This window comes from Oculina patagonica, chromosome 13 (assembly GCF_052425735.1).
Source record: "Oculina patagonica isolate OP01 chromosome 13, crgOcupat, whole genome shotgun sequence".
NCBI classification, from domain to species: domain Eukaryota; kingdom Metazoa; phylum Cnidaria; class Anthozoa; order Scleractinia; family Oculinidae; genus Oculina; species Oculina patagonica.
The window spans coordinates 34,653,296-34,924,310 of NC_135770.1; the positions used below are offsets into that span (position 1 = coordinate 34,653,296).

Below are 271,015 nucleotides of genomic sequence, written 5' to 3' on the forward strand. Positions count from 1 at the left end.
ATAATTCTCAGTGTTTCTTACCAGCCAACTTCGCTCTGCAACTGCATTGTTTGATGAATGATTCGTCAGAATATATATAAGTAACATAGAACATAATCAAGGCTAAAAAAACTCCATTCAATTTATTTTAATAATGTCCTTTTTTGGTTCATATCTGCTGAAGTGAATATAGGATAGACGACTACCGACTCTAAGGCGAGTTTTTACCCAAGAGCACGCTCCATTAGTTCAAATAGCTCCTCTCACTCTTGCCGCTGATTTCTGGGAATTCTGATTACTATGTCGTGAATCTTGTAGCCTGCGAATAGGCTCCGGAACATCGGCGAGCGAAGCGAGCCGAGAAGGGACTTGGGGGATAAACACCTCACCCCTCCCCTCCCCCTTCTTTTCTTCCTGCTTTATTTTCGCCCTATCCTCGACCGGAGAGCCGGTTCACAGGCTATGAAACTTCCGATATCTTTTTCTTTAGATTGTGAAGTTTACGCGCCGTTGTTCACCAGCCATTCCTTGGCTTATTTTATCCCATAGATGTTTCTTGTTATACATACTGCCTTTAGCTCGCTCTCAATCGTTTCTTTACCCATCAAAGCGATGAGAAGTTTGGATTCTTTCGGTACCACCACGTCACGTGTCCGTCAGGTTGTTTGGGTCAGTTATAATCCAATCATTATCAGTAATGTAATAAGCTAGTGTGAACCTTTACCAATTATAACATGACAACGATTCGTTCATAATTGACGTCTTATGTTAACACAGCTTAGTCCCAGTTGGATTAATATCCATCTTGCATGCCCCACCCCACCGGGGGGACTCGCATATGAAAGAGACGAGGATGCTCATAGGAACCCCTAGAACCCCTAAAAGAGATCAATCTGGGTGTGGCTCAAGCTTTTCTTGACCCCTAAAAGATACCAAAAAAATTAAGTGTGGAATTTATATTTGTATATTTCTTCGTGTGCAGCCCAAACGAGTCCATTATGGCTATGGCGTTTTGCCCGGAACACCCTAAGCGAGACCAAAAATTCACTTTCATGCTAGGCCAAGTTCTTCAGAGTTAAAACAGCCGATCAACCACAATAAGATTTTTATCGCCATTCTTTTTAGTTTTTAGGGTTGCGCCTCGCATGGGTAACTATTTTCCCGTTCGCGCAATTCCTTTTTGGTCCTTTTTTTTATTGTAAAATTTTGAGACCAATAAAGTTGATAGACAATCTTTAATACCTCTAGTTGAATCAAATTACAGTCGACGTTGGGTAGAGTCACAGCAGTGAACTTTAAACACAAAAATTTGTAACAATCATTATGGATTCCATCATCTAATTGCATTCCAGTAGCTTGTAGCTTTGGAGGAAACCTTTTTACACAAAACTAGAACGGAAACCGAATGACCCAGAAGCTTAAATATAAATTTTCCCCAGACCTGAAATTGTAACTGGAATTACCGTTAACTTTGGACCAGGGTTGGGAAAAAGTGGTTGTCAAGAAGGCTTGTTAAAGGAAAATTCTGGATGAGAAATGGCAAAACAGATAATGGCAACTTTCTTTAGGTTAAGCAGTTCTGCTACGTTCTTTATTTCTAAAAAAGCTATTACAAAATCTGATTGCCGTGTTTCCTTCAGTTTTAAGCACTTTCGCTTGTGCGCCTGTAATGATACTTCGCGCGATACTTATCTTTTAATTCATTGGTAAAGGGTTAACCACTATTTTTTCTAATCTGACAATTTTAATTTCACAGATGCAACGGATGCGGTATATTTACTAATCTAGTTACAGTTATGGAATAAACAAAGATTACGTGGACAAACGGTTAAAACTGAAGCAATATCGATCATTAAGACAACTTTCTAAAACATTGAAATACGATATTCATCAGTCTGATTTCATATTTACTAAACGGAACAAGTTACGAACTTTTGTTTTAAGCTCTCATGTCTTGGTAGACTCGCTGGAATAATTCTAAACACTTGCTAATCTTCTACAAACTTGGATTAAGTGACGATACTGCAGGAGATTCTTGAAACAAAGACGTGTGTCACGTTAAGATAAGCTATGAACAAAAGAAAAAGAGATGTTAGATGGCTGAGATGGCAAGCAAGACTCAATTCAATTCCGCTACGCAAGAATGGGACTGGACAACTGCACATATTTTCTGAGAGTTTCATGAAGTTAGTATGAGTAGAAGGTTTATCCTGGGCATTGTTGTTCGAACATATCATGGAAGAATTCAAACGTCTGTCAGTTCAAGCATTTTTTTTATTTTCGCGGAGGAAATGCTGTATTTGTCAGTCGCGACGGCTGGGCGCTTTGCGACTCATATACTTTGGCTTGGTTAAAAAATGGTAATCTTTGACGCCTGCCTTTAATCGAAATAGTTGTTTCCTTTCGAGTTAGAAAGATTTCTACTGGGCTTAATGCAGGGTTCCCGATAAAGGTTACGCACGACAGAGTTACCTTTTGTCTCGTTACGCAATCTTAACCCCACATTGAGAAGTAAATTTTCGTTTGGATATTACCAAAAGCCGCTTCTCCTCGCGTTATTCTTTACGTTACGACTACACATGCCATTTCTAACGACTACATTTCCAGTAAAACAGTTGCTGTTTTTTTTTTCTAATGGCGATGCATTAACTCCTGAACAGAAGCAAAAACGTTTAGTGTTTATTTACTGCTTCCACCGGAAGTAATTTCACAACAGGCTACAAAAAATCTTGTAAATATCACTTCACACCTGCATTGAATGTTAAAATTCTAAATTGTGCAACTCAGCAGAAATAATCAATTGTCACGAAATGAGTTCCTTTTGGTTAACTATTAGCAACGTTTTAGTGTGTGAAACACTTGTACCAGTACAAAGATAATTACGCACCGAAGCTGGTGTTAAGGATCTACTCAAAAATTGACAAAACGAACAAATAGTGTCAACCGTAGCCGGTAGAAAATCGAACGAAAAATACGTATAAACAAAACAATAAATAAGTCCGCCACTGCGTGAGATGGTTCTTGTGTGTTCCTAGCCTGCCGCGAAGGCGGCCTTGCGAGTGACCTTTAAATCTCGCCACAGATCTCGAAGATCACGATCTAACAAAGAATAGAAAAATTAATAGTCATAAACGGTAAAGAAATCGTGCGGTACGGAGACCAAACTCAAACTTGAGAACACGGGAAGTTGACGGAAACGTGCCCCAAAACTACTGTCAAGATGCCAGCGAGACAATAAATCTGCGGCGCGATTCTCTTCGCCCGATAAATGAACCGCGCGTAGTTCAAAGTCATGGGAGGCTGCAAAAGAGCGGCTAGCGACTGATCCTGAAGTGAGTGCAGGAACCACCGCAGCGTTATCGCAGAATACTTGAATGCGGCAACCGGCCCACAGATGGCCCCACAAACGCAGAGCAACTAGGATGGCGAGCGCTTCTAAAAGATGAATCTCTAAAAATCGGGCAAGGACCACTGAAGGAAACAGTACGTGAAAATATTGAGACTGCGACAATCCACCACATCCCGATAAGCACGCGTCAGTGGAGAACACGGTGTCAGGAGCAGTCCAGACAAGTGAGGAAATAATAGAAACTCCATTGTGAGTCCGCATGAACCGAAGCCACCACGCAATGTCTCTACGAAACTCAGTAGTAAGACGCGTGTACTATATCTATATCACGTGCTAAACATGCAATGGGATCATATAGCTATTACGCAATGTTGATGAGTGACAAAAGACATTACGATCTGAGAACTGAACGATAAGTGGAATTAATAATGGCGTCCTCCAAAATAAACAAATAATTGTTATATAACGTTTATACATGTGACAAGTCACGTTTTTCACGAGATCGCAAGTGTTGACGCAATACTAATGAGAGACCCTTTCATCACCCACAGCGGAAAGAAATCCCTTGAGAAATTAAAACAGTCCCTTGAGAGTTAACAAGAATGCGATTCCTTCCGGTTCAACATTTAGCCCAACATAACTGCTATTCTCCTTCATTTTGCTTGTAAACAAGCAAAAAACGTCAGTAGTATAGGAGTTGGGGGTACGAGATCATAAAAATTTTTATAATCTCTTACATCCCCAACTCCTATACTACTGCACAGCACTGGAATCAAAAATGAAATCAAAAATAGAATCAAAAATGAAACCAAACCTCGAAGCCAAACTGAAAACCAAAATGGAATCAAGTTTGAAAACCAAAATGAAAAAACCAAGCCTGAAAACCAACCCTAACTCAACCCTAGGTTCAAAATAAAAAAAAAGCTCTTATACTCTTTTTTAAAAATCTTGCATCTTAGTGCGTTTAAAAAAATCTCTTATACTAAAATTAAACAAAATAGAAATCATAATGAAAATTATTGCTTTATATTATAATGCCCGTATGCATAACTTTTAATACCATCATCAAGTAAATATCGTTTATCATCAAAGCAACTCAGTGATATTTTATTAATCTCATAGCTTTCAAGTTCATGGTTATGACTCCTAATGGTTTTCATTGTATGATGCATCTGTTTATTGTTAATGAGTGTGTCTTTATAGTTTTTATGTGTGATGGTTTGCTTTATGACATTCTTCTTTATTCCTTTAGCGGTCTTTCCTACTTGTTTGTCGTCTTTCATATAGCTATACATTTTAGATCGTAAGCCGACAAATTCATATATTGGAATATATGATGCCTCATCTTTGAATTTACCTACAACTTTTTTATTTGTTTTATCATAAAACTGAGAGCTTTCAGGATAGCTACTAGTATCGAATTTTTCTTTGTTATTCCAAAAGTCTTGATATACATCTTCAGCTTCAATTTCATATGTTAAACTATCAGTATCTGTGAATAGTAGCTTAGCTCTGTTATCATATTTCTTTTTAATATAGTTATAATGAAAATCATACATCAATGTTTTACTGATGTCTAAAATGCACATGCCGACATATGAAGGGCGATTGAGTGTGAGTGTTTTTTTGATCTGATGAACTGCTACGAGGTCTTTATTAAATATTTTGTTGCTGATATAGGTTGGTTTAGATGCCATCTTCAATAGTTTATTCTCATTTGTAATAAGTCTGACATCAATCCGTTTTCGGAGGTTTTCCATTGTCTTACCAAAAACGCTATTATTCAAAAGCTTAAAAAAGTCTTTTTCAAAATTATTGGAAGCATCCTGTCGTTTTTTAGTATTGAAATCGATATATTGTTTTAGCCAAGGAGATTGGTCAAACTCTAATACTCTATGGACTTTGATTAATTTCAAGCCGAGATCTAGGTATAATTGAAGGTTTCTATAATGTGTTATATATTTATGCTTATTATTCAAGGTAGGTATCAGTTTATGAACTAATCCTGTGGATATATTGTATTTGGTTGCAATGTTTTTGCAATAATCTGATAGCATATCTTTGGTTACTTTTATCTTTTCCGGTGCAAGAGGATATTCATTATGAAGATCATGCAATTCTTTAGGATATTCAAGATCGACTTCTAATATCAAACCTTTTTTAGTCTCTTCTTTATACTGAGCTAAGTCAATTTTATCAATCTGTTTCTGTGTCATCCATTTGAAATTACCTGTCGGCAAAAACTGACTCATTGCCCAAGAATATAAAGCATTAGCATCTAGATACATTATATACTTCGATGGCGCCTCTTTATTATATGTTTTCATATATTTGTTATTAGCTTTCCCATATCGATGAGCTATATAACTAATACCTCCTCTCATTCCTTTTTCAATGAATTGATACATATCAATGTCTGTCATAAGTTCTAGTTTTATACCAGTCATTTTAAGCATAGCATCCCAAGAAAGACTAGGACTAGTAAAGTAATGGCATGGATCCAGCTTATAATACTTAAGACAGGTCTTACGAAAGCTTTCAAATACATCAGCCAGCAAAAGCACATCAGATTGGAGATACAGATCATGATAATCACCCATTGTTTTGAGCTTGAAGGTTTTACACACATTACGAACATGTTTATAGTCTTTATCCGATATATGCTCATTATTCAAGATGCTGTAAAAGTCTTCTTTAGTCGGTAGCCCCTCATTAAATTTATTAAAGCTGTCCATGTAGTCATAAGGATATACTCCTTTTCTCATCATCAAATTTAATTTCTTTCCCTTGAACATGTTTGAGGTATATTTTAACGATTCTCTAGGTAGATTACTAACTAACTTCTCAAGGCTAGAACTCATAAACTGAAAACTATCAATAAAATTAAGATGATTACCAAGCATAAAAGCCATATACTTTTCCATATTATTTGGTATAGCATTGATATTCATCTCTTTGATCTCTCCTTTTTTATTTGTGTATGTATGTTTCTTAACTATTGCTCCGATCTCTTGCATAATAAAGTGAGAATCATAACCTCTTAGATTGTGAAAAATGACTGGTATTTTAATTTTGTCTGGTTCTATTCTTAATTTAAGATTGCATTCTTGATGTGCGGATCCTCGATATTTACCTGTGATATGACAATGATCTCTTACTCTGATATCTTTTTCGGTATATTCTTTATCACAGATATGACATACTTCAGCTTTTTGAAATGCATCTTCATCATCTTGGGTCATTTTTAATGGTTTTCTGAAGAATTTTCGCATAGTCTTTTTGCAATATTTAACTTCATCAAGCATAGCTTCCATGAATTTATAAACAGCCTTTTTACCTCTGTATATTTGAACAGGCTTTGAATATTTATCATCATAGCAACATACAACCTTGTATCCATATCCACAGTCTTGATGCTTCTGATAGGCTTCAGTATATGATTTATCATCATTAGGCTTACAACTAGATATCTTTTCTGTTATAGCCTCAAAATCAGCATAGATAACGAATGGTACTTTTTGTTGTTTATGAAAGTTGTTGAATTTTAGTATATTATTGTCTTTTGTTGGCATTTTAATTGCTTGTTCTCCATTTACTTGAATGCAGTTATTTTTATGATCGTTTAATACTCTCTCAGAACTGAAGCATTGCAAACAATGCATACAAAAGTGCTTCCGTTCTTTGTGTTTGGTTTGGTTGTACATGAATTTGTTAAAATCTTTAATCAACACATAATGCTTATTTTCATTTTCAGTTATCAATAATAAATTCATCTCTTTGTCATATTTTTCTTTTGATATATAGATTGGATATGGTTGTTTGTTTTCATAACCAAACACGTTGATATTGATTTCATTTTGCTTTTCAATCTTATTATACTGCTTTATATTTACAGGAAATTCAATTCCATCATAGTTCAATTTATCAATGTATGCTTTATCTATTTTTTTAATTCGTTGGGGGTATTTTTCCTGAGGATTCAGATGTCTGATATGGCACCAACGAAAGCATTCATTATCCTCATTTTTCATGTTAATCAATCCTTTTGAACTGTTTCTGAGTTCTTGAGGTAGTCTTATATATGAAGATCCTTTGATTGGTTCATATTTAACTATATTGAGATAATGGTTATCAACAGATTGAATAGTCCATCCTGATCCTTCTGATATCCATTGAGCTACAAAATTCAAGATTTTTTGTTTAGATACTTGAAGTGATTCTGCAATCTCTAGATTATTAATGATTGTTTGAGGTTGGCTGTTAAAATAGGCTGTTTTATATATTAAATCCTCACCAGACATCTTTAAAAATGTTATTTTAAGCGTTTCAACAAACTTAATACCTTTCATAGATACAAGTATTTTTTTGATGTGATTTTCTACAGCTATTCTAGTGTTTTGAAGCTGTAATAACGGGTCTTTGTTGTTTTTTATACCGATTTCGAAAGATTTAGTATAGCCTTTCAGAGCTTTATCAACTTCCTCAATATTAGTCCTTGGAGCTGGCTTTGGTTTAACTTGTTTTATAGTCCTAGGCATAGGTGTAGGCTTTATGACATTTTCTTCGTAATCCTGAACCATTTGTTTAACGTTTATGCGAGGCGTCGGTTTAGGGGGCCTTGGCTTGTATATCGTAGGCTGGTTTGCTTTTAGTGATAAAATGAGTTTTATGAGTTCAGTTTTAGATAATTTTTCAAGATCGTTTTGGTCCATATTAAAATATGGTGAGATATTTTTATTTTCCATTTTTTTTAATTTATAGTATAACCAATTCTTTAAGTGTCTTATAGTAAAATCATTTTTTTTGATTTCAGATTTTTAAATAACTAGATATATTTGTATATTTAGTCATTGTAAAAGTGCATGAAGTGTTAATTATATATATCATTCTTCATCGATTATTTCAAACCGATCATCCTCTCGTAGACCAGCTAATATACTATTTGTGATGTGCTTTTTGGATTTCAGATGCATCCATTTAGAAGCTAGATTGCTATCGTAATCGCAAACGTCGCATCTCCACTGCTTATTAAGCATGTATTTGGTTTTTGAATTTCGAATAGCTTTTATCCGATCATCGTCATTATCGTATTTGCATTTCCCAGCCATTTTCTCTTTATTTTATATTATAAAATATTTCTTTATATCAGTTTATAGTAATTCTTATTTTTAAATAACCAGATATAATTATATATTTGGTTACCGATAGTACAAGTAACAATAACAGCTATTAATATGCTGTGCAATCGCCTCTTAAAGGCCTTCCTCAATATAAGTTACATAATTATTCTTTATATCAATAATAGTTCTAAATTCAGTCTATTTTCATCAAAACAACTGCGATATGATTATTATTCTAAAATATGAAAATCAAGTATGGTATCCCACAGGTAGTGACATGATTAATATTTAAAATGCTTTTTGAAAACCTTTGAGAAGATTCTAACAATTAAAAAAAGAGATGGGGATTTCCTCCAGTTGTTAAGTTGTATGATTTCCCTCAGTTTTTTATAGTGCGTTTAAGTGATAGATATAAACAGATAATTATTTTCTTTATTAATATATATAGAATGAGTGATATAACATTAAATATCAAACACCTACTAGAAGCTGATCAAAGCTCGAATGATATAGCCTGCATCCTTAAAACAAATATTTGTATTATTAAAATGCTATCTTCAGACCTGAATAGCAGATCGGAAATATCAAATGAAGACAAAACTCATGTACGTTTAGAGTGTATACCTGAAGACCAGAAAAGACGACGTGGAAGACCTCGTAAGGATCAACATTAAATACATAATTATTCAGTTTACGGTTTTAGCCATAAGTTATAAATGATTAATGACTAAAAAAGATGGTTCCACAATGTTTACATTTGAAGGCATTCTCGGAAATTATTAGGGGGTTTTTCGATGGCGTGATTTTTCGACTTACGCGTCAGCAGGTTTTTTTGATCGATGGCGTGATTTTTCGACTTACGCGTCAGCAGGTTTTTTTGATCAATGGCGTGATTTTTCGACTTACGCGTCAGCAGGTATTTTTAATCAACCAGTCTTTAAAAAGGGAGTTTTTTGATGAATTACGCGTCAGCAGGTATTTTTAATTTAGACAAACTCGATGATAGTCTTCATAACTTAATCTATTGCCTTGAACCATCTTTATATAAATATATTTATATATGAGATGTTTTGTGATACACAGATACATAGCGATTTAAAAATAATGGGTGAGGGTTCTTGTATTTTTTGCAATGAGTTATTATATGCAGGAGATAATTTTGTTGACCATTGCTGTGATAAACAGGATATTTTAGAAGATGCCTATTCAACAGTATGTCGAAATTGCGGGGCTCAGAATAATAAATATGTTAGCGAGTATTTTGATTTTTACGAGAACAGACACAAGATATGGCGTAAAAGCATCTATCATCGTAAATACCACATTGAAAATGTTTTAAACGATTTATGTATTAAAAATGGAGTTCAATTGTTTCATAATCAGCGCGATAAGATTTACAAAGTTTTTCATGAGATCGATACTATTCTTCCATCTATAAATAAAAGAAGAAAGAGGATGATCTCAACGAAATATATTATAAGACAGCTGTTTAAAATGCTCGGTATCCCATACAATTTCATCTGTGTTACTAAATCAAAAAAAACGCAAGCTTTTAATGATCGGTATTGGGCTGAAATTTTAGCATTAAAATCGGCTGAGATCACACGGATTATTCAGTAAATTTTTCATCATATTTGAGCAGATACCGATCGATTATTGGACCGGTATCGCATATGTAATCGTCAATGCTTTTCATTGTATTTAGGATGCTAGACGGATTATAATCGCCACTTCTCATAGCGCCTTTAATAGAGTTCAAAAGGTGTTGATAGCTTTGGTAAGCATATATGGAGTTATGAATTTTTAACTCAAGATTTTTGTGAATCATCCAACCCTGAATCAATAATGAAATTGTTGATATTGTGATCAAAGCAATGCCACCAGTCGCTATAGAGGAGGCGAATCCGCTTGATGCAAATATGATAGACAATGAATTCCCTAATAATTTCCATTTTTTGAAACGTTTAACAGCCTGCTTGTAAGCCCAACATTTTCGATGGTATGTTTGATAATAAGCTTTCAATTCTATAATTTGGTCTTCAGTAAGTTCGCTTGATATATGGTTCCATGTAAATATGCATTTTCGATGTTTAGTCATATATATTAGTTATATATGATTTTTTTGTTTTATCATTTTGTCATTTTAGCATTGCGCTTGTTCTTTATTGTGTAATACAGCTTCCTTATGTTTTGAATTAATCTCTCAATAGAATCAATAATATTGCTAACCAATTTCACTGTTTTCATATAATTTAATTAGATAAAATCGTTGGAGTTAGATAATTTATTCGAAGAAAACATTTTTTGTCTTATCTAAAAATTGGATTTTATGATACACTTGACCATTTATCGGGTATGTATTTTTACTAAAACCGATTCTTTGTATATAGTAACCTGAAGAAATTTGGAGGCTAGATGCATTCAGCGTATACCCCGAGAAAATTTTATCAAGACTAATACCATTGTTACAAATACCGATCCGAAATTGACTCCCTATTTTAGTATACCAGAGATTAAAATATTTACCTATATAAGCAGATCTAATTTCCTCATAAGATACATCTAAATCATAATCGATTGATAACTGATTAGACTCTATTTTGACCCATGGGTAATGAAAACTACTCCCATTATTGAAGTTTATTTTAATTCTTTTATTATCACCGGCCTTATAGTCATATTTTAATGCCATATATATAGCCCAGTCATCGGATCCAGTTATATTTTCATTTAAATTAATTTCGAAACCACTCATAAAGCCCTTTTTTGGTTCAAAATCTGTTAACAATTTTGTAGTTTGAAAAACGAGATTACTACCTAAGCCAGAAACAACAGCGCCGTTGCTATCTGCCATGATGAAATTTGATGGATCTATTAAATCAAAAAAGTACTCAAACACTTCATTATAATAACTTTTGGGTTGGAGTGATAATATTTTTATTTCAAGATAGGCCTTAAGATTATCATTGAAGCTATTCAGTTGTTTATAATTGACAGCTTGGCTATCAGTATTTCCCTCTTCAATACCATAAATAGCCTTTATTATCCATATTGATCGCTGTGTTGAAATTAATTTGGTCATTATCTATATAATATATTTGATCGTAAATACTTGGTTCGACGTTGGATTGATAACCAGATATTCCATAAATCAGCGATATATGTCTGTAGTTTTGGGTCATAAGCGCTTCCTGATTTTATTTTTCATGACTAAATCGAGATAGAAGTAATTGTTTCCGATGCTTTGACTTTTTGTGAATTGGCATATCAATCTGACATATTTTTGTATTTTAAACGTTTTTCTGCTAACGTTATGAATAGTTTCTATGGATGATGTGCCATATATTTCCAAACTGTCAGGGTCAATATCATCACTAACCCACATAATCTCAAGAACAGCATTGTGTATTGATGATTGGTCAACTAAATATAGATTTAGTCCAATTCTTGAACTGTAATAGCCTTTAGAACTGTCAAGCACTAATTTCATGTCAACAACCTTTTTATTTACCTTATGTGGTGGAATCGTTTGAAAGGTTACAACATTCCCAAGTTCGACATCATCTTCTTCACTCACTTGATTGCATTGGGATCATCCATTATATATTTGAAACGTTTCTTTTCACCATTAGCTGATTGAACATGACTTTCACCAACATAATCAAGCATCGTATTTATTTGTTTATAGCGTCTGTATCATTGGTTGGGTTTTTTAGATGGGTTATATTATAGCCACCCATATGGAGATTTGCCCGCATCATGTTACTACCGTGAATATTGAGCCTTTTTTGGATGCTCTGAGCCAAAACGCCATTACCAACGGACTTAGTTAAAAAAGTATTATCAGCGTACGATTTGTCTGCTTTGTTTTGAAGACTTTGAGCTAAGACACCTCCTGATTTCTTCGTTAAATATGTATTATCAGCGTACGATTTGTCAGCCTTAGTAGCAAGTTTGGTATCAATTTCAGTCCTTACTTTGTTATCCTCAGCACTAACATAGCCTACGTTTGGTACAGATCGATCGTTATATAAACTTGGATAATACACTTCGGTATTTTGCAATGAAAGGCCGGCACAATCAAACACTGTTTCATTTCTGTTCTTTTTAAGGAAGAATTGGTTGACATATCTCTTGTTAATAGCACTACTCAAGTCTTTTGCATATGTATCGAGATCAGCATCAAATGCTACGTCATTTGGTGTCTTTAACCCAAATATTTTCTTTTTGTCCATATTATAATCACCTGAATCTGTTAGTTTGAAACCAACACCGTCTTTACCATCTTTTCCATTTCTTCCAACAACTGTTTCTTTATTTTGCAATAAACCGTTAGAATAACTCATTATAGATATTATTTAGATTATAATGGTTCGTTGAAATTTTTTGTTATGAATTTACGTGGTTTATCAATATATAAAAAGCTAAATGGATCTGTAGTTGCTTTGAGATAGTCGTTTTTATTGATTCCAAGTTCTCTGCAAATCATTCCTTGTTCATTATTAGATGGGAATTCGAAAATACAGTGATGAGTACAATTTAATCTGATAGTTTTATCGGTATTGTAATAACTCTGACTTAAATAGATACAACTGCAATTTTTATTTCTTGAATTTGTAAAATAGTTGCGTATTTCGCTATCATTTTTTGATCCCGTATTGAGATAATCGTCAAAGATGACTAGTTTTTGGCCTTCATCTGATATTTTATCAAGCGGTATTATTTTATCATTACTTGCTTCAATAACAGAATAACCAGCCTCTTGATTAAGGGGTTCAAAGGTATTGAAAAGATGTTGATATTTTTTTTGTTGAAGATTTTTCCCATACAAATATATTTTATCATAAAACAATAGCCGATATATCATATCAAGTAAAAGGTTTGTTTTACCTCCACCTGATGGTGAGGAAATCAACATCCGGAAACATTGATTTGGCATGAAATCGTATAGTTGTCTAAATTTTGAGGCCATATCGTCTTCAGTGTCATAATTCAGTATTCTCATTATATTATATGGGTATATTATTTTCAGTTCAACAAGGTGTTCAACACGGTGTACATCAAGGTGTTAAACGCTATGTTAAATGTTGATTTTTATATTCAATTTTCATTTTTTATGTAACGTAATAATATAAAATAAAATGAGTTTACTTAGATGGAAAGAGCTTGCAAAGAGTAAATCTGATTTGGGCGATAAAATCAATTATGTAAAAAATGCAATCACACAAAATAATATCGGTCAGCAGACAAGCCAAGAGTCATTAGCGAAGGTATTCAAACCAGTTACAAGTAAATTAGATGAGGTAATAGAAAGTAATTTACAGATACCAAAAGTACCAAAAAAGCGTGTCAAAAAGGGGATGAGAGGTGAATTGGAAGCTCCAGATTACTATCCTGAAGTTGATCCTTTTGAAGATATGGATGTAGATAATATCTTTGAACCTCAACAACAAAAACAAATTCCAAAGCAACCACCTAGATATTCAGATGTTTTTGAAAAAGAAGGGCCTGATTATGGGACTTTTTCTGAAGATGAAGGTGAGATTGTAGAAGCAGAAAGTGAAGAAGACGCTGATGAGGATATAGAAGTTGAAGATGAATCAGAAGATGAAATAACCCCCAAAGATTTTGGTCTAACTTCTATAGACGATGTCAAAACAGAATTAGTTGATAAAAAGAATAAGATACCATATTTGAAGAGTATCATTGCAAAAGCAACCCATGAACGAAACAGATTAAAAGGTTTCAAATCAGACAATACGAAGAAATTCAAAGCTGGAAAAATTAGTTCTGCAGAAGCTAAGACAATTAGTTATCAGTTGGATAATTCAAATAAATTTTTAACAGCTTATATTAATGAAAACAAAGAGCTTCTTAAAACTATTCAAAAAAAAGGTTCAGGGATTAGAAGAAAGCATAGAGGGGGTTATGTTATGTTTTTCAATGATCCTAAAAAACTCCTTAAGAAGCTGGAGATCATCATCGGTTCAATAAACGCAGGAAACACATCAGTTGAAATGCGAAATATGGGAGTCGCTATATTAGACACACTTTTAAAAAGGTCTACTATAAATAAACAACATTATAAACAGATATATAATCTGTACTTTAAAGTCTAATTTATGTAACTGTATTATATATATGGATCGTGAGTTAGTATTATCATCATATAGTGTTAAAAATCAAGGGAACAACACTCCTCAAAATTTTACAACTAAATTCAACAGGCCTATAACATTGGATAGCAATTACCAATATATGATAGGTCTCAATCGTATTATTAACATGTCATTTACATGGTTTAATGTAAATCCCTCATATGGTAATCAGCTGATTAAATATAGTACTGATAATGGGAATAAATTTGAAGACATAACTTTCCCTGCAGGTGTTTGGAATTATTCTGAATTTGATGAATATATAAAAGAGATTACTAAGACGGGAGATGATGATAACCCTGCTTATCCAATCACTCTTGAATTCGATCAAACAACGTTTAGGGTCACTATTATATTGGCTACAAATTACCAACTTGATTTGACACATAGCAATTTCAACGACCTTATAGGGTTTGATAAAAAGGTATTAAAGGATGCGGTTAATATTGGTCCAAGAGTCCCAAATCTAAGCCAAGATACCGATATATTAAATGTACACTGTGATCTAGTCAATACTTCTTTAGTCGATGGCGAAGAGTCGGATATCATTTATACTTTTTCAACTAGTGTACTTCAGCCGAGTTATTCGTTTACAATCGAGCCTCGTAGGGTCACATATAACCCAGTTAATAAGCAACAGATAAGTAGCATTCGAATATACATCACAGATGGGAAGAGACGGTTAATTAACCTGAATGGAGCGGATACGTCTTTTTCATTAATTTTGAAAAGGATAGAATAATATAACATAATAGTATATAATGAAACCATATGAATTCAAGAGGTTTTACCATCCAAAATTTGGTAAATTTGTATATAAGCACAAAGGGTCAGGGATTATCGTTGATAATATTTTCAAACCGATGAAGAGTGTTATGTCGTCTGTTGTTAAAAAATTTGTCAAGCCCTTAGGTAAGAAGGCGATAAAATCAGGTATTTCTCATGCAGGTGATAAACTTGGTAAAAGGGTATCAGAAAAAGCCGGAGACCTTATAATGGAAAGGCTTAGGAATATGAGGAAGGGAAATGCAGGGCAAAAGGCACTATCCCCAATCTTACAGAAAGTAAATGCCTCACCTGTCAGACACCAACAGAAAAATGAAAGTACTGATATGATCATCAATAGATTAATATCAGGATCAGGTGTAAAAAGAAGGCGTTGAGTAAAATGAATAAAATGATTAAAAAAATTGGTACATAATTGCAAAATTATATAACATAATAATATAATGTCTTTCAGAACAAGTGAATACTTACAGAGATATGAGTTGGTTCGATTTCAACTCGATGATGTTATTCGAGCCCCAGCTAACGGTCAGCATCAACTGAAAAATGGGTATAAATTCACGATTAACGATAGAAGTTCATTCTACGATTGGTATAATGCGTATTTCGAGGTGCAATTTCAGGTGCAACTGTTAGCTGATGGAGCTACTACGGGAGCTGAGCGAGTCACAGTCATCAATGGAGCCCATTCATTGATTAACCACATTATGATTAAAAGCTCTGGCAAGATTGCTTATGATACTACGAATCTCCATAAAGTTACTTTTGTCAAGAACCTCCTTGAGTATAGTGACGATTTCAGTCGCTCAGTAGCCAAGAATAGTCTTTGGTATCTAGATACCAGCCATTTGATAGCAAATGCTAATCAAAATGCAGGTTTTGAGGCTAGGCGACTTTTGACGACCGGCCTTAATGATGTCAATGTTGTTATACCTCTTAATCGTTACAGTTTCTTCGAAGAGCTGGAAGGTCGAATGTTACTCCCAATGCAACTCCAGTTCAATATACAGTTACAGAATGACGATGAATTACTTCATAAGGCCGCTGCAGTAGATGACTGCCGAGTGGTTATTGATAGATTCCTTCTATGGGTCCCAAAATTAACGCCAAAGGACAGCCTATACGATAAGTTTGTTAATTCCTTCTTGGTAAAGAACACTTGGACGTATATGCAGCGAAATGTATGAGGTGTCAGCACCAACACACAGCAGTGGATTTTTTCAAATATCGTCGTCTATTGATAATGTTAAGGCTATCTTTGTATATTTACAACGAGCTAAATCAAACAATGCAGATGCGAATCCCTATGAATTTGATACCTACAATATCAATGCTGACCGTGGGAATGGTAGTTATTTAACAACCTGTAGATTGGAATATGGTAATGGAGTATTCTACCCAGAGACTGAATACGATTCAGAATCAAAGGTACGAATCTTCAACGATTTGATGTCCTATGGTATGAGAAAGAATGATTACAACAGCGGGACACAGCTCAACTTGGCAAATTACAACTCTCTCTATCCTATTATCTTTTTCGATCTATCATATCAAGCCGAGCGAGTGACAAGGGACCCAAAGCAGTTGATCTTCAGGTATAAACTGAATGCTAATAGTGCTGAAGATAGTGCTTTCAATGTCCATGCCATCGTTCTTTATAATGAGACAATCGTCATTGACAAGGTAGGTAATGAGCTGGTTATTGTTTAAATCAATCAATTGAATATTATGTATAAACCATTTTATTTTGTATACGTTTTATAAACTAGAAATTATATAACATATAATATATATACAAGTAATGACTACATATCATTTACATAAAGTAAATCTTTCAGAAGGACAAGAACATAAGCTTTTGACTGCTTATAAAAATAAAAGTGAGATCACTATTCGCTTAAGCAATTCAGATCTGACAGGCAATGACAGTTTAATGCTAACTAAACGACAAATCAATAAATTGAATAAGGCTAAGAAGTTAGGTGTTGGATCTGATTTAAACATCTCGAAGACACAAATTCGAAAGGTCATGAGGGTCGGTCATGGGGCACCGCGAATTGGTTTTCCAATGATTGGAATTAGTGCTCCGAAAACGAAAACAAGATCAAGAAGGTCAACAACTAACAAATCAACAACTGATAACACAACAAAGAAGGATGGGGGAAAAATTAAACTACCAAGTAAGAAAGACGCATTATCTTATAGAGAGTCCTCCAGTAATAGGATCATGGAATGAGTATAATAGGTTCCTCAAATCGGGAGGTCTGATTGTTCCAAAAAAAAAGATTTTAATACCCAAAAGAAAGTAAACAAGCCAAAATTCCATAAGAATATTCCCATGAGTAATTTTGATCTAATAAAATGGTGTTCATATTTGAATATACCAATAAAAAACGTACTAATGAGAGACGAGACTGTACCACATAACCATAAACAAGCATTATTTATATACAATCTTCAACCCTCATATATGAGGGGAAGCCATTGGGTTGCTACTTATGTAAAAGATAAGGTAATCAATTATTTTGATAGTTTTGGTATGCCTCCATTTCAAGGAATAGTCGATCACGCAAAAAAGAAGAATTTAACATTGCTACATCAAAACAATCAGATACAGAATATAAATACAACCACATGCGGATACTTCTGTTTATACTTTTTGAATGAGATGAACCATGGGAATACGTATTCTAATTTGTTGGAAGTGTTTGACATATATGACACAATGAAGAATGAGAGATTCATTCAACATTATTTCAGAAATATATAACTTATATATATAATGGTAAAATCTTATTGTGTAAAAGACAAGAAACAGACTGAATGCGTACCAGAAAGTGAAAAATATGTTCAAACCAAAAATGGGCGACTTATGATGAGATGCATTTGCTCTGAATGTAAAAGCGTTAAAACCCGTTTTGTAAGCAATAAAAAAAAGACACAAGGTCGGGGATTTGGTGAAAACATCAACAAAAAGATCGGCGATAAGATACCTGGGTTTCAACAGGCTCAAGACTTAGCATCGGCTATCATGGGTGCTACCGGAGGCGATAAAGATTTACTTAAACGTTACTGGTCGGGCAATATCGCTAAAGGGGCTTTTAATAAGAAGAATGGATTTATTCTCAAATTTTGAAATTCTGGACATCACCAAGTGAACACCAAGATCCTTCATGCTCTGCTACTATTTGGGATAAGAAATCCAAAGGAAATGGCGAAACACATACTGTGATTAATATCTAATCAATATATATATATATGTGTAAGTCATACTGTGTTTCATGTAAAAAGAATACTGAGTCAATGAATTCTAAAAAATTGTCAAAGCAAAGAATGGCCGTCTTATGGAAAAATCAAATTGTTATATTTGCGGTAAAAAGAAGAGTAAATTCATAAAAGGTCATAGTGGTGGAGCTCTTGCAAGACGAAAAGGCCCTTCTACTGTTGATAAAATAGCCTATGTAGCATCTAATTTCGTAACTCCATCACCTAGCTTTGCTTCAATGGCAAGACTTTTAGCAGGGCAAGCTTTCAAAGGAGTAAAGGACAATGTTGATTACTATAAAAAAGGACGCGGAATTGACATCCATAAAGCTATATGGTAAAGGTTGCGCCTAAACAAGGATTCGTTATTCCTGGGCATAAATACACAGGCCCAGGCAATCCTCTCAATAAGCAGCTTAAATGGGATCGAAAAACAGGTAAAATATTAGAAATATATGAGCAACCAACTGGTAAAACAGATGCCGTATCTATGCAACATGATGTTGATTACAGTGTTTGTGCTGACAAACAATCAAAAGATCAGGTTAAATGTAAAAACAAAGCTGATAAGAGGATGGTAAAGGCCCTTGATGCTATTCCATGGAAGGACAGACAATGGGGTCATGCTATTGCTCGTAATACCATTGCAACCAAGGCTAAAGTAGGTATGGGTGTAAAAAAAAGGAAGACAAAAAACGGAAAACGGCGTTGAGTAAAAATGATTGGTCTCAACAATTAGCCGATGAGTTACATAAACCAATCAGACGAAAATTTAAAACTAGAAGAGTAATATCAAATGGAATTGACGACATATGGTCTGCTGATTTAGTTTTTATGGATAAACTTTCAAAATGGAATAAAGGTTATAAATATCTATTGACTATAATTGACGTATTCAGTAAATTCGCTTGGGCTATACAATTGAAAGACAAGAAAGGTGCATCAATAACTAGCGCTTTCAACAATATTATCATTAATGACAAGCGTAAACCTAAATATCTCTGGGTTGATAAGGGATCTGAATTTTATAACAAAACATTCAAGGAATGGCTAAAGCAAAATGATATTAACATGTATTCCACTTTTAATGAAGGTAAAGCTGTTGTTATTGAGAGATTTAATAGAACTTTGAAAAATAAAATGTACAAACAGTTTACTATCCAAGGTAATACACAGTATCTTGAAATACTTCCAAAAATAGTAAAAGAATATAATAATACAAAACATAGCTCTATCAAAATGACACCCACAGAAGCTTCAAAGAAAAAGAATGAAGGAACTGTTTACTTTAACCTATACGGTGATATGGAGCCATTATCAGCTAAACCAAAATTTAAGGTTGGTGACAAGGTCCGAATATCTAAGTATAAACGAATTGTTTTCGATAAGGGTTATACACCAAATTGGACTGAAGAAATATTTAAAATAAATAAAATACAATACACTAATCCCATCACTTACAAACTGAAGGATTTAAATAATGAAGAGATAGGCGGAAGTTTCTATGAGCCTGAATTATTAAAAGCTGAACAAGAAGTATTTCGTATTGATAAAGTAATTCGGCGGAACTATAAGAAGAACCTAGCTTTGGTAAGATGGAAGGGTTATAGTGATGAATTCAATAGCTGGATACCAATGGAGGATTTACAACATATATAAACGCACTATTAAAAATCACATAAGAAAATAAAATATTGTGTATTAATATATAAATGTATTTGTATAAATGGTTAGGGATTCCAAAGATATTTTTCTGAAAAAGATAGACAGGATGCTATTAGGAGAAGCAAGACTCGTTATATGCGAAATACACGATGGTTTTGTGAGCAATGTAAAAAAGAGTACAGTCTAGGTAGCAAGTGGACCCATATAAGACAATCCCATTCGAACGCACTATAAAAAAAGTTTGAAAAAGAGTTAGTTTTTATCTAAACTAATTATAAGAGAGAAGTGAGCCAAGCTGATCTCTTAACAGTGTATATATAAATACACTGTTCTCGTTGCTTAGGTAACCAAAAATATAGTTTATTTCTGGTTATAAAGTTTTAAATTAATATAGAGATTTTTTTTTTTGTTTTTTTAAACGCGATACAAGAGGCTTAAAAAATAATATATAATAAAGTATTATAATGACATCATATAATATCAAAAAAAAATTCATCGAAATGATGAAAATCATTGAGAAGCATTGGATCAGCGGCAATGAATGAAAAAGAGAAATTGATTAAGATTTGTAATGAACTTGGTATTTTATCAAATATGATTATATACGATGATATGAGTAAAAATCTTTTAAATATACAAAAATATTATATTGAGAACGAAATTTGGATGGAAAGTCAAAAATCGATACATATCGATAACTAAATACAATAAAACAAGCGCAGGGTATAGGTATGATTTAAACGCATTGTATTCAGAAATTATAAAAAAGACTATAAGAGCATTTGATTTTCAGATTTGAACCTAGAGTTGAGTTAAACGCACTAAGATGCAAGATTTTTAAAAAAGAGTATAAGAAGTTTTTTTTTATTTTGAACCTAGGGTTGAGTTAGGGTTGGTTTTCAGGCTTGGTTTTTTCATTTTGGTTTTCAAACTTGATTCCATTTTGGTTTTCAGTTTGGCTTCGAGGTTTGGTTTCATTTTTGATTCTATTTTTGATTTCATTTTTGATTCCAGTGCTGTGCAGTAGTATAGGAGTTGGGGATGTAAGAGATTATAAAAATTTTTATGATCTCGTACCCCCAACTCCTATACTACTAACGTCGAAAAACGAGGTTGAACTCCGCACAAACTTGTTATGGTGCAAAATGAGAACGAGGCTAGAAGTCAAGAACAATAGCTGAGGAGAAAATCCCTTTTACAATGTCCAAGGGACAAGAAAGGATATACAGGCGACACCTGTAACAGAGAATCCACCGTGCTATAATGACATGTTACCTGCATGATTCCATGTGCTGTGTGTGTTGTTACATTTGGAGAGCAAATACTTCGTAATTTGTCACAGTAACTCCCGTGAAGAATGTGCTCTGCTGGCCTGGAGGACATTCATACGTGCTGCCGAGAATACTGTAACTTTCAGTATTTGTGTTTGCATTATCTGATATATGTAGATCGTGCCCTCCACCAAACGTTGGTCCACAGCCGCTGAAACAGTAGATGGCATACTGTTGCTGTTGACTCTTAAGTTGCATTTTAGTTGGCCCCAGGCCTTGCGGGTTGATCATACTAAACAAGAACGCGTCTCTGCATCTTGTGTATTCTAACTGACCTGTTGATGAGATGAAGCCTCACATTTAGGCAATATTCAGGACACTCCAGGTTGTCATGATATTTACATCGTATTTAATACCAAACCTACAATTATTCTTCAACAAAATTATTACCAAAAATAGGAAACTTACAATAGCACTTTCTTTCTCTTGGCAAAATGGTAGATGGAATTTTGACGAGATGTAATATAGCCAAAAATATCCATGGTGATACCTAACGAAACCGATACATGTATATCGCCCGGCCAAGCGTAACACCGTGCCCAAATCGATTAAAGGAGTGAAGACAATGAACAAGTGCGTTTTTCCTCGAGTCGTGTCAGGCGTTTTTTTGTCGATGTGGATGGTTTCTCGCGCAATATTTTGATTAGCTACAGATTGATAATTAACTGTAGTAGCTTTTGAGGGGGGGGGGGGGTGGGGAGCCCAGAAAAATAGGGGCGGGAGGGTACGGGAACCAGGATTCCCAAGGTAGCTGCAACCGGCAGAAATTGAGAAAATTTCAGCAACATTTCGTAAAATGTTGCAATAGAATCACAGGTAGCCCAAGCTCCTAAAGGCGCCTGCGTGGCAGGCGTCGAAAGGGGAGGGAGGGGGAGTTGGGACATGTGGCATTGCGTAATGACGTTATTATAAGAGTTTGTATGGGAATATAACGATCGCAAAAAAAATTAAAAAATACGGGAAGAAGATCTAATACAATCGACTTTCCTGCCCTCTGCTGTGTATATCTTGTGTTTCTATTCCATTTGGAGACGTTTCGAAGCGATTTCAGTATATATAAGGGGCGCTACGTCCTGGGCCGAGGGACCAATTTCACAATTTTGGATCTATTCAGCTAACTGAAATAGCACGTTTCTTCAGTCAATTTGGCCTTATTCGCTCCTCCAGTCAACAAACAGGCGAAGTGACAGTTTTGGTGCAGTCTGCATTTTATGCCTGGCGTGCATTTGCAGTCTGCAATCCGCAATATGCAATCTGCATTTTATACTGAGCGCTTTGTAAATTCTGATGGCTCTAACCCTTCTCCAGGCTTCTCGGATCAATGACTTTTATCTGAATATCGGTCGATCACTGAGTAAACTTACTTGTCCACGACTTCTCTGTGAACCCTCCAAAAATGTTGTTTCCACTTTTCACAATGGTGACCGTGGCTCCTTTGTTGTCACATTTAGAGTGAAAGGTTTCAGCTGCGAAGCCATCTCGAGAAGCTCGGAACAGAAGACGCCATTTTCTGTCCTGACGTGGAAGCCAACTTTTCAACACGCTTCGATGCTCATCATTCGTCAGAATCTCCGACTCTTCAAATGCCTTGCTTGGTTTACTTGCTTTAATTGTGCTCGGTTTAGAAACCTTCAACTCGTCAATGATACCTTGGATCTGATAAAATTCAGCTTCTTCCTCGAGTTCCTTGAGAAATGTTGCTCCTTCTGGCAAAATTAACTTCCCCGTGCGAAGATAATTGAGTATAAACCGGAAGTGAGTTCCATCTCGATCGATAAAGAACGAGCCATCTTCAGAAGGTTTCATCTCAAATCTTCCTGAAAACATGGCCGCCAGCATCGAGTTTGGATCTTTGGTCAGCGTTTGAACGCTTGTTTTGAAGAGGTGGCCGGCAACATCAAGGTTTATCTTCGAGGAAAAGTGAACACGATCCAGTTTCTTCGACATGGAGTCGATTGCTTCCTGCTCCTGACGAAGTCTTGCTGCTTCTTTCTGTAAAATTTTGCACGCTTCTTTGATATAATTTTCTGCGTTCGTCAGGCCTTCGGCTTCGTTTCGTGCCTGATCTTTTCCTCCAAGACTTTGCTTACTCATGGCTTTCTTTCGAACTAACAACAGATCGAAGAAACACTTCAACTGACTCTAGTCAAGCAAAGTTTGTAGCTAGACACAGCCAACGTGGTCACGTGAGTCATGATGAAGCGAAAGTGCAGCCGAGCGTGTTGTATTGCGTGATTTTGCGAATAAATGCAAATGTGCAATAGCGTGACGGGCTACATTAGAAGCGTGACTGAAAATTTGAAAAGTGGTTAGGTGCAATGATTTGTAAATTGAGAAAAAAAAATATAGATATGAAAATGTTTGTGCCAGTATTTAAGATTTGCGGTTTTTTCAAGATTTTTACGTGCGTGTGGATTACTGTAAGACACTGGTCATCATCAATCAATAACAAGCTTTATTTGCATGCATGACTATAAGTAAATACAGTATTGCAAAAGCGTACAACTAAACTAAAGCGAAACTTATAACAATAATAATCATGTAATATGAATGAAAGAAGAAATTATGTATGTGTTACATTACTTTCATTCGCTAAAGATAAGCATCTCACAATGAACTTCATAAGTTGAGTATTTAAAAAATATTATTAGCGGAGCTCCACAGCGGCCCGAAGGGCCGCAGAGCGGAGCCCCATACCCATAGAAAATTCACAGAAATAGGAAAACCATGAACTTGAGTTTTCATGGTCATCATGGCTAGCGGCATGGCTCGCGGGCGCGTACGGCGTACGGCGTACGTACGGTGTTGCGCACTTCAGAAATAGATAAACACTCATCTATTTGTTAATGGGCATCCAAGTTATGGTCAATTGACAGCTGTCAATACAAGGTATCCGCTGACCAGTATCACGTGATCATATCGCGGGCTCAGGTGTATAACTCATCGAGGTAACGCGTTTTTATAAAGTTGACCGCTGACCGAAAAATGGTTTTTCTATTGGATTGCGGGCTCATTAACTATTTTTTATGCCTACGGTCAGTGAATTCAGATATTTTAATAAAGGGCAAAGTAAATTACCGGGGAGCTCCGCTTTTAGGCTTGGCTAAATCTATTTATATTCTTTGGTGAGTTATGTCACTATTTTGTCTCTCTGGAAGATGATCCTTTGGGAGACTGTAGAAAGCGACTAAAAGTAACAACACAAGAGGGGCAATTATTTCAAATACTGTTCTTGGTGCAACACACGCCCATGTCGTCATAGCTAGAAATATAAAAAAACAACAAGAATGAGTGTTAAAAATTTTTTAATAAAAGCCAAAAACTTTGTTTGGTTTGTTATATTAGCAAACTTATGCAAGCACAATCGTTAAATCTTAGAATCACCATAGTAACAAAAGCATAAGGAAAAAGAAAAAACAGAACTGTTCATTTTTCTGTGCTTTTGCTAATCATTTATGGTGCTCTCAATACTTGACTCTTGAATGGAATGAATGAATGAAAGACTGATACAATTTATGTATTATTTATGCTCTTCTCTTGATGACAATAAAAATCAAAGTATCAGTCCATGTGTGCTGGTTCCCTGTAAAGTATTAATGGTGTCCATACACATCATTGTTTTAAAAAAACAATATTTCTATAAGGAGATCTGTTCATTGTTGTCAATTTCAATAATGAATGAAATGGTGGGGTCGATGGAATTTTATGCGTCTTAAATTGAAAAGAGTGTTTTGTTCATCCAAGAATTCGGCCATTGTTCTCTTGTGTCAAAACAGAGGTGCATAATTATGTGCTCGTATTTTTTGTTATATGTCGACCAAGGAAAAATCATTTTTACCGGCAAGTACGTAATTCGAATCAACAAGTTTTTGGAAGTTGATTGTATAATAAAATTGAACGCTAAAAAATTATTAAATTATTAAGTATAAAGTTGTGACGGGAAATGCGTGTCCTCAACAACAGCAGGTCGCTAGTCAGCGAGAAGTTCCTATTAGAGTCGTTCTGCCGTACAAGGATCAAAAAGCAGCAAACGAAAGATAAACACCGAGATCCGTCCAGTTTATACCAGCCGTAAGATCAAAGACACAATTAAAGTGAAGGAACAGAAACCGCCCATCGTAAACCAACAAAGCGCTGTTTATTATTATAAGTGTGATCTGTGTGATGCAGATTACGTCGGCTATTCTTGTCGACACTTGCACCAGCGCATCGAAGAACACAAAGGATCGTCTATCGGACATCACGTGAAAGAACAACATGGAAAGGAGCCACACAACATCGAGAAGAATTTTAAGATTTTAAGGAAGTGCCAAAGCAAGCTTGACTGTTTGATTTTTGAAATGCTTTTTATTAGACTTCTGAAACCGAAACTTAACAAACAGAGTGACTCGCTCCGCGCGAAATTATTTGTTTAGATATTTTTAGGTATTTTAATGTTCTTATTCTCGTCGTCTTATTCGCTTGCTTTACGTTTTTAATTATATCTTTTACAACTATGCATGCCATTCGCACAAAGTTATTTTTTAGCCATTTTTAGCCTTTTTATTCTTATTGTCTATTGTTTGTATGTACATATTTTAGCGCTTTTACTATATTTACACATGTAATTTTATTCAAACACCTAACTTGAAAATGACCGTCGAACGGTCGAAACGTCGTTCTAATTTTTTAGCGTTCAATTTTATTATACAAGTACGTAATTATTTTTAATCAAACGGAAACACACTTCGATCGCATGCGCAGCACAAAATTATGAGAGGATACGGCGCTTGCACAAACGAACTAATTGCTCAGACATTGGCCGGCGTTGGGATAAACAATGAGAGGATCTTATTGTAATAAACTAAGCCGATCGACCTATCACTTATCAACTGACTGATTTAAGGTATCACGGAAGGAAAATTGGCGTTTTCGTTCCAAGTCAAATTTTGTGCAAACCATCAATGGTAACCCTAATAAAGTATATATTTTCTGAAAGCTTATTGAATAAAGATTGCAATTGTGGATTTTGTTTACATCATATAGTCCATAATAAGCAACGTCAGCATTTTGTTTGCAATTATGATGTTGCGCAACTTTAGGTTTATTTGAGAACACATTTACATGAGAGCCAAAACTTTTATGTGGAATTTGATCTACATATATTGGTCTAAAAAACGGTGTCTCAGATTTTTCTTTTATTGCTCCATTAATTTTTTATGAATTTTTTATCCTAAAGAAGCCCTAAAAACGCCATTTTAAAGTTTAAAAATTCATAAAAAAATAATGGAGCAAGAAAAGAAAAATCTGAGACACCGTTTTTTAGACCAGTATATGTAGATCAAATTCCACATAAAAGTTTTGGCTCTCATGTAAATGTGTTCTCAAATAAACCTAAAGTTGCGCAACATCATAATTGCAAACAAAATGCTGACGTTGCTTATTATGGTCTATATGATGTAAACAAAATCCAAAATTACAATCTTTATTCAAAAAGCTTTCAGAAAATATATACTTTATTGGGGTTACCATTAATGGTTTGCACACAATTTGACTTGGAACGAAAACGCCAATTTTCCTTCCGTGATACCTTAAAGGGACTATCTTTTGACTAATAGCAGTGTTTGTCACTGACACAAGAGTCTCGCTTATGTAAAAACGTTTTTGTCTTGTGCGTCTCCATACTGCTTATCAAAATATTCATGGTACTGGCAAACTCGATGCGTGGTCGGTTTGGATTCACCACAAGAGAACAGAGAACGTTGGTAGCCGCTTTGCGACAGGCAGCAGAGAAAGCCTCATACTTTATCTGGTTGAAACGTGACGACAAAGTGTGGCTAGACTAGATTTTTATTTTTTTAACTCATGATGTCCCAGCCAGCACCAGCTCTTGTGAAGCCTCCTTAGGGAGGGGCCCCGCCATGGCAGAAGGAAGTCGAGGAGTAGGGGCCGAAACTGTCTGCCATGGTTCCTCCTGACGACTTCCAAGCTGGATCCAGCATTGGAGCTGCTGGCTGGGAAGCACCGCAGTGTTTTACTACTTCAAAGTTTATACTCACTCACCTGTATAGGAATACGGCCCTAACAAAGATGACATTCCTATTCCAGCAGAAACAGCAGGAGCAAGCAACACCGACACCAACAAGCCGCCAATGCACATCGCTTGCAATGATAATTATCACGAGTCCACCGATGCTTAATAAGGCCACAGTCGCGGTTCGTAACAGGTAGGAACACTTTTGAACGAACCACGGACAGGCGACTTTGACTAAAATCAGAGGCAGGGATGCCGCTAAAGCCTGGTTTTCACTAGCGACGCAAGCACAAGCGCAAGCATAAGCGCAATCACGCAAAAAGGACAAATTTTGATCCTTGTTCTTGTGCTAGCCGCAAGCATAAGCACAAGCATAAAACTGCAATGCGCTTGTACTTTTGCTTGAGTCGAAGCCGTTTTCACGGTGAAATAAGAGCTGTTATTCTTGCGCTTGTGCCAGGGGGCACCCAACGGAATATTTCGTTAAAATATCCGTTCGGAAGACGATTTGAGATCTAGAATTTTCGGAACATTCATTGTAAATTTTTTTGCTTGCCTGCCTTTCCTAGGATTTTCGAATATCTAAAAAATGGTATAATTGTTCATCTTTAACGGATTTTTACTCTAAAAAGGTCACCTAGAATTTTCGGGAGCCTCTCTCTGGCTGGAATTTTTTCGAAAAGGTAAGTTTTGATCCCTATAACTTTCGGATCACTAGACTTTCAGCTAGGAAATCCGAACAGATAAAAAAATTTTAGGGGATAAAAATATGCCTATATCTACCGTTTAAATACTAAAATACGTTAAACGGTGCTATCTTTAAGTGGTTTTGAACTATATTCTCGATGGGTGCCCCTGTTGTGCTTGCGTCGCTAGTGAAAACCAGGCTTAAGATCACGGTAGATGAGGCAATGTGACTGCCAGTTAAAATATCTTGAGTTGCTGTAAGTATCATTTCTTTGGTTACCATGCTAAGCAAGCCGAAGGTGAAAAAGCACACGGCGGTTTTGACTCTGCTGGGCTGCAAACGTTTTATTTCTGTGGTTTCGGAGTCTTCCATCTTCCGAGCCATATTAATAACTTTATGCTTTCTTTACGTGCTGGTGAGCTTCTGATTACAACTGACTACAGCTAACTAATAGTTCAGTTAATAGACCTTAGTCTTCAGCTTCGTTTGTTTGTTGTCCCATTTCAGACCACGTGATGTTAATTTGATGTTACCATTGTAAATTACCCCTTTCAAATTCAAACAAATTCTCATGAAAGTGAAGGAATAATTCTCTGAGAAACATCACATGATACGAAATGGGTAATTTACATAATTAGCCACAGAGGTCTATTCCCACGTTCCCTTTTAAAAGGGCGACCAGAAGACCCATCAAATAACAATAACTCTCAAACTATCAAAATCCTACATCTATGCAAACTTTATGACCTGCGCAGACTGCATAAGGTACTAATGCGACTCAGTGTGCACTCAGCTACTTGGCATATTTTCCTTCGAGGTGAAACGCAGTGACGAATACTTTTTTTCTGGTAATTTTTACTATCCTTTTCAAGGTGGTTGGCCAGCCGATAAAGCAACGCGAGAAATAAAAAAAAACCTTGTTCCTTTTCACTGATTTAGTCCCAGTGTTAAATAAAAACATGAGGGATCATTGGATCTGAATGACATGCTTGCATGCTACACCAAGCCTTCACAACTGAAATAGCTGATCAACAATCTTTAATACCTCTAGTTGAATCAAATTAGAATCGACGTTGGGAAGAGTAAAACTGCCGACAGGTTAGCTCAGTTTGTAAAGCGCCGGACTGCTGTGCGGGAGGTCTCGGGTTCGACTTCCAGACCGGACCGACACTCAGGGTCTTAAAATAACTGAGGAGAACGTGTTGTCTTTGCAATGACATCTGAAAATGGTTAAATGTTCCAGACTTCTCGGATAAGGACGATAAACTGTAAGCCCCGTCTCCTGTATCTTCAGTGTTATATGGTCAGCAGGGGACGTTAAAGAACCCACACTCTTATCGCGAAAGAGTAGGGCACGGAGTTCCCGACCGGTGTTGTGGTCGGGCCTCGTTTCACGGGTTGGTGCTTTTGCACCCTTTCCCCTGTCCAAGAAAAATTGCTATGGCTATGACTAGAGGCATAGCAGTGAACTTGAAACACAAAAATTTGTTAACAATCATTATCGATACCATCATCTAATTGCATTCCAGTAGCTTCAGGTCCTATAGCTATGGAGGAAACCTTTTTACAAATCTGAAACGGAAACCGAATGGCCCAGTGAACGTAAATATAAATTTTCCCCGGAACGGCAGTTGTAACTGAATTGCCGTTAACGTTGGACCAGGGTTGGGAAAAAGTGGTTGTCAAGAAGGCTTGTTAAAGGAGAATTCTGAGAAATGACAAAATAGGTAATGGCAACTTTCTTTAGGTTTGGCAGCTCTGCTACGGTCTTTATTTCTAAAAAGCTATTACAAAATCTGATTACCGTGTTTCCTTCAGTTTTCAGCACTTCCGATTGTGCGCCTGTAATTATACTTCGCGCGACACTTATCTTTTAATTCACTGGTTAAGGGTTAACTACTATTTTTTTCCAATTTGACAATTTTATTTTCACAGATGCAACACATGCGGTATATTTACTAATCTAGTTACAATTATGGAATAAAAAAAGATTACGTGGACAAATGTTAAAACTGAAGCAATTAAACTGTCTCCTTTACTGATCATTAAGACAACTTTCTAAAACATTCGAATATGATATTCTAATTTTCATATTTACTAAACGGAACAAGTTTCGAATTTTTGTTTTAAGCTCCTGTCTTGGTAGACACGCAAGAATGACTATAAACACTTGCTCGTCTTCTACAAACAGGATTAAGTGACGATACTGCAGGAGATTTTTTGAGACAAAGAAGTGTGTTACGTTAAGTTGAGCTGTGAACAAAAGATAAAGAGATGTTAGATGGTAAGCAAGACACTCAATTCCATTCCGCTAAGCAAGAATGCGATTGGACAATTGCGCATATTTTCTGAGCGGAGACACTAATCTTCTAAACGTAGGTGTATATTCCAGGAATAATAAGAGAAACCCTGTTTTTAATTAATCAAAGGCCCTTCGAGCAACCTCATGGTAATTCGATGGTAATTCGTCCTTCACTTTTTTTTTTCAAATAAGCGTTCAATAATGTAACGGTTTCACTTTATTTACCTTTAAATGCTTATTTTTTATGTGTGAGTGACATCAATGGGTCACTGATGCTTTGTGTTCTCCGGTTCCGTAGCGCAGATTCTATTTTTTCACCACCAAAATAAAGTGTACAGTCTTGGATTCGCTAAAGTGCGTTTTCAATTACTTTTCTGTCAGTACATATATTGTATACGTACCGGGCAGCGACAAGCGTTATTTGTGAGCAGCCGATGAAATTTGAGAGAAAGATGCACCTGAGCACGTCGTGTTTCTGCTCGCCTCAAAAAGATGAAAAACGGAAGACGTGACACGAGATGACGTTATGCGAAACAGAAACGTGCTATGGAACTCGTGTTTTTCCAGTGAGCTGAAACGTTTATTAAATCACGTCACCTGGCAAAGCGAATTTGCATGTATCTCATACCTGCCATCAGTAAGTCACAATCTCACTTCATTTGCCTCTTTAAATGCTTTTATCTTTCTCGTGGGAGTTGCTAGAATGGGTCATTGATGGCTTGTGCTCTCAGGCTTCGTAGAGCGAATTTTTTCACCACTAGAATAAAGTGTAATAACCTTTGATCCCCTTTCGCATTTAGAAAAATTTCTTTTCTAATATTGATCAACCTCGTTTCCGAAGAGAGCGATCTTGGGAATGAGGTTGGCGAATAATTTGTTTTTGATTGACATGTGCTTGATGCGTTTAAAGGACCTTTCTGTCAGCACGTTTACCGTTTAGCGCATAAATTAATTGCGGTTTGATATCAGAATGGAGTGAGTGAGTCAATTAAGCTCAAAAGTCATTTTAATATCCTCATTACCATTCGGTAAAAACGATGAGGTTAGAGCTCATTAATCAGGAAGCGAATTTCAGACTGGCTCTCAATAATCTAACTAGTTTCATAAAAACTGTGTCCAATTTAAAAGGCTAGGTCTCGCCAACCTCCCAGAATCTCTCTTCTTTCCGCCCTTTGAGAGACCCTGGGAACGAGGTTGAACTCTCACTAGCCCCACAAACTTGTTATGTTGCAAAATGAGAACCGCTTCAAGCTCGAAGCCAAGAAAAATAGCCTAGACGCAAATCCTTTTTACAATGCCCAAGGGACAAGGGAGGATATACAGGCGATACGACCCTGACACTCCCACCTTCCACGTTTTACCTGTAACTGAGAATTCACGGTGCTATAATGACGTGTTACCTGCATGATTCCATGTGCTGTGTGTGTTGTCACATTTGGAGAGCAAATACTTCGTAATTTGTCACAGTAAAATTTTGAGATCCCGTGAAGAATGTGCTCTGCTGACCAGGAGGACATTCATACGTGTGGCCGAGAACACTGTAACTTGAAGTATTAGCGTTTGCATTATCTGATATACGTAGGTCGTTTCCTCCACCAAGTAATGGTCCATGGCTGCTAAGACAGTAGATAGCATACCGTTGCTGTCCACTCTTAAGTGGCATTTTAGTTGGTCCCAGGCCATGCGGGTTGACCACACTAAACAAGAATGCGTCTCTGCATGTTGTCCAATCTCCCTGACCTGTTGACGAGACGAAGCTTCACATTTAAGCATATTCAGGACACTCTGGTTGTCATGTTATTTACGTCGTATTTGATACCAAACCTACAATTATTCTTCAACAAAAATCATTACCAGAAATAGGAAATTAAACTTACAATAGGTTGGCTGTCACCGGATTTGGACCCCTAAGGGTTCCTGCATAGAAACATCGCCATTAAAATATACATAAAATAGCATTTTTTTAATTCTCTTGGCGAAATGGTAGTCATGGATTGAAATTGACGAGATGACATACAGCCTAAAAAACCCATGACGAGACCTAACGAGACTGATACATGTATATCGCCCGGCGAAGCGTAACGAAATTACCGTGCCCAAATCAATTTAATTTGGTAAAGAGTGAATAAGGGGTTTTTTCCTAAAGTCATGTGTCAGGCAACTGGTTTTTTGGTCGATGTCGATGGTTCCCCGGGCACTATCTTGATTAGCTACAGATTGAACTATTAACTGTAGTAGCTTTCGAGGGGGAGGGGGGTGAGCCCGGAAGAATAGGGGGCGAGAAGGCTACGGGAGGCGGGAGAAGAGAGGGAGGGAAGTGGGTTTCCCAAGGTGGCGGGAACCAGGAGAAATGGAGAAAATTTTCGCACAATTTTGTAATATGTTGCAATAGAAATGGGACAAAGACGCGGGAGGTTCAGACCCCGCTGTCCCTACTCCTCCTTCCCCTTCAGTGTTGACTCTTTTAAAGAAATGGACCGTGGCCTATTTTGGACATTTTTATAACTATTTTTTTATAAGAAAAAGAGGACCTGGGTTACGTTCTGGACCGTGGTACCAATTTTGGATCTATTAGATAAATAGCACTTTTCTTCAGTCAATTTGGCTTTATTCGCTACTCCAGTCCACTAACAGGCGAAGTGACAGTTTTGATGCAGTCTGCATTTTATGCCACGCCTGCATTTTATTCAGAGTATGCAGTCTGCAATCCGCAGCATCAAGAGATCAAAATCCCTTTGGGCTTAGTGTCTCGTGTCACTCTTTGGTGTTTATTTGAAAATAGATCGCTTTTCGCGTCTTTTTATTGCTTGCTGGGGACTTTGCCACATATGTCCAGCACTGGCCATGAAATCCCGGGTTTCCAAACTTCATTCTAGTTCCACACTTCCTTATGTATAGAAGTAAGAAATTCTCTGACAAACTAGGGATCATTAAACCCTTGACATTCTTTACTTAGTTCTACACTTCTCAAGTATAAAATACGTGTATAGCGTTATCTCTTTTTCCAGAGAGGGTCTTGACATCCATTTTGGGTGGCATAGTATTGTAATTAAATTCTTGTCTTTCTTACAGCGACGAGTTGACCCTTGATTTGTATATTCGTGACTCGTAGAATTTTGACTGTTTCCCAACACGGTCTTGGGTAATACTCGAATTGAAGACACACAAGGAAAATAATGTCCACGGGATCTACCAATTGACTGTTTTGAACTAGTTTAATCAGCGCAAATTCCAACTTGCGTAACTAGCTAGTCAACTGAAAGTAAAGGTATGCATGTGGTTCAACTATTACAACCTCGAAAATCGGATCTAATCAAAAATGGAAACGACAAAAAAGCTCTTTCTGACATATTGTAGATATTCTTACAGTTCTGTAAGGCGCAATCCTGTTTAAGACACGCTATCATGCCCAATTGTTATACCAAAAGAACAAACATACTGTTCCCAATAAAGTCACAAACGGTGTCTATTATCTGATTGGCTACTATGACTAGAATGGCGGGAATCTCGTGCCCAGGGGGGGTACTCCGACTTGTAAATGACGGGGATGATCGAATGAAGGCAAAACTCAGGACCCAAAAAATCCCTAAGTCTTCCGACATTACCCAAAAAAATCCCTGGACCAAAAATAACCCCCCCAAAAAATACCTTGTCAAATTACCCCTAAATTGCCAGGAGGCGCAATAACGCTCGAGTTTGATTATTCATCATAGCATGAATACGCGCCAAGGCTGTGCCGAGGCACTTAAAGTTGTTTTTAATACCCAAAAAAATCCCCAATTTGAATCAAGTCACCCAAAAAAATACTTGCCAAATCTTCTAACCCAAAAAATCCCGGAATCGAAAATTTCAGACCCAAAAAAATCCTTCGATCATCCCCGTCATTTACAAGCCGGAGTACCCCCCCCCCCCCCTGGGATCTCGACAATTAATAATAAATTTGGCTACCTTGTCACTTTAATACCTTATGTGAGGTCTTACACCAAGTACTCCAAGAACTCTCAGCTCCCCCAGCATTATTCTTGTAACGTGACCAAAAATAAGGGGACGGCCCCTTATTTTCTCTTGGCAGCATGTATTCTGCATTTTGTACTAAACCTCTTTGTAAATTCTGATGGCACAGAGTGGTGAAGACATGTGTGAAGTGGTTATGCGTGACGCGTGATTTTGGCCAAAATTAGTGCGTGACACGTGAAAACAGCTCAGGCTACGTTTACACGGACACGGTTATCAATCAACACGGTTTCATGACCTCGAAACCGCATCGAAAACGACACGGTTTCGAAGTGTTTACACGGAACCTATTTAACCATTTTCCGACTGTTTTCGAATGCGATTGTATAAGCAAGCGCTGCTCTCTATGCGTGTTTCACCATGTTTACCCTTCGTGAGCCAGCCAATTCGTGCCAAAATTCGTTGCCGTTTTCAAATCGATGCGGTTTCGTCGTTTTTGACCGTTTACACGTCCAACGAAACCGTATCGTTTTGAAAACGCTCCACTTTTGACAGCGTTTTCAAAACGACCCGGTTTCAGTAGTGGTCTCGATCGGCGCCGTGTAAACGAAAGGCGTAGCCGCATCGAAAGCGATGCGGTTACAAATGAAACCGTGTCCGTGTAAACAGTGCCTCAAGTAGGACGTGATGTTGTGCTTATTTTGATGACCGTGGTTCATGATTCCAGCCGAACACGTTCGTAAAAACCAAAGATAAATAAAGTACTCATAAATTAATATATGATTGTGAAGCACAATTGACAAACGTTACGAATCATGAAGCCAAAGACTGATTTTATGGGGAGGACGCATTCTATCGGCTTGATCTATGTGCTTTTGGACTTGTCTCAAACTGAGAACTCGCCTGAGTGATCAAGTCTTGCTAGTACTACAAGGCAGATGAACTTATAAGAAAAAGCTCATTTTCTTTGATAATGGATGCTAAATACCTGATTCGTGAAATGGTCTAAAAATATCCGTAATTCGTGATTTGAAGGAAAATAGGCACGTGATTCGTGATTTCTGATGGCTCTATACCTTTCTCGGATCGATGATTTAGCTGAATATAGATCGATCAATGAGTTAACTTACTTTTCCACGGCACCTCTGTGAAGCCTCCAAAAATGTTGTTTCCACTTTTCACAATGGTGACAGTGGGTCCTTTGTTATCACATCTGGAGTGAAATGTTGAAACTCCAAAGCCATCTCGAGATGCTCGGAACAGAAGACGCCATTTGCCGTCCTGAGGAGGCAACCAACCTTTCAACACGCTTCGATGCTCTTCATTCGTCAGAATCTCCGACTCTTCAAAATCATTGAGTGTTTTAGGCTTCAGCTCGTCCAGTATCCCTTGAATCTGATAAAACTTAGCTTCTGCTTCAAGTTCCTTGAGAAATGTCGCCCCTTCTGGTAAAATCAACTCTCCATTGCGGAGATAATTGAGTATAAACCGGAAGTGAGTTCCATCTCGGTCGATAAAGAACGAACCATCTTTAGAAGGTTTCATCTCAAACTTCCCTGAAAACATGGCCGCCAGCATCGAGTTTGGATCTTTGGTCAGCGTTTGAACGCTTGTTGCGAAGTGATGGCCGCCAACATTGAGTTCTACGGTCGAGGAAAAGTGAACATGTTCTAGCTTCTTCGACATGGAGTCGATTACTTCCTGCTCCTGGCGAAGTCTCGTTGCCTCTCGTTGCAACATTTCGCACGCTTCTTTGATGTAATGTTCGGCGTCTGTTAGGACTTGATTGCGTGGTTGACCTTCGTTTTCAAGATTTTGATCACTCATGCTTTCTCCTTACCGAAACAACAGAAGACTAAACTCAGGGCAGTCAAGCAAGCTTCGAAAACACAGCAAATCTGGTCACGTGAGTCATGACGATAAATTAGAAAACGAAAGTGCAGCCAAGCGTATATTTGCATGATTTGGGAATAATGCGTTACGTTCTGGCAGCGTTGTAATAATCTGTAATTGGTTAATAGTTAAAAGTACGATGCTATATTTGTACAATTTATTCTACGTAGATAACGTTGCGTAAGATGTAAGGTATATATAAGTAGTCGATTGTTCCAATAAAGTTCGAGTTGAGTACTGTCTGAGCGGCACGTTACAGCGTGACCACTGGGCTTTTTACCACTCTCGTCGTACATGAGCTTCTAATTTATCTTACTCCTACAATTGAGGTCTTAAAATCATTTATATTCCACATGACGTCTGGCTCACGCTCAAAAGTCTCTAACTGAGGGGTAAAATAGTTCAAAATAGTGTACAAGAGAAAACACGGAAGATGAGTACATAATCTTTATTTTTTAGTTTTCCTTAATTTTGAACTCCATAAAATTTACCAACAGGGCTTGCAAAAGCTGTGGCAAGCATATGATTTAGAATAATAAACCAAAAGGCAGAGTAATCCTTGCCTATACGGCAAGAAGAAGAAAAACAAACGAGATTAGAAAACACAAAAGAATATACGGAACATTTTTTCGTTTTTTTTTCCTTTAATTGGTTTTGGTAAGTTTGTTTTGCAAAACTAAATATCGGACAATTGATTATTTGAACCCTGTACGTTGTACTGTTTTTTTTTTTGCTCAAAGAAACTCGTGAAACTAGGCCACATAACTAAGTTGACGTGTGACAAATTCTGTACCATCATTTTTTCCATGTATTCCATCAACTTTTACAAACAGAAGGGAAGCAGTAAGCGCGCGAGAAGAGTGGAGCGGTTGTCCCATTGTAGCGATCCTGTGGCAAAGAGTTACAATTGGACTTTTGTGATTGGACGCCCACGTGATTGCGCTCCAATATTTAGCCTATTGCATCGGGTATTTTATTTTTCTCACGCCCCCCCCCCCCCTTTTTCACTCGCGTTTTTAAATTCAAGCGCTCGCCTAGCAAAACACCTGCACTGCAAGCTAGCTCCAATGATGTAACAAAACCAATAAGAATGAGAATTTTGTAATTGATACGATATACTGCTTGATTTATGGAAAAGCCCTGACAGCCATGCCATGTTATTGTAATTTTGATAAGTTTGCGAATAATGACGCTGGTTGCACTACCAAAATTCCGAACCACTTTGTGCGCGGTTTGAGTTGTGGTTACTCAGTTCATATTGGGGAGAGAGGTGGGGGATTGAATGCCGTCATCCAAGGTATTGGTCAGGTTCTGAAATGGGGTTCGGCTCCTGGTAAGTAAATATGGATTTTGGACTTTCATTATGAAAATGAGAGCGCAGGACATAGGTCATGACATAGCTGATAAAAGGATGCGACACAGAGCACCTGATGTACATGTAAATGGTCGATATCAAGAGAGGATGATCATCCTCTCTTGTCGATATTAATAAACCCTGTTCTAGTTGATCCTTCCAGCGCTAATCAGCTGATTATACTATAATAGATTTAACTTTTTGTTTTAGTATGCGAATAATAATCATTCATTCTTCAAATATAATTAACCTAATTAATCATTCGTGTTAGTTCCTTCTTGAGTCCTTAATGCTTTGCTTACATATTGGAATTATTTTAAACACTAGCTAGATACATAGCAAACTTATTAACTTCAGTAGAAACTGAATATTGACGACAGTTTTGGTTTTGGTTTTCACAGCAAAACAGCCATAACATCAAAATATTTCCAGAAAGTCTTGTGCCTCGTAACTGTGAACATAAGGAAAAAGAAAGAAAAATGCAAAATTACGTTACTACATCTCCCAGAGAAATAAACAAATTGTATACAAAGAAAGTTAAGAGCAAAACTAAATCTATATGAGTAACTTAAAGTACTTAATAACTGCATGACAAAAACTGGTTGATTAAATATGTATATATCTTCAACTTAATAGTCAAAACAACAATAACAACAATCCGCTACAAAAGAAGGAATGTATATAGATAAAAAATGATTACTCAAAAATTAAAAACTTCAAAATACGCATAACACAGTTTATTGGCGTTTATCTGGAGTAATGTATAACAACAGGCGTAATGAAAGTGATAAATGATCATCGCAGTGAATTTCCAATTTAAGCAATTGGAATAAAGAACCCTTAAAAAAATTCAGGGCTTCAACGGGATTCGAACCCGTGACCTCCGCGATACCGGTGCGATGCTCTACCAACTGAGCTATTGAAGCCACACATTGGGAGCGAGGTCAATTGTGAGTTCATATTTTACCCGTGAGAGGAGTGAAATGATGTAATGTATATGAAATGATTCATATATGAACTGCGGATGGATATGAAAGTGATAAATGATTATCGCAGTGAATTTCCAATTTAAGCAATTGGAATAAAGAAGCCTTAAAAAAATTCAGGGCTTCAACGGGATTCGAACCCGTGACCTCCGCGATACCGGTGCGATGCTCTACCAACTGAGCTATTGAAGCCACACATTGGGAGCGAGGTCAATTGTGAGTTCATATTTTACCCGTGAGAGGAGTGAAATGATGTAATGTATATGAAATGATTCATATATGAACTGCTTCAAGCCCTGAATTTTTTTAAGGCTTCTTTATTCCAATTGCTTAAATTGGAAATTCACTGCGATGATCATTTATCACTTTCATATCCATCCGCAGTTTCGACGCAGTTCATATATGAATCATTTCATATACATTACAACAGGCGTAATATTATAACAAACGGAGTCTCCACAAAGTTACACGATGAGGTCAGGGTATGAGTGAATATCTGAAAGCAAATCTGATTGGTTAATTCCTCGGTGACGAATGACGCAGCGTAACTGGTATGATTGAAAGTCCAGACTTTTTCTCTGGCAAACAAACCTTTTATTGGTTGAAAACTAACCTGAATTTGCAACGACCACCGTGACAAAATAGAAGTACCGGATCCTCTCACTGTAGAGGATCTAATCAGCTATAACTAAATAACGAATAACGAAAAAATTGCAAGGCCGATTCAACGGTTTGGGACTGTATTGAAATTCCAATATTTCGGAAGGCACGGCCTTCCTTCTTCGAAGTTTTCGTGTGTTCTCCAAGAAGACTGGCTCGACGAAAGGTTAACGTTAAAAACAATTTCTTTACTCCGTCCGACCCACACAAGAACAGTACGCGTTATATCGTATTTCCCACATTTTATATCTGTAACGTTTAACCTTTAGAGTCATTCTCTGTAACACCCTGAAGAAGGAAGGCCGTGCCATCCGAAATATTGGAATTTCAATACAGTCCCAAACCGTTGAATCGGCCTTGCAATTTTTTCTTTTATTGGTTGTTTGTTGTTGCTTTAATTTCTGTTTGTTGCATATATCGGTGTATGGGTACAAAAGGACAAGAATATCATCAAGGGGGAGAACAAGTTTGCCTTATTCTGCAACATGCAAGACGACCTCTACCTCTTTTGATAACGTTATCACAATCACACTTCTAGCTATAAAGACTATGATGGCATTTTACCTCTATGATCCCCTGTAATGTTGTAGTTGTCACTGGTGGAATCCATACACTTCATAATTTGTCACGATAAAATTCCTGACCCCTGTGAAGAACATCTCCTGCTGTCCACCCGGAGGACTTTCATACGAGTAACCCAACTGACTGTAGCTTGAAGCTGTTTTGTTTGCGTTCTCTCCCGTGTGTAGATCGTGTCCTCCGCCAAACGTTGGTCCAAGGTTGCTGTCACAATACATGGCATAATCTTGATTTTTGACCAGTGGCATTTTAGTTGGTCCCAGGCCTTGCGGGTTGACCATGCTGAATAAGAACGCTTCTTTGCATGTTACGTACTCTCCCTGGCCTGTTGATGACGATAAGATGATATTCAGAGAACTGGTGTTGTATATATTTTACTTATTGACTCCGTAGGGGAAAGGGAAGAAATCACTGGATCGGATTCCTTCTGTATTATGATACTGATATACTTAACAACTGAAGGCTCTAAACTTTGGAACGCAATAGAAATCTTATTTTCTACATTTTATTTTCAACAATTCTACGTATTTTAATGTTTCTATTTTTGTCGTTTCGTGCGCGTTAAATCGCGTTAAATCCATGGATCCAAGGGATACTGAATCAAATGAAGCTTGCATTTGAACAATCAGAGATTTTGACGGACGAAGATCACCGAAGAGTACTGAAAGGTTGGCTGCCTCCTCAGAAAGGAGAATGGCGTCAACGCGCACGAAACGACAAAAAAGAAACAGTTTTCTATGTATCATACTCTGATAGTTTTTCAATTGAGAGTTTTTAAACCAAAACTAAAACAATACCAAAAAATGTAAACGAAAAATGTCAGGTTGGTGTTGATTTTGTGCTCTTTACCTCAAATCACTAAATAAATCTATCAAAAAAGCAGAAAATAATTCATTTGCTTATTCCAACCGTGAAATTACTCACTTTTCGTACAAAAAGCAGACGGTAGACGGCGAAAATAAGACTTTCAGCCGTACCGTCGGGGAAAAAAAACGTAATGCTCGTGATCTCTCGAATAAACCAATGAAACTTCGAAGCAAAAAGACGGAGCCATCACCAAGCGCGAGAAAACGGCTTTGACAAGTCGCATTTTGCATTAGTTTCGCATCTGATTAGTTGAGTAAATGGCGAGAGTTTTTTAAACCAATCAAAGAGTGTAGTTTAGCAAAGTACCCGCTCCCCCCTCACCCCTTCCACCTCACCCCCCCCCCCCGGCTTATAAGCCTTCCTGCTAATTTGCGCATCTTTTTGCTATATTTAACGAAAAGATATTCCGGTTATAAGTTCCCCCAGATATAAGCCCTCATCCATCCAACTTTTCCATATCGTACCTACAGAACATGATGTTTCTGACAAATGAGCTTGCGAAGAAGGCTGAAACAACTATTTTGCCGGCACGGGATACAACACGGCCTGGGCCCCAGGCCGGTGCATTATGGGGGTTAGCCAGGGGTATATAAAGGGAGTTTAACACGTGATAGTCATCTAGGCCTCTTAACCAACCCTGTTCAGTGCTCCGTTAATTTTTTGTTTTTTGTTTTTCATATTTTCTTCCGCCTCTTTGCTTACTAGCCTTGATTTTACTTGATTAGCCTGGGTAGGACGGGCTACCAATCGTTGGACATGAGCCATGGTTCCTACCCAGATTTCCGGCCTCTTTATGGCAGGTTTTTTCTGGCCTCCGTGCTAATCAGTCTTGTCTTGACACTTTAGTATTAGATGTTTACTTTGCGGTTTATGCTCGCTCTGTAGCCTTACCGGCTGTTAGTAGTGAACGTTTGTCCCTCCTGTAGTTTTTTAGCCTACCCGGTACTAATTGTTTTGTACTTTTTGTTTTGTATGAGTAGGTTCTTGTTTTTGGTCCAAAGTTGTGGATTACTCAGCCCATCTGGCAGTTTACGCTAATTAGAGTTTGTTTAACTTGCAACTATATTTGCCTTACTGGCTCTACAAGTTTGTATTTAGGGGATTAAGGTCCAAAGAAGTGGGCCCCTCAGACTAACTGGCAGTTGAACACTAAGCTTGTTTCCCTTGCACTTTATTTTCCTTACTGGCTCAATTATTTGTATTTAGGGGGTCTTAGTCTAATGTAGTGTACTCCCCAGTTCGTTTGCCTTGCAAGTTTGGCATGGCGCTTTTGTATGTGGGGTATTTTGGTCCAAAGTTGTGGAATCCCCAGCCTAACTGGCAGTTTGAGATGTAAAGCTTGTTTAGTTACCGTTTGGTCGTGCACTTACCAGTTTATGTAAACTTGAGAAATAGCTCCGCATTTTCATATTTATTTTTTCGTAAGTGATTCACAGTGTGATGTCATTCTACTTCAGTATACGTATGAGTTGTTACGTATTTGCTTTTGTTTATACTCGCTGTGTAGCCCTTGCAGCTGTTTGTAGAGAATTAGGTTTGTAGCTACTGTAGTTTATTAACTGGTACTATATGTTATTTCTGACGAATGAGCTCGCGCGCGAAGGAGGCTGAAAGCTTTGCTACCTTTGTTTTACCATGTGTGTCTAAGGTGGGGTGGGGTGAGATTACGTGGAGAGTACAAGAGCCAGTTTACTTAGTTTGGTGATAGTTTCAGTCAAGAGAAAAGATTTTTCTCTTGTTTCACATAATTTCAATTGATCATAGCAGAATTAAAATTTTTCTGACAAAATTTTTCGTTAAACAGTGAGACTTACTTGCAGGACTTTTCCACGACAATTCCGTGAAGCCTCCAAAAATGTTACGTCCATTTTGCACGATGCTGACGGTCGGTCCTTTGTTGTCGCATTTGGTGTGAAAGGTTTTAACTGCGAAGCCATCTCGAGAAGCTCGGAACAGAAGACGCCATTCTCCTTTCTGAGGAGGCAGCCAACCTTTCAGTACTCTTCGGTGATCTTCGTCCGTCAAAATCTCTGATTGTTCAAATGCAAGCTTCATTTGATTCAGTATCCCTTGGATCTGGTAAAACTTTGCTTCTGCTTCTAGCTCCTTGAGAAACGCTGCACTGTCTGGTAAAATCAACTCTCCGTGACGAAGATAGTTGAGTATGAACCGGAAGTGAGTACCATCTCGATCGATAAAGAACGAGCCATCTTCAGAGGGCCTCATCTCAAACTTCCCTGAAAACATGGCCGCCAGCATCGAGTTTGGATCTTTGGTCAGCGTTTGAACGCTTGTTGTGAAGTGATGGCCGCCGACATTGAGTTTTACCGTCGAGGAAAACAGAACATTTTCCAGCTTTCGCGACATGGAGTCGATTGCTTCCTGCTCCAGGCGAAGTCTTGTTGATTCTCGCTGAAAGATCTCACACGCTTCTTTGAAGTATTTTTCAGCCTCAGCCAGGTCTGGATGTCGTGTTTGATCTTCTTTTGCAAGACTTTGATTATCCATGCTTTCTTGTATAAACAAAATTAATGTCTTGCAAGTAGTATAGCGTCCGTCTGTATCCTTAGCTTTCCTCCAACAAAACGAATGACACTTTATTTCGATTGCGAAGTATGACCCCACTATTAAAGCTTGGTAGCCAAGACACGATAAACTCTCGAACAAACCATCTCCGTTTTTTATGCTCTCCTGTGGCACAAAGAGCATAAATGCATCAACACAGATCTAAAGTTTTTTATTATTATTTACATTTTGTACCTTTTTTCTGCTTTGTTTTTCAATCAAAAAGAAAGTGTGAGGTTGTTTCAGCAACTCAAACCGAGATAATTAACTTTCTACTCCAAGCGCCTGAGGGCATAAATGCATTAATAACTGATATTTAGTAAATTGGAATTCGTCCTTTTATTCATTCCGAACAATGAGCAATTCCATAAATACGTTAGTGTATTTTTATTCACAAATTTTTATTCACGCTAGGAAATACGTTCAAACACAACATTATAATTAACTTTGTGCTTTTACTTGCGAGATTCTACATTTGGCTTTGCAGAAGCTAAAAAATTTTTCTTAACGCATTAGAAATTTTGCTTCTTTTTTAAAAAACAATTTAAAAAAATTGAACCTTTTTCCTTTTAGTAACTTTTTCTTTATGCATATATTTTTTATTAATTGAAATAAATCTCTTGTTGTACTTATCATTTCTTATGCCTTCTTCAATACGCAGGTTTTGAACAAAATTAATTTTCAGTGTCAGCAAAGGTAGTAATTTTACTTTCTGTCTATATCCTTTGAGCTCGCAGCTTAGATGTTTTGATATATAACACACATCCTCTTTGGTCTGTCAGTTTATTTGTTAATTTTCTCTTTCCGTATACACCTAATTGCAAAAACGTTGTCATAGAAAAAAGAAAAAAGGTAAATACGAATTAGTTAACGTAGTTTCATAACTGGTAGCATTAACAGAAAACGCACGAGTTTTATCTGCACACTTTGAGGCCATTTTTATGCTGTAACAAGATAAATTTATTTATTCGTATTTTGAGGCCATTTATACGAATAAATTTCATGCATGCGCTTAATTCTTATTTGACTTTTTCCTTTTAATTTTCCTTTTTTCTTTGACAGCCTTATTGCAAATACGTGTAAGTCAATCGCACAGCTTCTTTTCCTTTTAGTTGCAATGCAGTAAATGTAAGTTTTGTAATTAGCGTAAACGGTTGTATCCTGTGTTGTAAGCGTATTGCAACGATTTCAAGTATTGTAATAAGCGGAAGTAGTTGATTTATAAGTTTTGTTTGTACAGGAATGAAGCTATGTGTGCTGTAAAAATCATTGTTGTGTGTTTTAAGTAAAACGGAAATACCGTTCGCAAAACTTCCAATCCTTTTAAGTTTTCCTTGACTCTTTCTTTTTTCGTGATTTTATTAAAAATGCTAAACATGTATGATCACAATTTAGCAACACATGCATCTTGCAATTGAGCCAAGTTGTGAAAACAAAGCAGAAAAAGGCAGGTTAAACGTCACTAACGCTCTCGTCAAAAATGTATATGCTTTCTACGTCACTAGAGAGCATAAATTAGATGTGACGCTTTTTGTCCCAGTTCCGGCAGCTTACCTGGGCTCCTCCTCCCATAAAATGGCTCATCACGGCCGGGTTTATCATAAATGAAAGATACCTGCGTGGGAGGCGCGGTGGATCTAATAGCTGGCGCCTTGGATACGGGATCTGGTGGCCTGGGTTGTAGCGCTGTCTGGCTGGGCAAGACACGTTACTCTACATGCTTAGAGTGACGATCGCCACCCAGGAGGGAGTATGGATGAGTATTGGCGAATTATCAAGACAACATGGCAAAATACTGGGGCTAAATAGGATGGCCTAGCATCCCGTACAGAGAGGGCAGCAACACTCCTAGGATGAATGTTTCTTTTTTTAGTTAAAAGCGAACGAGCACGGAGCCCACTGAACGCCCCCTCCGCCTCTCCCCTCCCCCCTCCCCTCTCTCCCCCCCCCACACACCCTCCTACCCTTGCGCTCGTGTGTATTTTTATTTAGTTCGTGCTCATTTATTCTTTATCGCGGTTTTTATTTTCAGTACGCGATGTCGACGAAAACAACTGCTCAAGTACGCAATGCCAGATTTTTCTCCTACATTTTCTTCCATCGTCAGTTAAAGTAGTTTACAAATGTTCGTGTTTGGTTTCAGTACAAGAGTTTTATGACCGGGTCGAAAATTTTCGCACAACCTGGTCTAAGAAGTCATAACAAACGTATTGCTTGCCTTTCTTGGCTTATAAGGTACAGCCCAAAAGGGGTCCGGAAGGCCGGAAGGTCTGGTATGATCACAAAGTTCCAAATTTAGCGAAGACCAGCAAAGATGCTTGGTGACCATGTCTCAAGTTTGTTTCCACGCTTTCTTGGTAAAGTCTGAGCAGGGGAAGCGCTCTCAATCTCAAATCCCAAATCGCAATTTCAAAAAATCAATCAATTTAAAAAAAATCAATTTTTTTCTCGCGATTTTAAAAAAATTCATTCTATAAAATCACTCACCATCCCACCCTTCCTACTCCCAACATTTCCTTTTCTCCCTCCTCCCTACAATTTCTTCCCGATTTCTCCTTCCTCCTTAGTTTTTTGGACCATTTCTCCCTCCTCCCTATTCTGTTCATCCCAAAAGCAATGGCGAAGTTGGTTCTCCGCTTTTCCCGCGCGAGATATTTACTATTGGTATGCATTGCGGACGTATATGAGTCACGCAACTTTTTTCTGCCTGGGGAAAGTTTGTATTAAACGCAAACAGTGCTTCAAGACAAAAAGGGCACTCTTGCATGTAAAAGCTGTTTTTGGTGAAACAAACTTTAGTTCATTTCATGGGTGCAAGAGTTATTTTCGTGATCGGTTATTTTTGATGTGATATTTGTCCCTGAATCTTTTCGGCCTGTCACGGCGTGACAACGTGTGGAAGCGAGGTTGCGCCTGGTACAAATGGCGGCGGACGATGAGGACGAATTGCTGAGAAAAGTACGCTCAGAAAACAGATCAGTTAGCTTTGTTAAAGGGTCAGAGCTAGTAAACATCGACCTTGGAGATGATTCATATCGACGGGATGAAGATAGTGAGCTCAGTCAGACGGTATGTGACAGAATTTTTTACCAGTTCATTAAACACAATTGACCTTCAATTGTCCTTCGGGTCCTTCTAAATTATTTATGAGTTATACATGCTCCATGAGTTCGTTTGTCTCCTAGGAATTGATGCTAGCTGGAATATTGGTAAATGAAGCAAGACTCGGACGAAATGGTTATTTTCAGACTTCTGCGAAGGAATTAAGGTTAAATTAATGTTTTCAAATGCAAATACTGTAATGTGGTAAAAAAATAAAGGTTGTGTACACAGGTTGCAGGAAAATGAAATGCCCACAGCTCAGCTGCCTGCCAACCTTTCCTGTTTTTCTTTTCTTAAAAAAAACCTGTTCACTGCTCGTTGATCTATTCTTTCAACACTTTTCTATTCTATTCTCCTAATTCTCGTTTGTTCTCAACTTGATGTTCTCAGGAGTTTATAAATTAATTGGTTATGCTAATTTATTTAGTCCTTGAATTAATTAACGTGTAAGCTTATTTGTATTGCAAACATTTTTATTCTTTTATGGTTTTGCTGACAGATGTGGTATTATTGGGCCATAAAACAGGCAACAGCAATACAACAGTTTAATCAAGGGAGTAATAGAACATTACATTGTCGACCACAATGTCTGAACACCATGCCGCAAAGGCTACTGGGAAATATTGTTACGTAACAGATTACATCACAACAAAGAAAGCAAACAAAGAAACAAACTAATGAATTCATTGCTTTTTCTTAGACTCTACAAATTTTACAACAAGCCTGTGCTTCGAGCTGCAGTTTATTTTTGTGTGTGGCTAAATCTCTGTTTAGCATTCTTTGAAGCACCAGCAGTGCCTGGAATGGCATTACCATACTGGGTAAGACTTTTGTCATTAAAAAAAAACATGTAACTAAAAAAAAATGAATGTCACAGTTGTTTGCAAGCAAGTACTCTGCCCTTCAATAACATGCAAATTCTGAAGTTCAAAACCTAGCTAATTGCATATGACGATATATTATCACAATTATGACGAAAATAAAAAAAAACTAGATTGAAATCTACCAACCACAAGGCACTGGTGACAGCGAAAAACACAACTATTGATTGAGCCGAGTAGGCAATTCTTACAATGATCTGAGCGGCAAGGGGAATTTTGCAGAACGCAGAATGATGGAATGGCGTAGTATATTAATGCCCTAACCAACAAATGAACGCTAACCACAAGCAAAACTTGAGTGAAGACTAACCGCAGGCAAACAGAAGTGAAGCTAACTGCAAGCAAACCGGAGTGAAAGCTTACCGCAAGCAAACCGCTGGCCATCATTCTGCGTTCTCCATTCTGTGTTCTGCAGAATTCCCCTGCCGGAGCATCAGTCACCTGAGTAACACAAAGGTCATGGGTTCCAATGCTGCTTTTTAGGCTTCTTTGCTGCACTTTTCAACAACAAAGTCCTCTACTGACAGTTGCATTTTACGCTGCTGATTGGTTACGGTAATCATAATTATGATTGACAGCAGAAAACACAATTATTAGTCGAGTTTTGTTCTTTAGAGTTTGTGTGTTAATGAAAGACACAGTAAGTGCAAAATGTACCCTTCCCTCACCCCTGCAAATCAGAGATAAGCCAACCAAAAAGGCCTTTTGAACAAATATAGCACAAGGGCTGATCAGAATTTTACAGCATGTCAGTAAATATTTTACCTCGTGTGTTGTGTCTGTGTGCATTTTAGAACAAAAAACTGTTGTTAGAAGCTTGGTAACAAATTGTCTAAATTTTGCGTATTTTTTTTTAATTTGCAGGCTACAATGTTGCTGGAATATTTCTGCCTGTTTGTGTTCATCCTCCGTCTTTTCCATGTCTGGTGTTTTGCTGCTGGTGTGAAATTTTGGAGAGACAAGAAAAATGTTATTTTGTTGGCCATTATTGTGGTAAGATTACATACCGGGTAATAGCCCAATTTCGATAGTTTAAAATTCAATAGACATCACTACGAGGCTCTGGGGAATAAACCCCACAAACTCTATATTTTATTCCTCAGAGCCTCGTATTGATTTAGGCTGAATTCTAACATATTGAAATTGGGCTATTTAAATCCATTATTCCAAAGGTGGATGATTGAGTACATTGTAAAACAGATGAATGAATAAAACAAATAATGAAAAATGAAACTGAAATGAAATGAAATGGAATAGAAACAGTTAATGAAACAGAAATGAAACAAATAATAAATGAAACAGAAATACCGTATTTATTCGATTAAGCGCCCTGGGCGCTTATTAAATTTTTGGACTTGAGAGTGGGCGCTTATTCGAGGTGGGCGCTTATTCGAGGCTGGGCGCTTATTAAATTTTTACGATTTTCAGCAAATGTTAAGTTTATATAATTTTGTAACAAAACAATAAATAATAACAAAACGTGAAGATGTACCAAAGCAGAAATTTAATTGTTCATTGAAAGTTTCTGTACAATAGTAAGAAAACTCGGTCACGGGGGAAGTCTTCTTAGTAGTACATAGTCAATTTCAATAATCAATACTCCTTTTATGGACTTCAGTTTTTTTCTTGGGTGGGGGTGGGCGCTTATTCGAGGCTGGGCGCTTATTAACTTTTCCTACCTTAAGGGTGGGCGCTTATTCGAGGTGGGCGCTTATTCGAGGTTGGGCGCTTAATCGAATAAATACGGTAAGTCGGAAATGAAAGAGTTTTGAAACAGTTAATTAAGGGGGCATTACACGGACCTGGATTTGAACGTAATTTTAAGAGGTTAAAGAAGGGATTGGAGAAACGGAAAAAAAAATTGAAACACCACCAGAAATTTGACGCCCACGCAAGAGCACTCCAGGTTGTCAGGGGACTTACTGGTGTCCATCTACCAATTTTTAACTAAAAAATTCTTATTTTAAAATCATCCGTTATTTCTTATTTCTTTAAATTTAACATCTCCTTTAAGAAAACTATATTGTCCCAACATCCCCAAAAATCGCCGAAAAATTAACAAGACAGCTGTGTTTAAAAGTGAATGACATATTCCCATTAAACTCATGTTAAGTGGTGAAAAAACAACCTTCAGGTATAATCCCCCCTTAAGGTTACTGTAGAGTGACCGGCGATCCCAAACAAAGTGCTGTAGTGGGGATGAATTTGTTCGGGAAAGCTTTCCCTTGAGTGTTATTGTTCGATTTGTTCTTGAGCTCCAACTGAACATCAGTTTGCTTCTGGCTTTCTTTTAATCTTCCTCTTTCATTTTCGTTTTCTTCAACGCGGTTTTCTTTCGAAGTTTCATCCAAGTTGTGTTCTCTCTTTTCGACGAACTCATATAATTTTTTTTTTGCAGACTTTTGCATAAAAATTCAAATTCAAATCTGCGTAACTCAAGTGGCTGGATGAAGTTTGCCGCGAAAAATGTGCGGGGCGCCCCATGTTTAATAAGGATTATAACACCTCTAGCTATTTATTAACTCTTCTGAAAAGAAGTTTTTCCTCGATATCTCGCAATCATTTAACAATTTTACATTACTTTTTTCACCAAAATATAAATTAGTGTTTTAGGATTAGAATGAGCAAAGAAAAAAATTTTTCGCAAAATTTGGCCTCTGAAGGTCTACAGTAACCTTAAAGCAAACTGTTTTTAAAATTGTAGTAAAATATGTGTTAGTTAAAAACTAAAAATTAACTAAAACATCAAATTAATTTATTATTTTTTAAGTCAAAATATATAATTGGTCATTAGATTTTTCTCCTATTTTGCAATCAGTTAAAAACATTTTTTTCTCTTTATACACAGCTGACATTTATTGACATGATCATGTACGTCATCTTCAAAGAAGCACATTTTCCAGTTCATACCATGCGCTGGACAAGAGTTTTCCGGCCACTTTTACTTATCAATATCAGTGAAGGAAGACATGTAAGATTAACATGCAATAGTGAAATTCTACACACTTTGGGTGCGTTCCTTTGAGATGATCGGGATAAGGATCAGTGATCCAGGATCTGACTCAATCGTGGTGCATTAAAGGAACCAGCCAACCAGGCCTTACCCAGAGCGGATTCACTGCTTCCTTTGATGCACCATATTCTTAGTGATCTCGGATCACTGACTCTGATAAGGATCCTCTCAAAGGAATGCACTATTTGTGTCTAATTATGGAAGGCGTGGTGGCCTAATGGTTAGTTTGCTACACCCCAGATCTGGTGGTCCGGGTTCAAGCCCTGGCCGGGATCATTGTGTTGTATTCTTGGGCAAGAAACTTGACTCTCACAGTGTATAAATGTAAAACCCTCCAATGCACTAGCATCCCATCCATGGGGGAGTAGAAATACTCCTAGTCGCTTTATGCTACTGAAACTGGGATAAGCTTTGCCTGATGGGCCACTACTGCCTCAAACACAGACTTTACTTTTACCCTTGTGTACAACTGTATTTTTTACTGATTTTTTGCAGTTAATGCTGATGTTTGTGTTGTTTGACAATAGTAAATAAGCTGTTGTTGATTTCTACTCATTGTTTTCTTTCAGATCAGAAGAGCTGTAAGAAACATCAGAAAAACACTGCCAGAGATAGCAAATGTCCTTATTCTTCTCTTACTCATGATTGCACTGTTCACACTGCTTGGATCCAAGCTCTTTGGAAAAAGGTACAAAAAGAAGCCCTTTATTGAGGCCATTGTGTCATGTTCTTGGGAAAGATACTTTAGTCTTTGATAAGTGTTCCTCTCCACCCAGGTGTATAAACAGCCCACTGGGTTGCACGTGAAGAAATAAAAAACACAGTCATACTGAGTTGGTCAGTGCAGGGTCTTTAGACCTATCAGACATGAATAATGGTATCTTTTAGGGGTCTATTAAAAACAGGTTTAGCCACCCTCAGAGTCAAGATTGGTCTCCTTTAGGGGTTCAATTGAAATTTCCTGATGGGCAAAGTACAAACATTGTCCTGGGCTTGAATTGAGTGCAAACACCTGCAGTACAATGGAACCTTGATTAAACAAACCTCTATATACCAAAGTCCTCAGTATAACGCACCTGTCCATTATAGCAATAGTAAAATATATGGAAAAGAATGCCTAGATAACCAAACCTAACATATTTTGCCTGTCGCTTGTCCCTTCAAATCTATGCCAACTCTTCCAGATTATCCAGGAGGCTCCTGGATATAGACCGAATCTGCTGGTCTTCCAGTACAGATCACCAAATCTCACAGATACAATGGAAAGTGCTTAATATATGTGTTTCCATGTTTATTTTGGCCGATTTTGGGGGAAGATGTTTAGATATTTGATGCATTTTTGTGGACAAATCTGTGGAGCTCCATATTTTTCTTTCTTTTTTTTTGCAGAAATCTTAAAGACATTCGTGGAAAGCCATACTTCACCAACTATTTTGATGTGTATTTTCAATTGTATGTTTTGACAACCACAGCAAATAACCCAGATGTGATGTGAGTTAGCTTTATGTTGTGTTCATATATTAATTGCCAGCCTGTGTAATAAATAGGCTCTGTCAGAAAACCTGGCTTCGGTAACCCCCCAAAAATCCCATGTCGAATTTCTGAACCTTAAATTTCCAGAAAGGGGGTTTGCAGTTTCGTCTTGCTCCTCGTTCTTCCCACCCTCGGCGCCAAATTCTCCAGTTTGCTCCTCGGAATTGGGTGGACCCGTACAGTAAGGGCTAGGTTCACCCCAAGAGTGTGCTTCGTGGGGCAGCTTGCATCCCGTACACTTGCGGATCAGTGTAGTTCCATCCGCCGGGTTTGTGGAGGGTGCTGGTAGATGTGCACTGTCCTCTTCATTTGTCAAATTTACTTGTTGTTGGGACGTTGCTGACATGTTGTAAGTACTCGGTGAATAAAATTTTGTCGATAGCGAAACGGATGTTTCTTGCCAAAATGCAAATGTAAAGATAAACGCTAAATCAATGTTGCTATTCTGCGAACTGATGTGAAATGTAATAAGCTCATGCGAACTTAGGATACTATGCTAGCCTGATATACTCCGGGCTACCGTAATTTTACAGCACGCTACTTATGTAAAAATACGACCAGTGGATCCTGAATAAGATGTCGCAAGACTAGTAGTGTGAAGGCAACAAGCCTCGTGATTATACAATTACAATTGTGTGCAGGACAAAGTCTGCACCCCACTCGAAAGCTACTGTTCACAATTTAAAACAGCATCAGTCCAATGTTGAACCGATGCCAACCAAAAACATTAGAAACACATTTGTTTGTACTTTATTCACAGAACTACGTAGCCAAGGCACTACCATGACTCTTTAGATTGTTTTTAATACCCCAAAAAACCCTAATTTAATCAAGCCACCCAAAAAAATACTTGCCAAATTTTTCTACCCAAAAAAATCCCGACATCGAAAATTTCAAATCCCAAAATATCCTCCGATTATCCCTGTCACTTGAAATCCCGAGTACCCCCTGGGGCCCCATATAATTTTTCATGAAAATTTATTAAAAGTTACATTCTTAAAGTTGGCATCCTTGCCAATTTCATTACGCTCTTTCCATTTCTGGAATCCATTTGGTACCATTATACTTTTTTGATTTACAAATTCGTGTGACAGGGTTCTTCAAAAAGCCTATTGTATGGGCCTTTTTACCACACTGGACTTTCTCTTGATAACTCTCCTGAATAGGTTTCGAAACATCCTCGGAGACCCAGGGGCAGTTAGTGGGGGCGACTGGCAGCTTATCGGGACGACGGGATTTTCGGGCGAAAGTTTACAAGAGCGTAACAGCCCCTGGGCACTTTGTCTTACCGAACCAGTTCCAGAAGCGTGTGAACTCCTTCCTCCTGATTGGCCACAAAAATATTTTTGTGGCCAATCAGCGAGGAGAACCGGCCAAGAGACTCTGATGTCTTCTTACACGAAGTAGTTTTCTCCTTCGATCGACGAAGTTGCTTGGCCCTTGCAACCGAGAGATAATTCTTGTGAACCGTTTCAGAAAAAAATTCAACGAAGCGTACGAAATCGCCAACTGAAAGCCAGGCGCAAGGAAACAAATACCCATCGCCAAATTTTCACGGCAGCCTTTTTGAAGGTATGGTGAATTTTTCTAGCTAAAACACGATACACGTTGCTTGTCGAGTAAACAATGTTACATATATTTTTTTTCGATCGTTGAAAGACTTCTGAAACTTTCCATGATTTGAGAATCTTCGTTGCACGGGCCACGCAACTATGTCGATCGAACGTGGGAACGATCGGCGAGCTGCACTGCTCGCACTTTGCTTCCTTGCCTTCGCGTCGAACTGAATCACTCTCATTATCGAACGCTACCGGTTTGTAAATGGCTGAGGTGAATGGCGCTTCAAAGCGTACATTCGAACATGAGTTCCAGCAAGCCCTAAACGAAAGCTTGTCTTTGATCTCTGTGGACAAGCTTAAAGCGGAGCAAAGTTAGAAAGGGAGAATCTACTGTGCTTTATGGTACTCCAAAGAAATTTACCAAAACAATACTGTTGCTGTTGTTTGTGATGAGGTGCATACAACTGTTCATTGACAAGTAGATGGATTTGTGTACTAGGAAAAGCCTGTATATTTCTATTTTCATAGTCTGTACTGAATAAGTAGTCATAGTAGATCCCATTATTAAAAATCAATGAAGTTATGTCTAAAGGCTGACAGACACATCATAACAAAATGTTTTTCCTCTTTGTTTAGACCAAACACATGAAGCCTTGAGGCTTCTTCGTGATGAGAACTCTTTGACAAGGCTTTTGCAAATGTTTGGCTTGTTCACTATAATAAGTGCCCAATGAGTGGTAACTAAAAGAGCTGCAAACATTTTCTTTATTAAGACTTGCATATACATGTAGTACCAAAAATTAAAAGTCAGTGGAATGTATGCTGGACAGCTCTTTTAATTAACAATCGCGCTTCACGCTCGAAATTCCCTTCTCCCTCCCCCTCGAACACCGGCCATGCAGGCTACTTTTAATTTGACTAATTAAAATATGATTGTCACATACAACAGGTAATTATTGCTTGTTCATGATTTTATGTTTACTTCTCATATACTGCTTGTGTAACTTAATTATTAGTATACCTACACAAAGTATACAGGAACTTTCTATCAACACTCTTCAAATAAGAGCGGTACTGCAATTCTCAAAAATCAGAAACTCCCTTCATGCAACAAGAGGAGCTAAAGGGCACTGCACAAGTCACAGATCAGGGAGAGGGCTCCTGGGTGCCCCCCCCCCCAGTATATGCCAATGTACATATTACACACAACCTGTATTTTCAAATAATTTGAAAATACAGGTTGTGTGTAATATGTACATTGGCATATATGCATGGGGGGGGCCTGCAAATTTTATCTTCCATTAGCTTAGGTAATATATATAAAGTTAAAGGGACACTACTGTCACAGGGATTTTAATGCTTTTTGGTAAAAAAAAAAGTACTTAAATGGGCAAATAGGTCTTCTCGTACATGAAATGCACCTGGTGCATCAAGATGGAGATACAAAAGTAAATTGTTGTTGAAGGAAGAAGGGACCAAGAATGTTTTTTTGTTTTTTGTTTTTTCAGTCCACAAGGACAAAACTTGAAAAAATCAGCCTACCTTTTTCAAGTTGAGATCTAAAGTATCTGATGGCATCACATTGATATCACTTGTTTATCACTTCAGTACACTTACATGGTGATTCTTAACAAAACTGGACCACTATTCGTACTGTTTCCATAGTCTTGAGTGTCTTGAGTTTTTGAAAGTTATATGTTTCTCTGATAGTCTTATACAGGAAATTATTGATTCTTGTAAATTATATTCTGTAGAGAACATCTTAGAGACACAAACTGTATGGAATGCTGATTGTGCAATCAAGATTTTTAGTTGTCTGAAAAGAGTATTTAAAGTTCTGCAATAACTAAAATCAATGTTAAGTGTAAAATAATGTGTCTATCAGGCCCATAGGATGGCTTTCATGTTATGCCTCTTCATCCCAAGTCAAGGTGCATGAATGACATGAATGGGTCCACTTCCCCTCGCTAGAATATAATTTCATCTGTACCTTAGTGATCCACAGCTAATATGACAGCTCACTCAAAAAGAAAACTGTTACAATACACTGTTAAATTTAAAATCTAATCAGTAAGAATTAACCCAGGCAGGGCTCGAGACTAACGGTAGCCAACTAGCCAAAGGCTACTAAAATTTAGGTTTTGGCTACCAGGTTTAGCATTCCTACTAGCCACTTTGGCTAGTGAAAAACTCGGAAAAGTCAACTGTTCTTGATAGAAATCAATATACCTGACTAGTGAAAAATTACTTTTGGCTAGTAAAATCTGACATGTCACTAGCCAGTAAACCAGTGAATTAAAAAGTTAGTCTCAAGCCCTGCCAGGGTTTTTTCCAACTATATTTCGTTTTCTTCGCTTGTCCATAAGAACAAACCCACACAGTCCGCAACAATCGACCTCACCCAATGATCATCATACAGCGAAAAAAAAATCGGGACAGAAAACAGAAGCTGTATTGTAATCCATCGTCACATATTTAATACTAGGATGCGAAAATTGGCCGGTTTGTGATTCAGTTCGACGCGAAAGCAAGAAGCAAAGTGCGAGCAGTGCAGCTCGCCGATCGTTCCCACGTTCGATCGACATAGTTGCGTGGAACGTGCAACGAAGATTCTCAAATCATGGAAAGTTTCAGAAGTCTTTCAACGATCGAAAAAAAATATATGTAACATTGTTTACTCGACAAGCAACGTGTATCGTGTTTTAGCTAGAAAAATTCACCATACCTTCAAAAAGGCTGCCGTGAAAATTTGGCGATGGGTATTTGTTTCCTTGCGCCTGGCTTTCAGTTGGCGATTTCGTACGCTTCGTTGAATTTTTTTCTGAAACGGTTCACAAGAATTATCTCTCGGTTGCAAGGGCCAAGCAACTTCGTCGATCGAAGGAGAAAACTACTTCGTGTAAGAAGACATCAGAGTCTCTTGGCCGGTTCTCCTCGCTGATTGGCCACAAAAATATTTTTGTGGCCAATCAGGAGGAAGGAGTTCAAACGCTTCTGGAACTGGTTCGGTAAGACAAAGTGCCCAGGGGCTGTTACGCTCTTGTAAACTTTCGCCCGAAAATCCCGTCGTCCCGATAAGCTGCCAGTCGCCCCCACTAACTGCCCCTGGGTCTCCGAGGATGGTTTCGAAACTATTCCATTCCAAAACTCTACAAAGTTGAATAATTTCCATAAAACGAAGTTTTATTCCTTCCGTGATATACTGTAGGTCCTTTCAATTTATAATTATTTAATTTCTTTACCAGGATGCCGGCCTATGACAACAATCCCTGGTCCAGTTTGTTCTTTGTTATTTTCATTGTTGTCTGCATGTACATATTTGTCAGCATCTTTCTTGCTGTTGTTTACAAGAACTACCGCAAGCATATGAAGGTAAATGTTCTAGGGAGCATAAGAAGTGTACCAGAAGTTTTTTTTTTATCTAATGTTTATTTTCATGTACTAAACCTTATATCAAGTTCAAGTTTTTTAGGAACAAAGTCCACGAGGCAATGCGCAAAGCATTGTCTCTATTTTCGAGGTACCGATGAGCGGTGCAGGAATATCAGCGAGAGGCGCGAAGAACTCATGCGCAAATCTCCCTCCTTTCTGGCTCGTTTTTTAGGACGCCGTGTTTCGCCTTAAGCCTTCGGCAAACGGTAACGCAAGTGGACGTTAGTAGTCGCAAGTTGAACTTGCGTTGGGTGGCCAAACGGTGAAAAACTTGCGTCGACTTGCGTGCAAATTTGATCTCAACCAAAGTGAACGCACGTCATCGCAAGTCAATGCAAGACCACACAAGTCCTGTCCAAACGGAAACGCAAGTGGACGCAAGTTGAAAACTTGCGTCTTCGTTTTGCCAGGCCTATATTTAAGGATCTCAGGGTCTCTCATGTGGAATTCGAAATATTGGTGGTCAAATTCAGTTTGAGTAACGCCCATATACCCATTAGGTGTTAAATTCAACAAATATTTTGATCATGGCAACGCATGTGTGTTATTTTTAAAACCAAAAGAGTTCGTTTTACCATGCACTGTAATTCAGTAGTGTAGCAGCTTTCACAAGCTTATACTGGTCCTCTAGTGGTTCCGTCGAAGGATAGCAAGCCATTCATGTGAGACCTCGCGAGAGCTGCTAACCGATCCCTGCATTTACTTCTCTACTGTTCTGGTGCTGAAACGCCACTGATACTAAATAATCACTCTTTGTCACCATCACGCAGAATGAAATCCGCGCCTCAGTTTACCGTAAACGAAGACAGCTTAAGCAAGCATTTGACGTGTTGAAGGTCTGGTGTGATGAGAAGTGGGTGATCACACAAAAGAGATGGATAACTCTTATGAAAGAGGTGTGTCCTCAATGGAGTCCCGCGAGAGTTGCTTTGTTATGGCAAGTGCTTGATGACAACAGTGATGGCAAGATAGGTAAGAGATATGGCTGTTTCACCATTCTATGCCATGAGACTTGTCCGTGAGACACTTAGGGTCTTAAAATAACTAAGGAGATTGTATTGCTGTTGCGATGTCATCAGCAAATGGTTAGATATTCTGGTCTTCTCGGATAAGGACGATAAACCGTAGGCTTCGTCTCCTGCATCTGCACTGTTATGGTCAGTAGGGCACGGAGTTCCCGGTGTTGTGGTCTGGCCTTGTTCTGAAATTACATTAGGGGCATCTGCAAAAATTTCCTCATTCTCTGTAAACTGCTTAATGCAGTCTGGTCTAAGTCCCCCGCAAAGTGTTGTAAAGCGCATTGAGCGTATGGAAATGCGCTATATACATGTAAATACCGTTATTATTATTGTATGTTTGAAAGGAGCAAGATGCATTGAAAAGTCTCTTTTACGGGGTTTTTCAGTCCATCTTTTATTTGCTTGTAAACTGAGTATTAAAACAGAAAGAAACGTTTCTTTACCCTGCTTGCTTTGCGCGTATTTTTTAAATGTCAGATTAGGTTAACTTTTTTTGGCAGTCTTGAATAAGGTCTCCCTAACTCGACTCTCCCTATTCCTCTCGTGTTTTTCATACGCGCATTTATTTCACACCAGAGCCTGGAACGGGCTAGTTCTCCTGCTCTGGGTATCCGCAGATCCGCAGATATAATCTACAGATATAAAATGTTGTAAAATTCCAAGAATGAACCCCTTCCCCTCCCCTCCGAAAATCATCCGCCTTAACGTAAAACGTAGTTTTGAAACGCAAAATTTCCTGCGACGATAAGCCCCTCGAAAAATGAGCCCGCTATAGGTAAGTCAGTTATCGGCAAAATAAGACCAGGGAAGTTAATCGGAATTTTGATTTCTTTTTAATTTTTTTTTCCTCTCCTTTATTTGCAGGTAAAAAAGATTTCTTGATGGTAGCTGATGTGTTGAATGTGAAGGTGATTGAAGTGAGAGACCAAGTTAATCTATTTGAGAGATTTATTCCGAGAATCTACAATTCCCGTATTAGCGCCAAGATTCGACTTTATGTGTGTCACAAGTAAGTTATAGAAATCTGCGTTACACTTTCTCAAATCTGGTCAAGACTGACCGTGTAACATTCCAGAGAAGAAGCTTATTTTATCGACTGAGAAAATTGTGACTTAGGCCGAAAAAACTTAAACTTAAAAGTAGTGTGAAAATTAAAGCTATTCTCCAGCCCTTCGTTACTGTTTCGGCCCAGTGCCATATGTGGGTCGAGTTTGTTGTTGGTTTTCGTCTTTGCTCCGAGGATGGATTTTTCTCCGGTTTCTCCGGTTTTCCTTCCTCTACAAAAACCAACACTTTCAAATTCCAATTCGACCTCGATAGAGGACCCGCATGAAAACCAGCTACGGCTGATGTGACTTCCTCTCTAAACATTGTAGGCGATTTGTTCAGTTCGCTAGTCTCCTACAATCACCCCACTGAAAGAGTTAGGTTTGACAGGTTTCTTTGTCTTTGTCAGTTGAGGTTTCTATCAGGCGACAGACAGTTTTAAATAAAAGGCAGTTCTCTTTTTCTCTCGGCAGGTATTTCGTGTATTTTTTTGACCTGGTAATTTTTGCGAATGCCATTTTCATCGCACTGGAACGTAACGATGCCGAAGTGCTTTTTCTGGCGCTGTTTAACCTGGAAATTGTTCTCAAGCTATATACATACGGCTTCAAGGGATTTTTTTCACGTTACTGGAACATGTAAGTATTGGGGTGGCTATTGCTAATTTAAATCCTTTGCTTTATGTCATTTGGTTACCATCCGAAACACCAAGAAACTGCCAAGTATTATCACTATTCGTTTATTATGTTAGAGCTGTTTCACCTGAGTGTCGCGTTTGCATTGGTTCTGCATTTACTGCGCTTTGTGTTTGGTTTAAAAATCTTGCGCCACTTTCTCACCCAATCAGAAGTAAAACCAAAACCAGTCGTGTCTTACTCACACACGTTTTCCCGCACTTTGTGACGACTTCTTCGGTGTATTTGCTTCGAGTTATGATTAGAGCGGTTTTAACTTGAGTGTCGAACGTAATTCGCCTTTGCTTTGGTTTTGCATATCTACGCTTAGTAATTGGCTCAAAAGACTCGGGCCACTTTCTCAGCCAGTCAGAGGTAAAACCTAAACCAATCGTGATTCGCTGGCGCACGTTTTCCCGCGCTTTGTGCCGGGAACGTGTATTTGCTTTGAGTTTTCATTGGTTTACTGGATTGTCTGTGTCCTTTGTGATTGGGAAGAGAGATTACTCTGGTTTTGGTTTTACGAGACTGGAATTAAATCTGCTTTAACAGGGGCCTACTTTGGTGTTATCGATTCATACTTGTTTTCGGTCTCTATTGGAGAAGTACTGTATTGGTCGTATTGACTCTAAAGTGGCAAATTTAATCAATGACGTAGCTCTTTTGAAATTTTATTGGCCTCACCTTCTTCTCAGTGCACCAACCTGGTAAAGAAAAAAATCTCGCGCCAGTTTCTCAGCCAATCAGAACGTTAACTGCGCTAATATCGCTCCACTGATACCTGACAATGCCTCTTCGGCAAACAGTTTTCTTTTGGAAATATGTACAAACTGGCTTAACATTTTTATGTTTTATTTTTCCAGATTTGATTTTCTAGTGATAGGCGCAGCGACATTTGCTCTTATTATTGAAACATCTTATCAATCCTGTAAGTGAAACTCGTGTTATTGTTTACACCCTCAGGGCGGGGGCGAGGGTTACCCCCATATATGGGCAATATAGGTATGTGCCGTGAGAAAGCGTATGGTTTTTAAGCTTCTTATCCCTTAAAAAGGGTATTCTTTTTGCTCCTTTTGGCATTGTGATCGCGGTGTGATCCTTTGATAGGGTACCTTTAGCTAAAAATTACATTGCATAAACGTCTAGCCGAACGACAAAAAGTATGGTCTGTTAAAGCTGAACTGTCCATCAAACTTTTCATACTACACTTGACATAACTTTAAGTACTGTTATCGTTTTAAACTTTAACAGGGTGTCATATGTTTAGTTTGGGCCTTAAAGGTCTCAATTTTCGATTCCTTTTTCTTGAATATAGACTGAGGGTTGAAGAGCCTTTGCGGTACACACCTATCTTAAATTTACAGGAGTACTTTAGCTTTCCAGAAGACAAGCAAAAACGTTCAGCTGTGTATTTCTCCTTCACCCTTATCAAGTTTTTGAACCAATCATTTTCTCGAACTTATTTATTTAATAGCTGTTTACACTTTTGTTTCGCTTAGTACAATCAAGTCAAAGTGTGTTGGATTTTCTGATGGTTCTTCGAGTTCTCAGATTAGTCAAAATCATGGGACAGATCAATCGGTTTGTACAAATACTCCGTCGCATATTTAAAAACGGTTTAATGTCAGTATGCTTAAAGGAACTTTGTCAATTAAGTATTCAAAATTCACAAAAAGATATTTTATCACAATAAATAATTCTCTTCTCTTATAAAGTAACTGTAAAATTGCATCACCGTGTTTTCATGTCATTGAACAAAGTTCTGCCAGTGTGAAACGAAGGGAAACGATTTTTAGCTGTACAGTTTTTCCAGTACCGTACCTTTCGAGTATTATTTTCAACACCACAAGCTACTCAGAGAAAACTTTGAGTCGAACCTATGACCTCCACACAGCCGGGTTGGACGCTGCGCCAAAGGAGACTCGTGACGAGCTACTCCATTAAAAGTTCAAATGTAGCAAACATTCTGCATGCTGCTAGGATTAGTTTTAGCGTTTTCTAAGGACGTGACGTAACATACTTGTTGTGATTATATTTGTAGATTTCAGGTCATAATCGGAACAGTGATGCAGATTGGTCCAGCAATGAGTACTTACGGTGCTATTATGTTTGTAAGTTTTTATGTTTTTCCTTAAACTTTTCTTGTTTTGCTTAAAACAGAGAACAGACATCCGTGTCTCTGATTGGTTGTTACTTGCGAGCGAAAATTGTAAACCCAGAACCGACCAATCAGAAACATTACACGGATATCTGTACAGCGACGTCATCGTCATGGCCCCGTCCACACTGATCCGGAATGCGGATAAATTTGAAAACTAAGTTTTCGCGCCTCGAACGGATAAAATGTTTTCCGTCCACACTATCGTTTACGTATCGTTTTCAATAATTTTACCGTCCACACTAATCCGGATAAATTTGGAAAAGAAATGCGGCATTGATCCTAGATGAGATAATGTCGATAAAAAAAAAATACAGTTTTTCAGTACTCTTTTTAAGAACTTTGCGTTAATCCAAATCAGTCATTTAGCTTGTCTATAGATTTCAGAGCTATCCTCAGCTGAATATTTCAAAACAGCGATCAAATAAAAAGTTGAAAATTCACAGAACACAGAATTTGATTATTTCACGTTGCTCATTGGAGAGTGAGAGAAATTTATCAAGATTTATAACGCGCATGCATTGACAGAAATTACATGGCTATTTGACGTTTTCGAAAAGCTCCGTTTTCGGCGTCCACAATACACTACCAAGCCGGCGTTTTCAAATTTCTCCACTCTGGAGACCGTTTTTGAAAAGCTCCGTTTTTGGTGACCGAAAACGCCGTTTTAGTGTGAACGGTTGGCCATACCGGAGAAAAAAGATGCGTTTTTTGAATTTAATGAGAGAGGAAATAATTCAGCTCTTAAAGAGTTGTCTCTATTTACTTAGGCTGTTTGATTTTGTGGTATTAGATTAATTTGGATTTCTCATTGTTCACTTGCGGAAGACCTGCTTGAATCTCACGCATTTTTGTTTACTGTTGTTTGTTTGGTTTTGCATCATTATTCAGGTGCTGTACTACATGTACGCTATCATGGGAATGGAACTGTTTGGTAATTTAATCAAGATGGACGGTAGCTACCCCTCCCCGGACAGTAACATGAGTGACCAGGAAAATCTAACGGCGACAGCGTTTTGTGGAAACATTAAGTTGAAAGATTCTGACTTCTATGCAGATCGCTACTGTAACAACAACTTTAACAACATCTTGAGATCGTTCAAGGTGTTATTTGACTTGATGGTTGTAAATCAATGGCATAGTATCCTTTAAATCCAACTTTTTGGTCATTGAGTTATGAATTGGTTCCATTGGTAAAACTGTTTTTAAGTTTTTCCCCCTCATCTCAGCTGCACATAAATCAGTGCTGCATATCCTAAAGCTCGTTTGCTGGGCCCCAACACTACATTCACACCAATGTTGGAATTTAATGGCTATGAACAAAGGCCCATAGCCGCTTTAATAAACTCATTGTTTTGAGATCAAGATCAATTCACAAGAAACAAAATTAAATATTTTTCTGGCCCAGTAAAGGTGAGGGCACTCAAAAACGAAGCTGCAAAATAACAACCAAAAACACTGCTGAGAGGACAACATAGGGAAGGGTTGGGCGGGGAAAAACATTCTTTCCCCAGCAAGTCAAAGAATTGAATGACACGACAGCAATTGACTGTGTAATAGTAACGCATTCCGCAAGAGGGGGTATCCTCTGATTAAGCCCTATGACCTCTCCGCACATGCCCGGATGTTGTCACGCAACCCGTAACACAACATGACAATTTAACATTAGAATGTCGGAGAAAAACATAAAAATCATATTCGCAAGCAAATATTTCATTTTTTTTCCTAAGGGTCGATGGTAAACAAAATCCACCAGTATTGTAGCAGCTCTTGTCAGCTTGTACTTCTACTGGTCCTCTAGTGTAGCAGTTGCTATTGTTTTTCGGGGCTAGGGGCGTTAAGTTGTACCTGTTGTTTGTTCTACTGTGAAGGGTAGCAAGACATTCATGTGAGACCTTGTGAGTGCTGCTACCCGACCCAAATCAACTGTTACCCATGGGACCATGTATTTGTTCATTTACACCAGAAACACACAAACTCTCAGACAAATAATGCTATTACTGTTTTATGGCACTAATGAAGAGCTTACTTCGGCAAGCGCTCTGAGCGGTACATTCATTCAGGACGCACCAAAGCGTATAGTTCGTTGTAAAACTTAATAGAAAATCTTGCCCAACTTTGTCGAGACGGATCATCATACATTCGCACGAAATGATTACGAAGGCGTCCCAAGATTAAAGCTGTTGTCTTCCTAGGGATTTATGCAGTTTTCTTTTCCAAGGTAGTGGTTCTCTCGCCCCTCCCCCTCACCCCCCAGTTTCAACTTTCCGCACAACCAACTAAACCAGGATAGGATTTAGTAACCCTCTTGGCTGAGGAGATAACTTACATGTTTACTTCTTTAACGCGTGCCCAGTTATTACTCAAGGTTTTGTACGAGTGACACACAAGTCTGCCAGGCTTTACTTCCTCTCCTTCCACCTCCTCTGTGTTATTGTGGTTCTGAAGTAAGTGCATTTGTATCTACATGTCCTTTTTCGCAGCTTTTGATCATGATATAGCTAGTGTTGTTTTCACTCGATCAAGTTTTTTTATGGATTTTTTACAGCTTGTCAGCTTTATGATGGTTTACCCATCCTTTGGCCAATCACACGCCCGGTTTGTCTGGGAGGCGGCGACGTAGCCACGTGCTCATATAAACTGCACGTGTGATTATTTACTCTCATTGGCCGAAATATTTGGAAAAACAAGCTGAAGGATGGCAAAACGTTTGCAAGACGCGTTAAGCTCTAGCCAGACGGAGGCGCAAGTAGTCGCCTACTGACTTTCGTTGGGTGGCCAAACGGACTCGAAAGCAAGTGCACGCAAGTTGCCAAAAAATCCATTTTAATGCTACTGCGCGCGCTGCGATTCAGTGAACAAAAACATATGGGATGACTTGCGTCGGGTGGCAAACGGTGAAAAACTTGCGTTGACCTGCGTGCAAATTTGATCTCGACCAATTAAAGTGAACACAAGTGCATGCATGTCCGGGCCAAACGGAGATGCAAGTAGACGCAGGTTTTCAACATGCGTCTACTCTCGTCTTCATTTGGCCAGCCTTAGCTTTACACTGTTTACAAAGAGTACTCAGGTTTAAAAATGTATTGTTTGAGTTGTCGTGTCATTGTTTTTGATTGTTTTTGTTTTTGTTCTGTTGTCCTTTTGAAATTGAGATCACAAAGTTATAAAACCTTTCCGAGAATTGTGAACAATTGGCGTACTTCTTATAAACCTGCAGCTAAAAACTAAGGAAACCTTGTTGATTTGCGTAACTGTATAATAGTGATTTATTTGTGTATGTTTACAAGTTAGTCAATTGTCAAGTCTCTTCTTATCGTTATACTTATGTTGCCTTAAGTTTTTATAAATTAAGCTTTTTCTCTCTCTTTCTGTTTTTTCTTTTCAGTATATTTGTAGCGTTCATTTTAGAAGCCTTTATGCTGGAGTATTCTTTCACGCATGGCAAAGTAGAAAACGTGATCAACAAGAAAATAGAAGAAAAAGGCATCGGTGTAGGAATGTAAGTATAATGCGCATATCTCTGTACTGAGGCTAAAACACACAGTTCCTGGTGATGCCATATTTGAAAAAGAAGCATTGTTTCCTATACGAACCAAAGTATTTTGTGACTGCAGGTGGTTTTTGTTTGTTTGTTTTCAGGTCATTTTTTACGGGTCAGTCGATATGTGTTTAAAACCAGTCAGCAAAAAAAACAGTGTGAATGTGCATTAGCCTGCGAGCACAGACGTATTTCCGGCTGTCGTTTCTCTTTGCCGAAAAATATTATGTGCTTTTTTTCGGCGGAGAGAAATGACAGTCGGAAATACGTCTGCGTTCGCAGGCTAAATGTGCATAAGCCTAAAATACACCTGAAAAAAGTGCTCTAATCCAGTGTAAACCATTTGAAACTGCTTCAATTTCATTTTCAGGAGTCCTGTTAGGGAAAGAGCGGCGTCCCTTCTCTCCACCGATGACACCAGTGAGGCAATCAGCAACGGCGGCTTCACTTCCGTGGAAAACCTTGCAAGGGACACAGGTTTGAGATTCAAGATGCCAAAGCAACAGAAGAAAAACGCTGATGTTCTCCTGCAGGAAATGTTCGAAGATGAACTTGAAGAGGACGACATTGGACCCAAAGATTTAGAAGATTTAGATGAGCTGGAAGAGTCAGAAGAACTTATAAATGAACGATCCAGAAGGAAACTCACTTTCCTCACCGTTGATGCAGATTGACTTCCGTTTCCGATCAACACTGTTGATGTATAGTGACTTCCGTTTCCGGTCGCCATATTACGCATAGAGTTCGCTTAACAATGGCTTAACAATAGCTTCTTTACTTAACCCTGTCATGTGACTGCCAATGTTGAGACCTTGATGTCGAAATGCATTTTGTATGGCGATTTGAAAGTTTTAAAAATTTAGAAAGAGTTCAATGCAAATTTTCAATCTTTCAGATCAGCCTGCAAAATTATAATAAACCATCAAGGGTCTAACAATGGTCAATCTTTCAACCTTTCATCGCGCTTTTTCTACTCCTAGCATCCATTTCGTACCACAACTATTTCCATGATTGAAAAAAATCACGTGACAGGGTTTTTGCAAAGGGCATTTTCGTGGATTTAATTTTTATTTTATCATTGTAGCAAGAAATTGAGTTAATATACTATAAAATCAAGCGAAATTTTGTGTCACGATGAACTGAGTGGGAGAGTTTTAGAAAATTACTTGTTTCAAATAAATCAAATTAAAATTATTACACTAAATTTACTATAATATATTTTTAATTAAAGAATATTTTACATAAAATTATGACCACGAATTAAGATATGTTGTAAATTTTTCTAAGGAGGGAATTCTTTTATTAAAACCAGAATTATGTAATTTTTATAAGAATCAGATTTGAATTAATATCCTAAAGGTTCAATTAAAAAAAATTTAATCTTGCAACAGATAGTGTGTTTTATCAAAGGGGCCAGGAGTGACCAGAGGCCTCTGTATTCGCAGGGGCTTTTTAATTTACCGATACTGCTTACGTGGGCTTGCACTGGTAACAGAACTCTTTACTCTTCTGTGTTCCGGACAATAAAGAGTAAGGGACGGACCATTATTTTTGTGACAAGGGTGGGGGGGAGGAGGGGGTTGAGTAATTTTCAAAAAAAATTATTCTACAAGAAGAGTTGGAGGAAAAAAGGTCGTGCAGAAGTATTAAAGAGCGGGAAAAAATCATACAAGCCCCACCTGCCAGAGATGGATGGTTAAAAAAACTCTTGCAGAGGGTTATGCTGGTAAAGAAATTTTTCTGCAGATATCAATGCTAAAAAAAACAATTCTTACTAAGAAAAATTGCGTAGCCTACCCAACTCCCTCGTAAAATAATTGTCCGTACCCAGTAAAGGACGTTTTTGAAATCAGCAAAAAAAAAAAGAGAAACAATGTTTCACGTTTCCAGCGGGCATTATTTACACTTTGGTAAGTTATTAGTAAGCCGCCATTTTGAGCTTCAATTCAACTTTGCGAGCTCTTGAAGATCACGAAACTGCAGCTGTAAAAGCAACTTCTTTTGCATTTTTGAGCAACTATTTTTTGGAGCGAAAAGGTGGCCGAGGGTAGCCTGGAAAAATGGAAGGAGTGGTCGCTTAGCACCGTCAACAAACTTTAAATATGGCGGCGAGTTCTGTGTCGTTGTCTAAACTTGCAGCATTTACGAGCAAATTTCGACTGTTACCTGCTACGAATCGCTGTGTTAATCTCGCGTTTAAACATTCTCAGTTTGTTAGACGATTCTCTTCAGTAGAGGAAGACAACAAGTCACCAAAATACGTGACTTCTCAAGACTTGCAACTCAGTGACAGCTGTGTGAAGGTTAGATTATACAGGGATTATGTAACAAGTTTCATATCTTACACATATGAATTTTTATCAACTACGATGATTTGTTTTTTCATTTAAAAAGGTTGAGAAGCTTTAATGATGCTGGCCTAGATTTTTGAATGTACTAGTTAGCATTCTCGTCCCCATAGCCCTTTCGTTTCTCTTAGCCGGCAGGGCCTTGGCACGAGGAAACAAAGGGCTCTGGGGACACAGGATTTCCAGTCCTAGATTCTAGGACTTCCGTTCTTCATGTATGCAGTCATGACGTTTCAAAAGAATGTATGAGAGAGTCGTTACGTTTTCGACTTCCGTTTAGGAATTCTTTGTTCCAAACAGCCAATCAAAAAAATTCGAATTAATTCAAAAATCCTATGTCCCCAGAGCCCTCCGTTTTCTCGTGCCAAGCCGGCTAAGAGAAACGAAAGGGCTATGGGGACGAGAATGACTAGTTAGAAGATAAACACAACAAGGTCAACAGTGTGTACTGAATCATCAAATTCAGATATCAGTTAATATCATGGCCATGATATCAGTTATGTTAATATCAGGCCACTTAAATGTACACCCACATTTGGATTTAGAGTCATCTCCCTCTCAAAAAAACCCACCAATTTTGTACCCAAAAATTGCTTTCCACCTACCTAACATTTTTATGATATCCCTCCCCCAGTACTTTTCGCTACGTAATTTAAATCTCAAATTGGTCACCCTGTAAAATTGTTTTTGTCTTTGAGCACTGTTCTTAGTTAAACCCATAACACCTGTTAGGGGTGTCCATGGGAAGTGATACAGCCGTTCAATACAGTGCTGTAACACATTTTAGGAGAGAAAGTTTTGGCCCTGTGCCACCTTGTTATGCCTGTAAACTGAATTGCAATGCTTTATCTTTTCTCATAGCAACTGCACAAGATATTTGCAGATGACAAGGACGGTTTTCTTCGTGTATCGGTGGAAGGAGGAGGCTGTTCAGGATTTAAATACACATTTGATGTTGATGCAGATATCAGCGAGGATGACAGGTTGGTTAATAAGTACAATGCTTTCTTCCACTAGACACCCTGTCAGTATTTAGTTTGGATAAAAGATGCAAAAAAACCCTAAAATTCAAGAAAAATAAAGAACCTGGGGGAGCTGAACAATACATCTTTTATTTGATGGTTTGACAGATAATATGCACAGAAATTTTAAACATGCGAAAATTAATACCATATTTATATCAAAACTCAAACAATTTTATACGTTAGGAACTGCAACTATCTACCCTTAAAAGTATCTTAAGTTTCCGTCTTGTTTTCAACTAGCATCCTTCCTCTGATACCTTATTACATGAAATTTTCGCGACACCTTAATTTTGCGAATTTCGCGATTCCAAAAAAATCGCGAAATTAAAGTGACACGAACAATAAGTGTCGCAAACATAACATGACGCGAAGATTAAGTGACTCGCGTTATGTCAATAATTAAGAAAAATAAGTTTAGTGCCACTGAAGGAAGGAATTATAATCTAAAATGGATTTTGTCGTCAATTGCCTTAAGAGCAATAACTCATGCACGTACAAGCTTAACCTATTTGTAGACATTAACTGCTCTATTGTAGCTATTGCCGAGATTTAGTCCCACCCTTGCTATTTTGTTAATTTTGACGTTATTATTTTTGTCATTAATGAACTCGTTTTTATTTAATTCAAGGGCATGTAAAATAATATTGCCAAGGAAATGTAAATTATGTCATGCTCAAAAACGCGAAATTAAAGTGATTCAAAATACAAAATTTTCGGAAATCGCGAAATTTAAGTGTCGCGAAATATGCGCACCTCAAAATTGCGAAATTAACGTGTCGCGAAAATTTCATGTAATAAGGTAACTGTTTTCTTAAGCTTATAAATCGACCAAAACCCTCTGAAGTGCAGTTACGAGCGTTTCCGTTTGCAGCTAGACCTTTGTATATTTCTAGTAGTTCCTTAGTCTTTGACGACTGATCCATAAAACACTGACAAAATCACGAAATTTAATACACTTTTGTTCTTATTTTTCTTGCAATCGTGAAACTTTATACTTGCGAAATTAGGCTTCCGAATTTTAGCGAAATTAAATATGTGCGAAAATTAGTAAGAATAAGGTATCGGTACATGTATTTCTGAAGGAAAATGTACTCTGTTTTTGTCTGCTAGTGGACATTGTTGCCCAATTTCAGAGTTTCTATGTCCCCAGTAAATATGTAAAAAGTTATTTTTGATTTAATGACTGTATTTTATTTTCAGAGTAATTGAGAGAGATGGTGCAAAGGTTATAATTGATGAAGTTTCACTGGAATATTTGAAAGGTTCCACAGTTGAGTACCATGAAGAACTGATTCGTTCAGCTTTCAGAGTGTCTCTCAACCCTAATGCCGAGAAAGGCTGTTCCTGTGGGTCATCATTCACCTTTAAACTTTGACAACTTCATAATATGTCAGGAACAAGAAATTTCTAGGGTCAAGAGAAGATAACTGACTTGTATGGGTTCACTAATTACTGTTCAGAAACATGCACTGAAAAAACAAAATAATACAAGTGCTAGCCAGCTGGCTAATGTTTTACAAGCTGAGGAATATCCTCGTTTAAGAATCATCTGGAAATTGTTTTTGAGTGTTTCCAAGAATGCCATTAATGTGAAAGATTCAGCAACTTTTTTTTTAAAAAAAAAAGACCGTGGAGTAATTTTTTTAGCAGCTTTCATTTCGGTGGTCTCACATCGAACTCACCTGAAGGCAGAGAGTTTAAAGTTAGAATATTAATTTTGTTACAGAATTGATTGTATGACTTGTCAGTGGCATGTGATGTCTGCTTGTTGTCATAAACTTGATAAAGTGAAAATGGTTTACTTGTAAATAATTAATCAAAGGGTTAAAGCCAATTGCAGAACTGAAAAAAAGTCAAATCACGGTGTTTATTGGTAAAGTCTGATAAAGTCTGCGGAGAGCCTAGTAGCCCATACAGGCTGGAGCTTATCCCAGGTTCTGTAGCATGAAGCGTCTGGTAGTATTTCTACTCCCCCCTGGAAGGGATGCTACTCCATTGCAGGATTACCCCCTCCCCCCTCCCCCAGCATTAATTTCGCCGGTACCCATTTATACACCTGGGTGGAGAGAGACACTATGAGAGTAAAGTGTCTTGCCTAAGAACACAACACAGTGGCCCCAGCCAGGGCTCGTACCAAGACCGCTTGATCTGGAGTGCGTCACACTAACCATTAGGCCACCACACCTCCCATAATCAGTGTTAATCCCTTTTTTTAAAATGACCTAAACTGTGAGCAGTCCCTCTTCTTTTTCCCGTCATTTGTCCTTTTTCTTTTGCTGAAAATATCATGTTCTATGATTGAACATGAAGGCTTGGCAATTTCAGCAACAATAATATAAGTTCATTGTATAATAAAGGAATTTCGGGGCTTTACATGCATGCCATCTGGGCATCCAATAAGCTTGTTGTGAATGCCTTTACCCTGTGAATAATTCATTATATGAATTTGCTGAATTGAGTTATTTTAGCAAAGTTGGAAACCTTCAAATAAATGTGCACTCAAAACTTCTAAAAGTAAAACACTTTACATGATTAAGATACCCCCTAGGACGGTGGTATCCTAAATTAGGAATTTCTGTTTCACAAGTTATTGAAAGAGAGCACAAATTGTTTTCTTTCTCTTAGTCGATGCTTAGCCTACGAGGCCACAGGCCAAAGTCTGTGTTCCAGCTTAACCTGTGGCCCATCATGCCAGAGCTCATCCTGGGTTTCCATAGCATTGAACAACCAAAAGCATTTCTACTCCCCTAGCCTGCATAGCAGCCAATTCGTTTCCAAGCACATAGACCCTTTGCATTAATGGTGCCCAAATTTGCATAACAATACTTAGTACATCCTTAGCCTCATGTGGATGTTTTTGGACAAAGGATTTTTTACGTGAATGTGAGGCTTAGGATGTGTATGTATTGTTATTCAAATGAAGACGCCATTTATGCTAAGGGTCTATGGAGCAAGCAAAGGAAAAACAAGCGTGCCCTCCCCACTTCTTTTTTTTAATTTGTTTGCTTGCACATTTGCACTTAAAAAGGAACCAACTGTTGTGCAGGCTACTTCTCCCCCTGATTGGAATGTTTCTCCATCACAGTGTTACCCTAGCATTTAAAATTCATCAGTACCAGAGCCTGGGTACTAGCTTGACTTATCCTCCAATGACCCTGACCAGGGCTCAGATCCAGACTGATGATCGATCTGGAGCCCAGTGCACTGAGCCATTAGACCACCAACCATCCACAAGGCTTAAATCAGACAAAATTCCACAGTTTGTCAACAAAGGGCATTTTACAGCCAGATAAACACTGGTTACAGTGTTTTGAAGAGGTGTTAATTAACAATTATTCCACGAGCGCACGTTGGATATGAGGTGGTAGATAGCCAACGAGGCGTGTAGGGCCGAGTTGGCTATAACGATCTTATATCCAATAAGCGTGAACTCGTGGAATATTCCATTGCCTGTCAACCAATTAAAACGCAGGAATTGCAATATACCATTGCTAGTTTTTAATAAACTATGTTTATCAAAGAGATGACAGTTAACAATGAAAATGGGTAGAAAATTGAAAACAAACCTGCAGTGAGCTCCACCCTCCTTTGTCCAATTTATTCATATCCATTTGCAAAAGCGAAGTACAAACTAGCTAGTTTGGCCATATAATTAACATCTTATTTAACCAAACTAAGTCAGTCTGTATGGGAGAATCTTGACCTCGGTCATGAGTAGACCTCACTGCGTCCAGTCTGTACTCATGACCGAGGTCAAGATTCTCCCATGCAGAACTCCTGCTCGGTTAATAAGAACTACACTGTAAATATCTTACAGGACAGATCAAAATAAAATAAATCGTCTTTATTTTACGAGGGTAGCACGTAACAGTCTTGCGACTGACAAGCCTGTGGCCCGCGGATTCCCGATCAAATTGGAATTTAGAAGTGTTGATTTTTGTGGAGGGAGGAAAACCCTCGCAGCAAGGACAAGAACCAACAACAAACTCAACCCACATATGGCACCGGGCCAGGATCGAACCCAGGTAACATTGGTGGGAGGCGAGCACTCTCACCACTGCGCCATCCCTGCTCCCCTAAAAAGATCCTTGTGTGCAGGTATCTTTCAAATCTCTTGAAATGAGTGACTACCACTTGGCATTCAAAAGAATTTTCTTCTTTTATTTACACAAGAACACCACCTTAACAGTCAGGTAGAACCTTCTTAAAAATGGTCTAAAAAGATGTACACATGATTTAAAAAACAATAAGTACATTAAACATTTCATAAATTTATAATAATGATAATGATGATGATGATAATAATAACATTCACTTTCTCAATTAATTGCACTTTTGATCCATTATTAATAATGAAAAGTTTTAACAAGGCAAAGAAATGTTGAAAGACCAACATCATTTAAAAAATAATCATAGATATTTCACAAACTAAATTAGTCCATTTCAACATAATTTAATTTCAATATAAACTTTTAAATAATTAAAGTCATTAAACAATGCATACACTTTTGAAAACCTTAGTCTGATAGGATTTAATCGCTTTTTTTAATTTCTTCATGCAGTTGTAAAAAAACAACTTACATTCCAGTAATAAAAGTGTTTTGGGTGCATCTGTAAATTAAGCAAGCTATCAACTCACAGTTTTATAGATACTGACTCTACCTTATACAATGCAAGCAATGCTGTTGACCTTGCTTGCTTACAATCACTGAAACAAAATTATGTCAAATTATGGCTGCCACCCAAGTCACGTTGTATGCACATCAAATGTGGCAAGACAGAACTGCTCTTAAAAGCAGTGCAGAAGATACCTATATCATGCCTATAGTCCCTTCCAAAAATAACCATCTGTCTAGCCTGGGAATACAGCCGCCTCTCATTCACGTCCCGCAACGAAGAGCATCTTCGTTGCGGGACGTGAATGAGAGGGGGCTGTATTCGCAGGCTACCATCTGTCAAACTTATTTATTTTATCACTTATACTGATATACCATGCTGCCACTTACACACTTTTTACCAAATAAACCCAGAATTTTTTTTTCTCGTAGAAAAAGCCTCAAGTAGCATCTATTTTTCAGCAATAATTAACCATTAATGTTCCTTGAAGTTATTCTAAAAATTAATGTTACTCTGTCAATTTTGTGATTCAAGGCAACACAATTTTTTTTAACTTAAATTCTTTTAATTTGGGAGCTTTTTCCAACTTGAAAAAAAATCTAAGAACACTTTTTCACAATCTCTCTCAATGGTGACTGAAGAAAGTGGAGTACTGTCCAAATGATTTTACATCTGAACCAATTAAATTATACACAACACCTATTGGGAACAACTCCACTGAGCCAAGTTCATCTCTTGTGTAACATATGAAGATTTAGTGATCAGTCCTCCTTTTCGTCCTTATTGCCGAGTCTCATTGCCTTGCGCTTCATTCTGGCATAAGGCCCAATTGCTGGATCAGTGATGAAGTCATAAATTACCTTTGTCCAGGAGTGGTGCTGCGGCAAATCGTTGTAATACTCTGAAGCGATCTCTTTTACCAAGGGTAGTCTGGAGCCAGGGACACTTGGAAAATCATGATGCTCGTTATGGTAACCAACGTTGAAGGTCACTAGGTTCAAGGGCCCATAGTACGAAAAGGTTTCAAAACCCTTTGCAAACATGTAGTGCTCAGAAATGAAATGCCCTGCTACTGGGTGAAGACCCATACCCAACAGCGAACTTGCAATCATGTACAGCAATGCCTTGCCACCCCAGTAATATACCACTAATGCATTAATGGTAAACTGGATGACAATGTTAATAATTTCCAAAGCTGCAGGATTCTTTGGGTTAACAAACATTGGGCGTAGCGAGTAGAAAAATGGCTGGAATACCACCCACCAAAATTTGGTGATGGTGTTGAAAAACAGACGGGCCTCAAACTCTGTTGGCAAGTCGACATCTAGCTCTTCGTCCCCCTGGTACCTGTGGTGTTCCAGGTGCCACTTCTTGAACGAGATGGCACATGGTACTCCGATAGGAAAGTTTGCGATCAAGGAGAATATGCGGTTGTGTATAGGGCGGGCATGACCAAAAGCCAAGTTATGGGAGATCTCGTGAATAGCTAAGAGCAATGCATGGTTGATGACGCCACCAATGGTGTACGCAGCCAGGAACAGGATAGGCCACGAGACGCCACGCAGTAGATATGTCAACGTGAACTGGATCACTATCAACAGCAACACTTGGTACTTGAAGTTTGGATCATATCCCATTAACTTCTTGATCTGCGGGTACTTGGCTGTTAGACAAATCAAAATATAATGATTTCTTCTCCAAGAGTGTCTCAATTAAACGACTGTAATATAGTGCGTGTTTCAATTGTTGATTGTGTGTTCCAAACCACTGAACGTTTTGTTCCAGAAAATATCCATACTCCTCCCATGGACGATTTTTTTATCTGAATTCCCCTCCCCACTGAAAATTCCAGTTAAGCACCATACTTTCCTAAAAGTTTGGCTTTTGAGACCCTGGCCTTCCTTGGAATTTCCAATGACCTTCTGTGATGTGGGAATGGATATTTTCTTGAACTGCACAATGTCATTTTCCCTGATGGGGAGCATTCTCAAAACTGTAACATGTCTTTTTCTTTCAAATAAACCTTCAAAATTGCAGCTCAGGTTTACTCTAAAGATGGGTGTTGCTGGCTTCTGGGAATGGGTTGCATTATAAATAGTTTTAAATCTATTTCTTCATGACAAAATTATACAAATATACACCACTTCATAAGTGAAGTAGCTACATGAACATAAAAAAATAACGATAAAATTTGTGATATGATCCGTCTGTATCAAACATTTGTAATTTTATAGATTCAATTTAGTAACTTTGTTGTAGATTGTGCATAACTTTGAATAATTATTCTACATTTTTGTAGCGACATTTTCCAGACAGTAAAAAATGAATCTGCTTATCCTGTAGAAGTAGATTTTAGAATATTCAAAGTTCAGTTAATTCAGATTGGTTTTAAACTTGTAATAATTCTACTGAAAAATAAAATATTGCAAAATCTCAGTTCATAAGCTCATATTGCACAACAATAGGCAGTGCAAATTATGTAAGCTATATACTTTCGACGCGCGAAGTAAATTTAAATCGAGCTAAATGTAAGAAAAGATAGTAAAATTAACACAAAACCTCGGGTTTGACCTTTCTGTGTTCATTTTATCCACATTTTGTTCAGTTCAAGCCGGCCATGTGCTTGCGAGCCGATGTATGCGAGGCGATGGCAACGCCGGCCCTCGGGCGAGAGCATTCGCGAGCAAGGTTACTTTTTCGATCGAAATCTAGGTCTCCTTTTAATATAAATTTGCAAAAGAATCCAACAACACAAAGCAGCAAGGTTAAAAATAAAGGCTCCTATAGAAATAGTCTAAATCCGGAATTTTTTCCGCCTGTGATAATACAAGATTCACAGTCCATCTGAAAAGCACCCAAGCAAAACCAGACATCGAAGCGACACACCGAAAAACGTTGAACGTTTGTGGGGATCAGGCTTTCTTACCTAAAATTTCCTTTCTTCTTGAAGCATGTGGCTCAGCTGTGTAGGACCATTCAAAGTCCGTTCGCGATACTTGTCCTCCCATGATTTTTTTTCGGCCGGTAAAAATCAATAATTTTTGGTTCAGTACGCAAGCAACGCCTCAATGCCTTTGGCTTGTTCGCTTTGAAGGCAAGTGCAAGGTGTCAATCAAATATATTGACCGTGGCTCAAAGATCTGGGAACGAGATTTTGCAATCATTTCGCAAGAATAAAGTTTGGACAAATGTTGATTACATTTTATTTTTTGCACTTGAACGTAGCTAAACTTTAACGATTATATGACAAAAAAAGGATTACTAAACATGCTTCTCAATAATCTATTTTTTCACGTAAATGACAATATTCTTTGGGTTTTATTGTAATTTTGTCGGTATTTTTGACCTTTGTCACATAGGGTGGCATATGATATGAGGTGATCAATCACCTTACAAATCTACCGTGAATGACACTGAACTAATTTGCATTGAAACACTGTATAATTATTCTTTTATATCCAGTCTAGTAGATTGTTTCTAAAAGGAGCTTTGTAAAACTTGAATAAAGCCGGTCGTTGTTTCGTTGAATCGTCACGCAACGCTTGCGTGACGAACCCAGTTCGGTGATTTGTGAGCAGCTGGTTGTGTTGCAGATTTTGTTGAAAGCGTGCAATTGTTGGACAGTTTTTTTGTAACATGTATGCATGTAGGACAAGGGTGGGGGCCCAAGAGACTGATAAGAGGAAGAAAGAACTTATAACCCAGTTGGGTGATTTGTCTGATTTGTGAGCAGCTGGTCGTGTTGCAGATTTTGTTCAATGAAAGCGTGCAATTGTTGGACAGTTTTTTTGTAACATGTACGCATGTAGGACAAGGGTGGGGGCCCAAGAGACTGATAAGAGGGCGAAAGAACTTATAACATAGTTGCTTATAAGAACGACGCTAACGAAAGTTACATACGACCAAATCAGATATAACACACATCGGCATCCTCTTCTCGGAGAGGCGATGGTCAGCACATCAGTGTCGACAGGCTCTTGAGTGACTCAAAAGCCCGATTCTTGAGTGACAGTCTTTGTTGCAACTGGTACAGATGACGTAGTTGGTGGCCTCTCGAACTGATACTTGTCGTTCCTTTCTCCCCCTGTTCGGGGGATTTTCTTCTCGACCAAATCAGATATGGAATCATATTAATTGCACGAAAGGCGATATTTTAAGCTAGGCTAGTCCCGGATTCTTTTTCGCGCGTTCAAAACACTGTGAACAGAACCATTTTATTTCCGAAGGAAGTGTGTTTGTCGATTTTTTCAGCCCCATTTTTTTCTTTTTTTTTCCACGGACTATTAAAATACTGTGCATGAATTTTGCGATTTCAAGCCATAGCTTCGTTTCGCTGCGACCTTTTTTTTCTTCCACTATTGCCGGATTTCAAGTATTCATTTCAGGTATTTACACACTAACCCTACCCCCCACCTCCTCCCACTGAAAGAAAATAATTCCCATGTCATGTCATGATCACGCCACCTGAATTTGCGATAATTATGTATGAAATATTTAAAATAATTTAGGATAAATCCTATTTTAAATATTTCGTATATAATTTTGTAAACGCGCGAAGACTGGTAACAAGTCTGGTAACAAATATGGCCGCCTTGCTTGTGCGAAGAATTGCGAACAAATCTCTTTCCCTTGGGCCTTCCACTTCATGTATTGTAACAAAGCTGCGTTATTTCAGCGATCAGGAAAAGAAATGGACGACTGATAAATTCGATGAAGTCGTGAACAGGGACAAAGTGGTGGTGTTTATGAAAGGAGTCCCCGCACAACCTATGTGTGGCTTCAGCAACGCTGTGGTCCAAATTCTCGGTATGCATGGAGTTGAAGGGTACGGGAGTTACAATGTGCTAGAAGATGAAGAGTTGCGGCAAGGAGTCAAGGAATATTCAAGCTGGCCGACGGTTCCACAAATTTATATTGGAGGAGAGTTCATCGGTGGTTGCGACATTATGATTCAAATGCATCAAAATGGTGAACTGATTGATGAACTGAAGAAAGTTGGAATAAAATCCCTGTTGTTGGAAAAGGCTGAGGAAGATAAAAAGGACACCTAAGACACTTGTGAAAAACGTTTTTTGATGCTTCTGTAGGTTTACAAAGTGAGACAACACTTGCTTGCTGAAAAATTCTGGATTACGTAATACACTGATGAAGTTTCATGAACGAGGGAGGCAGTGTATTTCTGCAGAAGACACTTTTTTACACTGTTGTATGTAAATAAATTGCAGGGATAAAGCTGCACGCGTTAGCCCATGGAAGAGGTATTCAGTTTTAAACTGGGGAAGCACAGGGAGGCCACATGCATGTGTAGAGTGACCATTTACAATATTTGGACGACCTGTGGTGTGTGTTAGGAAATGACTGGTACTAGAGGACTACCTGGGGCCAAAAGATGCTGCATAAGCATTACTAAATAAACAGTGCAAACAAACTAAACAACTGCCACATACTGTCAACAGGCTGTCACTTTTATTAATCCCAATGTGTTGTTTCAGAAATTTCCATCCCCTTCCATTGAACATTTTTTGATTTGAGCCCCCCCCCCCCCCACCCCTTCAGAAATTCCAGTTGAGCATTATACTTTCCTTGAGATATTAGCTTTCAAGATCCCTCGCCCACCCCAACCCTCCTAAGTGTTTCCAGCAATCTTGGGGTGCGTATGGATATTTTTGGTGAGTAGTCACTACTAAATAAATAACAAAGGAGTCATCTCAATTTCTTTCTTATAGCATCTCACAACCTCTGAAAATGGTGGAATCAGTGTAATAGCTTGTGTACAATAACTTGTAAGCTAACCTTTCTTTTTTTATAATTAATTTTGTGTCTATACACCAAGCATTTCATGACAACAGTGGCAGAATAAATGGTTCTCATTAATGGTATTTCAGTTTTGTTTTGTTGTTTTTTTCTTGTTTTAAGCAGGAAAATTCTTGTCAAGTAAGAAATTCTGATCATTATCTTCTCTGCAGGCTAGCTCCTTCATGCCCAGAAAAGGTTCTCTTTATTTTCAGCCAACAAGGAACAGCACTGTTAGTAGCCAAATTTTTCATTCAAATGTGTCCGTCCATCGCCTGTCTGACCTAGAGCAAACAAGTATTGTAAACAATTATAATTAACTAATAACAATAAACAGGGTAATTTTGTTTATCATGGTGACATATTATCTTTATGTTTTCCAAATTCTCACAACTACTGTAACATTAAAAGAGTTATAGCAATCATTAATGAGAGTTAATAAATTGAGCAAGTGACCAAAATATTCTAGTACCTGCAACACCATAGCATAAATTATTATTCTGAGCAGTCATTCCTTCATTTTCCTTCAGATACCCACCCAAGAAAACCTGGAATGCTGATAGCAGTAGGTGTAATTTGGAAATGACAGAAAAGTGCCACCCTCTTTATTAAGTTTGAATCTTAGGTCTTGATATGCGACCAAAACATTTTACCTTCACAAAAAAAACTTAATCAATGGAAAATTAATATACTTGTACCGGTAAGTTCAGTTACATGTTATCCTTATAGACGAGCACTGATTCATTTGTCCCATGATGGAGTCACTTTGAGGTGTTAACTTCAACAATTAGACTGCTATACCTTTAGTCTTTATCAGCTAATAACATGTCACTATATCAAAATGACAAGTACATGTATAATTATTCTTTAGCCTCTTACAGGTGAACAGAACACAAATAAGACAAGAATACAGACCTTGAGGCGGCATCCATGCTGCAAAGGTAGGATCACTCTCAGCCTGCCACTGGGTAGGGACAAAATAAGATCGCTTCTTCTTCTTCTTCTTTGGAATTTCCTCATTCTTGAAACAAACAACAATTATTATTATTATTATTATTATTATTATTATTATTATTATTGTTAAGAGAGGTTTCTGTTCTCACTGTTAAAAATTTAAAACTGAGTGAGAGTAATCTCATCTTGACATTGCACTTTCAATAATTATATCAAAAGGCCTTATGAGGGTTCCTTACAAACCGAGTCCCATCCTTCTTTCTAGAACTTACATTACCGGCAATTTATTTTTTGAGAAAGATCAGACTCAATCACGGTGTTTTGCATGAAGTGACTAGAAGTAAAGAGAAGTGTTTGGGGGAGCAGGGATGGTTCTGTGGTGAGAGCACTCGCCTCCCACCAATGTGGCCTGGGTTCGACTTATAGACCCGGCCTCATATGTGGGTTGAGTTTGTTGTTGGTTCACATCCTTGCTCCGAGGGTTTTTCTCCAGGCTCTCTGATTTTTCCTCCTTTCTGGAAAACCAACATTTCCAAATTCCAATTCAACTTGAATAGAGGACCCGCATGAAAACCAGCAAGCACTGATGTGGCTTCCTCTCTTAATAAAGTAATTTTATTTCAATTATTACTACAGTGGAATCCAGATTTCTTGAACCTTCAAGGGAAACGAAAATCGGTTCAAGAAAATGGACATTAATAAAGAGGGATTACAGATAGGAAACTGTGGAAATAGCAGTGGCATAATGGTTTGTGCGCTGTACTCCGGATTGAGCGGTCCACTGGGTCCCAGTTTGATCCCTGGCCAGGGCAAAAAAGAGACTTTACTCTCATGGTGCCTCTCTTCTCCCAGGTGTATAAATGGGTACTGGCAAAATTACTGCTGGGGGTAGAAATACTGCTGGGGAGTAGAAATACTCCTAGCCGCCCAATGCTACAAAAACCAACAAGATAATCTCCGGCCTGATGAGCCACTTGGCTCGACAACAGGCTTTACCTACCTTAGGAAATTACTGCGAGGATCAAGAAAACCAGGTTTTGAGAAGTCAGGATTCCACTGTATAAAAAAATGTATTAAGACTACTATAGACTCACTTTCTTCTTGATGAAGAAAACTACAGGGCAAAAAGAAAATTATTTTAACTCACATTTTCTTCTGTTTCCTTATTTTGTTCCTGTTGTACATCTGTTTCTCCATCTGATCCAGTTCTTTTTCTCCCTAGTTGACTTTCACTATCTGCTGGTGGCTTGTCAAGAATTTCTGTTTGTTCTATGTTTACAGTCTCATTTTTGTCCCTCTTGATTGGTTTCCTATTTTTTCTTCTGTGTGTTGAGGGTATGATGGGAACAGCAAATTTTTCTTTCTTTTCTGGTGAATTTGTTGGAATGTCATCCTTGTCTTCTTTGGAGACTGGATGCTCCTCAGCAGAGCTTTTCTCTGGTTTAACTTGTTCTAACGAGGCTGGTGATTCATGCCGAGAGTCAGTGTTCTTGTCTAGTGTTGATGTTGAAGTTGAATCACTTGATTTATCTTGTTCAGATTCTGTACTTTTAGAAACATCACCTAATTTTTAATAAAACATTTAATAAGTAGGCTGCTAAAGCCTAGCAGCTTGTCAGTGATGATATTTAGTCAGGAATTGATTTACTTAAATCCTCTAATGAACCCCTTCGCAGGGTTACCGCATTTACTCGAATAAGTGCCGCCCCCGAATAACCGCCGCCCTCGAATAAGCGCCGCAGTTAGGACAAAAAAGTTAATAAGCGCCGCCCCTGAATAAGCGCCGCAGTCTCGATGCGGCGCTTATTTGAAGAATTTTGTTTAACTTAAAATGGCACTACAAAGCAACTCTAAGACAAGCTTGAACATTTCTTTGCATCAAAGCGATGTTTTGCAGTTATGAGTGATTGTTTTTTCGCTCTCCCATTAGTTTTTCTATTCAACACTCTAACAATACGTAGTTCTGTAAATGTTGCGAAGGCCGCCAACTTTTGCCAGGACAGCTAGCGCCACTTCTGTCTCAGCAAGAGACAAATACTGACAATCAAAAGACGCTCTTTTCAATAACTGTATTTTAAGATTCTTTGTGGCGTCCAAATTTTAAATAAGCGCCGCCCTTGAGACGCGAAAAATTTAATAAGCGCCACGGCGCTTATTCGAGTAAATACGGTACTTTATTTCAAAGAGGTTTGAGAAGGGAATAAACAGCCATGGACTAGAATCCCATGAGTGGAGAGGAGCAGGAGGAGGATAAATGGATATCATTTTCTTGAGTCCTCTGTTAATAGTTTATTTCCCCTTCCTCAAATAGCAAGAAAAATGATTGGGCAGACTGTATGACTGTTGCATTTTGGCTGTGCTATTCCAGGTACAAACTCGCATACAGTACTTGGGAGCTTGTGGGGAGGGGGGGGGATATCTGGTACAGGAACTTGAAAAGAATTGTAATAAAAATGATCTCAATCACAAATATTACACTGTGGTTTATCCATGTGTCAGGATAAACTGGTTAACTGATATACCAGTAATGTATTGGCATTTTGCTATTACATTAAATTATCAACCCTTAATTACTTTGCTTGAGGCTTATAATAACAGTACATAATGTAACAATGCTTAATATATACATGTAGCTTCAAGCAAAAATTTACATCTGCCATTACACTGAGAATTTTATAGCATGTACTAAATACTTACTGCTTTTAATAACCAACTCGGCAGTTGAAGGTGCCCTGGACAGAATAAAAGAATAAAACACTGATTCAGAAATGCTGCTGCAATATCTGCACTTACCGTAGTTATTATGGTACATGACTAGAATTTTTCACTCATGTTCGGAGTAGAGATTGTAGCTTTTTGTATGCTGATTTTCTTTTACTAAAATTTATAATTATAATTTGGTCGTACTGTCTACAAATTCACGTAAAACAGACCTTCATTGGCGGCCTTCAATTGATTTCAAATTTTGTTGTTGAACTACTGTCTGAATACCGGTATGTCATTGGTCTATTTAAAAAAAACATAGGTGAAAAGATTTTTAGTAGATTGCAGGTAGCCCAGCTTTCTTAGTCGAGCCCCTACCTGACTTTTCTTCAGTCATCTTCATACAACGCAGGGTGAGATCAGTGCTGAGAAAGGGAGTGCAAGGTGAGAGCCCGCTTCCCCACCTGGCTTCTCTCCCTTTCCCATGTGCTATATGAAGACGACTAGGGACAAGTCACAGCTACTACTATATTAATTAATACTCCAAAAAAAAAATTAAAGAAAAAAGAATACAACACATATACAAATAAATTCAAAACTAAGTAAGTAAGTTCTCCATTAACAATTTGATTGGTCAATTTTCTTACAAGTGGCCAGGTTTAAGTTTAATTACCAAGAATGATTGACGTCACCCTAGAGTATCAACATATCAATTAATATTTTTATCTCTGGCAACAAGGTTTTTAAATTAACAGCTTACTCTGCAACTGGGGGAAGGCTTGCTGGCTTAGCAATATTCATAAGTTTGACAAGTCTTTGCCTTTCCTAGGAGATACAAAAAGAGTTCATAAAATATGGAGAGGGACACCGGTAGATACCGGTAATTAAAAAAATCTTATGAAAGCCAGGGTCCAGTTGTTTAAAGAATGATTTCAGTTTACAGATTTTATTGTATTTTTTTGTCCTTCAGTTTTGATATCGACTAGTGTTTTACTTTCATGCATGAAAAATTTAAATCTTTGATTGACTTCAAATCCTGGATAGGTGTTGGTCAGCTTTCAAACAACCAGGCCTGGAGATAGAAAGATCAAGTCTTATCAGAGGCTTGTGAGTCACTGCATTTCTGGCCTTCAATCTTTCCTATTTCTCCTCATATAACTACAACAAATATAGCTTGATAAATAATTAAGTACAACATGAAGCACCTTTTTCAGTTCAAACACTTTTCTTTTAATCTGAGTTCTTGTTGTCTTGTCCATTGAAGTTCCAAGTGAGCTCATGTAATCATCTAATGAGTCAGCACTATCAGCATTTGAGCCATCCCTATCTAAATAAAGAGGCAACAAGTTGGATATTATCCTAAATTAAAAAAAATGTATTTATAATGATTAAATTGAAAATTGTTAGTAATTGAGTAAAAATTAATTAATTAATTACTAACAATTAATTAATCGTGTAATTAATTAATCAATGTCACCTCCTCTAATATCAATAGCAAAGAAATTGTAAATAAAAAGAACTTACTTGCAGCATCCTTCTGTAATTTGTTTTCAAAACTCTTGATTTCATCATCTAATGTCTGTAGCTTTAATGACTAAAATAGATCAATAACACATGACATTCAATAATTTATTAATAAAACCGATGCTTAGAAATGTTTCAGAAACACCATAGTTTTCAATCAAACAATATACATAACCTACAAAAAATTTTGGACCTTTTATTTCAGGCATTTATGTTTCGGACACTTTATCTCATTTGGAACAAATTTCGGACAAACATTTCAGAATTCTAATGAGAGAACATTTCGATATACAATTAAGTATAAAAATAAGCAAAAATAAGCCACGACGTTTCGAACTCATCTTGAGTCAGGGAAATGCCAGTCAATCCGAACGACATCTTGGTATCTTACGACGTATCGTCTTTGTTCACCAACGTACCACTTAACGAAACTATCGAGATCCTAGCTGAGAAAGCATTCGCCAACAACTGGTTCAACGAAACTCACAACCTTGACATCACGAAATCAGATCTGACCGAACTTTTAAGATTAGCCACCAAAGACCAGCTCTTTCAGTTCGAAGGCAGACTGTACGAGCAAGTTGACGGGGTTGCCATGGGGTCGCCCCTTGGACCTCTTATGGCAAATGCCTTCCTGTGTTCTATTGAGGACAAATTAGAACGTGAGAACAAGTTACCAGGATTTTACAAACGGTACGTTGACGACACGTTAGCAACAATGGCCAATGTACCAGCTGCAACATCCTTCCTCTCTACTTTAAATGAATGCCATCCATGTATACAGTTCACAATGGAGATTGCCGAGAACAACAAGCTGCCGTTCCTCGGTATGATGATTGAGAAAATAGACTGCCAACTAACAACGAGCGTCTATCGGAAACCAACAAATACTGGCTTACTCCTTCATTACCAGAGCCACGTTGATCAGCGTTACAAAAGATCCCTATTGAAAACCATGCTGAACCGGGCATACCGTCTCTCATCGTCAAAGGAGTCTTTTGCAGTTGAATGTGAACAACTCAAACGGATGTTTGTAAAGCTCAAGTACCCACTTAACCTCATCAACTCGACAATTGCAACGTTTGTTAATTCTGTAGCCCAACCCTGTGGTGAAATCTTTGAGGCTGACCGAGAAACAAACAAACCCGTGCGGATTACTCTACCTTTCAAAGATCAGAAATCCGCTGACGCAGTACGCAAACAGCTGAAAGATCTTGGGAAGAAAATTGGAACTGAGCTACAACCGGTTTACACAAGTGCTAAGATCGGCGACAAGCTGAAGTTACAAGAGGAGAAGCCTGCTTTGGTGAACAATCAATGCGTTGTTTATTCATTTAAATGTGATCAGTGTGATGCTGATTATGTGGGTTACACCACACGACATCTACATCAGCGCATAGAGGAACACAAAACCTCAGTAATTGGCAAGCACTTAAAAGAAATCCACGGTGTCGAGAGTCCTGACATAAGAAATATGTTTTCCGTTTTAAAGAAATGCCAAGGGAAACTGGATTGTTTAGTGAACGAAATGCTTTTAATTCGCGAGAGAAAACCAGCACTAAACACGCAGGCGGACTCAATATGTGCGAAAGTATTTTCCTAATTAAATACCGCATGCACTAACACTGTGAACGCTAATGACCGCGAAACACTTCTTTTAAAATATTCTAATATACTCTATCACCTCTATTTGCATTTAAACTTAAACTCGACCGTTATTTTATTCTTATCTACTTGATAATGAACTCAAGATGAGTTCGAAACGTCGTGGCTTATTTTCGCTTATTTTTATACTTAAACATTTCAGACACTGTTTTTACGCCTACAAAACGTGAATTAGACTGAAACAACATTAGTGAAAGTGTTAATTCAACTGCACCCTCAAGATTTTACAGATAAACCAGCGAGAAAATAACACAAATACTATCAAGACATGTCTTAACTAGAGTTCCTTCCATAAATTAAAGGAAACTGAAAGCTTTATTAATAGCTCAAAGTGGCTTAATGATCTACTACAACATCTTCAAAGGCATCATCTGGTTCTAGTTACCAGTTTCTGAGTAACAGATTTCACTATTTCTGTAATCTCAAAACCCTTTCTTGTAACATTGGGTTTGTTTGTGTACTTTTAAGTTTTATACTGTACTGTAAACATTTCAGACGCTTAAAATTACGGACTCTTAAAAATTTTGGGTGGTTTAATTTTCAGACATTTTTTTGTCTGAAATCAAAATCATCTAAAAGTTTTTGCAAGTAATGTACTCTGTACCGTCCTTTATTTTGCTACACATTTGAGGAAATAAGTTTATGTTATATATCTACTTACCAAAGATTCATAGGTTTCTGTGGTTGGTTGATCTTTACCAGCACGTTTCATCCTTTGAATCCTTTTCTTCTCAACTAAGGAGTAAAAATACCAAATCAAGCAAGTGTAAGGATCACAGGGCTGTTGAAAGGGACAAAATAAGTTGGATGGTTTTTACCCTACAAACCATAACCAGGTGTCAGATTAGAAAATACAATAATGACAGAAATGTGATGAAAAAGTCTTGACTGAACTAGGCTATATTCCTCTTCAATCAAGAACTATGAGAGACAAATATCAAGTCTTTAAACCAAACAAATAAATAATTAAAATTAACTGACCTGATCCAGTTCTGTCCAAGAATGAGTCTTCATCGCTATCATAAAAATCATTTTCTTCCCAGTTTTTCTCTTTATGTTTTTTGCTCTCTAGATACAAAACATTAAAAAAATCAATATAAATAGTAAAGTCACACCACTTAAATAGATGAATTCTTATTAACAATTTCACCTGTCTAAGTTTCAGAGCTTTTGCTTCTAGAAAACTTTGATCTGTCCTATGTGAGATCTTGGATTTCAAAATTCCTCAAAACAAGCTTAAAAGTTTTGGTATAACAGCCTTTGAAAACATGGTTACCATAGAAACTCTATAGTCAATGTTCAGAAAAGTCACAAAGAGTTAGGCTCGGACCAAACTTTGACCTTCACATGAGTTGAACCTAATGCAAATGAGCAAAACCTATTGTTTTTGGTCATTTGCATTTGGTCCGACTCATGTGAAGTTCGATGTTTGGCCCTGACCTAAGATATGTTTGATATCACTTCTATGAATAAGCTGTTATTGTTTTAAATATGCATATAATAATTTTAAATGGGTGCTCACAGAATCACACATGTATCTTTGCCTTACATGTATAATCCTACTTGGCAGAAAATGGCAGTTCACAACAAGCATCCAGTCAATTTGCTCTGAAGTGTTGGTTGTCTTCTCACCCTAACCCCCCAGAGGCAGACAGTCAATGCTGAGGATTTATCAATCTTTTCGTCTCCGCCCGCCTCTCAGGGGATTAGGGTGGGAAGATAGCCCCCACTTCACACTACCACTCAGTATTACCATGTGAAGATTGTCTGAGGAGGCCAGCGGCATCCAGCATTCTACATGCTTCCTTGGCACACTCCAGGACTGCTTCCTTCTTCTTTCCTGTGACAGCAGCCTCGGCATAAAGAGGATCACCACTTGGACCATCAATTGGCAGTCTGCAAGGAGTGCAAGATAACTGGCTTTAAAGAGTTTCTCACTTGACGTACACCTGAGTCTACACCTCAAAAAAATTCTGCTTTGACTGTGTAGCTTTACAGAGATCTGAAGTAGTGTCTCTGATTTGTTGTTGCTCCATTCTGAATTTTTTTGCAGTGCACCCAAACAACAACTACCAGTAGTTTGCAACACTACATGGATCTTTGTAGATATCTGATATCAGTACAGAGTTTTTTGGTCAAATCTCAGAAATTTTTCCAGCAGGGAAAGAACTGTCAGCACTAAGAGAGATATCTACTTATTCAAGTTAAATTGAATTGCATTGTACAATATTTAAACTTACTTCACCCTGCAGAGATATACTTTAGCATGTCCGGGGCCTTTTTCCTCAACATCATACTCCAACTCCAGCCCTAAAAAATTGATAAATAAAGAAAGATCTGTGTTACTCTACATTAATTTATGGCTAATGGATGTTTTATCATATTTGTATGTAAGTATCCTTAAACTTTCATTATAAATTCTAACATAATCTATGAATTAACTTCTAACTTGTATTATGCACATGCATGTAATAGAACAAGTCACAATAGGCCACTGTTCAAATTATATTCTTAACTGTAAAATATGTTGGGGACTGTTTGAAACATACATTGCTTTATGCAAGTACTGGTGCAAAAATCTAAATGATAATCATTATGGTGATATCTGAAACACAAAAGTTGCATGTAGATGTATGTACATATAGCTATTACAACCAAGAAAGTTTATCAATAACCTTCTCTTTCAAAGAATCCCCTCAGCGTCTTTTTGGGATCTTTAAAATGATGTTCCTCTGCCTCCTTGTCAACTTCTCCAAAGTCAGATGGATAAGCTGGCTCCTCGACAGCATCCTCTCCTGAAGCAAACCAACCAGTCAGATGATGATTTGACAAAATGTAATTATTTAATTTAGTAGTGGGTGATTAAATCAATAGCAACAAAGGCAGATGAAGGATTTTTCTTAGGAGGAGAAAGCCACAGGTCATCTCACCTGTGGGGTGGATGTACACCCCCTGAACCCTCCCCTTAGATCTGTCACTGAGCAAAACATTTTGTTTTCAAGTTTCGAAACATGATTCCCTTTTTTCCAAGTGAATAACTAAACAGAGGCCCCATATTTCTGAGGCATATAAATATTAATGTGGTCCAATTTCTCACCTCTGTTACATCACGGAACAAGACCTGACCTATATTTACTGTTTCCATTTTGACATAAAAAATAATGTACAAATCAAGAACTGATAAAACAATCAACAAAAACTCTAACGAAACCCTTGAACACCAAAGTATTGTATTTTCTCAATGAAATGCCAGGAATCAAATAAACGTTGAGTCTCCAAGGAGAGGTATTTATTTGAGTTATTATAAGCTGTAGATGTATAAGCAAGATACATGTTTGTCAAAAGGGGAACTACAGGAGTCAAATAAATGCTGCCAAGTCCACCAGGTCAAGTTTGAAATAAATGCTGGGGCATCTAATCAAGATAATATGTTATTTATAAGTGGTGATCCAGTCGCTAGGGAACAGAAAAATTTTCATGCCGTGATCTGCAGAGTAGTGAAACATATGAAGTTAATTGAGCTGCCCAAAGTTGACCTTAACTCATTCCTTACCCATTCCCCAATCTATTCCTGTGTCCCCTTCACTCTGTCTTCCTCCTTCCTTTTCTTTCTGCCATTCTTCATATTCCTCTTCTGTCATCACACGGCCCACTTCGCTACTCTTGGATACTATTTGTTCTGTCGGAGGGGTCGATTCAGATTCTTCACTCTCTTCAGGACCCTGGTGAATTTTTTAAAACAAAACAAAACACATTTCAGGTGATTTCAATTTATTGAGAAAGACTGAAAAAAATAGGTAAGGTATCCTTATGGGTACTACATGTATTGGATCTGGACAACAACAACAACAACAACAACAACAACCATCAACCATAAACTTATTTCAGCAGGGGTATTTTGCAGAACAGAGAACCCAGAATGCAGAACACAGAATGATGATCAGCGGTTTGCTTGCGGTTAACTTCACCCCAGTTAGCTTGCAGTTAGTTTTTAGTTTGTTAGTTAGGGCATTATACTGTCTATTGCCGTTCATGATTCCGCCATTCCATCATTCTGCTTTCTGCATTCTGCTGCCGACTTTATTTTGCATTATTTAATTTTACATGTATTTTCACCTACCACAATTACAATAGCTAATTGAGGTGTGACGTGAAGTTGGATGGATTGGCAGGTATCAGGCTGGGGTCCTTATCTCATTTTCTCTGACAAAACACTCAATCTTCTCACATTTACCTTTCCACTCTATCTAGATTTACCTTGAAGACGTGAAACACTTTAGGCAGCATTAATTCAACTGCAATTTTGCCTAATCCCTCATTTACCCGAATAACCCTTCCACGCTGGCTTTTTTGCTACATCTGACTTTTGTGCAAGTTCCATATTTACTCACTTCCATCCAAAATTGATATCTACTAACCTGAAGAACAAATAACCTAGAACTTCCCCCAAACTTGAAGACATATCCAACACGCAGTCGATAGTAGCGTTTGGCTTCAAGTCGAGACTTGTTCACAGTCGTTCCATGAGTACTTCCAAGGTCGTAGATATAAAATCCCTTCTCGCTGTTTGAAGTGTCGCTTGACTTATACTGAATAACTGCGTGGTATCTGGAGACGGAGGGATGTTCTAAACTAACGTCACAGCTAGGAAGCCTTCCAAACACGTGGAACGGTTTACTAGTAAGGTCGACATTTGATATAATACATCCATTCTTTAACACTTCCAAGGTGAACAGATCTTCCGGAATTCCACTCCACGAAGGTTCTTTGTATGGCAATTCTGGTACTGTTTCCTTCTTTTCTTTAGATGGAGGCTTTTCTTTGGATCCTTCACTTACTACTTTAGCTTTCTCTGGGGGTTTTGATGGTAGAGATGGTGGAGGCATGTCAAAGTTTCCATCTTCAACGTTCTCGTTTTCAGTGGACGTACTGTCAACGTCCGCCATCTTGGAACACTACAAAAGGTACGTTGTGTAAGATGTCATGTACCCTTCTCAAAATGACTAGTTGCCAGTCCTCTATCTTCCCCGGTCTTTGCAGCTGAACGATCGATTGCGCGGTCTTGCGCGGCCAAAAATCATTGCAAGCTTTATGCCGGGGCTCCATAAAGGTTGAGTCACAGGTTCGCGTTTTTCCCTCTCACAACTTACAACTCAAAGGCTAAAAATTACAGGAATCGAAACAAAATAACTAATAAATATATCAAGAAAAGGAGGAAAAAAAAAACAGAAATGTCTCATAAACGCTCACAAAGTTTTTATTTTGTAACTGGTGGATCGGGCCTTTAAAGTACACTGAAACATTTATAACAAGATCTAAAAAGTGAGTTGATAAAGTTAGCTTCACTAAACTACTATTTTCACCTCAGTAAACTTTTAGAACACAATTAAGTGCGCAAAATTAAATAATAAGTTCGTTATCACATTGTTACGACAGTGTGGTTTTAAGCCAGAGAGGTTTACTTTCCCTGAGATTGACTTTGGAGAGATATCTCTGAGAAAATACAAGGGAAGTTCAACTGCCTGATCTGAAATTGGGAAACTTTAACATGGAGGTTAGTGTTTGTAAGTTGGAAAAAATTTAAAGAAGTTGTGACAATATCACTTGAACAAAAAGCAGTAAGATTTTTCAGTCATCGGATTTGCGAGGTCTCTTCATGTGCGCGCTTTACAAAAACGTAGAAAATTATCAGATATGGCTCTTGATATGGCGTTAGAACTCATACAACATGAACTGTTGACCGAAACCAGAAAATTGGCTGTAAACAACTGTTTCTCTGCTTAGCTAGTCCAGTCCCTGAACTCTCTCTTCCGCGCGCCCTTTATAGGGGTTGAACCCAGGCGCGAGAAGAGAGAGTTCAAGACTTTCACTTCGCGCGCCTGGGTTCAACCCCTATAAGGGCGTGCGGACGAGAGAGAGTTCAGGGACTGGACTGCTGCTTAACTGGCGCGCGTGAATCTATTTTTCGAAAGCGTTCGAAATAATCATTTCTGTCTCTAAAACAGATTTTCCATGAGAAGAAAAATTCAGCGCCTAGACGTGCGCACTAAGGATAATAATAATTCTTTATAAAATTGAAGTTGTTTATAAAATAAATTACGTTATCCTGTCGATGAATGGCATGATTTAAGTGGCTACAGGTTGGTGAAAGGAGATGGCGTTAAACTAAATCCGTAAATCCGCAAGTAATTTTATCCAGAACGACCGTGGCCATTAAAAGCAAGAAAATCCCTTTGATGTACATAAATGATCGGGGTTTTTCTTTTTTTATGTCGCGCGCGCGCGAAAAAACGGTATTTAAAAGTAAATATTTTCTTGCCCGTCGTTCTGACCGAGTTTGGACTTAAGTCGCAAAAATTCCCAATAGTACTAGCAACAATGGCAAAAGTAAACAAACTTCAAAAAATATGCTGATTGCACCTAACAAAAATCCCGCGAACTATAAGATCATTTTTTTGCTTTTTTTTGGCGCGCGCTCGGTGTTAAGGTGAGGAAGCGCGTCCAGATATCTTTGCGCATTGAGGTAAACTTTTTCTTTATTCAGAATCTGTTTCCATTGTTTTTTGTACTATTTTATGTAAGTGAAGCCAAAAAAAGCCATCGTACTGTCAACGTTTATTTTACCCCAAGTTTAATCTGTTAAAAAGCTTACTTCAGAATCGTCATCATTGCTAACTGTTACGACAGTGTGACGTAGATAATTGTAAGTCAAATCGTTTTCGCTGCATTGGAGTCGTACAGCTGTACTGACAGCAAGAAGAATCCCAAAATGCTGAGAGCTTGTCTTTTTAAGCGAAACCGAAATCGAATTTCAGTTCAAAACATGAAGGTATGTGGTTTATTTTTCATCTTTTTTCTTTTGTTCCTGAACAAGCGTAGTAAAGTTTAATTGAGTATCGAGTGCGCTTTGGTGATGGACTCGACTGTCGAAAAAAAGGGCGTTATTCGGATTCCCGGATACCTCGATATTCCAATATAACTAATTAAATACTCCAAGGTCCTACAGTCATTCGATATTTTTTATGACACATGGAAAATAAGGTCAGTACCCAAATTGTAAAACAAAATAAAATTTCCAAGTCTTTTCTGAATACAAAATTATAAATTTGTCCGTAATCAAGAACTAGGTGGAGTTTATATTTCCTGTACAGAGTTCCCGATCAGAAAATAACACTTGAATATATATTTTCAGGCTTCGCGTATCAATGGCAATGAAGAGGCCCGGTGCCAGTTCGCTAAAGCGACCAAAGAAAGTGAAGAAAAAAATACTAAGAAAGAAGACTTGATCAGTGACACTGAGTCTACTACAGAATCTACCACTGATGTGAAGGAAAGTGAATTGAATGAAGAGAAGAAAGAGACTGAGGTAAGTCACGCCAAGGTCACGTGATCAGGTCTTTTTTACGGCTGTTGATAATTTTGATGGGTCCTAAAGTCCTCCCACAGAGAACAAATCCTAGATACGGCCCTACATACCATTGATAAGTGTAACCGAAAAGGAGGGAACGGAAAATCATGTTCGCTTGTTGAAGACACCTAGGGAAAGAGAATTGAACATGCTTGCCTCGATTCTATGTAAGGACAAATGAAGAATATCCCGTATAACCGCATTAACCGGAAGTACGATGTATCTAACGGGAAGCTGGGAGATGCATACTACGTCACAAGCTGCATAAAATTATTTATTTCTATGATTGTTTTACAGTTTGAAGAAAATGCTGCCGAGCCAACACCAGCCGGCTCCTCGCCACAGTGTTCGTCATGCACGGACTATTTAGTCTGGGATGAATTCACTCAAGAGCACGTTGACGTAAAACTGGAGGTGAGATACTGAACACATGTCACGCAATATACAATGTTCACAATACTTGCATTGCCAGAACCCTTCTACGCGCAATGAGAACGGAAAGATTGCGTGACAAGCCAATGATGCATCAGTCCAGGAGCAATACGTCATTGTACAAAATAGGCGGAAAACAGTTTTTGTTGTTAGATGTCATGTGACTATTAATAAGCCAATAATTGCGACGTGATGTTGGGGAAAATTTCCCAGCCATATAAAAAATAAGTTTTTAATGTCGTACAGATTGAATCCGTTAATCATTTGTTGCTTCTTCCAGGCTCTCTTCGCTCGGGCATTTTTAACCCGTAGTGATGAAGACACTTCAACTCAGGTGGAGTCAAAAACAAACCAGGAGCCAGTCAGCCTGGAGGTAAGACTAAACACGTGCGTTACACAACATACATTGTACACAGACCATGCACTTCACCTAGCCTTCTGTTCTGCCCACGTTCGTAATTCGTGCTCGTCACGCAACGAGGAAGAAAAGATTGCGTGATGGGTCCATTGATCATGAGCTATTGACACGCGCGTACTGTAAGAAGTAAGTTCTTATTTTACACGAAGTACATCTGGATAATTGTTTCCAGCCAGTAAAGCGCTTGACTGTCTATATATATAAAATGTTCTACAGGACCAGCAGCAAAGCAAACAAGCGACCTCTGATTTCATTGTTCCAGATAAAAATGGAGAAGGTAAGTCATGAATTGACATTACAACTATAGATCAGTTAGTCAATTTATTCATCACTCATTCCAGCAGAAACTGCTACAAAGGAAAGCACATAGTTAGTTTCAGTAGTTTGAAAGTTTTTCCAAATTAATCTGTCGGTTGGTTTGTCGATCTGTATCGGTCGATCAGTTGGTCACTTAGTCGTTATCAGTCAGACAGACAGTCAGTGAGTCAGCCAGTCAGTTAGTCAGTCACTCAGTCACTCAGTCAGTTACTCAGTCAGCCAGCCAGTCATCAGTCAGTCAGTCAATCTGTCTGTCGTAGAGTCGGTTAGTCAGTCATACAGTCGGTTAGACACTCAGTCAGTCAGTTAGTCAGTCAGTCAGTCAGCCAGCCAGTCAGCAGATTTGTTGTACAGTCGGTTAGTCCGGTTAGTCAGTCATACAGTCGGTTAGACACTCAGCCAATCAGTTAGCCAGTCAGTCAGTCATTCAGTCTGTCAGCCAGCCAGCCAGCAATTCAGCCAGTTAGTCAGTCAGTGATCAGTCAGCCAGCCAGCCAGCCAGACAATCAATCAGTCAATCAATCAATCAATCAATCAATCAATTAATCAGTCAATCAATCAGTCAGTCAGCCAGCCAGCCAGCCAGCCAGTTAGTCAGTTAGTCAGTTAGTCAGTCAGTCAGTCGGTTAGTCACCCATCAGTTAGATGTGTAGTCTACGTACTAATGCAAAATTAATGAGACAATCTCATTGGTGAGGTGCCTATGGCCACGTCAACTATCACCAATAGAAAGTTTTGTACCTCGTATTCTAAGATCATTGCTGTTTTTCATTTCTAGTATTTAAAGGAAAAAGGCCATTACGAGGTTATGGCTGTGCCAACATGACTTGGCTTAAACGTAAGTCTTTGAAAAATATAATCTAAGAACTCTCTTCGCTCCGAAGGGAAATTTATATAAATGGGGCTCTGCGGAGAGAGCTAAGAATCATATAGTCAATTATACATCATTCAATCAAACGCTGATGCATGCTTAAGGTTCTTACACGCGGGTGTTTACTGTATTTTTAAGTTGTTTTTCCTGGTCGCAAGGGCAGAACTTGCAATTTGAAAAGTAAGCCTAACTTTCTTAAGTTGAGATCTCAAGTTCCTGATGGCTTCACCACAATATTACTCAATGTTTATAGCTTACATATACCGGCATAGTAATTTTTAACAACACTGGACCCATATTTTATAGGTTTCCGTACGTCTCTTAGGCTCTTGCGTTATAAGGCAACATCTTCATTCATTGTGTACGATTTCTAGATTACAAAGGAGAATCAAGAGAAAGTGCCAAGTCAATGCCAAACACTGTCTATTCTGGCCCTGACATCGAGCCATCCTGCACCAAGTATACAAGTAACATCAGTGAGCCAACTCACAGCGATTTTGATAGCGACAGTGACGAAGACACTGCAGGCAGCAGCGAGACGGTTGCCTCCCAAGGTAAGGCATTTTTTATCAGGGATAACAAGTTGTGTTAGTTTTGATGGATACTATCTGTACTTTGATGAATCTCCTGACTATCTGTACTATTCAGGATGTAATCAAGCTTTCCTGCAAGCCAAAGGTGAACCTATAGAACTCTCGACTCTTTGACTTAGAACAAGAAGTTGATACTGCCAAAACAGGAGAAAAATTCTTGCTAACGGATACCTGAAAAGTACAAATTTGACGCTACCTACTCCCCCAGTGTAGTTAATTTGTCATACCGACAATCTTCCGATTAGTCACGAGCTTTTCCGGTTAGCTTCGACCAAAGTCCCTTAGCGCAACCAAGAACAAAGGGACTATTGTTTAGTGCTTAATCCAAAAAGTTGAGACACAACAATAGACCATTTCTTGATACGAGGATTCCGACCAAATTAACAGACATTTTTATTTTGAAATTGCCTTAAAACTCAAGTCAACGTTACTTCTATATCTGAAGAATACAATGGAAACTTTTACTCATGCACCAGGCCATTTTCGGAGTAAGTTATCGCAAAAAATAAAAATCTGTTTTGTTTTATTGCGTTTATAGGAAAACCAACAGTTTCACTGTCCGAAGCAGTCATTACCCACAACGAACCAGTCTACAATAAAACGGACAATGACACCATCCCAAACAATGAAGACGACAATAGGTTCAAGGATGTAGTTTTCCGTCTAGGTAAGATTTTTATTTTTCAGGAAAAACAAGTTAAAGAAAACTAAACTCTGAGTTGTTTTGATACGTTTAATCTAGTTTTCTTTCAAGTAGGGAGTTGAACGTTCGGCAGCACAAAAGGAAGTTCAAACTCGATGGAAGACGAGCAAGGAACTTTTACGTAGAAATTTTAAGTTCTTTTAAGTTCTTTGCTACTTTACGTATGAAGTTAAAGACTTTGCGACTTCAGTAGCAAACTCCTTATCTTCGTACGTAAAGAAGTTCAAACTCGATCAATGGAAGACGAGTAAAAATTTTTATTTGAGTGAGCATGCTAACCATGCACGCGGGAAGTAAGCCCGACCGGCTTACATAAAGATACAGAGGCAATATTTTAATTTGAAGCTCATAGATCTGCAAAGAAAATGAATTGCCATAATATTTTGCTTTAAAACTATAAATTAATCACTCTGAAATAGCGGCCTTATTTTCTTGTTTTAACATGTGTATTTTTCTCTCTGTAGGCGTCAGAGATGCCAATGGCCACGACATAATTGTTGTAGATGCATCAAGGCTTCCAGTGAATAAGAACTTAAGTGATAAGAAAGAAGCGGATGAAGTCTCAAGATCTTTAACCTCGTACGTATTACGCGGTTTTCAGCTCACTTCCAAAACTGTTCCTGTACTAGCTTTTGGTTTGTGTTCATTCAGTGTCTGATATGAGCTCTGCGATTGGTTTCAAAATCTCAGTTATAACTAAACAAGTAGGCTGCTTACATTTTTGTTAAAAGGCAAAACTTATTATCTTGACCATATCATTGCATTGTTACTCCCGCGTTTGGTGAATTCTGCTATTTGTTGTAGTTTGACCAAAACTGGTTCACCTGGAAATAAAGAAGAGGACATTTCTACTTAAAACTTACTAACTTACAACAAATTGTTTTCTTTAGAACAATGATTTTAATTTGAAAAAGCAATTTGTGAGCGGTCTGTACTACAATAGTAAAAAACTAAAGAAACCAATCAAAATCGATTCTTCTTTTCATCTTGGATCAGTTAATCACATGGTAAAAATGGTTGTTCTGCTCTTTTATTTATTATTCCACTCTCAAGTATGTCACAGATATATCGAAGTGTTTATCCTCTCGTATGTTTTAACATAGGAGTGGATGAATAGTTCGATATATCTGTGTATTTAAACACAACTTTGTCGTTGTTGTAAATCCTGGTAATGACACTAGAACAAGGATGGCAAACTCACGGATAGGAAGGAATATTTAATATTTTGCCAACCCTTGAGCTTGCCATCTAATTCTTATAAGATGCTGATGCTCGTCGGCCATTTTGAACAGAACCCCTAAAAGAGACCAATCTGGGCGTGGCTCAAGCTATTTTAGACCCCTAAAACATACCAGAATTCTGAAAAAAAGAGCTTATATTTCTATATTTCTTCGCATGCATCCCTAAACGAGACCCTGATGGCTAAAATTATTGCCATTTTCCCCAGAACACCCTAAGCGAGACCCAAAGTCCGTAATTTATACCCCTAAGCGAGACGACGAGCATCCCCGTCACTTTCATATGGGAGGTTCCCCCCCCCCCCCGTACTGAAAGGTTCTTTATTCATGTTTATTCAAACGCAACGAGTACAACAGAAGAGAAAAAGGGTTAATGAATTAATATCTTTCGTCGGTTTACCGTTTTGTCACAGATATATCGAAGTTTTTATCCATTCCTTCGTCGACACGCACAACTTCGTAGTTTTGGTTCATCCAGGCAACAACACCAGAACAAGGATGGTGAACGCTAAGATCGGAAAGAGCATTTATAAAATGCTGAAGAATTGGTAAGTTATAAAACTTCTGTGACTGGTAATTAAAAGAAAGTTTTTGTCATTCCAGTGAAAAACTTTCCAGCATTTAACGAGAACAATCAGGACAGGCTTAACTGTGTTACCTTGGTAGCACGCTGTTTTTGTTTTTAATAAACGGGATAGAAGCTTGGATCTTGCAATCATACGACGTACAACGTTGGTGACATAGCCATTATCACGTGACCACAAACACGAGATCACGGTTTTGTTTAGAGTTTGCAGATGAGACTATTCTTGCGATTCAAGTTTCTCTTGCGAATCCCCGAGCTATTATTAGTAATTTTTGCAATGTCAATCACTCGGAAGCGGCTCACTCCCGGAAGTGATCACAACTACATTCGTTAACTACATGGGTTTTTTTACGTTTAGCTCTAGCAAACGAAACCATGGGGATTGATTGCAATCTTTAAACACGGCATAAGACATATTGACTAGTTTCTTTATATACCGGCCCGAAGCTTTCGCACTTATGCCGACGCAATAAACAGCTACCATTCAACTGACAACGACATTTACCAGTTGCAAAGTCAACTGTATTTCTAATTATCTTGATTTTTCCATTTCCGTTTTTCAGCTTCTCAGATCGCCTGGCAAGGTGCGTTATTTATAAACCCGAGTTCAAACTAAGAGCTTATGTGAACCTCGTTCGTCCATTCCTCAAGTAAGTGAAGAAGATTTATTAAACACGATCAGGTTTTAAGCACAATGCAAAGAGTTTGATTAAGTTCGAGTACTCTTTCATTAATTTTACTTGAATGTAAACAACGAATTTGTGAACGTTTGTCCCACACGATCGTTGCACATCTGTTTTTGTAGTGACTAGTTTTCTTATTTTTCTAGGAGAGAAATGAGGAGCAAAATTCTCTTCAGCAAATCCCAACGCAATCTCGAACAGGGATTCGGTAAGTCTTTGAAGAAAATAATAGTCTATCAGCCCTAAAAAATTTCCATGCAATCACAGTTCTTCTAGAATGGCATTTGCGTTTTTCTTGTTGTATATTAAACGACATGTGATTGCAAATTATTGCCACGGAAAAAATGTAAACAATTTAACGAGTCAGCTTGAAACAGGTGCAGTCGGTAGACATGCACCTGTTTCAAGTAAGCACAAAAGAGATATTAATAGCAAGGGTCCCAGCTGACGGATCTAAGGCTTATAAAACATAGTGTAGCCAAGGACACTGCGAAGGAGGTGGGCTAGGGTCTACTCAGGGCAAATAGAGCTCGTGGCAAGATGCATTCTCGTCCCCACAGCCCTTTCGTTTCGTCTTAACCGGCTGGGCCTTGGCGCGAGAAGACGAAGGGCTCTGGCGACACAGGATTTCCAGTCCTAGATTCTAGGACTTCCAGTCTTCATGTATGCAGTCATGACGTTTCAAAAGAATGTATGAGAAAGTCGTTACGTTTTCGACTTCCGTTTAGGAATTCTTTGTTCCAAACAGCCAATCAAAAAATTCCATTTAATTCAAAAATCCTATGTCCCCAGAGCCCTTTGTTTTCTCGTGCCAAGCCGGCTAAGAGAAACGAAAGAGCTATGGGGACGAGAATGGGCAAGATGAAGAGCTTAGGCCATGGACTAGAACACCAATACGTCAGCTGAATCCTTTAAAACAGAAAACAATCTCCGTGATCAGATCTAGTGTACTGGTTACTTCTGTTTTTCATGTCTGCGGTTCTCACGTGACTTATTAATTTTATTTACTTACATTTTCTTTACTTGTTTTCATTTTGCAGGTTTTCCGATCCCTGTTATCCATTGTCTATAAACGGCTCACCGCCGTTGATGTACATATGCAAATAGTCCAATGTAAATAATTTGTATATAATTAATTGTAAATAATGTTTTTCTTGTCGCATACTTAAATTCTTATTTTTTTGTTTTTTGTTTTATTTTATTACTTTAAAAATTAATGGCTAACGCTTCTTTCCAGAAAACATCATACGTTATCACAGCGATATATTTAGATATATCTATATATAGATTCTACTGGCATTTGTAAATTTAATTTCACCAGATGTTTATCAGATAATTTCATCATATTGTCTTTTCGGAGTTGAATAATTATTCATCATATTTTGTTTCGCATAACTCGTTTATTCATTTTTAAACTTCATATATAGTTCTTTCTTTTCCACTTATTTACCACACATTTTTATGTTATTTAATCTATTTCATCGAGAGAGCCATATGTTTTATATTAATGGCGCAAAAACCTTGTGTAGCGTTTTTTAGGGGTCAGTTACCAAGATTACCTTGTTGTTGTTCAACTTGTTGTTTTCCATGATCAAACGTTCCAAAGTCTGTCAGTAGCTCTGTGACCTTAATGTTTGACGCATTTGTTATCAACATACAGTAAATACCGTAAAAGCTGTGCCAAGCAATCCTTCTCTGTTAACCTCCCACCCCCCCCCCCACCCCAAAGGTACCTTATTGTTTTCCAATGAAATTGGGTGCAATGTTTAGAGACGAAGTCAAATCAGCTCTATCTGGTTTTCGTGTGGGTTCTCTATCCAGATCGAATTGGAATTAGGAAATTGTTGATTGATAAACCCATCACCCCGTCGTCTAGAACCCAAAATCCCCCCCCCCCTTTATCCCCAATTATCATGGTACCTTATCACATCCCCTCCTAAATAACCCATGCCTATTAAGAAGCTCAATTTTTGAGTATACCCGCCTATTGTCCGTATTACCCTGAAACCTATTTTCAATTTTCAACAAACCACTCCCCTCCCTGATTAAATTTCTAATACAAAATTTGCATGTTGAATGAGATGATTACATCAGCTTTAGCTGGTTTTCATGTGAGTCATGAAAGAGGGGGAAATCGGACAACTCGAAGTAATACCCCTCGGAGCAAGGACGAGAACAAAGAAAAAACACAACCCATATTTAAAGCCGGGTCCGGGAACAGGACCCATTTTTTATATTACCCATGTCACATTGGTGAGAGGAGCGCTCTCGCCACTGTGCCATCCCTACACCCAAATTAGAAAGGACAACCACCCCCCCCCCCAGAAAAGAAAAAGAGAAAGAAAGGACAACCACCTTTCCCCCCCCCCCCTCCCGAAAGAAAAGAGAAAGAGAAAGAAAGGACAAACCCGTTGGAACTTGACAGAGCTTTTACGGTACTGTAGTTGTTGGTGTTTTTTTAACATTCATCCAAACATACTACAGCAAGAACAAAATTGAATCACAAGCCGAGACAAAGTACGACCTGATAGAACGAGCTAGTATGATCAGCAAGCTATTCATGGAAAGCAAAATAGCGTTTGAACAAGTAACAATGGTACACAGTTACCCCGTGCATTAAGGAAAATAAGGTTTCTTTTTTCATAAAACCGGTCCTCCTTTTTATTAAACTTAAGTCTTAGTGAGGCAACCAGGCCTGAACTGAGTTATTTTTGTCTTTAATTTTAATAAAAGTGAATTTATTTTTGCTGTGTTCGTATTCTTTTGTTGCCATAACTTGTCTGCGAACTGTAATTCGCTATCTTTCCCCGACCATTTGTTTTGTTTGGTTTTTGGTTTGGAGACCCTTGATCCGGGTTGAAATGGGTGCTAAGACCAGGAATGAACAAGTGTAAACAGAGCACTCTCGCTCTCACTTTCTTACCTTCAGCGTGTAGCCTGTTATTCAACATGGTGGATTTTGTACCTCGTGACAGTTTATCCACTCTATAAATGAACAAGACTCATAAAATGATCAGGACTGGCCATTATAAACTAAACAACACCACTTTTTAATCCAAAACTGTTATTTTTTATTGCTTCTTTTTTTTCTCCGAATAAACGGAGTCTGTGACTATGACAATGCGTTGTTATGGTAACGTGAACAAAACAGGTTCAAGGTATCATTGTGAAAAATATTTACTTGCAGAAACTGCTAATCATCTTAGTGCAAACAAACTAAAAGTTTGTACATGTTAGACCGGTTAAAACTAAATTTAAAACTAAATTTAAAGCAAATGCGATGCTTTTTCGTATAGTGGACTGAAAGCACCGCAAAAGTAGATTTACACATCATTATTATCAGTATCCAGTCGCCATAGGTAATAAATAATTATTTTATACTGAGTGGTCTTAAATAACATATTGATAAATACAGAGCTGTCTGACAGCCTCATTTTAATTAAAATCGAATAAAAAGGGGCCCCGAGTTAGAGCAGTGGAAAAGAAAAATTTACATTTGGAAACGTTTCAGATTGAACAAGAATGTGTCACGTGACACGTCTCACAGTATTGATACTTCCCATAGGGTATTTGGACAACAAGCGACTGAACTTTGGCCGGACACGTGATCAGGTCATGCGCCTTAAGTACGCGCACAATTGGCGTATACCTTGCATCCACCAGGCTGATATGGTTAATGACATCGAAAAAACAACTTTTTTCACTTGTGGCGTATGACTGCCTCAACAGGAAATAATGAGTTTCCCCCCTCGAGAAACAAAACTCCCTTGTCCTTTTGGCCCTGTCATGAAGTACTGTTATTCTTCAAAAATGACTGTTTCTTTTAATGCGTCCTTAGAACGGCTCTTTGAAACCTAGTTGTTTCTATTTCGTTTTATAAATAACTTCCGTTGTTTGTGATCTCTCTCTGAAGTTCTGAAGATGATTTGTGCGTTGACTTAGTGAATTCAAAATGCTGATTGATACAGTTACTCGCAACTGCCACAGCCCCTTTATATGATACATGAAAAAAGTTTTGTTTTTTTGCCTCCTGCATCATAGAATTATGAAACACCTGCCATGGATTTCCAGCATTTTCTGATCATGTTCACAAACGTCCTCTCTCAAACTGGGGAACAAGGGGGAGGGTGCGTGGGATGCGCACCCCCTCCCCCCTGTGTCCCTGAGTTTACCTGCGGCTTTCTAATACAACTGGAATTCTGCAATAAAAATGAAGTAACGCCATTCCTTAGTGGTGCACCCCCTCCTAAGAGAAATTCCTGGATCCGCCCCTGTTAAACAGTGTGAAATGAAGAAATTCTCTATGATTGACAATTTAAGCCAGCTTTCGTGACGAAAATTGACTGTAAACTTCACCGAAATAATTGCTCCGGCACAGTACTAAATTGGTACACCAGTGAGGTAAAATTGTACGATCCGTACCGACTCTCACAACACTGCACCAGTGAATATCAACATCTAGATGGTCAGCAAAACTGAGCAGGAACCGAGCAGAATTTCGTTGCCTGAGCAGAATTTTGAGCAGAAAACTCAATTTTCGAAAAGCGTCGCCGGCAGGCAGAAAGAATACCCTAATTTACGAGCAGAATCTACGCAATCCCTCATAAGATAAATTTCGAATGTTTTCCAAAACGTTGCATTTGATATCTGACTAGATCAACTGCAGTGGTTTCTCCATGCAAATGGTAAACTCCCATTATTCCCCATTCAGATATCACATTGATTCCTGTAAGAGGCATGATCGAATTGTGCCGAAAATATGGTAGTGTTTCGTCCTATGTTATGCAATGGCAGTACTTCTGCACAATAACGTTAACTCAGTGCATGTACGGTTGCATGAAAAATTCATGGCAAATTCTAATTTCTATACTAAGAATGAAGCCGACCAGACGGCTAATGAATATGTGTGAAAACTTATGATTTGCCATTTGGCTGAATTTGATTTGACGAGAACATTGTACATTGTCTGTTTATGTTTTGTTTTGTTTTGTTTGGTTTTTGTTCCACTGTCTTCTCGAATATCGTCTATTCTACGAATTTCGCGTATCCTCATTCATGTCTAAGTATACATCTCTGAATTGAAGAGAATTTCATCTTTGTACATACTTTGTAGTTCACTAACGTTCGAGAATACATCAGTCATCTTCAAGCTACGCTATTGTAGCTCTTCACTCCTCCGAAGAGCTGTGCTGATCTCTAGACTGTTTGTCTCGTATACTACTCGTATTTCCATCCATTCTTTACATACACTTGCTGTGAACATGTGACTAAGGAACACACAGTCTTTTATTTTTTCCCCATTTTGAAAAGACCAAGCGTTTGAAGGATTCTGGGATCAGCATCAGCAGCAGAACTTTGACCTGCCTGGTTGTTCAACAAGTTAGCAGCCTGGGCCGAGTTGTCTTCTTGCGCCTGCGTAGAAGTGTTGTCCCAGTCTGGAACGCTATTGGTGCGAGCCACAGGGGACCCAGTCGGAGCGAGCCATTCCGGTAATGGCTCTTCTTTATCTTTCTCCTCCCTGGGGGGAGACTCCACTGGATGAGATGTATCGTTGAGATATGAAGTAGACGACATCCGTCCTTTGTCGAGGCTATCCCTGGGAGACCCGTATCCCCGCGGGCTATGCAAATGTCCCTGACTTTTCAAAATTGTCAAAATTGTTGAGATTTGCTCTTCAAGTTGCGTCATTTTCATGTTCATGACTTCGATTTCTCGGCGCACTTCGCCTTTCATTTCGGACAAACTCGACAGCACATCGACGCCTGATTCTGGCACGTCGGGACGTGCTCGTACAATGTTCGAAGTCATACTTTTCGTCCGCGTTTTCGGGATGACCATCATGTCGATTTCCGCGTCGCTTGTGTCGCCGCCGTCCACGTGACTCTCGTCAAACTCGTAGTTCTGCGCCAACTCTTCCACCAAACTCAACTTTCGATTTTGCCTTCTTGGCCGTAAAGCGACACTTGGTGGTCTGTCGCTTTGGTCCTCGTTGGCAATTTCTAGCCGAGGGGTACGTTTACGAATCTTGATCTGCCAAAAAGTAAAATAAATAAATATGTCAAAAGGTTTCGACTTAATTTTGGTTATATCACATTGATACATTGGCCAAAAGAACTCACAGCCTACAAATGGTTAATTGGTAGAGACGAACATTGCTTCTCAGATTTAACAACTAGACTAACATAGACTACAAGCCTGATGTTCACTACTGGATGAATAGTCAGCATAGCTAAACCTAGTCTCTTTCGCAGCCTTCAGGAGACTAGGCAAAACCGCGTTGTCGTTCGCTTATAATTATCGCTTTAAAAAAAACGAGGCAAGTAATCTAACTGCTTTGTTAGATGCTATAAAGGATAGCAATTTAGGCTAGCAGTCAAAACCTACAAGTTTATTTATTTCAAGGTTAAGCCAAAAATCAAGAATAATTTTCAACGCGCGCGCGATAGTGCTCTATGATAGACAATTATAAGGGAACGTTATTTGCAGTAGACAGCCACACTGAGTGATTAAGTCTGGCAGGCAGAGCTCCTGGTACAGATTTTTAGATCCCCTTAAGTTCAGAAAACTAACTTTTACCTCGTCTCGTAAGTTGTACGACAACACAAGGTTCTTGGTGAACTTATTAGCGAACTCCGGGTAGAACTCTAGCACTTCGATCAGCGCATCTCTTGAAATCCAGTGAAGATCGCAGTATGTTAGTGCTATCACATCTACCGCTGACTGGCCGACTGTGGGCTCGTGACATATGTTGTCTCCAAATACGTCATTCTCACCTGGCGATAAAATAGAAATATCATAAGATTGGTTGGCAAGTCAATGCAATGAATAAAAAAAATACTCATTATCTGATTGCCATACTCATTATAATCAGTGTCCCCTATAAACCTTCATCACTCTCCATTCTTGTCCCCAATGAAACGCAGAGGAAGGCAGGTACAACACACTAACCAGCAGATCACTTCGTCACACATGCGACAAAATCCTCTAGTGGTGATTTTAAGAGATGAACGACTTGCGTAAACGTGTACGCGAGTCGTTGTATAGCAAATGAGTTATAGCAAATTAGCTTTACCTGAGCTACACTTATAAATTCGAGGTAAAATAAAGGTGACGTGATGTGATGTTCATACATTGTCTCTTTATTATTTTTTTTTAATGCACGTAAAAATTTACGCGTCAGTGGAAATTCAGCATTACTTACCTAACAAGCCAACAACAGTTTCCCCTTGTTTGACCTCGAGAGATCCGCGCGCGATAAAGTAAAGCACATCCAAACTTTCTCCATGATGAATGATTCGATCGCCAGGTGCCACATGCGTGATCCAAAAGTTGCGCGCGATCGCCCGTTTGACACCTGTGTTGGCGTCACGAAACGCAGGATTGTTCTCGAGAATAATTCGGTTGAGATGGACACAGATGTCTGCTTGAAGATCTTTTGGACAGTATTTCAACACCTGCAGGGTAGTAAGAAGAAATGCTGTTAGTTTGTCACCCAGCGTCTTAGTTACAAACATGGCTACCAGCAGGTAACGCCAGGAAAGGTAAAGTCAATCCCAAATCCCGGGGGGGTACTCCCTATAATGGCCTATACGGGGAGGCTCCGCCCGAAAGGGGTACCTTTTTCAGGCTTCAGGTATATAAAAGGGTAGGGATTTCACAAGGTTAAGTATACGAAAGGGTATGGAAATCTGTCATTTGGCTATTTAAAAGGGCCTTTAATTAAAATATTTCGAACGGACGCAATTTACGATTGTATTATTTTAATTTATTAAGCGCTACATAAAAATGACAAGAAAACGTCCTATTTCAAGTCCACGCCAGTCTCTTAGGTATATGAAAGGGGTACCTTTTTCAGTTAAATGTATACGAAAGGGGTACAATTTCTGTGAAAAATGGTATATAAAAGGGTAAGGGGTTAGAACTTGGGGCGGAGCCTCCCCGTATAAAACTTTTTTGAGTAGCCCCCCCCCCCCCGGGTCCCAAATCTGGGTTTCACTAGAGCTTGATGGCTTATTGGTGTCGGTGCCTTTTAATTCAGTTTGGTTTGCTTTCTGTTGCTTAAGGTGATTAGGAGTACATGTATTGGTATCGGTTTTGGTATTACTCGCTTAAACTTCCAGTTGAAGTGAGGAACTGTGAGAGTGAAAGCCACTGAAGACCCAAACAGAATGCCTCGAAACAAAAATTGAACATAATGAAGATGAATTGTTCAACAATCACACGAGCATAGGACAAAAAAAATCTGAGTCCCCGACGGGAATCGAACCCATGGCCTCCCAGATACCATCTTTATTTTTTACTACACACTTGATGATTTCGAAATTGCTGATCCTAGCAGTATGCAGGACGCGTATCACATATGAACCAAGTAAATGATCCAGCTTACCATCAGTCTCAAGTAGCTCAGTTGGTTAGAGCGCCCAACCGTCGATTCCCGTTGGGGACTCAGATTTTTCTTTGTCCCATGCTCGTGTCATTGTTGAATAATTCATCTTCATTATTTATCACCGAGCTTAAAATTTACCATCTTTATTATTTACTAAAAATTGAACAATAGAATGTTCTTTTTTCTGTAAAAACATGTAAAAATGCTTTATGGATTGATAGCCGAGAACGTGACAAACGAGAAAAGAAATTTGAGAATTGGTTGTAATGTTGGACTATTTACCTGGCATTAGACGTGGATTACTATGAGGTGTTTACTAAAGGGTTATGAAACATATCAACACGCACCTCATCTGTATCAATTCCTTTGTTCATTGCCCACGTGGACATGAAGAAGTCAATGGTTCTTGTAGCGAGCGCAGTTGGTAGCTTGTACAGTTTACTGAACTGCTTCATGTTGTCGATGATTGAGTGATACTTGGCGGTATTCTTCTGTGCCTGATTAAGTATGGCGGAGACTTGGCCAAAAATCAGCGAGAACAGAATCGCTAAAGAGAAAACGTGTATCAGTGCCAGTTATCGTGAAAACGTGAAGTAATTCTGTACCGGCTGGTTTCTAGACTGCGAGCAATTCCTCATTTCTTGTCCCGTCGAGAGTTAAGCGAAAACAGGGATAAAACAGGGATAAAACAGGGATGGCCACGCTCATTTTTACTCGCGCTCTTTTTCGCTTCGCGTTCGACAGATCAAAAAAAGGAAGGTACCTCTTGTGTCTAGCCGGTTTCATTTTACTCGCAAATAAATGAAACTAAAGCCTGAACAACGACAAAACCATCAATATCACTAGTGCGGCAATAAACGTAAGCCACCCTCCCCTCCTTAAACAATATCCAGTATTAAAAATTATAAAAGATGACCTCATAGAAACAAGACATACCTTCCCCGAACCAGTCCTTTTACCCCTCCCCTGCCCTCCCAAGAATGGCAAAGACTTGTTCAAAAATAAACTTCATAAATTTCATAACTCAAAAACAACAAATTCGTGCGCATCTCCCCAACACTTCATTCTGATTAAATTTTCAAGAGACCCTAGAATTTCTTCACATACAGAGAGAGAGAGAGAGAGAGAGAGCGGGGGGGATAAGTGAACTTACCTCCCAGCAACATAGTGATGCAGCCAAACATCTTCTCAGCTGTTGTATTAGGCGCAATATTTCCAAACCCGATAGTCGTAAGGCTTGTAAGAGTGTAGTAAAGAGCCGACACGTACTTCGAAGCTATGGTAGGGCCAGTTTCCGGATCAACCTCATCAGTTCCGTTTATATACTTGTAAGGTCGTCCGACGGTACGCCCCAGGACCTGCAGCCAGCCGTGATGTTCATAATTGTCATATCCGGTCGCGATTAAGTAGAAAATACAAGCCATCCAATGAGCGACAAGACAGAACGACAGCATGAGAAGAAAGAATGTGGAAGCCCCGTACTCCAGGTATTTATCGATTTTCCTCGCCACTCTTCCCAGTCGTAATAGACGAAACACTTTTAGGAATCCCAGCAGAGTTGTGGCGTTCTAAAATATGAATTAGTAGAAACTCAGCTGTGTTCTATTGGAAATCCGCGAATCTGATTGGTTCTCCCACTGTTTTCTATTCGCCGATAGAAAACAGTCGCGCGCGCGTAGCTCTTTAAGCGGTAAATTTTCTTGATTTTTGTCTTCAAAGTGCACAATATTGTAGGTTTTGGACTGCAATCCTTTAGAGTTTCTACTAAAACAATTAGACTACTCGCCCTCGTTTTCTATAAGCGATAGTCAACTCGGCTGCGCCTCGTTGACTATTTGCTCATAGAAAACTCGGGCTCGTTGTCTAATTGTTAAATAGATAATAAATATAAAGCGTAAAACTATTCACAATGCAAGATAACTATGTCAGCACAGCTACATGTATGAGAGAAAATATGAGAAAATAGGCAATAATCAACGATAAAACGGATAAAGGATTTGATGAAGGCGACAAGGTCCAAAGTAATGTAAGTCACCTTAAAATTAAGGTTAGTTTTGAGATCAGTTTAGTTTAAGATCGACCGGCAGGCCATCCCTTACCCTAACAAGAAACTGTAACCTTAACACTTTAATCTAACTAAAACGGTTTAGCTAAAACTTATAATATAAAAGTATAGACTTTTTCAATATAGGGTAGTTTTAGAGTAGGGTAGGTTTTTAAGGATAAGATTAGTTTTTGGTTAGGGTTACACTGCCTGTTTTAGACAACAGCGCTATTTATACTAAAAGAAATAAGACGCGACTTGAATAAGACACGGCTAAAATAAGACGCGAACCGGGCGTATAAAGTCTATAAGTGGTAGGAAATCCCGCCTTCCGACTAGCGAACGTGGCCTATTTTAATTTGGGCCAGGGTTTTGAGTTGCTCGTGTAAACTGGTCATGGACTTGGCGACTAGATGATGCAGCTCTTATTCTCATCATTGTCAGCTTTACAATGTATAAAATAGGAGAAACTAGTAATTGGTTACTTAAAAGGGTAAAAAACACTTACCGTTTCCGAATCCTTGGTTATAAAAGCGAGCACTCCATAAGGCAGCGAAGAGACAAGATCCAAAAAGAACCAACTCCTGATGTAATTCCAGCGTATCATCTTTAGATCATCAATCACTTCACCGTCTTTACCGACATAGGTGGTATGAAAGTTCAACGCGATGTCAGCAAGGAACATCCAATCAACAAGAAGATCGAGGATTGACACGGCTGTGTGCTCGAACGCGAAGCAAACAAGAAAAGGTACTGAGATGGTCGTGTAGAGAGTAAGGAACAGAATCACCCAGTCCCAAGTGGTCTTGAAGCCGGTGTAATGCAGAATAACTCTGGGTGGGGTGTGAGGCACGTCTAGTTTGTAATCTGGTAATAATTCGTCATTCAAGGACATCAGCTGAAAATCAATGGTCGTAAAAATGGTTTAGTCAATTATCAACAAAAAAATATTTATAGAGCGGTTTTGAATTGAGTGTCGTAAAACCAAAACCAAAGTAATTACTGTAGCCAATCACAAAGGACACCGACAATCCAGTGAACCAATCAAACCTTGAAAGAAATATATGAAGCGCGGGAAAACGTGTGTGAGCGAGTCACGATTGATTTTGGTTTTACTTCTGTTTGAATAGGAAAGTGGCGTAAGAACCAATCACAAAGTGAAAACCACCACTATCACTTTTTGCTCTTAGCTTATTTTAGCGTTTAGATAAATAGAGCATTTGTATTTATACGTTGAGAGGCCCTCTGGGGAGCATATAATTAACTATGAATTTCTGTACTCAGCAAAAGATTTTACAGATCAAATTGGGGGAGGGGGGAGGGAGTGTGTTTTGCGCCATTTAGCAACCTGATTTTCCATGAATTATCTGCAAATTTTCCCGCGGATTCGACAGGCTTTTCCAGAGAAATATTTATATAAAATTGATTCTTCACAGCTACTCTGGCCCTTAAGGTTTTGTTTCTTCTTTCTAAGGGCACTTTCCATCAGTCAGAACTGGCCGGTCAGACCGGAATATCCGAAAACAGAATTCTGTTCAGAATTCAGAATTCTAGTCAGATTATATTTGTCCTGTCAAATCAGTTTATTCATAAATATTATACCCTGTTGTGTTGGATTTGTGGGAAAACCTCATGGAGAAGGCCCACTTCGAATTCAAAACCACCTGACTGGCCGACCAGTTCTGACTAAAGGAAAGCCTGAGCACCCTTAAACTGAAATAATCTTAATTGACATATAATATAATTTTATACTAAAATATTTTTAGCTGAAAATAATTCAAAAACTGATAAATTTAAAGAAACTTGGAGATTGGCGATGGATTTGTTTTGATATATAAAACACTGAATTTCGCGTCAATTTTACCCATTCTCAAAAAAGCGAATTCCTTTTTAAAATACTGTGGAAACTCATGTCAGTCGATTAGTCGCGCAAATCCCTCGGATCCAAACAAGATGATTAATATTTGACTCTTACGGCAACTGTTGCCACTGAGATACATGTTTTATCGACCTACTAACTATTAATGACAGTAAAAATTATAATTTGCAAAATTAGAGAAATTTTTCCCTCACTCAATTTTTATTTTTCGCTGTATCACGCCTCTAGTTGCTCGCTACTAGAACGATTTTGTGAGCGAAGATCAAACTAGCTTTTCTTAACATTAATACATTTTACTCTGTTACGAAAGTTTACAAACCAACAAATATTTTCTTCTGTGTAAGTATTCGTTGGTGTTTTTATTTTTATTTTTTAATTTTTTCTCTCTATTACTGACAACACATAAACAATCGAAGTCCGCCGTTTGATTCGCCGCTTTGCTTTGGAAACATTATCACAACGCGACATGCGTTAATAGAGTGTGTTTACGAGAAGCTAAGAAAACATTTAATAGTCTAAAGAGCAAAAATGATGGTTTTTACAATCATCTGTATACTAATTTACATCTAGGAACCCAGTTCAATAATTGTAACAGCTGCCCTTTGATTCTGCAGCTTGAAATGTCGATGACATCTAATTGCTAGAAGACGTGCTCAACATAAAATCATGAATTTACCTATTGCAATATGCTTCGTTATTGAACTAAAGATTTACTTGCAATTTATAATGGTCAACAATGATTGTGGTAGTCGAGAGACCAACTATAGCTTAAGGTAAAAAAATCGAGGGTTTTTATATAAACTCGGCCGTTTTTTACGAGAAAATATATCGACAGCTTTGCGAATTTTTTGGAAGTTTTAGTCGTCATGAGAAGATGATAATTATCAACTGGAATTTAGCGAGAAATTCTACGTTTTATAGCACATAAAGCGGCTAAAATACGCGACGAAAAATAATGAGACCGTCAAAATTTCGTTTCTACCTCTCCGTGTACAAAACTCAAACTTGTTTGCTGTTGTTTAGTTTCAACATTCATTGAAAGAAAGCTAAAAGCTCATAAATAAAATACTCACCCGTGGATTTTTCTGACTGTGGGAAGTTGTCGCATTTTCTTCGGGTTTTACACGAGACATATTTATATATTGTTATACACTAAAAATGAACGGCGGACTCTCACAACAAAATGATTCTGATTGCTGTTCCCGAGTTGTTTTGCAAGCTGGAAAAATAAACTGAATGCGACATTTGGGCTGACTTTGAAAACAATTAAAAATAATCCTTCGTCCAAACGTGATTGGGGAGCCCTGCTATCTTTTCTAATTACCAAATGGACGTCTCCTGCTTTGAAATTCAAAACTTTTCGCAACCAAACAAAGTGATTACAAAAAATTACTTATGTAAACACGAATACCTTTTAGTTTGGAAAACTGTAAACAATAGCCTGAACACCTATCTGAATTGCTTCAAATTTGGTCTCGTTGCGAAAGTCATTGCCACTGGCTTGGCGTAAAAGCAAAGTGGTTCAGCGAAAAAAAAACAGCTCTCCGGCGCTGAGGTTTTAACTTTTGCCTGACAATTTGCAGAGTTTTCACATAACCTATTAAAATAACCTTTTCTGGAGATAAGATATCTTAATAATTTAGAGTTTGCAAAAGGCAGGTGCAATTGCCGCAGAAAGGGTGTTACTTGACTCGGTTGTAGGAAAGAAGCACTTAAAAAGTTGAATAAAAATTGACAGGAAATCATATGTCCGGTCAAATCTTCCTTTTCCACTCCTGTAGTAAATGTTGTGATAAACTTTTAACGATTACAAACTTCAGTGGACCATTATAGTGGGTCTGTACGTGATAAACACTGATAACTAGCAAACGGCCTAAATTTCGGCCGACAAAATGTCAACCTGAAAGCTTGCAAACGATAAACATTCTAACTAAGAACAGACAGATGGCGTAAATTTTGTGTAAACATTAAGACACATTTACGCTACACTGGGTTTTTCGTACACGGCTCCTATAATTTGAAAATTTTCCGCCTCTGTTGTCTCCTCTAAGAAAATCTTGAGATATATATAGTGCACAAAACGCAAACCTGTTTCAGTGAAAGTGTTGCACTAACAATTTAATTTTCAACCGACATTTGTAGTGCATACTATAATTATTTATGGAAAACAACACTAGTTTTTGTACCATCGTTTCCATGGTGACGAGCAGATAATGGGGGAGTAAAGTGAGTGAGTGGTGGTGGGGGAGTTGGAGGGTGTCGTAAATCCTGCAGGGAACCATTAAAATGTAACAGACTTTCGCGCTCTGGGCGTGGCTCAACTGAGGATGCAACAAGACGCATTTACCGAATATTCACAGAAACCCGGGGCATTATTTGGCCCTCTGGTTAAAATAATTGGTACAGCTTGCTTAAATTATCCTTAAAGGTACCAAAATGGAACAAAAATGTGGATGTTTAAAAATAAACACCCTCAGCGGTATTAAAACACGCAAGTTATCCCCAGATAGGTACGACGAGCACCCCTGTCTTACCATATAGGGAGTTTTTCAAACACCAGTATATAACACTTGTTTAAATGTCTAGAGAACGACCTATTCCCATTTTATACTAGCTGTCCAAAATTGCTTTAAATTCAGTTCTTTGTTTTTCATACTTTTTAAACTATTGTTATAGTCAGTGTGTTCCTTTATCCTTCTTTCTTGGTGAAAGGAAACTTGATAAATTAAAATAACAAATAATTCTACTCACACTTGTGATTTGCTGGGCATTCCGTTGTGTTGTCGTTTTCTGTTTGAATGCGACAAGAACCGATTTGTGGCGTGTGAGAGTTTTATTCAGTCGCGCCCAACCTTTGGGTCCGCCATTGTCTGAAAGGCACATAAACAAACACCAGTGCGTGAGTCTATATCAGGATGCATAATCAACGTTATTTGACTAAATGGAGCTCATTGATTGGTTTATTTCTGTTTGTATATGATTTGATTACCAAAACTCGTGGAGTCACGTCCAAATTCTTCACATGATACCAACGGAGAAATAAATAACGTAGAAGTAAGCGTTCGTCTGCAGGTGTGATTTATCCCTTCGTGATCGATACGATTTCCAGATAGGCGCTAGTGACAGTTTTTAAATTATTTTACTTTTAACATGACTTATTTTTACGATTAGATAAACTCATGTTTTATCAATCAGGAGGCCTACTCTTCAAGCAGTTTACCACCCTACCCTCCAGCGTTATATTTTGTCAGGTAGCCTTAACAGTTCGCCAGTACGCATGTACTGCTCATGGGTGGAGAGAGGCACTATGAGAGCAACGAATCTTACCCCCGGGCATAATTCCACACTGGCAGGGCTCAAAAACTCCGGATCACCAGTTCGACACCCGACCATTAGGCCACCAAGAATTCCACAGTGACAACTCTATATTTTCCACTTAAAGCACTGCACCTCACTGTGCCTCACTGCCCGGTTCTTTGGTGCTGGATTCATAGTAACTGATCAAATTGCACGGCCTTGCGCTGGCGATGTTCATTTTTTTTCACGCACAACATGTTATTTTTAAAGAACACGCACTATGCAAAGACATAAGCCCTCCAGCCTTATCAATATCAAAAACTCACAGTCCTTTTTCAAAGAAGAGTTGCACGTTTCCAATAGTTTCCATGTTTGTTCTAGAAACACCGCATACAATTTTTAATAAGTACGGCTTTTTAAAACGCTATTAGTTAACCAAACAGATATATTTTATCAGATGAATGACCTGTTCTTGCTTATTGCTTATATTATCACGGATCAGCTAAGTAAGTATGAAGTGACAATATCCACGTACGTAGAGCTCGATTAAAGGAGTGTATAAACAAAAGTAAAGAGAAAGTAGCTTGGTATGTCTCTTGTCACCTTGATGTGTGAACAAAATGGAAAGGGAAAAATTTTAAAAATATACAAATTGCAGCTCTCGCTTCGGTGGCACTACGGTGGCTCTGATGCAAGTAAACAAAAATGAAATTTTGAATTCCCGTCTCAAGCTACGTTAATACACGTCACAAAGACGTCTTGTTAAGGTGGTTTAAAATAAATTCCACAGAAATAGGTTAACTTTGTTTTGGAGAATTATCTCATTGAATGGCACTTTTTGAAAATAACTTGCTAAACGTTGTCACGAGGTGTGCGAACTTGAAACTTTGACGCATTTGTTACGCACGGGCAATGCTTCGTTTAATCAGCAAACCGCTGTCCTGTTTGGCGTAAAAAGATAGTTGTGTAATAAGTAATGAGTGCAGTTACCTGTGCCAACAATGGGATCTTTGTATTCCGTGATGTCTTTTAATGTGACGAGAAACAACATCACTTCACCTTTCTCGTTCTTTATTGGTCCAAGATGGAATAGAACCCACATTGGTGTGCCTAAAGCGAAAAAATTAAAAGATTTTATACAACTAAAGATGCTTTATTCTCACTGTAAAACATTAGTGAGAGAGTGGCTCAAAAGATAAGAATATACTCATTACTCTATCGTAAATAGCTACTACAAATTAAAGTTATTAATTATATTTTTGCACGCAAGAGTTTTCCAAATCATTTCTTGAGATTGTTTTATTCCGTGGTTATTGCTTTTTACAATGCATAACATTAGGAAAAATGGAAATTATAGTCACCGTTTGCACTTACTGTCTTATAACACAATTTTCCTCTACGTTGTAAACCATTTTTAGCCACCACGTAAAAATAACTTTTGCACGCATTGCTTACCTCTGTTTAAATTCACAATTTTGCTTGAAAAAGAAAAATCTCGATGATTTGGTAAGTGCAGAATGCAATATGGAACAATTGAAAGTATGATGTTTTATATATGTTCGTGTTTATTTGCTTTATTTTACTTTCGGAAAAACTGTTCACAGCCTACTTGTATTCTTTACCAGGTGTTCCTTACGTTAATCTTTGCAAACGTAACACGACACTTTTGTTCGTTTGTAACAAAATACTTTTGTTTTCCTTGAAAATGCCGTAACATGAAACTCTTGTTTTTTGTTTGTTTTACGGCGACATCGATGACATTTGTTTAATTTAATTAAGTTACGGTTTAAACTGCACGAAAGACGATTCTCAAAAACTAAAGAACAAATCTAATCAAAAAACATCTTTTTCGAAAGGGTTTTTAAAACGCAGTACAGCTAGGATATCTGTTTCCTGGTTATGAGGAGTTTCACGCCGAAAATCCCGGGGCAAGTTTTTGCCTTCCTAATTACGAAAGCGCTATGAAAGTCTAAAAATCTAATTTAATTAATTTGCGGTTTTCACTTGGCGCCACGAAGTCTGCAGGAATCCTACCACAAGCACGCAATACAAGTGATGTTCATGAGAGTTCCAGCAAAAAACGTAGACTAAACTGCGCATGCGTTTGGCGTAAAGAACGTTGCCCTAGAACGTCGAGTAGTACCACAAGGAGAGCAAAGGGTTTTCTGAAACAAATATATACGTTTGAGATCTTCTTATGATAGTAACGTAGATGTGCTCCAGGTTTTACCTAGGGGTACGGTCAGGTGCTCCCCACTCCCACCCCCTCCACAAGGAATAATTAATTAATTGATATTAATTAATTAATTGGTGATTAAAAGTTTACACCATAGCGCCTTAGCGGTTTAGCAGACGACAACCCACCAAACCATCACAAAAGTGCATTCTGCACTAAAAATGGTCTTACCGTCTTTCTTATACGCAATGAACTCTTTCTGAATGGCAGTCTTAGCCTGCAAAGCATTATGGAGTTCTCTAACAGTCTCAGGGTCTGTCTGCTGACCAAACAGGAAACTGCAGTCGCAGTTTTTCTTCATCACTTCCGCTCGAGTGAAACCCGTGAACTTGCAAAACCCATCGCTTGAGTACACGATAGGGTTCTCAAGGATTTGAGCGTTTCCAAGTACGAATAACGAGTCTGCAATGAAAATATTTCGAGTTATGGTTGCCTATTACAACAAGAAGAAATATTAATATTTCGGCTGATCAGCCGGATTGTTGGGGGAATATAGGAGAAAAAGAAAAAAAAAACAGGTCGGACGTTTAAAAGATAATTATGTTGAAGACTCGTTCCCAGTCCCTGCCGTGGCTGCTTCAGCTAAATTTATTTCACTTGACGTTCTCTTGTTTTCGACACCTTACATTTTCTCTAAGGCCTCTTTTCAATTCCAGCAAACAGTTTTTTTTCGTCCAGTTATCAAGTTTATTTCCCTCTAACTGTGGAACTTGTATACTTATGTTTGTCGAATTAACGGTCAATCTTTTTTTTTTCATGTCCATTTACGTTGCCGCCGGACCTGGCCTGAATGGAAGTGAAGCGGAGGGACCTGGAACAGACCTCACTGTTTGGTAAATCATGTTGTGATGCTAACTAGTTGCATTTACATGATAAAGCAGAGAGGTGTATCAATGCAAGGTCACCCTCAGCCTCACTACCATTCAAAGGCCAGGTCCGGGGAACGTAAAATGGACAATTCTATCGGTCAGATACTTCTCGATTAAAAAAGGTTAATGTTATTGTGGTTGATGGTTGCCCTATCATACTGTAAGATTGACTGTCGTAGAAGTAGCAAGTTAGAGAGTTTGCAGAGTGTCGGTATTTCAGAATTGTTTGGCTTCAATAGTGGGCAACTTTTGACCCCATCCATTACGAATGGCACTCGCTGTTTGGAAGTAAGTCACAGTTAATTATACACTAGAACTTTCTTTATTTTATTTTATCTTCTGTATCATGACTTTTAAGAGAAAGAAAAGCAAAGGACCTTCTGGAAGAAAAAATATTTTATCAACCTTTCGTGCGTCTTTGTCACATTACTACTTAAACCACAATGTACCTCTTTTTATTAAGGCAGCTTGACCATTAACTTTTTAAGTTATTCATGTGTTGTATATGAATTATTCACAAAGTAAGTCTTTAATCCTGAACTATCCAATTTTTTGCGAGCAAAAAATGTTGACCATGAAACACTTCATTTTGATATGTTCGAACCAAAATTTTCCCTTTAGCTTTTACTGTTTGCGGTAAACAAATGTAGCCGACCAACGAGAGAGATTTGCAAGGAAAGTACAACAAACTTTCTTTCTAGAATGTTCTTTAATTTCACCAAATATTGTCCCCACGTCGGCTGTTTGTTAATTGGCTGACAAAAATAAACAGAAGTCGCCAGGTTAATCTACTGAAAACAGCCGGTGAATCTGGAGGTTGATTAAAGTTTTTTGTGATTATTGTAAGGACAGCTTAAGTCCTGTGAGAGACAATTGCTTCCCTTGTCGCGTAATAATTTCCTGCTAGCAAGAAAGGAAACTTTATGACAATATACAACAAACGTCAGAGATTCGACCCCACATGTGTTTACAGGAGTCATTTCAATTTCATCCATTGCAGCCAAATCTAATTACTCTTCTCCATGCAAACGAAAAATAGAGTTTGATTAAACTTTGTTTATCATACCTAGTCAATCAATTTTTCACGAATATAATATAGCAATCCTGCACAATAGCGCTAGACAAAGTGTCTCAGTTAAAATAAGAGTTTTTTCATTTTGTTTTGGCCGAAGAAAATAATAATAATCCGTTGTCAAAAACTGGGATAGACCATCGTTAGTAACTGTCCATTAATTTTCTGGAGGGGAGAAATGGCCTTAAAAGACAAAACAAAATACTTGCAAACACGATGTGTATATAAAAAATAGTTCGCATGTTCAAAAAAATGTTTCAGAGGTGCATAATTAAAACAAAAAGTTTGCAAAGGAATTTTTCATATCCCCTTCCAGTAAAATATGGTCCGTCCCCGTTAGACTATATTCTCTAAAAAATCTCTTTTCTAGTTTTAAGTCCTGCGCTAGACTCCTCATTTTTAATAAGCATTCCTCTCTATTATGTCTCCTACCTCCATTTTCAAAGAGAGTAAGCTTAGACAATTCTTTTGAAATGTCAGTTCTATGTTGTTGGAACACTTCTTTTACCACGTTTATTTTTTTTTCACTGTTACTCTCTTTGTGGAGATGTGATATGAAACCGAAATGAACATTTAACAACCTCGAACATTCATTTATATGTTTCTTGCTGTTTTAACATTAACCATTTAAAAATGGTTTGAAATAAGCTTTCCTCTCTAATTAGCTTCTTCTCCATTGAGCACCACCCCCTCAAATACAACTTTTTGAAAAGAATGCCTATAGGGGGCATAACAGAGCTATTTTTTTACGGTTAATATTTTGATCTGAATTCGCACTCACATTAAAATAAAAGTGACTCTGGTTAGTGACTTATCAACCCAAACTCTAAATATCAGTTCCAATTGCTGACTACCATAATTTTCAGGCTGTTAATGTCAGTCCTTAAAATTCTGTGTTACAACTAGAACAATATCTCTTAGTTGATTTATTTCTTTATTCCCATAGCCATGTCTGCTTGAAAGTGTATTGACATAGTAAGGAGAAATTAAAGATTGATTGCTCTTGGGAAACACGTTGTAAAGGCAAACATTTCCCTATTTACCCGCGCGAGAAATATATGTTTCAAATTTTTGAAACGTTTCAGAAATAATTTCCGAGAAGGAAGACTGCTCCCGAAACAAATGTTTCCGGCATGGCTAAATGGAGAAACATATTTTTCCGACACATATTTCCGCAACAATGTTTCCTTGTTACGTAATAACAGGCTAAATATATATGTCGATTCAGCAAATAACTGAGGACTTCGGCGGCAAATCCTCGAAAATGTTCGGAAATGAGTTCGCAAAATTTGATAGACCTTTGGAAATGCTAAAATGATTTCCGAGTAATCTTTGGAAACATTCAATCTTAGTCATCAATTTACTAAACATTTACATATTTGTCGAAAGGCTAATAAGGTTATTCCAGGATTTTGTTATTTTCTATTGGAAAAATTTCACTTTGAATTGACATTTTTCGCATATAACTCGCCTAAAGACTCATTTTACACCAGATTATAATAATTTTTCGTGAAATATTCGCCTGTATTCTAGAAACCACAAACTAAATTGGTTGATCTTTCCATCTTTGTTTGTCCACGGTGTTCTTTGATCTTCTCCTCAGCGTAAATTTTAAGAAAAATCAAATTTAGCCTGGTAAAAGTACGTCACACAGTAACTGTGGTAAATATTAGAGCAACACGTTAAATATTGAATGAGATATTTCCTGCTAAAAAAACGTCAAATTTACCGGCGCCAGTGTCGGACTGGATGGCGATGGTATCCACTCTGCCTGCAACTTTTGTAAACGTTGCAGCTTTTGGGTGTATCATGTGAATCAGATTTTTAAACATATTCTTTCAAACTTGGTTTTTTATTAAAAAAGGAATTTAGCATTCTACTTCTTATTTCATATCTGTTTCTATAAAATGGGGTGCATTTTAATATTTGTGATATAGAGAGTGACGTCAACAGAGTAGTCCTGTAAACACAGAACCTTAAGGCGGGAAAGCACTTTCAAGTCACAGGCATTAAGCTAGAAACAGTTTTACAAGAGCGATATATATTTTTTCCCAATGAACCCACATATTATTTCAACGCACGTTAGAAGTTTTGTTTTTCGACAATTAAACCAGGCTTTTTTCAGTCATTTTAGCGGCATCAGCCATAAAGCCAGCTTTACGTCCAAACATATTGTCCTTTTCGGACGGCGTTTGCCCCACGAAATCAACCCGAAATTGTAAATACATTAGATCGGATTGCCTTAGTCAATAAAGGTAAAATGAATAAGTCGGGATCCAGTCTAATGGCAATGCCCGTTTGTAAGCAGCATCAGTCATAACCCAGAATCGCCTCATCGAATATGAAAATTAAATATACATATTCATTTTCTTCTTTTAGAAATGTTAATATTCCACAATGCAAAAGAATACGTTAGGCTCTCTTAAAAATGAAAATAAAAAAACATTTATATTAATACGTTTGGAGAACGTTGTCAGCAAAAATGATTGCGTGCATGAAAGTATATTTGTAAATTTTTTCGATCTGAAGCGAGTTTTACATATAAGGTTTTTTTCTGAATTTGGTCGGCGATTCGCAGAAAGAAGCTGAAGAATAAATATACACTGTTCACTGAATTTGACTTTGTAGAAATGGAGAGATAATTTGAGAAAAAGCGCTCTGAGGAGAGAGAGAATATCGCTGAACCATTTCCCAAAGTTAGAAAACCACCAGAGGTTTTCCAAGTTATGAAATGATTTTCGTGATATGCAGAAGCAAATTTCTTTTGAAGCCGGACAAGCTGCTCTCTCGGAGTCCTTTATGGCTTTGTAGGTTTGTTTTGTTTTATCTATTTTTGTTCTTTTTAGATAGCATATCAACATGAGACAATCGGGCAATCAGGCAAAAAGTTTTAATTTGCTATCGCACTATAAATGACAGACAAGTGAAATTTTAAAACCTTTTTTCGTTTTAGAATAAAACAAGCTCCCTCGAAAGGTCAATATGCCAAAGATGAAGTTTTTACTAAAAGCGCGGATTAAAGTGACACTGTGTTTTTTAAAGTCAGTCTCTACTAAAATTTATGAAAATAATTTTCTTGTTTACGGTAAACTACTATTTAGCATTTTTCACGACACAACAATACTTACGCAGCCCGTTCGAGCGGCGGACAACATTTTCCAAAAAAGTGTTCTGAGGCACTACAAGGCCTCTTCGTCCAACTGGCATATCGTCCCTGAAAAATACATGAATACAGCAAATGAGCGATGTCTCGGATATTTTTAGTATAAATGAAGGGCTTTTGACAAGTAGCTATTATTATTGTAAACTCACAAATGCATATGAATATTCTAACGCAAATATTGCCATCTAAAGTGTAGATTTTAAACTCCTGTAGGTTTGATGTCTGTATGTTGACATATGATCCACTGGGGGCCTGCACCTGTTTGTCAAAGCAATATACATGTCCGTGTCAAGTTAATATTGAGTTTTGAAGACTGCCGGGGAAAACGGCGGAAAACGCATCGTATGACTCTAAACGAATTGGATTAAAATCAGTGAAGTTCCTTTAGTTAGTGCTGGGGGATAGCTATCGACAGTATCCAAAATTTACAACCTTAAGTTTCACGCGAAAGTTAAGGCGACACCAGGTTTTGCGGGTTTAGCGATTGCACTGACAAGAACATGAACTAAAACTCGGTTTTGTCAAATACAAACTACTCCTGGCGATTTCCCACGGTTACGATGATTCAAGCGACGAAGTAAATATTAAAAATGAAGTAAAGCAACTAGGAATAAATTCTTACATTTTAAGCGGCTTGATTAGGAGGTTTGAAGAACGGCAATTTTAGCACGCGCGGCTTGTTGCGAAGCTTTTGCACCTCTTAATTTTTGACTATTTACTTTAGATTATCTACATCAGGCGAAATTACCATAACAACTGTCTATCCACCACTCAGATCTTCGCGTTTGACGAAAATGACAGTTGGTTATCGTAGCGCCGCCGGGCGAACGTATATCAATAAGGTCTCCACAAAGACGTTAACGTAAACACATGAAAAATTCAACAGTGTATTTCGATGTGAAGACACGATATCATTATCTTACACTATAAGTTTGTACAAATGAAGAAATAGCAGACAAAAGCGAAACGAAATGAAAAATTGGTTTCTTTAGAAAACGCTTTTCAGACAAGTTTACACCTGCCAAACACTTGGACTGACTAGCAATTGTGGAAAGTCTTCAACAATACCAACGGGCCGGAAATTGTTTAAACACTCACAATTGAAGCAATAATCGTTTACCACCGGTGGAAAATGACCTTGTACAACGAAAAACAAGAATATAGGTTATCTGGCTTGTTTTACAGGAAGTTCGAGCTAATAGATATCTTGCCATGCGCACAAATATATTCGCATCATCGGGGGTCTAACAAACTGAGCAGAAAGATTAGATTTCGCACTATGTGGTACACAATGACTGTTATAGTTACGAAAAATAATTACTTCCCTAGTTAGATCATTAAATGAAAAGTGTTGCCATTTCATCACCTTATCGAAGTAATTTTATGGAAAAGTCAAACGTTAGATCTAATTGAAGATTCAGTAAAAGTTTACACTCTAAATTGCTCCCTTTCTTTCTGTGAGTTGTTAAAACATATCTCGGTATATCTGGGAATTGTTTCAAAAGAAAAAAATGACTGCTAGTCATCTACTTATCTTGTGTAAAGGCACTGCTAATCGCCTACGATTTCCCCTTTTCGCTTTAGTTTAATTTTACACAACACAACATAAAAACTATCAATGAAAGTAAATTGTGGATAGCGATTTCCCAGAGTTTTGTAAATTCGCGACCGAAAAAAAAAACAAAGAGAAATGATTCATTGTTTCATTGCTTAATTTATTTTCATCATCCTGAAGTTAATTATTGTATGCCTCCAGTGGTAGGCCGACGTAAAATGATTAGCTCTCACAATTGTGGAATTTTATCACGTAAACAACGTTTAGCTAAAAACAATTTTCGACAGGCTAAATGGCTCTTAAAAATGTTTAAGCCTTTTGCGGTGCATTGGGCTTTCATTTTGAAATAAACTCAGGTTGACTTATTAGCAACGCAGTATTTTTGGATCCTCGCTCGCTAAAGGGCGAGACCTTTAATTGTCTTTAGAATTTTTAGCCCGAGCGACCACATTTGGTTACGAACAAAGGGCCACAAGAAAAGAAACAATGTTGTAATATACTACGGACGTTGACAAGACTTTGACAAAAATACATTCATTCTTGGTGTTGATAACTTCAAGAATCACATGCCTGGTGCATGGTTAGAACGACCAATACCTTTAATAAAAGTTTTCCCCACAAATTCCATTAGTAAACGCGACATGTTTTGATAATGATCTACTTCTTTCGGTCCATAAAATTGGAACGTTGATTTTACAACGACGAGAAAGTAAAATCAGGAAAACAGCACACTTGTTCTAAAATTGAAGGGGAACTGTTCAACAACCGATTAACTAATTTTTTAGGAATTGAAATACATTTTCGTCAAATTGCCGCGTTTTAGTTATTTGCAAATTTTCAAGGTCTGCTTTAAGAATTAAAACATGGTTTTCTGTATATGACCGATGCACGAATTTGACGCCTGAAATGATGTAAACGCAAGAACTTCATTAAAACTACTCTGATTGAACTATCTGTCTGAAACTATATATCATAATCCTTCATTTCTGGATTCTTCAAAATACGAAGCTTTCTTACTAAATGTTTGATATTTACGTAAACTTATCACACTTTGTTAGAGTACACAAGATAAGAAATGAATTATTGAACCCGAAGTTAGGCAGAAGGAAACTTTCGAATACGATATTCATCAACTAAACCAAATTTTTTTCCCTTTTTTTTAAGGGTCATTTTTAATGTTATTATGGTTTTATTTGTTTTGTTTTATAAATATGTGCTTTTGGAGCCTAATACACTGAACGGGCTGCAATATAAGTTAACCTTTTACAATGCAAAACGCGTGGACTCGCGAATTACTCTTGTGTCGCCACGAGTCTTGAAGGACCTAGAAGAACGGTTTGTTGATGGTAAAAGCTAACAAACGGATCACAAAACAGTGCACACATATATCTAGTCACCGTTTTATATAAGGAAGTTGAGTCTGAGATCTAAGAGCCTTAGAGCGTCCCCATAGTTAAAACTGGGTTAACAGAATTTCAATTTCTTCCATACTCAGTATGAATTAACCTTTATTCGCATTATTCTGTTCGATTTTGAATCACTTTACTGACTTTAGGCTTACATCTTCTTAACGCTAAGGCCTCTATCAACCAGCCCTTAAAAAAACCTGCATTGGATATATATTTATATATATTCACTGTTCATCGCGCCGAAGCTAGTTCGACTGAGAAAAATTTGAAATTTGCTTGCTCCTTACTGGATTACTCACAGAGGACCCAATCAGCTACCACTGTTCTGTGTGTTTTATTCAGTTTTTTTTTTACGAGTAAAAGTTAATGGTCCTGGAAGTAGCAAATGAGAAAGGGTGGGGGTGGGGAATGGACGGAGAAAGGTTGGGAGGGAAAAGGAGGATTGGAGGGAAAGAGGGGGTAAGAGGGAGAGGGAGGAGGGAGGGAGGGAGGGAGGGTTGGATGGACTTCGCGCCCAATTTACGATTGCCATATGGGGGGAGAACTTAATTGCTTAATATTCTTAATTAGGTCGAAACATGATAGCAAAGGATAACCTGTCATCGAAGACTTCATCTCTTGTTTTTTTTTTTTTTGCTTTCCTTTTCACAGCCCAGGAGGCAAACAGATACTGCTTACAGTCTGGCCCCAAAAATGATCGACTTGATTCGCAATATCCTATTGAGCACTAAGCCGCATAAATGAACCACTTGCACAGGAAAACAAATTTATATCATGGAAGTATATGAATAAGATGACATTTTACTCTTGCGCCACAAAATTAAAAATTAAATGTAAAGAGACAATAGACCTAGGAAAAATAAAAAAAAGGAAATTGAAAGAGCTGAGACACGTTTATATATTTGTCAGTTGGTGGTACAGTCATTAAGCCCATGGAAGTGATCCTCACGTTCCAACTAAAACATTATGTAGAGCGTACAGCGGCAAATTGGAAACAGAACAAAACAAACCTACCCTGTGTAGAATTAGCGCCCTCCCCCAGAAAGTCAAAGCGCCACAAGTTTTTGCATTTCTAGCGTCCGTTGAACTCGGCTTCAGTTTTCAGAAAAATAATTCTGTGTTCTTGCTTCGCTGGTTTCCGCACGCGACCATTAACACGTATTGAAAGGTATACGAGTTCGGAACAGGTGGCAAGTATCCTATAACTGAAAGGTAGTTCCTATCTTCTGGGGAAACTAATATTAAGCAGAGATCCAATTGGCAACCTCTACCCTGACGTCATAGCTATTGCAACTGTCCGCTTGCTAAATAACGGTCAACCAATAAAAACATAATAATGAATCCTGCAGGTGCCTTAATTTTCTTTGCACGTATCTCAGTCAGTTCGTGTCAATTTAGAACGTTTAATTACCCGCAAGAATAAAACGACAGCTAAATTTGTAAATTTAATTTGTAAAAATGATGTTGCAATGTTCGGCACGGGAAGTTTTCTTTTGTAAGGTCATGCATTTCGGCGACAACGCACATTACACTGTTGTAATAAATTTTTAAACTATAAGAGCGACAAATTTCGTCAAAGAATATCAAATGTGCTTTACGTGGATAAAAAGATAAAAAGTAAAAACGTTAACAATATATACAAAATTTTGAAAACGATGGTAACTATGAGGAATAAATACAAGTTACGGAAAAGCACGTCTAAAACGACATTTCTTAGTAGCACGTTTAAAGATGAGCCTAGATTATTCAAGGCTTCTCGAGGAAGACTGTCTTAAAATGTTTAGACGTGGGGGAGGCGAATGCCCTGCCTTCAAGGGTGGTTTAACGTTTTCCATGTGGGATATTCAGCTTAAGGTTTTAATCTGAACCTTAGTTTTTTTTAATAAGTGAAGCTTTGTAACTTAAAAATTAACAGTTTTTGTCAGGTGGTACAGCATAAAATCTTAAAGGTTCTGAAAAGTCTGAATTTATTTTAAACTGAGAATAAATGAAGAAGAGAAAAAAGGCTGAAAAGATTTCTGCTGAAAAAGGTGAAACATGACGATGTACTTGAGACGAAAATACGTCTTCGAGATAAACGTTGGCCATTCTCTAACACAATCTGCTTTTTCCTTCCTGAAACGTTTAACAACATATGACAGGAAACTCGCGCGCCAGTTTCAACAAAACAAATATAATGAATTAAAATTTCTTAGCGTTAACTTTTGCCAAAACCTAATAAAATTATCTATTTCATAATCAATTATGTCTTTGTGTTCATGCTGATAAATTGAACCAGGGCGATAAGAGCATTTCTGTTCAACCTTCACTAAGGCGTCAGAATCATAAATTCACAAATTTGAACATTTGCCAAAAAAATTCTCGTACAAATATAGCATGGTTAATAACGGTGAAAATTTTACAAAAATTGTACTGAAGTTTTTGCCTTTACTGATATCGGTGGACAATGAACGACCATGAAGGTTACGTAATAATAAAAATTTTTACTGCAGATGAGATAGAAATCATAAGTATTCTGAAATTGACTAAATTGATCTAACCAGTACGAGAAATGTTGCCATTTCACCGTTATATTTTTAGTTAATTACCTTAAACTTGCCCAATTTCACCTTCACAGAATTCCTGTTCAATGCTTTGTGTCAGGACATTCGCTTTTCTTTGAATCAATTTTTTTACAGCCCTGAACGAATGCTGAAAAAATATGATACTTCTGAGTAAAAGCACCACTTCTCAGTTTTTCCACGTGATATGTTAGACTTCTACGTCATAAAATAACAGGTGGATTATTATGTGATGGCGCCTTTTAAAGAATATCTCCTAGAATTTCGTCGAAAATAAAATGCAATTTATGCATCTTTGCAGAATCGTATGGATTGCAAAGTATTTCTGTTTGACAGAGCTGTAAATTAACAATGTTTAGCAGTTATGGCCGTAATTTCTGACCCAATGATTTTCCTTAAAGCATTGAGTTCGCCATGGCCACCAGCAAAGGAATTGACAGAATGACACTGACACTTAGCGACACACATTTTGCAAATAACGCGTTAAAGTGATCACGTTTCGTAACACTCTAAGGCATCGCGTAGCAGATGAACAAACTTAACGCAAGCAGGCTTCAAAATGCCCGACGCGTTGGTGGACAATCTGCATGAACGTTTGAAAACCTCGTGAGAAAAGTCTTTAAGTATAGTAAACTGACCAATCATTTTAAACAAAAAAATGAAATTTTTGTTCTATTTTTAATTTAAGTGGCAAGCCCCCTTAAAGAAATTTCACACCAAGCAAGTGTCACAGTCGGTCGACCGCATATACCTCAAGTTCAATGATATACAGAGGCAATTTAAACGTCTTTATTGAATTCGCCCACGGAAGGCGTCACAAAGTGTCTCATTGACCAATCACTTCCTTACAAGAATGTGGCAGTATAAAAGTATTTACTTAGTTCTTTTAATTACGTCTTGAATGAATTCAGCAAAACCTTTCGTTTAAAAAGGAATTCGAAATTATGATAACAAGGGACTTGTAAATTATCTCCTGAAGGTATCTCGGTTTTCCTTACGTACTGACATCTGAAATGTTAATCAAATTTACTCGGCGTCAAAGAAGCCACTGTAGATTAGCTCGACATATAAAAGAAATATAGGACATTTATTTCAAGAAAGACTGGATATAAATGATTTTATGTAGCTAGCGACATAATCCTCTCCCAACTTCCAGTTGGGGGAACTTCCTGCCACCTGGTATGACACTTCATGAGTTTTTACATGAAGGTGAGGCGAGCCCACAATCAATCCTCTTTTATCATATTCTCACATAGCGGATTCGATTTTCCCCACCCTCCACGCTCCGTTTTCTATTATAGTTTATACTAAGCATCGGGCGGGTACTCCCTCACCTTTGCTGGTATAATACCTTGTATGTTTTTCTAAAGTAATCTTTTGTGAAATAAACGGCCACACCTGTGGCCAAAATAGCCAAAAATGGGAATGTTTTGCTTTTGTCCCAGCAAACAGAGCTCAGCAAAAGTCTTGACACACACATACCTTACCAATATGTTCTATACGAGAAGGAGCAAGAACATAAAGTACAATGAAAAGCGAGTGCTGCTTGTTTAACAGATGATCGCTCAATTGAATTTCAACATATTGAGAGATAAAGCTGTGGCGCAGAAATATTCACCTCTGAGTTTTACCACAAACTAGGGATGGTCCTTTCCCTCTCTCCTCCGCGAGGTTCCCGATGGGGTGGTCGTGAATGGGGAAGGTGAGTGCAGGCGACTGAGATCGAGATCCACTTCGCGGGGACCCCAGAGGTCTTTCCGCACATCCATCGTCTGACAGAGCAGCCCTCGCCGACTTGGAGCGATCAGCGGAAGTGACTGTAGGGACCGCGTCGAAGTGATACGTCCCTGAATGTGGGGTGTTGGAGGTGGGGAGCCAGCGACCCCCGAGGAGAGATGACTTGGTGGTTTCGAGCGATACAGATGTGAGTGAGAGCACCACAGGGAGAGGAGGAGAGGGGCAGATGTTCGTACGGGGATGTGAACCGTCGAATGCTGAGAATTGGTGCGTATACTCCACATTGTTTAGGAAGTATTCGAGGCTCGTCATGAACTGTTGTGTTGTTGTTCGCCACACCAGGGTTGTGCTACCTACTTCCACGCCGTCACCTGAATGAGTGTTGACTCTGTTGTCGTGATCGCGTGAACCGACAACATGAATTAGAGTATACTGACATGGTTACACCACCCCGGTGAGGAACACAGAAGGACCTCCCCCGGATGGCGGCAATTGGGTGTGACATCTGGCAGAGGCTCCCGCGGTCGCCCTCGCCGATTCGCCAGCACTCTTTCGTACAGCGGACTCTCCCCACCGAAAACCCTCTGAGGAGCCTCTGCGGAGGAGAGAGCCTTTCTACGGTAAGGTGCCCGGTTTTATCGTGAAGTGATATTGGGACTTATAAAAATCTAATCCACCAATTTAACAAAGGTATCACCGTATTCGAAAAGCGCCGTGGCGCACCGCGCCTCAAGTGCAGCGCTACGGGGGCGGCGCTTACGAGTAAATACGGTATATGATTGTACACGGAAAAAGTCCTGCGAATTTAGCATGGGAGAATTTTGGAAACCAAAACTGAGTCAACAAAATTTGCCAACCGAAAGACGTTTTGGAAATTGTTCTGTGTGAAATGCAAAACAAAACTAGAATTATAGAACTCTGCCAATTCGTACCACGATTAAATCGAAACAATTTGCTTGCATGTCCACCATGATTGCTCGAATAACTTCCGGTCTCACTGCTCATGCTCAAACAGTTGCTCCCAGGGCTTCCCGTTTCTCGACCGCTGGTCAGGAGGAACACAAGCTCTGGTAATGAGTTTGTTGTGGGAATAAAATGTTTTGCCCAAGAACACAACACAATAAAAGGAGTGTAGTAATTCGTGCTGTCTCATCCAAGACTAAATATCAATCCCATTACTGTTTAATAGGGCTGTCCACAAGTTGCTCGATTTTTAAGAAAGTTACTCCAAAAAGTTTCTTTTTTCATTAAAAAAAGCTGCTCAAAAGTTGCATTTTATTAAGACAATTTCTCCAAATATGAATTTCAAGAAAAACACGACTCTTTAGTTTAACAAGCGTAAGCGTAGTTTCCTCCTTTTATAATTTCGTTTCGTTTTTACCTCGATTGGTGTGGCGTGAGATGTTCGATACGTGCTGGGCATTCATTTGTTATGTAATGTTCTTAATTTGTTATGTAACGTTTAATATGAAATGGTAACACGTTTTGAAAAAAATGTTAGAATGATCTGCTATCAAACTGCAATTGTCCCGGGAGATGTTGACGCATTCGTTTTTTTTTTTTTTTTTTGAGTGGCATGTTCATCTCTCACAGCGAAAAGTATTCCCTTGAGAGTTTACAACACTGACTAGTTGGTGAAAGGAGCGAATTAAGCCTCATCACTGTTCTTCTTTTTTACTTAACAAGCAATTCTCCCAATAGTCGAAAAAAGAAAACGTTCTAGATAATAGTTAAGCATTTTGGTCTTATACTCTCTTGGTGATCGCTTATATTTGTACTCGTTATTTGTATTTTGACTTGCCCTTCGGGCTCGCCAAATACTGCAAGACTCGTAAAAACAAATACAACACAGCAAAATGTCTAATACGATAAATCTAGTTGATGTTTTATTTTTATTTAAAAAAGTCACCTGTCTGCTTAAAAATGAAATAATATTGGAATAAAATGAAATAGTACAGTTTTAACTTTGTGCCAGGACATGTGAGAAAGATTTAAATCCATGGATTGTATTCTAAGAAACTTGTATCACTAAATGCTTTACACAGTCTTTCTCAATATGCTGATAACTTTAAGAATTAAAGGAATAAGATAATGGTTTACATTAATCAGACGCTAACAATGAGATAATTCCACAACTGCGTCACAACAAAGCTTTAAACCTTTTGAGAGTCTCTCCCATTTAACGGGAAGAATAGCCCGGCTGCATAAATCTAAGTCCTAGATAAAAACACTCGTTATTTTAATGAACGCCATAGTTACTAGATACATACAAAACAATATTAAACTCAAAACGAAATAAAGGCTCATCTCTCAAGGTGATAACGAAAGGCGAAGAAAAACGCTCGAGTCTTAATTAATGCTTTCAAAATTTTTTATAGTTCTGCCTAGGTCTTCAGTAAAAACTTCTCAGTCGGATTAATTAGTTTCAATGTTCTCTCGCCTCGTAACATTTAATTTATCTCTTTAAGTTTTACACCTTTTTCAGAGTTAATGATATCAGGCAGCTTTGAAACTCAAAAGCGAGTGTCATAATAACAATGGTTTTGAAATTTAAAAACGCCAATCCTATATCTGGGAATTCTTTAAGAATCAATTATGTTAGTCAACTATCGGCTGTGCAACGAATCATAAACAACAACTGAATATCTTAAAACAGGGCATATTAAAAATTAAACCAATTCTGAAACTGAGGGCAAAGTGAAAAGAAGCTACAAGGCGCAAATGAATGTTACCACTTCCATATCATATTCTTATCATTGAAACCGTTATAATACTGTAATCACTTCTCATTAGCCGTCCCTACCGCATCTTAAAATTTAACATACGCAGTGTCAAACTATACTTAAGCTTTCTTTACCCACTGAAATAGCACTGAAATCTTACTGATAAACAGAAAAGTTATGCAATGTATGTTTTTCTTAATATATCTGGATTGTTCTTCAGTTAGCTGGTTCTAAATTTTGATAGATGCGTACTTTCACGTAGAAATTACTTAATCCCACCACAGTGGTCATAGTCATAGCTTGATTTTATACCGCTACTGGCGAGAATGATTTGCTTTCACTTTTAACGAAATAACTTTACCGTTTACCGTTGCAAACGGCAAATTGGCGGGCACAGCTCTATGTCAAAAAGCTAAGCAAGCGATTGAAAATTTCGTTCACTTCAAGAGGAGTGGAATTGCAGAAAAATTAATTCGACGTACGTGATACCCAGGCAAGGCAGCAGCGCGGCACCCCCCCGGCGACGGGGGGGGGGGGAGGCGGGCGCGCCCGCCGCAGTCCAAGAGGATACTGTATATACTCCAACTGCAATATTGGCTTTTAGCGAGTAAAATGTGGCGGGCGGATATTGTATCCTGCAGTTAGACGCTCAATGATAAGTATCTTTTATAAATTAATGAATTCCCTACCTGAAATCGTTGTCCTGAAGGTGGAATAAGAAAAATGTTAAGCGCCAAATCCACAAGAGTGGATGTTTCAGAAATCCTTATGGCGATTTCCACAATAAGGGAAAACAATGATAGATGAAACGCAAAAAAAAAAAATCCAAATTTACATATCTTTCTTTGCACCTTTGGCTCCAATAAAAACTGACAGGCACGGCGCCAGATATTTACTGGTTGTAGTATTCAGTTTATTGAAGCCAGCAATGGAGATTACAACTCATTAATTTTTACGAGATCTGAAAAGATGTTGTGAGGATACCATGTTTGAAAGTTGCCCCACTACGATGGCACTATAAGATACCTTCACTTCCAAAACATCGAAGCACCCAATTTTTTTGTTCACTTTCAACAAATTGAAAAATATCACTGTGGAGCGTTATATTTACATAATCCAGGCACTAATGGTGTTTTGTAATTAGTACACACAAAGTCAGCTATCCTGGGAATTCAAAACAAAATTAAGATAGAGTTGTTGTTTTAGTATCGATGCAAATATATTTGAGAACTTTAACTTTCTTATTAATACTTATTGCTAAATATTTTTAAACTAAACTTGACGGCGGTTCTAACATGTTTGCAAAAATGGGATGGCTGATAAACGATGTAATTGTATTACACAACAATGACATTATTTTAGTTTTTGCATTAGCTACTTCTATTAAACCAATAATGATAAATTATGGGAACAGGTGGATTCTGGTTAAGGTGACAAAATTTCACCCAAAACTACAGTACAATGCAAGATGGAAATCATTTCAACTCATCGCGAAAACTAAAACAAAATTGTCCCCGTTTTCCCAAAGTTTTATTCTCCTGTTTTTGTGCATTTAAAATGTTTAACATTTGACGGAGGTAAATGTTTAGAATTAAGAAAGAGTGAAAAAGGTAATTACAAGTCACCGCCCACAAACTCAAATGATGACAAATAAGAAATGTTAGGTTAATAGTCGCCTCACACAACAACGGAAATGTTTTCTTTTGTTATTCTTTTTTTTTACTAATTATCAATCGGTTGCTGGATTTTTGTTTGACAAAGTGTGTTGATGAAGCGAAGCTAAACAGGATAGCTAGTTTCAAAATTATAATAATGTTTTTCCTCGATGTGGAAGCAAAATAGAGAGAAAAAACTATTTTATTTTAAAATTTGTTATTTTTTCTTTTAAGGAAACATCGAGTTTAAATTTTTACAGAAAAGACTTTCAAAAAATAAATAGGGTTGTTTATTTTATTTTTATTGATTAATCGAATCGGTTTTGGAGGAAAAAAAAATAGGGTTAAAATCAACTGGCTTGTATCAAACTTAGAAGTGATAAAAAAGGGGGAAATTATAGCAGGCTAGACAATTATCATTAGATAAATGATCGTATAATATCTAATTACGTCTCAGGCATACCGACTTCTAGTAAGACATATTTTATGCCTTGCTAGATCAGAATAAGTAATCGTTAGAAAGGATTATTGTCACTATTCGTTTTATGCAAATGCAGTTTCAAATGCTGTCTTTTGATGGATTTGGAAACTGTGAAGCACTGTTGTAGTACGATTAGTACTTTGACAATGTTTAAATGAGCTAGAAAGGGATATTTCTTGTGATCGCTTTAAAATTTTTTATTTTTTTTTTTTATTAATTTACTTTTTTTTTTTCCAATGTTTAATTTTTCACATCCCCCCCAAATACTTTTTTAAAAAAATTTTTTTTTTTGAGAAGGGTGGGGCTTGTTTGAAATTAATAATTAAGCGAGAAATAAATAAGGCAGGTTTACATAACAAAACAAACAGGTCCGAAGATTGTACGAGATCTAGCTGAAACCAATACAAGGCGTTATAAGGGACTTCTTTGGTGACGCGAGTGTGTTGAGTGACGCGCGGGGCGCGAGGCGTGGCGCAAGATAGTACGTCCTGATCTCGGTATAACAGTCACTTATTACCACGAGAACTTCTGGATCTTCACTGCCTCCAGGAAGGGGGAGGGGGGCCCAGTTCACGTTCCAAAGAAAATAAAAAGGTACACAATGAGTAGAAGTGGCAATGTGTTTACTTTTATATCGAATGCATCTGTGAAAATGCTTTGCTTTGTGTAAGCGAAAAAAGCTTAAAGTTCTTTTTTTGTGCTTCAGCACTTACGACTATGGCGCTGCTAGTGCCACGGCGGGGGACCCCGGGGGGGGGCGAGGGGGGGGAGCGGAGGAGGGAGGAGAAAACTGACTTGTTTTTAACCTAGAACATCTCCGTTACACTTTTTAACAGACAGTATCGCGTGGCATATTGTTTAATTTACAATGTTTTTTTCTACCTTTTGGTTGGCAGTGGTTGTTATAGTATGGGATAAAAAAAATATTATCATAACAATAACATGATGAAAACGTTGCTATAAATTATTGCATTATTAGTTGATGATCGATACTGCCTTATATTTTTTCTGATGACTAAGGCTAGGAAAGATAAGATTCCCGGATATGAAAAGTGAATAATTGCTTGTTGCTCTTATTCGTTTGATAAAAGTCTTTGCTTTCGTTGTATGCAAAAGCTTGTCGCTCGATCTTTAGATATGTCAAATGTTGGCTGCACATCGAAATTATGGGATGTTAACAGCATAAAATACTAAGGTGTTGTCATCGGCAAAATTTTCTATCGTTTTCTTTTACACCTTTTACACGATAAACCGGAAAGAACTAAAAATAACAAAGGCAGAAGAAGAGAGTTTCAGTTGTTGAAATGAAATTTAGAAATGCATGTTTTAAATTGACATTATAAAAAAATGATGATAAGTCTTACTGATCTGTATAAACAGTAGCTCAGCTTTTATTGCTATCCGTAAATTTCAAAGTTGATAACATGACAGTTTATCATACCTATCTCCATTATATATCACACAGGACAATTTTAATTTCCCTCTTTTGCCGATAAAATCTTTCTTCGAAAAAAATAATAAAAAATGAGTTTTATTTGTAAGTGAAAATATTACCAATGCGAGAAATTCAGAGCCGATTTTGAAGATGCAATTTCTCTTTGAGATGATGAAACACTTCTTAAAAATCAAACGAGAAAGAGAATACTGATCCACAACATTAAAGTGTGATGCTCAATTTTTGTTAGCCTGATCCTGGTAAGAAATAAAAATAAAACGCTTTCCAGTGATTGAAATATTTGGCAAAAAAAGTCGCATAACCTTTCCTGACCGGTTAACACAGATACTTGTGTTTGGGTTGAAATTAGTAAAAATTATAAACCAATTTGCAGGTTCATTTTTCGATGACTTTCGTTTTGCACAGGAAACAGAAGTCAAGACAAGTCACCAACATTTTTTAACATCTTACTGCTATTACCGATTCAAAAAATATAAGTAACAGCCTGAACAAACTCAGTCTTTTTTCACCATTTTTTTTAATAATTTGTCAGGCATATGCTAATGTTCATGTCATTTCCAGACCTTGTATCTATAAACAACCTCGAACAAGGCAAATTACACAGATCCGCTCAATTATATGTATCTTGTAAACTCCCTTTCCTTGCTTTGAAGGCAACTTCCTTCCTCTAGGAATTAAGGATAAATAGAAGTCCTTCGGTTTCTAACGGAATTCTGCGGGTAAAACGCCTAAAGCGACTTACCTAAAGAAAAAGTGATTAAGGTCGCGCTGAGCTTATTAAAGTGCTCATTTTTATTCATCTTTCGCCGTATTCCTAAACAAACAAACCAAGTCGATTTTATTTGTCTTGAGGCCAGAGGGAGGTTTACTAGTTAATAGCCAGCTATTAAGGATTCATATTTTCAAAACACAACCTACTATACAGGAAAAACGTTAACTGTCTCGATTCTAGCCAAAAGAGATACTCAGTCGGTTAATTACAATAGCTAAGGGTCCCGTTTAGAGTTTAACTTCTGAAACCGCACATATAAGGCCAAGCTTCTGAAGCTTTTGGAATTATAAATTCACTGTGTATATCAATCTAGCGCTTCATGCAAATACTGAACTAGATAGGATTTCATGAGCTTGAACTTGTAACCTTGTATATGTTATGAAACTTGAAAGTTTAGTTAAGGTTCTTCATTTTACAATGGACCCGAAAAGGTAGTTGTCAAGATGAACTTCCTCATAAAAAGATTAAGTCCGTGTTTAATACAAAGTCGAGTTGCAATGTTTTTAGTATGGCTGTATGTTTGATGGGAGTTGACAAAATGTCCCAATGGCTAAAAAGATGAATTCGGATGAGCAATGTCAAGAACAAAACAAAAAAGCTTAAACATAACTACAATATTTCTGGGTATTTATCTCTTAACTACACCAAAACTACTGCAAACTGTTCATGTATAAAATGAACAAGAACTCAACTCACCGATGCTAGTTTGTAAGAGGCAATGCAGTACTGACGAAGTAACAATGAATCTTGCTCTGAGCCCTTTTCATACTTGCAGCGGTCTCTTCAACTTCATCTTACTGAAACAAGGAAGTTTTATATAAACCCATTAGAAATTCTGTACAGAATTCAAGCTCTTTAGTTTAACCGAACAACGAATCTAAACCGCATTTTACGCGCGGACTGAGTTGGTTTACTTTTGGCGGCATTAGTGACCGGTGGTCGGATTAAAATAAGAGAACTAATAATTAGCCCGGAGGTAATATAGCCGGCGTGCAGAATCCGAAGAAAGGTGGACTCGACAAGAAAATATATTCACTGCCTAAGCCTCCAGATAAAATTACACTTGAGTTTCTAACCGGAATACAACTTAGCAGCAACATCTGTTTCGCAATTTTTCTGTCGCCAAAATCCACCGGCCGCTTAGCGCCGTAACAATCGTTAACAAAGGTCCTACCTATCGAGTCCTGAAACAGAACAACCAAAATATTTTACACGTCTCTTCTTGGAGGGAATATTTCGAACATGGATGCAAGCAAACGTTTCTGGTCAAAGACCAAGTGAAATGTCAATACACAGTGAATATTGTTATCTGGAAACGAACAGCCGGATCCTGCGCAGCGCTAGCTAAACAAAGAATACTAGTTTAAACAATTAAGATAGACAGCCCTGCTATAAAAAGCAAAGAGAGATGTGTCGCTGGAACACACACGAAACTGAATATTTTACTGCAAAAAGTGATCCCCTGTGCGTTTAATATATCTTTTTCTAATAACATGGGCTATTGAGGGACTTTCTGTTTAATCTTATTACATTGAATCTTATTGGTTGGGGATTCTAAAGGATTTGTTCTCCAACAGCGATGAACGAAAAGAGGTCATGAATCCATCGCCACATGCAAATTTCCTTGCCGTCCAATCACATTGTTATTAATGATTTATTTTGTTTAAATTTGTTTATCGCCATATTTTCTGCTAAACAAGAGACCGATACAATCGGAAACCATATCACTTTCATAAAAGATAGCCCTTCGGTCCTCACATCAAAAATCCGTTACAAAGCCGCAAAACTTGACTTCTGTAGGGGAACTACCTTCAAAGCATGACACGAATTGATTGATTTCAGAGGAAGTCGGTTCAGAAGTTGTCGAAACTGAGCGTTTTTCAGCGATTCATTTATTCCTTAAATATAAAACCTTGATTCAACTAACGGGGCATAAGTCGTCTTAATTACGATTTTTCTTTTAATTTCCCTTTTCCGTTTATTTGCTTTTGTGGAAATATCAAATTCAGTACCGCGGCTTCGTCCTTTCAGCAATGACATCTAAGCGTGCATTATCTTTTCTGTAGGCTAAAAGACTTGCCGGATTTTGAGATGTCGGAGTTTCGATTCTTTCTAACCAGTTTTTGTTTTCAAAAAAGGGCCGAATAAAGTTGCAATTAAGTAAAATATAGACTAAACAGTCTTGTTGGTCCCAGCTATGCTATAGAAAGCACTTCATGAACATCCAGGGGGTCATTTTTTTGAGAAATAGAAATGTCAATTTTTTCCTTCTATCGTTCATTGTGCCATACAAAAACTATCTAAAATTGTAATATATTTTTCAGAGCTAATGTCACAAGTTTTAGGAAAAAAGTAACTGACTTGTATAGAAGTTTTACCATGTATAAATACAACATTATAACTGAACTTTACCCAAAGGATACAACTTAAAGATTTGAATGAGATGTCTTTATTTCTAGGCGTCAAATTAATCGATAAACGCTTCAAGATCAGCATGAATAATTGCAAAAATTCACGAAACCTACCTAGTCCGGAGCGCAGCATTATTAGCTGTGACTTGAAGCAAATTCTAGCGCGGACAGCTAGAAAAATCTTATATGAACCCAAGATTTGGAAAAGTCTATTTCTTTGAATTGGCAGTGAAAGAGCTAAAAAATCGACTTGACTTGCGCAAAATTGGGACTTGCAAATTTATAAAATTTGGCTCGACTAAATGGACTCAGCTTTCTAGTCGTAATCACGCTGCCATAAGAGGGATTTGTTGAGTTCTTTAAACGAAATGATTCCAGACAATTAGAACGCCGGATGTCTGTCTCCAAGCCAATATTGGTTATTTTAGTCCTAAGGACAGATCTTAATTTGAATAAAAGTCACAGAAAAATCTTTGAAATATGCAGATGGCTCCCTTAAATTAGAGTTACGTTACATACGTTTCATATAAGTAACATTTTATAATAAAGGAAGGTAACCTTAAACTAATATCTTGCTTATACCACTACAATTCGTTTCCTAGGGAAAAGACTAGAATCTATGCAACATAATTCAAAATGTTTCATTAAAAATGGGCAATGTTACCTTTGTTAAAAAATATAATTTCAAACTGACAAACCTGTTTTTGAGGACTGATACGGCTTATGACCTGATCAAAATAAGCAAAGTCCCGGCGGATGGCAGTACTGGGATATGTGAAATAAAAGCGATACAAAATCAAAATTTCTCGATTTCGATTCAGAATAAAATTCAAGCTGAAACGCAGTTTGTTGGCGTGGAATCCGTTTGGCGCGCGGCTTTTGCGCAGTAATTGCGAAACAGCAAGACTTGATTAAGGGAAATAAGGTGTCAAAATTTATATTTGGCTAGCACTAATTACGCCTTGGTTACCTCATTACGGACGGAATGATCTGTCGGAAATGAATGCAATTACCAATAAGAGGCGAGCTTCTTTCCTTTATTTGTGTTCATTTGAGGCTTATGCCGACTTTTTTATGGCAAGACATTTTTAAATGACGAGCGGAATGGCAGGGAGTTTCAAGAGATAAAGAAATTTAAAAGAAATTCTGATAAGATCGTTGACATTATAGCATCGTTGTTATGGCTACGAAAGGTTTACAGTAAAGTAACGATTTTTTTTTCAACAAGTAAAAATCGTGCATTCAATGAAAGATTTTAATAATAGAACTGCAAGTACGTCCAAATATGTATTAATGACAGTGATTTTTTTTCGTCCTTAGGATGACCGTACACTGTTTTTCAAGGGTCGCCTGTTGAGAGAAGTCAAGTGTTCAAAAAATTTGAATAAAAGTTTCAATTAGAAAATTGCACACAATTGTGACTTGAAGATAGTTAAATATAGGCTGAGAGTCAAGTCAAAATTGCACATGCAATAAATGGAAAATAGATGTGTTGAGTTAGAGAGAAGCTTTTCGTCAAAGGCTTAACGAAACTTAACTAATAGTTATGTTTTCCATTACTGATATAAATTTCAACATGTTGTGATATAACCACAATATTAACATATTATTTTAGCCACTACGTTGCAAAGCAGCGGGTCACACTTTTAAAATTCTTTGTTTTTTCATTATTTTAAGCCAGGTGGCTGTGTTATGATATCATAGCTAAGACCAAATTGACCCTCTGGAGTAAGTTGTATGGTATCGCATTGCAAATAAACTGCGTGAAAGGATTTTAAAAATTTGTATAACTACAGGAGACATTTTCTTTCCGAAAGCTTATTGAAACATTTCCATTATGAGCTGCGACCAATCAGGTTTAAATCATTTTATTCAATGGATAGACTGTTTTGCTGATAGCCAGACCTTTAGCCGCTTAAAGCTCTTTCCAATTATATCGGTCACTCTACAAGATCGTCAAAACAATTTAGAAGTTGAAAAAGGTGAAAAGTGACCTCTTGTTATTAAACAATAAATGCTCAAACCTTCGATACCTACTTCGCTTATCCTCTTTAATGTCGCAACAAAAGTTGTAATTTTTTTTTTTAAGTTAGGGTGGGTACCCAGCTAGATCAGTTAACTTTCATTATTTTACACTCTATATATCATTCAATTCTTGCACGTCTTTTGTGACCGTTTTCAACTAAAGTTATACGTTATTTATACTGCTTCTCACCAGGTTGCAAGCTATTTAACACCGATTTGAGATAGCGAAAGACTATTAACTTCAATTTATACGTCGTTTTCCAAGAAATTTAAAAAACAAGATTTTTATCATCCTAAAATCCCATGTCTTCCGAGAGCTTAGCTTTCTTTTAGCACAAAACTATATTTGCTTTCAGTCCAGATAACTTAAGCCTCGACAAATCCTTGGAATTGCAAAGACCACTCAAAAACTAATTTAAAATGCATTTAATTCAAGTGCTCCTTTGTGTTCGGCATAGTGTTTTTAAAACTATAGAAGAAAACTTTTGATAGCTTCCGTTTGTTTAGTTCTAGAGTTCCAGCCGGAATAAATACCACGTTTATTGCAGTACCACAATTTCCCGTTCTAAATGTTTCGTATACCTGTTATAGATCACCTTTTTTAAAGCCACTTATTTGGCATCAGTTACCGGTCGTTAAATATTCTTTCAGTTACGAAAAGCTAATTTGAAAAAAAGAGCTGATTAATCAGACGAACATCTGCCTGGCCTCCCTGTCCCTCAGTCGAAACGCACCGAGATGTGACCCCTTTTTAAATTTAAAATTTTCTACAAAATCTCTATGTGTAACTTCTATACAACCATCAAAGTATAGAACAGATAATGTGTTAGTGTCTAAATTTCTCTCTTAACTCAAATTACGACACGAAGTAAATTGTAAGACAGTCCTGTGCCAGCATTATTACGTAATACTATTTATATTTCCTATTTTTGGCCGGTGCTATTTCTATACAAGAAATGCAATACTTCTTTAAATGATTGTATATATCTTAAAACTGTGCTGTGTAGCAAATTATGGGGAAAAGGAATTTTCGGACGAGAGAGAGAGAGACGTATTTCACCTGGCTTTCGGGGTAGCTCAAAATATATCTGTGTTTCGAGCTTTTAGCAATAAAATTCAGATGATTTTTAAAACTACTTATTAAACGGCAGAAAATGTCACTTCCTTAACCGTTACCTTTATACTATGAAGAGTGGCGAATTCCGGTGATTTTCTAGTAGATATTGTTTATAACTTTAGTTAAGAAGCTCTTTCACAACTTGTTCGATGGTTCAGCCTTGGAAATCAGTACTGGTTTGGTAAACACTTGTTTAAATACCCGACTGAAGAATCAGACTGATTGTTATCAGCCAATGATTAGCACCTCCGAGTACTTCCGAGCGAGCACGATCATAATCGAGTATTTCAGAAAGTTGGCACGCGTACGCGAATCAGTTGCCTAGCAACCATGTTTAAAGCAAACCTGAGGGTTCAGTTATCCAATTGTAGTAGAGCGGGGTATTGTGATAGTTATCTGTTGTGCTTTCGATAACGAAGAATGCACTATAGTCATGGCAAATAACACAATTTTAAACCGATAAGCGTGTGCCTTTAATGTAACTTTACTTTTGATTAATGACCCCTTTACTGCTTGTACGTGACAACAACATTCGAACGCGATCTATAGAGGCCAGCAAATTGGGCTTATCAATCCCTGTATTAATATAAACATCACGTTTTCTTTTTCTGCTTTATACCGTAAATAAGCAGTCAACAACTGCTAAAGCTTTTTTAAACATTGTTTGTTTGTTTGTTTCTCACTACTCATTCAGAAGTCATTTCAGTGCCAATATCTTACACTTGCCTTTGTGGCGTGAAATAACATTTAGCGATTCAAGCAGAGCTTTTTCCGTGCACTCATTTTTATTTTATTCTATTATGATTATAAGCGAACGACCATCAACAAACTCGTAATCTGATTGGCTAGGCAGATGCCTTTTCGACTGAAAAACGTGCTCTCAGACAAAACTCTCCAAAATGGCAGAACCAAACGTCTTTCACAGTTTTCCAGCATTGATATTCACCCATAGCGACCAAGTTTTAAAGAATCGCAGAATGGGTTACGTAAAAACAGTTTGTTTCAGTCGATCTCGGCTTTTCGATTTCGGTTCTGCACTTGACTTCGATCAACCGATAGAATCTTCAATTGGAGCTTGCGACAATGTAATTCAGTAAAACATATACTTACCAAAAATGTATTTTGTAGTATAGCTTCAGTTATCCAAAATCGGGAGCGCTTTTTCATGCCAAACCAAGAAGATTTCTCGAGTTTCAATACAGTTATCATGTAAGCTTTTCAGCCTGTAACGACCAGATGATACTTCGATCGTTTTAGAATACTTTCATTTCCAATACTTATTGATTTGGCAATGTGCTGAAACACTTGCTCCAGGGATCTGTACTTGCACCTCAAAAGGAATATTCTTTTTATAATTAAAACGACTAAGAGCAAGGCGACGAAGGGACGCATTGGTGGTTATTTATATAGCTGTAAATGGAGTTTAAACGACCACTTAAAATACAAAACTTTCGCTAGGGAATCGACATCTGTCTATAAATTACCTGAATACAAACTTTGCGAGGCTCAAACCACCAGTTCGTTGTCAGATTCGCGTTTTTGAGTTCTTCATAAAACTTCACCTGATTGCGCGCAAGAAAGTTAGCAACTTTTCATTAAGAAGAAAAAATCTTTGATCAGTTTCCGGTGCCAGCGTAAATAAACTTAAAACTGACGTTTTTAATCCCAAGGAAAGACAATTAAGTGACTCCTAATTTTCAACAAGAAACTTGCCAATGTAGCGGTCTTTTAAGAGCCGCTTTTTAAAATCGCTTTCAGAATCAAAACTGTGATTGAAGAATTTACCTGAGTTTTCCTTTGATAGATAACGAAGGCGTCCTATATTTCTAGCTGTTTCGACTACATCTACGATAAATAAATTTATCAGGAAAGCTAACTTTTCCCATTTTAATTATATTTTCAAAAAGGACAACTGTCTTTGGAAGCAAACCGCTTTTGACAGTCAGTTGTCCATTCAGCTTTGTTTATTGGTAGATCCACTCTCCTAATTTATACTTCGTCGTTTAATATTCCGTTTTAGAGGACTTTCATTAGATTTGTTTTTCCTGTGTAAATTCCCTTTATGAAAAACATTTCACAACTTGGACACTTTTCATGAATAGCGCTGACTGTTAGACTGAAAATGAAACAAACGAAATGAAACATTTGTCACGCGTTTGGCGTGCGAAAAAACACCTTGCAATTCATCCACGTAAATTATCTTAAAAAGCTCTCTTTTAATTTCCACCAGGGTCGCTTTTATCATAAATTTGAAGTGGCCCTGGGAGGGAAATTTGTAAATTAGAAAAAAGTAAATTCACAAAAATCCACGTTTTTAACTGAGAATTGAACGTTAAGAAGCAATTTGGCTTAACCGGTGTAATGTGAACATTTTTCCTTTTTTATTTATCGATAAGTGAGCCGAGGAAAAAAGCACTTTCTTGGCAAAGCTGTAGTTTATTTGAGTCTCCTTAATTAGATTTCCGAAATAAACTATAAAGGATTTGCAATAACAGTTCGAATAAACAAAGGGCACTTATTAAAAAGAGCACTTTTCGCGAGAATGAATTATTATGCAAACAATATTTGAGAGATTTATTACTTTTGACAACTTCCCAGCACTTCAAACCCACTGCCTCTCAACTTTCGCTCAGCCTACTTCTCGGTAAGATATTCGGCTTATCTTCGAGAGATTTCCGGGAATCATCGGACTTCGGTGAAAGCCTCGAGTTCTTCTTTAGACATAGAATAGACATTCGTATAGGAAAGCCAGAAGTCCTGGTAAATAAATCATGAAGTTGTTTATAAGAACCAAGAGAAAATTCTTTTTTTCCGGAACTGGTAATGTAAATAAGGAATAACAAATAAAGCCTTTTGCATTTATCATGCTTATTTAGACTTGCATACACTAACTAGTGAATGTTATGGCCAAAAAATCTATAACGACATGAAACTACTGAGAACTGAGGCATTAAAAAAAGTTTTACTATAAAATTAACCCTACAGACGGTATTGTGTCGTAACACAGCGTAGAAATTTCATTTATAAACTGATAACAGTGGAACTGACCTCGAGTGTGATTTGAAGCAAGTAACTAAACAACATCGAATAAGATGGGCGTGAACTAAAATGAATCATTGTTATTCTGAATTTTAATTGTTGTTTGGTTGTTTGTTTGTGGCAGCCAGGGCGACGCACCGCGCCAGCGACGACGCGCGGAAGGTTTGAGAAAGCTACCAGGGACATAACTAGCAAGAGGCAAGACGAGGCACTTGCCTCTTCTAGATTTTAACCCACAATTAAAAACAAAATATGTTCAGTTGGGATAATAATTCCCAGTTGAACAAGATTGATTTTTTTTTCAAGAATTACCTTATGAAGACTATGTTTAAGAACGTTTAGAGTTTCAGAGCCACATTTTCTAGTAGGCATGCCCCAAGAACCTCATAGCAAGATTTTGCCTCGTTTATGCCAAAGGCCTGGTTATGGCCCTGGAAGCCATATACCAGATTATGACGATTATCAAAGTGCTAAAAAACCTCGGTCGTCCGGGAAGTTTAAAGCAAATTATTCTTCGTCACACAAACGTTGGTTTACTAAAGTCATACAAGCAGTTAGCGCTGAATACTTCGCTCGGCTTTGAAGAACCCAGTTGAAAGCAAATACCACTGAAAATGTAAACATCTAAGAAAGCACAAAGAGCATGTATTAATTAATGAAACTGAATCCTCGCGAGAAGAACTATTCTCTCGACATTTCTAAGTACTGCATCGATAAGTGCGGTGTAATACCTCAACAACTAAATCAGTCCACATAATTAAAACTTATCGAATACAATTACTTTGTGTTTGCAATGTGCTCGCTAATCCTGCACACACAAAATGAATGCCAGTTAATATTCAGTTGTTTAAATCGATCCAAAGAGAAACAAAATCAAATATGTTCTTACAGCCTTACCTTGCCGTTTTTGCAACTGCAGAACAAGCGTTCATTTCGAATAGTATATTATACATGCTCTTCGAAGCGTAATATAAACTTATTCGCTGCCAGCAAATACGATTGGACAATTAGTTTGCTTTTGTCCTAGGGATCTACAAGGATTAACTCAAAAACAAAAGAAGCGATATGTACCATGTGATTATCAAGTTTTTGCCTGAAAAAAAAAAACGTAATTGTTATTTACACAACAACAGACCTTTCTTTGACAGGTCAGTTCAGGTAGCCTGAATTTAAACCGTTATCTCAGGATAGTGGTCGCGCACTCCCCGAGAAATACGTCTGAAAAACCAAATGGCTTAAAGCTGCTTAAGTGGGGGGTTCGGAAAAAAAAAGTACAGTACCACACATTTCAGTTTCCATTGTCTGTTGGGGATTGGTTCGAAAATCTCTTCTAGTCTTCTTCTACAACGAATTGCAATCCAGCCTTCTTTGTAGATTTATAGAACAAAAAATTCGAAACCGGTAAAAAGCAAACACAAAACACACAGCAAAACAAAAGTCAGGCTGAAAAGTAAACCTTTACTTTTTAAATCATCTTTTAGTTGTCATAAAGATGGTTAAAAATTGAAAAGTAAAGGTTTTCTTTTATTTCGCTGCTGTACTGTATTTTTGTTTGTTTTTAGCGATTTCTATTTTTTCCGTGTCGCATTGTATGGCTTGTTTCAAAGAGGAAGTGATATTAATTGGGAAGCCTATCACCAAAGAAACGGAATTTTTACACAACCATCTTAATTATCATCAATGTTTGCTTCCTCAGAATATCAGAGTGATTAAAAATGTTGTTCTTCGTTTCTTATCTTGTGGAGAAAATAAAGCACGTCAAATAAGACTGTGCTAAAAGGTTTATTACCCACCATTTACAGAGACAAGGAAAATCGCTCGTAAATCGAGAACAAATAAGATCAATCGGTCTGATTTCATTGGCCATTTCTATACGAAAGGTAGATTTATTTATGCGGTTTATTTAACTTTTGTGTTAACAACTGTCCAGACATATAGTAAACATGTTGCATGTATTAGAATAGATATTAGATAAAGTTCTTCGCTATCGGAGAAAAATTGAATGCATATTGGGTGGGAAACAAATAACTCTGACACAGCTTCTCTCAATGAGGTTATATGCGATTTTCTTAACTGATCCAACGTTATCTAGAACCTCATATCCTTTCTCTCAAAAATCCCCCGCGTAAAATGCCAATATTTTAATCTTGATCGAACGGATATTGACTAATCCTGGCAAGATCGATTTGCCAAATTACCGGGGCTAAACAACAAAGTGTTCTCCGGGACCTGTGTTCAGCCTTGCCTCGCCGGTTCTTCCTTGATTTTGCCACAATGTCTCTCGAAGCCCTTAGGGTGAAATATCGCTAAACACGATCTTCTTGCGTACCGTTAATCGACTTAATTACTTCGTAGTAGATACTATATATGTTCAAAATCGCTGGCCCGGCAGCCTGTCGTCTCTCAAATCGGTTTTTTACTTCGGGTGTTTCAGTTGTCTATTTTTCTGTCTACATGTTACTTATTAAACCGTGAGTCGGATTGCTTTTCCAGTTAGCCAGCTACGTAAACTCGAAGTAATACAGTGAAACGCGGCGTTTGAATATTCAAAAGGGCGAATCATTTCTACCCACAAAAGAGACATTTAACAAACATGTTTCATTTTGCAGTTCTAACTAATAAATAGCATTTTAGAAGAGCTAACAATATGCGAATTGTTTGGTTGATTGGCCAGTTTTTTCCTCATAAAATGATATTAAAGTACAATTAAAATGAATTTAATTTAGCGACGAATTGAATGTTTTCCTCTGTATTCTGTTGTTCTTAAATAGATCTAGTTAACAAATTTTAAGTGAAAAACAGCACTCACCATGAATTTCACGTTTACAAACGAACTGCGACGTAAATTTGCTGTATTATATGGGTCGGCAATGATTTTAAGGCTCTGACTAACCTTTGAGGCTGTGTAGATCGCGGTATATTTGCGTTTCTTAGTCTAGTTACCAAGGCAATGGAAAGAAGAACTAGTTATGGCGGGAGAGAACGTGTGCTTTCCTTTGATGTCGTCAAATGACAGTGTACAGCTTTTTTGCAATCTTTTACAAGAACAGTGATAACTTTTCATTGTTCAGGGGACAGCTGGTTTTCGGCTGTGATAACAAAGAAACAAAGGTAACACACAATTCGAACATCCAACTTACCCTTTGAACAAAAAACTGACAATACCTTTAATGAATCGTATTAACGTGTCCTCGTTATATAATTGGTAAATAAACAACTCCTTCGCACAAAATCATTCATCCCACAACTCCCCAGGGAAATCACATTCATCATCATTTATTAGCCACATTCACATTCATCATCACATTCATCACCACATTCATCACCATTTATTAGCCACTTTTGAAATGAATTATTACAACAATAACTATAGTAGATAGGGCGAGGAGACCTCCAGGAAACCACCAGGCTTAAAGGGGAGGCCACCTTGGTTAGCAATATATTAGTAATTTCGCTGTGAATGTGCAGCTAGGTAAATTTCAGACTCATTTCATTAAAAATTTTATCATTTTTCTTAAAAGAAGAAAAGCTACTCGAACCAGTGATCGATTCTGGGAGAGAATTCCCAATCGAATGATAGGTGAAAGCCTTCGCGTTAAAGCCGAACAAGTATGACCCAAAGTTTGTCGCCTAGACAAGTGGCCTGGAACCCGGGCAATAAGGGGGCGAGCGGTTATTCACTTTTCTATCTTCTTGTCAATTTACGACAGCTCGGAGTCGTGACAACATGTCATACGTTATTCAATTTGAGACAGGTCCGTTACTTGTACAAATTTACTTTTTAAGACAGGTATATGCAAAACACGACGAGTGTTATTATCCTGTCAGTTTGCCATTGTCATGGCCAAGGTGATAACTCAAAAAAAGAAGGAGGGGGGACTGATGAAGCCCAGTGAGGGTAAATTCCGACAAGCGACACGGCGTTTAGAAAAAGAAATAAAATGGCGGGGAACGACAAGACTTTTGTTGAAATAGCGACAGCGATGGAAAGAATTAAATAAGACAACTATGGCGAATCTCTCGGTTTTTTTAAATGTTCGATGGCGAACTGATGTACAGTCACAAATCCCCCTAGATCACCAGCATGAAGGGCTTGTTTTAAGGTCCCGCATATTTCAGGCAGAAAGCTATCAATTCGAAAAGTTGATAAATACAATTAGTCAAAAACTTTCGTTGCTTGTCGTACCCACTAGTCTTTCGCTACGAAGGGTACAAGGTGATAGATCATTATTCGTTGTGGCTGTGGCTGATCAAGACGTCATAACTTCCATAATGAAGGTTTGCATTAAATATATAGTCTATTTATCTTAGCAATTGCGAGAAAATTGGTGCTTTAATCTGGCAACCAACTAACTTACTACATCCTAATCAAACATAGCAAAGTATACAGTCATACATACATTCAAACACATACATTTTATTGATAAGGCCCCTTTACAGGGCTTTTCAGCCACAATATATCACAATTTAATATAAAAACCCACCTTTGAAAAATTGACGAAGAATGCTTGAAACAGCGGACGGTATTCCAAAGATAATGGCCTGTAGAGGTCTAGAAATCTGTAAAGAAATATTTTTAACGATCGAGAATTTTTGATCAGCAGAAAAATAATTTTGCCAGTCGCAAAATTCTTATCAGTCAAGAATTAAAACAGTTTTAACTTCGTTAATGAAATGCCCGAGAAACTCTTGCTAATGTGTACCCAAGCTAGTTACATCGTTTTTAATCTGTCAAAAAAATAAATTAATTTTAACGGCTCTTTCAAAATGCACGAGAAACTTCTGCTCTGTGTACAGGTGTACTTTAAAAGTTCAGAGACGGACGCGTCGTTTTTAATTGGTCGAAAATTTAAACTTCCTTTAAATTAATTAAAGTGCCCGTAAAACTCCTGCTCTGTGTACCAAAGTTAGTCACGTCCGTCCGGCTTTAGACGAAATGACGAAATTCCGACAGCGACATGCAAAATATTCTTTTATTATGCAGTGAAGCTTTGAAATTCAGACAGGAGTGCTGATGCATACCTACCCTAACAGGGTCTCATTGATGAAAGCACTTTTCTTGTGAAGGTTGCTGGGGCGTAAGAGATTCTCCACTCTTCGGTCTTTATATTGGGGGAGGGTCCCACAGCATCTCCCCTACCACTGCTGTTGGAAATTGAACAAACCGGGTCAGTTAGACAAGCAAAGCAACCCAAAAAAGCAGACACGTGGGTCGAATCCCCTTCACTTTCCACAGTCGTGAAATCATAAACAATAGCATGCAGATTCTAGCCTGTTCCAGGCTCTCAGTTTGTGTGGGAGAGCGAAATAAGCGGGCGAGCGAGGAAAAACGCTTTTTTCGCTCTACCACACAAACCGAGAGCCTGGAACAGGCTAGCAGTCGTCACACTCACACTGTCAGAAAATTTTAGCGGGAAAAGTCAAAATCCAGGTCACGCGTGACTCTCCCGCGAGTATTTTCTGTATCGCGTGACATCCCTTCTCACTGCGAACCACTCCTCCAATATGGCGTCCACTAGGACTGAGGAAAGCGCATTCAAATTAGATGTCAACATTACCAAATTAGAAGATTCTTCGCCAGTGTTCTTTAAAGTTGATGGCGAGAGGTTCAAGGAGACCCAGACGCTGAAACTACAAGTTGATACTACATACAGAGTTTCGTTTGAGTTTCGTCCTTCGAAGGAAGTTAGGTAGGTTTCCGGATCAGGTGTCTTTCGTGAGCAGTAGATTTTAAAAAGCTCAGCAAAGGGACACCACATCAATTATGAATTAGGCTTACGTAAGAAAATTTTATTTGAATTTCTCAGAAACGTTCCTCAATTTAGCCGTTCAAAACGTCTTAGTCGTGGTCGTTTAATTTCATTTCAACTCCTAACATCAGTGTAACATAAACCATGCACTTACAAATTTGCTTTTTATTTCGATGTACTAAATCGAAATAAAAGGCAAATTCAGCATTGATTACTGCAAAAGGTACTAAGGATAACATGTTATTTTTGTAGTGATAGCGTCGAACTAACAGGAATTAAGGTTCCTAAATGTTTATTTCGCCATGTTTGATGTCAATTTAGTACAATTAAGCTTATGTTTATTTATTAAACTTATATATATAATTATCTGGTCAGGGAAATTCTGAACTCGCGATCATGGTTAACAAAAACAACAAAAGTTTATTTAACCATGAATCATAGTTATCATTATTTACAGCATAATTTAATTTAAACTAAAAAATTTCAATTCCTGAAGCATGGATTTCTACTATCAGAAAACACAACAGCCCATCGACTACAAAGCTGACCTATAAGAGAACAACATTTGTTAGTTGGAATAATAATGAGGATTGAAATGCACCAATAGCCGCGAACCAACCTGTCATAAATAGCGACGCATAAACAATCGACCTCATCGCCTGATGAAGACAAGCAGTATAATACCGTTTTTTTGTTTGTCTCACTATAGAATCGCTTTGAGATGTTGATCGCCACATTTAGACTGCAAATTGCAGTCTAAATGTGGCGATCAACATCTCAAAGCGATTCTATAGTGAGACAAACAAAAAAACGTTTAGCAATGGACAAGCATCCTTTTGAGGTGGGATTAGCAATACCTCTCGCAAATTAGTGGAGGAGAACAGGGGTGCAAGAGCTCAGGAGAATAGGGGGCGGGAGGCAGGAAAAAGGAGGACAGGAAGGGGGATTCCCAAGGTGGCGGGAACCAGGAGAAATTGAGAAAAATTGTGCAACATTTATTTATAATATTTTGCAATAGAAATAGCACAAAGAGGCAGGAACCAGGAGCAAAAAGGTATGGGAAGCTGAAGATTCAGATCCCCTTGTCCCCACCCAAACGTTAAGCACTGGCCTCTTGATCGAGCCACTATGACATCATAAAGGGCTAACTTTACAACATAAAACCCCAGCTGGCTATTATTAGCAGGAAATAATTTTTCTTCATCTCCTTTCTTCGTTACAGTGAAATTTCTATTGCTGGAGGAAATCTCAAGCATGAGCTCAAGAGGAGTGATGAAAGGTCTTCGCATTACGAGTGCTCATGGTCAACAAATGGAATGAGTGAGTCCAAAAACAAAGATCGGCTTTACATGGTAATATCTGTCAAGTTCCAGGATGGAAAAGAACTAAATGCCAGAGTACAGTGTAAGATGTATACCCTGAAGGACAAGAACCATGTCATGTGGGGAACGTGCTTGAAGAACCTGCACATTGATTGCAAAGTGAAAGATGGGCAAAGCCACATTGATGTTCAACAAGTTTTATTCAAGTAAAAAAAGTTTTATCAAAGAAGATGGAATGGACCCACTTTACGTAAATTTTAGTCATTAACTCCACATGCTAATGTGAAGGAGTTTTTAGATGTTATGTTTAAAGGTGGTCTGTTTTCACACATGACCAAGCTTGTGAATTCAGTCATCTCTTATTGCTCATGATTGTGTAGCAATTGGAATTAACTGCTTGTTAGGCTTATTAGAATTATTATTATTACAATTTAAATACTTAAAATTAAGACATTTTCAAAATAATGTACAAAGTTTGCAGATTTTAAGATGAGAAACTGTTTAATATATATGTTTTGAATATTTTTACTGAAATATAGATAAAACAAAAAAGACTGGTGAATCATTCATGAATTCTGAAATGTTATATATTCTAGACATTAGTGTCCTACTTTTTAACTTAACTTAAACTCATTTAGTGCATGATAGAACTGTAACTTGGAATTAGTTATGCATGCATTTTTTTATATGCACTAAAAGTGCTTTACGCATTGTAGTTATTTCATACAAGTTTTAACAAAAATCAATGATAAATTTGTTTATCCTTACCATCCTTGGTTTTTACTTACTCACTGCAGCGTTCAGAGTATGTGCATGTAAAGGGGTCAACTTTTGAAATTAACCCTGCTGTGATGTGTTTCTGAAACATATGAAGCGAACAGGAATCCCCCCTGAATGGGATTCTTGTCTATTGCAGGGTTACTTCCCCCCCCCCTGCATTTTGGCTGGTTTCCCTAACAATTCGCTGATACTCATTCAGTGGTCCACCCGGGAGGATCAGTGGGAGGAGAGATGCACTGGTGTGCCATGCATAGGGAAGCCTCGAGCCAAGTGGCCCATACTTGTCGGAGCTTATCTCGGTTTCTGTAGCATTAAGCGGCTAGGAATATTTCTACTCCCCCCTGCATGGGATGCTAGTCCATCCCAAGAACCCCCCCCCCCCAGCATTTTGTCGCTGATACCCATTCGTACACCTGGGTGGAGAGAGGCACTATGAGAGTAAAGTGTCTTGCCCAAGAACACAACACAATGACCCAGGCCAGGCCTCGAATCCGGATCCTGTCATGCACAGGGGGGGAGCATAAGGGTAGGTTACCTTGCTATAAACTTGCTTCTTCTTCGCCATTTTGTTTCATATTTCTGACCAGCTACAGACCAGACGTCTTGTTGAAATATGACAGCTAATCAGAACACATCAAGATAAATAAGTTTATGGCTCTTGTGGTCCACGAAAAACTATACCCAAATACCAGCTCAAAATGGCAAACTCTTGATGACCCAATTTCAGCCCAAAACCATACCCTTTGGGGTGGCACATACCTCCATAGCTTATATAGGGAACTGACTTTTTATCAACTTTAAAACTAGTCCCACATGTTTGTCAGGGTTAGCTGAGAGGCCAGGTGAAATCTCACCTCATGCATAACCTGCATGGCGGACGTCCGAAGGGGAGGGAGAAGGGCGTGGCCGGCATCCAAACTTCCCTTCTCCCTCCCCTTCGAACACTGGCCATGCAGGCTACCTCATGCAAGGAGATGTGACACAGAGGGGACTACTCACAAGTCTGCTTCAAAAATAAATTTAGAATTAACCTGATCATATACTAAATTCCCTGACTTGGAGACTTCCTTTTACTTACTTTTTCTGACCGCAACAACATCACAGAATCAGAATGAGTAAAGAGTTCACTGGACATGCACATCCAAAACAAATTCAACTCTGATCAATTATTTATTCTCTATATACTATTTTCAATAATATGTGTACACTGCACATTCTCACTTCCTGCAAGCACCGAGTTTAAAAAATTGAAATCACTGACAAAATTACAAGATATAATTCTACAAACAAGCACCCTGTGAGCTCTCAGTTTTGATTTCAATATGGAACTTGCAAGTCAATACTCTAAGAATGAATTAACATACAAAACAAACCTGAGTGGTTATAATATCATTATTGGACAATTCATGAAATAATGTTCACAATTCCTCACATGTGGCTTTCTATTAAAACTATTTTTTAACTACATAAATAATGTCTATCAATAAAATTAACTCTAACAAACACAATATTAGTCATTGCTGCTGATGTTGAGTTTAAACTTCCACTGGTATCAATGATCAGCTATAATTAACTGAATCAAGGCTTAATTTACAACAGTTATAAATACCAATAAAATCATACATAACAGTACATTGACTATTTATTCTGTAGCTGCATGCAACAACGTCTGCACTTTTTTAAATACTATCAATAATATACATGTATAATTCAGTAAACTGTTTGTACTTATGTTAGCTTTATTTTTGTATGTACATGCACAGTCTATTACAAAAACACTCTACCTCTGAATATCTCTACTTCTGCAAAACATTTTTAGAGAACCAATAATCTATAAAATAAAATTGAGGAACAAGGGAGAAATGTGAATTTTCAAGGGAACATGCCTCCTCCCTTAGAGGGCGTCCATCACTTAGAGTATTTCTTCACAACTATTCTTCCCTGATGGGATGGGAGGCCATCACAGATTGCCACCAGCTTTTTTAGAGTGCCTGGGGGGGAGGGGAGGATTAATCAGAATTATTACTCTCAGGTGGAAAGAGGCACTGTGTTCAAGTCCCATGCAGTATGGGTTTTTCCCGAGCTAAGTGGTTATTTGACACGTTAATAAAGTTTCTATCTATCTATCTAATTTGTACAACATCCAACCAAATGTTGAGGCCCTGTTAGGATAAAATTTCGACAAGTGACACTGTGTTGAAACAGCGACATCAGGAAGCCAGTGAGATGACAAAGAATGACAAGACTTGTGTTGAAATTCTGACAGCAAAGTGCAGACCTTTCAAAAATGTGACATGACAACGTTTAAAATTTAAATGGGAGACACCCATACCCCCTCTAACAGGGCCTCAATGTTGTCAAGAACATGGCAGGGGCATAGCCAGCTTTCTGAAGAGTTGTAGGCCTGGCCAACCAGGCCATAAATGCTGCTTCTATAGGGTTCGGGGGGTATGCTCCTTATAATGACCCTCAACAGTGCATCTCTCCAGCACCAAAATGTTTTGGACCAATTTTCACTTATTACTAAATATATAAACGCACTTTTCTTTAACAACAAATGTCTATCACTTGGCTACACTAGAAGTTTCAAAGGGTAGTTATGATTTTCATAATGAATATTGCTTTCTATATCATTTTGAAAGTGGTTCGGCCTGAATTGCTCTATAATTGTACATTTTAAAAATACAAGTGGGCTAAAATATTTGTAGGTCCGTGCCTACAGGCCTATAGGCTGGCTATGCCCCTGCATGGGATCAGCATCAATCCTGTTAATTCATGAATACAATGCTGGTTGCCAGCTACTGGCACAACAAAGTATCATGTTTTCAGCTGATCAAGACTATATAGCAGGTTAGTCTATTATGCTCTCACAGACTATAATGTTCATCTTGCGGTGTGTGATTACAGGTTCCTACTGGGCTGCTCATTCAAGGGTGAGTTTACTTCTGGCTGTGGCACCTGCATCATCTCAACTTTCACAGGCTTGTATTTCACTACTGGACGAAGATGACGTTTAAATCTAAAAATCCTGCATTCCTTACTGTAGCAGGTTGATATTGCTACCACCAAACCCACCACTAACACAACCAGTGCAATCAGAACTCTGAAGCCGAAAGAGATACTTATTGTGTCTCCTGGCACCTCTGTTCCTTCCAGTGTTGGAGCAACTGTCATTTTTATTTTCACTTGACCATACATCCACAAATCATTTAAAAAGCCGTCACGTTGTTTAACATCATGCCCATTCCCTCCAAACAGCCACAGCTGATTGTCATAGAAAAAGGATACACTACTTTCTCTCGGCCCAGGAATATTACGTGGATCTGGTTTTCCTTTCTCGCCGTAGAACGGAACACCTTCACCCCTGCTTGAACCTCCAACCCACACCCACTGCTGGCTTGAAGCATTGTACATCCAAAAGTCAGACAGGAGACCCGGCATTGGCAAAGAAGCAGTGGAAAAGTTATCCATTCCCGAGCCTCCAAACATCCACAGATTTCCATGCTTGTCTACCCAGGAGGCAGCACCTTCCCTACAACCTGGATAGTTCTTCTTGGAAGCAATTCCCATCTTTCCATACCTTCCAGCACACTTTTTAGAATCTGCCGTCCCACTAAGCTTTGTCCACCGTAAAGTTTCTGGTGAATAACTCCAGAAGAGGGAAGTGGGCAGTCCAGGGAATGCTCCACCAAACATGTACAGAAGGCCAGATGGGTGCATCCATGTTGTTGTTTTGGAGCATTTAGCAGGAATCACACTCTTGTTATTCTTTGGTTTGATTTCCTTCCACTGTAGTTCTTTGAAAGAAAATTTCCAGAAGTCATCAAGTTTCTTGTTGGATGTGTCACCGCCAAACATCCACATCGCCCCTTTCTTTGTGTCACACCAGTGAGCGGCATGACTCCTCGGCTGTGGGGATGCTGTGTTGTTGGGCAAGGCAGTCCAGCTCTTGCTCTCCATATCAAAAATGAATGTACTCATTGGTCCAAATAACACAGCTTTGTTTTTGTAGCTGCACGACACACAACCAAAGCATGGTGGTGGTTTCTGATTATTGCTGGTTTTGTTGTCAAAAGGATGAAAAGTCCAATGCCTTCTTTTTATATCAAATGACCAGAACTCATCCAATGTGGGGTATCCTGCCAAAGTTAATCTTCCTAATCCATATCCTTTCCCACCAAACATCCATACAGTTGAATTTGAGTCAAGCCAGCTAGCTGCTCCATCTCTGGACCCTGGGTAGGCCTGGGAGCCATCTAGTGTGGCGTGTTGGTTTTTATGGTTACTTCCTCCAATCCAGGTCCAAAATGCTAAAAACATTAAAAATAAAGAAATTTTAAAAAAAAACATTTTTTGTGGAACAAATTTAATTATGTATTGATTACATCTTCTTGCTGCCAACATGGGTGCATTTTGTATCATGGAACACACCCTGAGGTATGAATCATATTATTGACGGCTGAACATTTCACACAAGTTAAGATGGTCTGGATGGGTTTTTACCAGAAACCCATAAGGGTTGAAACGTGTAACTCCCTATGATTCGCATTGTACAAAGCGTTTGCACATTCGTTTACACTACGTACCATATTTGGAAAATTATGAGAACCATTTAACCAATCAAAATTACTTTATTTGGATTGAATTCACAGCGCGCACTAGCTCGCGCTCCATGGCGTAATCTTGTTTTTGAACAAGCTTGGTTGAACAATAAAGTTAAATTTGGTTAAATTCTCCTGTTTCATCTTCTTGAAGTAGTCTGGAGAACTTCGCTTCGATACACTTAATGTATTTCTTTAGTTTCTGTAAGAAATTTACGGCGTTTAGGTCGAAATTCAAACAACTTGCCGCAAAACCAAAAATTATGTTGCGTGTGTCATTTCGTAAATAAAGCATTCGCGTACAAATTCTTCGTGTTTCCAAATATGGTACTTAGCAAAATGAATATTCAAACGCTGTGCGCGCGCGTTACACGTTTCAACCCTTATGGGTTTCTGTTTTTACTGATAGCTTAGGTTGTCAGATGAGAAATTCCCTATTTTTTCACTGATAGGGGTGGTGAATGGTCCTTTAAAAAAGGCGAGTCTCGCAGAATTTTAGCCAAATTTCAGGGGTCTCGTCGTCTCTAATTTTTCTTAGATACCTTCTCGGAATCTCGATTTCTCTGCAAAGCTAAAAAGGTCTCGGGCTCGCAGAAAAGATATCAGTCTCGCCGTCTCACATTTACCACTCCTACTGATGGCTGGGATCTAAGATCTGCAAAATTTACTGATAGCTGTGAAATGTGTTGATATTTTAACTGATAGTTGAGAAATCACTGAAAATTTAACTTATAACTGAGATTTCAGCACATCCGTCTAGATCTGATCAGCCATCCTTTCTCTAACAACTTGGTTGACAAAATGTAGCAAAAAAAATATGTTGACCAAGGTTTAATCCCACATAATTGTCAGTTTTAAAATTACATGAAATTTGATTTTAGCCACATGAACCAATTTGCAGGTAACAGAAAAGTTAACGCTTATAATGTTGTATGTGCCAAAATAATAGCACAAACTGTTCCATCCAAATCTGAGACTACAATTTGTTACGGCTGCCAACATTGTGTTGTTAGCTCATTACACAAAAGCTAAAACTGTATTCAAGCAGAACATTACAAGTTTCTGTTATTGTTTTGAGCAAGACGATTCGTCAATCATATTTCGTACTTGGTTGGTGTGTATGCTCTTGTTATTGTTCTTTATTATTATTGATAATTTTTATTACATAATTTCCTGGTGATGTACCAGATGGCAAAAATAGGCATTCAATAAAATTTTACAACATTATGTGTAGCGTGACGTAAGTTTATTAGTATACGTAATTGGACTACATGCTGTCCAATTTGGAAATAATTTGATGAAAAAAATTCCGAGGGCAGCCAAAATTGGACGAGGCCGTAGGCCGAGTCCAATTTGGCTGTCAGAGGAATTTTTTGAATCTAATTATTTCCAAATTGGACAAGCATGTAGTCCGGTTACATATTAATTATATAGCTTGTAGTCAGTCAATCCAGCGTAAACAAGAAACTTATGTCCAGAACGGGAAAAGCATTCAACAATAGTAGGCATAACACAGCACATGCAACTCACTCAAAGCATTGTCTTCACAAATAAAACTTAAACAAAACAGTGCAATTTTATTCACCTAAGTTTGCGAAGCTTGCTACAAAGTGAGTGAAAACACTGCATCAATCAATGAAAGTCGTAAGCAAAGTGTCCGAAGAGCTTTACAACTTCTTGAATCTGACATACTCCTTTCCACTATCTCTTTCGTACTTCATCGCCGTCTTTTCTTTTCGAATTTCAGCAAAAAACTAGCTCATGGCGATGAATATCTGACAGATTTCTTGCTTCGCTTTGCTGCACTTACGTTCACCCAAGTTTTGTACTATTGGAGGTGTTTTGCTCTTGGTTTTTGCTTCTTAGTGTAGCTAGCTCCTCTTCTGACAACATAGAAAATTTCTCTTTGTTGTTACTATTGCTGAAAAGCCCAAAAGGAATGGAAAAACGTAGCAAACTTGCCTTATAAAATTCCGCCATTGTCGACTAACAATGCGACAAGTTTACAGGGCTGACGCTATGCTTTGTGCTAATTGGCTAATATCCGTCACATGTTGTTTTTCCTTCGATTTGATTGGCTGAGACAAAACTGTCCAATTTTTCTTAAATTGGACAGTTTGTGCATTTTACCTGAAAGTCCTAATTGAAACTATCCAAATTTAATCTCAAATTGGACAGTTCTCAAAAATTAAGGAAAAATAGCTGCGCTGACAATATAGGATTTACTGACAGCTATATAATTAAAACAGAAATCGTATGATCTAGCGCACTAAAATATCCCTAACAAAAGATCAGACAAAAAAAACAAAAGATCTGAAATTGCACGCATGACAGACACGCGTGTTTCGCGCGCGTTCTTACTATTAAATGCAAGCTGTACGCGTGCGTGTACTGTACTGTACAGACTCTAATATAAGTTCTCTTTTTCGTATAGAATACAGTTTCTCGTTACGTTTTACCTTTACCAATTAATGGTTGCAAAGTCAAAAGGCAGAACAGCGATAACATTTGCACAGGTAAGGCGTCAAGTGCAATTAAATTATGCACACTATTCCTCGAATAAACAAGATCAACAGCGAAGGAGTCGCTACTGTACAAACAAGTAAAAAAGCGCTCTCCAGCGTCTTGATCTAATATTAAAGGTAGGCAAACAGTGTAAATCTCACCTTGAGTTGTGTCTCCTTGCTTTCCTGCCGTCAAACTGTCAGTAGCATGGAAAATCAAGCAGGCGTAAAATGCGACATGAAACAACATGCAGACGGCTCGCATCTTCGTCACTGTCGCTCGATCGTCTTTTCGCTTCACACAGTCCCGATAAACAACATTGACTTGTTTGTAGTCTGGTTAAATGTTACTGAAGTGTAGTTTCAAAGTTAAAGAATATCAGACTGTAAATTTTGAGAGCTCAATTCCTCATTTTACATCCGCGTTCTACTCAACCTCGTCACTCAACACAACTGCAGATCAACAACAGAGAAATGCGAAATTGATTTGGTCTCAGTCCCCTATCGAATACTCGCGCTCTTCCAAGTTTTGCCCCCCTCCCCCCCAGCCTCTCTGCCTCCGATCACCCGCCGATTTTTTTTTCAGCCAATAAGGCACAGGTAACCAAAGCGTATGAATGTACTATAAAGGTGGATTTCCACTGTCGCGTTTTTATCCACGCACGTCAACGTACGTAAAAATTATTAATGTACGTAAAAATGAAATTTTACGCGCGCGATTACGTGCGTCGACTTTACGTTGTCCAATTTCCAATGCCACGTTTTTATCTAGGTATTTACGTACGTTACACGCACGTATACGCACGTGGCGATCGTGAGGGTTTTCGAAAAAGGGTAAACTGAGTTCAACTTTTTTCGCGGCTACGCACCGATTTAACCAATCGTGCTTTTGGATTTTGTCACATGACACCTCTTACCATGTGGACGCCATTTTGTTTTAAATCGCCATCGATGTAGATCAATATCAGAGGTAGAAGCACTTCTCATCGAGAAAGTTCGAAAATTTCCAGCAATATGGAACTGACTACAGACCCAAATTACAAGCGCAGTAGTGAAAGGGCGTCAGGTCACGGAGGCTGTGAATCGTGAAGCCGGGAAGGTCTACTTAAATCTTTATTCTCTTTTATATGGTGTCTTTCGGAAGAATTTTTTTTCTCTTGCGCCTTTGCCGTAGGTAAAAACGGAGAAGGAAACGCTTGTCTCCAGCGGGTCCATTTAATTACTTGGCAGCAGGCAAATCAAATTTCATATAGCCGATGCTATATGAAACCAACCGTGCGAACGCGACTCTTAAACGAGCCCATACACAAACAAATCCAAAATCCAGGCTCAACAAATTCTCTTTGTCAACATTCGGTTCACAAACGGTTAAGACTCACGTACGATTCCACGACATACGAAAACTGCAAATGACAAACTAAAAACTGACCTAAATTAGCATATCTCATATACAACCGAAAATAATAAAAATGCCAGGTGCAAACGAAAAATGAACAGCAACGAAAAAACAATACTGAATTAAGCAACTCTAACACAAATAACCCTGTTTGTTGGAGCCAAAATTCAGGATGGTGGGCATTTACTTACGTTCAACGCACGTAAAAAAGAAACGCTGTTTATTACTTTTTACGTGTCAGTGGAAATTTGTCAATGTAAGTTTTTTAAGGTGGCCGAATACAGTTCTTACGTGGCTCAAAGGCGCGCGCTACGATTTTCTGCTTGCGCTAGCAACTCTAAACAGAAACGAAAAGAATTTCCAGCAATTTTACCGCGCTTGACCAAATTTGTATACAAGAGAAACTTCAAAATACTTTCAGATAAGTCTTTAAACCTGAGACGGAAAACAATACGTCAAAAAGGTAGATAAACAACCGACAGAGGAGTTCTAATTTCGTCTTTTATTATCGCTCGCGTCGCATGGCGTCAAAAGGCTGGTTCTCATATGATCGCCCCGATCGTTTCTATCGTCTCTGTCGCTTCAAAAAATTGCTTGCGATCGGGGCGATTATATGAAAACATTACAGAGACAATCGCTTACGTCTGCTACGATCGGGGCGATCACGATCGCTTCGATCGCCCGTGTTCTATCTGGGCGATCGGTCGCAGACCACGGCGATCGCGAACGATTATATGAGAACCACTTTCACAGAGGGAGACGATCGAAGCGATCCAAACTATCCCATGGTGCATCAGTATTGTCCAGAACTACGTTTCCGTTTGGCCTCCCTTTTCCTCCTTCGCCGTAAAACGGCGGTATCCGGTCGTTTAGCCCCCAAGCATATTAGCCCTCAGCAGATTAGCCCCCAACTCAAGTCGATTAGCCCTCAACCCGAAGTCGATTAGCCCTCAATCCGAAGTCGATTAGCCCTCAGTAAGATTGAATAAAACAAACTTAATAAACTATCGAATACTATAAGATACTCGTTCGTTAGCCCTCAGTAAGTTTGTAAAAAAGTAAAATAAGCTTAAGTAAAATCGAATACTAGCCAATACTACAATCAAGGTACTCATTCGTACATACCCGCTTGTATCGTTGTAACCAAACTTAGTTGGCCAGCAACTTCGTTCAGTTAAACAAAGTCTAAACTTACTCTTCTGAGCAGATAAATAATTCTCATGTCTAATACTAGTTTCGTTTTGTTATCATTCTCCCCTCGACCGTACGTAAAGACAGCGTGTAGACTTGGTTCCAATGGATTAACACACGCGTTAATCCACGCGCGGTTCCACACGCGAACTCGCGCTATGAACATGAGATAATAAAGATTTAAACGGCAATAACGAGAAGATTGGAGGCCACGAGGTTTGCTCTTGCATCGAAGACTGCCATAAGCGATATCGGAGTTTTGAAAAAAACACACGTTTGTCGATCAGATTAAAATGGAATATTCATATGCGGGAACAAGGAAAAGATCATGAATTATCTTGTTTGATTAACCCTACAATTTAAACTTTCATGAATATTGAATTTTATTCCGACGCACACACGAGGTTTTTGTAACTCGTTTCTTGAGTTTGGCGCCAAAATAATTGTTTCGGACCTAGGCTTTGACCGGGCACTTTGCATATACCAGACGATCGGGGCGATCATATGAGAACCCTGATCGCTTCCAATCGCTTCGATCGCCTACGATCGTCTCAGTATTTGCAAACGAACGATGCGATAGAAACGATCGGGGCGATCATGAGAACCAGCCTTATATTAGCGCGTGCTCGCATGTGCAATTCAATTCTCTTCGGAGATCGCCAGATTTTGATCCGGATTTTCTCGAAAACCTACCGTACAAACTATTATGAAACTTTCACAATTAATTTAAAGGGGTGAACCACGTCCACAGCAATTTTTTTTTTAAAAAATCGTTATGGTGCCAACCGATTTTCAATTGCGTAGGAAAATGAAATTGAATTGTATTTTCATTTTTCGTTTTTCTTCCGCGCTGTAAAAATGGAATTGAAGTCCCATTTTCAAACTCCATTTTTTTCTCCATGAAAAACGACATCCGAATTTTTCTTTTCGTTTTTCGACTTTCTTTTCCTGGAGGAAAACAGAATTTGAATTCACTTCATGCTTTTCGTTTTTCTATAGCGCTAAAAATCAGATTTGAGTTTTCGTTGTCGTTTCTTGTTTTCTTACGGAATTTGGAAAACAACTTTTAAAATTCGTTTTTCATTTTTCCTTTTCGACTAAACGCATTGAAACAATCTTTGTTTTGGTGGTGGTGTTTCAAACAGTCATGAATACTTATGTGGGTATGTAACTACAATTTACTTCTTCATACGACAGTTTACTTTTTTGAGTTGCAAACATTTTTCCGTGCGCCGTGAACAGCTTCGTCGCTTTGTTTTCGCTTTATTATACCCACATAAGTATTCGTGACTGTTATTCTAAATTTGGAACACATCCTTACCTCCGATACGGCGGCTCGTACTGCGATATCAAGCACTCCATCCGAAGTCGGCATTCTTTTCCTGATTCCTTGGCGATTAGTTTTTAAAACTTGTTGGAAGTAACGTCTGCTTTTTGTATGTTGGGGAATCTTCCTAGCATTTCACTGCTTAACATACCCCGTTAGTGTGTTTGTCAAGAAAGCTTCCTGGAACGAGTCTGACCATTCACGTCAGCGTGATATAAACCATCTACGCGCTGAAAGAAAGGAAATAAAATAAAGTAAAATACACACTTGTTCTTTAAATGAGCAGAAGAAGACGGGCGTGGTAAACGACATCACATGCAACGGTTGCGGAGAGCACTACATTGGCGAGACAGCCAGAACCCTTGGTAAGAGACTGGGTGAACATCAGAAACAAACAACATCTGCTATCTGGGAACACCAGTTACAGGCCAATCATGAGATCGACTGGGAGGGAGTCAAGATTTTTGATTGCCAACGAGGCAGCCGAGCCAAGAGGCGAGGCTGACTCGGCGGCAGAATCATAGAACCGTGCGTGTATAGCCGAAAAAAATCTCAACTTGTGCGTAACTCAAGTGAATTAAGGAATGGGTCAGGCTAAATTTTGGAGGGGGGTGGTCTAATCTAAAAGTTATTCAAGCTTTCGCTTAGAAACTTGCATAAGGTAAAGTGTTTGTACGAAATGTTTCAGTTTTTGGTTTAAAGGTCATTCCTGCTTGGTCACGTGACATACCACACCCAAATTATTGACATAAGTTTCAAACCAAATTTACGAGAACTTGCAGGTATAATGATTGACTAATTTTGATTTCTGTGAATGGCTGTAACTACCAAGTATAAAGAACTAATCGGGGATTTACAAATTTATTTCTTTTGTTTCAATTACAACGTCTTTCCCTTGGAGAGGGACTGGGACTAGGCAAAAATAGGAAATAATGAAGAAATAATAAACATTTTTCAAAATCCCCGTTTAGCAGGACGTTTGGCTAGATAAGGTAAAGGTTTCGAGAGAAAAAACGAGAGTTTTCTTGTACATTTACATCCCGTAACTTAATTGCACATAATTTTACATTTCAGGGCGTGGTCAGTCACGTGACCACTTGGGGATGAGCCAGTCATCGGAAAGTTTCATTTCCAATATAAACAAACAAAAAGAAGCAAAGTTTTTGAGAAAAGGAACAAATCACAAAGAAATGACCAAAACGTCGCATGAGAACAAGAACCATTCCTTAATTCACATGAGAAGGAACTATTTTTAACCATATTTAGGTGTAAGTTAACCCCATATTTGGGTTGTATTGTTCTTCCCAACTGGTTCCCAGTCTCTCACTCCTTGCTAAAGAGCAAATGACCAAAATGGCGTCCACGCGGCTCGCTGTTAAAATTATCCTGGATATAAGTGGTGTCATGAGTATTTCGCTCGTTGGCACTTAGCGATAGGTACAACTAGTAAATAGTCCGTAGAAGTCAAAAGAAAAATCAAGGAAACCAACCACATCAGACGCCAACGGCCAACGTTGAACATAGACGGGGGCTATATTATATGATCTTCCCGCCATTTTCAATCACCTGTTGTCACGTGATTAAACAACTTGCATTCACGTGACAACGTGGAGCTCATTTTCATTTTAATCGCTGATGAAGTCTGTGCGATGCAGTCGAAAGCTTTGCTAAGAAATTTACAGACCTTGTGACAAGAATTATTATCCGATGACAAAATAGCTGTAATGCTTGATAGTCTGGCACTTGTATTAAGACATCACCGTTATCAAATCCATTCTAATCCTTTTAATAATCGTTTTTGCAATTCTGCGGGGGAAAAAAACAGATATGTCCAGGATTGAACGCTAATGAGATGCAAGGCCTACATGAAAGGCATCACAAAGTGTCATCATTGATAAAAGTTCACCAAAACACATACAATTAATTGAAGTAATATGGAAATGTCCAATAACCCAGTCTAACATGAAATACTTGCATTCCATCCTGGATATAAGTGGTGTCATCAGTTTACTTTTTGCAATTTTGTTGATAAGTTGCGGTCTTACACAGAGCAAAAATGTTTGCTCTGCTCTTGGCATAAGAACCGTGCAAACATTTTTGGCATAAGGTAACATGTTGTTAAACATTTGTAAATGATTTAAAGTAGGGCTTTCCACAAGTTGCTCGAGATTTCCCAAAAAGTTGCCCGTAATTTCTTAAAAAGTTGCTCAAAATTTGCTCCAAAAATCCAAAGAAGTTGCTTTTGATTAATAAAAGGTGCTCTAAAGTTGCCAAAAAAATCCTAAACGCTGCTTCGTATCAAGAAAATTTTCTAAACGTATGCGTATTTCCCTTTGATGGTAAGATTTCTAAGCAGTTTTATGCAATTTCACTGCAAAAGAAGTATCTAAATAATATTTTAATTTTAAGGTTTACACGAAAAATCATGAAGATATCGATGACATCATATTTGATTTGTTGACGAGTTTTGTAATGTTTTAATGCAGAATGTACAGGGCAACAGACTGCTCAGAAGAGAAAACATTAAACAATGCGAACATTAATACATTGTCACGCAGACAACAGACAAGAATAAATAAAGCCATCAAGTAAAGATGTTTTGATGTAAATCCTTAGAACTAATATTAAAAGAAATTTATAGTTATCATTAAGAAGATTTGAACTCGAACTAAAAGGGATAAACCCTGAATGAGGACGATCCATTTAAGTCAATTGATCCTAAGTGCTAGGAGATAAGAGATAGCAAAATAGAGACACTAAAGATGCGAAAGAAAAATAAAACCTTAACTTACCGTCCTATAATGCTGTTCATCTCCCGAATCCTTTGGGAAAATAAATAAAAGTTCATAAACAGTGGGTTCCTGTTTTACGTCTTGTTACCTCTAACGTTTTTGCATTTTTACTTCAAAAAAAAAGACGAGGAAAAATATATACCGGTATGTATAAAAAGCTTACCTCAAATGACTCTCCGCATGAATCCTGCAAAAAAGGAGAGAGTTTTCACATTAAGAATTCAAATAAGTGAAATCTTTTGGATTGGACAGTTTGACCAATTCTCTCAAGCAAAACTTTGTTTTCTTAGCAGTAAACTTGCTTTGATTGTGTCACTTAACGTAACTGACACAGTTTCAAACGAGCTGCCATTTTCAGCCACAGTTTTGATGCTAAATTTGATGGGGGAATGGAGTTCAAGATCTGCGACTAAAGCCTGATTAGAAAATGAAAACAGGGCGGTTATAACGAGAGATAAAGAAATTCTTTTGTGCCCCCTCCCCCCCCAAAAAAAAATAAAATAAATGACCTGTGAAAACAGTAGTATCGGGTCATTACTATCGACTTTGTCGCCAGGTAGGCTAAACGTTTTCTTGATTTTCATTCCCCCCTGTAGGAGGGGCAGCGTCACTGTGTTGTGTTTTTGGCAAGACACGTAACTCTCGCAGTGCCTCTCTCCTCCCAGGTGTAGAAATGGGTACTGGCAATTTAATGCTGGGGGTAACCCTGCGATGGACTAGCATTCCATCTACGGAGGAGTAGAAATACTCCTAGTCAGTAAATGCTGCGGAAACAAGGAGCAGCTCCGGCCTGATGGGCCACTACGCCCAAACGCAGACTTAATCTGCCTTACCTAGCAACTCCCAAAAGAAATGACTTCTTACAAGCGACAATCCTTTCCGTGTGTTCTAACTCCCCTACTAAATAACGTAGTTTAAAATTATATTTTGCAGTGTGTCGTTTCATACCTCATCCTCGGAGACCCAGGGGCATTTAGTCGGGGCGAAACAAAGTAAACCCGGAAAAACTCGAAGCGGCGAAAGTTTTCAAGAAGGGCGAAAAGGGCCCCTGGGAAACGAGTTTTTCCAGACCATTTCCAAATGGCTCAGCGATCTTGTATTATTCTGCCCAATAGGCAAACAGTAACTTTAGGGTCACTTTCGTGTGTTCTTACACAGTGGTTGTTGCATCGGCCATATTTTCATTTAAATTTACATCAGAGAGCCGAAAAAGTCGGGAAATCACTTCGGATGTCAAAAGAAAGATATTTCAAGATCCACAGGGAAGTTTTCGTTTGGACCTATCAGAGGTATCGTAAATAGTGGCTCGGCCGATAAAACACGATGCCATTAAATTGCCGGAAATGGTCTGGAGAGACTCGTTTCCCAGGGGCTCATTCTGGGTTTCAGAGTTTTGCGTGCTGAGATTGCCAGGAAGATGCACGTGGCTTGGAGGCGTGCTAGGATTCCCAAAAAGATGCACGTGGCTTGGTGGCGTGCTGAGATTGCCTGGGAGATGCACGTGGCTTGGAGGCGTGCTGAGATTGCCAGGAAGATGCACGTGGCTTGGAGGCGTGCTGAGATTGCCAGGAAGATGTACGTGGCTTGGTGGCCTGCTGAGATTGCCAGAAAGATGCACGTGGCTTGGAGGCGTGCTAGGATTGCCAGGAAGATGCACGTAGCTTGGTGGCGTGCTGAGATTGCCAGGAAGATGCACATGGCTTGGAGGCGTGCTGAGATTGCCAGGAAGATGCACGTGGCTTGGAGGCGTGCTGAGATTGCCAGGAAGATGCACGTGGCTTGGAGGTGTGCTGAGATTGCCAGGATGATGCACGTGGCTTGGAGGCGTGCTGAGATTGCCAGGGAGATGCACGTAGCTTGGAGGCGTGCTGAGATTGCCAGGGAGATGCACGTGGCTTGGTGGCGTGCTGAGATTGCCAGGATGATGCACGTAGCTTGGAGGCGTGCTGAGATTGCCAGGGAGATGCACGTGGCTTGGAGGCGTGCTGAGATTGCCAGGATGATGCACGTAGCTTGGAGGCGTGCTGAGATTGCCAGGGAGATGCACGTGGCTTGGTGGCGTGCTGAGATTGCCAGGAAGATGCACGTGGCTTGGTGGCGTGCTGAGATTGCCAGGAAGATGCACGTGGCTTGGAGGCGTGCTGAGATTGCCAGAAAGATGCACGTAGCTTGGTGGCGTGCTGAGATTTCCAGGATGATGCACGTGACTAGAAGGCGTGCTGAGATTGCAAAGGAGATGCACGTGGCTTGGAGGCGTGCTGAGATTGCCAGAAAGATGCACGTGGCTTGGTGGCGTGCTGAGATTGCCAGGAAGATGCACGTGGCTTGGAGGCCTGCTGAGATTGCCAGGATGATGCACGTGGCTTGGTGGCGTGCTGAGATTGCCAGGATGATGCACGTGGCTTGGAGGCGTGCTGAGATTGCCAGGAAGATGCACGTGGCTTGGAGGCGTGCTGAGATTGTCAGAAAGATGCACGTGGCTTGGAGGCGTGCTGAGATTGCCAGGATGATGCACGTGGCTTGGAGGCGTGCTGAGATTGCCAGAAAGATGCACGTGGCTTGGAGGCGTGCTGAGATTGCCAGAAAGATGCACGTGGCTTGGTGGCGTGCTGAGATTGTCAGGGAAAATGCACATGGCTTGGAGGCGTGCTAGGATTGCCAGAGAGATGCACGTGGCTTGGAGGTGTGCTGAGATTGCCAGGAAGATGCACGTGGCTTGGAGGCGTGCTGAGATTGCCAGAAAGATGCACGTGGCTTGGAGGCGTGCTGAGATTGCCAGAAAGATGCACGTGGCTATGAGGTGTGCTGAGATTGCCAGGAAGATGCACGTGGCTTGGAGGCGTGCTGAGATTGCCAGAGAGATGCACGTCGGTGGCTAAGAGGCGTACTGAGATTGCTAGGAAGACGCACATGGCTTGGAGGCGTGCTGAGATTGCCAGGGAGATGCACGTTGGTGGCTAAGAGGCGTACTGAGATTGCTAGGAAGACGCACATGGCTTGGAGGCGTGCTGAGATTGCCAGGGAGATGCACGTTGGTGGCTAAGAGGCGTACTGAGATTGCTAGGAAGACGCACTTGGCTTGGAGGCGTGCTGAGATTGCCAGAGAGATGCACGTAGCTTGGAGGCGTGCTGAGGTTGCCGAGAAAGCGCACTTGACTTGGTGGCGTAACATTTCCTAGTGCATGCATCGGTGTCGGGTAGCCATTAGTGATAACACCAGGTGAAGTGAGCATATGTGTTGAATAAGCTGTGAACATAAGAATAAATACGTTTTTTAAACCGCTAGCAACATAACGTACTTTTTCTTTGATAAATTAGGCAGTCGGGTATTAAGATGCCTACAGTCCATTTCTCTTTCTAAATCCAGTTTTAAACGCTGTAAAGGGGAGGTTAAGGATTACTTGGTGATGTTGCCAAATGGAAACGCGAGAGTGGTGACAAAAATTGTCCCATCTATAAATGGTTTTGATTGTTCACAGTAGAGCTTTTGTCCTATCCTCCTTCAACGCGCGTCTTGTGCTTGCCTCGCGCGCATACTGTACATCACAAGAGCATCTTAAACTTACCTTTCGGTTGTCCCCGAGCTTGAATGTTGTCCAGCATTCCAAAAATCTGTTCGGGAGCTCGACTGCTTGTCCGGTTAAACGGCAGCAACAATTGAAAATCAGAATCACGGTTACTTCAAATGTCAAGTTTCTTAAGACTTTCTAAAATATTATAATGGACTGGACTTATAGCAAGGATGATGACAAAACTTCCTCCACCAAGTGGCCAGGAATATACCCTGTTTGACCTGAAATTACAGGTAAAATGAACTTGAATTAAGAGAAGTCTCTTAAAAAATCTCCCGAGTTGTAGGGTGGGAAGGGAGGGGGAACTTTAGAATGTGTTAAAATATCGATATAGAAAACAATTAGGTCAATGACTACTAGAATCCTGGATCCGCCCCAGACGTTGCAACTACCAAAACGACAAACGACTCGTCCTAGACAATAACTCATTTTCACCACAGACACAAAATTAGCAATTGACTACAACAAATAAAAAGCGTTGCTATAGCGAACTAAATCACCGAAAGAAATATGAAATAACAAATGTTCCTTATAAACTTCTCACATTTGTAGTGGCCCTGAGTAAAAGTCGAAAACCACAAACTGTTCTTCCGAATGTTGAATAGGCGGGATGCTTTCAGCACTGACTCCCGTGAAATATAAACAAAAACTTTATATTCCGCACAGCCGTAATTGATACGGCACGCATAACAAACACGTCTCGCTCTGTATCTATGGAAAACATTTATTCCTTGACAGACTTGACAGGTTTTCAAATTTGGAAAAGAATGAACTAAATTACCATGCAACGCATCAAAAGGAAAGTGCGATAAGTGTCCTATTAAAAGTGAAATTGGAGACAAAGTGGTTGCCCCAACTGAAATCGATCTCCAAGAGAGTTCTTTATGACATTTTTGGTAGTTCTCTGCCATTGCAGTAATGTCAGTTGTCCAGGCTTGGATTTCGCTCGTACGCCGGAGCACACTGCTGGGATGTATATCAGCTTTGTGCGTCATATGTCTTCTTTTTAAAATGTGTTTTTACTTCGAAGTCATTAACTCTTGGAACACGTCGCATCGCAGTGGCTACGTAAATGAGAAGTAAGTTCTTTCATTCTTTACTTAGTCCTTTTTTTAACAGAGCAGGAGGTCTGAATGGGAGAATCTTGACCTCGATCACGAGTACAGACCTTACGCCGTTTTGGCATTAAACAAAGCATTCCTCACAGAGATAAAGTGACGGAAATGAAAATACCTGATTTTGTTTCAACTAAAAACATATTTAATTATATTGTATTTACAAATTTTCAACTCAAAACTATATTCTTTTCAAAATCTCAGCCTCGGGTTTATTCTTAAAATATTCTTAAAAATTTGCTAATTTCAGCCTCGATATTCTTATAAACTAGATTCTTATAAAATAAAAAGAGTGTACATGGCCAACCAAGAAAACTTAAATTCGCTTTTAGTACTCGCGTACTTGCGAACCGTGCGATGAAACATTTGGACAAGAGAAGGTCGAAATTACCGGCAAGTTTTCAATTTCTCTATCCTCTTTCATTGACTGACAGAATATTCTTACAGGAGTTAAAGTCGCTTTAATTGGTGTTGACTGCTTTTAACTTCTGGCCTTGCAAATATTTCGCAATTTCATCTCTAGTTGGTATTTTGACTGCAAAGTTTGCTCGTTCTCTTAACTTTTTATTCTCGTCAAAGTTTTTGGCTCTTCCGTTTAGTAGTTTAAGCCGAAATCAGTCATTGTTCCTGTGCATTTGTTTGTAACTTTCTCACAGCAAATGTAACCGGTCTAGATGCCGGTCTGGATGGGAAAATCTAGACCGCGGTCAACACCGATTTTAGCCAATCAAATTCGTGAACTCGGTAGTTCCCAGTCCTTGTGAGACAGGGGCATATAATAATGAGCAATATTTGGGGACTGCCAAATTGAGAGACTTTCCCCAAACGAGAGCTCTTCGCGCTTATTAATAGTCTATTTTCGTGTCCATCTTGTAATTATAAACTCAAACAGTCTAATTTGTAATATTTTTTTAATCTCCGTTTTCCTGTATTGAAAAGGGGCTTTGTCGTCATGAAATTAAAACAGACGACGAATGTCCCTATTGTGGCGAGCACGACGCAATCAATTATACATTTACTGAATGCCAATTTGTCGTAAGTTACGAAAAAACTACTCCGCCCAAAATTACTTTAAGTGACAAGTACATATACAAATGTCATAAGTAATGTAATGCCGTAAATGAAATAAGTTAAGTAATACAATGTGCTGTTGTACTTTAAGGAACATATGTAAATATATGAGACATATCCAAGGTAATGAAATATATTGTAGTGCAAGGAACATACGTAAGTAAGATGGCAAACGTAAGAAATGTATAATGTCAGAGCAGCAAACAAATGTATGTGAAATAAGTAAGTAATATATAAGAAAAATCTAAACAATAGTCGTGCAGAAAACAAATAAAGTTAATTAAAAATTAATTTCCTGTCAAGTTGCTGTCATAAACGCCGGGATCTTCCACAGCCGGCTTGAGTAGCAGTTTTAAAGAGGCTATATCACGCAATTTTAGGCAATTTCGGCACTGACCATCTGGTCATAGAATTAACTGATATATCACAATAACGGTTTAAGACTATAGAATAACTCAAACGAAACACAGAAAGGCCAAAAAGGGGCATGGATGGGCAAAATTCGAGAAGGATTGCGTTCGGGTAAACTTGAAAAACGTCGGCCCGACTTTTTCAAGTTTGTCTCAATTTGTATGAAAGTGTCATTTACAATGCTTGAAAATCATCCTTGTTTGTTGTGTGGCCGTGATTTAACCAATAAATGACTTTTGCTCTTCAAATTTGAAGTTTACAGCTCTAAATTAACGAAAATAAATAAAATTACCTAAAATACCGTGACCTAGCCCCTTTAAATTACATGAAACCTCAGCGATAATAGGAGAATAGTACGCATTAAATAAAACATATAACACCTATAACTCAGCGAGGAACTCCTTTCGGATGACGAAACACACGTTTCCACCCGCCTCATTAGCATTCTTTATTTAACGCCAAGTAAAAAAAAACAAATGTTTCTCGTCCCCTCCAGCTTTTCATTTTTTGGGGCCGTCTCTCTTTTATTATTATAGGGAAAGTTAGAACGAACAAAAACCAACAGGCGTTACTCCTCATTTAAGTACAAAGAAAATTCTGTAAGACATGGCTTTTGTCTGCGTTTTAATACGAACTCAGGCCAAAATTTTAAAGCCTCGGCACTTTAGGTCCGTACTGTCTAGGTCAATTACCTTGCAGGATTTATTTTGCAAGTTCGTTTCTGGAGAATTTGACGTTGGAGGAAATAACAAATAACAAAAAAAAGCGCCCGCCCGCTCTCTTTTCTATTGAAATCCAGACGAGAAATATTTGGGTTTTTTTTTACTTGGCCTAAAGAAGGGATTTTTATTAGTACAAAGTGCATTAGGTTATGTATTACCATTGATTCAATGTAATTATGAATAATTATTTGTAATTTTTTTTTACAATGTTTTATTTTGCTTCGACAGGTCAAAAGCCAAAGCCAAGATAGCTTCACGCGGACCAATTGAAAACCTGGATATGATGCAAAAGTGCTCTCCAATACAACACGTACTTTACCTCAAGACACACAAAACAGCATCCAGTACGTTAGCCAATATTTTTTACCGTTATGGCGACTCCCGGGACCTTTCATTTGTCCTTGGTAAAGGTACGTTCATTGGTTGGCCTGAACGCTTTCAGCTCTCACACACTCTCCCTTTTGATGGAACCCGACCGAATTTCCTGTGCACTCACACCAGGTTCAACAAAAGGCCAATGAATTTTCTGTTTCCGAAAGAAACCAGTAAATACATAACAATCATCCGAGACCCCGTGGACCAGTTCGAGTCAGTTTTTAATTACGTGGGCTTTGGCAAAGTTCATGGTTTCGGTCAAGACCCAACAGAGTCTTTGAAAGCGTTTCTCAAGAAAGGAATAGAATTTAAAGATATGTTCAAAACCCCGGCATCTTGTTTGGCCAGAAATCCCATGTCGTTCGACTTGGGTTTGGACTACAGGTTTTACCAGAACGTTACCGCTATCAAAGAGTATATTTCGTTTCTGGAGAAGGAATTTGATTTGGTTCTGATATCCGATTATTTTGATGAATCTGTGGTGTTAATGAAGCGCTTACTTTGCTGGAAATTCGATGATATCCTCCACATTAAAACCAACAAAAGAATTGACAAAGAAAGAGCTGATGGCTTGAGCGACGACGTTGAAGAGAACATCAAAAGATGGAACAAAGCCGACACGTTACTCTACCATCACTTTAACCAGACATTTTGGCGCAAAATACAAATGGAAGGGAAAGGTTTTTACGACGATCTTGCAACTTTTCGTCGCAAGAAAGAGGAAATAAAACGTTTGTGTTTTACCAACGAAACAAGTAATCAATTAGTTTACCCCAAGAAATATGTAAAGGTATTTAATTTAAAACAGAACTTGTCAGGAGAGACGAAAGTGAAATGTGAAAGAATGGCGAGATTTGAAAATTTGTACCTTGCGTATTTAAGGGAGAAACGAGAATCAAAATTAAGAGGTATTTTCCGTGCAGAGCCAGAGGAAGACGAGCAAGAAAAACTTAGCTGGGACTTGGCAAATGAACTAAGATACGATCCTGTTTAATTAATTAACACTAACTAACAAGCAAACAAACAAACATTGTAGCAGTAGATTGCACTAGAACATGGGAGATGGAGGGAGAGACCAGGGGAAACAAAACTAAAGAAAGAAAGTTTAGAGCCAGGAACTTAACAAGGGAGAGAGAGGTTGCAAAACCGAAATTGTAAAATAAACATTTTGTAAAGTAGGCACAAAGCTTCAGCTCCTACATCCTACTACTAAATAAATAAGAACACCAGAAAAAAGCCGCAAAGAAACGAATGGCATGACAGCGATGTCAGTCTAAAATGGTCGAACTCTGTAAAATCGTGTCCTTGAAAACAATCTTTTCTCCGCATTCGAATCGACAACCCACCCTATTGGCCAAGATGCTGTTAGTTTTCTAAGAGTCGCGCAAATCGACCTTCGGTATGTCGGGTCGACATCAAAGCAGACGAATCGTCTCGAATCGATCGAATCGACAGCATTTTTAACCCACCCTATTGGCCAAGATGCTGTTAGTTTTCTAAGAGTCGCGCAAATCGACTTTCGGTATGTCGGGTCGACATCAAAACAGACGAATCGTCTCGAATCGACAGCATTTTTAACCCACCCTGTTGGCCAAGATGCTGTTAGTTTTTTAATTGTCGCGCAAATCGGCTTCCGGTATGGCGGGTCGACATCAAGGCCGACGAATCGTCTCGAATCAATAGAAAAGTTACTGTTATTTTTTGAAGTCTTGCGCAAATTGACTTCCGTTGAGTCGATTCGTCAAGTGAAATAGTCGAATCAACCCAGTTTGGGTGTACTGGACAACCCTCCATTTGCTGAATAGGTGTCCTTAATCAGATTTTGCAGTTTTGCAAAATATTCCGTCTCTGATCATGTAGAAAAGATAAAAGTTAGCTGAACGTATGTTTAATTCATATCACATTCCCAAGCTTTAAATGAAATGTATATTCGCCTTAAGGATTACCACACATTTCTTTTTATGTTAGTTTTGAGAGTCTAGTATAGCTGGTCTCAGAAAGAGCCTACATCTTAACTAGAGATAGCCGTTGCTTTTCGCAGCAAGAAAACATAACTTTACTGTGGTGTAAATTTCGATTTAAGCAGCTTTACGCTACCTTTATTTTTTTACACTCAAGCTTAAAAGTTGTTAAAGAGACAACTTTACTCAGTTTAAGTCAAAGTTTACACACGGTAGCGTAAAGGTCGGTTTAACGACCTTTACCAACATTTAATTGCTAGCTTAAAGTTGGATAATCAACTTTGATTTTCTGTTAATCTCTATTTCGTGATTTTGGACCGTTTTGCAACGCTAAATAGTGGATTTTATTGGTGGGGGGGGGGTGAATCTGCTTAGAAAAAATCATCATTGAATGAGGGGTATCAAATGGTCTTTGCGAGCATTTGCGAGCATGCGAGCACAGCGTTATTCTTTGCGAGCACGAGCATTGACAAAAATTAGCCTTGCGAGCAACGAGCACTTTTCAAAAACCTACCTCCACTAAAAACCGAGCATGCGAGCACTTGTAAAAATGTGCGAGCACGAGCAAACGAGCACCCACTAAAATTTTGCGAGCATTGCGAGCACTGCGACATTTTGAGGGACCATTCTTGACTCCTTGAATGCATGTGCGTAACCAGTGTCAGTTTCAAACCACGTGTTACAAGTTACAATCCCTGAAACGCGGAGGTGGAGTTCTAATCATTTTACAAATCAGAGATATTACAGCCTTCCAAGGAAAACTAAGAAAAGAAACTGTACTGAAGAAATTCTGTTAAATAATGGTATTATTTCGTCATAACTTTTACAGTAATGCGAGTTTCATCAAAACGATACGTCACATTAAGCATATTTCAAAACAGTTCTAAATCTATATCTTCGGTTTTGAATCTTTTAGATTTTTTTTTAGAGGCGACAATTTAAAATGCATTCAAATAAAGTATGAATATAATACCGATCATCACTGGTGTTTTGACCTCGTTCGCTGGAGGCGGTGGGCTTTCCTTTGGTTTATTCCAAAATCCCTCATTACAATAAGGAATACAGATCAGCGCTACCGCTTGAAGAAAATGACTCCTTTGCATTTTGGACGCGAATGAAGTGTTGATTGTGACTTGCGTTACAAAGCTTTCGTGTAATAAATATAGCATATGCAAGATAAGTGATCTCTTGTATGTTACTAACCAATCACAGGCTAGAGATATTCAGCTAGGTTGTCAGTTGTCCATCAAAACAAAAGATGCAAGAAGAAAAGCACTAGAAGCTGATTGGGTAAAGATTAACTCAGGGAATCAAAGAACAATACAGAATGCAATGGGGCCGATAAATATAAATATGATGTTTTATGTTTATTTGCTTTATTTCACTTTCAATAAGACGCTGAAACACCAGTCGTGATATTTACGCGAGCTTACGCGTTTCTTTTGTTCGTTTGTAACATGATACTTTTGTTTTTCAGCCAAACACTGCAACATGGTACTTCCGTTTTGTTTGTTTGTTTGTTTGCAAATACGGCGACATCGATGGTAGTTACTTTACTTCCAATAATAAAACCAAATATAACAGAAGTTGTCGATCAATCAAAGAAATGTTTTTTCGGTTAATGAAGTATAAGGGTCACCTTTTCTAAGAAAACAGCGCTGCCATGCGGCGCGACTTAGCGGGTTAGCGGAGGACAACCCACAAACACACCAACGCAAAAGTGCATTCTGCATCAAAAGAACCTTCCAACAGTACTTTAAATCGTTGAGTATGCCATGTATGCTGTTCATGGTGTTTCGGATTTTTAAATCTGTAGATGAAACCACAGCTGGCTGTGGTCATGAGAGCTATTTAGCAGTACTTTCAGTTGGCATGGTCCTTTAAATATCCTGTACAAGGTGGTTCGAACTCTGTTAAGTTTGTGGGTAAAACCCTAGTGTCTGGCCATTCAAATAAAAGCTATTGAGCAATACTTTCAGGTGGTACAGTTAATTCTGCTGTACACGGTGGTTCTAACATTTGAGTCCGTGGACGAGACCCAATTGTGTGACCATTCAAATGAAAGCTGTCGATGATAAGTTGAAAGAAGCTACACAATTTTTTACGCAAAACACCATTTGAAATCACAAGTTTAATTTCAAACATGGAGTGACGAAACTTACCAAAATGGGTAAGAAGAGGATCAGTTACAGCTATATAAACGTAGTTAGAATAGCAGAGTCTTTATATAACTGAACACGTTTTCATCGCTAAGCACGTCATTATGCTTCAGAGATGGATACTGCTTCAATGTGACGTTATATGGCTGCCGCTGACTCCACTTACTGCAGGCCTCCAGACTGCGTCTATTAACCGTGCCATCTCCGTCACCATACACCACGTGTGGTCGAGCATCCGGGAACTTCTTTTCGCCGAATACGAACCTCGCTGCCGTGTTCACACCAGTTCCATACAAACAGTGCACGGTTACATTTGGAGAATGCTCCGTTAGTGGGTATGTCAGGTTTTCCACCATTTTTCGCAGTGTTATTCCAAGTGGGAACCCGATATCTTTAAAGAAATCAGCATAGTCGTTAACGGTGTATACACGCTCTGGTGTTTTTACTAAGACTTCATCCGCTGACCATAACTCGCGGCTCGGAAGCAAGTATACGTTGCTCGAGTACGTGCGTTGTTCGTCTCTGAACTTCAACGGGCTCACGGGGAATTTGAGGATGCCGGGAGTAATTCCGGAAGAATACAGTTTGACTGTCGCTGCAAAACCGCCCCAGACTCCTAGCGAGGCAAAAATTGAAAAAATTGCAGAGTTTGAGTGGTTTCTTATGAGTAAAAGTAGTGGCCATGCAAACACAGTTAAGGCAAGACATCCAAGAGCCAATCAGAACTCGACGAAAACACGCAGCAAGCGCGTGGCAAACGTGGGAAAATGTGCGTAAACCAAGTTATGATTGTTTTTTTTTTTTTGCACCTGATTGGTCTAAAAAGGTTAGCAGGTTTGCTCTGATCCATAACATTTATTTAAAGCCACTACAGTTCGACCTCTATTAAGCGGCCACCCTCGGGACTTTGAAAAGTGGCCGCTTAATAGAGGTTGGCCGCTTAATAGAGGTACAATATAAATTGGATAGGAACGGCAGTAAACATGATTTTATTGACTCTTTATAGCAAAATGCTTTTAAAAAGTGAAAATATATGAAGATAAATCCAAAATTCATTGTAACAAAACATCAAGTGCATTTCCAGCCCATGCATAGTTCTAGCTCTAACACAGAGGGCACGTAGTTGAAATGTACAGTATTTCTTTGGGTTGAGATGTACAGAAAAACATGCAAAAAATCGTTGGCAAGTTTCTTAGGCCTTTTTGCATCAACAGTTAGTATGTGAAAAAATTTAGCTCAAAATATTTCACGGACGATATATATCATCTGTCACCATTTCGCTTGGAATTATAATTTGCTGGCCGCTTAATGGAGGTAAAAAAACATATAAATAATACACTTGAGACAGCAAAAAGGTGGCCGCGGCCGCTTAAAAGAGGTGGCCGTTGAATAGAGGTATCAAATACAGAAGCTTAGTGACAAATAAATCGGGACCGATTAATGGAGGGTGGCCGCTTAATAGAGGTCGGACTGTAGTTTCCGATGTTATAATTAAGATAACCACGTCCCACGTGTTTTTGCAACCAACCATAGAGCTACTTGCTTATAGAAAACCACCACAAACAAATAAATTAAATACTTTTGCCATAAAACCTTTTAACAAGTTATAAAATAAAATATTTTAAAGGGGGTCATTTTAGATTCTCAAAACTGAGGCCCTTAAGCTTTAGAGATTTTCAGTTTTTCAATTAGTCCTATGGTGTTTGATTGAAATGACGATTGTTAACTGATAGTTTTAGTCGCATAATTACAAGGTTCTGGAAACAACAACAATTGTTGACAATTGTTAATAGTTTTAATAGCATAAATATAAGGTTTGGAAAACATTCTTGGATCATACAAATAGTTTGATTTTGAGAATAGTACTCGTTAGGAAGTAGGATGACCAATTATGTCGTGAATGGAAGTAGACTTAATGAACAAACTTGAAAACATGAGACGTAATGCTATCAAATACGAGAAGCAAATGTTTCATCACATTTCCAAACACGGCGAGGAGAGTTGAAAATACGACGCGCAGCGGAGTGTTTTTCGAGAAATTCGAGGTGTTTGGAAATGTAACGAAACACTGTTTCAAGTGTTTGACATATTTTCTCAATCGAAACTTAAACTAAGGAGAAAGTTGAGAAATAAAATCACAAAAATCTATGCTAGTTTAGAACACATTTTTTTAACATTTTCACGGTTATGATTTCTCTTTTAAGAATTACGGTTCAAAGTTTAGAACATCAGTAAGGTTTCTTTGAAATTTTACGGTTTGCTTTTCGGTCATTTTACTAATACCTCGCCATAATGGAGTCGTTCCTTACCTGAGAGAGTAATCCACTGCAGAATATATTTATCCTTCCAGTCTTTAGTTTGCTTGTTCAGGAAAACTAAAGTATAAGGACATCCGAAGCTGTGGCCCATCAAAGTGATTTTCTTGTTGCCATTTGCTGAATAGGTGTCTTCGATCAGTTTCTTCAGTTTTGTAAAATACTCCGGCGCTGATTCTAAAAAAGAAATAAAAAAATGGAAGTTCGTTGAGCTCATATTCAACTCACGAAAGAAAATATTGAAAGAAAATGTTTAGTCTCCTCAGTGAATCAGGACAGTATCTTCTTGTTGACTAATAATAAGTCTGGTCTAATAAGTCAGTTGATGTTTTAATTTTCTTTTTGAAAAAATATCTAACGTGGAATTCCACTTAGCTAAAAGCCACTTTACAGGAAGCCCACAGATAAGTAAACAAATTAACAAAAGGGAACATAAACTAAGTTTAAACTTAGTTAAAAATCAGGAATACTTAACGTGCTTCTCTTATCTCAATTAACTTCATCCCAAAGGGCTTTGCCCTTGAAAATTGGGAGAGGCGTTCATTCCTAAACGTCATTTATGACTTTCATCGCGCGCCAAGCACGCACTGTTCACGTGCTACTTACCAGGCCCATACCGGAAGTCGTACGGAGCCCCTCTGACGCTCACACCTCGTTCGTATCCCCAAGAAACCAGCCTGTCCACCATTGGTACAAAATACTTTACCAAGTTGTCGGTGTCCAAGTATTCTATTGAACTGGTGTCACCAAATCCGGGAACTCTCGTTTCCACGCCAGGCGCGTTCTTCATAGTCTTGGTGCCTTCGTCATACACAAGCCTAAATTTCATTGGAGGAGTGGGAACAGCATTGCTTACTACGATTTCCAGTTGAGTGCGACGCGAACAAAGTTTGGTGACGAAGTTTCAACATAACAACGGCATTGTTGTCAAGGGCAAACTTCTCTGTTACCATTGGTAACAAATTTGTTTTTGTAACTGTCTTGCTCGACAATCTCGATGCTTAAATAAATACAAACACTACAAATATCGTCAGCAACACTTTATTACGCTTTCAAATAAAAAATATATACACAGAGACAACGATAAAAGAAACAAATAACGAAATATATTATGCCTTAGCTGTTTTATATCGACAGTAACAGATCTGTGTTGAGAGTTGACGTCATGTTTAACGTGCGTCACTTTACCTTCCTCGTTAGAGTTACTGTTCAACTGAAATTTCATCGTTTTCCAACTCCAGGGATTTTCTAGCAGCTTTAAGAATTCCTTCAGCTTTAAATAATATATCTTTCTCAAGTGCAAAATGAATAATTCGCGAACTGAAATGAAGAACATTTAGCGCTTCGTAAAGCTGACAAAAGCTAACACCATTTCGGATCGAAATTTCAAAATATTAGCCAATCAAAAAATTGCTCAATTAAAACTGACGCCATCTTGGATCGAAATTAGCCAATCAAAAAATTGCTCTGTTTCCCGAGAGGTCCTCCTTGTATAAAAGAACAATGGCGGTCAGTACCTGTTTACGACAGTTACCAATGGAAACAGAGAAGTTTGCCCTTGACAACAATGCCGTTGTTATGTTGAAACTTCGTCACCAAACTTTGTTCGCGTCGCACTCAACTGGAAATCGTAGTAGCAACCCGACCTTTGAGTGAGAGCGAGGCTAGATTTGACTTAGTTTTAATGGAAAACTTGCCGAATTTTGTGTATTTTAAAAAAGCATAAAAATAAAGTTGTCATGTTTAAAACTAAGTTCTTGTACATAAAATCTCATGCACCCAAAGGATGCTCCTAGCGCAGTTCGCAATAAACGTCACTCATTGACTGGGTCAGGCAATCTTTGAAAAGAAATCAGTGATAGGTACGAGGCGGCACGAGAGAAAGTTTCGTTTATCAATATACAGCGCTTACAAGAGGAACGCAACCAATATGGAATTAATCAAAAACATTTTCTGAGGAAGAACCGACGTCATCATAAGGAAAAGTGGCGTCGGGGAAGGGGGCAAGGCTTCTTGAGCTAATTTTGAAGCATAGTTATTTCTATTCGCGAAAATGTTTCCGTCACCTCATGTTATCCGCCCAACAGTCTATGGCATAAGGTAGAAGCGAGGATTTCTTGAACCATAATGTGACGAAAACTGAAGTTGTTTTGGAACAGTACCAGTGCAAAAAACTTGGTTTGTTGAGCTTTGCTTCCAGTTGACTTCCCCCTGTACCTGGCACTGAGGAGAGAAACAGAGAGATGAAGTCCTTCGGCGCATAGAAAACTTTTACACTACCTAAATTTTTAAAATTCGTCGTTCTTAGAGCAGTTTTCAATTGAGTGTCGTAAAACCAAAACCAAAGTAATTTCTCTGGCCAATCACAAAGGACACAGACAATCCAGTGAACCAATCAAAACTCGAAGCAAATACATGTAGCCGGCACGAAGCGCGGGAAAACGTGCGCGAGCGAGACACGATTGGTTTTGGTTTTAGTTCTGATTGGCTTAGAAAGTGGCGCGAGATTTTTAAGCCAATCACAAAGCGTAGTAATGCAAAACCAAAGCAAACGCAATTTACTTTCGACACTAAAGTGAAAACCGCTCTAATCCCTCTTAATCTTGCCCAATCTTAACCATTCTTGTTCCTTTCTGGTTTTTATTACCTCTTTGGTATTTTTTACCTTAGTAAAATGACTTTCTATTTTACATTTCCAACGTCCTAAGCGGCCTTGACATCTACATCTTGCACAAAACCATCGCTCACAATGTTACGAAAGCTGCAAATAAGTTCATCAAAACACACGAAAGAAGTTTAAAAACCTCACAAATAACACTGTTCTCCCGTTCACCTCAAACGAAGTTGTCACAAACCTCTCTTCGTTTGTTTTCACCACTGAGTAGTTAGATGCGCTCAAATATGGCCTGACACACTCAATCTGCCCACCGTCTATCAACAAGACCGACATTTTTACATGCTTTGAACTGATCAGTCGAAGGCTGATCAAGAATCTCAAGGAAAGCAAGGACACTGGGAGGGTAGTCACGGAACTGTCACATCTTGCACACCTCCTTTTCGTCCGATAGTATCTTCCATTGGGACGTACAATTACAACCTAGCACAGTTTTTAAGCAACCTCCTCCAGCCTCACATTCCTCCTCAATATGCAGCCACGGACACTTTCACATTCGTCCGTGAAATTAATGGTTTTTCTATGAAAGGGATCATTTGATGCTGAAAGTCTTTTCACAAACATCCCTTTGGATGAATGTATTGACCTGGCGGTAGATCACATCACCAAAGGAAGGGAAGGATCAAACTAACCGCCACTGAGCTCAAGAAACTATACAATCTAGCGACGGCGGAATCTCATTTCTTATTCAAGGGAACATTTTACGACCAAATTGATGGTGTAGCCATGGGCTCCCCTTTAGCCCCTGTTCTGGCCAATCTTTTTATGGGACACCATGAAAAGATATGGTTGGAGCAGTACAACGACTCTCAAGTGTTATTTTACCGTCATTATGTAGACGACACATTTTGTCTGTTCCACTCCGAGCGGGATTTCAACCTTTTTTCTGACTTTATTAACAGTCGACACCCTAATATTCACTTTACTGTAGAGAAGGAAGTTAACCACGTCCTGCCCTTTCTTGATGTCCTCAAAGACAACAAAACTCCACCCTTTTCCGTTACTTCCACTTATCGGAAAAAGACCTTCACAGGTGTACTGCTCTCCAATTTTTTGAGTTTGACACCCCTCAGCTACAAAATTGGGCTGGTCAACACCCTTATTGACAGGGCTTTTAAAATAAACAACACTTGGTTAGGTTTTCATCATGATATCCAGAATTTGTTTGTTATCATGCACAAGAATCTATATGCTGAGCACGTTTTAAATAAGATGATTAACAGTTATATAACTAAGGCGGTAGAAAGGGACGGCGCACGACCTATAAACGTTGTCGAACAACAAGAATCGCTGACCTTTCACTTCAAGTTACCTTATATTGGACGGTTCTGTGTAGCACAACATAGGGTACGCAAACTTGTAAACAGATTTTGTAAGCCCATTGATATCAAACTTGTTTTTCAACTTTTTCAAACATGTTCCAACTACGTTCGGCCATATGCACGTGTCAAGCATCATGTTCCAACTACGTTCGGCCAGCGGTTCATCAAAGCAGTCGATTGTCGATCGTGGACAGTTCGAAAGTTCCATAATGATTGTGAAAGTGGCTTTTTTCAATCGGAATCCTCATATTTAACTAAATCCTAACAATTCATCACTGTAACTCATATATCCTTCTAAAGAATAGTATTGTAATCGTAAAAAGCTACCTGGAGAAATTGAGAAATCCTCGTGCCGTTTCGGTACGCTCTCGTTCTTACTTCGTGCTTCGGAAAGTCTTACTTACATTACATTACACTTACTTACCCAGACCGTAGCAAAGTGGTTACCTTGGTAACAACAAAAACGAAACCTTTCAACCTCCCCTCCCTCCAGAAAAAATACCGAAAATTGCCAACTGAATTTTAAACACGAAAATACAACATAAATACAAGTGCGGTGACCGACTACAAAGCTTAAAGTCGACACCAAAGTTCTGTCTCAACATCTTAGCACTTCGCGCCATATTTCAGAGAGGGTCTGGATGGGGTTAACTGACAACTGACAAATGGCCAAAATTTTAAATGACAACTGACAAATGGCGTAAAATTTAATAAAATTTGTAGTGGGTTTTACTGACAACTGGCAAAGGACTTGATTGTCCTTAATATCCTACAAAACACGTTGTAAATAACAATGTTTGACTCTTTTCGTCAAAAAATGTCAGAAATATACAGTAACGTTTTTATACTAAACCTTGACCAATCTTAGCAGCAGGATGCTAGTGTCATGTTTCGTTAATAATTTACCTTATGGCCCATTTACGTATTTCACCTATTTACGCTGGTCGCGCGCCAGCTAACACCATTGCTGCTATAAAATGTCGGCATTAAATACGACATTTAAACGACATAGAAGCTGTGAATACGGTTCACCTTGATGTATTCCTTGGCCCGAAGGAATTTGCCAGCAAACACGTGAGCTTGGAGATTTCGATTGGCACCAACGGGGCGTGCCTACACGTGCCTATTTTTTCGTACTGTGAATCATTCGGGAACGGTAACCTTAACAACTCCTGGGTTACTCTTTAGACTAACGTGACTTTGGGTGTAAACTTCATGATCAGTAAAGTAAACATTCATAAGACTTCGCGCCAACATTGTAAATCTTTGAAAGACATCGAGTCGACTTCGGAAATGTTCGGAAGACCTCGCGCCAACTTCGGAATACGTCGTCTCAACTTCGGAAAGAAGAGTGGAGGTGGAGCAATCGTTCAATCACAATCAAGTTGTTTTGTTGAGTGTACTATAACAATGATATCATTATGGTGGCCCTGCGCATAACTAAATTTTGAAGCGTTGCGCGCATGCGGTGGTGCAAACTACCGAGCATGCTTCCTTTTGGGTGTCACTCGGTGGTTATCGTTACACGTCACATTTAAGTAGAAGTAGCATTTGTTAATAAAGAATGTCATAAGAAACATAAAAGGCTACTTGCAATGATATCAACATCAAAATTGGGAAAAAATAAGTTATAATGTTATCAATATCCCAATCAATGATATGATTCACCTTATATGTGCTTTTCTCCGACTTTTGAGCTAAATTTTGGGTCAAAAAGAAGTAATTAAGCTACATGGTTAATTATTAACTGTCAATTAACTGACAACTGACAAATGGCCTAAAATTTAACTGACAACTGATAAATGGCCAAAATTTTAACTGACAACTGACATTTGTACACCCCCATCCAGACCCTCTTCAGATGATCTCCGAGATACGGGTCAGATGTATTTGTGATATACAGTAAAAACCCGCGAGTAAGAACCTGCATTTCCCATAGATAGCCCAAACAGGCTCTTACATAAATGGTTAAGAAAAAAATTACATTGTTGCTAATAGAATTTTTAGTAGTATTCCGCCTTTTTCTTACAAGAAATTTGCATACCAAATAAGTGTTTATGGAAAAAGGACTACAATAGAAACTATTAAAGTACTAATCACATTAGTTCTGACAGTCAGCTTCAAAGTATCAATATTATTTTCGTTGTCTGCTGTATTAGTTACACTCACTATTTACCGTGCAAACTACAAGTGACTGCAAGAAACACCCCGTCACAGTGAGAACAAGTCTACCACACATTTGTTGCTAGAGGACCTATCTCAAAAAAAGTGTATTACATACTGTATGGTTTTTGTTCAAATGTTCATCATTCTACAGACCCTTCCATATGATGATAGCCATGGAGACATTCACAATCACATATTTAATATTAGTAACCTTTTGATTACACATATGTGACTGTATCAACAATGATATATTATGATTTACAACATTGGTATTTACATTACGACTAGACTGATAAAGTTCCTAGGTGTAACAAAGAGGATCCAGACTGTTGACTTTCCGTATTTTCCTAAAAGTAAACATTTTTAATTGATTTTAGCGATTAAGAACCTGTTTCCAAATTTTTTTTTAATTTTATTTTAGCCTAACAGGTTCTTAAAAATTAAGTTCTTACTCGTGGGTTTTTACTGTATTGGCGCGTTTACATGATCGTATATGGTACCCGATGTTTGGAAAACTAATTAAGAGTTGAAGTATTTTCGGAATTTTAGACCAAAAAAATCAGTCACATCCTTTATGCTATGTGAGCTCGTGCTTGGTTTGTCACATTACATGAGATAACACTACAAAAAACTGCTAGCACAATCGATAAAAGCCGGAGAGTTGATATTCTTTAAAGCGCGCTAAGAAATTATTATTTTCAATTGACAGGCGAGCAAGTTACCCGGGTGACCATTTTAAGCTGTCTGGTATCATTTTTCTGAAAACTGGCGCATCGAATCAAACCCTTTTAAAATTTCTCGTTTATGACTGGAAAATACCTAAAACTAATATGATCCGTTTTTACGTGATTAAAATTTGACTAAATTGGTAGAAATTGCATGATTACATGATGGCCGGCTCCATGATGGCCGGCTCTGGAACTAGGAAGATGGTACCTTATTCTCCTTTATTTTCGCGGGTCCTTAAATTCGCGATTTTAAAAAATTGGCGAACTTAAATACCCGCGAAAAATAACGACCGCGAATTTTAATGTCGCGAAATTTAATGGACGTAGAAAAAATAATGTAACTCTGTTTTCAAGGGTCTAAACAATTTTTTCACAAGATGTTACAAGGAGCTATCATCTTATAACTTAAGATGTTAATCAGTGTCAAGATTCGCCGTCAAGTTTTTCTTTGACATCCGCGCGAATAATCATCTCCGCACAGTTCCTCCAATAAATCCTTTGTACAGTCGTCAAATTGACCATTCTTTTCCGTACAATTTTTGTAAAAAAGAAAAAATAAAGACATTGAATCGTCAATTTCGCAAAATTAAATTCCCTGCAAACACATTTTTTTCTCCGCGATCGCGAAATTAAAGACTCGCGAAATGTGCCGAGAAAATTTTCGCGAAATTAAAGTCCCGCGAAAATAAAGGAGAATAAGGTACAGGGGTTTCGCTAATAATAATAATAATAATACATAATATTTTAAGAGGAGGCCTCCAATCACCTAGGGGTGGTTTTCAGGAGGGTCCTCTGAAAAAATAAATGTTTAACCTTAAAATACATTAAAATCTAAAATATAATAAAAAGATAAAACCTATGCGGTACGCTAACTAAGATTAAAAATTAGAGCAAGAATTAAAATACTACTAACTAAGGTTAAAAATGATTTAATAAAAACTGTTTCAGTTTGTATTTAAAAATAGTTTTCGGCATCAGTTTCTTTAAAACACTAGGTAGTGTGGCCCAGTCATTAATGGCTTTATAAAATGTTTTGCATTTTCCCCATTCCGTTCTTGGCCTACTGACTTTGGGCATGTAGCCATTTCGGGTATTATAACCGTGTTGTTGGTTCATGGTGGATCTGAAAACACCGAAATGTTCGGGGATGCTACCTTTCATTGCATCTTGCACAACACAACACCGATGACCGAACCGCCTCGCATTTAAAGACACCCACCGCAACGACGTCAGGGCCTCGCTAAATATTGGAAGGGTGGTCTAATTAAAAATATATTTAAGCTATAGCTTATAAACTTAGATTTTACGGATTTTATTTAATTAGAAATGCATGCAAAGAAAGAGTAATTACCAATTATCACTGGTGTTTTGACCTCGTTCGCTGGAGACGGTGAGCTTTCCTTTGGTGTAGTCCAAAATCCCAAGAGAAAAAAGGGAAGGGAGATCAGCGCTACCGCTTGAAGAAAATCCTTCCTTTGCATTTTGGACGTGGATAAAGTGTTAATTGTGGCCTCTGTTACACAGCTTTTGTGTCATAAATAATGAGTAGGCAAGATAAGTAAAAAAAAAAAACGTCAAACCAATCACAGGCTAGACCACAGGCAGGCAAGTCTCTGTGTTTGAGGCCGTGTGACGTAAGCTGGGGGGCGGTGACGACTATCGAGGAATTAACGGCCTCAAAACGCCATAAAAACACAAAATATCACACAAAAGATGAAAGGTAAGTGAACTTTATTTATCTAGCTTACAGTAGATCGAAGTTTGGGATAAAAATATGCGAAATTCAGTATTTTATGGAGCATTTCTCACGATCAGTTGACTCAAGCGGAGGTCAATCGTTACAAATGACAGTGAATGTATGGGATCAAATAGCGCATACCGTGACGCTTACGTCACACGGCCTCAAACACAGAGACTTGTCTGCCTGTGGCTAGACATATTCAGCTAGGTATGTCAAATCCGTGTACCTTTGTGCCAACAAAAAATGAAATTGAAATGTATTTTCATTTTTCGTTTTTCTTCCGCGATGTAAAATCCTTTTTTTTTTCAATGAAAAACGACATCCGACTTTCTTTTTGGTTTTTCAAATTTCTTTGCCTGCAAAACGGAATTCGAATTCACTTCATCCTTTTTGTTTTTCGTTTTTCAATAGCTCTAAAAAACGGATTTGAATTTTTTTTTTTCGTTTTCGTATGGAATTTGAAAAACGAATTTAAAATTCGTTTTTCGTTTTTCCTTTTCGGCCAAAAGCATTGAAACTGATCATCTTTGTTTTGGAAAATGCGTGTACCTTAGTGCCAACCGATTTTCAATTACATAGGAAAATGAAATTCAAAGGTATTTTCGTTTTTCGTTTTCCTTCCCCGCTGTAAAAATGGAATTAAAGTCTTTTTTTCAAAATTTGTTTTTTTTTTCACCCATGAAAAATGACATCCGACTTTCATTTTCTTTTTTAAATGTTCCTTACACGACGGAAAACGAAATTCGAATTCACTTTATGATTTTTGTTTTTCGTTTTTCTATATCTAAAAAAACGGATTTGAATTTTCTTTTTGTTTTCTAGTTTTTGGATGGAATTTGGAAAACCATCTGAATTTAATATTCGTTTTTCGTTTTTCCTTTTTGGCCAAAAGCATTGAAACTGACAATCTTTGTTTTGGCGGGAATATTTAAGAAACAAAATGGCGGCGTTAGAAGATGCTCTTGATAAAGACTTTTGTCCACGGTTTCTTATCGAACAGAGACATACTTATGAAGAGCTTGTCACTGAAATTAAGACTCGATATCCGAATCTATCTTAGCTGTAGTTAATGAAGCGTTGAAAGGTTTTGAAATCACCAAGGAATCAGGAAAAGAATGCCGACTTCGGATGGAGTGCTCGATATCGCAGTACGAGCCGCCGTATCGGAGGTAAGGATGTGTTCCAAATTTAGAATAACAGTCATGAATACTTATGTGGGTATAATAAAGCGAAAACAAAGCGACGAAGGTGCTCACAGCGCACGGAAAAATGTTTGCAACTCAAAAAAGTAAACTGTCATATGAAGAAGTAAATTGTAGTTATACCCACATAAGTATTTTTTGACTGTTTGAAACACCACCACCAAAACAAAGATTGTCAGTTTCAATGCGTTTGGTCGAAAAAGAAAAAAAGAAAAACGAATTTTGAAAGTTGTTTTCCAAATTCCGTAAGAAAACAAGAAACGACAACGAAAATTCAAATCGGTTTTTTGGCTAAAAACGAGAAACGAAAAGCATGAAGTGAATTCGAATTTTATTTTCCTCCAGGCAAAGAAAATTGAAAAACGAAAAGGAAAGTCGGAAGTCCTTTTTCATGGCGAAAAATGGATTTTGAAAATGGGACTTCAATTCCATTTTTACAGCGCGGAAGAAAAACGAAAAATGAAAATACATTTCAATTTCATTTTCCTACACAATTGAAAATCGGTTGGCACAAAGGTACACGGATTGGTTTGCTCACATTAATCTCGTACCCAGATCTTCTCAACCCTCGGAGAGAACATCTGGTAAAGTCGGATTTTGCTCGCGTCAAATGTGTCAGAAATGTGACACACGACGCAACTACGCATGCTCGGCAATTTAGTAGATGAAAAGCTCACTTGGCCGCTGTAAATAGCTAATTAAATAGATTTAGCCAAGCCTAAAAGCGGAGCTCCCCGGTAATTTACTTTGCCCTTTATTAAAATATCTGAATTCACTGACCGTAGGCATAAAAAATAGTTAATGAGCCCGCAATCCAATAGAAAAACCATTTTTCGGTCAGCGGTCAACTTTATAAAAAACGCGTTACCTCGATGAGTTATACACCTGAGCCCGCGATATGATCACGTGATACTGGTCAGCGGATACCTTGTATTCACAGCTGTCAATTGACCATAACTTGGATGCCCATTAACAAATAGATGAGTGTTTATCTATTTCTGAAGTGCGCAACACCGTACGTACGCCGTACGCCGTACGCGCCCGCGAGCCATGCCGCTAGCCATGATGACCATGAAAACTCAAGTTCATGGTTTTCCTATTTCTGTGAATTTTCTATGGGTATGGGGCTCCGCTCTGCGGCCCTTCGGGCCGCTGTGGAGCTCCGCTATGAACTTCTTTCCTATACAAGGAAATACAAGTAACACAATTTTGAAATAGAGTTGAGGAAGAAAAAAGCCGCCAGTCGTGTTTTTGCTGATAAATTAAAACACTCAATCCAGCCTTCAACGGTGGGGAAAGCGCACGCTATGTTTAACGCGTACAAGCTAGCTGTACGCGTCAAGTACGCGTCAGATTTTGCCCATCTTTTTACCCACGAATATCGTCATTTTAAAACTTTTTGTTCTAACAAGCTTGAACTACAAACTGTATCTATAGCTTATTCGCATTAGTAACGTTCAAAACACGACGCGTTTGTAGAAAAGCCTTTAAAACCAAATATATTCCTACTAGCTAACACACGGTGCGCGCGTGCGAAACAAAGTTTGCATCATCCGCGCGCAAATGCTGAAGCTGTTTGTATAAAGGCCTGGCAAAACGAGGAAACATGTTTCCATAAACACCCGTAGCGCATGCATGTTTCCCCAATGTTTCCCAGTTTTGCCACTCGGGAAGCATTGTTTCCAGGGTCAAATTTGTTTCAAAGAAGCAAATTTTGCTTCTGCTACACGGTGGAATCATTTCGTGTTTTCGCGAGGCATGGAAGCATGGCAAAACGAGGAAACAATTATGGATGTTTCTGGAAACATGTTTCCTCGTTTTGCCGGGGCTTAAAGGCCTGGCAAAACGAGGAAACATGTTTCCAGAAACATTTATAGCGCGCGCATGTTTCCTCAATGTTTCTCAGTTTTGCCATATGGGAAACATTGTTTCCAGCGCCAATTTTGCTTCCAGGAAGCAAAATTTGCTTCTGCTACACGGCAGAAACATTTCGTGCTTCCGCGCGGCATGGAAACATGGCAAAACGAGGAAACAATTATGGAAACATGCAGGAAGCATGTTTCTGGAAACATGTTTCCTCGTTTTGCCAGGCCTTAAGTAATACCCGATTCCCTCTATAGCGCGCGCCTGCAGGGAATCACGGTATCCACCGCGGTCAAACGACAGAAATATGCAAAAAATAAGAAAAGTACTGCAAAGATAAGGTTTTAATTTTCACAGTTCAAAGTTCGATACATAACCGGTATCCTAAGGGTTTACTAAGTTTTTGGAGCTTTACTAAAAAAGTTCTACGTGTTTGAAAATAGCGATAAGCGGACTTGTAGCTACTTGTCCGCGCCATTTGTCAGAGCACCTTTGGTTCGGATGCGAAACATTTAAAAAGTAAAAACACTCGTTTACCTGAGATAATGGGATTATGCTTTCACTCGGCAACTATTTTATCTATCCTTGGTCGTACTAACACTTCAATACGAACAAAAAACGCCGAAATGGAAAGAAAATCTGCCTGAGACGTTTGACCGCGGTGAAATCACGGTAGTTGTATTCATCATATTCATGCGCGAGACGCACGTTGCTGAGTCTCGCGCAAGTTTTGATGAATACAACTACCGTGATTCCCTGCAGGCGCGCGCTATAGAGGGAATCGGATATTGGACTACATGCTGTCCAATTTGGAAATAATTTGATGAAAAAAATTCCGAGGGCAGCCAAAATTGGACGAGGCCGTAGGCCGAGTCCAATTTGGCTGTCAGAGGAATTTTTTGAATCTAATTATTTCCAAATTGGACAAGCATGTAGGTCCGGTTACATATTAATTATATAGCTTGTAGTCAGTCAATCCAGCGTTAAACAATAAACTTATGTCCAGAACGGAAAAGCATTCAACAATAGTAGGCATAACACAGCACATGCAACTCACTCAAAGCATTGTCTTCACAAATAAAACTTAAACAAAACAATGCAATTTTATTCACCTGAGTTTGCGAAGCTTACTACAAAGTGAGTGAAAACACTGCATCAATCAATAAAAGTCGTAAACAAAGTGTCCAAAGAGCGTTACAACTTCTTGAAACTGACATTCTCCTTTCCACTATCTCGTTCGTACTTCATCGCCGTCTTTTCTTTTCGAATTTCAGCAAAAAACGACAAGGAGTTGCATCTAGCTCATGGCGATGAATATCTGACAGATTTCATGCTTCGCTTCGCTGCACTTACGTTCACCCAAGTTTTGTACTAATGAAGGTGTTTTGCTCTTTCTTTTTGCTTCTTAGTGTAGCTAGCTCCTCTTCTGACAACGTAGAAAATTTCTCTTTGTAGTTACTATTGCTGAAAAGCTAAAAAGAATGGAAAAACGTGGCAAACTTGCCTTAGAAAATTCCGCCATTGTCGACTAACAATGCGACAAGTTTACAGGGCTGACGTTATGCTTTGTGCTTATTGGCTAATATCCGTCACATGTTGTTTTTTCTTCGATTTGATTTTTTTTTCTTCGATTTGATTGGCTGAGACAAAACTATCCAATTTTTCTTAAATTGGACAGTTTGTGCATTTTAACTATCCAAATTTAATCCCAAATTGGACAGTTCTCAGAAATTAAGGAAAAATAGCTGCGCCGACAATATAGGATTTACTGACAGCTATATAATTAATCAACCAATCAGATTGGCGAACTGAACGCACTTGACCAGATGTGTACTACCGTGGTAAGTAGACATCTGGGTAGGAGATTATGCTCACATGGCATTGCTGTTCATCAGAATAGCAATCTCTTTTTAATGTCTGTATGGCGGAAGAAACCCCAAGGGGGAGCTATACAATAAAGTATGTATGTATGTATGTATGTATGTATGTATGTATATGTATGTATGTATGTATGTAAGGGCCGAAGAAGGGCTATTGCCCGAAACTTCAGCTGTAGCCTCCCCAAACGAAAACTTTTGGGGGGCTCAGCGCCCCCCCGCCCCCCCCCCCTCCCCACGTTTTGGTGCCGAAATATCGCGAGCGCAGCGTTCAATTGGTTTGTCAGGATATTCTGTCCCGTCACTGAGTTCAAACACCTTTGAAACTTCCTTGGAAGTCTTCGGGAAACTTCGTTTATCTCCGGAAAAGTTCGAAAAATGATCGGAAATGTTCGTATGGCCTTCGAACAACAATCGGAGCCGGAGAATCATCGAAAATCTTCGGTCTAGAAACTGCTTAGAAAACAAAAGGTTGCTCCAAAAATGAAAACTTGCCGAGTATTTTTGGATCAGTCTTAGACCCCCACGTTCCAAAACACTCTGCCGCCTCTGCATTCACAATTCTAAAGGGATTCATGAAGACTAGACCATTCTAAGTTTTTACACGGTCCCTTTATTTAGCTGATTTTTCCTTCTTCACGGTCCGCAGATTGAGAGTTCTGCTCATAGACTCAGTGGCTATTTATTGTTAGTCTTTCATTTGAATAGTTAAGAAAACTTACTGAAGTGTAAAAAAAGTACTCGTCCAATTGTTTACATGGTTTAACTGGACTTCAGTTTGTTAATATCCCATTAGCTTTGAGTTTATCAATAAGTTCCTTGACAGCATGTTCAATGGCTCCATGTTTACTGTGATAATGTTTTGCCTTCACACTGATTCCACTTTCTACATCCCAAGCTGTTCCATCGTAAACCCACTGAAGCTTGTGTACTCTGCCTTCTGCTTTGTAACTAATCACCCGATCCTTAAAATTCAGCTACGGAGAGAAAATAAAGAAAAGGAAAAAATACAAAAGATAAACACCCAATCCATCTTTATAACGTCTATAACATCAGATCGAAAATGAAAGCTTGTTTTACCCCTTTTTGCCAAGCCCCGCACAATCGAGATCAATCGAAAACGAAACCATGTGAGCCACGAAACTCCCGGACAAGCGGAAGTGATGTAAATTGTGTTGTGTGACCATTTGCATTCAGATGGTTTATTTTTAATAAATGAAATTTTCTGACTGTAATTCCGTATCCTCGGCTTAACGATGTATTAACAAGAGTCCTAAAAAACGTTTGCAAATAGGAAATACAAATTATAGATGAAAAGCTATGCAGGTCAGTTCATTTTGTATGTGTAACGATCTACTTTGAGATAAGTTTAATTGTAAATCGTTTTCAGAGACTGGGCCAGGAATATTCGTTTATTTTACTTTGTTAATTTCATAACCTACCTGCCCTGATTCGCCAGTTAAGAGCAAAAGGGCAGAGTACAACGTCGCCAAATCCTGGATGACTTTCATCTGTTCTTCGATGTCTGTGGACTCAAATAAATGTTTTATAAAATTATAAACATCAGCTCCACTACGCATTATAAGGCTGTGGCTTAAATCACGTTTTGAGAACTGATCGCAAGAGCAAAAGCTCAAACCTTACCTTGGAAATAGTAAAGAATATATTTAACTGACACAGCAAAACTTCCTTACATCAACCTTGTCAAAAGAAAATTATGATATAAAATTAAACCGGAAGTACTTCCGGTTTCCCCAAACTTTTTAGGTCCCAGGGATGCTCGTTCGAAGAAAACGAAAATTAATATTGAAGCTTTGTGGCATTAGCTTTGTCAACAAAAAATTATCGAAAATAAAAGCGGAAGTACTTTCAGTTGGCTTAAGAATTTTAGCGATAAATACCGAAGCTTTCTACTTCCAGGTATCAGTCCAGAGAGTTAATTTCGACTCCAGAGATTATCTCGAGTGAAAGGGGTGCTATTTTCTATCGAAGGTATATGAAAACGTTACTTTTCTGTCTAAAATGGTACATGAAAGGGCAAGGTTTTGAACCTCAGGGTGGAGCCTTCTGAAATATGTTGAGTACCCCGCGGCCCACCCCCTGGTCTTTTTTTGGGCACTTCCTCCAAAGTTCGACTTTTGCGCAAAAATGCCCTAAAATGCGATGCTTGTGGAAAGAAAGGCATGTTTCATAATGATAGAGCAGTTTTCAATCGAGTGTCGTAAAACCAAAACCAAAGTAATTACTCAGGCCAATCACAAAGGACACAGACAATCCAGTGAACCAATCAAAACTCGAAGCAAATACATGTAGCCGGCACGAAACGCGGGAAAACGTGCGCGAGCGAGTCACGATTTGGTTTTGGTTTTAGTTCTGATTGGCTGAGAAAGTGGCGCGAGATTTTTAAGCCAATCACTAAGCGTAGTAATGCAAAACCAAAGCAAACGCAATTGACTTTCGACACTCAAGTGAAAACCGCTCTATGGCGTTTTGAGTGGATTAGAGCAGATTTAGCTCATTGCTGACCAGAAAATGTCAAAAATGTCTCAAAAAGGAACTTTTTTAAAAAAATCTCCAGGTGCAACTGGGTTAAAGTAATAACTGTGTACATTTTGTTTAGTAACATTGTCACAAGCATGGGAGGGTCCACGGAATGCATGACCTTTCACCCACTATTTTATTACTGAAAATTTTCTTAGGGTGGGAACTCAGTTAAATTAGTTGCATCTATTGTTAACCATAGAATTGAAGACTTAGTTTTGCTAGTGGCTTATTTGAAAATGTGACTGTTTCTTAAGGGGCAATCATAACCAATTCAAGATATTTGTTAGAAAAAATGCCAGAAAACAAGTGGTGTATTGAAAAAATTCTGAAATTTCAGGATTAATGCCTGTTCCAGGCAATTGGTAGCTAGGGAGCCGAGCAAAGAACAGCAAAGAGGGGTTAGTTGAACCCTCCCCCTCCCCCCCCCAAAAAAAATAATACCGTAATAAAAAACCTTGCTTTTTTTCACTGCCCATTCTCTGTGCAATTTTCCCCAGCTAATGAATTCAATATAAAATGATACAGCAACAAGCCCAGGTTGAGGAGATGCAAGCAAACTAGCACAGTTTGAAATGCACCAAAATTCAGATCATTGGTGAATATTTATTCTTCACAAATGTGTTTTGAATATGTCGCAAATAGTGGAGTCATGGCTTGTTTTCATCCTTCAATTTTTTTGGCACATAATTTAACAGTCAGGCGTGGGAGGAAACAAGGACCATTCATGGCAAATCTTCATTGAAGAATTTAAATAGTTTTCAATTCTTGTGATCTAATCAGAAAATTGTATGAACACTCCAAATTGTCACACTATGATACAACAGATTCCTTAGCAAAATCAGTGACAAAAATCATTTTTCCTTTAAATGGCCCTTGTTCCCTTGTCCGATTGTTTTTATCTTGACACAACATCTGATGGTAATGACAGCCCAAGTTCATACAGTATTTACACGATTCTATTTATCTACTTGTGTTAAAAATTCTTTGGTTATATTACACATGTAGTACAAAACAAATAAAAAAATCACAATGCCAGGTATTGAATACTTGACGAAAAATAAATGGCATTTTTTTTATCAAAATTTAAAAGATCACTCTAAACTACTTTTGTATACTTTGCTAAGTTACTTTTTACTTTGGGTAGAGCTCTTCTAAAAGATAACTTCTAAAACAACTTACAGATCATTTTAGAACTCTACTTGTACACTGAGACATTGAGGCCCGGTTCAAACGTCGAACTTCTCCTGTACCAAACCTAATAGCCTCAATAAAGTACATGAAGAGATCGACGTTTGAATCAATTAAGTTCGATGGATGTAATTTGGGTCGACCCAAGAATTAAGTTCGACATGGCCACTCGGTCAGATCGACTGTGGAGCGACTCCGATTCAAACGTCGAACTTTTCATGTACCGAACCTAATGCATAAATTACGTTAATACATTTGTAAATATAAGAAGGTTTTTGATTGGCGAGTGAGCTGCCATGGAAGCGGTCATGCATAACATTTAGGCGCGACCAAATGCTCGGATCGGTAAATAATCAAGATTGCGTGATTTCGAACGTTCAAACCCTGTATTATCGGATTGCATTCGCATCCTGTTTCGACTTTTGCTTTTAAATATATCATCTTAATAAAAGGAAACTAAAACAAGACTAGAAGCTAAAGGTAGCAGTTAAATTTACCGAATTGATTGATACTGAAGAAATTTAACCGAAGACTGGCCAGCCTGGCGACTGTACTTTAAAAACTGCTGTTTGTATTTCATTTCAAACCACAAAGTGATATGCTCATCCATTAAACAGTGTTCTTATTTGTTGCAGTAAGTGTGCAACTGGAGAAGTCATTGTTTTCCTCTGTTCGCAGAATGAGTTCGGCACATGAACAGTTCGTCGTTTGAATCAACCGGCCGAACTTAATTATTTGGGTCGACCCAAATAGGTATTAAGTTCGGGTACATGAGAAGTTCGACATTTGAACCGGGCCTGAGTGTGAAAAATAATCTATTCTATGATAACATTACTAATAAATAAAATCCAGCTAAGGCATGGCTGGCAAATTCATCAGTTAAGTATTTTTAGAAGCATCGAATCTCACAGGAGGAAGCGATTTCTGTTTTTCTCTTCCCCACCACAGAAAATTCACTAATTTTAAACTTTCAGGAGATTGGTCTTCATGTGATGCTGAAGGTTCTGAAAGTGATGAGTCTGAACTCTGATTGTTATTGTCTGTCGCAAATAAAACACCATCAGTCTCGCACTCCTGCATTGCCTTGTGGGATTGTACGGCTTGTTGTAGACGTTCAGCTTTGCTGTGAAGTTCTGGAAAGGACTGAAAGGAAACAGACGTAAAAACAGTCAAACAAGTCAAGAATGGATTAACTGAAGAGCATTTAGGTGATTTATTTCATTGTGGTGCATGAGGCATTTTATGTACTATAATGAGTCCATTTAGCACCCCTCTTCCAATAGGCATCCCCCTACCAGGTTTATGATTGTGGGGTTCCAGAAAATATTTGTTCCCCCCCTCCCCCCTCCCCCTCCAAGGAAGGTCATCCTGGGGGGTCTCAAAGCCAAAATTATTAAAGGAAAGTAATTGAAAAATCTTCTGTGGAGGAAGTGTGGATATTTTCTGGAGCGACACTTTTTTTTTTGGATTGTTTGTTAGTTTGCTTGATTTTGTTTAGTTTTTCTTAGCATTTTAGAGTTAGAGTTAATTTAATCTATTAGGGCACATTAAACCATGATCGTGTGTAGTTTGTGCACTAAAGAGGTATCCAAAAAGCACCTAATCCAAATAAGCACATTAAGCACCTCCTTATGAGCTACCAGTGAAAATTAATAGGCCATTTCCGAATTACTCTTTGCCTCTGTTTCAAAACGAGTCCACGTGCAAAACCATTCAAATGAAAATGAGTTTCACCAACATGTCCATTTTCATGCAAATCAAACTCATTTTCATTTTAATGGTTTTGCACGTAGACTCGTTTTGAAACAGAGGCAAAGGGTAACTTGGAAATGGCCTATTAATTTTCATTGGTAGCTCATAAGGAGGTGCTTAATGTGCTTATTTGGATTAGGTGCTTTTTGGATTACCTACCTACCTAGCTTCTTTGTGCCTTGTGGCACATAAGGCTTTTTGGATTCCAGGCACTAAATTAATTTTTATCATTATAATATGCACAAACCAAAGTCAAAGGCATGTTCATTTATATCATAAAACTTGAACAAAAATTCTGTACATGTATCATTATGTGAATTATCACCAAATTATGTGGAAAATTGACGACTTCAGCCAAGTAAATCAAAGCCAAGGTAGGTCAAGACATTACGCATTCTTTTGGGACTATTCCGGCTATTCACATTCCGGAATAATAGGATACACGGAATATCGATTCCCAAAAGAACACATATTCTAAAAACGGAATACTGGTGGAGGAGAACTATTGTATTTGCTCACGCATGAGTTGAGAATGACCTGGGACAGCAAGCCGCGTATGACTTCCCGCCAAAACTATCCCAAAGGAACGCATATTCTGCTTATTCAGAGTAAGCCATATCACAATCATTCTGTTCATTCTGCTATCAGGAGCAGAATGAATGGAATAGTCATCCGTTCATTCCGAAAACCGAATAGGTCCCAAAAGAACACCATCACTGTCTATTCGATGTATTCCTATTTCGGAATAGTCCCAAAAGAATGTGCCCTTATTCCTTTGATTTTTCGTCATGAACTATAATGTACATTTTGTATTACTATGTTTGACACAGATATTCATAATAATTATTTGTCCATTCTAGTGACAGTACATTGATGTGAAACAATACTTGCTAGTATACTTTAAAATTTTAATAAATTCAGTAATCTGTTTTAATAAAATTTTAAAGAAAGGGTTATAAGGAACAGTGCTATTGCTACATACCTTAGATAGCTGAGTAAGGTCAGAAGATGCTGCTTGCAATCTTTGAATGCATTCTTCAAAATCTACAACAAATGCAGATCACCCAATAGAAATGTTAAAAAAAAAACACAAATAGATTGTTAATTATTTGTGTCACTGTACTCAGTCATGGAAGATTTAATGGCAGCATGTACAGTTGAAACCCGATAAGTCAAACCTTCAAAGGAAATCGGAAAAAGTTCGAGATATCAGGAGTTCAAGCTATCAAGGGTAAAATTAAAAAGAAAACGATCTGGAGGGGAATCCGAAAAGGTTGGAGTAGGCTGAAGGTGCAAGTTATTAAGATTCAACTGAACTCCCCCCCCCCCACCCCACCCTGTCTTGTACTAAGTTAGGGAAAAATATGCAATACAACAGATGCCTAGAAGATGAATACCATCTCACCTGGAGTTATAACATCTGAACCACTCAAAGATGAGTCACTTTTTATTACAGGCTGGTACTTTTCCTGTGCAAAAAAAATAATAATTACAAGAGTGTAATGCTTTACTCAACCTATGAAATAGGACCTTGTTTACAGACAAGTACTGAAAACCTGAATGCAGAATAACTGACTTTTTTGGCAAGTTTTTTTTCTTGGATTTTGTATTACACCTTTCTTTGAGAAAACTATTCTACTGGTATGTACAATGTCATTGGTATTTATGTCTATAAACCTAGAAAAAACCTACTGACATAGTGCCATACTAAAACTAGAAAATTAGTAGTAGATGAACAAGGGAGATGAAAAAGCAGTGGATATGTTCCATAATAGGTGCCTACATGTACGTAAAATCCTTTGAATCAGATGGCAAGACCGTGTCAGTACCAAAGAACTACTGGAAAGAGCAGGCATGAAACCAGTGAGTGAGGAATTGATGTCTCATAGGTGGAAAATGATTGGCCATATTCTTAGGATTGATTGAAATGATGATTGCAATGTTGCTATGAGCTGGGCACCAGAAGGTAAAAAGAGAAGGGGAAGCAGGGTCCGAAATTGCGCCTTCCTGGTCGCCAATGCGACTAAATATTGAGAGCTGGCGACCAGAATTTCATAACTGGTCGCCAGCTGGCGATTAACTATTTCAGGCCACGATAATAATACAAATAATAACTTTGATTTTCAGCCAAATCGATTACAAATAAAATTCAGAGCCGCCAGCCAATTGGTCACTTACCTTTCCATTGCTTTTGAATTATAAAACCGATTTCCCTGTTATTATAAATCTGCCACAACGTTTCACAGCTACGATCAGTGCGAAGCTTCGCCGCCATGTTTATTCAGCGGTTTCCCATAACATAGGTATTGCGGGCGCACAGGCCACGTGCGTTCTTTCGCCATGAATATTTATTCAGGCGATGTGGTGTCCAAAGATGTTCTGAAATCTTTCTGTAATTTATTACAAAGTGGAGACGGAACATCCGCAAAGAAATTAGTTGAAGATTTAGATATTCTCTGGGCATCAAAAGGTGGAAATGTAGATCTGTCAAAGTGGTCAAAAGATGATTTCGGCACTGGTTTGATTCCTGATGACATCGAACGCGAAAGGAAAGATTGTTTTGAACATAGAGCAAAGAACTAAGCGGCAGTTTTTCAGTCAGGTACATTTGTTCTCCAAAAGGTAGAAACAAGAGAAGGTATAAAGTTGACTTGAAACATTTGGCACGAAACTGCGTATATGGCCGGCTTTCAATTCGTTTGTCATGGTTTTTCAGTGGTAGGTGTATAAATAATCAGTGCCTTTGTATTTAATCTTATTCGTTAGCTGGAAAATTGCCATTGCGGCCCCAAACGCGTTCTTTTTGTTCTGTTTCTTAAAAAAAAAATTGGCGACCAGAAATTTCCATCTGGCGACCAAAAATTTTGGTTTAGTCGCCAGTTGGCGCCAATAGAAAAAAGTTAATTTCGGACCCTGGGAAGGCCAAAAACCACTTGGAAACGTACGTACAGTGGAGGAAGAAAGGCAAGAAGCAGGTTGGAGCTTATGGGAAGAAGTGCGCACCGCAGCAACCACAGGCAATCGGGAAGGGTGGAAAAGCTCTGTGAAGGCCCTATGTGTCGCGAGGCAATAGGATGATAGGTGAAGGTGAAGTAGTAAAAAACAAACAGATCTCTAGTAAACAGTAGAGGTGAATATATTATTATTATACACTAAATAGTCAATAAGTCAATAAATAGTTTACTAACCAGCATCTCCTTACGTCTCTGAAGAATTCTATTTACTCCTTCTTCTATCTGCTGAGGATACTTTTTACGTTTTCCTGCTGTATCTCTGATCAAATCCTCCAAATCAGAACATATTGCAAATACTTGTGCAAGTCTGTCTCTATTGAGGGGTTCCATCTCTGAAAATTGTTGATACAAATGTACTTAAGTTACTGTCCTGGGCATAGCATGGAATAATGTTTTCTAGTGAGGCCTGGTCACTACCAGGGTGCATTCCGTACAAACGTCACGCTGAAGATACGCCAAGATAGGTCTACGCCAAGGTCCTTTATTATTGATACCTAAAATAAGTCATCTGTACACCAGTTAAAAGGTTCTGACTGCGATCGTACGCTAGTACGCAGCACAATTTTTGAAATCCTACTAAGAATGCAGCCTGGGGTCACTAGCACAGCCTACGTGTAGCCATGCCCAACCCTGTATTTCCTTGGGGAGGGGGAAGTATGGCTTCACATAACCTAATGTCAACATCTTTATAACACTTGCCACATAACAACATCTACATCTACATTGTGGGGGACCTTGCAAAGGAAGGCATGCTCCCACCACTGCAAGACATTAAATAAAAAAAAAAGATCAGAAGGGGAGTAAAAGACCTCAAATGTAGGGGAGGGGGGGGTAAAAGACCTTAAACATAAAGCCAAAGTCGTAGCCTGCGAATACAGCCGCCTCTCATTCGCTCCCGCTACTACGTGCGAAACGCAAAGAGAGACGTCTGCGATTCGCGGCCAGAAATTCCATACTGATGACGTAAATCTGTCCAGAATCCGGACAGGAGCGCTGATTGGTCAGCTAGTTAATTTACATAATGTATGCAAAATATAACACTTCATTACACGAACGGTAAAAAACCGGACGTTATTGCGGACTAAAAGTTGGGGAAGGATCGTGAAACTACGCTGAAGCTATACCTTGGAATTTCTATAATTCATATATATTTGGGAAACAAAAAGAAACTGCTTTATAACCAGATGAACGACCTCAAAGATGTACAGAAAGGAAGCGCCACTGCGATCGTTAAAAATAGATCAATTTTGACACCAAACTTTTATTGTTGACATATTACAAAAGGCAGCCGGCAAAACAAACAAGCAACAGATAAACCTGAACCGTCCTTAACGACCCTCGACCGAAGAATAAATGCTAGTTATAATGTTACAGAAAGACAGAACTTGACGAACAGCAGGGAAAGAAGAAACTAACTCGGAAGAATTGTTATGGCCCAACACCTCTGAGAGTGGCGCTCATGTTCCAAAACAATGTCATTTATTGATTTGTGACCTTGCACGGGAAAACGTACTTTAACGCTTTTTCGTTTAACGACTTAAATCGTTTGTTAGTCGTTAGATTACCGTTAGAACAACTGAGAAAATCGTTAGAAGCGTTAGAATGGTCGTTAGAAAAATTTTCTTTGTCGTTAGAAGCGTTAGAAAAATCGTTAAAAAAGATCATGCACGTCGTTAGATGTATCAAGAAAGGTCGTTCAAATCGTTAGTAAAAATCGTTAGAATCTCCGTTCAACGGTGCGATAAATTCGCGGAGACTGATATTCCGTTTACAAGTATTGACAAAAACCGTCCGAGAAAGACGGTGAATGACGAGTTGTAAAAGAATGAAATTGGTAGAAACCGAAACCGAATTGAAAACTTCTGCTCACCCGAATCACTTGAAAGTATAATCCTACTGCAAGTGCACGTTATGATTATTTCAGACGCAAGCAAGTTTTAGCCTGCGTCGCAGGATTTAGTTTCGTCGGCGGCGCAGGCTAGCAAGTTTCAGAAGCGTGAATTTCAGACGTCTCTTTCTGGTCGCTACTGAAATTCAGACAAGAGTTTCCGTAAATAAAACCGGTTCTTAAATTTGAGTTGTAAAAATTCTGTAGTCGGCAAACGAAACATTCCACATGTAAAACATCGGAGCCGTAAAGCCTTCCGTGAATATTAAATTGAAAGGCAGACTTGGGTCGCGCCATCGCGTCTAGCTTGAAATGATGAACTTGTTTTATTTTTTTGTGAATTTGGCATAAAATTCTTAAAACCTAAATTCTTCGTGAATGAAACTTGTCTTCATTTATAGCACAGATAATGGCGTCAATTATAATTACAGCTTTAGAGGAGATATACAAATTTTGCTTTTTTAAAGCGGCGCAGCTAAAGGAGTCTAAAAGTTGGCAAAATTTGCATATGTCAAAAGTAATTTGAAACCTTTCGAATAAACTCCATCGTAAATAAATGTAACACAACGCCGCACGCAAGTATCCGATTTAGATTCTTTCATACACATCTAACTGCGTTTTTCTAAAGAAAACTAAATGAAAGATTGAACTTTAAGGTTTAATATTTGCATCCTAAGTCATAACACAAACGATTCGTACGCGTGACATTACACACGTGCTACATGTTTTGTCCGAAGATCGCCTGATCGCAGGTTATGTTTGTCCTGATTCGGCGGGACCGAGCTAACTCCAACTCGGTTTCTTCTTAAAGTTAAGAAGAAAAACACTAAAGAAACGTCGTCGCAATGCTCGTCTTTAATCTGATGTGGTCGAAGAGTCGAAAATATGCGACAGTTATTTTACACCTGCAGCGAATTCTGCTTTCGATGTCAGCGAGATCTTTCCGTGAATGTTTTGCGAACGCACTGTTTTATACCATTATGAACTTGGAATTTTCGGTAAGTAATAAAGATTTTATCATTTGGAAATGTTTTGGCGCCCTTTTAATAAGCTAGACTAGTTCTTAGACTAGCTGTGTATCATTTCTCGTCCAATTTTTTGCTCAAAGCACATGACTGTTTCAGTCGTAATGCCTTCTCGATCTCGGCGCGAAATGATAACTTATGATTTTAAGCTTACTTGGCAAATATTTTCATCTTTTAGAATGAGTTCACAAGGTGGATGTTTTAATCAAACGTTTTAGCTTAGTAAGCCAGTCGATAGCTTGAACGTTTTAGTTGTTTATGTCGTTTAGCCAATTCGTTAGTCCGCTCGTTAGAGTCGTTTTAACAAGTCGTTTGGCACTTCGTTAGAATGTTCTCGCAAGTCGTTAGATATTTTTGCTTGAGCGTTCAACTCGTTAACAAAGTCGTTAGAGCGTTGTGAAAAGTCGTTAGTTACTCGTTCGTTAGACGTTAGTTTTTGCCCGTTTAACGAATTATCGTTAAAGTACGTTTTCCCGTGCAAGGTCACATTTGACAGCTTATTTTTCCAAATCTTACTAATGTGAAACTCGTATAGGGATTCCTAATTTTCGCGATGAAGTTGTCCTGTGTAAGTGAACCGTAAACATGTCCTTGACTGCATTGAAAGTGTTTGTGATCAAGCAAGTAATGAGCGGCTGAAAACGAAAATATAATTATGCAAGACCAAATGCGTGTGGTGTGCAGAAATCTAATTAGTTGTTAACGTCATCAGTATGGAATTTCTGGCCGCGAATCGCAGACTCTCTCTTCGCGTTTCACTCTTCGTAGCGGGAGCGAATGAGAGGCGGCTGTATTCGCAGGCTACCAAGGTCGTCATGCAAACTTAATGAAACACTGTTTTGAGTTATCAGTGTGAACGAACAACATAGCAACAGCTTATATAAACGTAATGACATAAGCAAAAGACAATCAGATATTTTTTATGTCTTTATGTTGTTATGTTATTCGTGTGACAGCCAGGCTCTTAGACTTTGACATTACCTTCCTGAACTGCAGAACTGCTTGCTTCTGCTTGGCTTATGCTCTCCCACTCTTGTCCCCCGATAGCTACGTTTTCCTTGATGGTCTCCTCTACAGAATCTTTGTAAAGCTTGAACATACACAAACAAGTAAAGCGATCAGAGCTACTGTACACTTTAAAATAATGAATGTAGATGGATGCATTCCCATACACTGTGAACTGCAAGAAAAAACATAAAATTCCGATAGTTGTTCTACCTCAAGGAGCTTCTCCTCGAATTCATCCTTTTGTTTTGCCGTCCAAGACTTTTTCTCGGCTATTTGGTGCACCTCCTTTTTAAGTTTCTCGTGAATTCTCAACACCGTTTGTTTGCTGTTCACAGAAACTCTTCCCTCGTCCGCCATTTTGGTATGTACTTCATGGGTGAATGCCATATAGTCGCCTTACCAATTACTTCATGTAAAATTCGTATTCTATGCCATATAGTCGTCGAGAAACTACTACTTCATGTTCCATACGTATTCTATACCACTTTGTCTCTGTTCGGTCCTGTTCCACTTCTGTTTTACTCCGTTCACCTTTGTTTAACTACATTCACCTCTGTTCAACTCCGTTCCCCTCTGTTTAACTCCGTTCCCCTCTGTTTAACTCCGTTCACCTCTGTCTTACTCCGTTCAACTCCGTTCACCTCTGTTCATCTCAGTTCATCTCTGTTCGACTCCGTTCACCTCTGTTTAACTCCGTTCATCTCTGTTTAACTCCGTTCACCTCTGTTTTATTCCGTTCACCTCTGTCTTACTCCGTTCGCCTCTGTCTTACTCCATTCACCTCTGTTCAACTCCGTTTAACTCCGTTCACCTCTGTCTTACTCCGTTCACCTCTGTCTTACTCCGTTCACCTCTGTTCAACTCCGTTTAACTCCGTTCACCTTTGTTTTACTCCGTTCACCTCTGTCTTACTCCGTTCAACTCTGTTCAACTCCGTTCACCTCTGTTTAACTCCGTTCGCCTCTGTTTAACTCCGTTTGCCTCTGTTTAACTCCGTTCACCTCTGTTTAACTCCGTTCGCCTCTGTTTAACTCCGTTTGCCTCTGTTTAACTCCGTTCACCTTTGTTTTACTCCGTTCACCTCTGTCTTACTCCGTTCACCTCTGTTCAACTCCGTTTAACTCCGTTCACCTCTGTCTTACTCCGTTCACCTCTGTCTTACTCCGTTCAACTCCGTTCACCTCTGTTCATCTCAGTTCATCTCTGTTCGACTCCGTTTAACTCCGTTCACCTCTGTTTAACTCCGTTCATCTCTGTTTAACTCCGTTCACCTCTGTTTTACTCCGTTCACCTCTGTCTTACTCCGTTCACCTCTGTTTAACTCCGTTTGCCTCTGTTTAACTCCGTTCGCCTCTGTTTAACTCCGTTCACCTCTGTTTAACTCCGTTCGCTTCTGTTTAACTCCGTTCGCCTCTGTTTAACTCCGTTCACCTCTGTTCATCTCAGTTCATCTCTGTTCGACTCCGTTTAACTCCGTTCACCTCTGTTTAACTCCGTTCACCTTTGTTTTACTCCGTTCACCTCTGTCTTACTCCGTTCACCTCTGTTCAACTCCGTTTAACTCCGTTCACCTCTGTCTTACTCCGTTCACCTCTGTCTTACTCCGTTCAACTCCGTTCACCTCTGTTCATCTCAGTTCATCTCTGTTCGACTCCGTTTAACTCCGTTCACCTCTGTTTAACTCCGTTCATCTCTGTTTAACTCCGTTCACCTCTGTTTTACTCCGTTCACCTCTGTCTTACTCCGTTCACCTCTGTCTTACTCCGTTCACCTCTGTTCAACTCCGTTTAACTCCGTTCACCTCTGTCTTACTCCGTTCACCTCTGTCTTACTCCGTTCACCTCTGTTCAACTCCGTTTAACTCCGTTCACCTTTGTTTTACTCCGTTCACCTCTGACTTACTCCGTTGAACTCTGTTCAACTCCGTTCACCTCTGTTTAACTCCGTTCACCTCTGTTTAACTCCGTTCACCTCTGTTTAACTCCGTTCGCCTCTGTTTAACTCCGTTCGCCTCTGTTTAACTCCGTTCGCCTATGTTTAACTCCGTTCACCTCTGTTTAACTCCGTTTGCCTCTGTTTAACTCCGTTCGCCTCTGTTTAACTCCGTTCACCTCTGTTTAACTCCGTTCGCCTCTGTTTAACTCCGTTCGCCTCTGTTTAACTCCGTTCACCTCTGTTCATCTCAGTTCATCTCTGTTCGACTCCGTTTAACTCCGTTCACCTCTGTTTAACTCCGTTCATCTCTGTTTAACTCCGTTCACCTTTGTTTTACTCCGTTCACCTCTGTCTTACTCCGTTCACCTCTGTTCAACTCCGTTTAACTCCGTTCACCTCTGTCTTACTCCGTTCACCTCTGTTCAACTCTGTTCAACTCCGTTCAGCTCTGTTTAACTCCGTTCGCCTCCGTTTAACTCCGTTCGCCTCTGTTTAACTCCGCTCACCTCTGTTTAACTCCGTTTGCCTCTGTTTAACTCCGTTCGCCTCTGTTTAACTCCGCTCACCTCTGTTTAACTCCGTTCGCCTCTGTTTAACTCCGTTCGCCTCTGTTTAACTCCGTTCACCTCTGTTTGACTCCGTTCACCTCTGTTTAACTCCGTTCACCTCTGTTTAACTCCGTTCACCTCTGTTTAACTCCGTTCACCTCTGTTTAACTCCTTTCACCTCTCTTTAACTCCGTTCATCTCTGTTTAACTCCGTTTGCCTATGTTTAACTCCGTTCGCCTCTGTTTAACTCCGTTCACCTCTGTTCAACTCCGTTCGCCTCTGTTTAACTCCGTTCACCTCTGTTTGACTCCGTTCACCTCTGTTTAACTCCGTTCACCTCTGTTTAACTCCGTTTGCCTATGTTTTACTCCGTTCGCCTCTGTTTAACTCCGTTCACCTCTGTTCAACTCCGTTCGCCTCTGTTTAACTCCGTTCACCTCTGTTTGACTCCGTTCACCTCTGTTTAACTCCGTTCGCCTCTGTTTAACTCCGTTCACCTCTGTTTAACTCCGTTAGCGATGAAGAAAGGGAAAGAGAGAGGTCGAGAAAAGAGAAAGAGGAAAGAAAAAGTAGAGATATGGCTAGGAGAGACGAGTTTGCGGAAAGGTTGAGGAGGGAGACGGATGAGGTACTAGCTGAAAGATGGCGAAGGCATCTGATTAAAGAGAGAGAGGAAAAAAGGCGAGCAGAAAGAAGGCAATTGCAAGAGCAAAGAAGAAGAAGAAGGCATGACCTTCGAAAGCATTTAAATCTCAAGCGTAAGTGATATATAGCACTTTTCGTAAAAACAGAAACCCATGGTATAAACGAATGCTGATCCCTTGTTTCTTCCCTTCTCTTTAACAGAGAAGCGCTGTGACAAATGTAAAGGCATTGGGCTCAGTAGTGCTCAATGCACGTCTGTCAAAGAAATAATACATAAATGCCAAAAGTGCCGTGGATAAGGGCACTACAGGCGGGAGTGCCCTTCGAGGCAAAACAACGGACCACGCCAGCAGAACCAACCGCTTCCGGCAGCTCGGCTGTTGTGAACAACTTTTATTTTAATGCTCATATGGAGCATTTCAGTTTAATTAAAAACTTTTTTTTTCACAAGCGTCCCAAACTCACGTATTGAAGAGAAGGTAAAATTTCATTTGGTCGATCGTTTTTGGTCCACGTTATTTTCAACTCCATGCAAAGTCTTATAAAGCTACTTAAATCATTCATTCGAACGATTTCTCGAATCCTAAGTTTGGTACGCCTGTGATCTGTTGCTTTTTTGAATGCTAGGTCTGATATTTTAGGTAATTTTATTTATTTTCTTTAATTAAGAGCTTTAAACTTTAAATTGGCAGAGCAAAGGTCTTTTTGCAAAATTAAGGCCACAAAACAATTAAAATGATTTTCGAGCATTGTAAAAAGCACTTTCATACAAATTGAGATAAACTTGAAAAATGTCGGGCCGACGTTTTTCAAGTTACCCGAACACAATCTGTTTTAATCTTCTTGAATTTTGCCCATCCGTGCCCTTTTTTGGCATTTCTGTGTTTCTTTTGAGTTCTTCTATAGTTATAAGCCATCGTTGTGATACAGTAAAAACCCGCGAGTAAGAACCTAACATTTAAGAACCTGTCAGGCTAAAATTTTGTAAATTAGATGCCATTTTTATAAGAACCTATTTAGCCTAAAATTTGAAAACAGGTTCTTATTTTCTAAAATTGATTAAATATGTTTACTTTTGGAAAAATATGATAAGTCAACATTCTGGATCCTCTTTGGAGATACGTAATCTAGAAGCCTCATTACCCCAGATGCAATGTAATGCAATTTTTATACACGAAACTAAGGCCGAATACCACTAAAATCTCTATTTAACAACATTGAATTTGTTTCCTCAGAAATCAAGAACCAATTAAGAACCTAATTTGCTTAAATTTGTGTTAATAACCCTTTATGTAAGAACCTGTTTAGGCTAATCTGAAAAACAAAAAGGTTCTTACTCGCGGGTTTTTACTGTATTTCAGTTGATCCTCACGAGTTTTAGATACATGTATATGGGAACTACGAATAGTGGTCTAAATTTGTTCCAAATCACCATGCAAGTCTACTGAAGCGATAAACAGTTCTTCGCTTAGTTCTACACACTCCTTCGGTCTGGGAAAGCGTGTGCGTAACGTCAACAACGGGGTCAAAGTTGGCTTAAAAACCACTTAACACGTTACGCACACGCTTTCCCAGACCGAAGGACAAACTCACAACATTCCAGTTTAGATGTGTAGTTTACAGAGTTAACTGCCTTGACTGCAGTTTTACCTATTATGGACAAACGGACAGGGCGTTAGCTACTCGAGTTAAGGAACATCAGAGAGAAGACCGTGTTTGCGACAAAAATTCTAAGATCGCGCAACACGCGAACACGTTTGGCCATGATATGGATTTCAATCATGCCGCGGTGGTGGACAAGTCAGGCGATTACCACAAGAGGCTTTTCCTGGAAGCGTGGCATTCGCAGAGGGACCAGAATTCGGGAAATGAACACATAGACATCCCTGACTGTATATAAAGGTGATGTTAGGGACTGGTCAATAAGTATCAGGGGGGGTGGGCCGGAGCAATTGGAAAAGTGGTGGCTCAAAAATGTGTGACCCACCCCTTCCGTCTGGCTCAAAACTGACTAACCCACCCTTGACAGGGGGTTGAAAATTACATGACCCACCCCCTTTGCTAAAAAAAATCAAAGGACCTATCATTTCTTTATCATCTGTTAGGGGTTGGAGATTTTTTATTTGACTTCAGCTTTTAAAGTGAAATTCCTTACATAGACATTTTCCCTCATGGACACTGCAGTTCCATGTATGTCTTTTTCCATTTCTTGACACACCAAAGAAGGATGAATTTATCACTTCTTATACTTGCCTTTTGTAACTCTTCCACATATTTGTGTGTAAAGTCCATGGGGAAATTTAGACACAAACATATGCAAAAAACTGAATCAGTATTTGATGTTAATTCATAATCAATTTATATTGAAGAGTTCATATTTTTATACAGAAATTAATAACATAAAATACAACCACTGCCGATCATTCATATTTGCAAATTGTTTGAGAAAAGAGTTTATTGGTATTAAAAGGCCTAAAGCCCAGCGTGAATCTATGCAGGTTGAAGAGAGTCAGGTAAAGCTGATGATATGATTACAAGCCATCTAGGGGGGTCAGGGGCATGCTCCCCCGGGAAATTTTTATATTTGGGCCTTTTGGAATGGCTAGAAATTCATTTAAAACTGCTTACATGGAGAAATTTATCAATTTTATATACTGATGCATACAACTTTTCTTGGAACTTTAGTGAATAAATAAGATGACCCACCCCCTACGTGTAGATTAAAAGTACATAACCCACCCCTTTTCGAGGGCTCAAAAACTGATGACCCACCCCCTTTCTGCTCCGGCCCACCCCCCCCCCCCCCTGTACTTATTGACCAGTCCCTTACACGGGACAACATGCAACAACGATTTTTCGCGCAACAATGTTGCGCGAAAAAACATCAACCGTGTAACATGGAACCGGGGACGATTTTTTGCGCAACTTTTGACTCGGCAACACGTTGGGAGTTTTTGAACCCTAGTCAAAAACTCACAACGCAAGATGACGAATATTTAGAAAGTTGACTCGTGTAACAGGGTCGCCGTCGATTTTTCGCGCAATACCTCCCAGAATTCTGTTCAACATGGCCTGGAGGCGCGGGCGAAATGTTGCAAGTTGGCGTTGCGCTGAAAATCGTCTCCTGTAACATGCATGTTGCCAAGTACATTTTGTACGATGTTGCGCGAAAAGTTGTCTCGTTTAAGGTGGCTTAATACAGTTTTGAGAGGGCAAATCAATCCAACCTTTAACTCTCTTGTACAATATCCAAAAAAAGTTTTGTCTTTCTTTTATCACTGTTTGTTACATCCTAAAACCATCTAATGCGATATTTGGAAAATAAAAATGCTAACTGAAACAGCTTAAATGAACGGCCGAGTGCTTAAGAGGGGACTGGCACTAGTAGTTTAAACGGGGTTTTTCTCAAAATCTACCCGTACGACCCTACCTCAAAATTTCAGAAATAAGAAATTGGCTCTTATTTATCATTCATGCAAAATAATATAAAAATCTGTAAGACAGTTTTTTCGCAAAATAGGAAAATGTGATATTTTGCCGATTTTTAAAATAGCTAGAGATAGCGGAATTGAAATTCCTGAAGCATGGATACCTACGATCAGAAAGCATAACAGCCGTTCAACTACAAAGCGGACCTCTGAGGGAACATCATCTGTTAGTCAGAATAATAATAATAATAATAATAATAATAATAATAATAATAATAATAATAATAATAATAATAATAATAATGAGGATCGAAATGCCCAATCACAGCGAACCAACGTGCATAAAAAGCGTCGCGATCAACATCTCAAAGCGATTCTATCGTGAGACAAACGAATAAACGTTCATTACCTAGCTCAAAATCTGTCTTACGGATTTTTTCAAAATTTTGTCCGTGGACGTGGTTCACCCCTTAAATTTAATTGTGAAAGTTTCATAATAGGTTGTACGGTAGGTTTTCGAGAAAATCTGGATCAAAATCTGGCTTTTACGACCTCCGAAGCAAATCAAATTGCGCGTGCGAGCGCGCGCTAATATAACGCCATGCGTCCCGAGCGATAATGAAAGACAGAATTAGAACTTATCTGTCGGTTTTTTATCCACCTTTTTTGTCGTTTGTTTTCCGTCCCAGGTTTCAAGACCTATCTGAAAGAAAGTATTTTTGAAGTTTTCTTTTGTATACAAACGGTAAAACAGATGGAACTCTTTTTCGTTCCTGTTGAGAGTTGCTAGCGCCATTTTAGCCCGCGCGAGCAATAATGACGTCAAGCAGAAAATCGTAGCGCAGCAAGCAGAAAATCGTAGCGCGTAGCCCACGTAAAAACTGTATTCAGCCACTTTAACATACCACGAAAAGTTGACGCGGTGTTGCGCGAAAAATCGTTGTTGCTATTTGTCCCGTGTAACATCACCTTGAGTTCGCGTGTTCTTGTATTAGTCACTCGCGCGCGCGCACAAATGTGAAACCGTTAAAAAAGCCGTTGCTTTTCCTGCCAAGTTAACAACCGAAGAAGACGGAAGATTCGCGGTTGAAACGTCTTGAGTACATTATGAGCGTTGATTACGCTCAAATAAGTCAGCGTCAGAATTTATAAAGAGCATTAACTTTAAACTGGTTAGCACGGAGTTGGCGAACAACTGAATTAAAAACGGTTAACTACGCTACTTGAGCGAGTTCATACGCCATCACGCGACTGTGAGTCGACTGTTAATTTCAAACTAGCGCGCGCAGCATAAACTGCAACAATGCGCGCCTGTTTTCACCGAAACAGGTTTTTTTTGCATTCATCTCAAACATGTTCTCATTAAACTGAAGATGGCATAAGTCAGGCAGAAACATGTTTTTTTAAAAAGTGTTATTGTTTTTTTTTTTAATTTGCGAATCTCACTTTTGTGAATACGATTTGTAACAGCCTTCAGTGTATTGGCTGATCTTTCAGCTGTAGACAATTTGCCTCATAGTTTGGGTCCTAAGGCTACGTTTTCACGGGACCGGACGAAACCGTTCCAAACCGGACCGGACCGGATCGGCTTCTGTTTACATGGAACCGTCTGGAATCGATCCAGATGTTAACACGGGACCCGTTCTAGAACCGGTCCGGAACGGATCCTTAACTGGACGTGCAAAATAGCAGGTCCAGTTTTGAATCCGTTCCTGACCGGTTCCAGAACGGTCACGTGTAAACAGAAGGCCTATATTCGGTCCGAAAAGCGGACCGGTATCATTTGGAACCGGTCCCATATAAACATAGCCTAAATTACGCAGAGAGTGCTTCTCATTAGTAACGGTGTTGTATCTAGGAGTAGAAAAATAAAAAATGTCTCAGGTTGTATGTGGAAGTTTGATCGCTGAAAAGGTTAAGGATGCGATTAGGACACAATCTATGTTTAACTTTCTACATGAAAATACAGATGTTGCTAGAGTTGGCATTTTAGCATGCTTGTACTTATAAACGGCCCTCAAGCCCCTTAACTGTAGTCGTTCAAGTAATTAACGTGCATCGCTAGCTCTACAAATGTGTCACACTAGGTGGCAATAAGTGAGGTATGGTAGCACAGCTGACTTGTATAACTGCATTTTAGCCTTACAGGGGATTAGGTCCTGAGTCCCATTAGTACGCCGATTCTCTGGCTTGCCTAAATGCAGGCTGAGCATTAAATGGAGTTAATAGTTACCCCTAAACCTTGTGGATGAAGTCTTGAATCGAAAATGAAGGGCACGGATGCAGTGGCAAATTAACTGAAAAGTGAACCAAACATAAACGGCGCCTGTAAGAGCGGGCCACTCGGAAAAGGTCAATGATCAACAGAATTGGGAGTTAAACGGGACGGGAGTTAAACGGAGTTGAACTGAACGAGGTTGAACGGGGTTGAACAGAGGTAACGGAGTTGAACAGAGTTGGACAGAGGTGAACGGAGTTGGACTGAGGTAAACGGAGGTAAACAGAGGTGAATGGAGTTGGACAGAGGTGAACGGAGTTAAACAGAGGTGAACGGAGTTGGACAGAGTTGAACGGAGTTAAACAGAGGTGAACGGAGTTAAACAGAGGTGAACGGAGTAAGACAGAGGTGAACGGAGTTAAACAGAGGCGAACGGAGTTGAACAGAGGTGAACGGAGTTGAACAGAGGTAAACGGAGTTGAACAGAGGTGAACGGAGTTAAACAGAGGCGAACGGAGTTGAACAGAGGTGAACGGAGTTGAACAGAGGTAAACGGAGTTAAACAGAGGAGAACGGAGTTAAACAGAGGTGAACGGAGTTAAACAGAGGCGAACGGAGTTGAACAGAGGTGAACGGAGTTGAACAGAGGTGAACGGAGTTGAACAGAGGTGAACGGAGTTGAACAGAGGTGAACGGAGTTGAACAGAGGTGAACGGAGTTGAACAGAGGTGAACGGAGTTAAACAGAGGTGAACGGAGTTGAACAGAGGTGAACAGAGTTGAACAGAGGTGAACGGAGTTGAACAGAGGTGAACGGAGTTGAACAGAGGTGAACGGAGTTAAACAGAGGTGAACGGAGTTGAACAGAGGTTAACGGAGATGAACAGAGGTGAACGGAGTTAAACAGAGGTGAACGGAGTTGAACAGAGGTAAACGGAGTTGAACAGAGGTGAACGGAGTTAAACAGAGGTGAACGGAGTTGAACAGAGGTGAACGGAGTTGAACAGAGGTGAACGGAGTTGAACAGAGGTGAACGGAGATGAACAGAGGGGAACGGAGTTGAACGGAGTTGAACAGAGGTGAACGGAGTTGAACAGAGGTGAACGGAGTTGAACAGAGGTGAACAGAGTTGAACAGAGGAGAACGGAGTTAAACAGAGGTGAACGGAGTTTAACAAAGGTGAATGGAGATGAACAGAGGTGAACGGAGTTAAACAGAGGTGAACGGAGTTGAACAGAAGAAAACGGAGTTGAACAGAGGTGAACGGAGTTAAACAGAGGTGAACGGAGTTGAACAGAGGTGAACGGAGTTGAACAGAGGTGAACGGAGATGAACAGAGGGGAACGGAGTTGAACGGAGTTGAACAGAGGTGAACGGAGTTGAACAGAGGTGAACGGAGTTGAACAGAGGTGAACAGAGTTGAACAGAGGAGAACGGAGTTGAACAGAGGTGAACGGAGTTGGAAGGTGTGTATAGAATACGTATGTTACATGAAGTAGTTTGCGTGAAGTAGTTTATAGGCGACTATGTGGTATAGAATAGGAATGTTACATGAAGCATTTAATAAGGCGACTATATGGCATTCACCCATGAAGTACATACCGCCATTTTTGTTTTTTTTTTTCGCGCTTTTTAGACTGCGCATGAGCAGCTATTTGTGATCGCAAAGGCCCATGGGATAGCAGTCAACATGGCGCTTAGTTGAAGAAGATTTGGCCTGAGCTCTCCAAGTTTATTCGTATTTTCTCTTCTCCTCAGCTTAAATATTGTTGAACTGTCTGCAGGCTATGGAACAATCAGCATATGAAACATTCAGGGGTGGGACGGAGTAAGTTGTTTCCTCGATTATTCTGTATCGTCATAACAAACGAAGGAACTTTCCCAGTTTCAGTGTGCTGTCTCCTGTCTGACAAGCAGCTTTGCGAGTCTCGTTTGATGTTTGTAGCTGGAGCTTTGAACTTTACTATTTTGTATACCAAAAGTAACTTGCTCTGCTTTTCTTTATTGATACTGTTATTGTTGCTTTAAAGCTCGCAAATATATATGTAAAGCTTAAGTTTATGTTGTAAATTCCCAGGCGGGGCAGTATGTGGCCCTTGGTCCGCGAGTAAAAGTTATAAACTTAAATATCTTACCTGAATCAAAGCCCGATGGGCTGAAATTTTTCTTGAAGATAGATTTTATGTCCGTCTTTATAATTACAAAGTGACAACGTCTTAACTAAAATAGTTTTCGTGTAATTAAAAAAATAGTGAACGTGCTCGCAGGTCCTTGGTCCGCAGATGTGGTCCTTGATCCGCGAGTCACGTAAACAGCCTGAAAATTACTATGAATCGCGATAATTTTCAAAAAAGATACAACATTTTAGCAATATTTAATCTATTCTTTACTATTTTTGACATTTTTAAGCTTCAGTCTTGTTGGAAGTCGTTGTGAGGTGCGAGTATAAAACAACCCGTATATTCTTTAGATTTCTTTCAGACAGAAGTCTCCGACACAAACCCGCGTATTTATTTCTTCATTTTAAGACTTTCCAAATTTATTTTGAAACATTCGACGCGAGGATAAATGCCGTAGGACCAATGTGTGCACCCGGTGCTTATGCACCTATCAATGTTAAGCCCGAGGGGGGGGGGGGGTCGGGCTAACCACTGGAATTTGATCGGGAGGTAGGTCCCCAGGGTAGGGATTTTGATCGTACGTGATGGCCCCAGGGTAGGGATTTTGGTCATATATGAAGGTTTGAAGGGACATCTGACCACCTTTCATGGGGATTTTGACCAATTATTTTGTCCCGGGGGTGGGGAATTTGACATTTTTTAATAGAAAATGTCAAAATCCCCAGCCCTTGCCCGACCCCCCCCCCTCGGGCTTAACATTGATAGGTGCATTTATTACTTTACTGAATTAACGTTGTTTTAAAACAATTTTTTTTATTCACAGTTAAAGGTCACGGACCAAGGACCCGTGTACGAAAATTGTTTATAACTTTCATTAGTCGCTAAATCGAAAATTTGCAACTCTGCAGCAAATATCTTCACAGCTGCTGAAATCAGTTGATCTATTAACCTGTTCTCCAAAAAAACACGTTTTCCCGTTGCGTTTTATCTATGCACTAGCTTAGTAAACGCGACCATGTAATCCAAGGACCCGCGAAAAGTTGAAATTTCAAGAAAGGCAAATTTACCTGTCTGTTGACAAGCGTGGATTTTGCACCGTAATCGACAGTACAAAAGCTGAAAATTTGACATACCAAAGAAGAATAGTCAAAAAATCATTGGAAATGTTCATTTTTTGCCGAAGTTTAGTTATCAGGGAAATATTAAATCATATTCGAAAAAGTTGCGGACCAAGGACCACATACTGTACTCAGGATTTCAGGTGACGGGGATGATAGAATGGGGGCAAAAATCAAGACCCAAAAAATCCCTAGGGTTTTCAACAAAACCCAAAAAACTCCCTGTACCAAAAACGGACCCCCAAAAAAAATCCCATGCCGGGTTTTTGACACATAGTTTTCCAAGCAGAGGGAATGATATAGCACAAAGAGAAACATTAGAAACACGTTTGTTTGTACTTTTTTCGCAGAACTATGCGGCCAAGGCACTATCACAAATCTTTAGATTGTTTTTAATATCCCAAAAAAACTCATCTTAAATCAAGCCACCCAAAAAAATACTTGCTAAATTTCCCTACCCAAAAAAATGCCAGAATCCAATGATCATCCCCGCCACTTAAAATCTCGAGTACCCCCCCCCCCCCGGCTGTAAATTATGCTTAACTATATAAAGGTTTTAACCTTCCAGATGTTTCTATTGCCTTTTAAAGAACTCTCCCCCCTCCTTTCCTTTGCCATCCTTCTAAGGAACATGTTTCAGAACAAATCAATTCTCTAAATATCTGACAATGGCCGTTTTTATACTAGAGACGTGTTACTCGTCTGGACGAGCTTCGGAAAAAAATTGTTGTTCATCTGGTTATGAAGTGCGTCTCCAGTATAAAGACGGGCACAAGATGCGTTACACATCTAGACGAACTTCCTTTCACTATCCATCTTTCAAGAAGCATTTCAAAAAGTAGCTTGTCTAGACAGGTAACGCATCTTGTGCCTGTCTTTACTGGAGACGCATAACCAGACAAAGAACAAAATTTTTGCCGAAGCTCGTCCAGATGGGTAACACATCTCTAGTATAAAAACAGCCACTGGTGTATTGGTGCCTACTTGGTTATGCCCCAAGATAAGGAGGGGATGAGATATTCGAGGAATGTGTGGTGGGGTCTATAACTGGGTGTACACTAAGAAATCAAAGGTTTGGTCTTACAATCTATATTAACCTTGCAGGGTTGATATGATGGACATGGATGATAAGGTTAAGGGGGCTCACTTGAGAGGAAAGAAATACACAGTTTCTCAAAATGGCCTGTGTCCTCGCTGTGGAAATTCAAACAGGCTTTATGTCATCTTGGATAAGTATGTTTTTATTATATTTTCTTTTAGACATTAATTTGCCACCTACTGGTGAAATTAATGTTTGTATCTTCTTAGTAAATTAAAGTTGTACCTTTTCTTAAAAATATTGTTTTGTTTCTTTTTTTCAGATTGTTCCCTATGGGTGATATGCCAGAAATTCTTCACACTCTGATTGCTAAGGGAAGAGCTATTCTGTGGTCAAGTCAAGAAAAGGAAGGATATCGGGTGAGAAAGCATGAATAAAATTAGATGAATTGGGTACCGATTACCATTCTACAGAAAAGGAGGCTCTTTTCACATTTTATGGGTAGTGTCAGAAAAGGAAGGATATCCTTTTCTTGACCAGAGGTCTTAACCAGGCTGAATTTCAGTCTTTTCAGCAACAGACCAACTGTTATGCACATGTATATGTTTTTTTAAACTCCAAAATTTTGTCTGCAAAGTGATATACATAGAAAACAAACATGAATCCTCCTAAAGGTACTTTTTAAGGTTTAATTTCAATTATGTGTGTCTTAGGGGCAAATTAGATGGTACAATATTGCCTAGGATTATTGCATGGGACATGCTTATACCATGACTACAACACAAATCCATCATGTGAATCAACCTACCACATCCTTGCGACAGACGTGCACATGTGTAAATTGTCCTTAGTCATGTCGTAGGCAAGGCTGTGCTCTAAGAAAATTAAGATTATTTGGGGCAAAATTATATATAAAAAAATTTTTTTAAAAAAAACCGGACCCCCCCCTAGGCCTGTCGTAAGCTTGTTGCAATGCGAGAAAGTTGTATCGTAATGGACCCTTAGTTAATGCTATGACAGAGCACACCAAAGCCTCTGTTTTTTGACTGGTCAGAACAAGCAAAGATTCAGTACAGAGAAGTAAATCTTTATTCCCTTTTGACTGTACAGGACCCACCTACTTTCCTGTGCCGAGGGTTTTGTCCTCCTGACCCTCTGGGGGCTGGATTTAATGTCAACTGGGGCAATGTTTCTCTGAATCAGATTTTGGAATCTTTGGACAGACCAGTGCAGGTTTGTAGTGTGATGTGTAAATTCTATTGACTCTCTTGTTTCTTTCTTTCTTGTTAGTCATTGTTCCTATGGCTGTCCTAGCCCAAATTTCATCATTTTTCCCCTTAGTCTATTGAATCAATAATAGTTAATTACCAACTCCTTCTGAGAATTACAGCTGATGTATTTGTTGGCACTCGAAGAAATAACGGTATTGCAGGCAGTCCTTACATTTCCTCACAATTGCCATAAAAAGTAATGAGTTTTGCACCTGATTGGAGACAGACTTACACAAGTGCATTGCACCATAAAGTGTGAGTATCAATGGCTTTTGTGGAGTAGATGATCAAACATGATATCTTTCTTGCATTCATTTCACCCTAAGAAGGCAATAAATCCTGTATCAAGCCAAGAGAAAAGCTGCATTCAAGGTTGGTCATTTGTCTGTTTTTGTCATTGTTTGCACTTTCCATAAGATTTACTGATGTACGAGATTTTATTTTTCTATTACAATGTTTGTGTTTGTTTCTTTGTTTTATCATGTTTTTATATTTACTATGTTTTAAGGGGTTGTGGAAATAAAGAACACTGTAGCATGCATTTGTTCTTTCTTCTTAGATGAACAAATTAAGTATCCAAGCTGCCAGGTTCTGACACTTTATAATTTATATTTCTTTTTACATTGATGCTCAAACATAACATGAAGGATCCAGTCAAGATGAATTATCTGATAACCCTATTCAAGTTTTGGATGAGTTTCGAGGCGAAAAAAGTGATGATGAAAGAAATACTACTGAAACTTCAGTCATGCAAAGTATGTTTGTTCTTTTGTAATAACACTGCTCTACTGCCAATGATTTTTCTTTACATTCTGATCCTGTATATACATGATGCATACTCAAGGTTTTGGTTACTAATTGAGCTTTGCATTAACAAGGTGCTAAATGAATTGCATTTGTGAGCAGAGGAATTAATAAGAAATCTTTTTCAGGTTCGTCAGACAAAGAGGAAGAAACTGAGGAAGATGATGACGATGATGATGAACTTGACGAGGAAGAACTCATTAAACAAATGCTTGCTAAAGAGCAGCAAAAACTTTCTCAGGAAAACAATCATGACGAGGACGACGATAATGATGATGACAATGATGACAATGATAATGAAGAGGTAGAAGCATCGTCAGCTCCTTCACATTCTGAGGATTTTTCGGAACAAACTACTACAGCAACTATTGTGGTTAGCTCGACAACCACTGTAACATCATCAATAGCAGAGACAGTATCGTCCACGACAACCAGCAAAACAGCGTCGTCAACACAAAGTAGCTACCCTGTGTCTTCCACTGGTCGTTGCCCGTACTGTGGTGCATCAGATGTTAAATATATCATTGTGGTGTCGGAAAGCACCAAAGATACTGAGCTACCACAAAGTCTGCAGCAGTTACTTAAGAGCAATCATGCTTTTAAAATGGCTAAAGGTGAGGTGCAATGGGCCAGTGCAACTACATGTAGTAGGGGTAGTGTAGCCATGTTAACAATAATTAGTTTGAAACTTCATTGGGATCCTTGCACGGGTCAATATTTATTTTGCCTGGGACATAATCCAATTTAGATTAAAACACTTCATTTGTAGCCACTAGTAAGATAAGATGCCTGCCTCTAATAAGCAAGCACCTTCTTAATAAAGAGTCACTGGGACTAAAAAAATTAACCCTAGTGCAGAACACTTCTTTCCCCCTTAGTCGATATAACAATGGTTAGATAGTTTGTTGTTTTTCTCTATGTGGTGGTTATACATGTGTAAAGAAGTAGTTTGGAGAATTTTATATGTCTGATTAAGGCAATTTGCCTTGTTAATCAGTTCCATGGAATCACCTCTTTAGTGCCCAATAATTTATGAAAAGTAAGTTTTAAGTTAAGTGATGAAAAATATTAAAAATAAAGTTATAGCCCTTTATCAAAAATTACTTAGTTTTTGTTGTTGTAGTGAACATGTTATTCATGGCACTTCACCGATTAAATGGTACATGGGTAGCTAAGAAATGTACAACAACAACTGTTAGAAAATTTGCATGTACACATGCATTGATTAAATGCTTTTATGTTCACCACAACTGTTGCCAAAAACTTTCCAACTCATTCTTGATTGTAACATACAACAGAGTCTGAAAGTCTTGCTTTTAAAGTAAGTGTTGTAAACGTATGTATGAAGTGCAAACAGATGGACTGATACAGAATGACACAAACAGAAGTTTTACTTTTGATATTAAAACAGATGCCAAATTACTGATAACTATGTTATTTTTTTCTAAAACATTTTGGTCAACACATTGGGTAAGGTGGACAGGTTACTGTATTTCTAAAATGCTTTATCTTTTATGCTCAAACAGGTTTTGAATTGAAGGGACCTGTAGTAACTGTACACTGTATATTGTTTGGTAGAACTCACATTTCTCAAGAGAAAATTTTTCTTTTCATTTCCTGTTTTATGTAAATATCTGAAAATTATTAACATTTCTAAAATGGTTCTTGAATGTCATGCAGATCAGTCTAAAACTAGATTGCTTTAAATGACTGTTAATTGAGTTAACACTATTTTATTGGGCAGTGAATGTTGTGTTCAGAAAGAACATCAATAAACTCAGCAAGTGTCTTGCCAGTTGGTGTTTGTGTGACAAACTCCATGCTTGAAATGAACGTTTTGTCTGTTTAGCAGTTAGAAATGCATGTAAAGCTACCTCAGCTTCTTTTGCTGTCAATAAATGGTTATTGAAGAAAGTATCCCCCACCCCAAATGAAAGAAAAAAATTAAGCCACAAATAAGGCTGAAGTCTGGATGCCTCCAGATCCCCTCCAGACAATTCACCCACACTGAAGGTCTCCTGGTCTGTGTGCCTTGAAAAACAACTTGACCTTGACCAGCAAAAGCTGATGCAACACTTTACTGAAGGAAAAAGAAAAACCTTCCTGGATCAATGCTTCAAAATGTTATTTGCACTATCAGCAACACATACTTACATTTCCAGTTTCCATAGGCTAGTCAGCTAAAAGCTGAGATTTTTTATTACAAATTCTAAATGTGCACCACCTTATTTTACTTTGGTCAGAAACGCCTATTAGGTCACATGGTTGGCCAGAATACTAACAATAGAAGGGCTCGCTGCAAAAAGGGCAGAAGTGATTTTGGACTAAAGAAAGAACATTGACAAAACAACTCCAAATTTCGCATGAGGATTTGTTTACTTGTGTGAAACATTGTACTGTTTTTATGTCCCCTGTTTTTGCTTCATTTTCAAGAAATAACATATGCAAAAAGCTAGGTTTTTCAAGTTGGCGTTTTCAGAAGTTTCTTTGTTCCATTAGAAACTGCCAAAGCTGCTGACTGGAAAAACCTAGTCCTTTGTATATGTTATTTCTCGGAAACAGAGCAAAAGCCGGCGACAATAATTTCATTACAATGCTTCACTTACATGTAAACAAACCGGCATGCGAATTTTGGAGTTGCTTTGATAATGTTCATTTTTTGCCAAAATCACTACCGCCTTTTGCACCGAGCCCTTCATTGTTAACAGCTGACTGTTGGTTCAGGCAATGCGCCCTGCTTAAGCAAAGTCAACTAGCACAGAGAAATTTTCTAAAGCGGGAAAACCAAAGTTATTGCCAATCACAAGCGAATGGCAGGAAATTCTTGAAAGGCAAGTCATGATTGTGTTTGAATTTTAATCTGTTCGGCCAAAACATCCTCGACCTGCTTGATTTGAGCACATGGGACAACTCTTCGGTAGCCATTTGAAAGGATTTTCACATGATGAAGCTGTAGTAAGCTGTGTGTTGACTTAAAAATAAAAATTGTGTATTTTTGAGAATCAATTAATTGTGACTTCATATTGTGTCTTATTTGACTGCCTTGATCTTGCTATTTATTACGTCAACTATATATCATGTTTCTGCTTGTTTGTTTGTTTCTTATTCTTTGTTTTGGTCTTGCTTGGATGTATTTTGTTTTGGTTTGATTTGTTTTTGTTTTGAGTTTGTATATCCAAAGTAACTTGTTGTTTTGTTGTGCTCTTGTTGTGATGATTTTTAGGTGACAGTGAGCCTCCATCATTCCAGTGTCAGAAGTGTCAATATGGCTTCAACCTAAACTGGTCCAAAACAAACCTCGAACAGATCTTTGGACTGCCTCCTACGACATCAGCGCCTTCTACCACTACACCTGCTCCACACAAATCAACAGCTGCAATGCCATATCAATCAGCTGAACCTTATGTGACACCTGCTGCTTATCCACCCTACCCCCGACCAAGTGTGCCACCGCCAGGATACCCACCCCCTGTAGGGATACCTCCACCAGTAGCTTACCATGGGTAAGTGAGATGATTTACATGAGGGTCAAGCAATAACTAGTTTTGCTAACATTATTTTATTCTTTTTTTTTCCTCATCAGCTACCCGCCTACATATCCCAGTTATTATGGATCATATTATCCCCCTCCCCCCATACCTCCACCTGTAGGATCATATCCTCCCTATTCCCCAGTTGTACCACCCCCTAGGATACCTCCCCCAGGGATTCGTCCTCCGGGGATTCCACCTCCAGGGATTCTGCCACCTGGGATTCCTCCACCTGGGATACCACCTCCTGGTATACCTCCTCCAGGTGTACCACCCCCTGGGGTACCTCCTCCTGGGTACCCCCCACCAACTGTTCCACCCATCCCTCCACCCGCAGCTGCCTGGGGAAGCTACCCTTATGCACGTCCCATGTACAACACCCCTCCACGGTACCCTCCTCCCACATCTCCAGGATACCTCCCACCTCAGGGTGGAAGACCCTATCACCTACCACCACAACAAGTGAGACCACCAAGGCCTGCACGTCCTTGGTACCAGCCTGCAGTAAGCAGCGGGATGTCAGCACCGCCAGCAGCAGCAGCAGTTCCAACGCAGCAGGAGTCAAGCGCTGAACAGACTGAAGAAGGAGAAAACAGTAAAGTAGCAGCCGCTCGATTTGAGATGGTCTTGAATCAGATCGACAAAGCAAAGGCCCGTGTCCGTCATGAGAAAGAGCTGATGATAGAGTTTCAGAAAGAAGTTCTTGGGACCACTGCCGCAGACACTGAGAAGGCTTATCAACAGTATGGCGACGAACCCAATGCACTGACAGATGAGGGCCAAAAAGTGCCAGAATACGAGGAAAAGCCTCCTGGTGATGAGGACACAGGTACTCTTTACACATTCATTGTACGACAGCAACAACTGAGAAACTGGGAATTGTAATGCTCTGCACTTTTGCTTATAAACTTTTGAAGCAGACGCATTGTATGTTCACAGTATTGTAAGAGGAAATAGCTTTGTGTGCTTAATTGTAATGCCACTCAAGAGACGAAGAGATTCAACCCAAAAATTCCATATTGATAAAGTTGCTTCATAGTTAGTTTGTCAGAACCTTTTACCTTCCATTGTGAAACATAAATAAAAAATCAAATCTGCGTCTCGACGGGACTTTTTATGAGGTTAAAAATGTCTTTTCAAAGCGTCATTTTGAATAGTTTTACAATTCTTGTTCAAGCCATCAGCTGCACTTAAGATGAGTCCGCCATCTGAACCTCCAAAAAGTCCCGTTAAGACATCTGTTTACTAAGTCTAGGGAGTGTAACTTCACTTGTTTTTCTTCCATCAGGTTTTGGCTCTAATGTCATTATTACCGAGTCTTTAGAGCAAACGAAAATTGCAGATTCGTCAAAGATCACCTCCGCAGTAGAACATTCTGCTTCGCTGCCAGAACCAATGTCAGTTGATATCAGTGAAAACCCTGAGGTCGCAACACGTGAAAGTGATGCTGAAACAAACGATGTGGTAGAGAGTGCTGTTGTTATAACTGACCACGACTCCAAGAAAGATATGGAAGATGATGATGTTGAAAATGATTTACCAGAAACAGTGGAAACAAGCCCCAAAGAAACAGTTCCTAGTCGAGGTGGTCGTTCTGGGCGCTCCAAACAACAAGACAAGTTGCCAGATGTTCCTGCTGTGGCCGCCGCTCGGCAGACGCGACGATCTCGGAGATCTGAACCTGCTAACTCCACAGAGGATACAGACTCTACAGCAGCTGAGGAGGAAGCTGTTGCGGCGACTGGAAGGTCAAGAAGATCCCGAAAGACAAGACCACCCAGCAGAGGAGTGAAGAAGCTGGACATCGGGGCTGCCCAGGGCGAGGAGGAGCATGGAGATGTGGGAGTGAGTGACATTGAGATGGGTGAATCTTCAGATATGTTGAGTCAGAGCAGTGCCGTTCCTCAGACTGAAAGCGATTCACAGGAAGTACCCAGTGAAAGCTTGCCTTCATCTTCAGAAACAGAGACTGCCCCTGCAGCTGTCACTGCCATAGCTCGCCCACAGCGTGGTAGGGCGACACGGGGAAGAAAACGGAAGCAGGGAAGCCTTGAAAAGGAAGCAGTTGTTTCTGGACCGCCAACTAGAAAGTCCCGACGAGTAGTAGCGGATGATATGACGACAGAGGAACGCCACAGTGAAGAAAGTGAGGAGGTTGAGTATGAGCAAATGTCAGTGGAGACTCCAGTTGTCAAATGCCAAGAGGAAGACGCAAAAATGGCTACCACTAGTCCTGAGGTAGGAAGATCTGTAAGTGCTGTCAACCAGCCTGTTCTTGATGAGGACATGACAACTGAGGACAGTAACGTTGTTCAAAGTGAAGAGGAAACTACATCAGTTTCACAAGAGCCTGCTAAGCCCGACACAGAAACACGCACTGGCAGACGCCAAAAAAGGAAACCTGTGCAGATACCACAAGAGCCGGACGAGGTCATAACATGTGAAAGTACAACTACTCCACAAAGAGAAGAGGGCACTGTCACAATACAAGAAGAGGATGGAGCACAGGAAGCTGAAAAAACTACGAGCAATCGCCGAACTCGTAGATCAACACCGAGAAATGTTCCACAGGAAACTGAGAAAACTGCCAGTCGTCGCCAAACACGAAAATCTTTGCAGATGCACTCACAAGAGTCTGGCGCGCCAGACACTGAGCAGCAAATCAACAGCAATGAAACGCCAGAGAGTGACACGCTGGGTGATGACAACAAACTCACGGACAGCCAGCCATCAGTGTTCGTTGAGCAGAAAGAAATAACATCAGACACTTACCAAGAAAACGAAGGGAAGGCAAACCGCCGGACAAGGAAGTCTCGGAAATCTTCGGCTTCAAGCGAAGATGCGTCGGCTAGTACTCGGGTTGACGTTTACTCGTCGCAAGAGTGCGATACTTTGATGGCATCAGAGGAAGCTGCTAGTAACCGTCAAACGAGGTCTCGAAAACCACCGGCTTTACGCAAGACTAAAGCAACAAAGTCTGATACATCGATAGTAGAAGAAGATGAAAGCACACCCCCGACACGCAAATCTCGAAGGTCTTTGTCTTCGAACGAAGACACAACAACAACAGATGTTCAGTTGTCGGTTGAACCCACCACCCCTAAGGACAGTGTTTCTTCTCGGCAAACACGAAGGAACAAATCCACGCCAACAGCTCAAGAAACTACTGGGTTGTCGCAGGAGTCGGACAATTTAACAGCTGAAGGAGATATTGAGGAAGAAGATTCCATAACGCCTCAGAGAAGGGCGTCTAGGAAAATTGCCCCTGTGGAACCAACAGGAACTGTCACTAAAAGAGTGACTAGAAATCGACAGAAAAAGTAAATTTTCCTTCATCGTTGGTAACAAGTCTCGCTCAGTTGTGAACAATCAATGTTAGGATCAGTATAGACACATTTTTATCGACTCATTTTAGGTTCAATATTTGGGCCGAAGTTAGCAGTGTGACACATTCACTTGAAACTGCTAAACGTTAAAAGTTGTTATAGTGAAAGGACATGACTTGTTTTTCTGTAGACCTGTTGTGGTGAAAACGAAAACGAGAACTTATACATATTCTTCTTGAAACCTGCCGGGTGAAGTCTTGTTTTGTTTCTCGTCTTGGCATTGTATATAAGTTGAGTTGGCTGATATGATGCAGAGGAAATATATAAGAGGCACGAACACAAACGTTAAACTAGAAAGTTCATTCTGTGTACATTGTAAGGTAATGTTTAACTTTGGTAACTGATTCAGTAATGCCTCTTGACTCGTCTCCGTTTTTAACTTGACGTCCGGTGGACTTTCAAAGTCAACTGAAAAAGAAGAGACGGTTTTGAGATACAGTCTGAACTGTAACTGTTGTGACAAGCATCTGTTTCACTTACGACCAGGATATATTCATAACAAAAAGTCATAACATTTTGAGTAAAATGGATTGTTGTTGATACTGCTGTTGTTGTTTCCTTAGTGTCAAATTACATGTAGATGCGTACAGTTGTCTGATGTTTGCGTAACCTGAATAAGACTGCAATTATTCCTAAAGCCAAATGATACACGGTTGAACATGATTTGTTGAGCAACAAATGTTTCGACTGCTGTTCAACAAATGTTGAACAGTGTATCATTGGCTTAACATTCCTGCTGATAGAGCAATACGATGACGGGAGGCTGATATATTTTTGTCTTCTCGGTAAACAAACCCCTTTATAACGAAGTCCTTGGTATAACGAACGATATTCTTCAGACCAGCTTAATTTACCGACAGTAAAATGTGTGGAACAGAACCCAGTACAACGAACGCCTATTACAACGAATACATTTTCCCCAGCGCCTTGACTTTTTGTTTTATCGGGGCTTTGTATCGGCAGTGGAGTGGCGAAGCAGCGAGGGAAAATCCCCAACTTTTCTCGCCGAAACAAGCACTGGTGCGTGAAACCCCGCCAGCTACACGGGCTACAGGGAAACTAAGGACGCTTTCCATTACTTAGAACTGGCCGGCCTGTCCCGTGGTTTTGAATGTGAGATTAGCCCACAAATCCACCACAACAGTGTAAAATCTTTATGCATTGACTGATTTGACAGGACAATTCTGGGCCCGGTTGTTCAAAGCATGATTAAGCTAATCCAGGATTAGCGTGAAATTTGATTTCAATTTTATATAATTTCGTTGAGGTTTTCTGTTAATATTTTCTGTCCCACAGTTTTGACATGGACCAATCTCAAACTTAACAAAATATTAGCTTTGGGAAACCCTTTAAAACAAGAGAAATTAAAATCTTGATCATCTTTTAATCCTGGGTTAGCGTTAATCGTCTTTCGAACAACCCGGCCCTGACTAACAACGAAATTCTGACCGGCCAGTTCTGAGTAATGAAAAGCTCCCTAAAATTCATCTAAACTTTCGTCATCGCCGCTTTGAAGTCTTGCATACGAGTGCCTCAAATACTTACACTGTATTATTAATGAGTATTTCGTTTTATTAGTCTAACGAGGTTCCACTGTTTGCAACTCACCAAACCAGCTCAGATAAACAAGAACTAACTCAATATTACTGGACGAATATCAACTTGTTATGTTGAACTGTGCGGCGTTCGCTTCATAAGTCTGTTGCAAACAAAGAAAAGGAAAATTACAGATAACAGTAACGCAAGAGACAAAATGACCGCAAGAAGAACAGCTAAGGACACGGAATCCATTGCACCATCGTCGTTAAGTTGATCAGCTGTGTTTGATGAGTTATTTCTGACTCCTGAAGAAAAGAAAATACGAACCCAGTCCTTAGTAGTGGATCACCGTTCCGTTGTATCCTTATCCCCGAATCCTTAGCCTAAGAGCAGGCTCACCTTGGGGCACGCGCAAGAGCGACAAAGCCGCGAATGAGACTGCATCGATCTCTGCTAATTTTTCACTCCCACCCCGGCAATTAAACCGCAGGAATACTGATAAGCCAAGTTAATTGGCGCCTCTCCTTCCCGCCGTATCGCTTCGCTCCCACTCGCGCGTGCCGCAAGGTAGTCTATTGTATCCTGGGATAAGTCCGCGTTCTTATAATTATTTACGTGGGTCACGCGAAACTAAATAGAAATTTTTATCGCGCGATCAGATTGTTTGAGCTCGCGAGTGTCATAAGTTTTGTGATGTGAAATTACCGGTAGTACCTTTTTATCAAATGAATACTTATAATTAAGAGACTGGGCAAATAGACCTTTTTCGCTTGGGCGGTTTGTTTTCCCATTACAGACCACGTGATGTTCTCCAGAGAATTTTCCTTTTATCCACATAAAATTTATTCAATCATATACACGCAAGTATTTGAAAATTTGAAAGCAAGAATTCTAGAGTATCATCACATGCATGGTCTGTAATGGAGCAACAAAACGCCCAAGCGAAAAAGGTCTATTAAGTTGAAATGAATTGATAAACTACCGGCACAATAAAACTTTCAAATGAACAATACAATGTACGATGAAATCTGCAAAACAAAATCTTAAATTACCTTTCGAAAAACAAGCTGTTGAGCAGAGAAGGAAAACCATCCGAGCTACACCTTGTCGGATAAAATGTACAGCCATTTTATCTACAAGAAAAACATTACAGCCTGCCCTAACAAAAATTATCAAGTCACAATCTGACCCTTACACCCTTACGACAGAGAAATGAACACACGAAAACAAAACAAATATGTGTTAAAATATACTTTTCGTTGTCAAATAAACATATCTGTTTCGTCACCAACCAGACTGATCCGCTGCCCGACTGTTTAGCCAAAGAGCGGGTTGTTTGCAAGACTTGGACACAACTCGAAGATCTACAATCGCAGCAGTACAAGCTGAGTACAAAACTTAGCAAAACATCGAGTTTCATATCTTAGTAACCTACTAAAACATGTCAAGGTCTCGTCACGCTCACTGTGATCGTGTCTTTCCTCGTGGCTAAGCTTTTCAACTATCCTAGCACCTGGTAGTCATTAGTTTAAAAAGTTACCTGGAATATGCTCACAGTCGTATCCCCGCTTTTTGTCAGTTTGCCGCGAAGCGCTGAGTTTAGTGGGCAGTGAGAGTTCTTGTTGATGCGATTGTGTTAAAATAAAAATACCAAGTGCGTTTAAGCTCATTTATTAACCTCTTTCTTCTTTATTACACAAGAATAATCGTTTCTTTCTTCATTTCTTTAAGTCAATTGTCATGTTAAACATTCTTCATAACTCAATTCACACAGACAAAAGTAATTACTTCAAGATACCTAATGTTCATTGTACATTTTTAGATAATATGAGAACGATCTTGATAGCTGAATCTTTTCTCAGCCCGTATATACAACCCCGCTTCATCGGTCTGCAGGTTCTCTGTGATCAGTGACAGGCAGCTGGTCTCGAAAGATCAAACATTTGGGCTTGGTGGAAGTGGTCTTATGCTTGGACCAACGTAAACAATATAGGTATGCAATAAGTGCAGATTAGGCACATCCAAAACGGCACTTGTTGCCCGACTGTATTGTTTGATTCTATAGTCCTCAACAAATTCCTATAATTAAAATTATTGTGTACTGATAGGAGGTAGCCGGTTCGAGGGTCTTTCTGGTGTCACCAGGGACTCAATCAGGAGGGGTTCGGTCTGGGTTGACCTGTTGCGTCGTTTCATAGTTCGTATCTTAGGAGATTGTAGCGGAATGTCCCCTGGTACCGAGTCCCACTCTGTCATCTCCGTCGTGATCCAGCTGGTCTGCATGGCTCACGGCATTTCTTGAAAAAGAAAAAAAAGGGACGAGGTAAGAGGGGGTAAGAATTAGAATTAAGGTAAACAGCAACAGTATCATGAATACAGGCAGAAGTCAACAAAAAATCGACTACGTAAAATGTAGTATAATTTAATGTAAATAGACCAGATCGTTTTTTACTTATTTTATTTTATTATAGTTCCGAAAGGAGAGAAGCAGACATATAAGTTCTTTTTTTTTTTTTTTTTTTTTTTTTTTTTTTTTTTTTTTTTTTTTTTTTTTTATTATTATTATTATTATTATTATTATTATTATATACGGATGGTCTTGATGGTGAACGTTGAGCAGTGGTCACGTGAAAGAGAGCTCCTAAGCCTGGTTCACACTAGTGACATAACGACATAAAAAAACACTGATCCTTCTTCTTCCTTGTAAAGAAAGATCAGTGTTTTGTTGAAGTTGTTATGCTGGCTTCAGATATCAACAGAAGATGCTTCTTTGCGTTAGAATGACCTTGCCATTATGTCGGAAGTGTGTGAACAAGGTCTTAGTCTGGTCTAACTCGTTTGTAGCGTCAACTTACCTGTTAGCAATCTAGACTGACCTGTTTTTTCGATTTCTAAAGTGGTAACGCCAGTAGAAAAAGAAAATCAAAACAAGAACAGCTAGCCAGGCGGTAAACAGGATTACTATGGCTATGCACAGGGATACCAGTGTCTTGTAGTCTGCTGCTTCAGAACCGGTAGTTCCTGGGTAAAAGAAATGAAAACAACTTAAGCCTGGTTTTCACTAGCGATGCAAGCACAAGCGCAATCACGCAAAAAGGACAAATTTTGATCCTTGCACTTGTGCTTGCCGCAAGCACAAGCATCAAAATGCAATGCGCTTGTGCTTTTGCTTGCGTCAAAGCTGTTTTCACGGTGAAATAAGACCTGTTATCCTTGCGCCTGTGCTTGCGCTTGTGCTTGGGGAGCAGGGATGGCACAGTGGTGAGAGCGCTTGCCTCCCACCAATGCGGCCCGGGTTCGATTCCGGCCCGGTGCCATATGTGGGTTGAGTTTGTTGTTGGTTCTCGTTCCTGCTCCGAGGGTTTTCTCCGGGTTCTCTGGTTTTCCTCCCTCCACAAAAACCAACACTCCAAATTCTAATTCGATCTTGGATGCACGTACACGTCTTTACGAGCTCCTGAGCTCTTCCGTGTCACGTGGGTAAATAAATTACATTTACATTTTTTGCGTCGCTAGTGAAAACCAGGCTTTAGTTATTCAGAACTCCACTTGTTGTGTCTTGTGCAGTGGTTTTTCTCTTTTGCTCGGTCGCGTACGAAAACGGCTCGCTTATATAATCGAGTGAAGAAAATTTTATGAAGCATAAGTAATTGCACGTCTCATTGATGCATCTCTTTTGATTCAGTGATTAATTAAGTCGCTGAGGCACTGAGTCAGCTTTCACAGTTCACCCTACTACTGCAATTTGTTGGCCAAGTTCAATTTTCTTTTTTATGTACCCTTTCCATATAAAGCTTGCAATTTCTTTTTTCCCCTCTCCCTTCCTCCCCTGCCCTCCTGACCGACCGATCGACTGACTAAGCCATCATGTGACCGAGTCCCCCTCCTGCTGAAATCAGCATATCAAGGATATTTTTCAAGGTTACTTACTTTTCAACGGTTATTGCAAACAAGCTTCTTACCTTCACAATTACAAGACAAAGCGGCCAACAGGAGTGAAATCAGGGTTACTTGCGCGTTGTAACGATCCATTCAATCCACAGGGTTCGAGATCTTCAATGACAAGGGTTATTCACATGAGGTTCTCTGAAAATATCAAATATGGCCGAATACATGCGTTGATGTTTTTCCGTCGTTTTTGTGGTGGTATTTTTTTTTTTCTAGTGATATACCACGAATATCTCATTGTAGCCCGATTTCTCTTTTCGGTTACACAAGGCTCGCCTTTTTGTGGAATATTTACTGGACAAAGCTAGCATCTGTTCTTTGCAGGAAACTCTGTCATTTGCAAAGTTGAGTAGCAAATCTCTACGGATAACTTTACTGGGAGAGGAAACCTGCTCGGTCATTACACCTTCTTTCCGTTAAGAAATGAAAGAAATTATCTCACAATAGTTTGGTCTGGCTAAATTCGCTAACTTTTTTCTGTTGGATAATATACTGGGCAATGACAATATGAGTTTTTGCATAACTTAATTTCAGTTAATCATGGTAGTAAATGCATCTTAAACACGCGCTACAAATTAATTAAATTAAATATATGTAGTCATATATCCCCCCTTTCGCCGCCCCCTCCTACCCCCCTCTCCCAAATCTCTCATTCTTCTCCATGTCAAGTTAAATTTTCTTTCTTGTCTCAAGTCGAGGCTGGGTCTAAGGAGTAATGTATAAAATCAAAGATCTCTGTAATGAACTTATCATTACAGTTGCTTTGTAGTTTAGTTTAACAATTTCCTATCTTCGCGGAGGAATTGTTATATTTGTCAGTCGCGAAGTTGGTTATACTGTGGATTGGTTGAAAATAGTAAACTTGTCGATTGCCTTTTTTCTAAATAGTTGTTTCCTTTCGAGTAAGAATGATCTACTCGGTTTAATGTAGGGTTCCCGATAAAGGTTACGCACGACAGAAAATTCACGAAGACGTCCAATAGCAAAGTGCACTAATGACGTCACAGAATTTTAACCCCCGGTGTGACTCGGACAAAAGTCAGACAAACAAACCGCTCTCCGTAAGAGCGATGTATGGCAAAATGGAGTTGGCGGCCACTTCGGAGGCATATTTAGCGGGGTTTTTTAATCATGATACTATTGCCAGATGGGCTCAGAATTCGAGAGAAAACCTTAGCTGTGCAACGTAGAAAGCTAAAACCTTGGTTTAATAAAATGAAGAGTTTTCTATCCATGAATCGAACGTCAGTGACGTGCCCGGAGTAGGTTTTCTAGATAAGTATTAAAAGTAAAGTCTTTTAAACTTGGTGGCTCCAGCCTGGGAACTGGCTCCCTGTAGCATGAAGTAACTAGGAGTATTGCTATTCCCTTGCGGGGTGGGATGCTAGTCCATCATAGGTTAACCCCCCAGCATTCTGTCAGGTTGCCCCAACATTTCGTCCGTACCCATTTATACACCCGGGTGGAGAGAGGCACTGTGAGATTAAAGAGTCTTGCCCAAGAACTCAACGTAGTGATACCGACAGGGCTCAAACCGGGACCGCTCGATCCAGAGTCCAGCGCACTGTCCATTTATAGGCCACAGCATGCCACACAGGTTTTGATTGACAGAAGCGGTTTAGTAATGAATCAAGTTTACATGCTTACCCCGCCAGCGTAGAGACTTAAGCGGTTCAAATTTCACGATGAAAGGTACAATATCTTATATGTCCTGGCTTTTCCGAAGCAAAACATTCATTTTTCCAGCCAATAAATTAAAACTAGTGATTAAAACAAAGGGCCAATTCACACTTTTCAATATTGCTTTAAACTGTTTTCCTAAAATTTTCATATTACAAAGTACCTCAATAGTAGAAAGTCTCTAGGTTAACCTCAGCACGCATCTAAAAACCTGCTTTTCCATTGAAATCGTAACTACAATTCACAAAACTCCTTTTATTAGCTGATATCTTGGTAACAACGTACAATAACATTGATCTTAATATACTTAAAGTAAGGTTAAAAAGATTTCCCAAGAGGTTCGCTGAAAATATTTTAATTTCATTGTTGTAATGAGCTAATTTTTCACTTAAAACATGAATAAGTAGATTCCAGGGAATTATGCTTTCTTTGTTGTTCGCGTCAGCTGTTTGACTTAAAAGGTTTCTGGATGTGCTATAAATATACGTTGAAATAATTGTTCTTTTTACAAAAAAAAAAGGTTCTGCGTCTTCGCATATGCATTTTCCTATATTGTCTTTTACTTTTGATACATAGTGCTGAGTATCATATCTGTGGACTTTGCACTCGAGTCTACTCCAGCTCTCTTTGTAATCGATATGCCGTCGGGTGCTGATCGTGCACAGTCGGTTATCGCTCGACTCTAGCCGTGCATGCCGTCGGTACCCGATCGCCTATAATTGGTTTTTCACCATTGCAAATCGGTTTTGCAAGCAAACTGATGCTTCTGGAAGAATCTATAGAGTCTTTTCGTTGGAACCCAAATCATCAGCTGTCTTATCGTCTCATTCTGCTTGTTTCATTCATTGTTATTCGTGGTCCTGAGCTGTATCTCCTGGACAGTTTTCAGCCATGTCTTGATCATCTAAAGCAAAAGAGAACTGTAAGCCTTGGATAGGCCATTCTTGGTAGTTACAAAATGTATGAATGAAAAAATTTATTTAGATGTTAAAGGTGTTTAGCTTTGTAAAAAACTAATTGTAGTTACCCTGCAAGTAAAGTACTTTGGTTTCTGTAGCATGAGGCAGCTAGGAGCATTACCAACCCCCTCCCCCAGGATGGAATGCTAGTCCTTCGTTAGTTACCCCCGGCATTTTTGTCAGATTACCCTAATTATTGATCGGAACCCATTTATACTCCTGGGTGGATACATACTGAAAGTAAAGTTTCTTGCCTAGAATGCTATCAGTGATGACATTAAGCTTCTGTCACTTAAACAATTTAAGAAAAAATATAAATTAAGCATTATCACAAGCTATTACTGAACCTTTATATTTTACTATAATACTCATTTTCAATCTTTTTTTCCTTTTTTCTTTGCACTTAGTTTTTTTTTGTGTGTTTGTGTTTGTATAGTTGATAATTTTCCTGACCTTATTACAGTATGCCCACTTCCCGTCTGAGCTGCCTCTTTTTTTTTGTTTGTTTTTTTGGGTGTAAAGTTGTTGTTGTTGTTGTTGTCGTTGCCTAACAACACAACATCAACACCCTAGCCTTGCTCAAGCCTTGACCCCTTGATCCAAGGTCCAACACAGTAACCAACAAAATGGAAATATTCTGCAATAGACAAGCAACCCATCCAGGAAGAGTAGTAACTATTTTTCCCCTCGTCCTTTTTTTTGTCTTGTTGTTAATGTACATGAACAGTGGAATCTCAACTTCTCAATGGAATGAGAATCTCAATGGATTTATCGCACCTCCTGATAGCTCGAGCAAAAAGATGTTTCCCTTCAAACACTGTAATTACACCCCTGTTTCCTTAAGCTCCCATCAAAGCCAGTCTTCAAGTATGTCACTCAAACAGAAGTAACAATATAATTATTTCAAATGAACCTAACACGCTAAGAATTCCAACTGGCAAAACGTTGACCAGTTGCCTATTTACAAAATATAGTCGAAGAAGTGATCCCAGGACTATCAAGGAAAAAAATCTAGCTAGAAACAGGGTGGAAGGCTTAAACTTTAGAAGCTCTGGAAAACAAGACTAGTGCCCTGATCACTTAGACTTACTGCCTTCTATGTGGGATAACCCCTCCCCTCACCTCCGCTCCCCATTTACTTGTTCAGCTTACCATCAAACTTGGTTCCACACCAAATACAGTACTGATGGGTTCTTCTCAGATACATGGTCAAATGTACAAGCTTCTCTGATGGCTATCAAGAAAATGTAAAAAATAAATAAACACTTTCACAACCATTCAACTACTGAGATACTTGGTTTATTAGAGACTTCTTCTAAGAACTTCACAAGAATGGAAAAGAGAGGTTGAAGTAAAGATTATTACTTTGTGAGTGTTACTCAGTTCAACTTTAACAAATTATTAAATATAACCGTAATGGCCATTTTGGCATTTTTGCAATAACTTTAAGAATAAAATAGTTAGTGTAAAAAAATCAACCACATTATTCTATAGTCTAGACAATTATAAACAATGGAAATGTCATAAAATGTTAAAAACATCACAGACAGTTGAATACGGTAAGTATGTGCTGCAGGCAAGTGTTCTCTACATTTTTCCCACTTCTCGCAACAGTCTGATCACAAAAAATATAATTATGTTCAAAGCTCCCCCACCCCCCCCCCCCACAACAAACCTCCAGTTCCTCCTCCTCCTCCTCCTCCTTCTCCTCCTCTTCATCCGTATCTTCTTCCTTCTCTTCCTCATCATCTTCATTTTTCGTTTCTGGCCAAAACCAGTTCTCAACACAAGGTAAATCCTGTGGGGGTATGCGCAAATTGATATGTCTTCAGTCAATAAATACCTAATTATTAATTATGTTCATTCAATTTAATTTTTTTATTTATATTTCTGTAAATTTGGTAACATGACATTTAGTCATTCTCAACATGCAAAGTTATTAATTACAATATTCAGAGAAGAAGCTACATCAGCTCAAGCTGGGGTTAATTTGCAGGTCCTCTATCCAGGTCGAATTTGAATTTGGAATTATTGATGGTTTTCATTAAAGGGGGGGGGGGATTCATTGGACGTGGAGAAGTAACCCTGTAGGAAGTGAAACTCAACCCACTTAAAGCAGCTGGGAGAAATCAAACTCTGGCTATATTCATGGGAGACAAGCAGTCTCACCAGTGTGCCATCTCTTCTCCGCTGTTAAAGTGTTTACAATAGATAGATGGTAAGCTTAATCTCCTATCATTTTGTGCATCCATAGGCCTTGAAGCAGTTGGAAAGGGAATGAAAATCAAATTCACTTTCTGGCTAGAGAAATAGGCTAGATAGAAAGAGGCCTCAAATGTTTAGTAATGTTTGTAAAAGTCATACAGCTGTAGGGTTATAGTACCTTTGATTTGTCCAGCTGTTCACAAGCCTTCTGGCTCTTATACAAATCACTTGATGTTTGTCTCTCAGCAAACTTGCCACTCATATGCCTTCTAAAGTTCTCTCTCTGATTCTGTTCTATCTTCACTCTCTTCTTTGCAGTTTCATGTTTTAATGCCTCCTTTACCTCTCTCTGTCTCTTCAACAGCATGTCACGACCAAGGCCTCCACGATCTAAAGAAAGCAATTGAGCAGTTTATATTTTAGGACAGTTTAGCCTGCAGTGCAATCATTTGTTCACAGGAATTTTACCTGTTTCCCTGCTTTAGTCACATAGAAGAAGTATTTTGACCTTATTCCAACTTGACCAAAATGCATGCACTACAGGTTACCTTAGGTGGTGATCAAGCTTACTGAACAGCATTAGTCTTAGAGTCTACTGTTTCTGGTTCAAATACCAACTAATATTCATTGACTAAAAATGAAAGCACAAATGTTTCACATATTTACCTAATAGAAATACAATATGCACTCAGTTGAAGCTATTATTACAACCAGTGTCAAGTCGACCAGCTTACAAAACCCCGTAATTATTTTTTCTCAGTGAAACTTTGTAATTATTAAAGCCCCTTAATGCCATATTGTCATGGCAGTAACATTGCCAGGATCACTAAAACAGTACTGCTGCCACATCAACTAGTTAACTGGCATATTCATGTTCCTCATTTTGTACAATTAAAAAGTAACTGACCAGCCTTTACAGCCAAAGGTATTGGCTCTGCTCTGCCAGTTCCTAAAAACAAATAGACAAAACAAGAGTATTTACTATAGATAATTAAGCAGCAAAATTTAGTACTGTGCATTCAGTTGAATCAGTAGCAACAAAAGCTTCATGGTTTCCCATACTTTTTCTCACCCCATTTCCAAAGTTTAAACCCGGTTTCAGGCCTGACAACCTAAATTCATTTTTTGTTATTTTTTTTTTAATTTCTTTAACTTATTTCCTCCCTATAACCATTATGGTGTTTTGATCATAACTAAGAATTTTTAAATTCCAATTAACTTTCTTCGTTACACCTCTTTCACTCTTGTACATTTGACGAGTAATGTATCCATCTTGCAAATCTGTCAGACCTAGCCTAACTTTAAACCAAACTGGGAAAATTATCTAATTACGATCTAGTTTACATTTAGCCCCAAACAAAAGCGACTTCAAAGGCATTATTTCATTTCCTAGGTCCTTAAACCAACGTACCATCTTTTCCCAGACCCATTCCATGTTTGAATCCCATTTTCTGGAGCATGGCAAAACCTTTGTTACTACTATCCAAAGCACTAGCTAGTCCTTGTTCACGGTGCTCTGTCTCACGTTCTCGCATTGGTTTGATTTTGCTACGCTGACATAACTCGTTGTGCTTCATCTCCTTCCTGTACTTCTTTGCTATCTTGTCTGGAACTAAACCTGGAGCGTTTTCAGCTGCACCCAGAAGAAATTTATCCGACATGTAATCTTCTTCATCCTCGTCCGCCATCTTGAAGTTGTTTGAAAAGCTATCGTTCCCATTCCCTCGCGGAAAATTGGCCAATCGGGTGATCGGGCAACTACTGGTGCGTGACGCGTTACAGAAGTCGTGACGTGACTACTCTTAGCCATTGAAAATGTTCCAAATGGACGCTATTTTTTGGTTATTTTGTACACGGACAAACACAGTGATAACATTTATTTGAAATCGGCCTTTGTGAATGTTTTGAGGGAGCTAAGCGATAAATTCTTAGCTAAAATCGCGAAAAGGTATGAAATCAGTAAATTGGCCCCTTGGGTACTGTTACGCCACTTAAACAAATGCGAGCTCAATGCAAATTTTCCATATGTTATCAACTTTGTTGATTCAGTCTGTTAAATTTGACAGTGGTGAGTTGTGGACACGACCCTTACAAGCGTCGTGACCTGCCTTTACTGGTAGCAATTTTATAACAAATTTTAAAACGCCAGGATTGGTTGTTTAAATAGGGTAACCTCCCTGGAGCGCGTCCGGCCGGATGCTGGGAAAAGTTAAAGGTATCAGTTTACTTTCGTGGTGTGATGTTTAGGAGCTGGTGGACTGAACTGGCCTTGAGCGATTAGAACGAGAAAACATCAGGTGTGATCTCAAGCTTTACACTGTCCTGATCTACAGTTAGCTTTTCGTCGCTGTGCGGAATTCTAAGGTAAGCACCGATGATTGACCGACGTATAAAAATGATTGGTGTCACAGCATGGCTAGATCTATGATCTTCTCCGCACAGTGACTCTTGCAATCCTGGGTAGTATAACATATGTTTGAATTTATAATCAAGTGAATTCTGAGAGTGCTGTAAGCTTTATGATGTATAACCCTTCATGTTATACTCGACTAATAGGACGGTCACATGTTTCTTTCGTTTGAAAGCTTGTGAACTTCTGACTAATTAAATTTTTCACATGGAAAGGCGGCGTTTAAAATTTTCTCTCAGTGGATGCCCCCGTGACTCTAAATTTAACTCACCATTTGTTAATACGTGACTTGTGACAGCGTGTGGTGAGAACTTATCGGAAGTTGTGGTTATCCTTTTTAGATTTCCTTTCTAAGCATAACTGAGGTCCGATAGAATTTTATTTTAACCACAGCATTGATCCCAGTCCAAGTAAATACTGTAAACGAATAACAACAATGTAAATTATTGTAACGTGAGAAATTATTTAAAATTATTCTGTTGTGTTTGGTATTCAATCAAGGCGAAGTTCAATTGCATATTTATCAAAACATGGTAGATAAAATGGATCTTTGATTTATTTTTTTTAAAGAAATCAGTTTTTTATTGATAACATCTGGCACCGCCAACCTGAAGATTTCCAGAAGTATAAATTATTTTTGTTTTAATGTCCCTTTATGGCCGTGTTTCCTTTACTTTCTATCTTTGTATACATGTATGAACAATCTATTGTATAATTCTTCTTTTTATGCATTCCATTACAGACCATTACAAGCTCGACTCCTGATCTGGAAGAACCTCATCCCATAAAAAGGTCGTTCAAATAATTTTCAGGAACAATGGCTCCCGAGGTAAAATCCAAAGGTGCTAAGACAAGACGCGTTTCCGGACAAACCGTCTACGTTTGAGGAAAAAGCGATGGGCTCTGACTGGACTGAAAGCGGACAAAAAATGTGTCGGTGAGTCATTTTTAAAAAGATTTATTTTGCTTTTGTCATTCGAGACCTTATTGGGACAATTTGCCGCACTTCTTCATTTTTTTTCTTTAAAAAAAAACATCCTGTATTTTCACCTTGGGTCAAGCAAATCAACGGATGGTAAAATAGTTTGCGTCGTAGCGGGTTAGGATGGGGAGGGATATGGGCATGCGTATACTGCTATCTGGCCTGATTGTTAGACGTCCGAGGTCGATCGCTTCCCCTCTCTCGGACTAACTCAGACGTCTGAGAATCGGGCTAACTTCTACAAGGTTTTCATATTAATGCGCAAAATATTTGCGCTGAAAAACTACGGGAATCTAGAGAAAAGGCTTAGCAATGTAGTAGTACCTTCAAAAAATTTTCAAGTGCCCCTTTGTATTGACCCGCTGCCCGCGTACTTGTCCCAGACTGTCCCGGGGACTACACTAGATACTTTTTTACATTGCAAGAGCATACAATCATTCTAGTTTAAACGGCCGGTATATTTTTATTTAAGACACGTGGAAAAGTTCAAGAGTTTCTGAAAAACTTTTCTCCTTAATTTGTACAGTGCCATTTCGTTAATCATCTTATGTAATATCATACGGTCCATAATGATACGCGTACTCTCCGCGCGTTCCAAAAACTGCCTCAGACAGATTTCCGCTTGTTGTTTCAAATTACACCATGGAAAATGCTTTGTACTATTTTTATTCACTCGTTGAGTTATATCAGAAAACTCACTCGTTCGCTACGCTCACTCGTTCGTTGTCCATCATGCACGGAAGACTGGGGGAGGTAAAACGGGATAAAGGGAATTCGGACTGCTGGCATAGCTTTTGTATGTATTTTATAACACCCTGTACAATCATTACCTACAGGTAACATGGTTGATAGCAGTTCGACCCGTAAATGATACAATGATAATATCATCGCTGAAAACGGATCTTGGCTGTTAAAGAATTCCAGGAAATCCTATCAGCCCAAAGGGGGCAAGCTGGAGGCTAAAAGAATAACATTTAAAAATAATCCGTAGAATTAACAATTTCCTTTTGGTAGTGGAGTGGAGGTATTGTTGGGTTTTAGGGGGGGGGGGGGGGTTTTTTGTTTTTTTGGGGCGCCGGGGGGGGGGGGGAGGGGGGGGGGGGAGCCCCTTCTCGAGAGCATTTGCGCCCCGAAAGGAAACTGAAATCGGGGCGCACGACTTACCAATTTAATTCCACTCTATTTTTGTGGAATAAAAAAGTGACAAAAACCGTTCATTAGAATGTGAGCAGTCTCTTTCTTTTCTTATTGTGCGATGTGAAGGCCCTATGTGCCACGAGGCACGAAGAGGATAGATGATGATGATGATGATGATGATGATGATGATGATGACGATGATGATGATGATGATGATGATGATGATGATGATGATGATGATGATGATGATGGGGAAAACACGAGTGCTAACCATTCATGGGATAAAGTGAGATAAAAAGAGGATTAAAACAAGTAAAACTTAAACCTAAACTCTATCGGCGAGATGATGTTTTAAAGTTTTGCTGGTGCTGCGCTTGCTTCTTTGAATTCTTGCCAAGGCCTAAGAACTCTTTCAAGAGATAAGAGATGTGGTGTTTGATATAACGTTAAAAATGTCAACAAATGATACAATTACCTTTGGCGGTCATCATAATACGTAATTCGGTCCAAAAAATTCGGTATGTTTATATTATTTTGGACTTCCTTTTGGCTCCTTTTGCAAACACAAAACGACCGCGCAAAAACTGGAGACGAGCCTCTTCTCCAATTTTCGGCCATGCTCGACGAACGAGGCGTGGAGGATAGGGACTGCTTGCACGCAGTTTGGAGGATGCGTCCTGTCGAACAATGTCTAAAGAGTTATATGCCTCTTTCTAACATATTGCAAATTATTAACACTAGTGCATTGGTTAACGTATTTCCTGATTTTTGATTGGCTTAGCAGTCATTGGGTATCAACCATTATTAAAAACTAGCAATGGTATATTGCAATTCCTGAGTTTTGATGGTTAACAGGATGGTATATTAGTTCACATACCATTGACCATAAAAATGGTAGCTGATACGCGTCAACGAAAACAGCTGGGGAGCTCAAATATTGCAATTCGTTGGGCGTTTTTAATAAAACTACGCGCCTCGTTGGCTATCTACCATCTCATATCCAACAACGCGCGCTCGTTGAATAATTGTTAATTATGCCGTGTCCGGCAAACATGGCCGATAGAAAAATATCGACTTTCGGTCTTCTGTTGCAAAAGGAAATTAGGATGATTTACCGATATTTAGTGCCTGATAATAAAATAACTATTCCCTTTGCACTTGTTAAACATGAGATGAATATAGCCTACTCTGCGCTACGCAGCTCGTTCGCTATCTAGATCTAACTACCATTTCATATCTAACGCGCGCTCGTGGAATTATTGTTAGTTATAACGTCATGAAATTAAATTGTGTCGTAATTTCCTAATTATAATATGTTTAACATAATTTGTTCGATTCGAACACTTGTCCTGTTTCCATCGAATGGCTTCTGATATTTACGTTGCAACTGCTAGTTTCTGCAATGATTTCCTTCTCATAAAACGAAAACAAACAGAACTGCATCGGAGTCTTCTGCGGCCTAGTTGCATAAAATGCCGTCAAAGGTTTTTCCTGCGTTTCCTGATGCGAATGAAGATTCGAATGCTGCTCCTACAACTTATATTTATGAAGGTTAGTCAATACAGTCATGTTTCGTTTAAATTAATCGGAGATTTAATTTTGATTCAAGTTGTAACAGCCGGAGCTGTGATTCACGTATTGTATTATTTGAAATATAAAAGGTATTTGCCAAGGGATTTTTCAAGTAGCACAAAGTGATTCCTGTAGTTTTGCCTTTCTTAGAGATTTTTGTTTGTTTTTGTAAAGAAATTCCGCGTACAAGTTTATAATTCAGATTCGTGAGAAATAACCGAAAACGTATAGACGGGTATCCAGCTCCACCAATAAGGGCTGGTTTACACCAGCGACGGAATCAGAAGTAGTGTCGGAAGCCCGCGGGATGGGGCGGGGTGCTACTCAACCTCGTCCCGGCACACGCCCTTCCCACTTTGAAGGGAAAAGCGCGATGGAGACAAGGTTGGGGGCTACTTAAGAAACTTTATGACAAGCGTACCCTTGTCATGCAAGGTCGGAGAGATTTTCAAGTTATAATACTAACAGTTACATCCTAGCCTGCGTCGCAGACAGCACGAGCAGACAGTCTAATCCGCCGGTATATCGAGGATTTTGTGACATGTCCGGTTGCAACGCAGGCTATTACAAGAGAGAGAGTTTACCACACGGAGACGTTTGACTGTGTACTGACAACATAAACATGAACGCGAGTCTGCTTTGCAATCTTGTTAAGACGTTTTATAAACAGCGCCATTGTTTACATTTTTCAAAGCGATGCTTTGTGGTTACCACGGCAATGCATTTTAAAGGCTGGTTTTCATATGTCGGCAAAATCCCAGATGATCGGGGATTTTACCGTTTCCCGACCATCCCAGATTTTGCCGTATATCGGGAAAATCTGGGATCAGAGTCGCCTTGATCGGCAATGACAGACGCCATTTTTAGTTGTGAGGGGCGGTGAGAGACTGGAGCTAAGCAATTAAAAGATTGGTAACGAGCTAAAACTATCGCCGACGTCCCCGACACTAAGAATTGGAGTTTTCATATATCTTGAACGATCGCCGACCATCGCAGAAATCTGGGACCCGTCGGGAAAATAGAAACGCTCCCGATTCTCCAGATTTGTCCCCGACCATCCCAGACGATCGGGGATATTTACGATTTCGAGTTTTCATTAGTCGGCAAAGTCTGGGACGGTCGGGAAACAGTGAAATCCCCGATCGTCTGGGATTTTCCCGACATATGAAAACCAGGCTTAAGAATTGGAGTTTTCATATATCTTGAACGATCGCCGACCATGGCAGAAATCTGGGACTCGTCGGGAAAATAGAAACGCTCCCGATTCTCCAGATTTGTCCCCGACCATCCCAGACGATCGGGGATATTTACGATTTCGAGTTTTCATTAGTCGGCAAAGTCTGGGACGGTCGGGAAACAGTGAAATCCCCGATCGTCTGGGATTTTCCCGACATATGAAAACCAGGCTTAAGGTTGCCAAAAAGTTCAGGTAAAATAAAATTTTAGATTTTGCCTCTGTCCACGAATCTGATTCTTTTCCGTAGCTTTGTTCACTTTAAGTCTTTCTTTAACGACGGTAAATGAAAATAAATGCATTCGCTTTACACAAGGAACATAAAGACTTTATCAGGACCTACAAAAGGTATTTATATCTTTCAGTAAAGCTTACTTTGATTCGAATACGTTGAGCATTTCAGCTGATGTTTAAATGGCGCGCAAAACCGGCAAAACCGGCTTACTCAGAAGTTATTAGTTTGGAATAGAAATTCTCCATACTGCTGACAGGCATTTGTTAATGCCCCTTTATTTTTGCCATCGGTGTGCCCATCAATGTATTTTTATATATTAATGTTGGGAGAAATTAGCGTCGAATCTGTTTGGGACTTAAACAAAAGCGCAGCAATCGAGAAATATTTTTAAAAACGTGACTTTGTTTATTTAATACTTATTCTCCACAGTTGCAAATCACCTGAAAACCTTCGCCAATCCTCCACTCTCCCGAGAAAAAATACATTTTAAGAAATCAAATTTTATATTTTAACACATTCTTTGGCCAACTTCACCGCGCTGTAACGATTTTTTTGTATAAAACGAACATTTTCTTTCAAGAACAGTTTTATTAACGACTGCGTGACAAAGAGAGCGGATGTTTCATCACGCCGTCCACACGTGGGAAAACCCGCTTATTGTGAAAAATAATCCAATCACCGCGCTTTAAGCACAATTGCTGTCAATCATCTATTGTTTCAAACATCTTGTTTTGGATCTGACATGCAAATCCTTAAAAATATAAACCGAAAAGAAAAACAACATTGCCGGCGATACAGAAAATATCAATGGTTCGGATTTCGTGCCGGAGAACTTCAGTTTGCCGTACTTCGGATACGGGAAGAGTTTGGAATCAGATTTCAAAAGGAAATCGCGGAGAATTTTGGCCTAGAGGATTTGCCGAAGTGGCTCGGCGAAAACCAGCTGAAATTGATGCGCTTACGACAATGGCTTTCCCTTGAATTAATGTTCTCAAACCGTGTTTGATAAAGCTACTACAGTGCAGTCGTACGGTAAATATATTACTATTTAACGATCGTTTAATATGAGGTTTTATTTTTTTTAGAAACTTTTTCATTTTATTGCACGTAATTCCTTAATTTAAGCTAGCGGTTTTGTTTCTTGCCTCTGCGAAACGTTAACTTTACAATTTTAACTGCGTATTTGTGAGCCGAAATTTAAAAACAGCGATTATGTTTTTTAGAAGTTCCAGCTAAAAAAAGTTGTTTTTTTTTTGCTCAGCTGTAAGAAAAGCAGCGGTTTACAGTTAATCAATTCAAAGATACTTAATTCCATACAGATAGCCTCAGGTGGGTCGACGGTTTAAAAACAATAACAACATAATAACATGTATCTGAAAGGGATAAAAATAATAGCGTTCGTATACAATGCGACCATTTTCGCATAAGCCGTTTGTGAACTGTCCTTAATTCTTTGAAATCTCCACAAAATCATGCACGTTCTCTTTCTGCTGTAATCGTTTAATAACAATTTAACCTGTTTGTTAACCATCCACTTTTCTGAGCATTGCGACTTATCGTTTACTGTTATCAAGAATAGCATAATCAATGCACCGCATATTCAGTACTTGAAATGTTATCTTAAGTGGGAAATCCTGTTTTCAGTCTTGTCCATTTATATTTCGCACATTCCTTGCTATATAAAGACTGATTCCTCACTGCACAAAACATTGCATGCAAAAGCCATTCATTTTAAATTTACGAATTCAAAAACAACCCGGAGCATCGAACGTTTTAATATCGCAAAAACAAATATAGAATACTCTCCCTCTCGTCTTAATCTTAAAGGCCATAAAATTCATTTTTTTTTTATTTTTATTCATGCAATATTTGTCACCGGCTTTATAAATTGCAACGCTCTGCAATTTCAACACTGTTCCATTGTAGCATTTTGTTTTTCACCGGTACCTGCAGTTATTAATTCAAAAAAGCTTACAACGAATATCTAAGCACGATTTTGCGCGGCTGGTCGGTTCTGTTTTCCTTATTGTTGTGTTTGTTTACAACGACTTAAACCTGTGTTCTTTAAACTTCTCGTTAAATCCCAGCAGCAAAATGAAGATTTAAACATTAGATAACAAAATAGTTACATAACGTGCAATGATTGTTTATACCTTCCCCGTTGTTAATTGGGCAAAATTGCGCGACACGAGAAAAGAAGCTTCAAAAGTGGCAGGCACCGAAAAAAAGGCTAAATACTTAACTCAACGGAGTTAAGAATGGAAACACCTCTTAATTGCCCCGAACCCACAGTATTATAATACTCTTATGCTGCCATAAACTTAAATCTTTTGGTTGAATTTTTTTCATAGCCACTTCGTTAGCATCGGACACCAGTTCAAAAATGCACACCAGCACCAGGAAAGCCGAGGACCGACAGTCATTTTTATTTCCAAACGAGGACGGAATGGTGGAAATAAACTTGGACGATCCGTGGGTGAGAAGAGAGGATTACAAACCCAAGAGGTGTGGCCGCGGTAATGGTAAGTGTGAAAAAATTACTTTTATATGATGTTAGCTAAATATTTGCTCAGAGCTCTTATTTTATCGGTCATGTTATGACCGAGCAGATTGTTCAGCAAGGATATAAGTTGTCTGTTCATTTAATCTTCGTAAAGGAATCCTGAGCTTTTCCGATACTTATTAACAAACCCGGTTGACACTTTGTTGTCAAACATGTTGGATGAATATGTTCTGTTGCTTAGTGACGCCTTTAAGTGACGCCTCCTTTTCCTTCAAAGCGCATGTCTAGTCAAGTCAAACAGCAAAGGTCGTTGTTGATTACATCTTCCAATAGAAAATTGTGGTTAAAAGATTTCTGGTCGCTCAATTGTGGAAAGGCTTCAATTTTGCAACGCGTTGTAGCTAATTGGGTAGTTAATCATCTTATCGATTGATTCATGTAAATAAATTTAGCTGAAATTCTTTGCCTTCTTTGGCGTGTTTGAGTTAGCCTATTCCTGCAAGCGTTCGGTTAGTTGGTAAGCAGCGCGAAAAACGGCAAGCGACTAAAGCCCCCCAAGCCCCTCCCTGAGTTTGCCATGTTTCAATGCTCAATGAGCCAAAGTTTATCGATATTAAGTCGAAACATCTTCGGATCTTCCTCGGCAATGTTCGGTAATCTTCGGTAATCTTTGGAAATTTTTGGAAAAGTTCGGATTTTTTTTTTTAATGGACCATTATTTTTAGGTTGAGGCGACACAAATATAAATTTTGGCTGTTCAAAAATCTGCAAAAATCCGTGACATAGTTCCTTTAAATCTTATCGTTATTATTGAATTTAATTGTTTTTTTCCTTTCACAGATGTCCAGAGACGCTCTCCCGAACACGCTAAAGACTCGCTTTCTTCTGATAAAAGACTTCTTGACGACGACAATGTTCACTTTGTCCAAGACGATCCTCCTGTCGAGTTCAAAAGCTACAAAAGACGTTTCTACATCCTGTTGTTATTTTCTGTGATCAGTTTCAGTCAGTACTGCGCGTGGAACACGTACGGACCTATCGCCACAACAGCCAAAATGGTATTCGGTTGGACAAACACGGAGATTGCGTTTTTAGCCAGCATGGATCCTATCACTTATCTTTGCTCCATGTTCTTTTTCTCTTGGATGATGGATGAGAAAGGTAACATTTGAAAAATAAATGGTTCACAATTCAGGTTTTGAGTTAGTACTAATGTACGAGGAAGGCGTGGTGGCCTAACGGTCGCGGCTTAGACTCGCGATTGAGGGGTCTGGGTTCTAGCCCTGGCGTTCGCCCTGGCTGGGGACACTATGTTATGTTTTTGGGCAAGACACTTTTCCTCTACCCAAGTGTATAAATTAGCATTACGGTGAAAGGTCAGGGTAAGCCGGCTGACAATATGTTGGAGATTACCTGAAATGAACTAGCATGGACTAGGGGATTAGCAATACTCCCTTTGACAAGGAAACGGGATAAGCTTCAGGGGTGAGGTCCGCTTTAGCTTCAGCGCGTGTTCAGTGCAGGCTTTACCAACCCTATCCCTGTTAGAATTAAGAACAGTCAAAAGGGCATGCCGGGAGCATACATTCAGCTCTAATCTCCCTCAAACGAGGATCAAATCAGGAATGATTCGCATTGATATATTAAGTCCTGGCCAACGGTAACGCGTGTAGACGTAAGTTTTCAACCTGCGTCCACTTGCGTCTCCGTTTGGCAAGGATTTGCGTGCACTTGCGTTGACTTGTGACGACTTGCGTTTACTTTGGTCGAGATCAAATTTGCACGCAAATTTGGCCACCTAACGCAAATCAACGCAAGTACTGAATCGCAGCGCGCGCAGTAGTATTGAAATGGCTTTTTTCACAACTTGCGAGTTCGTTTGGCCAACCAACGCAAGTCTGTATGCAAGTTGAACTTACGACTACTTGCGTCCACTTGCGTTACCGTTTGGCCAGGACTTTAGTCTACCAAACCATGGAACAAACGGTGGAAAGTCATAAGCAAGAGGAAGCCCAAATGAGAGAGAACAGCAGTTGCGATAAATATTTAATTACAATAAAAAAATCATTTTATTTTTGGCCGAGAAGATGCAGTAGACTCATCAAATTCTCAAAAACGAAGGAAGATATATTGTGTTGCTAAGTGACAGCGCCCGTTTCTTAAACGTTTAAGGAATAAAGAATACGTAATTGGTCTGCTCTCTTTGATTAGCTTATCGGTTATGTTATTTTAATTGTTGTGTATATTTTACCCTACTTTACAATTGATGATTTTTTTCACTGGAATTCTGTTTGGAAAATAACGTATTTACTAACCTAACCAACTTCTAGCATCGGACATATATGCTTGTTAAAATATTTTTGAAAATAAAACCATTTTTTCGCTGGGAAATTGCGTTTCCACCGCCCAACAGCCGCAAGTTTGTGACGTCGTTCAGTAAATGTTGTTTGCAACTACTATACCTATCTTTTGATTGACAGGTCTTAGACTGAGCATTCTCGTTTCCTGTGCGTTCATGTTCATTGGAACTGGACTTAGATGTGTGACGTCACATCCGTCATACGCCATCTGGTAACGTTTGAATGTCCTTGTTCGAAAACATTAAAAAAACGTTGAGATATTTTCTAACTTTTAATGGCATCTAATTGACATTTCAGGGCCACAATGTAAACTACTGGGTAACCAGTCAGTAACTGCGTCTACCCAAAAAAAAGTTATTACTTGTTTCAAATTCCGCCAGGACTTAAACTTGAGGTCGTAATTTGATACCCAAACAATTTGTGTAAGGTTAACATTTTACTCTTGTGTTTTTTGGAGATAACTGAAGCTATTTCCACTCATCTATGTGGTGACTTCTGTTGTACATGACGAATTCTATATCGGTCTCATTTTCTCCTGTAAGACGTCAAGTTGTTTTTCTTTCATAATTTCACACAAACACCACTAAAAAAGATTTGCCTTGAAACTTTCCTATGAACTGGGTTTCATTTTCTGTACTCCAAATAATCCCTTTCGAATCTTTTTGCAATCTCGTTCCCAGAGTCCACGTTCCCTTGACCAGCGGTCGGAAAACGACCGCTGGTCAAGGAGAACGTGGACTCTGGGAACGAGATTGAATCTTTTGTTAATCTTCACTGCGCAGGTCTATGGGTGCAGGTCAACTGTTGAACGGTTTAGCGGGACCTGTAACTCAAGCTGCGCCCACACTCCTGTCATCGACTTGGTTCCCATCTGAACAGCGGACTACTTCAACAGCCGTAGCAGCTTTGTGTGGTTCACTGGGTGTGGCAATATCTTTTGTCGTTGGACCGTTAGTTGTGAAGGATATCAAGTATGAATTGGATAGCATGATACCTGACAGGGGAAATTTGTCTAGAAATCTAAGGTAAGTAAGTTTTTAAAGTTGAATCGTGTAATTTCAGAAAAAAAGGCAGAAAACAGGGGGGATTTTGTTTCACGTGGATTTTGTTTTCATGTTTTGTTGCAAACGCCCTAGCCTGCAGTGCAGGCTTTTTCCGTTGGCGCGCGTAGTATTAGTTCGAGATCGAGTACATTCGCTATCCTCAATCCTCTCCCGAGTAAGAATCTAAGATGGCGCGATGGTGCCCGATCAAAATGCGTTCGAATATGCTCTCTAAATACGCCTGCTTTGCATTTTCCTTCCCCTCCCCCCATCACTGTCTTTTCAGCCTCACTGCTACTACCCTAGGACACGTTTCTCCCATCCCCAAACCTCTCCCGAGTAAGAATCTAAGATGGCGCGATGGCGCCCGATCAAAATGCGTTCGAATATGCTCACTAAATACGCCTGCTTTGCAGGCTACAAACGCCCAACCTCTTCCGCAGAGCATTTATGGACTTCTGTCCTGGAACGTGATCTCTCGGCATCTCGCTAGGGTTCTAATATTTTAATGATATAAATTTTCAATAGATTCTGTCCTATCTGAGTCTCAATTCCTCGGTTTGCTTTTACGTACACCGTTCGTATTCCATAAATGCCTGCGATTAGATAGTACTTCATGTGCGGAATGTGTCCATGGTGGATACAATTTTTTCGTTATTCAGTATAATAGCTGTTCGATATCAACTTTGTAGTTAGTGAGAATGCTTTAACAGACATTCGTATTTTCCTCTTTTTTTGCAGTGACACTCTAGACTTGTACCTCGACGGAAATACTCCATATTCAGGTAAAGAAACTTTCTAAGCACACACTGTTTGTTTGTTTGTTTGCTTGCTTGATTGGTTTTTTCCCTTTTTCCTTCTTTCCTTTGTTTATTTGTTATCATATTCATTGCTTGTTTCCTGTTTGTTTTTGTTTAGGACACACATCTGACCATCCTCGGAGACCCAGGGGCAGTTAGTGGGGGCGGGGGAAAGTCTATACGGTCGAAAAAAAAATCGGCGAAGAAAAGTCATTCTTGAGTTTTTTTTCGCCGATTTTTTTTCGCCCGTATAGACTTTCCCCCGCCCCCACTAACTGCCCCTGGGTCTCCGAGGATGACATCTGACAGACATGGCATCAGTGTGTTACACCAAAAGAAAAATATTTCCTTGGTTCCGATGCCATAGTATGACTTCTACTGTTATATTCAGGGTATAATATCTCTATATTGATTTGATGGCGTAAACTGTTTTCCAGACTCCATCTATAGAGACGCTTTGTACTACTGGCCATTGGACAATCTGAACATCACTGTTAAAAGTGTACAGAACCTCAAAAAGGACGAGAAGGAAACTAACAGCGTTACACCACCGCGTAGTACCGGTGAATATTGGGGAGTTCAAGTCAACAAGGGAATTATAGACTCGAAAACAAACAAGGAAGGTCTTTTATTCAATGATTGCGTCTTGTCACGTGGTGTTGTCAATCAAAGTCTAGCGACAGACGGCAAAGGAGCGTGGGTAAATTTTGGTAGCTTTATTAACACGTGTATCAGTGACCCTTCCCTGTGTCCGAGTGGGTTTACTGTGGCGCTGTGGATGAAATATCAAATACTTGATAACAATGGACTGCAGTATTTCATGGGAACCAGCGGCAACAAAGACGGTTTGCGAGGATTTCTGATCTATCAAGATTTCCCTTACGACAGGGAGGACCACCTAGCAATAAAAGTAGAGAACGGCACAGTGCTATGGAAACGGAGCTTTGCTGTACCACGTGACAGCTGGACTCACGTGACCTTCACGTGGGATGAGCGTGACGGTCTCGTTATTTACGCTAATGGTTCAAGCGTGGGTGGGGACCCTAAGGGGAAAACGACCGAGCCAGAAGACATTTATTTTACGACTTTTACTCTAGGAAGACCGAATAATGCTTTGATTTTTTCGAAAGCCGCGTATGATGAAATAGCGGTATGGGAAAGAAAACTTCACGCCAAGGAAATTGAAGCGGTTTATCAACGCACTGCGAACATTGGACTGAGTCCTGATTTAGAGAAAGGTAAGTACAAAACTCGGTTCATGACCCACTCTTTTTCACTTAAAGTAAGAAGAAAAGCTTTTGCTGTATATTAACGGCGAACAGCGAGCAGCAAAACTCCGAATTTAGGGAGTTAAAGCAAACGTAAAAAAAATCAGAATTTTGGTTATTTACAGACTTAGGACGTTAAAAAATACACCAAAATTTAATACACGTGTAGAGTCATTTTACTGCTAATTATATTTGTTGTTATTTGACGTTCTTGTTACCGTTGTGGTTTGCTTTCCGCCGATGATTTCACAACCTCGTTCCCAGGGTCTCTCTCCCCGCCCATCTCTTCTCTCGTTCTTGGGAGGCGGGGAGAGAGAGACCCCGGGAGCCAGGTTGATGATTTCATGCCATTTTGGGAAATTTCCTTCCGATTGTTATTATTAAAAGAGATAAGCGTAAATGTTCGTGATTACAGTCGATTGACATTTTTTTCACGCGCGATTGGACTAAACATATGGCGTGACCAAGCCAAACTGTGGAATATCCGAGATTATTAAAAACTAACAATGGTATATTGCAATTCCTGCGATTTGATTGGTTGACAGCCAATGGTATATGAGCTCATATACCATTGACCACAAATATGGCAGCGGATACACGTCAACGAAAACACCTGGGGAGCTAACATATTGCAATTCTTTGGACGTTTTTAATAAAACAATTATTCTACTCGCGCTTGTTGGATATAAGATCCAACGCGCGCTCGTGGATTAATTGTTAAGTATACTATTCCGACCGTTATCAAACAAAAGGAAACTTCACGTTGTCTAGCGACCTCTGATGAAAACTTCAGACTCAGTCAATTTATATTCCAGTGCTGATTTATCAGAATCTATGTAGAACAGGTTATACTATTGCCGATTGTGTTCATTTGTTGATCGTTTTTTCCTTCGGTCTTAATTTCAGCAAAAGAAAGACTAATAAAAGAGGGTAAAAAGGAAATCATGACTTTACTGTATGTCGGTAAGTAAACCGCAGTGTACACAATAATCCAAAGAGGTGACAAGGTTCATGTTGAGTTTCTAGTTAGTCTCCGGAGCCGTTATTTTAGCGTTGTTTGTTGAAAAAAGCCCTGCTCGACCTCCCCCTAAACCCTTCGCACTTTTTCCACTAGCCGTTCTTCGCGCTTATCCCCAACTTACCGAACGCCTTGAACAGGTTACGCCCCAAAACAAGTTTCTAGCGTACGTCAGTTCAAGTTTCTGTGTATGCCCAAATCAAATTAAGAAAATTTGAAGAAGGGTAAAAAACAAAATTCCCCACGCCCGTTTTTCAGAATTGTATACCTTAAGGTTACTATTTTTAGCGACTACTAATTTTAGCGATTTTTTCTAGACAAGATTTAGCGACAATTAAATTTAGCGATTTTCCGAAAAACAAAACAAAAAAAACAATTTTAATATATAGCTAAGATGGAAATAAATAAATGTTCAGTAATAGAACAAAGTCAATTTAAAATTGAACGAACATTATCATTGTCAGAAAGAACAAGTGAATTGCAAATGTTAGAAAAAAGGTCCTCATCAGGGGATCAGTCATATTCTCCACGATGCCGGCGTTCCCAGCTCTCTCCCAACCCTTCTTAATTGTTGCCCTACCTTCTGACGTTGTCATATAGTTGAACAGGGCCACTATATTTAATTTTGTATAGCTCTGGCGGGCGGGGGTATTAATTTAACGCGTATTAAATTTGACCGAGACAAATTTTAGCGAGTACTTAATTTAGCGATTTTGGCCCAACTCGCTAAAATCGCTAAAATTAGTAGCCGCTAACAAAAGTAACCCTAAGGTATTACTATTTTTTGTCCTTAATATTTCACAAGAGTACGTCTGATGTTAACTGATTTTTTTTATTTATTTATTTTTTATTGTTTGTCGTAGAATGTGGCGTGGTTGCGTTCCTTTTTCTGTTAGTCTTGATATATTTTCCAAGCAAGCCTCCATTACCACCAAGTAAATCGGCCAAGAGAAAGAGAGAGGACTTCTTTGCTGGCGCCAAACAAATATTCAAGTAAGAAAAAAACGGAAGATGGGTAGAACTGCTAAAATTTCTTATCGTCAGTCCTTAGAAGGAACAATCTCTTGTGCTTCCACACTTATCCTTCCTTTGTTTGTCCAGTTTTTTTCTCTTCACGCATACTGCTTTTTGCGTCATTTTCATGTGCGTGTCAATCAATCAATCAAAACGCGGACGCAATTGATATTTCAGTGTCTGTCTTCTGCTCCTTCTTGTACTGTTCTTATCGTTTTATTCTTGCTGGAGTATTTTCCGCGGTTAAATCCTAATGTTTTGTTTATATGCACAGGAACAAGCAATTTTGGACTCTTGCTTTGGTTTACGGGGTTACCACAGGTATGCTCTTTGCATTTGATATTGCAGTGTAATTTCCACTCCCCTACTATACGAGCGCTCAGGAACTCGCCCATACATTTAGCCCTTCACATGCTTCGTGGGCCACTGTTTTTCAAGTCAGATTTCTTGTCACTTTAACAGTTGATAAAAAGAACCTAGCGGTAGATCAAAGATTCACCCATGACAGTGACTGTTACAACTTCAGTGTGTTGTAATTGGTTGAAAGAAAGTCGCGCAAACAAGGCAGAGGTTTTTTTCTCGGCCAATCAGATGTCAACGCAGAACCAATCTGGATCTTACCGTTCTTCCTGCACTAGTGACGTGCTCTGGAATGACCAGATACATGTTTTCCTGCGCTTGCCACCATTTACATGGTTTTTCGAACTTGCCGTCGATTAAATTGTTGTAGTTTTGTTTTGTTTATTACGCTACTCAAGTGACAAAATATTTGGCGGATGAGCTATTGACTATCCTTCTCTCTCCCCTGTACAGGTGTTTACAGTGGTTGGGGCGCCTCCTTAGCTGTTAATCTAGAGACATTTTCAATTGGACAAGTGAGTAATTATTTTTTTCTTTTTTGCGGGGTGGGGGTCATCTGAGAAAACTAAATACTGCTACCTACAACTTTGCTGTAGTAGAAGCTCTAGAGGAATCTAAAGGTGGATCAGTATCCAAGTCCTTTGCTTCGGTGGCGAATCTGCGAACGCGCTTCTTAACATTATCCTGGCGGATTTGCCACTCTCGTTAAAGACTCCGTCGCCGAAACAAAAAAACTCGAGCGTAGATTCCCGCCAGTTACGTAGGCTGCGAAGTTAAAACCCCCTGCGATAGGAAAACATTACTCTGAAAATGCACGAAGTTACTTTTATTATAAAATTTTTGTCATTAACGTCGAGATGTCAATTTGCTATTTTATCAAGTGTGAGCGACTTCAAACACGCTCTAAATATGTCAGTCTTCCTTGCGAGACCTATTCATTAAATATTATATTATCACTTTAAAATTGACTTGGTTCTTTTTTCTTTTTTTAAGAACGAGGCGGGCTGGATCGGGTTTTACGCCACAATAGCTGGTATTGGAGCAGGTTTGATACTGGCCAGGTGCGCTGACCTGTTTGGCGGGAAAATGAAGGCTCTTCTGCTCGTGTTGTTCTTTGGATCCGCGGGATGTTTCTTATGGTTTTCACTTCTCTGCTTGAGGATGATAGAGTATGACAACGGTAAGGGAAAAAATTATCTATCTGGAACTGGCTCCTGATCTCTGTGAATACGAGATGCTGAAGAACACTTTCCCCATCAAGCCCATTTCAACACTCTGTGTAAGAGGATATTTGCAGCTAGATGCAGGGCATTTTGTTTTGAATAAATAAACGTAGCATGCAATGATGCATTAGAAATGGCTGTGATAGGAGTTCATTTTTTAATGCCACCTGGCAGCGAACCAGCGTTAACTAAGTGCAGACAAATTCCGTTTTTAAATATAGCCCATTCCTCTTATAAAAGCTAAAGTTTAGAACAACGTTGGATTGAAGTTTGAATGGATACTGTATGTCACGTTTTCATTTCACAGCCCACCCCACCCCTTAATTGTTTATTTAATTTAACAATGTAAAGGGTTCTTTGCTTCTCGCTTTTCAAGACACGTGTCGTGCATCGACTATTCCAGAGAAAAATCAACGGAAACAGGAACTGGCATAAAAAATCTAGTAAAACAGTCATTCACAATGTAGTCTAGCTTATTGTAAGTGGGTAACCTATTAATCAAGTGTTCGCTTGCGGGGATTCACAAGTCGGAACCTTCGAAAGGAAGAGCTTGGAAGAGCTGACAGTAGGCTATATAAAACGTCTATTCTCAAGTGGGCTGTTCTTCGTATTTCAGATGCCCTGTACAAGTCCAGTATTTTAGGTGGATTTTTCGTCAGTGGAACCATTCCTCTGTTTTACGAGCTCACAGTAGAGTCCACATACCCAGTGGCAGAAGGCGTCACCACAGGAGCCTTGACAATCATCAACAACTCATTCACTGTTATCTTCCTGCTTATCTTGATGATACCAGGAGTCGGTAAGAGCAGTTTTGATTGAAAACTGGCCATTTAATGAAACTGTTGTGTTATGTAAAATATTTGCACCATCCCCTTGTCGATAGCGTTTACGCGTCTGGGGTTCAAAAACGCTGTGTAACTGGCAACAGTAAAGGTCGGGACACACTAGGCGACAAGTCGCTGCAACATGTCGCGGGGACAAGTTACTGCAACATGTTGCATCGTGTGACATGGTGCCTTTTTGCGAAATTCAAAACCATTCCTGCGACTCATCGCAGCGACAAAATGAGCGAAAGCAGCGTTGTCGGAGCGTGTGTGCACTTCTGCAACAAGTCGCTGCGACATAAATAATTAACCAATAAGAGAGCGTCATGTTTTTTCGCCATATTGAATTGGAAAACTATTTCACATTCCCACTCTTCAAAATTCACTGCGTGTGCACAGCGACTTGTTTTGATGCGACTTGTCCCGAGCTTAACTTATCAAAGCAAAAATTTTGTTCTTTTGGCCAATCAGGAATATATGCAACATTTTTTCGCAACTGACACCATTTTGCATGTTTTGCTGCGAATGCCACATGTCACATGTTTGAGGCTCCCCAGGATTTTCAGGGAACAAGGGAACATGCCCATAAAATAATTGGGAACAAGTCAACAAAATTGAAACTTTTTCTGATATTTTTGGGAACGGGGATCAGAAAAATTCGACAAAAACTTTTAGGGTCGATTTTAGGGAACGAACCCAAGTTTTTCTTGCCATTTTAAATGATTTATTTCCTGCACTTTGTTCAACCGTTGCAATTTAATTTGAGTTTACTGTCCGATAACAGAAACCACCAAGTAAACATTTTGAACAAACTCATCCTTTCCCCTCCTCACACAGGCACTGTATGGATGAACTGGTGTATGTTTGGAGCATGCGCAGGCTGCATCCCAATACTAATGGGCTTCCATGAAAACTACCGAAGACTCAGTATAGACAATGAAAATTCATCAAACGAGGTCAAGACTCCACAAGAAGTCAACAAGAACCTGAAGAGACTAAAATCCCCTATTGGCTCAATTCTTTCTTTTACACACGTTGACGAACTTGTTCACAAGCTAAAAAGAGCTAAGGAGTCAAACATTTAATCTGTACATATATCACCTAAAAAGGGATTGATATTTATTGACAAAATGGGGTAAAAGTGGTCCGCTTCAGGTAATCTAGCTTTATCAAATTTGGATGGGGTTAATAATTAGGTAGGATATACAAAATTATTGTCTTATGCAACACTTCGATCAAAATGCATGTAATCATCTTACTATCAAGCTTCTATGAGTTAAAGGAGTGCTGTATATTGTACGTGTATTTCCTCAAAACTGCAATAAATGAAGGAAATTTTCTTTTGCTATTAATTAAAAATTACAAAACTTCAGATATATTGTAAAAAAGCAATTTTTGAAGGAAATTAAGCTATAAACTTGGAAACATGAGCCTCGCATTTCCTCGTATATCGTATTTTCTCGATTAGACGCCCCCGGCCTGGTGGACCCGGCATTTATTTGACTTCTGCAGTTTATTTCAACCCGATTTTAATTAAGCAATGGTTTTTATTTGTTTATATTTTTGACAAAAATGTATCTGGCTACAGCTTATTATACTAAATAAATACCCGAGGGGCCTATTTTCAACTTCGTCTTGGCATGTAGACCCGGCGTTTAATCGAGAAAATACGGTATATCGTTGAACCCCTGCTGACGGACATCTTTTGTCCGGGGTAATCCGTTGGTTAAGTATGTTTACCATTTGATAATTTTCTTAAGCTATAATAGTGGATTTAAAAAAATACGCATAACGCAATAAAAGTCATACACAGAATTAGACATGTAAAGCTATTTAATATTATCGTATATTTTACAGTTTTCACTACAATACTCTTGATTCACATTTTGACGAAGAGTTCTCAGGTATACTGTGAGCATAAAAATAGTTTATTTCTATCCCAGAAAGAAAGAGAACATCGAAAAGCATTAAAGGAAAATTTTCCATTAACTATAAATAGCAATTTGAATAAAAAAAATGCTAAATCTATCTTACTGGACATTGCTTTGTTCCAAGTTGTGTTTGATAAAAGCGAGGAAGACTGGTGCATACCAAAGAAAAGAAGAGACTCGGGAAATGAGGAAAAGATGGCGACTGGTACATCTTAGCGCATCTCTGCCTTGTGGGGTTGGACTGGGAACATGTTTTGGAAGTAATACATGTACAGTAGAACCCCGGTAACTCGAACTCGGATAACTCGAACAACCCCGCTAACTCGAACAAACTTCCATTTCCCTTGGATTTGACCCCACTTTTCAGTCATTTTTACTCGGTTAACTCGAACTCGGATAACTCGAAAACCCCGTTAACTCGAACTAAATTTCGTTTCCCTTGAACAAAATTTGGGTCAAATTTACCCCGATAACTCGAATTCCGGTTCTTGCAAGACGCCACGGTTGCCCATTGATTAGAGCAACGAACAGATCACGTATTTGACAGCCATTTTCCACTCTTATCATTAGAATGTATGGCCGTGTTAGAGTTTCTGGCAAGATAAGTTCAATTTGCACTGTACTGTATACTGTAGTACTGAAAAATCAGTAAACTATCAATTATTAACTTGGCAAATTAGATATTCAATCGACCCCGATAACTCGAAACCCCGCTAACTCGAACTGTTTTTCGTTTCCCTTCAGAGTTCGAGTTACCGGGGCTCTACTGTATATACAAAAATACAGGGCAATTGACAACTGAATAAAATTAATATCCAGCGGAGTTCTTTTTAGATGAAAGTCTTTTTAAGTGTTGGACACTTTTTCTCAAACACGTAAAAAATTAAAGAGAAATCATAGCAACCACGTCGCCAAAAACTTACTAAGCTATTAAAATTATTAAGACCAGGCATTAAATGTTTTTCTTTGCATTTGTTGACTTTCAAGACCACATCCAACTTTTACAACTTATATATTCGATTGGAGGCGGAGGAGCTGCAGCGGCAGTTAAAATATTCAAGGTTTCTTGGTTCATTCGTTTGTTTGTCTTCCAGTAGTCAAATCTCCTCGACGACCACATGCCATGTATCGTGCCTGTCTTTATAAACAACCAAACAGTGCTGAAATGTTTCCTGCATCATCTGTTCGCTGTCAGTTGTAGAATGCAAACACTTCGTAATTTGTTACATACCTACTCTCTGTGAAGAATCGGAACGACGGGTAAAGATGACCTGGAGGACATTCATAACACGTGCCAGGGTAACCATCACTTAAAGGATACATGTTAGCATTCTCTGAGATGTGTAGGTCATGCTGGCTTCTGCCAAACGTTGGTCCATAGCTGATGTCACTGTAGATGGCATAGTTTTTTCCGTGAGACTTGAGTGGCATTTTAGTTGGTCCCAGGCCATACGGGTTGACCATACTAAACAAGAAAGCGTCTTCGCATATAATGTATGGTGCGGAACCTGTTGATGATATGTATTGCAAGTAGTCACGTTTACAGCAACAATACCAATTACTAGAATTTTCTCCAAAAAAATGTGGGCTAGATTGCATCACCAATCAGTTAAAGTGATTCCTTGGTACTGCATTGCGCATCCTGCTTACTGCGTAGAATTTTATGCGTAATTTATAGCGAGCGCACACAAACAAAATGGCCGCTTTTTTCTATGCGGCTTAGCTCGCAAGACAGATAAATCATCGTTTTCTCGTAAACTAGTACGGTGACCTATCATTTTATTCATTTGGCATTAAATCGGTACCTGACTTATGTGTTTGTACAAATGTTTGGAACAGTCCCTTCCTGCCTATTGGGGAAATTTTTTAGATATGAATGAAAAGTCAGACTGGATGCTCGCTGAAAAGTTTGCCAAATTGTTACTGTGCTTGACTTTGGTTCGAGTGATCCAGGTTTGAGCCCTGGCGGGGCTCATTGATTACGCTCTTTTACAAGGTGTGTAAATAGGTTTGGCAAATTTAATGCTTAATACCCTGTGATCGACTAGTATCCATCAAGGAGAAAGGCGGTGGGGTGAATTCTCGATCTCCTAGCCCCGCTAACTCGCAAATTAATCATTCAACAATATTCGACTTACTTACCCACGACTTCTCTGTGAATCCTCCAAAAATGTTGTTTCCACTTTTCACAATGGTGACAGTGGGTCCTTTGTTATCACATCTGGAGTGAAATGTTGCAGCTGTAAAGCCATCTCGAGAAGCTCGGAACAGAAGACGGAGACGACATTCGCCTCCCCGATGAGGCAACCAAGCTAGTAACTGGCTTCGATGCTCTTGGTTCGTCAGAATCTCTGAGTTCATTTTAAACTCATCCAGTATCCCTTGAATCTGATAAAACCTAGCTTCAGTTTCAAGTTCCTTGAGAAATGTTTTATCTTCACGCAAAATCAACTCTCCACTACGAAGATAATTGAGTTTATTATACATTAGAATTACTTTGAAACATGTGATTGGTCGAGAGCATTCAGTCAATATACAGTAGCATGTGAACTTGACATGATAACCCAATATCTGCAGCAGATATTGGGTTATCATGTCGAGTTCAAAGTCCGCCTAGTTTCCAAGCCCCTCGTCCGTGTAGTGCCGTCAAACGTTTAAAAATATGTCTGAGCGATTCGCCTCCGTTTCTGAAGAGGAATTGAAAGTTTTGATCGGGAATAAAGATTCTAAAACACCAAGAGAACAACAAAAACAAATGTAAAAATTCTGAATGGCTTTTTGAGGGAGAAGAACCTGAAGGAACCACAAGATAAAACCGCTTTGGCCAAGGTTCTGTCGAAGTTTTACGCTGGCGCTAGAAAAAGTGATGGCAAATTGAAAACGTATAATAAAACAATTATTGAATTCGGTTTTCGCATGATATCGTGAATTATCAAAACCTCGTGTCTTTGTTATCTGCCTCAGCCTTCGGCTTCGGCAGATAACACAGACCTCGGTTTTGATAATTCACGATATCATGCTGCTTAATATACCGGAAGTGTTTTCCGTCTCGGTCGATAATGAAAGTACCGTCGTTAGAGCGTTTTATGTCAAACCTTCCTGAGAACATGGCTGCCAGCATCGAGTTTGGATCTTTAGTCAATGTTTGAACGCTTGTTGTGAAGAGGTGACCGCCAACGTTGAGGTTTACTATCGCCAAACTCTTCGAAATCAACTTCAATTCTTCCACCATTCCCTGGATCTTATAAAATTCAGCTTCTTCTTCGAGTTCCTTCAGAAATGTTGCCCCTTCTGGTAAAGTTAACTTCCCAGTGCGGAGATAATTGAGTATAAACCGGAAGTGAGTTCCATCTCGGTCGATAAAGAACGAGCCATCTTCAGAAGGTTTCGTTTCAATTTTTTCAAAAAAACATGGCCGTCAGCTTCGAGTTTGAATCTTTGGTCAGCGTTTGAACGCTTGTTGTAAAGTGATGGCCGCCAACGTTGAGTTTAACGGGCAAGGAAATTTGCGGTGCAAAATCCATGTCGATTGCTTTTTGCTCGCGATCCTGGCAAAGTATTCAATCGATATTCAAAGTCTTTTGCTTCTCGTTGAAAGATCTCGTACGCTTCTTTGAAGTGAAGCTAAAAAGCCCACCAGTTGAAATCAGGTTACCACGGCTACTGGTGACCGAGTTCAGAATTTCAGTTACCGGTTACCTTTGTATAAACAACCTCATGGTGATCTGTATCAAAAGAAGTGACCGATGTTGCTTTTAATTGGAATCCCAATTTATCGAACCTCCGGGAAAAGAAAATTGATTCCAGAAATCAGAAGTTCTAGAAATCGGGGGCCAAATTGCAGTGCCGTGAGTGACTGAATGAAAGAAATTTAACGAAAATGACTTTTCGATCGAGCTAAAGGACATTTATATTTTCCTTGATTGTTTATTAAAATTTCGGGCTTAAAAATAGAGCTTAAATGTTTATCAAAAAAAATAAACACAAATGCTAAAAATTGTCGTTATTATTACAATCAATGAAATGTAAAAAATATATATAAGCTCACCATTTCTTGGCAAGATCTTTCCTTCTAAATGGAAAACGAGGGCTATGTATAGCCGTGATAGTGGTGTAAAGCTGTGTAAGGTTATGTATAGCCGTGTATAGCTATATAGCCGAGTATAGAGCTCTGTGTAGGACTGTATTCCTCCCTATATTAAAATATCACTATATGATAAATACCTAAATACACGTACCTACCGGGATCCCTGGCGCAGACCAAAAGGATCGTGGGCTCTGGGAATGAGAATGAGTGAATGGATGAACTTACCGGATGAACTGGTGTTGGAGCATGCACAGGTTGTATCACAGGGACCGCGGAGACCATTTTGAAGTGGTAGGGCTAAAAAGCTGGCTCACACAAGCAAGCATTAGGGGTCACTTTTCCGCCATTTATCATGTGAAAATTCATAGCAGAGCTCCCGCGCGTGCCTTGGGCGCGCGAGCGGAGCATTCATAAGTAAGCAAATGGTTATCCATCGAGCTGAGAAATTTGGGGGGTCGCCGCCGCAAATTTCCCTTTCGTAAACGGTCGTTGCCATTTGAAACGGTCGATGCCATTTCTCAGAACGGTCGTTGCCATTTGAAACGGTCGATGCCATTTATACTTTGGACCAAATCGCATGAAAGGATCTTTCAAACTGCTTGAGAGTATCAGATGTTTGTTTAGAAATGTCAAGCGATTCCAAAAATTATTTTGGTTTTCTAGTTGACGAAATATCCGAGCTTCGGTATACCATAAGATCGCTATGTTCTCGACACTTGTAAAAAATTTAGCTCAGCCCGGAAGTAAGAAATATTGAAACAGAAAACTACAGAAAACCTCACGCAAACGAATGAATGGATGAATATCTCCATTTACTTTAGTAACCTAATGAGAATATTCTATGCCTGTTTAGAAATGCCAAGCGATTCTTAAAATTATTTTGGTTTCGAAGTGGACGAATTCTTCGAGCTTGTGCATACTATTAAATCGCTACGTTCTCGACATTCGGCATGCCGGTATGCACAAGCTCGAAGAATTCGCCCTGAATTCGTCCACTTCGAAACCAAAATAATTTTAAGAATCGCTTGGCATTTCTAAACAGGCATAGAATATTCTCATTAGGTTACTAAAGTAAATGGAGATATTCATCCATTCATTCGTTTGCGTGAGGTTTTCTGTAGTTTTCTGTTTCAATATTTCTTACTTCCGGGCTGAGCTAAATTTTTTACAAGTGTCGAGAACATAGCGATCTTATGGTATACCGAAGCTCGGATATTTCGTCAACTAGAAAACCAAAATAATTTTTGGAATCGCTTGACATTTCTAAACAAACGTCTGATACTCTCAAGAAGTTTGAAAGATCCTTTCATGCGATTTGGTCCAAAGTATAAATGGCATCGACCGTTTCAAATGGCAACGACCGTTCTGAGAAATGGCATCGACCGTTTCAAATGGCAACGACCGTTTACGAAAGGGAAATTTGCGTCGCCGGTACACACTCTGGGAAACTGAAATGTATTTCTCTTTCTCTATTGGCCCTCACAGAACAATAGAAATCAACACGGAAGTATGAAAATCTTCCCGGAAGTAAACCAAACCGGAAACCCTGGAAAAACATTTTTTTGTTTTCCATGGTCAAATGTTCAGAGGTATCAGCTTAATTTTGTAAAAACACCTAAGAAATTTTGATATGGCTCTAAATAAATGAAGTATTTTCTAATTCTTCCCTTCTCTTTGAACGTAAAAGATACCATGAATAAAAAAGGACTTCCTTTAAACGTCGATTCTGAACGGAGTTTTTAAACAACAAACGACGGCGTCACCAAGGACAAGGTCGATTGAAAACTCAATTTATTGTTGACTTACAAATCTCGCTAGAACTACTGTTTTCATTCAAATCTCCGTTCCGGTTGAAAAACTGAATATGGCAGACAGTGCACGATTCAAAATAATTACTAATGACGCAGAATTTGAACAAAACGCGTTGTTGTTTTGCTGAAGAAAATGAATTGTACAAAAATTATAACACACGTGTGCACGTGCTAAGTCGCCAAAATGCTAATTACGCCTTTTGAATAGCGTTGACCTGTGTGCGTGTGGCCTTCAACGTCTTTATTAATATCACCGCCATTCAACGAGGAAAAAATTGTTTGCTCGAAAACATGCAACCTATCCTGAAAAGATGCGCTGTCAGCGAGAAGCCTTTCCAATATACAAAAGTCGCCAAACAAAAGTATGCGAAAGTCGCCAAACAAAATTTTTTATGAACAGAACAATAGCTTGTCTGTGCGCTGTGTATTATGTAAATTTCTTAGCTGTCCTCGGCAAAACAACAACGGACACACGCACGCAGTCTTCACGGACGAAATCCTGGAAGGCTAACAACACCTTTGATTTAAAACAAACATAGCAGAATGCTCAAGAAAGAGACTAAAAGAAATCAAAACACCAGACGCATTTTTGTTAACTCTCTCTTTTGTTAACTGCAGGACGTTATTGTTACTTTTGTTGAATCAATGAACACCAGTAATACTGTAGTTCAACTTTCTCGATTTACTTCCGTTCTGGGAAATTTACTTCCGCTTGGAACTACGAGCATGCGCAATAAAAAACGGAAGACCAAGGTTCTTCCTGAAATCGACCTGAAATTGATCTGATCGATTCCAGTTTCCCAGAGTCCATCCCATACCGCTGACCGACTAGATGGACTCTGGGCTCGAGATTGCTTTGTTATTGTTAACTACCAGTTCCAGGCGTCCTCCCAACCTCGTTCCCAGGGCCCCTGGGACGCTTTGGACAGAAGGACGTCTTGCGTACGGTCCGTGTAAATTCTCTATTTTTTCAACACAAAAGAACGCGAGAGAAATAGAGAACAAAGCGAACGCGAGTGTGAAGTAAGGGGGTCCACTACGCCCCTCGCTCTACCCCCTTCCGCTTTTCGTTTTGCGCTGGCGACCAGCCGTCTCGTGATTCTTTCCGCACGTTCAGCGGTCGACTGTGAACAGTCTAAAAAGTACGGAAAGTGGCAAGTTCAGACCTCCCTATCCCACCTAACTTCCCCCTGCCAAAATATCTGATGATTCCACTTTATGAAGGACTCCGAAGGAAGCCGCATACGGTGACCGTCAATGTTTTCATGTGTTGACGTAAAGCTCGGATAAAGCCGAAAAGTTAATGATGCGTGGTATTTCTTACGCTGTTAAATAAGATACTACTAGACTTGCGTAAGTCCACCTTAAATGCTGAGTCGAGCTACATGTGACGAAGTTACGAATTGTGATTGCACGCATCACCGACATACGGGAAAATATTTTACTTTTAAAAAGTTAAGCACGCAACAGATAGCCCGGGCGTTTTGCCTGGTGAAAGGGTAGCACCAGACGTTCATAATCCAAGAACTTCTAGTAGCACTCATTTCACATTATCTGATATTTGTATATCAGTTGGCGGTTTTTATTTCCAGCTCACCCATAAACAAAATATTTAGAATTCAGTACAAAGCAAAGCCTCTATGATAACGACTACACTAGAATTTGACAAGTTACATCTCCCAAGGTCACCGAATTCTGGACTGAACGCCCTGAAGGAAAAAGCAAGAGCAAGAGGTTGCGCCCTTGCCGCCTTCCGACGAGTTAAAGGGGCACTCCTTCGACTGAATGGTACTGGTTGCCAGGGTAGTCATTCTTCACTTGAGTTACCCATTACTTTTCATTTCCAAGTCTAGCCTGTTCCAACCTCTGCGACTGAAGTTAACGAACAAGGATATGTCGATTTTCCTTTCTTGTCCAGGCGTGTATTTCAACCGATCCCTCGCAATGTGAGGCTGGAACATGCTTTCCTAAGTCTCAACAATTTACACAAACAACCACCATTTTCTCTAATAACTATTTACAATTTATTTTGTTTTGTCGAATGTTTTCCAGCAGTCTACTTAGAATACCAGTTACAGTGAAGTTTCACTTGAGCTGATGGAAAATCCATATAGCTTCTTATCTCTCCAATCATATCCCTTTGTATTACGACGGCCTGCCGGAAAATACCGAACGTCTTCGGCTCTCTCCGAAGGCAGCGATCGACAATTGCACGGAAACCCAAGTTTGGACGAGCAACTGAAAAACCAAAACTGCACACACATGTACGTTAGGAGTTATGGCGCAAACCCCGCAAACCGTGTGACAACTCACTCGGCTCGCCCAGTCTCGCCTCGCTCCTTGTCACACGGTTTGCGGGGTTTGCGCCCATAACTCCTAACGTACATGTGTGTGCGCCCATAACTCCTAACGTACATGTGTGTGTGCGGATCGCAAGCCGCTTTTTTATCCCTCTTGCGCCACAAGTAACAAAAAAAAGGCCTTTGACTGCTTTAACTTCCCGAAGCAGTTTCACTTGACCCCACTGTGTACCAGTCGTTGTTTGGTTGCATTATTACCTTATAAATACAAACTTTTAATTGACAAAAGTGCGGATCGCAAGCCGCTTTTTTATCCCTCTTGCGCCACGAGTTACAAAAAAGGCTTTCGGCGGCACCTCTAACGGCCCGCAGCAACATAGTGCGCCACCTGTGCGCTAGATTTATTTTTCAATTAAACAAATGCCCAATAAAGATAAAATGGGAAAAGGAAGGAAATCAATCATATCAACATGCCCAAAAAAAATCTCAAACAACACAAAAGAACAAGACTTTATGCGCCCTAATTACAAGAAAAACTCAAAAAAGGAAAACTATTTAATAAGAGAAGAAACCATCGAATTGTTAAAAACATTTGACAAAAAGCTTCTTGCAAACTTTTTGACAAACAGCACGTGTTAAAAACATGCAAAAATTGTCTGACAAAGTGCAAAAACGTTTTTTTTTGACAGAAAAATGGTTGCCCTGCTAGCGGCACGCAAAATCGCGAGCGGCTTACGTGAGTTGCGTGACATTTTCAGAGAGAGTCTGGAAACCATATTTCTAGTTCTCAGGCCCTTGGACGAGCAGAAAGAAACATGGCGGCCTAATCAGGATTTAGTGTTTGGGCCGATAAAAAACGAAACAGAACAGATATTACAAAAAAAATACGCTCAGTTAACGCGCTGTAAGTTTTTGTGCCCCCATAGAAGCTGGCGAAGTGAAGCGAAGAGAAGAAATCGAGAAATAACAGGATTTGATCACAGAAGTTTATCGATCGATCGAAAGAACTTTCCCGAAACATCGGACTCAATCGGGCCTGTTTATTTTTTTTCCGCTTCAAGCATTGCTTCAACGACTTGATATGTTATCTGTCTGACCTCATTTTGCCAAACGGGAGTAGAAAGTTCGGTTAAAATAAAGCAAATCGCTTGGAAAAGCACCAACATTTTAGCCTATTTACCAAACTTTACCAAGTGTCTAATTAATGATGACATCATCCTGATGCTCAAAAGCGCATGCGCACTTGCTCAAATATTGCAAAATTTAGGTGAATGACATGGAAAAGGGTACCACAAGTGAAAAAAGTGACAAAGTGAACTATATATAAGTTAACGCGGCCGTAACTTTTTGTTAGTTCACAAATTCTGGTGAAGTCAAGGGAGGTAGTGGATGGCCAACCACTTGAATCCTGTTATAATGGCTTGTGCGGATGGTGAATTACGGGGTATAGGGGGACTCCTTTCAGTGGGAGATACCCCTGGGTGAACCCGCCTCGGCCCTACTGATAACGTGGGGGTGCTCAGAGATCCCTCGGGAACTCAAACCTCGGCAGAGGTAAAAATGCAAGGGACAGCCGCCTTGTCAGCGGCGGGGAAAAAGTCCTAGCCGGGGCTAGGCAAGAAACAGCCAACGAGCACCCCCCGACCAGGGTTTTGCCCTTTCGTTTGACCTGTCACGCAACGTCACGCGTGACTGTAACGCTCTGTGTCACACAATGTCACGCTGTGTGTAACACAATGTCACGATTTGTGTCATGCGTTAATTTTATTTTTCTGAACACTCAGATTAAATCCAGTGTTTATTTTCTCAAATCTGATTTCGACTCGGCTGATATTCTTTTTTTTAACCTATCTAATTCTTGTTGTCGAATTTCCTCTCTCAGTTTCTCAATGTCAGGCTGTGGGGATGGCTTTTTTTGGCTTAAATTTTTTGAAAG

At 38.8% G+C, this 271,015-nt stretch overlaps 21 protein-coding genes and 1 pseudogene across 37 annotated transcripts; 9 read left to right on the forward strand and 13 right to left on the reverse strand.

The window, feature by feature from the left end:
* Positions 1-1,884: 1,884 nt before the first annotated feature.
* LOC144635235 (uncharacterized) lies at positions 1,885-23,981 on the reverse strand. The gene is made up of 3 exons (XM_078494328.1): positions 23,017-23,981; positions 21,597-21,927; positions 1,885-2,047 (listed from the first exon to the last, which is right to left on the reverse strand). Exons 1-2 carry the CDS (start codon positions 23,744-23,746, stop codon positions 21,626-21,628), a joined length of 1,032 nt encoding a protein of 343 aa, XP_078350454.1. The 5' UTR covers positions 23,747-23,981; the 3' UTR covers positions 1,885-2,047; positions 21,597-21,625.
* Positions 23,982-30,046: 6,065 nt separating this feature from the next.
* On the reverse strand, positions 30,047-36,458 carry LOC144635239 (uncharacterized). Its single transcript, XM_078494333.1, has 3 exons — positions 35,740-36,458; positions 32,056-32,395; positions 30,047-30,606 (listed from the first exon to the last, which is right to left on the reverse strand). The coding sequence occupies exons 1-2, from the start codon at positions 36,434-36,436 to the stop codon at positions 32,085-32,087; spliced, it is 1,008 nt and encodes a 335-aa protein (XP_078350459.1). The 5' UTR covers positions 36,437-36,458; the 3' UTR covers positions 30,047-30,606; positions 32,056-32,084.
* A 1,661-nt stretch (positions 36,459-38,119) lies between these two features.
* On the reverse strand, positions 38,120-43,456 carry LOC144635240 (BTB/POZ domain-containing adapter for CUL3-mediated RhoA degradation protein 3-like). Its single transcript, XM_078494334.1, has 3 exons — positions 42,772-43,456; positions 40,067-40,406; positions 38,120-38,307 (listed from the first exon to the last, which is right to left on the reverse strand). Exons 1-2 carry the CDS (start codon positions 43,454-43,456, stop codon positions 40,096-40,098), a joined length of 996 nt encoding a protein of 331 aa, XP_078350460.1. The 3' UTR covers positions 38,120-38,307; positions 40,067-40,095.
* A 2,794-nt stretch (positions 43,457-46,250) lies between these two features.
* Positions 46,251-66,525, forward strand: LOC144635283 (uncharacterized). The gene is made up of 18 exons (XM_078494386.1): positions 46,251-46,582; positions 46,699-46,781; positions 47,316-47,436; positions 48,361-48,489; positions 50,345-50,467; positions 51,079-51,197; positions 51,899-52,000; positions 56,847-56,973; positions 57,804-58,005; positions 58,917-59,061; positions 59,573-59,737; positions 60,637-60,701; positions 61,273-61,354; positions 61,815-61,884; positions 62,823-63,072; positions 64,288-64,378; positions 65,320-65,433; positions 65,843-66,525. Exons 1-18 carry the CDS (start codon positions 46,436-46,438, stop codon positions 66,144-66,146), a joined length of 2,439 nt encoding a protein of 812 aa, XP_078350512.1. The 5' UTR covers positions 46,251-46,435; the 3' UTR covers positions 66,147-66,525.
* A 1,032-nt stretch (positions 66,526-67,557) lies between these two features.
* Positions 67,558-70,423, forward strand: LOC144635442 (iron-sulfur cluster insertion protein ErpA-like). Its single transcript, XM_078494551.1, has 3 exons — positions 67,558-67,775; positions 68,682-68,803; positions 70,046-70,423. The coding sequence occupies exons 1-3, from the start codon at positions 67,575-67,577 to the stop codon at positions 70,218-70,220; spliced, it is 498 nt and encodes a 165-aa protein (XP_078350677.1). The 5' UTR covers positions 67,558-67,574; the 3' UTR covers positions 70,221-70,423.
* A 2,979-nt stretch (positions 70,424-73,402) lies between these two features.
* LOC144635372 (sphingolipid delta(4)-desaturase DES1-like) lies at positions 73,403-76,565 on the reverse strand. Its single transcript, XM_078494480.1, has 3 exons — positions 76,389-76,565; positions 73,807-75,125; positions 73,403-73,702 (listed from the first exon to the last, which is right to left on the reverse strand). Exons 1-2 carry the CDS (start codon positions 76,468-76,470, stop codon positions 74,224-74,226), a joined length of 984 nt encoding a protein of 327 aa, XP_078350606.1. The 5' UTR covers positions 76,471-76,565; the 3' UTR covers positions 73,403-73,702; positions 73,807-74,223.
* A 1,463-nt stretch (positions 76,566-78,028) lies between these two features.
* Positions 78,029-78,711, forward strand: LOC144634526 (glutaredoxin-related protein 5, mitochondrial-like). The gene has a single exon (XM_078493500.1). The coding sequence runs from the start codon at positions 78,046-78,048 to the stop codon at positions 78,511-78,513; it is 468 nt and encodes a 155-aa protein (XP_078349626.1). The 5' UTR covers positions 78,029-78,045; the 3' UTR covers positions 78,514-78,711.
* A 636-nt stretch (positions 78,712-79,347) lies between these two features.
* LOC144634403 (kanadaptin-like) lies at positions 79,348-91,074 on the reverse strand. Its single transcript, XM_078493352.1, has 14 exons — positions 90,520-91,074; positions 89,655-89,823; positions 88,777-88,896; positions 88,342-88,411; positions 87,855-87,997; positions 87,083-87,169; positions 86,763-86,836; positions 84,437-84,506; positions 84,118-84,239; positions 83,673-83,737; positions 82,907-82,941; positions 81,357-81,772; positions 80,171-80,276; positions 79,348-79,539 (listed from the first exon to the last, which is right to left on the reverse strand). Exons 1-14 carry the CDS (start codon positions 91,045-91,047, stop codon positions 79,490-79,492), a joined length of 2,055 nt encoding a protein of 684 aa, XP_078349478.1. The 5' UTR covers positions 91,048-91,074; the 3' UTR covers positions 79,348-79,489.
* Positions 84,842-86,227, forward strand: LOC144635715 (uncharacterized). Its single transcript, XM_078494794.1, has one exon. It carries the CDS (start codon positions 85,032-85,034, stop codon positions 86,037-86,039), a length of 1,008 nt encoding a protein of 335 aa, XP_078350920.1. The 5' UTR covers positions 84,842-85,031; the 3' UTR covers positions 86,040-86,227.
* Positions 91,075-91,541: 467 nt separating the features above from the next.
* Positions 91,542-101,506, forward strand: LOC144634869 (uncharacterized). 3 transcript variants are annotated; one of them, XM_078493914.1, is made up of 13 exons: positions 91,542-91,655; positions 93,294-93,467; positions 93,807-93,923; positions 94,222-94,314; positions 94,576-94,636; positions 95,456-95,515; positions 95,923-96,102; positions 96,680-96,808; positions 97,309-97,423; positions 98,496-98,630; positions 99,232-99,318; positions 99,498-99,559; positions 100,392-101,506. In XM_078493914.1, the coding sequence occupies exons 1-13, from the start codon at positions 91,650-91,652 to the stop codon at positions 100,421-100,423; spliced, it is 1,251 nt and encodes a 416-aa protein (XP_078350040.1). In that variant the 5' UTR covers positions 91,542-91,649; the 3' UTR covers positions 100,424-101,506. The 3 variants fall into 3 exon arrangements, with proteins under 3 accessions (XP_078350040.1, XP_078350039.1, XP_078350038.1); XM_078493913.1 differs by lacking the exon at positions 91,542-91,655 and adding an exon at positions 92,790-92,930 and having other exon boundaries at positions 93,294-93,471; positions 93,814-93,923; XM_078493912.1 differs by lacking the exon at positions 91,542-91,655 and adding an exon at positions 92,790-92,930.
* A 2,468-nt stretch (positions 101,507-103,974) lies between these two features.
* On the reverse strand, positions 103,975-148,159 carry LOC144635168 (voltage-gated delayed rectifier potassium channel KCNH5-like). 12 transcript variants are annotated; one of them, XM_078494237.1, is made up of 13 exons: positions 148,048-148,159; positions 137,343-137,443; positions 122,263-122,348; positions 117,365-117,595; positions 115,948-116,067; positions 115,284-115,334; positions 114,412-114,530; positions 110,290-110,679; positions 108,891-109,305; positions 108,085-108,284; positions 106,553-106,805; positions 105,928-106,124; positions 103,975-105,381 (listed from the first exon to the last, which is right to left on the reverse strand). In XM_078494237.1, the coding sequence occupies exons 3-13, from the start codon at positions 122,339-122,341 to the stop codon at positions 104,638-104,640; spliced, it is 2,799 nt and encodes a 932-aa protein (XP_078350363.1). In that variant the 5' UTR covers positions 122,342-122,348; positions 137,343-137,443; positions 148,048-148,159; the 3' UTR covers positions 103,975-104,637. The 12 variants fall into 12 exon arrangements, with proteins under 12 accessions (XP_078350363.1, XP_078350365.1, XP_078350364.1 ...); XM_078494239.1 differs by lacking the exon at positions 148,048-148,159 and adding an exon at positions 143,684-143,744; XM_078494238.1 differs by lacking the exon at positions 148,048-148,159 and adding an exon at positions 143,310-143,434.
* Positions 148,160-150,721: 2,562 nt separating this feature from the next.
* Positions 150,722-152,864, forward strand: LOC144635325 (CB1 cannabinoid receptor-interacting protein 1-like). The gene is made up of 2 exons (XM_078494437.1): positions 150,722-150,928; positions 152,211-152,864. Exons 1-2 carry the CDS (start codon positions 150,744-150,746, stop codon positions 152,518-152,520), a joined length of 495 nt encoding a protein of 164 aa, XP_078350563.1. The 5' UTR covers positions 150,722-150,743; the 3' UTR covers positions 152,521-152,864.
* A 3,085-nt stretch (positions 152,865-155,949) lies between these two features.
* Positions 155,950-160,702, reverse strand: LOC144635191 (uncharacterized). Its single transcript, XM_078494271.1, has 2 exons — positions 160,358-160,702; positions 155,950-157,400 (listed from the first exon to the last, which is right to left on the reverse strand). The coding sequence occupies exons 1-2, from the start codon at positions 160,458-160,460 to the stop codon at positions 155,992-155,994; spliced, it is 1,512 nt and encodes a 503-aa protein (XP_078350397.1). The 5' UTR covers positions 160,461-160,702; the 3' UTR covers positions 155,950-155,991.
* Positions 160,703-172,262: 11,560 nt separating this feature from the next.
* On the forward strand, positions 172,263-175,161 carry LOC144635619 (galactose-3-O-sulfotransferase 2-like). Its single transcript, XM_078494705.1, has 2 exons — positions 172,263-172,348; positions 174,021-175,161. The coding sequence occupies exons 1-2, from the start codon at positions 172,263-172,265 to the stop codon at positions 175,159-175,161; spliced, it is 1,227 nt and encodes a 408-aa protein (XP_078350831.1).
* A 3,173-nt stretch (positions 175,162-178,334) lies between these two features.
* On the reverse strand, positions 178,335-182,790 carry LOC144637162 (lysosomal phospholipase A and acyltransferase-like). The gene is made up of 4 exons (XM_078496300.1): positions 182,669-182,790; positions 181,209-181,420; positions 180,597-180,779; positions 178,335-178,903 (listed from the first exon to the last, which is right to left on the reverse strand). Exons 1-4 carry the CDS (start codon positions 182,671-182,673, stop codon positions 178,335-178,337), a joined length of 969 nt encoding a protein of 322 aa, XP_078352426.1. The 5' UTR covers positions 182,674-182,790.
* Positions 182,791-194,841: 12,051 nt separating this feature from the next.
* Positions 194,842-196,087, reverse strand: LOC144634836 (anti-lipopolysaccharide factor-like). Of its 2 annotated transcripts, none has more exons than XM_078493876.1 (3): positions 195,820-196,087; positions 195,618-195,707; positions 194,842-195,152 (listed from the first exon to the last, which is right to left on the reverse strand). In XM_078493876.1, exons 2-3 carry the CDS (start codon positions 195,684-195,686, stop codon positions 194,949-194,951), a joined length of 273 nt encoding a protein of 90 aa, XP_078350002.1. In that variant the 5' UTR covers positions 195,687-195,707; positions 195,820-196,087; the 3' UTR covers positions 194,842-194,948. The 2 variants fall into 2 exon arrangements, with proteins under 2 accessions (XP_078350002.1, XP_078350001.1); XM_078493875.1 differs by having other exon boundaries at positions 195,618-195,700; positions 195,820-196,082.
* A 1,205-nt stretch (positions 196,088-197,292) lies between these two features.
* LOC144635249 (uncharacterized) lies at positions 197,293-206,951 on the reverse strand. The gene is made up of 7 exons (XM_078494348.1): positions 206,805-206,951; positions 206,568-206,676; positions 202,848-203,005; positions 201,065-201,128; positions 200,642-200,703; positions 198,710-199,050; positions 197,293-197,938 (listed from the first exon to the last, which is right to left on the reverse strand). The coding sequence occupies exons 1-6, from the start codon at positions 206,949-206,951 to the stop codon at positions 198,787-198,789; spliced, it is 804 nt and encodes a 267-aa protein (XP_078350474.1). The 3' UTR covers positions 197,293-197,938; positions 198,710-198,786.
* Positions 206,952-217,055: 10,104 nt separating this feature from the next.
* Positions 217,056-228,808, forward strand: LOC144636668 (uncharacterized). Of its 2 annotated transcripts, none has more exons than XM_078495858.1 (10): positions 217,056-217,196; positions 219,711-219,839; positions 219,968-220,064; positions 220,756-220,878; positions 221,243-221,288; positions 221,564-221,671; positions 221,849-222,334; positions 224,944-225,223; positions 225,304-226,079; positions 226,539-228,808. In XM_078495858.1, exons 1-10 carry the CDS (start codon positions 217,156-217,158, stop codon positions 228,572-228,574), a joined length of 4,122 nt encoding a protein of 1,373 aa, XP_078351984.1. In that variant the 5' UTR covers positions 217,056-217,155; the 3' UTR covers positions 228,575-228,808. The 2 variants fall into 2 exon arrangements, with proteins under 2 accessions (XP_078351984.1, XP_078351985.1); XM_078495859.1 differs by having other exon boundaries at positions 221,246-221,288.
* A 3,504-nt stretch (positions 228,809-232,312) lies between these two features.
* On the reverse strand, positions 232,313-234,257 carry LOC144634298 (uncharacterized). The gene is made up of 3 exons (XM_078493216.1): positions 234,138-234,257; positions 233,052-233,196; positions 232,313-232,472 (listed from the first exon to the last, which is right to left on the reverse strand). The coding sequence occupies exons 1-3, from the start codon at positions 234,205-234,207 to the stop codon at positions 232,382-232,384; spliced, it is 306 nt and encodes a 101-aa protein (XP_078349342.1). The 5' UTR covers positions 234,208-234,257; the 3' UTR covers positions 232,313-232,381.
* Positions 234,258-236,576: 2,319 nt separating this feature from the next.
* On the reverse strand, positions 236,577-240,688 carry LOC144634760 (G patch domain-containing protein 11-like). The gene is made up of 6 exons (XM_078493782.1): positions 240,379-240,688; positions 239,875-239,916; positions 239,146-239,357; positions 238,438-238,560; positions 237,915-237,996; positions 236,577-236,707 (listed from the first exon to the last, which is right to left on the reverse strand). The coding sequence occupies exons 1-6, from the start codon at positions 240,653-240,655 to the stop codon at positions 236,652-236,654; spliced, it is 792 nt and encodes a 263-aa protein (XP_078349908.1). The 5' UTR covers positions 240,656-240,688; the 3' UTR covers positions 236,577-236,651.
* A 1,419-nt stretch (positions 240,689-242,107) lies between these two features.
* On the forward strand, positions 242,108-261,702 carry LOC144635172 (uncharacterized; annotated as a pseudogene). The gene is made up of 14 exons (XR_013567331.1): positions 242,108-242,314; positions 248,889-249,059; positions 249,881-250,201; positions 251,521-251,611; positions 252,183-252,425; positions 253,185-253,228; positions 253,681-254,481; positions 255,418-255,474; positions 256,393-256,522; positions 256,818-256,864; positions 257,357-257,418; positions 257,897-258,083; positions 258,743-258,925; positions 259,788-261,702. The product of XR_013567331.1 is annotated as an uncharacterized LOC144635172 (transcript).
* LOC144635271 (BTB/POZ domain-containing protein KCTD4-like) lies at positions 261,625-265,227 on the reverse strand. Its single transcript, XM_078494376.1, is given in 4 exon segments — positions 261,625-262,389; positions 263,020-263,357; positions 263,908-264,290; positions 264,292-265,227. Coding segments are annotated over 4 exon segments (1,152 nt in total). The 5' UTR covers positions 264,406-265,227; the 3' UTR covers positions 261,625-262,072.
* Positions 265,228-271,015: the final 5,788 nt, after the last annotated feature.

Coding starts and splice junctions, on each gene's coding strand:
- LOC144635239 (XM_078494333.1), bottom strand. CDS start 36,436: ATGAGTGATCAAAATCTTGAAAACGAAGGTCAACCACGCAATCAAGTC. Junction 32,396..35,739: donor CACAGAGGTGCCGTGGAAAA/GTAAGTTAACTC, acceptor TCTCGTCAACAG/GTCAGGGAGATTGGACAACA.
- LOC144634760 (XM_078493782.1), bottom strand. CDS start 240,655: ATGGCGGACGAGGATGAAGAAGATTACATGTCGGATAAATTTCTTCTG. Junction 239,358..239,874: donor ACCTTTGGCTGTAAAGGCTG/GTCAGTTACTTT, acceptor TGCTTTCTTTAG/ATCGTGGAGGCCTTGGTCGT. Junction 238,561..239,145: donor AACAGCTGGACAAATCAAAG/GTACTATAACCC, acceptor ATACCCCCACAG/GATTTACCTTGTGTTGAGAA.
- LOC144634298 (XM_078493216.1), bottom strand. CDS start 234,207: ATGGATCGTTACAACGCGCAAGTAACCCTGATTTCACTCCTGTTGGCC. Junction 233,197..234,137: donor TTTGTCTTGTAATTGTGAAG/GTAAGAAGCTTG, acceptor TCTTTTACCCAG/GAACTACCGGTTCTGAAGCA. Junction 232,473..233,051: donor TTTAGAAATCGAAAAAACAG/GTCAGTCTAGAT, acceptor TTCTTTTTCAAG/AAATGCCGTGAGCCATGCAG.
- LOC144635619 (XM_078494705.1), top strand. CDS start 172,263: ATGCCGGTCTGGATGGGAAAATCTAGACCGCGGTCAACACCGATTTTA. Junction 172,349..174,020: donor CTCGGTAGTTCCCAGTCCTT/GTGAGACAGGGG, acceptor TTGCTTCGACAG/GTCAAAAGCCAAAGCCAAGA.
- LOC144635249 (XM_078494348.1), bottom strand. CDS start 206,951: ATGGCGGACGAGGGAAGAGTTTCTGTGAACAGCAAACAAACGGTGTTG. Junction 201,129..202,847: donor AGAGACGTAAGGAGATGCTG/GTTAGTAAACTA, acceptor TTTTTTGCACAG/GAAAAGTACCAGCCTGTAAT. Junction 200,704..201,064: donor TTCAGATGTTATAACTCCAG/GTGAGATGGTAT, acceptor CATTTGTTGTAG/ATTTTGAAGAATGCATTCAA.
- LOC144635191 (XM_078494271.1), bottom strand. CDS start 160,460: ATGCGAGCCGTCTGCATGTTGTTTCATGTCGCATTTTACGCCTGCTTG. Junction 157,401..160,357: donor GCAAGGAGACACAACTCAAG/GTGAGATTTACA, acceptor TAATGTTTTTAG/CATTTTGGACCTGGATTGGA.
- LOC144634836 (XM_078493876.1), bottom strand. CDS start 195,686: ATGAAAGTCATCCAGGATTTGGCGACGTTGTACTCTGCCCTTTTGCTC. Junction 195,153..195,617: donor TAACTGGCGAATCAGGGCAG/GTAGGTTATGAA, acceptor TTCTCTCCGTAG/CTGAATTTTAAGGATCGGGT.
- LOC144635283 (XM_078494386.1), top strand. CDS start 46,436: ATGGCGGCGGACGATGAGGACGAATTGCTGAGAAAAGTACGCTCAGAA. Junction 48,490..50,344: donor TTTTGTTGGCCATTATTGTG/GTAAGATTACAT, acceptor CTTTATACACAG/CTGACATTTATTGACATGAT. Junction 52,001..56,846: donor GCAAATAACCCAGATGTGAT/GTGAGTTAGCTT, acceptor TTTCTTTACCAG/GATGCCGGCCTATGACAACA.
- LOC144636668 (XM_078495858.1), top strand. CDS start 217,156: ATGGAACAATCAGCATATGAAACATTCAGGGGTGGGACGGA. Junction 221,672..221,848: donor TGAAACTTCAGTCATGCAAA/GTATGTTTGTTC, acceptor AATCTTTTTCAG/GTTCGTCAGACAAAGAGGAA. Junction 222,335..224,943: donor TGCTTTTAAAATGGCTAAAG/GTGAGGTGCAAT, acceptor GATGATTTTTAG/GTGACAGTGAGCCTCCATCA.
- LOC144637162 (XM_078496300.1), bottom strand. Junction 180,780..181,208: donor CGACTTCCGGTATGGGCCTG/GTAAGTAGCACG, acceptor TTTCTTTTTTAG/AATCAGCGCCGGAGTATTTT. Junction 178,904..180,596: donor GCAGTGGATTACTCTCTCAG/GTAAGGAACGAC, acceptor TTGCCTCGCTAG/GAGTCTGGGGCGGTTTTGCA.
- LOC144635168 (XM_078494232.1), bottom strand. Junction 110,680..114,411: donor ATGCCCAGCAAATCACAAGT/GTGAGTAGAATT, acceptor ATTGATTTTCAG/CTGATGTCCTTGAATGACGA. Junction 106,806..108,084: donor AAGGAATTGATACAGATGAG/GTGCGTGTTGAT, acceptor ACTACCCTGCAG/GTGTTGAAATACTGTCCAAA.
- LOC144635235 (XM_078494328.1), bottom strand. CDS start 23,746: ATGAGTAAGCAAAGTCTTGGAGGAAAAGATCAGGCACGAAACGAAGCC. Junction 21,928..23,016: donor CACAGAGAAGTCGTGGACAA/GTAAGTTTACTC, acceptor TCTCATCAACAG/GTCAGTTAGAATACACAAGA.
- LOC144634403 (XM_078493352.1), bottom strand. CDS start 91,047: ATGGCGGACGTTGACAGTACGTCCACTGAAAACGAGAACGTTGAAGAT. Junction 84,240..84,436: donor ATTACAGAAGGATGCTGCAA/GTAAGTTCTTTT, acceptor CTCTTTATTTAG/ATAGGGATGGCTCAAATGCT. Junction 82,942..83,672: donor AGCCTTCCCCCAGTTGCAGA/GTAAGCTGTTAA, acceptor TATTCTGTCCAG/GGCACCTTCAACTGCCGAGT.
- LOC144635240 (XM_078494334.1), bottom strand. CDS start 43,456: ATGGATAATCAAAGTCTTGCAAAAGAAGATCAAACACGACATCCAGAC. Junction 40,407..42,771: donor CACGGAATTGTCGTGGAAAA/GTCCTGCAAGTA, acceptor CGTCATCAACAG/GCCAGGGAGAGTACGTAACA.
- LOC144635325 (XM_078494437.1), top strand. CDS start 150,744: ATGGCGTCCACTAGGACTGAGGAAAGCGCATTCAAATTAGATGTCAAC. Junction 150,929..152,210: donor CGTCCTTCGAAGGAAGTTAG/GTAGGTTTCCGG, acceptor TCTTCGTTACAG/TGAAATTTCTATTGCTGGAG.
- LOC144634526 (XM_078493500.1), top strand. CDS start 78,046: ATGGCCGCCTTGCTTGTGCGAAGAATTGCGAACAAATCTCTTTCCCTT.
- LOC144634869 (XM_078493912.1), top strand. CDS start 92,871: ATGCTGAGAGCTTGTCTTTTTAAGCGAAACCGAAATCGAATTTCAGTT. Junction 92,931..93,293: donor TTTCAGTTCAAAACATGAAG/GTATGTGGTTTA, acceptor ATATATTTTCAG/GCTTCGCGTATCAATGGCAA. Junction 95,516..95,922: donor CAACATGACTTGGCTTAAAC/GTAAGTCTTTGA, acceptor TACGATTTCTAG/ATTACAAAGGAGAATCAAGA.
- LOC144635442 (XM_078494551.1), top strand. CDS start 67,575: ATGGCGGCGAGTTCTGTGTCGTTGTCTAAACTTGCAGCATTTACGAGC. Junction 67,776..68,681: donor TCAGTGACAGCTGTGTGAAG/GTTAGATTATAC, acceptor CTTTTCTCATAG/CAACTGCACAAGATATTTGC. Junction 68,804..70,045: donor GATATCAGCGAGGATGACAG/GTTGGTTAATAA, acceptor TTTTATTTTCAG/AGTAATTGAGAGAGATGGTG.
- LOC144635372 (XM_078494480.1), bottom strand. CDS start 76,470: ATGGGAGGACAAGTATCGCGAACGGACTTTGAATGGTCCTACACAGCT. Junction 75,126..76,388: donor AAGAAGAAAGGAAATTTTAG/GTAAGAAAGCCT, acceptor TTTGTCTAACAG/CCAAGTACCCGCAGATCAAG.
- LOC144635715 (XM_078494794.1), top strand. CDS start 85,032: ATGGGGTCGCCCCTTGGACCTCTTATGGCAAATGCCTTCCTGTGTTCT.